General features: G+C 40.3%; 1 protein-coding gene across 8 annotated transcripts; it reads right to left on the reverse strand.

Moving 5' to 3' along the window:
* Positions 1 to 26,486: 26,486 nt before the first annotated feature.
* On the reverse strand, positions 26,487 to 208,808 carry tox (thymocyte selection-associated high mobility group box). Of its 8 annotated transcripts, none has more exons than XM_078397429.1 (11): positions 208,313 to 208,805; positions 119,548 to 119,613; positions 97,738 to 97,842; positions 93,511 to 93,555; positions 92,270 to 92,512; positions 58,936 to 59,214; positions 54,025 to 54,255; positions 41,305 to 41,385; positions 39,798 to 40,202; positions 34,157 to 34,302; positions 26,487 to 27,592 (listed from the first exon to the last, which is right to left on the reverse strand). In XM_078397429.1, exons 1-11 carry the CDS (start codon positions 208,412 to 208,414, stop codon positions 27,556 to 27,558), a joined length of 1,740 nt encoding a protein of 579 aa, XP_078253555.1. In that variant the 5' UTR covers positions 208,415 to 208,805; the 3' UTR covers positions 26,487 to 27,555. The 8 variants fall into 8 exon arrangements, with proteins under 8 accessions (XP_078253555.1, XP_078253553.1, XP_078253560.1 ...); XM_078397427.1 differs by having other exon boundaries at positions 97,738 to 97,902; XM_078397434.1 differs by lacking the exon at positions 58,936 to 59,214 and having other exon boundaries at positions 97,738 to 97,902; positions 208,313 to 208,808.
* Positions 208,809 to 288,358: the final 79,550 nt, after the last annotated feature.

Raw genomic sequence — 288,358 nt, forward strand, 5'->3', positions numbered from 1 at the left:
AGCTGCAATGAGGATGCTATGTGGCTGCAGGGCGACTTAGATAGGTTGGGTGAGTGGGCAGGCATGGCAAATGAAGTATAAGGTGGATAAATGTGAGGTTGTCTACTTTGGTGGCAAGAACAGGAAGACAGATTATTATCTGAATGTAGAAATGTCTGCAGAGCAAAAAACAAATAGTAAAAATTAACGAGCTGGTGAGGGTAGGGCTTTATTACATACCAGCCATGAATAACTATGCATTAATTATAAGCAGTATTCATCTCAAACACTTACATGGTAACCACATAAAGTTTCAGCAATTTGGTGCACCTTTGGGACTTTCTGATCTTCGAGATGTCTGTACGAGACATCTAATGGGAATAAAGCTTACAAACATCAGATGCGCTTCCTGTTCATGAGTTTAATTGGTGCCGATCTCCTTAGTTCTGTATGTTACAGATTGTATTGCCGTACTTATAATGTGTTTATTTATCAAACACTTCTTTTGTTGGCATACCCCTTTAATTAATGAGAGATAACAAATATCCAAAGTCAACATTCACATCTTTAAGTAACTGGGTTTTGCAATCTTGACTGCTTTTCAGTGATTCCTCATGAATTTTTAAAAAAAAATCCATTCCTTTTCTGGATTTGTGCATCATTGGCAAGACCAGCATTTACTGCCCATCCTCAATGTGTCTTGAGAAGGTGGTGGTGAGCCACCTGAACAGGTAGTATCTTTCTGGTGAATATATTTGAACAGAGATGCTGGATAGGGAATTTCAGGAATTAGATCCGGCAATGAGGATGGAACAGCGATATAAATGGTGGATGAGTTGCTAACCAAATGGTCCGCTTTGTGGTATCGAGCTTTTAATTGTGATCAGATCAAATTAGTTTTGTGTCATATACACAGGGTGCAATAAAATTCCTTATTCACATGAAGTTCACACAGTGAACACCTTTAGAATGTTATTGGAGGTACATTACTTATGATGTAGAATGAAGCCTTTCTTCCTGTTCATTCTGTGTCCCAACAAGCAATCTCATACAAGGTATTCCCTCTCATAACCTCACCAAGTTTCCTTTGATTACTTTGCCATTTACTTACACTTGATATGATTTACAGTGGCCAGCTAACCTACCAGCACATTTCTGTGGGAAGAAACTGGAGCATCAGCAGGAAACAAACAGAGTGAATGTGCAAATTCCCCACTGACAGTGCCCAAGTTTGTTACTCTACCAGGCTGCTGGAATTGAGGCAGCACCACCAACTAAAGTGCTGCCACATGATTTGCCATGTAGATTGAGTTGCTTGAAGAATATGTTGCAAGTTGTGACCAGAATTTGAAGTAAACTAACACGTAGTTTGGAAATGGCTCATATTTGGCTAAAGCTGTTATTTTTCAATCAGTGCACATTAGTTTTAACGAAGTGCACTATTTTTGAAGCTTGTAGCATCTTGTGACGAGGAGACTATTACAGTTTTAAACCATGATGTACACTTAGTCCATCAATACCCTGTTGGTCATTAGGTTTTACTAATGTGTTTCTTCAAATTCATTTTTAATGTTTTATCATAAGTAGTGCAAACCTAGTCTGGAAAAAGGAGTTTGATTTCAAAATGTAATTGACTTATTGTCTAAGGCAATAAAGAAATTTACTCATCTGAGGTTTGTCATCAAGTTTTCAATTGCATTAGTCATTTAAAAATCATTTACGAGTTTCCCATTGCTGTTATGCAGTAAATTCCTTGCATGGTTTGAAAGTATTCTAGGCAACCACGTCATTTGCCACAAGAAGTAATAATCTTCCCCTGAGCAGAATGATAGTCAATTATTTCTTACTGATCTAGATTGGTGTGGTTCTGCAGTGGTCTTGGTCTCATAAAATTGGTTATTCCCACTTTTGCATTCAATCCCTACAAGATATTGAAATGAATATTTGGGTTTCTGGTGGAGATAGCATTGCAACTAATACATCAGTTTTAAACATTTGCTAAAATTAGTGTGGGACATAATGAAAATACATATGTAAAAACAGGATTATTTAGTGCTGTGTATTGGATCTAATTTAACGTTTTGATGAAGTAACTGCAGCCAATGGGAGAATGCCTGTGGAGTAATTTATGTGGAGCATAATGCAATTCCACATAAGGGACTATTAGCTAAAATGAAAGATGCTGAAGGAGAAAGAAAATAATATAACCAAAAAAACAAGGTGCTGCAGGTACTCAGTGGGTTATGCAGCATCTGGGTAGAAAACTGGACAGACTGTTTCAGGTTTCTTCAGACTGGTGGGTAGATGGGAGAAAGCTTTACCAGTTTTCTCCCCTCTACTCCACAAGACTGAGGTGTCCCAATCCAACACATCATCTGTCCATTTCTACTGAGTTCCTCCAGCACTTTGATTTTTTTGTTCAAGATTCCAGCATCTCCAGACCCTAGTTTCTGCTTAGAAGATTATTTAGGAAGAAGACAGAGATAACATTCACTTGAAGTGGAAGTGTAGCTGCAGTTGACCCAGGTGGATCTTTACTGGCGAGGCAACTATTTATTGTATTTAGTAATGGCTTAGAGAACACAATTGAGAAACATTTATCCAAGTTTGACAAGGATACAAAGATTGATGGCAGAATAAATTGTACAGATGGGAGCATATCTATTGATAGATTAAGCAAGTAGGCAAGACTGTGGCAGATAGATTATAAAACAATTAAATAAATAGGCAGTCATGCGTTTTGAATCAAAAAAAGCATTTGTCTGAATGTAAGCAAATGAGTGAAAATGTATGAATGGTGGCTCAAAAAAATGTAAGGACTAAACATTTTACAGAACTATTGAAATATTCTTTGGCAGATAATTCAACATTAGTTTCCTTATTCCGAGAATATAAAGAAAAGGGTTAGATAAACCAAATCTTGGAAATTATGTATAATTCTGGGCAACGCATATTAGAAATAAAATATTATCTTAGACACAGTGCAACACAGACTACTATTATGAAATTATGAGGAGAGATTATATAAACTAGATTTGTATTCCCTGGAATGTAGCCAGTTAAGGGATTAAGGTTGTGTTATTATTAGGAATTTAAAAAGCATTGATAGGATGCCGATAAAAGAATCTAGGACATAACCTTAAAATTATAGGACAACAATTGAACTTTAAAGCAGAGATTTATATAAACTTCTTACCAGGGTGGAAATGGCAAAAACTGGAGGAGATGGATTCAGCGCAAGAGGGGAAAGGTTTAAAGGAGATGTGCCAGGCAACTTTAAAAAAAACCATATACACGGTGCCAGGGAAAGGCGAGGAAACAGATTTCATGGCAACATCGATGAGGCATTTGGATAGATGCATGAACATTCAGGGAATGGCAGGATGTAGACTATATGCAGGTAGGTTGGATAGTTTTAGACTGGAAAGCGTGTAGGAAAGATACACAAGGGTATTACTGGGACTGTAGGGCTTGAATTACGAGGGGTTGGATAGGTTGTGAATTTTTTTCCCTGGAGCATAGGATGCTGTGGGGTGACCTTATAGAGGTACATAAAACCATGTGGGGGTGTAGATACGTTCACTGTCTTTTTCCCCAGCATAGATGAATCTAAAACTAGACAGTAGACACAAGAACTGCAGATGCTGGTTTATACCAAAGAGGTATAAACCAGAAGGCATGGTTTTAGGTAAGACAGGAAAGATTAAAAAAGGTCCTGGGGAAACATTTCTCATTGAGGTGGTTATATGCATGAAGCTGCCAGAGGAAGCTGCAGAGACTGGTACAATTACAATGTTTAAAATACATTAGAACAGGCACATGGATGGAAAAGGCTAAGAGCGAAACACAGGACTAGCTCATGGTCAGTATGGATAAGTTGGGTAAAAAGGGCCTATTTCCATGCTATCACTCTAGTTTAATGTGGTACCATGGTCACACGGACATTGTAGGCCAAAGGGCCAGTTTCTGCACTGCACTGTTCTATGTTGTATGATGTACGTTTGATGATATGTTCTATGATTGTGTTCTATGATACATATTGATGTAGAAAATCAAACAAAATCTTTAAAAATGTCTTGGACCAATTGGCCTATTCTTGCTCCCAATTCTTTTGTTTTTATCTATTCAAGGATTGGGAGCATTCTACTATTAAATTGACATATTAGCTTTGACTTGGTGGTCTTGTCTCTCGAGTCAGAAGATAAGCAGCATTAACACATTAGATTTGACTCTATTATCAGTATAGTATAGATTGCAGTGGAATAGTCATGAATGCTTGTGTCAGGAATAGGTGAGAGAATCAGAAGTTTTTCTTCCTGCAGCTTTTTATTGCCTCTCTGTCCTTGATAAATTCACTTTCATTCTTGACCCTTTGTGGGAGAGTCTTTTGCATAATGGGCTGTAGATGGATTTGACAACTTTAAAGAACCCAACTATGTCATGGGTGCCAATTGGATATTGAGCCTTCTGCTTTCACCCACTATAAGTCAGGCATTTTCTGCTAGACCCTTGCCTGCAAGTGCCCATGGAACAAATTCTATTCTTTGGAGCATTGGTGAAGCATTGGCAAAAAGGCAGAGGTTTCCTCCAAAGCATCAATTACAGTGGATTTCAAGACTGCCCAGGCTCCTGTTTGTTGAACTTTGGCAGATTGACTGTGAGGAACTGTCAGAGAAGAATATCCTTTGTGGGGTCCTCAAGAGCTTTGACATTAATCTATGTGTGTTGACACAAGTGTTTTGGGACCAGACCGATGGTGATAATAGGCTGGACTTGGTGGTCTTCATTAGTAGCTGTCACAGTGATAATGTCGATTTATTCACAAAATGCTGGAGTAACTCAGCAGGTCAGGCAGCATCTCGGGAGAGAAGGAATGGGTGACGTTTCGGGTCGAGACCCTTCTTCAGACTGATGTTGCAGTCATCTGTTTGGTCCCTTTGATCAATAACAATATAATCTACCACTGTCTCCACTAGGGTTGCCAACTGTCCCGTATTAGCCAGGACATCCCGTATTTTGGGCTAAATTAGTTTGTCCATACAAGACCGCCCTTGTCCCATATTAGTAGGGTTTCCAACTTCCTCACTCCCAAATAAGGGACAAAGGGTGACGTCACCGCTCCACACGACTGCACCCAGCCAGTGGCCACGTGCTCCCGCTCCACCAATTGCACCTGCCTGGGCCGGGAGGCGGGTTGCTATGCAAACTCCGTTAGGCAGCACCCGGGCCTAGACTGTCAACATGTCAGAAACCTAGTGTCGGGACCTACAGTGTCAGGGCCTACAGCGCCTCCCTGGGCCTACAGCATCCCAGACCCATTTCCCATATTAGGCCCGGGGCCCGCTCTAGGCTCGGACAGTGTAGGCTAACGGAGTGTGTTCGGGGAGCCGGGCCTAGTGTGTTCGCCGAGTGTGTAACAACCCACCTCCTGTCATTGGGCGGCTGTCATTGGTGGAGCGGAAGCACGTGGCCGCTGACTGGGTGAGGTCACGTCACCTTGTCCCGTATTTGGGAATAAGGATGTTGGCAACCCTAGTCTCCACTGGTTTGCGTGCTTGAGAAAGTGCTTTGGGATACTGCAACAAATGGAGGAACTGGCAAGTCAGGCAGCATCTGTGAAGGGAAATGGACAGTTGACATTTCAGGTTGAGATTCTTCATCTAACTGAAAGAGTAGAGGTGAAGTAGTCAGTATGAAGAAGAGAGAAGGGAATGGGTTCATACAAGTGCGGTCATGCAAGAGGTGGATGCAGATTGCAGGCATCAGTCAGGTGCGGGAGTAGAGGATGGAAAGAGCAATAGAGACTGGAAGATAAGTGGAAAACAAAACACCAGTGTGTTTTGAAATTGATAGGAAAGGATGGTGAAGAATGAAGAGGGGACGAGCTATAAGGGGAGGGGGGGGAGAAGAGATCTCATAGGAGGAGTGTGTGGAGGGAGTGGGAAGAAGGGGGGGGGGGTGAGAGAAGACAAAGATAGATTGGAGGGAAAAGGGAACGAGGGGCTGCAGGTGATCTGAAATTGGGGGATTCAATGCTCATGTCATTGGGTTGTAGATTACCTAGGCAGAAAATGAAGTGTTGTTCCTCGAGTTTGCATTTGACCTTACCCTGGCAATGGAGGAGCAATATTTGGTAATATTGCGACTGGTTTCTTGTTTTCATTAAGAACTAAGCAAAGAATATAAAGCGTATCTTGACTACAAGAGACTTGTCAAACAGAACCTACAAAGTTAATAATCTATCTTAAGATGTTGCAACAAGTTCTGTACTGTGTCTTCCATGCTTGTGTTGGTTTTCACGACCATCAGCATCATGTAAACAACAATGTTCATGGTGTTAATATTTGTGGGAACATCAGTTTGTGATGGAGCAGATGAGAAAAACAGATGGACGAGAGAATAACACTTTTAATATAATTTTTAGGCCTGGCCCATCAACGCTTACTGTGAACAGAAATACAATTCATCTTCTGATACGTCTTCATTTTCCAATCTAAGAAACATGCACAACAATGTAAAGTTGAAGGGACAAGCAAGCAGAAGAGTAGCTTTCAGATGTTAAGGCTTGTAGAACACGTTAATGATACGAGAGACCATCTGCATTCCAAATCATGGCAGACTTCGATGCATGGTTGTTTTAGCAAATCAACTTGTCATAGATTTACACAATTTCAGTAATGAAAGTGTATCTGCAGCAGGCTACATTTCAGCATAATACTTGGAAAGGACTTTGGAAAAGAACTGTTCCTAAGGAGTTGGAATAGAACCTCAGTGAAAACAGGATGCAAGGAAAATTTCTGCAGCTTGCAAAATTTCACTCAGGCAATGCACAATGGGAGAAAATTCTAGACCATTGAATATCATCATAGACTGCCTCTCTGTAATTCAATCCTACTCAAGCTTGTGCAGTGCATACGGCACTTGAATGCAAAATGTGTTACATTTTCAATCCCATCCAAGTAATTGTTCACATGTTGTCCTGAACGAAACAGCTGCAAATGCTGCTGCAACATCCCTTGGAATTCAACAAAAAGTTATTCAAGACTAAAATAGTTAAAATATAGGTGATGACTTTAGTGCCAGTACATCAAATATAACATTTCACGATGAGAATAATTTTGTAATGCATACTAAAAAAACACAATAATCAAGGTCCATAAGACTTCTAATATTTCCCTCTTACAAATATTATGTGCATTATGTACAACCAATGATAATAATTTACAGGAAAGGGTAAATAGGTCTGGTAAATAGAAAAATCTCATTGGTAATTTCCAGAGACTGGTGCGTAGGTACATTGGGAATGAAATTATGCTATGCATTACTGCAAGTGATTACTTTTTCTATTAGATTTTTAAAAATCTAATTAAAGCCTTTCTGGAATGTCTTTACTATGAACATCGGATAGCATAACTTCTATCCTGAAGTTAGGACAAGTAGCGGGAGCTTTATTTGTGCAATAGTGCAGTGTCTGTCCCATATTGTTTGTTGCCAACACTGGATAGTTGATAAAGATAGTGTTTCAACACTGACCTCCATCACATTAATGAATATAAAATGGTAAAACAAGTCCACTTTATGACTGGAATGTTATAGTTTGTTTTTGTTTCTGATCATCACCTCACATTAAAAAAAGCTTCCCAAAAAATTGCAGTAAGCAAATCAATAGTATGTAGCGGCCCACATACTTAAACAATTCCAGAAACTGCTAATGTGAATCATTTTATAAAATTTACCTTCAGTCGGTTTGAGCCCTGTTTTTCTTCATATTAGTACAATTACAAAATGTTGAGCATGCAGTAGAAAGAAATCATAACTATTAGTGTATTTACTTCATCGGCTAAGATTAGTTTTGCTACTAGTTTTTTTTGCAGTAATCATTTAAATCATATTCTACTTGTTTATCTATAATTCGATGGCTGGAATGGTAAAAAGACTATTTTCAGAAAACTGTGCTCCATTTGATCACCATGTGTAGCAGTTTTGTAGTCTGCATAGAACTGCTGCAAAATGCGGTTTTTTCTAACATGAGGTGACTAACAGCAGTACCCTACTGCATATAAATGTTGTTATTCTTGTACCTTTAAACCTCCTACGTACTTCCTGTGTTTCTTCTCGGCGCAACAATCAACCATGAACTGACATTTCAGCTTGTTAAACTTTATAGAACTGACAGGAAAAAAAAGCAGAGGAAAGAAGCAAATGAAGCTGACAGTTTCTTTGCTGCCATTGGACTGATTAAAGGAAAGTCCCCAGGCTCCCCCAGAACCACCAATCCAAAAACAGTGTCCATTTGTTTTTAAACAGCTGGAAAGCAACAGGGTGCTAACATAGTTCGTGGGAATGACAGGAACATTGTCAGTTACATATATTAATGAATGACAAGTCAAAACTAAACCTTGCACTTTTACTCATTTACTTTCCAATATACCAGTCCGTGCTGTACGCCTGCTAACAGCTAGTCAAATGTAATTTACCAAGTTATAACTTGGTGATAACGTTTTGCACACTATTCAGCTCCTCTCATCTCAGAGATGCTATTCCAAAGACCCACTCAGTAAAGAAACACTAAAAGGATTAATTAGCTTTTTTTTCCCTCAAAGTAATTTTTTTTTCACAATCTTCACATGCCAATTTGTTCAAAAGACATCATTGTACATCTAATATTCATTTCCCAAGACCAAAGTGAAGTTAACCATTCATTATTTTCAAGGTACATTGCAAGTCCTCTGCTAAAAAACATTATAATTATAATTTGTCAACAAATACACAACATACTTGATGTGGAAGCTTGACTCACAATCGCAGCTCACTTATTTAATGACAAAATCAAAGATGGGATAAATTGAAAATGATGGAAACACTCAGGTCAGGCAACATCTGAAACATTAATTCTCCCTTTTTCCCCCTCACGGATGTTGCCTGGTTGGTTGACATTGTCAAATTTTGTATTTATTCCAGACTTAGAGGATTTGCAGTGCCTTTATTTTGGAAAACTAAAAGGTAGAATTTGGAAGATTGAGAGATTTTGCGCAAAGTGATCAATTGGAGAACATGGAATCAAGAAACTTATTATGTCCTATCTTAGCCGTGCCTTGCCAACAATGCAGTCAGTGGCATAGATCCTCTCGCTCCAACACATACGAACACGAGCAAAACCACTCAAACAGTCAAAGCAGGAGCCTGGCTGTCTTCCTCTATCTTTGTGAAAATGAATTGCTGCACTACATAGGACTGGTGGCAAAAGGAAGATTAAATCTTTGCAGTTGCACATATATATGCATGGGTTTGTGAGAAATCCAATCTGTACATATCCAATCTGTAGTGGAATAAAATAAATTGTATTACTTAGTATCATTTTTCCAATCTTCTCCTCTCTGTTGCTGGGTGGCAACTCAGCTTTTCAATTGCTTATCGATGTAAAGGGTGACATGTTTTAATTGGTAATGCAGCCATGAGATTAATGGAGTGGGAATCCCAGAGGGTGATTGGACTGCTGGTGCATGCTGTGAGAATTCAAACAGAGACAAACCAAACAGTCTGCCATGTCAAACTTGCTCCACTTGACTTAATTGCTCGAACTTACAACAGGCCATCAGTATTGTGCAACTGGTTGGGAGATTCTGCAGTAAAGATCTGAAAGCAAAAGGTTCAGGCCATTTGCTACATCCATGTCCACAGTTAATGTGCGTTGCCAGTTCCAACAGGAAGAAGGTATTCGTCTGACAGGATGCAGAAATCTGTCACAACCAGGTGTGATAACCACAGCCTCTCAAGTATTGCCTCGGGACCTTATTATAGGGATATTGGCTCCAATGTATTCAAACTCCGTTGCTCACTGTGCTGAAGATCTGACATCTCTCCGCAGTAGACCGTTTCTGCTGGGCACCTACTGTAGATCCTAATCTAAAGTCCAATTCCAGGTACCGATCTAGTTCCGTCTTGGTGTCCATAGAGTGCAGAAGTAAACCTATTACCACAAGTGTCTCGATCCAATACATTACCTATTCCTTTTCTCCAGCGATGCCGCCTGATCTGCTGAGTTACTCCAACATTTTATGTCTATCTTCAATCTGAACAAACTGTTTTTCAAAGATAGATTAAAAAAAGTGCAATGAGCACCACATATTCATTATTTAATTAGCTTGACTTTAAGTTGCATTCTGAAATTGCCTTTGTTTTAATGACAAATTTCAGAAAGTTCAGTTAATTTGTTTGAGCATCTTCACACTTGAATATGGGTTAAAATTTCCTTGGAATTCATTGAACTACATTTTGTGGACCGATAAAGCTTCTCCAGTTCATTCATGCCATCATGCACAATTGTTAGACCGTATGTAGTCCAACCCAGAAACTCCTGACAGAAGCAAATAATCCCTGGGGTAATTTGGAAGATAATTTAGAAATCACATCTAGGTGATCACAACTGTCCCAGGAGATCACACCAGCCCTCAATTTCCTGAAATACATTCCCTTGGTAATAGGTTTTGTTTAAAACAGTGAGCATCTATCAAATGAGGCAGTGTCCTGTAAATCTGCTGTTCCCCGAGAAAATAATTATATCCTGGAATCCAATCTGGATTTGACCTTGCATAAAGTTGTGCCCACAGGTCTTCTTATGTGCTTTATGTGGAATAGATTGTCAACTGGAATAGTCTTTTGGCATTCATCATGAATATTAAGCCTCCAATAATATGCTTCACTTGCGTGTAGATAGAGTAACTTTTATCGTATCTTGATATCCAAAATATTGTTTCAGAAATAAACCTAATGCTTGCCTCTGCACCCTTATCAAACCCTTCACATGCTTAGGGAACCAATAGTAAAATTACCACATTTTTTTGACTAAAGTGTACTTTTGGTTTCATTAACCACAGCCTAACTTCACAAAGCTTACACTGTTGAATATTCAAGTCCCTCTCACAACATCCAAATCTTAACATACAATCCAATCTTCTAGATTAATCTTAATTAGTTTAACTTGCTATCATGTGTGGCATGGACATCATGGGCCAAAGGGCCTGTTCCTGTACAGTCCTTTCCAGTAACTTACCTACTGTAGATGTTAGGCTCACTGGTCTATAGGTTCCAGGATTTTGCTTGTCGCCTTCTTTGAAAAGGAACGACATTAGGGTTAGGGTTAGTCATCTGGCATCTCACACGTGTCTAACAATGATTCACACATCTCTGCCAGGGCTTTTGAAATTTCTTCTGCAGCATCCCAAGACATACCTAATCAGGGCTGGGAGATTGATCTAACTTTGCACACCTTCCAACACCTCAAATTGCAATACTGACCATCTTCAAGATATCTCCATGATCTGTCCCAAGTGTTCACATCTTCCTCCACTGTAAAAACACACAATCTCATTGAGGACCTTGCCCAACTCCTGCAGTTCCACACAGATGTTTACTTTGGTTTCTGAGTGGTTCTATTCTCTCTAGTTATCATCTTTCCCTTAATGTACTTACAAAATCTCTTTGAATTTTCCTTAATATTATCTGCTAAAGCCATCTCCTGTCCCCCCTTTTGCCCTCCAGATTTCCTTCTTAAGTATGCTCCCACGCACCCTAACCTCCTCCAGGGATACATTTGATCCTAGCTGCCTGTACGTGGCCTATGCCTCCTCCTTTTTCCTGAACTGAGCCTCAATTTCACTCATCATCCAGGCTTCCCTATTCCTAGCTGCCTTGCCCCTCACCCAAACAGGAACATGCATGCCTTGAACTCTATCACACTTTTAAAAGCAACTCACATTTTGGATATTCCTTTGCCCACAATCTCCCTACTCCAATCAACTTTAGCAAGTTTCTGTCTGATGTCATCAAGGTTGAAAAGTTTAACTAATGAGCCTGCCTTGTCCTTTCCCATAAGGATTTTAAAACTAATAGAACTGTAGTCTCTGGACCCAGAACACTTGCCCACTGATACTTCAGTCACTTGGCCTTTCCAATTTCTTAACTGTAGGTCAAATTTTGTCCTCTCCCTGCAGGGCCCTCAACATATTGGCTAAGGAAACTTTCCTGACGACATGTGACAAATTCACTGGGTCCAAGCTCCTGGCACTATGACAGTTCCCAGTCTAAATTGGGAAAGTTAAATTCCCCTACTATGAAAACCCTATTAGTCTTGCAGTTGCCTGCAAAATCCCAGTATTGGTTCTTCTAATTCCCATTGATCAATCCAAACAAAGCAATCATCCCATTTTTATTTCTCATGGCCAACCAAATAGGCCCACTGGATGAACAATCATATGGATGTCAGATCAGACAACTGCCATAACATTCTCCTTCATCAGTAAAGCAACTCCTCCTCTTTTACCCCTACCTCTAACTGGCTGTGCTGCCAGTCCTGTCCATCGTTTAGTTAGGTTCCTGTAACAGCTATGGCATCTCAGTTTTATGTACCCATCCACACCCCAAATTCATCCACCTCACCCATCAGGCCTACTCATGGGTATAAATGCAATTTAATCCAACAGTCTTTCCTTGATCCCTGCCTGTTTAACTTTCAACTATTGTTTTTCTTTCAGCCTTTCACTTACTTCAGTCCTACATTGGATCCTATCCCTAGCAAATTTAGTTTAAACCCTCCAAAGTAACACAAGCAATGCTGCCTGCCAAGATATTGGTTTCCTTCCAGTTCAGATGCAACCCATCCCTCTTACACAGGGCACCTCTGCCCCAGAAGAGATCCCAATGGTCAAAATATCTGAATCCCTGTCCCCTGTACCAAATCCTTAGCGACACATTCATCTACCCCATCTTCCTGTATCTACCCTCACTAGAACTTGGCACCAGAATCAGCTGAGATTACTACCCTGGTGGTCCTGTTTTTTAGCCTTTTGCCTAACTCCTTGTATTCACTCTGCAAGACCTCATCCCTTTTCCTACCCATTTCATTTGTGCCAACATGTGCAAAAACATCCATCTCCTCTCCCTTTCCCATGAGAATGTTCTGCAGCTGCTCAGAGATATTTCAGAATCTTGGTACCTTAGACACAACACACCATCCCGAGTCTCAATTGCTGCCGTAAAATCTCCTGTCTGTTCCCCAAACTAACAAGTCTGCTATTGTTATGGCTCTGCCTGTCTTCACCCTTCCTTGCTGTGCCTCAGAGTCAGGTACAGCACCACAGACTTGACAGTTGGTGCTCTCTCCTGACCAGTCACACCCTACCCATCCACCCACCCCCAAACAGAAACTAAAGGGGCATAGCTGCTGTCAAAAGGAATGGACCCAGAGGATTCCTACACACTCTGCCCACTCCCTTTGCTAGTGCAGTCAGTAAGTTGTAGTGCAGAGGACACTGAACATCTCCTTGACTTCTCACAACCTGCAGGAGGAGCATACCACTGTCCTAACCACCATCTCTACTGCCCAAGATCAAGGAACATTTACAAAAGAAAAAAAACACAGCATCACCATCTAAGCTGAAAGTCTCACACTTACCCTCCACAAACCAATCGTCTCCACACGGACTGGCCTAACACAAGTTCTCCACTAATGACTGCTAACAGTTTTCAGCTGCTCCAACTGAAACTAAACTGACCTCGTTAACTGTGTTTTACTGCCTCGTTAACTGCCTTTTTTTAAAGTCCCGCTCTTCTGCTCCTCCTTTCACCTTCTCCAACTTAAACCGAAGTAAATTAATTGAAACGTTAATGTTAATTAAAAGAAGCCCCAAACCATTTGCCTTCATTTATTATTTAATGAAGGTTAGTGGCAGATTGAAAAGAACAATGCCTGGTTAAATATATCAACTGGCAAAAACATTGAGGAGTCTCTTGTGAAGTGTGTGTGTCCCACCTGCTCAGGTTAGCACAACTCATCCTAGAATTATTGGTGAGACAAAGGTCAAAGCAAGAAGGCAGTTGCAGTTGCATCTAATCTCAAGAGTGTTTCGTGCTTATATATTCAACATGCAGGCATGGAAATCTGTAACATGCTGACACACATACTGGACCTCGCAGTCTATTCTGTATGGAGCTGCTAGCTGGCTGTTAACATGATTTTGGGCAATTATTTTTTGCATTAAAACGTCACAGTCCTTCGCAAAGTGTGTTGAACTTTACCCAAACTTCACAACTTCATTAAAGATGTATACCATAATACGAGGTCTGTTGAAGACAGAAGGGTACATGAATTTAAAGGGCAAATCGCAAATAGATCTAATACATCGGAGTTACTGCTTTATCTTGCACTAAACATTATTCACGTTATTCCCTTCATCACGTGTCTGTACACTGAAGGGCTCGATTGTAACCATGTTATTGTCTTTCCGCTGACTGGTTAGCATGCAACAAAAGCTTTTCACTGTACCTCAGTACACATGACAATAAATTAAACTAACTAACTACATTTGCATAAATGAAGCATTTCTGCTTCAACCTCAACTTCAGAAATGAAAGATCAACTTGTGTCTTCTATCACTAAAGCAATACTTTAGAATTTAGTGAAAGGAGGGTGAGAAAAGGGAACACTGTGGATGTATCAAGCATTGCACATCAGTACATTACAAATGACAAGAACTGAATAGTTCAACTGACAACCAAAGAAATGATGACCTTATTAAATCTCAGCTTTATCATATCCTTCGAGCAAAATATCATTGTTGTTAGGGCAATTGAGGGCAACGTTTCATTTACTTGAACTATGTGAATGACATTTTGAGCATTTTGATATTAATAGCAAAATAAATAGCAGCAAAAAGTGGTAGGAAGTGTAGTTGAGACCACATAGCAAAGTTTATCACCTAGAAAGTGGAGAGTAGTGTGTACAGGTTTAAACGTCACGTACATTTTAGAGCGATACTGTAGCTTCTAACCAAATTCTCAGTGTTGTTTGGTGGGAGCTATTTAAACGTGCAATAATATAAACATTCCATGACTCAATCACTCTAAAATGTTACACATAACACTTCATTTCAGACAGATTGAGGTTGATAATGCAACAACTAAAAGTTTTGCTTTTAAATGCTACTGTTAAAATCACTTTCAGGAAAGGATGCTGCCCACTAACATTACAGTCCCCACCCTCATCCCCCCCATGTAAATTGCTGGTAAATGTGTAATAGACAATAGATTTAATTTCATAGAAACTAAAAGAAAATAGGACAAGAAAAAAAATAGAATTTGTATCTCTTGAATTTATTACAGAAATAATGTTCTATCAAACCACTGATAACACAATCAACGCAGTCTAAATTCTGGACAAAACATGTCGAAGGTTGAGGCAAGCAGGGCCTGCCAATGAGCAAAGGCAAAAATATGGGTACATTGTCAAATTTATTTTAATGACCTTACCGGAAGAGGGAACTTAAGTGTGATCTGATGTTTCGTAACATATCTACAGTAACTGTGTATTCTTTCCTGAGTAAATAGGCAGGGTCTCATGTTTGTTCTTGGCATATTTCCCTGTGCATAATCCACATATCCTTCCCTACATGTACTTAAAACTGAAGCGGCTGAATCAGCTAATGTTCGGGCTTAGGCTGTTACTCTTAGCAAAAATGAAGAACCCATTCATTGTGGAAGGAAAGATGGCACTGAAAACTACACTGGTTTTCATATAATTTTCACATAGTCTTATTTGGAAGTCTTGCAAGTAAGTTACTTAATGATGTATCACACATGTAAAGCAAGCATATACTGAATATTCTATACACTGGAGAAATCAATTGCAGATTGGTTACCAGGTATCAAAGAATTTCTTGGTTACACAGCCGGTCAATAAATCTGTGTGGGCAGTGAGAACTGAATGTAAAATTAAAGATTGATGCATGAGTTAGAGCATAGAAACACTTGTTGAAGGAGAATTACACACCAGGACATCAAAATGTGGCTCCAGGCAGCCAAGGAGTCAACAAGAAACATGTTATTCATGCCCAGTGCATGAGGAAAGAATGGAAGGATTTGTTCTGGTCAACAGTGCAAAGGGACTTGGGAGTGCTGGTAAACTCAAAAAGTTAATTTGCAAGTCGAATCGTTCGTAAAGAAAACAAACTCAATGCTAGCATTTATTTCAAGAGGGCTTGTATTCAAAAACAGGGATTTAATGCTGAGGCTCTATAAGGTGCTGGTCAGGCCGCATTTGGAATATTGTGAGCAATTTTAGGCACCATATCTGAGGAAGGATGTGCTGGCTCAGGAGAGGGTCCAGAGGAGGTTACAAGAATGATCCCAGGAATTAGTAGGTTAACCTATGATAAGCGTTTGTTGGCACTGGGCCTGTACTCGCTAGAGTTCAGAAGAATGAGGGGGGACCTCATTGAAACATACAGAATAGTGAAGGCTTGGCTAGAGTGGATGTGTAGAGGATGATTCCACTAGTGGGAGAGTCTAGGACTAGAGGTCATAGCCTCAGAATTAGAGGACGTTCTTTTAGGAAGGAGATGAGGAGACATTTATTTAGTCAGAGGGTGGTGAATCTGTGGAATTCTTTGCCCATAGAAGGGTGTGGAGGCCAAGTAAGTGGATATTTTAAAGCCAGAGATAGATAGTTTCTTGATTAGAACAGATATCAGAGGTTATGGGGAGGGCAGGAGAAAGGGGTTAGGAGGGAGAAATAGATCAGACATGATTGAATGGTATAGACTTGATGGGCTGAATGGCCTAATTCTACTCCTATTCCTTTTGACCTTATGACCTCAGTACTCTTGTGTCGAGGAAATTGACAGAGAGAAATTAAAGGAAAAACAGTGAATTCAAGGTTTGCTTCAAGAAGCTTTATTGCATGATATCATGGAGAGGTGGTGGCAGTTAACTGCTCACCAGTTCTCTGACTTCACAGCAGAATTTGCCGACAGTTAACAGTGCAGTAAACAACTTTATTTTAGATACAATTATACGAAAACATACTTCGTCCTTGGCGAAATGTTTCCCTGTTATTACTATCTACTACATGGGTATTAATTATTTCATTAGTCATAATATACTTCTTGTTTATGTTAATCTTATTCAACAACAGATGGTTAATATGGCAAACATAATACAAGGGTATCTTGACATTATTCTATCTCATCTTTCAAGCAGACCGCGCCACTGCCCCCTCTCCGAGCCAATCATAAGCCCCCATTTACTGTAGCGTTTCCTGTGCTACTAGTGGTAGTGGTCTTCCCAGCTATTGCTGTTGTGTTTTTTGATCACAATAATTACTGACATTACAGGGTTAACTATTGTGATCCAACATTCAACAACTTTCCACTGAGAAACAGGCTTCGTTATCTATGTCCTAATTTGTTGTGCTTTATTCACCATGCTACGCATTCCCAGACAAGAGATAATGCGTCTGAAACTTGCTTTGCCAAATTCTCATGCGCTTCTTCTGCACCTGGTCAGCGAGAGATGCCAATTGCCATATCCGCACACCCTTTCATTACCTTGTTGAATTCCGATCAAAATTAAGTAAATGAAGATTTTAATTTTTTCTTCTACATCTTGAAATTGAAGATCATGTTTAGATGCACAGGTGCTAATTGCTGCTGTGAGAGAGCAATAGAAAGGCACTTCATTCACAAGGGTTTGCTCTGCCCGATACACTGCATTCACAAGGAAATTGCACCGTCTGATTGCACCATAAAAGTTAGTTTCTCCTTTCGCAGTCGTGGTACAGAACCTCAATCATTTGAGATACCAGAGAGCTATGCATGTGACACAAGGAATCAGAGAATGGAGAAAACAGTTGGCAACTATCAAGACTTTGAAAAAACTCTCGATGTTGCAACTTTCATGTGATTTAGACCCGTGCTGCAGGATGGTTTTGCATGTGGCTTTAATAATAAACAGACGCAACCTAAATTTGTTAGCCATGAGGGTTTAACACGACTGCATTATCAATGAAAATTTCAAAGAAAATCTATCCACTGCCAGAATCAACTGTGATGGTAGCCTATATCAAAATGAAGAAGTGTGAGTTCAATTCAAGAACAGGGTCATCACCACAAGATTTTAAATTATGTAAATTATTGTTATAGATGTGGTGGCAGGAATTCCCTTTTCCTTTAAACAGATATAGTGCCTTCTATGCCAGCAGGAAGAGCGTACAGCAACAGCAAACATAGCAGCAAATACAAGCAGTATTATTAATGTAACATCTGCACAAAGAGAAGAAAATATAAAAAGGAAGGTTGTATAACATTGAAATTTATGCAAAGGGGAGAGGGGGAAGGGGAGGGGGAGGGGGGGGGGAGGATGGGGGGGGAGGATGGGGGGGGGGGGGGGGAGGAGGGGGAGGGAGAGGGTGCTGCACCAATGCAGGAAAGGTTTGGGCCCAACAGGTCCACTTGATCTAGTAAGTTATAAAGGCTACAGATTAGAATGATCAACAGTAATAACTGCCAGAACTGAAGGAGCATTGTTATTTGGCAATGATTGGCTGAGAAAACAGGAGGATTGAAAGGATATATTCAGTGGCCATGCACATGCTCTGAAATCATGTCTAAAAACATAGTTATACAAACCTGATGAGATCATTAATGATGTCTAGCATTACTGCCTATAAGGCAGATCAATCCTGATGTTAAACCGATAGATTGAATTCATTAAAAAGGCAGGTGGAAGAAGATCTAGACAAATAATAAAAAAGAGTCTGAGTAAAAATGACTCGTAGTAATTGAGTGACCCCAATCATGTTAATACCCGAGGCTGACCAGACAGTTGGATTACATGGTGACTATAAAATTGTCTCTAAATAGTGTTAAAGACGAATGTTACTCATTCCTGACATCTCAAGGGCTCTATTCAGAATTGGAGGGAGTCAAGTTTTTCATGATTATATTTGGCACATTCATTCAATCAGTTAAATGCAGATGAAGAGTGCCAACAACATCTTCCCATGAGTGCAGCTGAGAGACAGAACTCACACCAAGTTGCTAAAACAGTCAATTTTACACAGTAGGTGCCCCTGTCAACAGTAGACATGTTTTCACAAAGCATAGACAGTAGAAAACATATTGCCTATGTATGCAGAGAATAAGTTGCATTGCAACATGATGAGTTTATTGAAGCTTGCAGGTGATACCGCAAACTATGGAGTGCGATCAGTCATCAGTTATGCCTTGGATGGTGCCAGAAGCATCTAGAAACAAGGAACTGCGAATGCTAGTTTACAAAAAAAGACAAAGTGTATGAGTAACTCAGTGGGTCAGGCAGCATCTCTGAGAATATGCATTGGTGATGTTGGGGTCAGGGCCTTTCTTCAGACTTGTCTTTTGGAGGAGGTTGTTGTGATCATGTTCTCAAGAAATTGTGCCTGAGCTGTTAAGTTACACCAGCACTTTGTGTCAGCATTAGCATTTAGCACTTTAAACAAAAGTAAATAAAATTGTGAAGAAAGTTTCAAATGTCAATTTCAGGTTATAAAAGTGATTCCAGCTTCTGCTGGCAAGGTATTTCATCGACAGTTATGGATCATAAACTCAAATTATTTGTTCTGGGTCTAAAGGCATCCATTTCAGTAAGGATATAGAGATGGAGACACAAGAGACTGCAGAGGCTGAAAACTTGAGATTCTGTGGAAGGCAATGAATAGGTGACAGTTTGGGTTGGGACCATTCTTCAGACTGGGTTCTGTCCGGAAACATCAGTCCATTTCCCCTCAACTGATGCTACGTGGTCTGCTAAATTCCTCCAGCACTTTGTCTTTTGCTCTGAATGTAGAGATGTTTAGTTTTACTGGTTGGTACAACTTCCAGGCTGAAGAGTACCGATCTTCAAAGCAGTTATCTTCAAAGTAGATAGGGTAAGAAGGCTTTTGGTACATTGGACTTCATCAGACAGGGTATTGAGTATACCAGTTGGGATATTATGTTTCAGTTGTACAAAACGTTGGTGAGGTGGCATTTTGAGTACTGTGCTCATTTTTGGTCACCCTTGTTATTGGAAGGATGTTATTGAACTGGAAAGAGTGCAGTGAAGATTTATGAGGATGTTGCAAGGACTTGAGCGCTTGAGCAGTAGAAGAAGGCTGGGCAAGCTAGGATGTTCTTCCTTGGAGCACTGAGAGCTAAAGGGTGATCTTATAGAGGTGTATAAGACCATGAAGGGAATAGAACGAGTGATGCACATAGTCTTTTACCCGAGTGTGGAATCAAGAACTAGAGGAAATAAGTTGAAGGTGAGAGATTTAATAGGAAGCTGAGGGGCAACTTTTTCACACAGATGGTTGTAAGTATGTGCAACCAGTTGCCAGAGGAGGTAGTTGAGATAAGTACCATAACAACATTTAAAAGATATTTGGACAGGTACATGACTAGAAAAGAATTGGAGGGATATGTGCCAAATGCAGGCAGGCTATTGTAGATTGTAGATGGGGCATCTTAATCGGAATGGACAGATGGGCCAAATGGCCTGCATCCATGCTGTATGACTATGATTTATGAGACTAAGGTTGTGTCAGCTAAGAGTGAGAACCCACACAAAATTCAATACTAAAATCTCTCAAAAAGTCAACTGATGTAAAAGTGAGCTTGATACCAATATAGATCTTGATCTTTCAACCTTGCACATTCCACCTTCTGCACTTCCCAAACAGATGTCAAGCCACCAACTTAATGATAATGAAATGTTAGGTATTTCAAGTCAAGATTTCATTGTCATGTATACAAGTAGGGTGAGGTACAGGAACAATGAAAAATCCTGCTTGCTGCAGCATCACAAGCATGCAGACTCAGACAACACATAGGAACATTGTTATACATAAATTATTAAGACAGCAAAAAGAAGAAAGACTGTGTAAATCTGCAAGACATAGTGCAGTAGCACAATTAGTAAAAAAAGTCCATGTTAGTGCAAGAGGTGGTCAGTTGTGTTCCCTTGCTGATGTAGGATTAGATTGTGCAGGTGATTCAAGAACTTGTAGGAAAGTAGTTATCCTTAAATGTGGTGTTCTGTACCTCCTGCCTAATAGCATTCTTAAGGGGCATGGCCTAGATGGTGAGGATCCTTAATAAATACTACCTTGTTGAGGCAGTCCCTCATTAAGATGCGTTTGTACCCCTTGTGTAGGCAGGTAGCAGGAGACTCAGCGGGAAGTCATGTAACTGTACATTGTGAGTGGGTCGATTGTAATCATGTAATGTTTTTCCGCTGACTGGTCAGCACGCAACAAAAGCTTTTCACTGTACCTCGGTACATGTGACAATAAACTAAACTAAAGTTGAAGGGTACATGAGAGAGAATATATGACGGGGAAATGTGGGAGAATGGAAATTGTGGTATTGCTCTGAGAGTCAGCATAAATGTGATGGGCTGAATGGACTCCTTCAATATTGTAAGAAAATGTGAGAAATTTAAGAATGGAGTCTGTATGGGATGAGCATAGTTGGAGGAATGAAACAAAACAATACAATGTGACTTACAATGGGGTAGGGTTACAAAAGGCAGGTAGGTGTGCACTGATCCATGCTGTAGTCTAGAAATATAGATTTTATCATCAATCTGGCACAGGCATAATGCAGAGTTGGGAGTCAATCCTTTCCATTTTGAAACATAGGTCACCTACATCAATGCCCCTCTTGGTACCATCATGATTTAGAGTCTACAAACAAAGTATTAGAGGAAGTCAATGGATCAGGTGGCATCTGTAGAAGGGTCAGAATCTGAAATATCATCTGTCTATTCCCTTCACAGATGCTGCCTGACCCACTGAGTTCCTCCAGCAGTTTGCTTTTGCACAAGATTCCAGCATCTGAAGTTTCTAGTATCTTCACGATTTAGAGTCTGATGGCTGAAGTCACAGCTTCGATGGGGGAGCAAACACAATATGCCTTTCACTAATAGAGAGGTTATTACAGTAAACGCTCACACTACTGTTGTCATGACTCGGGATATCAAGGATGAAAGGGGCTTTGCAGCAGTCTACTAATTTATCCTTCGATAGATCAGTGGGATTGCTGAAGTGTCGCCCTGCAAAAGCAGCAGTGAGTCCTTGTCATCACCTATGATGGCAGCATCCCTGCAGTCACCCCCATCAAACTGTTAATGGCTTTGCAGTTATCTGTCAGCCAGCCAGCCCAGGTAGCAGCTACACATTCTCAGATGGTGCTGTCCAAAGGCATGCATTCTTCCAAATCACTTCACAGGACCATTGGTGTTTCCTCCCTTGAAACCCTTTTGCTATCGATTATCTCAATACTGAGAGAACGGCTTCCCAGTAGAATAGTCAAAGTCCCTTAGGGATGATCTATTTACCTTTAAATGCACAGGGATGATCTATTTACCTTTAAATGCACAGGGATGTTCTGTTTACTTTTAAATGCACAGGGATGCTCTGTTTACCTTTAAATGCATTATGTTCTGAGTTAATCTACGAATATGGATTGGAGCGTGCCTTTTCAGGTGATTTTTGTTCTGTGTTATCAGAAAGATGATGATGTAGAGGCACTGTTTGTTGAATGGTGAAGCGAAGGTGGAGTTGCTGGTTTCAATCATGAATTGCTTTGCTACATTGAACCCAGGCAGAAAGGTGTTCATGTTGTATGAAAACACAAAGGAACACAGCAGATCAGGCAGCATCTATGGAGGGATTAGACAGCCGGTATTTTATGTTACAATCCTTCTTCAGATTGATTATAGTATTGTCTATTCCCTCCACAGATGCTACTTCCTCCAACTTTTTATGTTTTGTTCAAGATTCCAGCTTTGGGCCAGGACAAATCGACTCAAAAACAGTTTATTTCCCTGGGCAATAAGAACAGTGAACGGAAGCACATGACTCGACTACTATCATTTAATAAAAAGAAACTTTCTTTTAAGAATTTTTAAGTGTTTAACCCATTCATTATTTATTAGGTTTTTAAATCGGTTTTTATTTGATACTGGCATTTGTTGTGTTGGTTCGTATGTCTGTGCAATTGTCTTTGCACTGTCGCACTGTTATCAGTTGTAGCACTTCTAATTTCGTTGTACCTTGTGTACAATGACAATAAAGGCATATTATTATTCTGCAGTTCTTCATGTCTCCTGATCATGCTGTATCCTGCCTTCCTTTTCACCATTCCTTTGTCTCCTGCAGCATTCATTTCTTTCTCATGTTCCATCTGCATCTTGTCTAATGTAGCTTGGGCTTATGCATGCAGAATGGGCACGGGATATACAAGGTGCCACAAGCACAAGAAGTGTTGATGTCCCCACAACTGGTTGTTGCATGGCTCTTGCATGGTGGTCAATGAGGCAGGAAGATTGCTTGAAGCCCATATTTGTAAGATACTAATTGTCCGCATGGCTTTCAGGACCAGCATGGTGGAGTCTAGAGTCATTTAAGTTCCTCGGAACCATAATCTCCAAGGACCTTAAATGGGAGGCCACCATCGACTCCACAGTCAAAAAGGCCCAACGGAGGATGTACTTCCTGCAGCAGCTGAGGAAACACAACCTGTCACAGTTTTACACCCCCATCATAGAGTCTGTCCTCACCTTCTCCATCATGGTCTGGTTTGGTTCAGCCACCAAGCAGGACATCCGGAGGCTGCAGCGCATCATTCAATCAGCCAAGAAACTTGTTGGCTGCTCCCTTCCCCCCGAACTGTACACTGCAAGGGCCAGGAAGTGAGCGGGTAAGATCATCTCTGACCCCTCTCACCCTGGCCACAAACTCGTTGAACTACTTCCCTCTGGGAGGCGACTCCGGACTATTAAAGCTGCCACAGCCAGACATAAAAACAGCTTTTTTTCCACGAGCAGTAGCTCTACTCAACAGCCAAAAGTCTGTAGCCTCTTTTCACTCTGGCACTTTATTTTCACATGTTTAGATTATAATGTTTTATTTTTAATTGTCTGTTGTATATCGTGTTTTTATCCCTTTGCAAGCAAAGCACCAAGGCAAATTCCTTGTAAGTATACATACTTGGTCAATAATTTTTTAATCCATTGTTTATTTATTTATTATTATTAGGTGTATATAATATAGTGTCATTGAGTTATAACAACATTATAACAGGCCTAACTCTTGCATGCCAACCAAGATGTCTTCCTCAACTAGTCCCATTTGCCTGTGGCATGCCATGTGCCTTTTTTACTACCTGATCTACCTGTGTCAAAACTTTCAGGAAACTATGAACTTGTACCCTGAGTCTCTCTGTTCTGTAACACTTCCCAGGTCCTGTTATTCAATGTGAATATCCTGCCCTGGTTTAACTCCCTCAAATGCACCACATTATACTTGTCAGAGTTAAATGGCATCTGCCATTCCTTGTCCCGTTTTTCCATTTGATCTTGATCTTATTGTAACCGTAGCCAACATTCCTTCACTGAATTAAGGACGGCATGATGGCGCAGCAGTACACCCTTACAGCGCCAGAGACCTGGGTTCGATCTTGACTGCAGGTGTCTGTTTGTATGGAGTTTGTACGTTCTGTGACCTGCGTGGGTTTTTTTGGGGATCTTTGTTTTTCTCCCATACTCCAAAGACATACAGGTTTGTAGGTTAATTGGCTTGGCATAATTGTAAATTGTCCCTAGTGTGTAGGATAGTGTAATTGTGCAGGGATTGCAGGTCGGCGTGGACTCGGTGTGCCAAAGGGCCTGTTTCCTTGCTGCATTGCAACAAAACAAATGGTGGTATTCAGTGTCCACCATACCACCATTTTGGTGTCTTTCGCAAACTTACTACACTCTCATCCAAATTTTTACTATAGATGATGAACAAAAGTGGACCCAGCACTGATCCCTGTGGCACACCACTAGTCACTTTCTTCCCATCTGAAAAATAATCCTCCTCCACTACTCCCAGACTCCTTCCACCAAGCCAATTTCACATTTAATTGGCCAGCTCCCCCTGGATTCCATGTGATCTAACCTCCCCAACTAACTTATCATGCGGGACTTTGTCAAAAACCAGGCTAAAGGCCATGTAGACTATGTTTACCACAGGTAATCCCTGAGTATATCGACTTGCCTTGATGGGACTAAAGCACCTGGCTTAGAGGACTTTTGTGAAATGTATGAACTAGGATTTGTCCAGGTTTATGGGATTTACTGGTATGCTGTGCTGTTTCTTGTCAAACATGAGGGTATGAAATCTCTTCCAGTTCAGGAAAATATCAATATTGACAAGAGGGGCAACTAGAACAATGTGGCAACAACACTCTTCAGCATGGTGCTGAGCAAAACATATAATAAGCCTTGGGCTCACTCTTGCTTGTCTTGAGTAAGTGGTTTAACTCTGCATTACAAAGAGCATTGTTTTACTGTAAGCTACAAAATAATACTGGTAACTTCACTAATAACCTGGAAGGAGACATATGAATCAAAGTTTCACAACAGATTGGACATCCCCCACAGGATTGCAGTATTTTGAACCTCTGTTATGGTTAGAACAATTGACACATGTCAGCCTCTTTATTGAAGCAACAACATCAAATAATGTGAGGCTCAGGTCAGAGATTACTCTCTGAAGACACTCACCTGCCAGACCACTCAATGGAATACTCAAACCAAAAACTTGTCAAAATATCAAAAATCACAGTCAGTAACTAATAATTCAGCCTACCACCCAATGAGTAGTTCATGATCTCTTTAAATGAAATTGGCAGGGAGATTTTCATGCCATTGAATGTTGTGTTTAGTTGTGCCAAAAGCTGTCATCGGCTGGTGTGTGACATTCAAGAACAGCAGTGCCAGTGTCAAAGCAGTGTTGTACAATGATTAATGTCATCATCTGTTTACTCTGCACATTTCTGGCAAGTGTTAGGTATTTGTGCGTAAATCCTTTTAGGATAACAGTTTTCGATTTAATGTGAGACCATTATTCACGTGGTGTCTCTCTTGGAGTAAAGCCAAAGTACATTTGGACCCGGTCTTTGAGCTACAGCTCAAAAGCTGTGTTCAATGATGAGTTCAGAGAGATAGTATAAACTGGATGGGTATATCAATATCTGACCTTTAATGTGTCTGGGTCATCTCATCTAGTACCCACTAGAGGATATTCCTCACCTTGTCATCTGCAGGAGTTGCATAAGAATTGGCGAGTGGGAGTGTTCATAAGACTGGAAAATGCCACAACCTTTGAAGGTAAAATCACATAAAACTCTTCCAGAGTTATCATGCATTTGGAGTATAAAGTATCATGAAGGGATACTAAATTAAGACAGTGCACCACTGAAAGGAAATAAATGCAGTGAAATTGTTGATAACATTTCTACTCCAAATTTTTCCTTCTGTGTACAACTTTATAGTATAAGATACAGTTTTCCAGGAGCAAATAAATACGTAAAATCATAGCACAAACTCTTGTACAATGACATTTATGTCTCTAGTACATTTCTTTGTTAGTTTTATAATTATAGACTGAGAGGGTTTGAAATATATAGATCTCAGAATTATGCATCAAATGTGTCCATTGAAGCATAAAAAATATGTACAATTGAGGAAAAAAAATCACTTTTCAAGTTTATTTGAGAATCCAAAATCTTTCGCAAGGAATCAATAATGTTGTTAAGATGAAAAAAATGAAGAGTGAATGTATTTGGCAAAGAGAAATGTGTAAAATAAATACAAGAAACAATCAATCATTTTCTGCAAAGGAGAAACCCAGATATGAGTTTTTTTTATTATTACCGAAGAAACTAATTCAATGTAGTAAGCATAATCACATAAATTGAGATGGGTTGTGCCAACACAGTAAACTGGCACCCCAAAATATTTTTCAATGCTTACAAAATTACTTACAAACACCTCTATTTATTATTTCATAAATAGACCCAACAGTTTCCATTAAAAAAGATTAAATATAGACATACAGTATGAAGAAACAATTATATATAGCCATATGTCGAGGTTATAACTTAGCTCTCTCCAATCAGTTGCTGTATCTAATAAACACCAGAGAAGCATTTGGCAGTTTAAATTTTTTTTTTACACAAACGTATAGAGTGACGTAATTACTAACCATGACACCATAGAAGATACAAAAACATCTATGTAGTACAAAATAAATGTGTTTTGCTTTTTAACACTTAAAAACTGTTCATGCTAGTCTATGAGAATTTGGGGTGCTTAATAAAATTGTTGGAAGCAACTTTGCAAATATATAACTATGAAACTGTTTTCTTACAAATTAAGCAAAAAATACTAATCTTGCCAATCTGGTCCCATTTAAATGATATAATTTCGCTGGTCAGTGCCAGTATAAAGTTACGTTTTAGCTAGGAAACCCTTTTTTATCATTTTATACTCTAAGAGAGTGTAACACAAACCCTATTTACAAATTTGCTATGAGTGCTCTATCCATCAGTCAATGTTTTCACTGGTTAACTATCAACAACTGATGGAAGATCTGGGATTGTGGTCCCAGAACGACATAAAATTGCTAAGGCAGTTCACTACAGCAGCACTCCACAGCAAAACCAACAGTAAGCAAAATGATCCAAGTTTCCTTCAGAAATGAAGAGGGATGCTTGTCCAATAATAATCTTCGTTGGAAAGAAGCGAAATGATGGCCAATCCCACAAGCTTTAAGTGCAAGCTCAAAGATCTAAGTGCTTAGCGACTTGTTCTCTAAAAAGACACAGAACTGCCTTGATACACTCCATTTTTGAAGACTTCCCTGCAGTCATCATAGGAAAGAATGGTATATCCTCAGGTGAGGTACAGCGGTTTATCCCTCTGCAAACTGCTACATAGAAAAAAAAAGTGTTAATTTTTGCTTAAAACAAACGGAAGCACAAAAATACAACTTAAGTGCGTCTTTCTTTATTTACTCAATATGAATCACCCTCTGATAACGTACGTCCGTCTGTCTGTCTGTCTGTCTGTCTGTCTGTCTGTCTGTCTGTCTGTCTGTCTGTCTGTCTGTCTGTCTGTCTGTCTGTCTGTCTGTCTGTCTGTCTGTCTGTCTGTCTGTCTGTCTGTCTGTCTGTCTGTCTGTCTGTCTGTCTGTCTGTCTGTCTGTCTGTCTGTCTGTCTGTCTGTCTGTCTGTCTGTCTGTCTGTTCTCATCCACAAAAAAACAGCACACGACCCACACAATTTTAGGCCCACCTTACTCACCATTGTCCTGGGGTGTGTTTAACACGTTTCATTCAAATTGGTCTTATATTTTTAAAGTTACAGAGATTTTAAAGTTTAAAAATGACCTTATTAAACCGGTTGCTTGCCATGTTCAGCGTATGACATCACAATGGGACCCGACCGAGTGACAGCCGATGAGGGAGGGGGGGCCCAGGGAGTCGCGGCCAATGAGGGGGGAGGGGCTAACTTTAACAAATGCGCTCCCCCCTCCCCCCCGGGAGGCCCGCAGGAGAAACAGGGCCGAGGTCAGTGGCTTCTCCCTGTCCCCCCTCGCCCGCCCACGGCCCCGGGAGACACTCCCCGCCCGCCAACAGGTGCACAGATCGGTAGGGTTGCTGGGCCCGGCACGGCCCCAGGGGACACTCCCCGCCTGGCAATGGGTCCATGGAAGGGGAGGGTTGCTGGGCCCGAAGGAGAGCTTTCCACCCAACGGTTCCAGTCCCAAACTTCTCCTGCAATGGTCCAGCACACTCTCCTCCCCCCCTCCCCCTCCCCCTCCCCGTGAAATACTGCATATGTCAGTTTTCAGCCAGGAATAGATAATTGCAAGAGCATCCACCCAGAAAAGCCAATAAGCTTCCTCAATGCAAATTCCATTGTAGGATTATAATGTCAAATTCAACAACAGTAAAACACAGTATCTTAAATGTACCAGGGCCTCAAACAGAATATGACAAGGGCATAGACACAAAAAACTGGAGTAACTGAGCAGGTAAGGCAGCATCTCTGGAGAAAAGGAATAGGTGATGTTTTGGGTAGAAGGGTCTCGACACAAGACGCCACGTATTCCTTTTCTCCAGAGATGCTGCCTGTCCTGCTGAGTTCCTCCAGCTTTTTATCATATCATATCATATCATATATATATACAGCCGGAAACAGGCCTTTTCGGCCCTCCAAGTCCGTGCCGCCCAGTGATCCCCGTACATTAACACTATCCTACACCCACTAGGGACAATTTTTTTAAACATTTACCCAGCCAATTAACCTACATACCTGTACGTCTTTGGAGTGTGGGAGGAAACCGAAGATCTCGGAGAAAACCCACGCAGGTCATGGGGAGAACGTACAAACTCCTTACAGTGCAGCACCCGTAGTCAGGATCGAACCTGAGTCTCCGGCGCTGCATTCGCTGTAAAGCAGCAACTCTACCGCTGCGCTACCGTGCCGCCCTACTCTACCGCTGCGCTACCGTGCCGCCCTACTCTACCGCTGCGCTACCGTGCCTATCTTTGATTTAAACCAGCATCTGCAGTTCCTTCCTACACATGACAAGGGCATTCTTTGCAGCCATTCAGATGAAGCATAAAGATCCATTTCTAACAAGCTTCCAGCCTTTATCTTTGGTTTTGTGTTACTGGACCTCATTCAAACCAAATTTCAGCATAAAATGTTTTGAGACATTTCCAAGCCATTGATGACTAACTTATGTAGTAAACAAACAAATCACTGTTGCTCTGGTAGTTGAATGCCTCTCCATGAACCAAGTGTTCCAATAGTTTGTATATCTCAAGCTGTTTTTCCTCTGTAAGGTAGATCGAACCTAATGTTATTAACTAATACAAACTAACACCTATCATCAGTGAAATTGATTTCTTACAGATAATATCATATCATATCATATCTATACAGCCGGAAACAGGCCTTTTCGGCCCTCCAAGTCCGTGCCGCCCAGCGATCCCCATACATTTAACACTATCCTACACCCACTAGGGACAATTTTTACATTTACCCAGCCAATTAACCTACAAACCTGTACGTCTTTGGAGTGTGGGAGGAAACCGAAGATCTCGGAGAAAACCCACGCAGGTCACGGGGAGAACGTACAAACTCCTTACAGTGCAGCACCCGTAGTCAGGATCGAACCTGAGTCTCCGGCGCTGCATTCGCTGTAAAGCAGCAACTCTACCGCTGCGCTACCGTGCCTCCCTGAAATGATTTTAAAGCACCAATATCTTTTGTTCAGAATTATGCTGCAGGAGACCTCAATTCTCATAAGTAGTAAACATTATTTAGTAGGAAGTTTTAACAACTAATCTGTCCCATTTTTAAATGCATTTAGGATCCAGAATTCTAGGAGCTAAAAAGCCAACTATACTTCAGGACAGCAAAATTGGTGCTTTCAAATCAGTACTACCAAATTGGAGCTCAATGATATAAATAACAACATGTGTTCTATCTGCATTTAGCAGGAATAAAATTCCCTTCCCTCTCTTATTCCACTATTTGGGCTTTTTAAAGGAAACTCATGGGTTTATTGATGCAATTATTTGCAGGTATAGTGCCAATTCATTTATAGAACAATAGTTGGATTGAGATACTATTTGATGCTTGAAGTCTTTATGGCACTATATTGTGCCTACAGGGATAGAAGATTCTGCATTTCACTTCAATACTCCTGCACAATCCCAGACACATGGGTTCTCACTTTTCATTTTTTCAGGAATGCAGAATGACTGCACGAATAAGGCGAATAATAGATTGATGTTTGCTAAAGCTAAATCTTTGGTCCTCTGTCTTCTTCATATTGTGTTATATAAACTCCAAACATCTACATCTACAAGCATCTGTGTCTCTCATCATTTTGAAAATGCAGATCTTGTTTGTCGTAGGCTGCTTTTCTCCAGCGTAAAGAGGTTAAGCCATACAAGTAAACAAACAGATTACAAATTGATTAGGAAGCATTAAAAGCAGGCCAGCTGACTTATGGCTACTGGAATTCAATGTAAATAAATGCAGTGTTAATAGATAATAGGCAGGAAATGTATATAATCCATTAGCAGAAGCGGATAAAACGTTTGATGGTAATTGATCTTCCGTTTAAATGTTTTAATCATTGTGATGATTAAATGAACCTGATCAGCTTTTAGGGTTAAGTTGCTAATTGAAACAAGACATTATAACTTCGTACACAACACTTATTTTTCTTAGGCGCTAAATTTCACTTGAGCTCAGCACTGATGTGCAGGCTGTGTTACTTACGTAACTCCCTTTTCAATTTTCCTTTAGAAGTTGCTTTAGAAGTGCTAGATGACTAAGCACAATGAGAGGAAAATCCCCCCTTTTCAAAAATAATAGTTTGCAAGCTCGGTCATCTGTTGCCACAATAAAATGGAAACGTTCAGGTGGTTCTGAGAATGATGTACATGATAATTCCGTGAGGCATGTCTCTAGATTATATATGGGTGTGCATTTTTAGCTTAATATGTTTGTATTCACGCTTGCCTATTACACAATTTAATTGCATCCAATTTGCGTTACTCCAGCATTTTCGTGTCTATCTTTGGTTTAAACCAGCATTTGCAATTCCTTCCTATACATTAATTGCCTCCAAAATGTTAGAACATTAGAATCCCTCTCCTCCAAGTCACAAGTGAATTACGGAAATGGAAGGGCACCTCAGCTCATCCATTCAAATTAAACTTGGAGTTCCATGAATGAACATTTGTTGTTAAATAACTCTGGGATTTTGCTATTTTTTTGACAGACTTTTTCGTCTATATGTATGTGTATGAACAAAGTTTTTCCACTGTCAATTCTAAATTTACCTTTTATAGTTTTAAAATATTTGTAATTGTTCTATTCACTGAGTTTAATTTTACATTTTCTGAACATTTACTGTATTTCTATATAATATGATGCCCTAGGCAAAATTGTAATGCGAAATAACCCAAGATGTTGAGATGTTTTTCAGGAATAAGATGTAATGGGTGTCTATTTCAGGAACCAATATCCTGCATTTGACTTAAAATAGAACATAGAATAGTACAGCACAGGAACAGACACTTGGGCCGACAAATGTTTGTGCCCAACATGATACAAAGACCACTCTTAACTGCCGTCAAATAATCCATATCCTTCCATTCCCTGCATATTCATATGCCTATCTAAAAGTTCTTAAATGCCACTATTGTATCGGCTTCCACCACCACCCCCCACAGCATGTTCCAAACACTCACCAACCTATGTGTGAAAAAAAACTTGCCCTGCACATCTCCTTTAAACTTTGCCTCTCTCACCTTAAAGCTATGCCCTCTAATATTTGATATTTCCATCCTGTGAAAGAAGTTCTGATTTTCTACCGTATCTATGACTCTCAGAATTTTAGATACTTCTATCAGGTCTCCCGCAACCTCTGGTGTTCCAGTGAAAACAATTCAAGTCTGTACAACTTCCCTCTACAGCTAATACCCCTAATTCATGCATCATTCTGGTAAACCTTCCCCACACCTCTCAAGAGCCTCCACATCCTACCTGTAATGAGGTGACTAAATAGAAAATAAATCTAACTATTTGAATAGTATGTTATTGCACTTTTCCATGTTTCACATCAAACCAATTACACTCTCCTAATAATTCCCAGGAATTATAATTTTCTTCATTTTCTAGATTACATATGAACAATAAAGAGAATACATGAAGACATTTCATACATTATAAATGCAAATGTATTAATTCCAATTATGTATGCATTCCTATCTACTTTGGGCTTTCAAGTGGATTTGTTATTATGCTAGAACAAGATGTCGTTTTTCACTGCTAACCTCTGCATGCATGTATCTACCAATGTGTTTTTAAAGAAGTCCCCTGTAGTCCACAAGAGCGTTAAAAGCCAGTCTTCAATTGATCAAGCAATATTAGCTGACAAGCAGTAAGTGGACTCGGACATGAAAATGTAGTTTAAGATTTATTATAGAGTAATTTCCTTGCAATTTCCCTGAAGTTTCTCCCAAACCGTCATCATAATTTAGGTGGATAATTGCTGGAAATTCTAGGTGTATAATATTGAATCTGCTGAAGCAATAGCAGCCAATGGGGGGAACCCTAAGGAAATTCCCAGCAATATATTCTCGGATTATATTTAGATTCCTATTATTCTTCTATCCAGATTTATAATGGGAGCTTGTAATGCTGATAAGAGGATTTTAACTACAGCATCTCAAGCATGGACAGTTTCCATTAAAAGTGTGAACATGATTTTTTTTAACGGATCAAGTTGGAAGGAAATGCAAATGTACATTAACGATATGCACCCAAGCACATTAGGGAATCTAGCTCTTGTTTAAGTGCATTCTATCAGCTTTAATTGCTACATTCAATGATATGGCCCTATCAAGTAGCTTTTTTTCTCCATCTGGAGTGATTCAGCAGGTCCAGCCTAGAAGCAGCAGGGGAGGTGGTGTGGGCCAGCGTCAGTAGCCCAGCCTGGCAGTGAAGGACAGTCGGTTTAGTTTAGTTTATTTTTAGTTTAGTTTGGAGATACAATGCGGAAACAAGCCCTTTGGCCATCCAAGTCCGCGCCGACCAGCGATCCCCGCACACTTACACAATCCTACACACACTAACGACAATTTACAATTATGCCATGCCAATTAACCTATAAACCTGTAGGTCTTTGGAGTGTGGGAGGAAACTGATCCCAGAGAAAACCCACGAAGGTCACGGGGAGAACGTACAAACTCTGCACAGGCAAGCACCCATAGTCAGGATCAAACCCAGGTCCCTGGCGCTGTAAGGCAGCAACTCTACCTCTGCGCCAGCGTGCTGCCTAGAAGCGGCCGAGGAGGTGGTGCGGGTTAGGAGTGGCACTGTAGCCTGACCTTGAAGCAGCCAGGAAGGCAGAGTAGGCTGAGAGTGGCGTAGGCAGCCCAGCCTGGGAGCAGCTGAGCGCGGCAGTGTGGGCCAGGGCTGGTGTCGGCAGTCCACCCTGGTGGTGAAGATCGGTAGGCCCGTCCATTATAACCAAAATCCGTTATAAAGAGGTCCATAATAACAAGGGTCTACTGTAGTTGATATACTAATGCATTTTTTAAAAATTGAAAAAATACTCCTGATTTTTCTTTCGTACTGTCCCCCATACAATACAGGCATCACTGATAATTCCAAAATGCTGATAACTCTTGTAGACAACTTTTTTCCCCTTTGCGTTATCACGACTTTAAGATAAGTGGATACTTACTCAACTGATTCAGAAACACTCCCCATCCCACATTAGAAACACATTTGTATTTGATTATAATCTAATAGAAAAAACTCATATCTATTCCTTTATTTTACTCATGCACTAATGCAGACAATCAAACAAAAACTTAAGCATGCAATAATAGCTCATTGGCCCCATTTAAAATAAGAAGCTGTGGCTGTCATTTTATATGAAACCACTGACCACTAACCCATTATTGCAGTAGTCATTCCAGTCAACACTCTGTGGTGGGGGATTTCGGCAAACTGGGCGGACGCAGTCCATTGTTGGAGTAGCAACAGGTGCAGCTGTAGATGTTGAGTTGATTATGTTCTGAAACTCAGATTGCAAGAATCCCTGAAGCAGAAAATAACATATACTTTCAGGGTTGTGTCATGAAATAAAAAAAATGAAAAGTGAATTCACTTTTTTTTCCGTTCTGCTTTCTGTTAACAAATAATCACTTTGAATAGAGTGGTATGAGGGGAAGAGAACCACAAATATCCAATTTTATTTTTAAGTAACGAAACATTTACAATACTAAGAGAATGCATGGATTACTGAATGAATGTTGATCTTTGAAGCATCAAATGCTTGCTATTTTCATTTTGTAATTACTTTTCAAGCACCATTAATATCAGATGTTATCATAACAAAACATGTTGGTTTACTATGGTTGCCAGTCGGCAGCGTTCCCTTGTCTCCAGCTTAGAGAAAATATTTGATAGTGTTCAAAAGCAAATCATTCACTATACAGGATAAATATTTTAAAAATCCAATTTAGTACTGAAGCAAGAAAATACAATTTAAGAGATGACTGTTATGAATAGACTGTTTCAAGAATAGACCAACCTGCAGTTCACAGTAATGATTCATAGAGATTCATACAGCATGGAAACAGGTCCTTCAACCCAACTCATCCATGCTGACCAAGATGCCTATTTACAGTATGCTAATTTCAAATCTGTCCCTAAGATCCCCATTTGAATCTCTGCCCTCTCATCTTGTGTCCTCTAGTTTTAGTCCTCCCCTTTCCAATCCCTCATAATTTTATATATATTTATAAGGTCATCTTTCATCTTTCTTAGCTCCAAGGAAAAATGGTCCCAATATTTCCAATTGACCCATATAACCCAAGCCCTCCAGACCTGGCAAAATTCTTGTGAATCTTTTCTGCACCCTCTTTAGCTTAATCATACCCTTCTTACAGCACGATGACCAGAACTTTACACAATACTCTATGTGTGGCCTATCAATGAATTGTATAACTGCAACATGTTGTATCAATTCCAATACTCCATGCTTCATCTAATGAAAGCAAGCTTGCCATATGCCTTCTTCATATATGCCTTGGTTGTCCTGTCAACAACTAGAGAGCAGTCCTGAACTACTATCTACCTCATTGGAAACCCTCAGAATATATTTGATCGGACCTTGCTGGCTTTATCTTGCACTAAACGTTATTCACGATATTCCCTTTACCATGTATATGTACACTGTGGATGGCTCGATTATAATTTTGTATTGTCATTCCGTTGACTGGTTAGCACACAACAAAAGCTTTTCACTATACCTCGCTCGGTACACGTGACAATAAACTGCACTCAAACTCATTACTTTCTCTACCTACTTTGCTACTTTCAGGAAACTGTGTACTTGTACCCTTTGGTTTGTCTGTTCTACAACATTTCCTTAGCCATTCACTGTGTATGTCCTGGCATGGTTTAATGTCACAAAATGCGAACTTCACACTTGTCTGAATTAAATTCCATTTGTCATTCTCTTCCCAATTTCCCAGTTGATCTAGATCCTATGGTAACGTTAGACAACCTACCTCACTATACCACTAATTTTGGTGTCATCTACTAACCATTCCACTTATAATATCTTCCAAATCATTAAGATATATTAAATAAATGATATTCATATTATTTTGCTACATTGTGGCTTTAGAGAATCAATCCTGACTATAATTTGTAGGTAGTTTACCATTGCCCATATATGAATTTCACATAGCATAAAAGATTATGAAAGCTGCTTTCAAAATAAAAATGTAATTCTAAAAAATGAGTACCTGCTTGACTTATACCACATCCTTGGGATCAGTTGCTTTTACATATTGCATATATTATTTAAGCTGTCTGTGACATGACTCCCCAAGTTTGTGTTGAGTGTGCAGGAGCAGAGAAAGGATTTTACGATGGGAATTTGCTGCAGCACAACCACATCTGCAGCCAAACCCAAAATATGTTTAAACCTTTCTTTTCCTTTCCTCATTGGGCCATTTTTTTCCAAAGCAATCACTTATTTCCCCAGTTTTAATTACAATTGCTGATGTGCTCTAGCATAACTAGGTAACGATCCAAGTTCCACCATTGCCTATTCAGATCACATCACTTTTCAACCTCCAGGCCAATGGAAATTTGGGACTAACGTTTCATTTTTTAATATCCTAATTCTATTTTCCTTTCAGTCCAATTTATCGCTCAAATCAGGTGGATGGAATGAGGAATTCCAGTTGACACACCTGAATAAATTTTAACCAAACGTGTAGAAATTGTTCTGGTGGCCATGTTTTCTCAAAAGTATTAAGGCAACATGTTGGGGTAATGCAATTAATCCATCCAACGTATCCTAAATTTTTGTAATGTCATCATTGCGTTGCATTTGAAAATGATGTACAAGCAATTCTAAAGTAATCACCTCTCTATGCTTTGCAAGCGGCAGAATTACTAAAAGTACAATCAAATAAATGCAGAATGTGCAATTTAGTGATATAACTCAGCTACGACCTGAATATATTTTGCTCAACAGCAAAAAATGGTCCACTGGCTGAGACAGAAACAATTAAGCAAACAAAGGCAGTCCAGTGCAAGAACTCTTGTGTGGAATGCAAATGTTACAAATTGATAAGATGCAGGTTCATGTAGACGTGATATTAAAACGTGATGAGTCCTCGATTTCAGCAGACACTAAAAACAGGCTGACAAGAAGTAAAATAGGGCAAGTCAGAATACGAGTCACTTTGAGGTCCCTGCTCAGGATTTCTGGTACTGGATATACTGGACAGGGAGAGACCTGGATGAGGGTTCCTTGCTTCTCAGCATGACATGGATGATGCTTTTGTTAGGGGATAGAAAAAAATGAATGAAAGCAAAGGCCTAAGAAACCTTTACTGTTCTTGGAAATCATAACTAATTTTAATGCAACGTTTAGCAATCTTCCTAATAAGATTTGCTGTTAATACAGTTTGTCTAAAATCAATACTCTGGTCATCTATATAACTTAATAAAATTCAGAATGGAATATTTGGAGTTTGGGATATTTTGACACACAGACATCTCTGCATGTACTCTATAAAAGCACAAGTAGGTTAGTAAACAATTTGAGCTGAATGAACATGGAGGGAGAAGAAAGGATGAGGTGGAGTGCTTATTGTTTTTTTTCTAGCTATCATTACTATTAATCTTGATAAATATAAATGCAATGGTAGTTAATCTCTGGAACATACATTTGGCTCCGGCTGAAAGAGCAGGCAGCAGGTGGCCGGGTATTTTATTTAACTCTATCTATTCATGTATTGTTCTCCAGATTACTCTCCTTCATTCACTCACAAAGGCACCATCTGCTTCTCTTTTATCTTCAGAGTCTCAACTAACCAAAATTCAGCCTAACACAGCTTTTTTGTTGGAAGTTCATGGAAAAGAAATACCACCAAAAGGCCAAAAATAACAATTCCAGAGAAAACAGAACGACGGAGAAAATAGAAAAAGGGCATAACTTTACATAGAAACAATGTGGATACAGAAAACAAGGATACATCTTGCAACTGGACATATTTAAAGAAACATTCTATTGGTTGGAGGAAAATTTGCTTTTAACCAAATTCACTTTATGAAGTCACTAAACCCTTAAATATTTGATGTCTTGTAATGAGATGTCCTTCAACAGAAGTGACATTTCATTTCTCAAAATGGTGTTTTAGTTAAATTATATGAATAAATCCATACGTGTTCAGTTCTGTCTTGAACCTTCAATAGATTAAGGTTATTAATTTGAATTTGATCATCTCTTTCCTTTTGGACGAGAGTGCATATTAAATTGGTGTAGTTTGTGCTCAAAGACTCCTTTTGACTAAGACAGCTGAAGTGGAATCCTGTGCCAAGTAAACAGCAATGACTGTTCTCTATCAGTCATTCATGAAGTCTGATGAAAGATAAATCGAGCTGAAAAATTAATGCAAAGAAGTCTAATTACAAAATACTGGACACTTTACAGTTTGATCCTGCAGCAACAATTAACAGCTGTTTTTCTCTGATTGGTGGCATCCATGCCTAGAATTTTAAATTTCATTTTTATGTGCTAGACTGGAATCAAAAAGGGGGCCCAATGGAGATTAATTTGATGTCAGAGGGGACATTTGCTCTGTAATTAGATTTTTGCGTCCTAGCAATTTGCTCTGCTGCTGTACTAAGTCTCATGAAGCCTGCAGCAAAACAGAACGCTGGTCTTCATCTCTGCACTTTACTGTGAACTAATTTCATTTCCTGCCTATCTGAAGAGGTGTTTTCATCAGACATCAGGGTTTTTGTCTTCGTGGCTGATTTATTCATCAATCTCAATGTGATTTTGTTTTTTCTTACAACCTTGAAATTACATCCAAATCCACACACATCTGTTGATTACATGAGAAAATTGAAAATCTGTCTTTGTAATATCATACGAAAAAATTTCCACAAGGTTATACAGCAAGCCGACAGATATTAATGATTTCATTTTTGGAGCTTCTTTTCCTTGCAGTGAACAGAATAACAAGGAGAATTGGTTTATCTGAACAAATATTTCAGCCTTGTGATTTTAATGATTTTGGATCTGCAGTACTCTTAAGCTTATTTGTAAACCCCTTTGTGATTTTTCTAAATGTTGTTCATTATTTGCTGATACGTTTTAATAATGGTATAATATATGACCTCTAAAATAAATGCCCCATATAAAATATTTAGTATAATGCTACATCGGGCATTTTGACCAACACTATGCTGCAAAGCATTCTTTTACGCAGCGATAATTATAATGATTGCAAATAGTCAAGACTAATAATGAAAATACATTGCAAATGCAAGCTTTCCATTCAGCTTTTCACAAACAAGTATTTATATTTGTAGGACCAAGCCCTTAAGAGCAGATGACCCCAGGACTGATTTATAGCCAGGGTTTCAGAAGTTGTAACTAACTTCATCACACTGAACCAAGGAGGAAAATAAAATTAGTCATGGTTCCTGGTCATAATTGCCCTTCAATCACTGATGGAAGAATTTACAGATACATGAATGAGGTGCAAATGAATGATTGTGATTCCGTCTGCAATTAAACAGCGCCTATTTTTCATCACTTGCACCTACTGAAGAAGAATAGCTATTTGGAAAGGCTATCACAAGATGACCAGAACCAGTGGCCAAAAAGAAAAACATACACTGAGGTAATATTTTTCACAAATAAATCTTTTTAAAAAAAATTCTATAAGTACAAATCCTGCTTCACCTGGAAAGAATATATTTTCTAAATCACTGATGAGAATAATTATCCTTGGTTGGCTGGTTGATAACTGTTTTCTTCCACACTAAACTTTGCAGCCATTAAACTTCCACAATGTGCTCAGCCATTTAGCTGTCTCCAAACTGGTGTAAGCCATCCACCAAATATCGATAGTTTAGCAACTACAGCTTGTAATTCCATAGTTAAGGCTCAGCAAACTGATCATTTTGAGCCGTCTCACCTTTCTAATATTGACCAATACTCTATTGATACCTTAAATGTAAAGGGTTTTATGCTGATTGTTAAATTGCACTGACCTGCTGCATCGGTGGTGAATGCAGGGGAGGTTGAACCTGCATTGGTAGCTGGTGGTTACCTATTTGCTGAGACATGACGGTAGTTTGCTGCTGGTGAAGCTGATGCTGTTGCATTGATAGCTGGTGCAGTGGTGGGCTAATCTGAAGAGATGGAGGTGGCGAGACGGTCATATTCGCTACAGAAACAGTCACTGGCATCTGACCGTTGGGTTTGGGAGCAATACTCCGAGACAAACTTGGATGCATGGTGGATATGTGAGGGTTCATACCAGACTGTTGATGGTAGGCACCTGAACCAAGGTACATTGGAGATGGGGCTTGTGAGTGACCAGAAAACACTGGCTGCTTTGAATTCATTATCTGAGAAGCCTGGGATGTCTTTGTATCAATGGGCTCATTGTAACTCTGCAGACAAATCACCAAGAATGGTTAACAATTGGCTGATAATAATGACAAAATACAATTTTCACACAGTAAAAAAGAATTTGCAACAATAGATAGCATTGAGTTCAATGTTTTGCGCGCAGTTGAAACATGTTAATCTGCTCAACCCTACGTTCCAGCAGTAGGTCTTGCACATTGGAATTCTGCAAATGCAAAATCACGTACTCTAAATGTGATGATGGGTTCTGTCTCTACCATCCTTTCAGGCATTGAGTTCTAAACCTGCTCTAACCACCTGGTGGAAAACCTTTTCCGTTACTCCTTCTCCACTTAATTTAAATCGATTCTCCCTGGTTTTCAACACCTCTCCTTAGGGAGCTAGGTCCTAGCCTTTTATTTTATTTATATTACTGAATTTTGATTTCCAGTGTTATACAAAAACTGATGGCATAATGAATTCTGAAGTGTATACACACATCCTATCTCCTCAAGTCCAAACAAATACCTCAAAACTCAAAACTCATTGGCCGGCGGTTCATTCTACAGCAAGACAATGATCCCAAACATACTGTTAAAGCAAAGGAGTTTTTCAAAGCTAAAAAATGGTCAATTCTTGAGTGGCCAATTCAATCACCCGATCTGAACACAATTGAGCATTCCTTTTATATGCTGAAGGCAAAACTGAAGTGGACTAGCCCCCAAAACCAGCATAAGCTAAAGATGGCTGCACCAGAGAAGATACCTAGCAACTGGTGATGTCCATGAATCCCAGACTTCAAACAGTCATTGCATGCAAAGGATATGCAACAAAATACTAAACATGATTACTTTCATTTACATGACGTTGCTGTGTCCCAAACATTATGGTGCCCTGAAATGGGGGGACTATGTATAAACACTGCTGTAATTTCTACATGGTGAAAACAAAATGTATAAAGATCGCCTTCATTAAAATCTGACAATGTGCACTTTAACCACATATGATTTTTTTCTATTACAAATGTCAAATTGTGGAGTACAGAGGCAAATAAATAAATGATGGGTCTTTCTCCCAAACATTATGATGGGCACTGTAAATCTTAGAAAATATGGCAATGAATGCATTGGTATTATTGTGCATTACCTTGGAAACCAGACTTGCTCTATAAGCTGCTAACTGTTTGAGATACTCCTTTTTGGCAGCTTCAGTCTTCTTCTTATACACCTGCAACACAATTAGCAGATGAAAGCATTAACTCTCCATAGTACAAATTGCACAAAATTATCGTTCTAGCAATAAACCCTGAAAGTGTCAAATTAGATTAGCAAACATGTAAGTTTTAATAAAGTCTTTAAAAAACAGCTAGTGAATTTACCTCCCTCTTGAGTCTTCATATTTCTCAAAATTATAAAAAGAAATCATCTTTAAATTCTACTATCCCACAGGTAAATTACAATAATTTAACAGAAAAAAACTTTTGAAAAGAAATGTTCCTCCTCGTCATATTAGATTATACCTGACAATAGCAAACTGAATTTATATAGTGCCTTTGGCAAAGCAAAATGTCACAAGACATTTCACAGGAGCACGATCAAATAAAATTTGACATGGAGCCACATAAGTAGTTATTAGAAAAGAGATACAAAAGCGTAGTCAAAGAGGTAGCTAAATTTTGAATTCTGCAGCAGATATGATGGGATTCAAACCTACATTTCAAGATCAATGTCCAGACCGTTGGCCTTTCATCTAGTAACATAATCACCACACTACATGTCCAATCCCAATTGTATGCTTAAAGTAGAATAAATATTGCAATTGGTGCTCCTTTATATAGGAAAATCTGAGCAGGGTTAAAACAGGCATTTAATTTGTATGGATCAGTAGCAATTGTATTATTTTTAAAGCTCTAATTTGAATACAATTTGTTTGATTCATGAAGTCATTGAGTGACACAGCACAGAAATGGGCCATTCACACAATAGCATCTACTGTAATCATTAACCATCCATTTATACTATTCTTACAATTCTGTTTTAATTTTTTGTCCTGCATTTTCCTACATGTAAACTTCTCCCAGATGCAACCACTAACCAACACATTGGGGGCATTTCACAATGGTAATTTATCTGTTAGCCTGTATATCTGAAGAAGACTCCTGATCCTAAAACATTGCATGTCCATTTCCCTGCACAGATGCTGTCTGGCCCGCTGAGTTCCTACACCAGCATGTTTTCGCTCCTGTCATTAAAAGCTTATTCCGGCCACTCAATGCATGTACTGTCTTCTCGCTCCATATCCTGCTACTTGTGTGTCTAGAGAGCCACCCTTCAACGTTGTTAAAGAAGAGGGATACTTTGGGTGTCAGGCCTCTCTGACTTCAGAAGTCTTTGGTTAAGCAATTATTGTTGCTTTAAAATATAAAATAACTTTGATATACTTTGAGTTTCGAGATTCCACTGTTACAGTTTTCAAGAGCATGTCTGCTCTCTTGATGAATAAAGACATTCAATGTCTCTGAGTGATTCAGTTCACAAGTCGCAACAAGGCATGGCCTTCCCACCCAGCGCCCCTCTCCCTTTGCATACTACTGAGAAAAAGATGAATAATACTAGTTTATGGATGCCCACCCATGCATCCCTTCCAAAAGCCAGCAAATTTACAGTCCTGGATCACGTGCTACCCTGACCCTTTTAAAGTGTGGGATAAAAGGACAATTTTATGGCATCACCAGAGTGGCTGGAGATATAGCCTGAAGAATCTCAGATCAGCTAAATGTAAGACTTACCAGGTATGAAAATCAGGCATGTTCAAATAGCCAAAGCAAGAATAGTGCAGATAAAGCAGAGTAATGACAGAAGAGTTAATTAAGAAAGGAAGAGACAATGTTGACATTTGAAAAATATGAGATTTTAAAGTCGTTATGATCTAATTCGGGGCCAATGAAGGTGGGAGAACATAGAAGAATGGGGTTAGTTGCTGACAAGGCAAGGCAGCATAGATTTAAATGATCACTAATCTTTGAGGAAGGTTGACCAGCAGTGGGTTGGAACAGGGAAAAATAGCGAAGACAAAAACAAATATGAGGATTTTGGCAGTCGATGAGACAGAGAGGGTCGTGCACTATCCTACACAAAATGACAAATGGTCTTTCTGAACTACACTGACAGCCACTTCCTCAACACATTCCATAGAAGGCATTTTCCTTCACTGGATATCACTCAATTTAATACCTCCTTAAACTGATCCTGAAACATATCATTACTGTATCTGTCTGGAGCACCAATATTTCAATATTTCTTGACAACATGTGCAGTGAATTGGAATAATTGAAATAATGGAATCTGTGATAGTGGAGACTGGTGGAGGTCAAGATGGATCATGCACTTAGTACTTCTGGACAAAGATAGCTGCAATCATTTTTGAACATCTATTTAAAGATCTATTCACATTTAGTAATGGCTTATTTGAGCCAATTGGCTTCTAATGGCACTCCATTCAGATCTATTGAGCCTGACTCCTGGCTCTGATCTCCATTACAATCTTCTCTCATTATTTGCTAATCATTTTTCTCTTCACAGAGGGTGTCTTTCCTCTTTGGAACTCTTATACCAAAGCCTGTACTCTAATACCACCAAATAATATTGGAGACTGCTCTCATTCGAGGATGAGGGTCCAGACTAAGAACAATCGAACCTACAAGACCTCAATGGCGGACCAGGTGGACGAAGTTATCTTGAACTCAACGGCTGTGAAGGCGGATGAAGGCTGCAACAGATCTATCAGCTCCAATTGTCTTGGTTCCCTTGCCATTGGAATTATTTGATTGATTTGTGAAGGACCATGTGTTTCTTGGAGTGCAACATCAAGTACACGTTAAACAAACACACGTACAGGCATCGTCGTTCTTCGGAACGTAGACCATCAGCCTCGAACTCGAGGGATAGCCACGACAATCTATGGCAAGGTCAGAGCTGGCAACTGACTGTAATCATGATGTGTTACCTGCATTCTACTGAATGGGAGTGGCAGAACACCCACACTGTAATTGAATATTGGGTTCAGCCCCGAGAGAATACTCATCAATAGGCTATTGATTCCCCCTTGGACAACAGGAACAATATAAAGGCATGATGCCAGGCAATGTAGCACCAACTCAGGTAAGCAGGAGGGACAGAACGTCAGAAAATCGTCAATACAGTTTCTTGCTGTATAAGTGCCGAACAATTATATGTGGTAACCATTTTCTTTGCAGAATTGAGTCTTCTCAAATATTGAAAGAAAGCAACAGCTGAGCTTGAGATTACATCTCAAAGCAAAGCCCAAAGGTTTAAGGATTCACAAGAGACTACATTAAGGATTCACAAGAGACTGCAGATGCGGGTCAGGCATCATCTGTGGAGGGAATGGACAGGTGACATCCCGGGTATGAAAAAGGGCCACGGCCCAATACTGTCAGATGCTGGTTTAAATCGATGGTAGACACAAAATGCTGGAGTAACTCAACGGGTCAGGCAGCATCTCGGGAGAGAAGGAATGGGTGACGTTTCGGGTCGAGACCCTTCTTCAGACTGATTTCAGGGGAGGGGGCGGAACAAAGATAGGATGTAGACAGAGACAGGAAGAATAGTGGGAGAACTGGGAAGGGGGAGGGGATAGAGAGGGGAGGCAGGGACTACCTGAAGTTAGAGAAGTCAATGTTCACACCGCTGGGGTGTAAACTGCCCAAGTGAAATATGAGGTGCTGTTCCTCCAATTTGCACTGGGCCTCACTCTGACAATGGAGGTGGCCCAGGACAGATATATCAGATTGGGAATGGGAGGGGGAGTTGAAGTGCTGAGCCACTGGGAGATCAGGTTGGTTGAGAGGTGTTCAGCGAAACGATCACCGAGCCTGCGCTTGGTCTCGCCGATGTAGGACAATTACCTCCACAGATGCTGCCTGACCTGCTGGATTCCTCCAGCACTGTTTTTTTTGCTGAAAGGGTTAAGGCTGGGTTGGATTCATACAAGGAGTGATCAAAATATTTTACTTTTCATTTAATGTTAGAGTGAAGGGCAAAGCAGGCAAACGTAAGGAAACTTGGCTGACGAGGGAAATTGAGACGGTCAGTCAAAAACAAGAAGGATTCATGGGACAGGTATAGTCAGCTGGGATCCCAGGAAGTGCATCCCTGGAGGAGTTTCAGGAACTAAGGAGTAAACTAAAAAAGGAAATCAGAAGGGCAAAAAGGGGCCAGGAGATAGCTCTGGCGGGTAGCATTAAGGACAATCCCAAAAGATTTTATAAATACAAAAGGGGGAAAAGGTTAACTAGAGAGAGAGTGTGACCTCACAGGAATCAAAGCGGCCACCTCTGTGTGGAGCCACAGGAGATGGGCAAGGTCCTCAATGAGTATTTCTCCTCTGTATTTACCAAGGAGAAAGACAGTAGGACGGAGGAAATTGGAGCAGTCACTGGAAGTATCTTGAGAGCAGTTAGATTTACTGTCGAAGAAGTACCGAAGGTACTGTCGTGTTTGAAGGTAGACAAATCTCCAGGGCCTGATCTGATATATCTGAGGACATTGTGGGAAACTAGAGAGGAAATTGCGGGAGCCCCGGTTGAAATTTACGAGTCGTCCTTAAATACATGAGAGGTGCCGGAAGACTGGAGGGTGGCAAATGTTGTACTTCTTTTCAAGAAGGGCTGCAGGGAAAATGCTGGGAACCATAGGCCGGTGAGCTTAACATCTGTAGTTGGTAAGTTACTGAAGAGTATTCTGAGGGATAGGATATACAGGCATTTGGACGGGCAAGGGCTGATTAGGGATAGTCAGCATGATTTTGTACGTGGGAGGTCGTGTCTCACAACTCTGATTGATTTTTTTGAAGACGTGACCAAAAAGGTTGATGAGGGCAGAGCTGCAGATGTGTACATGGACTGCAGTCAGGCATTCGACAAGGTTCCGCATGGTAGGCTGCTCTGGAAGATTAGATCACATGGGATCCAAGGAGAGCTAGGTGAATGGATAGCAAATTGGCTCCATGGAAGGAAGCAGAGGGTAATGGTGGAAGGTTGCTTCTCAGACTGGATGCCTGTGACTAGTGGTGTGCTTCAGGGTTTGGTGCTGGGCCGGTTACTGTTTGTGATCTACATCAATGATTTGGATGAGAACATACAGGGCAAGATTAGCAAGTTTGCTGATGATACAAAAGTTAGTGGTTCTGTTGATAGTGAAGGTGGTTGTGAATGATTACAGCAGGATCTGGATTGATTGGCCAGGTGAGCGGAGGAATGGGGAGAGGTTGAGTAGGCTGGGTCTCTATTCCATGGAGCACTGGAGGATGAGGGGTGATCTTATAGTGGTATACAAAATCATGAGAGGAATAGATCGGGTAGATGTACAGACGTTTGCCCAGAGTTGGGGAATCGAGGACCAGAGGACATAGGTTCAAGGTGAAGGGGAAAGGATTTAATAGGAATCCGAGGGGTAACTTTTTCACACAAAGGGTGGTGGGTGTATGGAACAAGCTGCCAGAGGAGGTAGTTGAGGCTGGGACTATCCCATCGTTTAAGAAAAACAGTTAGACAGGTACATGGATAGGACAGGTTTGGAGGGATATGGACCAAGCGCAGGCAAGTGGGACTAGTTTTGCTGGGACATTGTTGGCCGGTGTGGGTGAGTTGGGCTGAAGGGCCTGTTTCCATACTGTATCACTCTCTGACTCAGAGAGTGAAAAGCTAAAAGCATTGCTGTGACTCGAAAAACATAATAGCATTGTGCAAAAAACATTGTTATTACATAAAAAAACACATCATTATAATGTTGCTTGGGGCCATTGTTGGAAATGAGCAGGATGCTATAATGATATCAGGAGTAATGTGCTAATTGGAAATAGTGAACATTGTTCTGGCTAAAAACATCACGGCATTAGGTGAGGCTGGAAGGGCTGGAGAAGAGTGATAGGAGGTCGTGGTTATTGAGGCAATTTCTTATTAATGTAGATGGAAAAATAAGTAGCTGTACATTGGGCACCCTCCCAATGGAAACCTTCATAACATGCAGTTGCTCCTTAAATCAGAAAGATTCCCCTGGATAACTACTTTATGTGGGGTAAATTGCTTTCACTCTGCAAAGCAACTCTGCCACATAAGAGTAAAACTAGTTTACTTCAGTATGGAGATACAGCATGGAAACAGGCCCTTCGGCCCACCGAGTCTTTAGGATGTGGAAGGAAACTGGAGCACCCGGAGAAAACATATGCAGTCATAGGGAGAACGTGCAAAATCCACACAGATAACACCTGAAGTCAGGATCAAACTCAGGTTTCTGGCACCGTCAGAAAGCAATTCTACCAGCTCTGCCACTGTGCTGCCAATTTGCAAACTATTTCACTTCTTCAGACAGAAGTGGATTGGAGTTGAAATTTAGTTGCCATTTCCTGCCATTATTCCCAGGGCCTGCGACAGTTTTGTAATTAGAAAGTCCTTTTGGGCAGAGGGGTTGCCATAGGTGCTCTTCTAAATAAGACTTAATTAGTAAGAGGAAAAGGACGAAAAATATATGCCAAATTATTTTGGTGGGGACATGGAATGTGCACCACTGCCCCCTGGCTAAACCTGACCATGCCTCCTGCCAGTCATTTCACTAGTACCATGCCTACCTTTCTGTGTGCTGGACCACCTGCTATCTCCTAGGGCTGAAGTTGGTGATCTGCAGTGGGAACCTCCAGGGGCCATGTGTTAATGAAATCAGGCTCTTGGAACTGGACAGACCTCCCGCAGGAGGAATTGGGCAGCCAGCTTATTCACCCTGCTAACCAATCACTTGATAGTTGCATTTTTCCCTGTAGCTATTTCTGATGACAATGTAAAAAGATTCACCTTTGATAATGACACCAAACAAGTGGATTAACTGCTCATTACACATCCCGCAACAGGACAATCAAGCTGATGTAATTGGACACTCTTCCATTTATTCCCTGCTCCAAGGTGATTTTGACTGTTAATGCCTAGTGTACTATTGGACACTCTTCCATTTATTTCCCTACTCCAAGGTGAATTTTACCGTTAAAGTCTGACTCCATTGTCCTGCATTGAAAAATATTCTTTTACGATGCCAACAGATTAAAAAACATCAGATCTAGTTTTATATGTTGCAAGAACATTATCACAGTTACCAAATTATTAAATCAGGCATCATGATCTCTACTTAGTCCAATTCAATATTTCTTTATCACCAAATGAAATTCAGTGCTGGCAGTGAATGTGAAATGTTTATGAAACAAAATGGCTCAACATCACCGTACTACATTGCTTTTGTGGATGAGCATGTATTTTGTCCATTTATTGCACTTGAGCGCACAAGCTCAATGTATAATGACAATATGTTTTCAATATTACATGTGTTTGGCTGTATCACAGGAAATGTAATTCTTTACAATGCTTACAACATAAGGCTTTTTAAATATATTGCAGTAATCATACATCTGATCTCAAGTAAAACGAGTCAGGAGGAATAAAAGAAGCTGTGATCCCTTGTCTGTCTGCTGTCTGAGCACCGATGAAGAGTAAATGATTTGATTGACTTGACTGGACATAATATTAATGGAATTACTGACAGCACAGAGAAAAAGACATTGGTTTCTGGGCTCAAAGGATTTGTCAGCTGCCTCTGAAGCATGGTTCTTGCTCTTCACAATCTTGCTGCTCTTAATTCAGCAGGACAGGCTCATAATTAAAGCAAATTAACTATTTACAAATGCCACTAGTGCCAAGGGAAGGACAACATCAGCAGGAAGGAATGAGTGGGAAATTAAATTCTTCTCACTTCTATCAGCTCTGCCCTCATATAACATATTAGCAGTAATTTTATGAAGCATCAAACACAGAATAAATACCACAAGTAAAGTAATTAGGTTTTGCTATTGAGTTAAACTGTTTGAGTTAAGGTTACTGAATATAAATTATGCAGCTGAAAGCAAGCATATGTTGCAGCGTTCAACAATTGCTAACATTACCTGATCATTAATTTGTGGACCAGTAAATTAATCCATTGCAATCAGCTACCTCTGCAGCTGGTTTTATGGTTTAAAAACAAAGCAAATGCTAATCACTGGCTATAACAGGATAAATGCTTTTCAATATTACCTTCATTTGATTATGTCACATGAACAATAATTTGAAGAGCTTTTAAATAAATTAATTGAAAAGCATGTTTTAAGAAAAATATCAGCTAATTTGATACAACACAGGCTTCAGAAAAGGGACGTGGGAGAAAACCAAAATATATTGTATATTTTATATATAAAACAATGGAGATGGAAGATGGGGTGAGGGAGGAATGGGTAGAAGAGTAGATAGTGGAAGTGGAAGGGGATAAAGAGGTGAAGATGAAGGAAAGGCAGAAATGGAATTCAATATTTGAGAAAGAGATAGGTAGACGTGGATAAGAGGTGGAATCTGAGAAAGATATGCAGGCATGGAAAAGGAATAAGGTTAAGTGTTTGTTTCAAAATTGTACATTAGCAGATGTGTGTGATGGATTGCCTGCGTGAACCATTTTTTTATATTAGTGTTTGTATATTTGTTTTTCTGAACAGGGTACAAGCTGGTTCAGTAAAGGATATTTGATTTAAAATATGGATTTTCATTTGATGCTATCTGATGTTGTTGATATTATCCAAAACATTGATGGAATACCATTGTCTCGGCAATGTGATTGTTTTTTGAGCTGATCCTAATGCACTTTCATGTTGCAGTAACAATTTGAAGACCAGACATTTCTTCAGAACATTTTGTGAAAGCTGCCCTTGATTCTCAATGATTGATTCTGTTTAATTAAGGAAATATGATGTAATAACAGCCAAATCTTACTATTTATCTGACAAACAGAGCATAAGATTTTTAAAGGAATTCAACATTTTTCAGTGTCTTATCCATGTTATATATTCAATCCTATTTATTTTATCTATTTAAAATAACTTAGTTGCATTATAACTTTGCAGAAAGGTTCTAATGTAATGGAATTATTTTGAAATAGATAAAACAATTCTTAACACAACCATGTTATTTGTGTGTATCTTAAATATGTTTTTCAGCACATACTGTATATAGGGACATGTTCCTGTGCTGTACTTTTCTATTTTCTATATTGAAATTCTATTTGTATTTACATACGTATCATGTAAAGTGCTCAACCGCATTACAGTGGTTTATTGGATCTCGTTGATGTGGTAGAAGACATAAAATAATGATTGAAATTGAACATTGTTTGTTGACTTAATTTGTTAACCTTTGATATCAACAGAAAGCCTCACTCGTACAATCGCAAATTGTAAAGTTAGGGGAAACAACATTGCAACCTTACCTCTGATAGGCACAAAAAACTGGAGTAACTCAGTGGGTCAGACAGCATCTCTGGAGAAAAGGAATTGATGACATTTCAAGTCAAGGATCTGTAAAAGGATGTCGACCGTTTCTTTTTCTCCAGTGATGCTGTTGATCCACTGAGTTACTCCAGCTTTTTTGTCTATCTTTGGTTAAAACCAGCATCTGCAGTTCCTTCCTACACAACCTTACCTCTGAGTTTGCCAGCTCTAGAATCTAATTTTCATCCCATAAACTCTAGTACATGAAATAGAGTAATATTACATATCAGCTATTTGAATCATTGTTTGCATTACTTGGCTTACTGTGTAAGTCAAGGTACTTCAAATCCATGGGACATCCCATCTTGGCACAAGATGGATCTGCCCAAATCTTCACCACTGCATCTGCAGGTGCAGACTTGTAAGAGATGCTGAGCTCCAAACTGGCCTATCTTCAGTGTGCACCTTCCCCGGCATAAATGCTGGAGGAATTCCCAAAATGGTGCTTTTCCTCTGGACACAGTGGAATCCAATGCTGGTATGCAGCTGGTTGACCACTGGCAAGGATCTTAAAGCAAGTTTGCATTCATGTTAGCATTTTGTTATTTTCGCCATAAATCCAAGGGGATTTATAAATTATAGGAGAATACCTGAAATGTCATGGAATTTCTTTGTTTCATTTGTTATGTAATGGATGTTTTTGTCCTTAAGTTAATAAAAAAATGGACATGTTTTTGTATTGCACTAATTACTGCCTCAAAAGACTTCAAATGCTTCAAAACTAATGATTTGCTACATGAACATTGCTACAGTGTGCACAATCCTGGCAACTAATGTGCAAGCAGTGAAATGCAGAAAAAAGCAGAGATCAATAAATGGGGTATAAGAAAATAACTGCAGATGCTGGTACAAATCGATTTATTCACAAAATGCTGGAGTAACTCAGCAGGTCAGGCAGCATCTCGGGAGAGAAGGAATGGGTGACGTTTCGGTATGTTGGTTGAGAAATAAATGTCTGGGTTGTGTGAACTTTCTTGCTCCTCCTCAAATGTTGAACTGGAAATCTCATATATTTATTATAACTGGGCAGGTTAGGCCTTGGTTCAGAGATTTACCACCTTTGAATGCACAGTATATCCTCTCTGCTGCACAGTGTAGGCATTATAACCTTTGGAGGGTATATGTACGCAGTCATACTCCCTGACATTGAAGATCTGAGCTAAACTGACAACTCATTTTACTCACTCGAGCATTTATAGTGAAGCATTTAAAAAATCTGTTGATGGGATGTATGCCGTTATTGGCTATTTGTGGTAGGAATGGATTCTTGTTCAGACTACATAAAATTGGATGGTGGATTTCCTTCAGGAAATTCTTTCAGGACTATTATGAAAAAACATGGTCTTTACCGTTAGCAGATTGTTAAAAATGAATTCAAAATTTGAGGTTGCCATTGTGGGATTTTGAACTAACATTCTCTGGATTTACTCGATCAGTATTATAATCAGAACACTAACATAGTTTAAATAGTTTGATTCTATTAACTGAATTTGAACTTAAGCGTATCCTAATTTAAGTAAAGCTGTCACATCACAATTAACGATGTTCCAAAATGTAATGTGGATAAACATAGCTGTGATCACATGATGCAACTTCCAAACAAAATGCAAATAAACTGAATGCTCAATTAAACATATTTTGGTTATGAGTGTAATAAAGTTGTAATATTTACAAGGATAACTAATCTTCTTGTAATGATGCTGCAGGGTGTTTGATTTCTAGCTAAGAAGTCGAGGTGTAGGAAAGAACTGCAGATACTGGTTTAAATCGAAGGTAGACATAAAATGCCGGAGTAACTCCGTGGGACAGGCAGCATCTCCGGAGAGAAGGAATGGATGACGTTTCGGGCCGAGACCCTTCTTTAGACAGATGCTTCGGACGACTATCTTCCTCCTGCTCGGAGTCTCCCCCGGGACCGGGTGCAGGCAAGGGGGGAGAGGAAAGGGGAGAGGGAGCCACTCACCCCAGCCCCAGGCGGCCATCGCGAAGGCCAGCAGCAGGAGAGCGGCCATCCTGCCAGCGGTCATTTCTTTCGCCTTCTCTCTAATGCTGCACTGCACCACGGGGGGAAGGTCAGGCGCGAGGCTTGCCGGGGTGGACGGCAGTCCTCCCGCTGGTCAATCGGGGGGGGGGGGGGGGGGCTGAGCGCATTTGTTAAAGTCAGTCATCCCCCCCCCTCATTGGCCATGACTCCCTGCCCCCCCACCTCATTGGCCGGTATTCGTGTGGGGTCCCATTGTGGCGTCACACGCTGAAGATGGCAAGAAATCGGTTTGAAAGATAATTTTTAAACTTTTAAATGTATCTAACTTAAAAAATTTAAGACCAATTTGATTAAAACTTGGATGAAAGGGTCCCCAGGACAAAGGTGAGTAAGGTGGTCCTAACATTTTAGAGCTGTCATGTGAAGGGGCACACAAACAAGCCACAAACATCCTAATATATATATATATATTATATATATATCTATCTATCTATCTATCTATCTATCTATCTATCTATCTTCTATCTATCTATCTATCCTTTCCTACCCAAACCACCCCATCCCCGGGCACTTTCCCCTGCAACCATCCTTTACCTCCCCCCTCAACTTCATCCAAGGACCCAAACAGTCTTTCCAGGTGAGACAGAGGTTCACCTGCACCTCCTCCAACCTCATCTATTGCATCCGCTGCTCTAGATCTCAACTTCTTTACATCGGCGAAACCCAACGCAGGCTCGGCGATCGTTTCGCTCAACACCTTCGCTCAGTCCGCCTTAACCAACCTGATCTTCCGGTGGCTGAGCACTTCAACTGCCATTCCCACTCCCAGTCTGACCTTTCTGTCATGGTGCTCCTCCAGTGCTTGCTGCCCAGCGGTATGAACATTGACTTCTCCAACTTTAGATAGTTCCTCTGTCCCTCTCTTCCCCTCCCCCTTCCCAGTTCTCCCTCTATCTTCCTGTCTCCACCTATATCCTTCCTTTGTCCCGCCCCCCTGACATCAGACTGAAGAAGGGTCTCGACCCGAAACGTCTCCCATTCCTTCTCTTCTGAGATGCTGCCTGACCTGCTGAGTTACTCCAGCATTTTGTGAACATATACATACATACGTCGGCCATCATAACAAACAGAGAGTTTCAGTAATATATAGATGAGACAGGTTGGAGTGTGATAACAGAAAGGCAAACCTTCAGCACATTCCAGTGTTACCAGCTACAATTTAGGATGTCATTTTTGGAGTGATGGTCACCCAAAATGTTTTTCCAAATATGGATGGTTTAAGGATAAGATCCAAAGCATAGGGTAGACATGACTTCTACATAACACAGTTTCAGCAGACATTCCATTATCCCAGGAAAATAATCTGTGATTGCCCCTAAACTCAGAAACCTCTTGAATTATTTAGGCAATAAGCAGGTAAAAAAATATGGACTACATACTAATCAATATGACTTAAGTCTGATTCTTACTTGTTTTTGTTCTTCACCTAAACCATCCCACATTGAGGCAACAATCTTTGAAACTTCACCAAAAGTGGCATTTGGATTTTGACCTTTGATGGCTGCTTGAGTATCTCGAAAAAATAGAGCATAAGCCGACACAGGTTTTTGGGGTTCATTTGGATCCTTCTTTTTCTTCTTTTTTGGAGTTTTCGGTTTCTTTCCCACATCGACGGCTGCCCGCTTTTCACCACCATTCATCTGTGTTATGAAAGAATCAGAGGTTTCAATTAATCAATAAGCACATTTGCATTTAAATAGATACAATCTTTTTTTTAATACAGTGAGAAGTACTTCAACCATTATGGAAATACCCAGTGACTTAATAATGATTTTATAGTATTTCTTGGTGATTTTACAATATTTTTTTCTATTTTACTTAAAGCTGTTTATGATATTCTGTTAAGTCACTTTTAAATGGTGTGCATTTTAATAGATAAATCAAGTTGGAGACTGTTATTAGAAAGCCAGTTCAGCATTCTAAATCCAAGACTACGTTTGAAATATTTTCAAGCTATTAATGTGTTAATCTATTAATTTTCTACGGAAATATGTTGCTTTTAGATTTTTTTCACTATTCTGCCAACCACTCAAGGAAAATGTAAAAGTAAATACATAAATACCTACAGGTATGTAGGTTAATTGGCTGGGTAAATGTAAAAATTGTCCCTAGTGGGTGTAGGATAGTGTTAATGTACGGGGATCGCTGGGCGGCACGGACTTGGAGGGCCGAATAGGCCTGTTTCCGGCTGTATAGATATGATATGATATGATAAATGAAAGATAATAAAATGTCATTACTGTGGTAATTTTATCATACACTTAATAAATTTCAGTCCAATGGTTTTAAGCAGGTTAACATGTCCATGATAATAACAGGTCAGAAGAAGAGAGCATAGTAAGCATTCATACGATAAGTTTGATAATTGTAGTTTCTAGATATGAGTCAGATTTGAGGTGATGTTTTTCATCTTGACTGAACGCACATAAAAACAGAATAAACCTAATGTGACCTACCTAAGCATTTTCAGTTCAAAAGACTATCACACTGGCCTATTATATTGCAATAACATTAGGTTATAATTTCCATCATTGCAAGGTGTTAAATGTTGGTCTGCAGCTGAGTTACTATTCCTTGAGAAAACATGATGTTTAACTGTATTGTGCACAATATTTCACTTCCCTACAAAATGAAACAACTGAATTATAATGTGAACCCTTTGGCGACATCTATATTTAAACAATGTAAACAATGGGATAAATGTAAAACAATTTGATACTGGCAAAACTTTAATAGTGTTTGCTACTACAGAAGTGCTTTGCCTTTTCATACAAACTATACTAAGTATTCTCAAAGCAATTGGTACGATCACTTCCCAATATTGTTGTGTTATTTTAATCTTTGGGATCATGGATCTTAAGTCAGTAAAGCTAGAATATGTGGTAACCATAGGAAACATAACCGCATGTTTTTTGTTCTTTATTACCCGATTTTCCATTATAACATTTCATTGAGTTAAAAAAGTATGCTGTGGTCATGCAAGTATACTAATGCACATGTTGCACCTATACAACAATTCTAAACACATCTTATCAGTGAAACTCTCTTTGTCCTATCTATTCCTTCCCCACCCTTTCTGTGACTTAAAACTAACTTGATTTTCCCAGTTCTCTTTCTCAGTACTGATGATGAGCATTTGGATTGAACTATTGACTGTTTTTATTTATCCACACATGCTGCCAGATCTGCTGCCTGTTGCCAGTATTTTCTGTTTTAGTGTGAAAACTACACGGTTGTAACACATAAATACAGCAGCGTTCGTCATGGACATATATCAGCTACTAAAACAAAAATAATGTAAGGAGGCAAGATGTCTCTCCTGTTTCAGAATATTCATAAGATCATGTGATAGGAGCAAAATTAGGCCATTTGGCCTTTTAAATCTACTCTGCCATTCAATCGTAGCTGATCTATCTCCCCCTCCTAACCCCATTCTCCTGCCTTCTCCCCATAACCTCTGACACCTGTGCTAATGAAGAATCTATCTATCTCGGCCTTAAATATATCCACTGACGGCCTCCACAGCCTTCTGTGGTAGAGAATTCGACAGATTCACCACTCTCTGACTAAAGAAATTCCTCCTCAGCTCCTTCCTAAAAGAACATCCTTTAATTCTGAAGCAATGACCTCTAGTAGACTCTCCCACTAGTAGAAACATCCTCTCCACATCCACTCTCCCTAAGCCTTTCACTATTCTGTTCGTTTCAATGAGGTCCGTCCTCATTCTTATAAACTATTGGAAAATTTTAATTAAACATGTATTGAAGGATTTCCTTAGAGTTTTCAGGATTGTCAAAACATTTTTCAAAAGATTTGGTAAACACATATTAAATATAAAATCCACCAATTTTAAGAGCCACCCCATTGTACAGACAGTAAAAATACATTTTCAGTCTGTGAAACTATGCAAGGTGTTACACAATGTATTGCTTCATTGTATTGTTATTCTACTCCTGTCCCTGTGTCAACCCTGGAATGAAAATCTTCACGTATTTTCTAATTCTGTTGCAGTAAAATTGGTTGATGTTCTGCAGAAAACCTGTCTATGCATGTAACAGTGAAGTTACAGATGGAGAGAAACCATTAAGAAATTCACTCACTTTGAATCTGAGTTGGATATTGTACAACTTTGGTACCTTGACCTGACAGCCACAATTCACATCCAATTCTTCACAGTGAGGTCCAGAACACAAGTAATGTTATTCCATGAGGAATTACACAAATGACATAGTCTTTACCAGATATTGACATACATGCACTTTAATCAGTTGTTGGAATTAGAAATCTCAGCTATTTTTTGGTATCTCGCTAATTTAGTAATATCTGTGTAGTAATATCTGTCGTGATTTAGTTCATTGATAGTTAAACTGCTACCCTACAGTCGACGTTTGAACATGTTATGCTAAACTTGAGTTATAAGCAGAGACTGGATAGGCCTTGATTGATTAAGGAGGGCGAAGGGTATAAAATCATGAGGAGCATGGATAAGATAGATATTCACCGCTTTTTCCCCATAGTAGGAGAGTCTGAAACTAGGCGACATGGTTTTATGGTGAGAGGGGAAAGTTTCAAAGGGGACCTGAGAGGCATGTTTTCCACGCATAAGGTGGTAAGTGTATGGATCGAGCTGCCAGTGCAAGTGGTAGAGATGGGTACAATTACAACGTGTAAAAGGCATTTGAACAGGTACATGTATAGGGACTGTATTTAATACTTGGTTAGATATCACAGTTCATATAGTTACAAATGTGGTAAAAACAAGTCATAACTGGAGAGTTGGGTAAAGTAGCATGATGTGGAACTGGGTTGAAATACAGGTAGGTTAGTTGTGGGAAACAAAAACATGCATGGATTTCGATGAGAGCATAAAACAGACAATTTTTATTTTCTAGGTGTTGTGCTCATAATGCAGCTTATTTCCGTCCCAATATTGTTCAATTTGATTTTGCTCACCCCAGATGAAACTAAAATTTGAAATGGACGTTCAAAACGAGAAAGATTCAATTTCCAAAACCAGTACCTTGACGATTGCAACTGTTAAGAGCAAATGTTTTTCCTAACCCTGAAATTCTGGAGGGATTCTGCCAATGCTCCACAAAAGTTAAAGAAAAGAACCAACAAAAGTTCAATAAAAGAGTGGCACCTTTCAGGTGTTCAGATCATTTCTCTGTAAATTTCTCATCAGAGTTAAAGTGGGAAACTGGAAAAAAAATCTCAATAATTCCCTTTCCATCATCAGAATGAATCACTGAGCCATCTAAACAGTAGTCAAAAATAAATATCTTGTGTAAGGAATGAATGAACAGGCACTATATAAGATTTCTTGGTCTTTAGAGTGTTTCTGCCTGTTGCTAAGTCCATGAATCCCTTGTCTTTTCACATAGATGGAGATTTCTTAAATTTGAGTAGATTGGTTTGAGTTGGTCATTGCTTCACATAATTACATTGGTTTACTCATTTGATGGTCATAAAAATGGCCTATTTTACCCCTCTTATGTTAATTTTATGACATTGCTAGATGGATGGTAAATCTCAAAATCAAATCCAGGATTCCCAAGACTATTTTAACTTATTAAATATAATCTTAATGTCATCAAGGTTTAACTTTCAAATAGCTTTCAGGAAATATTTTCACTGTTTATTTCTTTGGAAGATGGTCCATTTTTGGAAATTAATGTTTTTTTCCACTTCACACACTTCTGTGGTTTTCAATTTCCCATACGGCTTTAGTGTGCAGGAAATTAAATGTGTTACATGAATCTATAAAACAATAGTTCTCTTCTTCACATTTCACTGATTTAACAAAAGGCATTTTTTTCATGAAAGCCTACTAATGTTGAAAAAATGTAAAAAATAATTAAAGATAATTCAACATCAGTGTTATCATTACCACAAGCATGTGATTACAAAGTATGGAATACATTTTATTTTATATTAATTTTATGAACAGTAGCTAACAATGAAATGTTTATTTTGCATATTTGCTCATATGTTTCCTTAAAGGTATTTTACTTCCAGCAGTTCTTCATAATTTAATTGTTTACAAAAAATGTATATTAATCTGGGGAGAAGGGATTGTCCATTTTTTTCTGATTTTAGGGGGTTATGTTTAAACAGTGAATGGCAATGACATAATTTAACTGGATTGGAATGAACCTTGAGAAAGCTTAATTAGGTAAAGATGGTTTTACAAATTATGGATGGATTTTGGGCTAATGGCAGTTCTCATCAGATGGCAGTTCGGATTCCAAATACAGTCTAGCTCAGTAACTCCTCCAACTCAGTGTTTTGGAAGCTTTACATAACAAAGCTTTACACACCTTGGATGTCTCATCGGTTTCATCTTCATGAACTGAGCTGGATGGTGATGGAGTAGCGGACTTGCTTCCTGGTGGGGATGGTGAGCTGTGTTGGATAGCATTTCCTCCCATATTAAGACCAAGTTGTGCACTGAGTTGTGACTGGTTTATAGTGGTCAGCTGACCACGCTGCAATATTCCTGGGTGCCTGATGTCTGCAGATCGGATAGCAGATCTCATAATTGACATCTGCGGGTGAGCACTGTAATGAGTAGTTTCTGTGTTTCCCAGATCATGCATCTGGAAAAGAAAATGATGATGGTGGGGAAATAATAAATAAATGGCACTGAACAAAAAACACACATTTTGAATACTGAGATGGATGGCTTTGGTTACAATTAAATCAATCGCATGTTTTACTGCCATGTATCCCACATAAATTACAAGAATGCAGTTTATTAAAAATTAATATAAAATCATACATTGAAAATAAACCAGCACAGCAACTGTCTAATTTGCGGTCAAAGGAAGTATTAGTGATTTACTTTGGGGAATTGCATTTCAATTCTAATTGATATACAACTTTTCTGAAAATTGTGCAATACTTTAAACAAAGAGCCATTTCACATACAATCTTAAAACACTACAGCTTGTTGCCTGAGGTGATATTTTGCAGTACATATATTTTAAATGCCAGCGCTTATATTTAAAAAACGGAGACTTTTTGTGTTGTCGTCCTTTGTTTGCAAGATCCAGTGAGATAACCATAGCTAATTTTGTTCATGTATTTTAAAAATGCTTTAGTGAAACATTGTTTATGTTCATTTCACATGTATAAACATTTCAGAAACCAAGGTGTCTAAGTAGGTCATATGTATGAAGTAGAATATTCTCATATTTATTGTGACCAAATTAATGTACTGTTAAAAACTAACTGCACATACAGTAGCTCTATTAAAATTCCAGTCATCCAAATTGAATCAGGTAAAATAACTTAGAGGTCATGTGTAAGCTATTTCAGCAATGATCTTATCATTTATACATACTCATGCTGTTGAGCTTAATAATGACTCCAAGCCAACACTATGATAATTAATCCAAATCTCTTGTGTCCTCAAGCTCAAATCTCAGTCTCATATCATAAAATTTACTGCTTTTAAAGGAATGTTCAGTAGCTAAAGTTATTTATTGCTGTGTAAAAAGGCGGTTGACTTAAATTGGTATTGGCCCACAAACCTATGGCTCAAATAACAAATGGATATGGTGCAGTGCTGAGGATAGACACAAAATGCTGGAGTAACTCAGTTGGACAGGCAACATCACTGGATAGAAGGAATGGGTGAAGTTTCGGGTCAAGACCTTTCTTTTTGAACATCCATAGTAAAGATGAGGGAAAATGAAAAGAGTCTGAAGAAGGGTCTTGACCCAAAACATCACCCATTCCTTCTATCCAGACATGCTGCCTGTCCTGCTGAAGTACTCCAGCATTTTCTGTCTATCTTTGGTGTAAACCAGCATCTGCAGTTCCTTCCTACACATTTTGTGCAGCGCTGAGGACTTTATTTGGAAACTCATGACATCCCAGGGACCCTTACAGCCATTAAATATTTGGGATGTATTCATTGCCTTTTTTGTAGGCAAACAAAAACATAGCCCTAAAAGGTCCTTGTTTCAATTCTCATTTATGCTGATTGAGGTGAGCTTGGGGGAATAGGAACAAAGCTACAACTGACCTTGATAAATACATTTCAAGAGGGGAGGAGGAGAGAGGGGGAGGGAGTTATCTAGTGATTATGCTGATACTCGCAAGCATGTGCAAGTGAGACCATTCAATATGGATACCAAAGTACTTTGCTATGAAGCAACAGTAGTTAAACTTTTTGAATGGTCAGTATTCTTCTCTTAAAATGAAAAATATGGTCATTGATCTTTGAATATCTGTTGTAAATCAAACCATAGATACCTCCCACTGAGTGGCTAATAAATAGCCCAACTATTTTACTTTTATGAGACTTGCCTTACATAGTCATGTGGTTGGGATTTGGAACTTGAGCTGATTATCAGAGGCCTAGAAATAACCTCACAATTTCTTTATATGTTATGTAAATAATGTAAAGAAAACTTATATAAATTAATTTCTCGTTCAAACCTGCAGTTCTTTAATGTCTCACCTGACAAGGTGAGGCTTGATATGAATATTGCACAGTCGGACTATGACTAGGTCAATTGTAATGACAATTTAAGGAACTTTTGTGCAACTTTTGCCTCAAGACAAATTTCAAATTAAGATAGGTGCTTCCAAAATGAATACCAAGATAAAAGAAAGGCATTAAACAAGTACAGATATATACTTCCATGTGAGAGGTTAATTAAGATTCTGGGATCAACCTTTCTCACGACCTCTACAGGCATCTACTACAAAAGTAAATCTCAAATGTTTCACAGAGGTTCAAAGTAGTAATTAGGAGAGATAATCAAATGCTCGTTTAATATCACTTTTAGGACCTTTTTAGGGGAGATGGAAATGTAGGATTGCTGGGCTTTAGGATAATCCCTCTCACACATGAATGTAAATTAGATCAGTAGACCCTGAGCATAAACACAAAATTCTGCCCAAACGAAAATAAATTAAATTATTTTGGGAAATCACTGGTAAAATCAACAACCAAAAATAAGCTTCTGAAGTCAAGCTGTTCCAGTAATTCAGTGACATTTACCCCAAAATGTGAAAAAATGCATACATGTTGTGTACAAAACTGGCAAAAATGGATGATTAGTACATAGGAATTGTTCATTGCCATATCATGGGGTTGTCATCATTGCCATTGATCACGGGGTTTACAAAATTGGTCAAACTAAGGCTTGAACAAGGCAGCTTTGATGTATTTCTATTAAGTCAGAAAGAAGTTGAGCACACCTCCTCATTCTAATAAAAATTAAAAAACAATCTTCAGTAGGCAATTCCTAATGGTAGCTTTAATAAGCAACGGTTAAGCAGTTGTGTACCCACAAAGTTGAATAGAGCAGGAGTGGTTTATATTTCATCAGCCTTAAGCTTAGTTTGGTAGTGGGGATCCAAAATGGCATTAGGATCATGGTCATCATGACCAATATTTGTTTCAGATTTGGAGACTTGCAAGTTACCATAAAAAAAATCAAAAGTCATTTCATCCCCAATAATTCTCACAAAATGCCATCCCTATTTAAAACCCTCAGTTGTATGTTTGGACTCAATAGAGCAAACTCACATACATTGTCACTTTTTTTATTAAACTTAAGCAGCAAAGGATGAACGATCTACAATTTATCAGTCGGGTTAGAATGAATTTGTTGTATATGTTGTAGTTGAAATAACGTTGTATGCTGGCATGGACTGGTTCATTGCCTGAGGAGTGCTGAGTGGAATAAAACAGTTTGCATTCATCATCTAACATCCTTATTTCTGACCTTAAGTTGGAGGAAAGGTCAGCTGAAAAAGATGGTCGGCTGAGGTCACTACTCTGAGGAACTTCAGTAAGGTGTTCTGGGGCTGAAGCTCCAATCAGCACAATCACCTTCTTTATTTCTGAACCAATGGCAACAGTGTAGATTTTTTCTTCAGTTTTAGAAGGATTTCTCGGTGTCTCATTTAATCAAACATTTGATGTCAGGGAAAGACAATGTCTACTCACTTGTGGAACTCAGTTCCTTTGTTCAGGCAAGCAAGACTTTAATGTGATCTGCAGCCAGGTGTTTCTCACAAAGCACAAACTGAGCAATAATAGCATTTTCCCACTTGTTTAGTTGACAACTTAAGAGTAAGTGGTTTACTTTACTTTACTTTAGAGATACAGCTCTTTGGCTGACCAGCGATTACGCTGTACACTAACACAATCCTACACACTAGGGACAATTTTACTATTTACCAAAGCCAATTAACCTACAAACCTGTACGTCTTTGAAGTGTGGGAGTAAACTGGAGCACCCGGAGAAACCGTACGTGGTCACAGGGAGAACATACAAACTCTGTACTGATAGCACCTGTAGTCAGGATCGAACCTGGGTCTCTGACGCTGTAAGGCAGCAACTCTACCGCTGTGCCAGTGTGTCGCCCTAAAATAAACGTTAAGTTGGAGCCTTGGATTGGATCTGTCCTGTTTTTTTGGGCAGAATGTGGACATGTTGGGTAAATGGTAGTGTAACAGTGTACCAAAACAGAATAACTTCAAGCACAGTTAATTTCAGAGATCAATCCTTCAGCGCCACAGCTGGGATGCTGTTGCTGCCAAGAGTCTAAGCTGTACATGAAGTTCTCAGATGATTGAGTTAATTAATGAAGACTGGGTTCCCTGATGGTACACTATAATTCATGACAAGATGAAGCAGAAGTGCAGAGCTCCGATCTAATCTATTGGTTATGGACTGTTTCACGCTCTCTATGGCAGAATGCCTTGACTGTTTGGCAAGCACGTAGTCCAGAGCTGAGCATCATAAAGTTGCCACCTCATGTTTTGCTGTTCCTGGCATATCCCATTTGAATTAAGGCAAATCATCCTTTTTGATAAACATTCTATTTTGTGGTGAAATGCGTTTCTGCTGCTGTTGCTGCTGCTGGTGGTAGCCCCCAGTCATTCTCGGATGTCCAGTTTTGAATTGCTTCAACTGTTCTGAATTTATCCTATTTATCATGGTGGTTGGTCACATAACATGACATCCCACAACCTTGTACAAAACTGGCACATTTTCCCTGGGTAAACACCAAGAAGCATCTCTAACCCCTGTCCATAGAGTTTCTAGCTTGGTGTACTTGTATCCCAGTTTAGACAAACATGTGGCTATATTTTAATCATCACTACCTTGTAAAATAATCCAAGTTGGATTTGTGTTCCAAATTGTTCATTGAGTAAAAAACACAGATAAAAATACAACTAGTTTATGATTATCCACTGCTTATTCAACGTCATAATAGCATATATATCATTAAGTTTAATAAAAGCCTTAATCAAGTAGATAGTCTCAAGGTGCTGTTCAATTTTTTATAAACATCGCCATTTTATTATTAACATATAAGCTTCATCTATAAAGTAGGCATAAAAGATCTTGACTAAAGTTAATAACAGACTTGAATGTTAAAGTTTTGTTCTGTGCAAAGTGGTTTATTTATACACTTCTGCCATTTAACCTTAATGTCACCACAATAGTGGATCAGTGAAAAGTGAAACTTTATTCATACTTAATCATTGTCAGAGAAATGGATCCTAAACTTAAAATATTTCAAACAATGCTTTAAGATTTCCATTAATTTAAAATCTTATTAGATAATAACCTTTGCAGAGAGATGTACAATATTGATGTTTTATGTGAAGCCACTGAATTTTAAGTATAGCTTCAAATGCGATTACACTAGATGATAAGACCAATGTTATTCATGTACTGACCTTGAAACAGACTCTACAACAAAAAGACAGTCTATTTTGAGAATTAATTGTATCCGGTTGTAACTTTTTGTTCGCGGTTTAGTTATAAAACAGTGAAGAGCTATATTTAAAACATCCCTCTGAGAATGAGTGTATTTGCTAGTGGATGTAGCTGCCTTCAATATATCACATTATTTTTGTTTTAAAGATCTAATTTTCCTCATTCTCACTGTCATGTTCACTGTCAGTGTTGATTGCAGGGAAAAGGAGCAGGGTGATTCACTGATATAAAATTACCACACTTAGAAGGGTACACAAACTAATTAATTCAAAAACAATTAACAGACACCCGCAGAACATTTCTTAAAAGCTCAGCAGATCTTTTCAAGATACATCTACTGTGGCATCCTAAAACATTCAACACACATTTGGATGTCACTCACTTAAATAAAATGTTAATGCATGCATGAAATGACTGAAATGGCACAGACCCTTCATGTAGATATTGACAAGTATGTGTGAGGCCTGATCTAGATTTTATTAAATGGAGCCTGGTTTACTTCATGGAGTTTGACGCCTAAAACTGAAAAGAATACAGGCACTTCACGACACACCTCGTCAGATTCATCATGTAGATAGTTTCAGATCAGATCAGTTTAAGTCAGATTTTATGTAAGTTGAAATCACTATCCCCATACCGAAATAACTGTCTCAGTGGTGTCTGGTTACTTACGGGGCACTTTCTACAGCGTATGGCCTTCTAGGTAAGTACTGCCACCATTGCCGGCAAGTTCCATCTCGCCATTGGGGCACTTTTGGTGGTGCGTGGCCTTCTGGGTAAGCACTGCTGTGATTGCCGTTAGTTTCCAATGTAAACTTAAAATTACAAATCGCCTTAACTGCACTCGGGACTGAGTCCAAAATTGTTTACGTAAGTGCGAGTTTACATAAGTTGCCTATTGCGCAAGTTAGGGAATATTAACACCCTAGTGTCTGTATTACATCTTGCAGTTTCAGGTTTCTCCTTGTACCTATCAAATTTCTTTTTGCGTTATCAATACCATGGTTCAATCACTCTGCAGATATCCCTCCTCCAAATACCAATGAATCATAACACCAGTACACTCCCATGGTTCCACTGAACCTTTGGGGTTCTGCAAACGCTTACCAAAGGCTCTTGGGCAGGGCCGGTAAACCTGGTGTCTCGACCAGGTTCTGAAACCCATTGCAGAAGCCATCAGCATGGGAATCAGCAGCTGCAGACGAGCACGGCCCACCACCCAGATGATCACCTTTGTGAAGGCTGGAGTGCAGCTGCCAAGAACCACAGCAGCCAAGAATCCGTCAGGAATCCTGGTGACTGCGTAGGACTGGCAGCTTTCAGTAGACCTGGTGAAACAGCTGAAGTTCCCACGGCATAACGCCCCAACCACCCTGAGACCAGACATCTTCCTGGTCTCAGAGGTGACCAAAAACATCGTCTTGTTGGCACTGACAGTGCCGTGGGAGAACCGTCTGGAAGAAGACCAAATACGAAGAGCGAGTCATAGACTGCCGTAAGCAGGGCTGGAAGGCAAGGTGTATGCCCATCGAGGTTGGATGTAGAGGTTTTGCAGGCCAATCGCTCTACAAAGCCTTGAGTGCACTGGGCATCACTGGAATAGAGAGGAGAAGAGTCATCAGGAACACCACAGAGGCAGCGGAGAAAGCCTCGAGATGGCTCTGGATCAGGAGAGGAGGTCCAGGGGGAGGAGGGAATGCCACCTGACCATAAGTCATGGTCTGATCAACCATGGCTGAGTCGCCCGGGCGAGGGTGTCTGATGTTGAGAGACCCGAAACACCCAATGACCCCAGGTTACATCACTGATGATGTGTTCAGGAGCATCGAGATGTATTTTATCAAAAAAACCCTGAAAAACCTGAAACTCCTGCAATCCTGCAATGTTCCAGCCCCCTTTTCAACGTGAACCTCTATGGTCCATATCTTAGTGTGTCCCTCCTCTAGCTCCACAATAGCAGATGAAAATCCATTGTATAGATAAAGTGGGCATTGCACCTGCAGCACTGCAGGCACAGAAGTGCTGCAGTTAGCAGAGAATGAATCCCATTTTCCAATCATTTATGGTAGTAGAAAAATCCTAACAGCTCCACTAGTAGTACAATGGAACAGCCAGTAGAGTTACTGTCTCACAGCTCCAGTGGTCCATGTTTGATTCAGATCTCTGGTACTGTCAGTGTGGAGTTTACATATCATTCCTGTGATGATAGGTTTTCTCTGGGTGCTCTGGTTTCATCCCACAACCCAACGTTATGCAGGTTGGCAGAATAATTGTCCACTATAAATTGCCTTTTGTGTGCAGGTGACTGGTAGAATCTTTGAGAGTTTATAGGAGTGTTGGGTGAATAGTCTGGGAGTAACAGAGGATTAACACAAATGGGTGCTTAATGATTGGTGTGATTTAGTTGGCTGAAGATCTGTCTCTTTGCTGTATAATCTATGACTGAATCCAATGCTATTTCTCATGATACCATGGACATCATATACAAAGGAATACAGAGGTTGAGTAATCTGTTGAGCAGTTTTGCTTTTATTCTATTTCAGATTTCCAAGGTCTGCAGTTTCGTTTGTTTCTTTCATGTGTGTGTCGAAGGTAGAACTCCTTAAAGCATGCTGCATTAGTTGCTTGAAATGCTTTGTTCTAATAGTATGTCACTAGATTAATGCCTACATTCAAATCTTCAAATTGCTCTAATTAATACTGTTCCTATAATATTGTGCAATAAGATCATAAAACCGATTGAGCTCTTCTAAGATTGTTTTGCAAATGTTTGTTTTAAATGCATATACAGACAGAAACAAAGTTAAAAAAGTGCAAATCGATTTAAAAAAATCAATAATGTACTGTGTATATTGAATGGAGTCCACTTCCCAATTAATTTATTTAATATATCAGTTTTATTTAATTTACTTTGAATTGCTGTAGGATTGACAAAGATCTGGGATAGATGGATTTCACAGCAATCACTAAAAAAAATCATGTACTATTTTAATCATCACAGCAGCTGGTGAAATTTATGTAAATTAGTCTTCCAAAGTTTGTTGGCAAAATTTTAAGTAGAGTGACTTAAATTATTGTTTAATATCACATCACACAGCTGATGTTTCACTAACTCTTCATGCCTGTGGCAACATTTTGCAAATGCCAAAACAATTTAAAGTTACAAATTTCACTTAATTGTGTGCAATTAGCGAACGCATGCTTCAAATGTTCTCAATATGTTCTTGTACTGAGTCAAAATATTCAGCAGCATTCTTTTCCAAAATATTATTTTAGAAACTAAGGCTGTGATGGAAAGCATATTTAAATATGACAAAAATGTAAGAAGTCTTTATCGCAGAGATTAATAAATGGGAAATCTAAAATTGGAAAAATAAAACATTTGTCAGTACTTGAGCTGTAAAGTTTGGAGCTATCCAATGATTACAGGAAATTGTGTGTTTTCTAACTGGCAAGATTTTGTAAAGCATTACTTTGATCACAGATCTAATTCCTGCCAATAGCCACTTTCAATTCAGAAAAATGTTTCACTATTTGAAAGACCTAACTTTATTGCTGTTATTCTAACATAATCTATATCAAAACATTTGCACGGCGGCTTCAAGTAATAACAACTATTTTGCCGTATCTGTTCTGGCCAGCTGTTCCTTACTACTGCACATTGAACGGCAGTTGGTGGATAGGGAAACCGATGTATGTGGGTAGCCCTGAGGCTCTGTTTGTTAGTGTTACTTACCAGCTGCTGCCGATGTGGGGTTAGCAAGTAGGTCTGGAAATGTGCCAGCTTTCTGCTACAGAAGTGAGATGTCCCTGTAGCCTTCCCATTTACCCCTAGCTGTTACCATCTGACACAGCAGTGGCGCGTGTGATCCCCAGAGCTGCTGGCAGACACTGCTGGAGATTAATATAACTATTGACTACAGCTGTATTTACATGCTAAAAATCATGCAGTGACCAAAGCAAAAATCTGCAAATACCTTCACTGAATATTTACTGACATGTATAATTGTCTGCAGCATACAGCAACAGATAACACTCTCATTATAACTCATTAGGGGGTTGTATGTAGAGTTTACAGGGGGATTAGTGATTACAAGGTGATGTGAGGGGGAGGAGGTGGTAATGGGGCATGGGGGTGGTTGGGATTGATGATCACAGAGGGGGTTGGCATTTGCAGAGGGATTGGTGATTACATGGGGCATTACAATAGGGGTTAATGATTTTGGGGGCTTGATGAATACACAGGGGTTGGTGATAACAAGGCTGTTGGTAATTAGATGGGTTATTGGTGAGTACTGGGAAGTTATTGATTTCAATATGGTTATTAATTGGTAGCAGGTTTCTGGATTTGATAATCATGTGGTTGCAGTGGCCTGGAGATTGTGGGGGAGCTGGGCAGAGTACAGTGATCGAATGGTCAGTGATTAACTGATGGAGATATGTATTCTGTGCACTTTGTGATCACAGAGTTGCAACAATCACAGAAGAGTTATTTTGTTGGGGTTTTCAATGACAGGAACGGCTCTAAGATGGGAGGAGAAAGCAGATGCCCACGATTGCAGGTCTGTACATATGTGAGATCAGTAATCATGTGGATCTACGATAAAGAAGGATAAGTGATCATGTTTTGGTAAGCACAGGAATTTAGTGATCTCCCAAGCTGGTCAATGTTTTCAGGAGCTAGTATTCAGGAGTAGGGGGGCTGGTGCTCATGGATTCAATAAATGCGATGAGGGTTGGTACTGGTAGTTGTGTGCAGTCATTGCACAGAGAGGCACATTGATCAGGGAGTGGGAAATTTGTTGAATATAGTTGATTTTGCTACCTGCAGGGATGGGTAAAGCAATCACAGTGAGTATGTTAGCAAATGTGAGTGGTAGGCTAGGGAGGGTTAAAGATGGGGTCGATTAAGGAAATGGCTTAGCTTTCTTGACCTGAAGACCAACTTTGCTCATCCTCTGCTCATACACATTTTTATAAATGCACCAATGTGATGGGCCCCAAGGCATTCAATGAGAAGTATCAGGAGGAAGATTCACCTGGAAGGTGAGTATAGAAGTTGGGAGGTCATGTTGCAGTTGTATAAGACGTTGGTGAGACCGCATTTAGAGTATTATGTTCAATTCTGGGCACCATATTATAGGAAAGATATTGTCAAGCTTGAAAGAGTTCAGAAAAGATTTATGAAGATGTTGCCAGGACTAGAGGGTCTGAGCTATAGGGAGAGGATGAGTAGGCCGAGTCTCTATTCCTTCGAGCACAGGAGGATGAGAGGTGTTCTTATAAAGGTGTATAACATCATGAGAGGAATAAATCAGGTAGATGCACAGAGTAGGGGAATCGAGGACCGGAGGACATAGGTTCAAGGTGAAGGAGAAAAGATTTAATAGGAATCTGAGGAGTACATTTTTCACCCAAAGGGTGGTGGGTGTATGAAACAAGCTGCCAGAGGAAGTAGTTAAACATTGGGATAGTCCCAGCCTCAAGAAACAGTTAGACAGGTACATGGATAGGACAAGTTTGGAGGGATATGGACCAAACGCAGGCAGGTGGGATTAGTGTAGCTGGGACATGTTGGCCGAAGGACATGTTGGCCGAAGGGCCTGTTTCCACACTGTATCACTCTATGATTCTAAGTGGCATGAGGTTGCATTGTAGGGCTCTCAGAAGTGCAGGGCTTCATTGATATCACCAATATTCTTTCAAACAATTTCCTGGGAATGTTTGTTGGAGTTGAGGTGCAGAATTGTGGGAGAAAGATTTTTGTTTAATTGCATTTTTTTTCAGTCTTACGAAGAGTTTTGACCTAAAATGTTACCTGTCCATATTCTCCGGAGATTCTGATGGCCTATTGAGATACCACAGCACATTGTGTCAGTTTTGTTTGATGTAAATGATTGAGGATCTCCTCTTCTGATACTCTATGTTCCTTCCACCAGACACTGACATTTATAAGTTGCGTATTTTACAAGTCTCCTTATCTCTCGGTGGATTGGGGCTTTGGCTGTTTGGGCTGAAGGTGGCCTTGGCAATGTTGAAGAGCTTGTGTTTGCCATGGCTGTCAGTGAATTGCTGAGAATTTTCCAAACATCATGTTTTCTGCTAGACCTTTGCTTTCAGGTTACTGTTTTAATTTAGTTTAGTTTAGAGATATAGCATGGAAACAGGCCCTTCGGCCCACCGGGTTCCCACCAACCAGCGATCCCCGCACATTAACGCTATCCTACACACACAAGGGACAATTCACATTTATACCAAGCCAATTAACCTACAAACCTGTACATCTTTGGAGTGTGGGAGGAAAGTGAAGATCTCAGAGAAAACCCACAAAGGTCACGGGGAGAACGTACAATCTCTGTACAGCCAAGCACCCATAGTCAGGATCGGTTAAAATACCCCCCTAGCTTTTAAAGGCTGATTGGCTTGCATAGCATTTATTAACTGGCACAACTTGTGTAGAGTAACCAGTAGCTAGAACATTGACTGTGGTTTAAGGAGTTTATCTGCTTATCTGAATTTAAATGATCCAAAGAAAAGATTCCTGTTTATATTATGCAATTTAAGCATGAGAACAAAAAGCTGAAATTGTCTATTTGAATTTGCAATTCTCAACAATGCATTGAAACTACTGCATTGATTTTTTTCACTGTATAATTTCAATCTTTATCACGAGAGCATTCAACTGTGAAATTGAAAAAGTGTATGCTATTAAGTGAATGTTACCATCTTTCGAGAGACAAAAAAGTAACCAGCTTAACCACTAGGATGTATAATGATAAAGTCTTAGAAGGCAGTTGAAGTAATAGCTTTTAAAATCCTTAATGTGTGGTTTGAACAGATATATGACAAAGACTGTTTCGTGGCTTAAAGATTCTAGAAACTCTTGTATTTGTTTAAAAACCTGTGATCATTGAAAAACAAACTTTCTTCAGTGAGTGATATGTTTATAATGACCAGAATTTGAACAATAAGTCAAATTTGAACAAGAGTCAAAGTTTTTTTTGTGACAGTACAGAAAAAGTTTTAAAACTTAATTTTGAAATGTTTAATATTATTAAAATATTTTTTAAATAAAATGTATTAATTAAATTAGATGGTCGGTCCTTCTCTTGAGCAGCTTAAGCAGAGCGATGATCTTGCATGGACACCAACAGCAAGGAACGAAATGTGTGCCAGCACCTTTTTGTCCACAAAAAAAGCACTGATAAGAGGTATAATGCAAATAAATGTGCACGTTTGGACCTTTAGCAGAAATTCCCAGAAAAACTATTTACTTTTAAGTTTAGCCTTGACCAGAGAGCTCAATGCACCGTGTTGGTATTCCTCCGATATTCACTACCTTTTAAACAAGAGAACACAAGGAAATAGGTGTAGAAGTAGGCAACGTACAATTCACACTGATGACTACAGTTGTGAATCCAGTCCCACTGATTGGGGATGAATTTCTAGACACAAGGACGTGAATTGTACAATAACAGATACAAGCCACTTGTGAGGTCAACTTCATTGTATTTGTTGAATAAATTAGCATTAAGTTGATAAAATGCAGGCTTAGGAGTGTGAGAAGTGAAAATGAATGTTATTGTATTAAAGATGTCCCTGTGGACAGAGTTACATTGGAATTGAAATAATATAGAAACATTGTTATTTTGTATTTATATAAAGTGTATCTACAGTACATTCAGAAAGTATTCAGACCCCTTCACTTTTCCACATTTTGTTACGTTACAGTCTTATTTTAAAATGGATTAAATTCATTTTTTTAATCATCAATCTACACACAATTCCCCTTAATAAAAAAGCAAAAAAAGGTGTTTAGAAATTTTTGCAAAGTAATTAAAAAGAAAGAACTGAAATATCACATTTACATAAGTATCCAGACCCTTTACTCAGTACTTTGTTGAGGCACCTTTGGCAGCGATTACAGCCTCAGGTTTTCTTGGGTATGACGCTACAAGCTTGGCACACCTGTATTTGGGTCATTTCTCTCATTTTTCTCTGCAGATCCTCTCAAGCTCGGTCAGGTTGGATGGGGAGCATCGATGCACAGCTATTTTCAGGTCCCTCCAGAGATGTTCGATCGGGTTCAAGTCCAGGCTCTGGCTGGGCCACTCAAGGACATTCACAGACTTGTCGCGAAGCCACTCCTGCGTCGCCTTGGCTGTGTGCTTAGGGTCATTGTCCTGTTGGAAGTTGAACCTTCGCCCCAGTCTGAGGTTCAGAACGCTCTGGAGCAGGTTTTCATCAAGGATCTCTCTGTACTTTGCTTCGTTCATCTTTCCCTCGATCCTGACTGGTCTCCCAGTTCCTGTCGCTGAAAAACATCCCCACAGCATGATGCTGCCACCACCATGCTTCACCATAGGTATGGTATTGGCCAGGTGATGAGCGGTGCCTGGTTTCCTTCAGATGTGACGCTTGGCATTCAGGACAAAGAGTTCAATCTTGGTTTCATCAGACCAGAGAATCTTGTTTCTCACAGTCTGAGGTTCCTTTAGGTGCCTTTTGGCAAACTCCAAGTGGGCTGTAATGTGCCTTTTACTGAGGAGTGGCTTCCGTCTGACCACTCTACCATAAAGGCCTGATTGGTGGAGTGCTGCAGATATAGTTGTTCTTCTGGAAGGATCTTCCATCTTCACAGAGGAACTCTGGAGCTCTGTCAGAGTGACCATTGGGTTCTTGGTCACCTTCCTGACCAAGGCCCTTCTACCTCGATTGCTCAGTTTGGCCGGGCGGCCAGCTCTATGAAAAGTCCTGGTGGTTCCAAAGTTCTTCCATTTAAGAATGACGGAGGCCACTGTGCTCTTCGGGACTTGCAATGCTACAGAAAATGTTTTATACTTTTTCCCAGATCTGTGTCTCGACACAATCCTGTCTAGGTGGTCTTCGGACAATTCCTTCATCTTCATGGCTTGGTTTTTGCTCTGACATGCACTGTCAGCTGTGGGACCTTATATAGACAGGTGTGTGCCTTTCCAAATCATGTCCAATCAATTTAATTTACCACTGGTGGACTCCAATCAAGTTGTAGAAACATCTCAAGGATAATCAATGGAAACAGGATAAACCTAAGCTCAATTTTGAGTGTCATAGCAAAGGTCTGAATACTTATATAAATGTGATATTTCAGTTATTCATTTTTAATTACTTTGTAAAAATTTCTAAACACTTGTTTTCGCTTCTTCATTCTGGGGATTGTGTGTAGATTGATGATAAAAAAATGAATTTAATCCATTTTAAAATAAGGCTGTAGCGTAACAAAATGTGGAAAAAGTGAAGGTGTTTGAATACTTTCTGAATGCACTGTATGTTCCATTTCCCTGAATGCTGAGTACTAATAGGTGCCAGGGCAAGTACTTACATTCTAAGTACCAGATAGTACATGCACTCAGACAAAAAATCAGATTAGTTTGTAGTCGCGTATACCAGCATGTAATGAAATTTCTAGTTACAGTAGCCCAGCATAAAACATGAGTGTCTTTGGATATAAAAATAAAATTAGAGGTCAACAAACCTTCACATCGCCAAAAGGTTCAAAGCTATTATGGATTGGAACACAGTTGGCTTTACTAATGTATGGATGTAGGCACATATATCTCAGACGATAAAAACAAAAAAATCCCTGAAATACTTGGAAGTCAGGCCACATCTGTGGGAAGCGAAACAGAATTATTCAGGTTGAAGTCCCTTAGACGAAGGATCTTCAACTGGAAATGTTAACCCTGTTTCTCTTCCCACATTTGTGGCCTGGTCTGCTGAATATTTCAAGCATTTTCCGGTTTTATTTTTGATTCTTAGCATCGGCAGTTTAAAAAAAAATTCATTATCCCATACAATAATTTGTGTTGTAATCATATTCAAAACTCAAATGATAATTTTATCTAATCTTGTGTTGTTTGTTTCTTTATGGTTTTTCATGTGCAAGGTTCACATTTCTGCAATAAGCTGAAGTTTCCTCATGGCTATCTACATCATGGTGACAAAGGCTAAGCAATACTATATTCTAATGTGCTGCTGGGTAGTAATTCTCTTGCAATAAATAAAGCTTTTCTACTTCAGGTCATTATTTCCAGAGCCAAAGATATTAGAGTTATTCAGATTGTTGCTTTGTTGCTGAAAAGGTTAAGAAATGCGAGAGTGAAGGAAGGCTGAGAATGAAGCGTGAAAATGAAAAACTTTAGTGGTGAGTTCAGTAGAAAGAGACTGTGAAAACACTCATTTCCCTTGTCATTCACAGTCTTCAGAAATTGACGATATTTTCCATTCCCCGGGGTGTGATGAAGAAACCACCTATAAATGATCACTAACATTTATTACAGTTGTTTTATATGATTGATAGAGAACTAGAATTATGTCACAGGAATCATACATTAAGGCTATTTTAGTATCTTGGCTTTTATTTAATATTAATGACTGAATGATTCCATAAGAATGATCTAAAAATGTTGAATCATCTTGCATTTAAGCAATTGCAAAATATGTAATTATATTTGTAAAATTAATTACCACAGATTTTAGAAATATATTTTTTGAGAATTACCAAGCATCCATCAACATTTGGATTCAAAAAGTTTAACATCTCAACTACATAAAAAACGGTTAGTATATGATAAGCATATGACAGTACTGGGCCTCTACTTGCTAGAGTTTAGAAGGTTGACGGGGGACCTCATTGAAACTTACAAAATAATGAAAGACATAGAGTGAATGTGGAAAGGATGTTTCCACTGGTGAGAGAGTCTAGGAGCAGAGGTCATAGCCTCAGAATTAAAGGGCGCTCTTTTAGAAAGGAGGAGAGACAAATTCTTGATTAGAACGGGTGTCCAGGGTTATGGGGAGAAAGCAGGAAAATGGGATTAGGAGGCAGTGATCAGCCATGGTAGAATGGCGGAGTAGACTATGGGCCGAATGGCTTAATTCTACTCCTATAACTTGTGGACTTGTGAAGCTAACCAGTGCTAGTCTATTGGAAACTATTTCTGCAGAGTTGGGAGAGGTATTCTGAGAGCATGCAGATTGTAGGAAATGATGGTGGTGGTAATGAGTGAGATTGGATCTATGGATTTGAAGTTCCCAGGATGTGTGGATTTGAAGTCCCAGGATGGGGTGGGAAATAGAAAGTGCGAGCTTCAGTTAGTAGGCAGGTGGGTCAAAAGTTCAAGAATTTGGGCTTCAGGAGAGGAGGTTACAAACAGCTGCAGGTAACCAGGGATATGTTCAGGTCAGGATCCACTGGTGGGGCCCCTTAATGACATCTGTACTGAGGGGGAGCAAGTGGTAATGAATGGGAAGTTGAAATTTTAAAAGGTACATATATATAGGAAGATCCACAAACTGGATTCCATGGCCACAGAACAGGTCAATCTAGCCTTTTTTTTTAAATGTGAAGAGCTGCCTCTGAATGCTCATCTTGATAAAATGTAGGTTGCATACTATTTGATATTAATGTCCATGTCCAGTTACATCTGTATATCATACACAGAGGACCTGGAACAAAGCCAGTAAACTGAAAGCAGTGCAGTCAATAAATGTAAGTGGCTTTTTAAGTAACTGCACAGTGCTGCAAGGAAAAAAAGTAGAAGAATTGCTTGGTGTATTGGTTTAATGCATTTTCTACTGCAGTCCATCGTTGGCAGTCAGGAAACAAAGAGTAGGGATAAATGGGAACGAAGGAATGAATAGGGAATAAATGGGATAAATTCAGAATGGCAGGCAGTGACTAGTGGGGTACCGCAAGGCTCGGTGCTGGGACCGCAGCTATTTATGATATACATTAATGACTTAGATGAAGGGATTAAAAGTAACATTAGCAAATTTCCAGATGACACAAAGTTGGGTGGCAGTGTGAACTGTGAGGAAGATGCTATGAGGATGCAGGGTGACTTGGACAGGTTGTGTGAGTGGGCAGACGCATGGCAGATGCAGTATAATGTGCATAAATGTGAGGTTATCCACTTTGGTGATAAGAACAGGAAGGCAGATTATTATCTGAATGGTGTCAAGTTAGGAAAAGGGGAAGTACAACGAGATCTGGATGTCCTAGTTCATCAGTCGCTGAAAGTAAGCATGCAGGTACAGCAGGCAGTGAAGAAAGCGAATGGAATGTTGGCCTTCATAACAAGAGGAGTTGAGTATAGGAGCAAAGAGGTCCTTCTGTAGTTGTACAGGGCCCCAGTGAGACCAGCATTGTGTGCAGTTTTGGTCTCCAAATTTGAGGAAGGACGTTCTATTGAGGGAGTACAGCATAGGTTCACGAGGTTAATTCCTGGAATGGCGGGACTGTCGTATGTTGAAAGACTGGAGCGACTGGGCTTGTGTACTCTGGAATTTAGAAGGATGAGAGGGGATCTTATTGAAACATATAAGATTATTAAGGGATTGGACACGCTAGAGGCAGGAAACATGATCCCGATGTTGGGGGAGTCCCGAACCAGGGGCCACAGTTTAAGAATAAGGGGTAGGCCATTTAGAACAGAGATGAGGAAAAACTTTCTCACTCAGAGTTGTGAAGCTGTGGAACTCTCTGCCTCAGAAGGGAGTGGAGGCCAATTCCCTGGATGCTTTCAAGAGAGAGTTAGATAGAGCTCTTAATGATAGTGGAGTCAAAGGATATGGGGAGAAGGAAGGAACGTGGTACTGATTGTGGATGATAAGCCATAATCACGGTGAATGGCGGTGCTGGCTCCAAGGGCCGAATGGCCTACTCCTGCACCTATTGTCTATTGTTTCCATTAGACAAAAACTATGCAGTCATATGTTCATTTCCCATTCTCATTTAAAAAACAATGTACCAAATTATTTTTCTGACCTGAAGCTACTGTCATTGGCTTCAGATTATAAAGTATTGAACTGCTTAGAATACATGGAGATGTCAGGAATAAAAGTCATGTTTAATTAAAATACCAACAAAAATAATTTAAAAATCAATATTTGGAGGTAATTAGTGAAAAATGGGTGGAAGATCTGCAATGTAGGATTATGTTGGACCAATCAAGCCAGCAAAAACAGTTTGCGAAATTCACGTTGCGGCTCATTAAATTATTGCAGCATTCAGACAGAACTAAGCAGACAATTAAGGGTATCACAAAATGCTGGAGTAACTCAGTGGGTCAGGCAGCATCTCAGGAGAGAAGGAATGGTTGACGTTTTGGGTCGAGAGCCTTCTTCAGACAATTAAGTTAACTGTTCCATCAGTAGAAGGGCACAATATTGGGAATGGCTAACTCTGCTCTACTAAAATGACATCTGAACATTTTTAAGATGAAGTGTATTGTGCCTGGAGAAGCAGTGGGAGTAAGTATATTAGTGAAAGCAACGTGTTGAACTAGACAACACAAGACAAGAGATGATGGGATCCATGCTGTGTAGGAAAATAACTGCAGATGCTGGTACAAATCGAAGGTATCAAAAAGTGCTGGAGTAACTCAGCAGGTCAGGCAGCATCTAGGAGAGAAGGAATGGGTGACGCTTCGGGTCGAGACCCTTCTTCAGACTGATGTCAGGGGGGCGGGACCGCTCACCTGACATCAGTCTGAAGAAGGGTCTACCCGAAGCATCACCCATTCCTTCTCTCCTAGATGCTGTCTGACCTGCTGAGCTACTCCAGCATTTTTTGATACCTTGCTTCTATGATAATACTGAAAAGGCACAAGTCAAGGAAATGGAAAGGAGAAGAGATGACCTTGTTCCACTGTGGAAAAAAGAGGGCCTCCAGATATACATTGTATTGGAAGTTGTGGGTATGAATGCGCATGATCAGTCACATTTGGATGCAATTACTTGAACAATTTTAGTGATAACACAAGCATGAATGAGGTCAGAGAACCACTCTGTCACTCATTGGCATCTCTCTCTCCTACTCTGCATGCTTCTGGTAGACATTACTGTCTTGCACACTGAGATACATCAAGCTCAACTCAGGCTATTGACCTATGCAAGTGTATTGGGCAGGGTGTTAGAACCAATTTAGTGCTTCAAAGAAAGGTCTAACCTGCCAATTTTGTTGCCAATGTATTTAAACTAGTTCCATGAGAGAGGAAAAAAAATCCAAACTAAATTATAAGGTTTCATGGTGAATTAAGATGATACAGAAAATGTTGATTATGACCATTTTTACTTGTAGTGTAAGAAAATAACTGCAGATGCTGGTACAAATCGAAAGTATTTATTTCACAAAATGCTGGAGTAACTCAGCAGGTCAGGCAGCATCTCAGAAGAGAAGGAATGGGTGACGTTTCGGGTCGAGACGAGGTCTGAAGAAGGGTCACCCATTCCTTCTCTCCTGAGATGCTGCCTGACCTGCTGAGTTACTCCAGCATTTTGTGAAATAAATACCTTCGGAAATATTTAGTAGGTCACGTACCATCAGTACAAAAAGAAACAGTGTTAATGTTTCAGATCAATGACCAGTTTAGAGTCTATTGAACTGAAAGATTAACGCCATTTCTCCACTAATGCCCCTAACGCTGAATATTTCTGTTGATTACTGTTTTTCATCCATTTCTTTGTTGTTAAACTTTACTTACTATGTTCTTAAAATTTACCTTTTCACATGGCCATGCTATTTACAGAGGGACAAGCTAAAACATGAATAAAAATCATGACCCATAAATTCAAATTCATTTATTCACACTGAAAGCAATTTGTCCTATGCCTACTAAGTTTAACATACTATAATTTTTTTTCTGGGATCAGATTTGGCCCCTGATAAAAATTGTTGCTTATTTCTGAAGTAAATTCAGAAGTAAAACAGATATTAATAATTTAGTTTCTATAAAAATGTGAAAGTATTGTCCAGTTTGATTCACCGAGCAATCACTTGTCATGTTGAATAATGACAGGAGAAATTGACCTGAACATTTACATTTAATAGGCTCTAGTCATCATTTTTAATGAGGACACTCAAACAAGTTGGGGGAGGAATGTTTTCCTCTTTTGGACTGAATGAGTTTATTATGCCATTTTTACCAAATATTAAAATCTGCCAATCACCAAGGCTGTAGCGAGCAGGTTTCCTGTGGGATGACTTTGTGAAGCACAAATTAATTAGTGAGAATGACAGAAAACTAGGCAGTAAAGCATTGTTATAATAAAGCTTCTTTTAACGGTCTCCGGGAACTGAATTGTTACTTAACTGGTATAACTGCCAAAAAAATTGATAATCTAGCCATTGAATTCGCAATACTTTTAAGTGAGGGAAAATCCCAAGGCTAAGCGTCATTAACACACTAAGCAGGGACCATGGATGTGAGACAAAGTTGGTATATGGTTTACAAAATTATTTCAGTGATTTATTAAACATAATTACAATAATACTATTTTGTTTTGGATTTATTCAATTGGTGTGATATTTTGGTGTGATATTTTAAATGTTTTTTTCAAGAAGCAAAAACAACAAAATGGTTGGAAAATTATCTTTTATGTTCTAGTTTGCACTCAATGTGCCAAAATGCAAATCATTGGTAAGTGAGATTTAAATTGTTGTTAAAATAGTTTGATTATTTGTAATTTGGCCATGATGTTTCAATGATGAGGTTTACTTCTGATTAATATATTTGATTACAATAAGAATTTACAAAAGATGATGCAAAAACAAAAAGCAGATAAGAGAAAGCTTGATCACAGTCAGCTTAATTTAATTTTAAAGTGGATATGTGATAGAATTAGAATGCATGTGATAAATTAGTTTGCTAATGCATTTACATCAAACATTAATTACTCCACCAAATGTGACTTGAAAAAAAAACTGCATGTCATCTGTAGAGAATCATATAGCATAATATCACCTTTCATAACTACAGTGCTGCAGATATCTTAAATTTGACAAGAACAGTATGTTCAAACGTTAGGGAATTAAAGACAACTTATTTTCACTTTTAATACACACAAAAAGAATGTTGGAATTTCTCAGCAAGTCAGGCAGCATCTACAGAGAGAAAAACATTTTTTGGACTTATTTTCACAACCTGGTGTGAATCCCTGACAAATGGTTGAGAAATGGTGGAAATTCATCAGATCAGTAATGCACAAACTAGTCTAAGTTGTCAGAAGCCATTCTATTTGCTGAATTATTCACAACTGCAGTTGTAAATTAGGATGTGTAAGGGGAGCATATTAATGTGCAGAAAACAAACTAAATATCCATTTAAAATAAGTGTCTAATTAGTCTGAAACAGCAGAATAAGAGGACAAATATTCCCACACACTTCAACTGCATCTCAACAAATTATTGGCAAAAATGATTGGGAGCAAAGAGAAAGGAGGGGAAAGATACTCAAAATGTTTAGAAGCTCACTACAACGTGCCAGTTGAGTTTAAATGCTTGATGTATTCTTCTGTTCGTCATTCTAACAAATGCATTAATGCACTTAAATATGTAACGAGGTCCAATGAATATTTCAGTTATTTAGGCACTGACATATATCATAATTAAAGTTGCAGATAATTGAATTTTTCATACTAAAAATCCAGCTTTATTTATCTTGTTTTATTAAAATGCCTGGAAAATACACATTTTTGCACAAAAACCAAAATATAGTAGCTTTAAGAAAGGAAATACAAGTTGGATTAATAAATAATACCAAACAATTAGTTTATGGATAATACAAAATTCCTACAAGATACCTGAATCAAGTCTCACACATAAGATCTTAATTGGTATTCACAATGTATGGATATAGGCACATATATCCCAGACATTTTGAAATCTTATCTTTCCTTAACCTGTCTATTCCAAGCTCATGGACCTCATTTACAATAATCGATATGTAAACATCAGCTGATCAAAGATTTTTGTATCCCTTTTAGACACAAATAATTGTCTTTTTAAATCTCTCTTCCATGGACCTTTTGCCTCAATAGCCAACAAGAGTGAGGAAATCATAGGATCACACAACATATAGACATTGTTCCCAACACTGATTCCCCAACATGGTGAGATTGAAGAAAAGAGGAAGTTGAGGGAGTTCCTGGGAATAAGATTCACTACAAGTTTAGAGATGCAGCGTGGAAATAAGCCATTCAGCCCATCAAGTGCATGCCGACCAATGACCACCTCTACATTAATTCTATCCTAGACTCGGAGGACAATTTACAGAAGCCAATTAACCTTCTAAGCCTGCACATCTTTGGAATGTGGGAGGAAACCGGAGCACCTGAAGAAAACCCACGCGGTTACAGGGAGAATGTACAAACTCCATACAGACAGCACCTGTAGTCAGGATCTAACCCGGGTTTCTGCCGCTGCATGGCAGCAGCTCTGCTGCTACGCCACTGTGCCGCCCCTACTAGTTTTTCTTATGAAGGCCACAGTATGGCATGTGGCGGCACTGCGCAGCAGCTGCGGCTCACCTGCAGTCCGTTTGTCTTTTTGTTGTTGTTTTTTTTTGGTCTTAATTGTAAGTTTTGGATGTGATGTAGTCTTTTTTGTAGTTGTGTACTATGTGTGGGGGGGGGGGGGAACTGTAAAAATTGTCTCTTCCGAACGGAGATGCGATCCTTTTTCTGGGTCGCGTCTCTGTTCACGCTGCGGCCTACCATCAGCCAAACACCTGGAGCTGGCGGCCTCCAGCTGGGACCACTTGATGCTCTGGTTCGCAGAGCCCGCGGACTGTACTCACCACCTGCGGAACTGGCTGTCTTCGGAGGCTGTGGTGGCGCTGCGAGTGCGACTGTGATTCGCCTTCGGAGGCTTCGGCCGCGGGCCCTGTGGACGTCTGAAGCTCGCAGGTCCCTGGGTGGGGGCCGACTTTGAGAGCACCGGCAGAGGCAGCGCCTTCGTCCGCCCAGAATCGCGAGGTTTGGGTCGGCCCGCTGCGGACTTTTCACCGTCCGGCGCGGCCTGGAATAGGCCGAGGGATTTTCCACCGCCCGGTTGGGGCTTCAATGTCAGGAGCCCCGACCGCCCCGATGTGGCAATTTCGACTGCCTGACCGCGGGAGAAGACGGCAGGGAAGAGAAAGACATTCTGGCCTTCCATCACAGTGAGGTGACTGGAGGAGACTCACTGTGATGGATGTTTTTTGTTTTATGTTGGTTTTTGTGATTGTGTGTTTTATTGCTTTCTCTTTTATTGCCTCTCATTGTTAACTGTGGGTACGTAATTTTGTCCAAAAACATGCTTTTGGATGACAATAAAGGCTATTCTATTCTAGATGTGTACTTCCATGGTTCCAGTCTTCCATCCTCCAAAAATAGTGAATTAACATTTTTACATGTGAATACTACTTTAGATGAAAAATATTAATTATTTTAACTGTGCAACCTTCGCATTCTCAGGGAATAATTATAAACTCTTTGAATTCAACTGTTCAATATGATGTAAATTTGAAAAAACATCTTAAGTGAATTTTCACACTTGCTTTCTGTGCTTCGTGAGCATAATAATTATGCAGTAGTTTATTGACTCTCTTGCCTTAGCAAACCCACATATTTAAAACAACAAATTTTCATTATGTTCATTGATAAAGTTGTACAAAGAATTAATGTAATTGGTAAATCACATATTAAATGTAATTTTGGGTTTCTTAATACTGAAATTAAATTTATTTCCATTTAATTATGTATCAACATGAAAAACAATCAATGAAACTCCCTTTTCCACAAAAATATTGCTATTGCTCAATTAAAAATGTGTTGAATTTCTCAGTTGTGACTTGTATTAGCAATTTCTTTACTAAAATAACATTTAAATATCACAACCTGCAAGCAATGTGTTCATGCGTGAATTGTTTCAATACTTTCATTCAGATAGTCAGGAAACTTGAAATATATCATTTGTGTTTTTCATATCTTGCTGAAAAAACTACAGAAGATGGTTCAGTGCTTTCAGTTTTTCCATTACTTTCAAGCAAACCCTTTTTATTACTCGTTTTAGTAAAACACATTAAAATCAAATATCTCCTGTAGCAAAACGATTCAAGCCCCTGGAACTCAAATAATTTTCTAATAAAAAATGCATGAGACAAATAAATGCACTTTATGTTCCACAAGAAAAGACAGTTTCAACAGCCTAATGCACAGAGAAAATTCATTTTATCAGTCATCCATTTCATTCTTGGCTGCTGCTACAAGCTCTCTACTGTTGCTAGGTTACCATAATTCATAGTAGCTCTTAATGGATACTCTGCTACCACTGAGAACATTTAGGTGAAGAGAATAAATGCCTTGGGTGAATCTTGGAATCTTTCATTATGCATGTCATTCTATTTTTGTAATGCTATAATGCTGCAATGTTTCTGCAGCAGAAAACTGAGTTGTAGTAATTGCATATTTCACTGTAATATGTTTTGTAAGCAGAGCAGCACGCAGTTGTCTAAAATGAGCTATTACAAACATGATTGAAATTGACCTTTTCTGCTCTTGAAGCCAACAAATAAACCCACAGCTGTCTTGCCATAAGCAATACAAAGAAATAAACTGGCTCTGTTTTTACAGATATATACAAATTTAAAACTCAAAGAGCATAAAAGACGTGAAATTTCTATTATGTATCTTTTTTATATATTTGCTTAAAATAAACTAAAAGATTGAAAACACGAATGAAAAATTGTCGGAAGAGGGGTTTATTATATAATTAATAATAATGGTTGAACTATGTAATGCAAAGATTTAAATTTATAAGATTTGATTCTCATTAATAGCTACAACAGAGCAAATTTAGTTTATTTTAAAGCCGGTCTCCATGATGTGGTGTTATTATTTATACATATATCATAAGGGTTTCTTCTACTTTGCATAAATCACCATTCAGAAAGAAGGCACAGATGTCCGAATGAGAATTTTAGCAATGTTTACATATCGCTGCATGTTTTTCATCTATTGTGCACTAATTGTATGTCATGAGACAGTTTACACATTTTAATTACAGAATGTTTATCTTTAGTCAAAAGAGACAACAATGTGAATGCTTTCCAAATCTCTTTTGTTGAGCGCCAGCGGGTTGTATCACAATCAAAGCCGGACGCGGTCCTCACCAGACATTCTGGTGGGGGTTCACTTGATAATGAGCATAAGCCAGAGGCCTGACTTTCCTTCCCATTCGTGGTCCAGGGGCTGAAATGAATTGTGGGACTCCTGCAGTTGCCTGGGGCCTAGACCAACTAATTTGAGCACAGAATGGAAACTAAACCATGACCTTAACTTTACATATTTGTATACACCTGGGCAGTGCCTTTTTTTGTACACAACATGGTGCTGGTATGCATATAATGGTTTACATGACGCTATTGGTTGCATTACATCAATCTGGTTATTACATTTTTTTAGAGGCGCTAATAAACTGTATGTACACATTCTGTCACAAGAAAGACACTGCATCGAGGTCAATATACATAGTAGACACAAAATGCTGGAGTAACTCAGCGGGTCAGGCAGCATCTCTGGAGAGAAGGAATGGGTGACATTTTGGATTGAGACCCTTCTTCAGACTGTGTTTGTTTCAATCATCATTTTCAGGAACAGTAAACGATTCATATTATTCATATCATTCACTGTTAAAATTCTAAAAGTAGGCAATTTGCTAGAAAGCTCTCACTGTAAGGTATAATTTTTTGTCAGTGTGCAGAATATTTATTGTGATATGAACAATTGCGCTTCATTTTATTTTCAAGAACATTACACTTATTTTAGTATCTGAATATGATGGGAATTGCTACAGTATATATATTTTTCTGTTTAACCTGACAGATTGCTGTGACAATGAGAAATGCCCAGAAATGTAGGTGATCTTCCAACAGGCACGATGGCCTAGATACTGAGATAGTAGTATTTTTATATTCAATATTCCCATGTACCCATGGAAACCTTAACTTGCTTTCAGTCCAATAATGTGTACCAACGTACACATGGAACTTCTGACTCAGATTGTGAGTCTCTTATGAGTAACGTTGGTATCCGGTCCTCTTTTACCAACTTTCTTCACATCACGATAACTGCGGAAGCTCTACTGGAGATTTGATTAGAGTAGGCTAACTGCATGATATTTGTGACTACCATTTTGCAATGTGCCACATCTTGATGCAGTCAATAATGTTATCACAATGTAATGTCCATGCTGAAAATTTCACCATGTAGTATGAAAGGTATTTTATTCTGTTTTATACTTCTATTTATTTCCCACATTGACATCATCCGCAACATGTCACATTCTTGGAGACAGCAATTATGCTATTTTCCTTCAATATGTAGCACTAAAAGATCCACAAAAGCTCTATTTTGTATTCATTTTAGGCTGCCGATAAAAGTTGAGGTAATATTGGAACCATGAGAAGAAATCCCTCAAATAAATAAAAAATAAAATATTTAAACAATGGAAATTGATTTGCCGATACTTGAAGGGAGGCAGGGATAATGCAAAGGGTGAAAATAACCAGAGCATATAAGGAACCATTTATAAACGCGGTGGGGAAAAGGACGGCTGATAGAGTTGCAATTGGGTGGGGAGAAGGGAAATGGTGGATGGGAAGGCTGAGTGATGTTGCAGTAGGGAGTTACAGCACAGTTTACGGTAAAGGGAGAGAAGGAAGGGTCAGAAAAACAGAGGTAGAGGAATGAGATAGGAGAGGGAACAGTGACTGGAAGGAAGGAGTGAGGCCACAATCAGCAGATAATTGGGAAGCCGGAGAGAGTGGTTGTGATAGGGAGGAGGGAGATGTTGGCCATTATTGAAAGGCTGTAATTGGGAGAGATAGGAATTGTAATTGTGATGGCACAATGGCACAGCTGTGGAGTTGCTGCCTAGTAGTCAATTCTGACTACTAGTGCTGTAAGTACGGAGTTTGTACGATCTTCCTGTGACCGCATGGGCTTTCTCTGGGTACTCCGGTTTCCTCCCACATTCCAAAGACATGCAAGTTTATAGCTTAATTGGCTTCTGTAAATTGTCTCCAGTGTGTAGGATTAGAAGTAATGTATGGATGATCATTGGTTGGCGCGCACTCAGTGGGATGAAGGGCCTGTTTCCACGCTGTGTCTCTAAACTAAACTAAACTATGCATGCTTGATTATCTGAACTTTCAACAAGTATATCTTACACTTTAATCGAACACTGAATTACAATCTACTAGTTGCAGTATAGACCATAAAGAGAAGGCACTGGGTTAGAAGAACTGGGAAGAATGAGACTTGATAGACCAAAACTTATTTTCTTGCCTTTGATTTCTCTTATGTTCTTACATTGAACAATTAGAACTGTGTTTTATTTGACTCTATGTTTAGAATAATGGTCAACCAGCTCTTGCACAAGCAGCCATTGTTAAAGCTATTATGGTGCAATTTACTACACATAATATGTCCATTTTATGCTTTTGGTATTATTTCGCAATACTAATTCCTTTCAACCTTTCCTTCATCCTTATCGTTTGGTTTTTAATTTGCTCAGCAATGTTGATTGCCATCAAAAAGAAATCAAAAGTTGGCACAGTCAGTTTAAAGAGGTCAATATTCTAAAAGACTGTATTCCTGAAGTTTACTTGGCAACATATTTTTGATTTAATTTTTCCTCTTCCATTTTCCAAGATAAGAATGAATAATTTTTTTAATTTTTTTTACCCCCACATAAAAACTGCTTATATTCTGCCTGCTAAAATAACCTCCTTGAAGCTCCCCTCTTTAGATGCAAAAAAAAATGCAGTCATCATTCATTTGAATGCACTGATGTTTTCAGAAAAGATCTGAAGAAGCATTTCTCTTTAGTCCCCTGTGACATGGTGAGCAACTACTGAAGTGACAGTTGTCAAAATGATTTTATCGTTGACCATGTGTAAAAACAGCCTAGCCTACACAAGAGTTAGACACAAAGCTTGCATGCAAAATTTGGTATCAGTCCCCCGATGATTTATGCCTGGAATGGCTACCACTACAAATTGGCAAGAATTATTCTTGGTTAGATCAGCAGCACATAATGTTATCATATGCAGGGCGAGATGGACAATCCAAGTCATTTGTAACTGTCACTCGTGTGAAATCTGTTTTATTTTAGCAGTGCACAAACTGATAACGTTGTTTTGGTCACATCGAGAAAGAAGCAAATACCAGCATACAACTTGGAATAATTAGGAAATGTTAAATAGCCACAGGACTGGGACCACACCTTACCAGACTACTGAGTGGTCCTCCCATACATTAGGGGATGTGCTGATTTTCCAACCTACCTTCATTGTGAATGCTGGCCTTTTTCTCTGTAACAATAATGCTACAATGCTGTAAAAATGCACTCTGCACTCGGATGTCTTTTTCTTTATATTAGTGTGTGTGGTGTGATTGTATTTGCATAGTGTGATCTGATTTAATTGGATAGCATGCTAACAAGAGTTTTTCACTGTATCTTGGTACACATGAGGTATATATACGTGTCATTAATTAAATTTGAACATCCTAGATCTGCAGAGGAGTAGTAAACCTATTTCTATCAGGCAGAATAGGGATCTTCTTTGGAAACCAATGGGCTCCTTCACTTTTAAAAATAGATCCAGAATTTCTCTCAACTCCTCCCTGGACAGACACTGTTGTAACAGATTGGGAAACTCCTCTTACCCCCAACCCTATTGTTACTTTTCTCTTTCAAAATTCCCAAAAGCAGGTTTGTCTATCTTAATTTTCCTTTAATTCTCTTTACATTTGCAATTTTCCGAATTGTTACCATATCCACAGACTCCAAACAATGCCATTGTTCCATGAGCATCCAATGAGCTTAAGATCTGCTTCTAAACTTCACCCATATATCAACAGCGATGGCCTGACAAAGTCTTTCTAACAGTCTCTTTAGCACCACGTTTGTCATGGGGAACCTGCTAAATCTTATTTTATCGGTAAATGAAATGTGTCACTATTAACCTATTGTTCCTCATTTTAGGTGACCACAAAGCCATTATAAAAATAATCATATTTAGAGTAATTAAATTGTGATATTAGGAGATTAGTATCCAAATGGAATCATGCCAAGTTGATCCATTGAACCTCCGAATAATGTCATGACAACATCTGGTCTAGACAAATCTTGGGAAACTCACATGGTTTTACCATCAAACCAAGCAGACCCTGGACTAGTGATGCCCCAGAGATGTTTAGTAATGAAAAAAAAACGTTTTTCTCATGATTTTCAGACAATTTCCTTTCTGTGCTCATTTCTGTGACAACTGCTGACAATTAAAATATACGTTTTCTGACATGCCCAAGTGCTTTATTTTAACTGTAGTCCCTGACAAAAAGCGGTAAATGTTTCATCCATCCTGGGTACAGTATGAACCATCAAATAACCAGGTGATAATTTACTTCAGTGATGTTGAATGAGCAATAATTATTCACCAGGAGACTGGTGACACGTGGAACATAGTACAGTGGAACATAGGACCAGGCTTTATCTGTGCCGAACATGATGCCAAACTAAAATAATCCCTTCTGCCAACACATTATCCAGCCATATACTCGTTTGTTTGTTTGTTTGTTCCTGAACTACAGCCAGAATAGTACATGATAGCGTGACAACTTTAGGCCCACCTTACTCACCGTCATCCCTTTGGTGGTAATGGAAGAAGTTTCATTGAAATCGGTGTTATATTTTTTAAGTTATTCACATTTTAAAGTTTAAATCTATCTCCAAGGGAGGGAGGGGGGAGGGAGAGGGGTGGAGGGAGGAGGGATGGAGGGGGAGAGGATAAGGGGGGTTGAGGGGGGATGGAGTGGGGGGAGGGGAAGGGGAGGGTGGCGGGGGTAGAGGGGGAGGGGAGATGGGGGGGGAGGAGGAAGGGGGCGGGGGGAGGAGGGAGGGGGTGCTGCACCAATGCAGGAGAGGTTTGGGCCTAACGGGTCCACTTGGTCTAGTATCCCTTAATTCGCAGCATATTCATGTGCCTATCCAAAATATTTTTTATCGCCACTCTTTTATCTAGTTCCACCGCCACTCCTGGCAGCAGTTTCAGGTACCCACCACTTAGCTCTACACATTGCCCTTAGACTTTGCCCCTCTCACCTTAAAGTGATGCCCTTCAGTATTTGACATTTCCATCCTGGAAATGGTTCTGACTATCCACCCTATCTATGCCTCTCGCAATTTTATAAACATCTATCAGCTCTCCACTCAAGCTCCAAGGTTCCAGAAAAATACATAGGTCCTTGAAAGTGGCATCACAGGTAGATAGGGTGGTCAAGAAGGCTTTTGGTATAGTTGGTATTGAGTACAGTAGTTAAAATGTTGTGTTGCAGTTGTACAAAACTTTGGTGAGGCCGCATTTGCAGTATTATGTTCGGTTTTGGTCACACTGCTATAGGAAGAATGTTCTTAAGTTGGAAAGAGTGCAGAGTAGATTTATGAGGATGTTGCCAGGACTTGAGGCCTGAGCTATAGGGAGGGGTTGGGCAGGCTAGGACTTTATTTCTTGGAACACAGGAGGATGAGGGGTGATCTTATTGAGGAGTATAAGATCACGGGGAATAGATAGGGTAAATGCAGAGTCATCAGAGTACATAGGTTTACGGTGAGAGTGGAAAGATTTAATAGGAACCTAAGGGGCAACTTTTTCACACAGAGGTGGTGGATATATGGAAGGAGCTGCCAGAGGAGGTTGTTGAAGCATGTAGTATAGTGACATTTAAAAGACATTTGGACAGGTACATGGATTAGAAAGGTTTAGAGGGATATGGGACAAAGGCAGGTTGGTGGGACTGTGTGGATGGAACATCTTGGTCGGCAGGGGCAAGTTTAGCTGGAGGGCCTGTTTTGATGCCGTATGACTCTAATGCCAGTTTGTCCAACCTTTCTGTATAGATAATATCCACTAACCTAGGCAGCAGCCTGATAAACCTCTTCTGCATCCTTTCCAAAGCATTCATATCCTTTCTGTAACGGGGTGAAGGGAACTGCACAGAATACTCCAAATGTGGAAAACCAAAGTTTTATAAAACTCCAACAGGACAAGCACTCTATCTATGTGAATGGATGATACATGCCCATTCTTCATCAAAATAGTGAGATCTTTTAGGTCTACTGATGCAACGCTGTATCCAAAAGCACCATCAACAGTGGTATCCCCTCAACCCTGCACTAAAGTATAATATTACATTTTTGTTGCTCAGTTTATTCAGAATATTCTCAGTTGATGCAGAATATTCTAACTAATGAAACCACAGCTCACCAACATTTAGCGATGCAGACAGGACATCAGCCAAGGGCAAACAAATGGACTTATAAATTAGGACCAGGTAAAGAAAGGCAACTTAAGCCATCAAAACTGCTCTGTCATTTTCTAAACTGATTTGATTTTAATCTCAACTCTGCAATTCTGCCCAGCCCCTATAAAGTGACCTTGCGGATTTGGAATTCAGTGACTTCTTCCTCAAATATTTTCAAAGATTCTGTTTCCATTGCAGTTGGTGGGAGAGAATTACAAAGATTCGCAACCTTATGTGACAACAAATAAAATCACTTCATCTCAATATTCAATGGACCGCTAATTCTGAAAGAGTCAAAGAGTCACACAAAGAGAAACAGGTCCTCTGAATTATCAGGTTCGCTCTGACCATCAGAGACCCATTTACATTAATCTTATGCTAATCTTATTTCCCCCACATTCCCACCAACTCCCCTAGTTCTACCACCCATAGTGGCCAATGAAGTTACCAACTTGCATGGCTTTGGGAAGCAACAGGAAAATAAAGCGCACAGAGGAAATCCATGCAGTTCGAGCGGAATGTGCTGACAATGCCGAACATCAGAATTGAACCTGGGCCACTGAATATGTGACGCAGTAGCTCTACTAGCTACGCCACTGATGACCCCTCGCTTTAGATACTCCCACAAGAGGAAACATCTTTTCCATATCCACCCTCTCAATACCCCTCAGCATCTTATGTTTTCATCAGGTTGTCTCACGCTCTTGTAAACCCCAGCAGAAATAATCATAACAATTTCTCATAAGTCATCTCCCATCACTGGTATTTGTAAAACAAATCTCAAGTGCTTCCAATAGCCTTTTTGAAATAAGGAGACCAATACCACACCAAGTACTCCAGATATTGGCTCAACAAATGCCCTATGGAACTTAAGAAGAACCTTCCTGCTTTTATTTTTTAATTCAAAAATTCAGCTTTGACAGGGAAAGGCAATGTAATGGAATAGACGATAAAACTTCAGATACTCATATTTAATTCCACAGTTCTTGACAATTTGGATATTTTCACGATTTGAATATGACTGGGAAATTGACAGTTCTCCAGTCAACCTCTTGCCTGGGAACAAGATTTTGAATATTTAGTGCAACCATCAGAAATACTTTGTTCATCAAAGGAAAACAAGCGCTTTTCCTCAGCCTTCTGCGCTGAGACCCTTTCTTTGTTGTTTTGAATTGTTTGACCAGTAAACGCTACCCAAGTCTAAATAGAGGAAATGTTTAGTTATATATCATTTTGCACCTTAATTCATGTCATGTGTGATTTACTTTCTCCATGACAGCATGCTGCTGTATAAATAATTACTGTTGCTAAGCATTGAGGAAATGTATTAATTCACTTCTCATTCTTTGGAATCATTTATTATTTGTGTGTGTTGTGATTTTTTTGTTGGAAATTACTATGAAAATACATCAATTGTGTCAATAAGACACTATTTTAACAGACAGCTTAATCCATTCAATTTGTGCACTGCAAGAATGTAAACAATGATATTTTGGCTGTATTATTTTTAAGATTTAACTTTGTTAAAATATTAAATTCAAGGATAAATAAATCAATTTGATAATATCCTTCAGAAGGTCATGCAGTAATTGACAAATTTGGAAAATTACACATATATCAAAATAGAATGTAATGACAGGATACCGCAATAAATGTTAGAGACAAATTACCAATTACTTGGGGAACCACTGGCAAGCTTCATGATTAGAAAAATAATAAATGAAGTACGTACCACAGAAAGGCAGTTTGAAAGCAGAGCTCCATCTTGGCTGAGCATATTAGACACTGTTATTGCAGGAAGATTCATGTTCTGCGGGTTGAATTGAAGAATCCCATTCTGGGGCATTGAGTGGCAGAAGGAGTGGTAGCCAGAATCTGTGTCAGTCAGGTGAAGGAGTGAATGGTCCAGCATTGAAGGAGGAGTAATTGGAGGTATATCAAAATCTTCATCTCCAATGCTTGGGACTGGATATGACTGTGGAAAGAAGCAGCATTTTTTATATTTTAATAATGATCGCAAATTTAAAAGAAAAGATTTCCTCAGACAATTTCAATATTCATGATAAATTTAACATTGAGATAAATGGAACTCATTATAGAATTTCTAGCCACCAGTTATGATAATTGCTATCAAGCAGGATTTATCATTTTAATTTGGAGAATATCATAAAAACACACAATTCAGGCAGAATAAAGGATTGAGAAGTGCATGTGATGAATCCTGTGCTCCCTCCATATAGATCAAACCACAAGGTTCTGGAATCCAGATTTAATTTTATAAAACAGCAAGAAATTCTAATTGGAAACCTGCAAGTTATTTTTCCAATTTAATGCCAATGCAGTTCATTTTAAAAGGCTGTAAATGAAATTAAAGATTTAAAAAGTGCTTAAAAACTGCCACTGGCAGTAACATAAAACAAACGGTGGCAAAATAAAGGTCAAATTTGTATAATGCAAATCAATGTTATTACAGGTATGTTTGGCATAGAGTGCCTCTCATCCTTTAGCATATATTCTCCACTTCTTACGTGTTCTCTTGGCATCAAGGATAACATGTTTCCAATCAAGTTCCTTGGGTGCTGATGTGACTAATGAAACAATGTGAAACCCAACAGACCTTATTACAGATGACACAGGAGGGGCAGGTGGATAGTTTTGTGAGGTGGCGTGCTCTTTCTGCTGTTGAAAATGGCGATGAAGGGATACCAAGAGGGCTCATCTGCCTGGTGCATAGCAAAATCACCAGCAAAAATGGTATTGATGGAGTGTATGTCAGGAGAGTTATGGTTTCATTTTACATCAACTGATGATACACAGAAATTATGTTTGGTTATATGGCGCAAGAAGCTACTTTTTGTTGGGTATGACAGCACTATAATCTTTGTCCAGATGTGGTTCACAATTGGCCCTTGTGCTTGGTGTTGGCGATATGTATCTCTCGAAATGCCTTTTAAAAGGTGTAAGTGTACGCACCTCTACCACCTCCTCTGGCAGCTTGTTCCATATGCCCACAACCCCCTGTGTGAAAAACATGGGGTTGAGTAATGATAAAAACTGGATAAACATGTCATTTTCTCTAAATAAGAGGAGGTTTGTGAATGATTGGAGAGAGCATAACATGTCAAAATTAGCAGGACAAAGGAACAGAGTTAGCAAACAGATCACATCTCTAATGAAAGAAAGACTGGTGTTTATGTTGTGCCTGATCACATGACCTCCACAATCTGCTGTTTAGAGCTAATCAAAACAAAATATTTTACTTTAAAAAAAATTGTCATAAACATCTCAGAACTGAAATTTGTTAACATTGTTAAGGTGCTCAAGGTACAGTACATTTTTTCCTCATTGAAAATAAATATCCTTAAGGAATGATATGCCAGCACTTGTAGAGATTCCATGTATTCATAGCACCTGCTGATTATATTCACGTAAAGAAAGCAGATAAGGCACAGAACTTTTGCTGTTAGTCTTGATAACATCTACAGAATCTTTCTCTGTCTAACTTTCTCTTATTTTCCAAGTTTTCAATCTTCTGTAATTTTTTCTTCAACCTGGTGTTTAATATTCATATGGAGAATATTCACCTCACTCCTGAAATACACTTTTGATCATTTTAAGTTTGCATATCTATTTTGTGATTGCTATTTACCTCTGAATGATTCTACTGTTAGTCTGTAGATTTGTCAAAGGATGATTTTTATATTTATTTTGTATCTACACCGATGAGCCAAAACATTATGACCACTGACAGGTGAAGTGAATAACATTGATTATCTTGTTACAATGGCACCTGTCGAGGGGGTGGGATATATTAGACAGCAAGTGATGTGTTGGATGCAGGAGAAATGGGCAGGAGTAAAGAGCTGAGCAACTTTGACAAGGGCCAAATTGTTATGGCCAGACGACTGGATCAGAGCATCTCTGAAATGGCAAGGCTCGTGGAGTCACCATCTGCATGAAAAACTCGTCCCTGAAATTCAGGAAAGCGGCTATCCTCTGCCTCTTACCGCCAAGTCCAGTTTGAGTCCAATTTGCTACTTTACCCTGGACACCATGTATTCTAACCTTCTGGACCATCCTACCTTATTGGTCCTAGTAAAAGGCCTTGGCAGAGTCCATTTAAACAATATCCACAGCCCTTGTCAACTCTCTTGGTCATGACCACAAAAAGCACAATCCAATTTGTGAGAAATGATCTCCTACAAACAGAACTAACCTGACTATCTCTACTCAGTCCTTGCCTTTCCAAATACAAATAAATCCTGTCTGTTCTGGTAATGTTCCCATCACCAATGTAAAACTCAACAGCCTGTAGCTCTGGTCTAAAGGATTGATGTGAAAACTTTGGAGCGGGTGTGGAAGAGGTTCATTGAGATGTTGCTGGACAGGAGAGTATTAACTATAAGGAACAGTTAAAAAAAATGTGGAGGAATGTGTAGGAAGGAACTGCAGGTGCTGGTTTAAACCGACGCAAGACACAAAAAGCTGAAGTAACTCAGCAGGGTCGGCAGCATCTCTGGAGAGAAGGAGTGGGTGATGTTTCGGGTCGAGACCCTTCTGGGATATTTAAGGGCAGTTCGACTGACTCTGTTCATAGCAGGCGATGAGTTTCGAACTTGATTAAAAAAAAAATGGTATCAATGGTGATCAATGAGGTTAAGGCAGTGGATGTTATCTACATGGATTTTAGGAAGGCATTTGATAAAGTCCCCCATGGTAGGCTGATCCAGAAGATTAAGATGCATGGGATTCATGGTGACTTGATCGTATGGATTCAGAACTGGCCTATTCATAGAAGTTGTGGTGGAAGGGGGATATTTTGGCTGGAGGGCTGCAACCAGTGGCATTCCACAGGGAGCTATGTTAGGACCTCTGTGTTTGTAGATAAAAATTACTTGGATATAAATGTAGATGGGTTGATTAGTAAGTTTGCAGATGACACCAAATTCAGTGGAGTTGCGGACTGTGAGGAAGTTTGACAAAGTCTGAGTTTGCAGCGGGATTTAGATCAACCACAGAAGTGGGTGGAGAAATAACAGATGGAGTTGAATCCATGCATACGTGAGGTGTGGCAATTTTGGGAGGTCGATTATACGGTCAAATGGCAAGACCCTTCACAGCATTGATGTGCAGAGGGAATTTGGTGTCATAGTCCATATCCACATCAGTAGATAGGGTAGTAAAATAAGGCATATAGTATGCCTTAGAGTATTACAGTCAAATAAATTGTATTGCAGCTTTATAAAACATTGGTTGGGCTCTATTTGGAGTACTAGATGCTCGATTATACAAAGGACGTGAAGGCTTTAGAGAGGGTGTGGAAGATGTTTACCAAAATGTTGCCCATGTTAAACGGTATTAGCTATTAGGAGAGGTTGGATAAACTTGGATTGTTTTCTCTGGAGTTTTGGAGGCTGAGAGTAGACATAATAGAAGTATATAAAATGATGAGAGGCATAGATAAAACAGACAGTCAAGAACCTATTTCCCAAGTTGGCAATGTTTAGGACTAGAGGGCATAACTTTAAGGTGAGAGGAGTGAAGTTTAAAGGAGACGTGCAGAGTGGTGGGTGGCTGGAAAGTATTATAAGAAAATAACTGCAGATGCTGGTACAAATCGATTTATTCACAATATGCTGGAGTAACTCAGCAGGTCGGGCAGCATCTCGGGAGAGAAGGAATAGGTGACGTTTCGGGTCTCGACCTGAAACGTCACCTATTCCTTCTCTCCCGAGATGCTGCCCGACCTGCTGAGTCACTCCAGCATTTTGTGAATAAATCGGCTGGAAAGTACTGCCAGCAGTGGTGGTGGAGGCAGAAATGGCAGTGGCATTTATGGATGTAGATATGCAAGAAATTGAGAGATATGGATCACGTGCATGCAGAAGAGATTAGATTAACTTGGCATCATGTTCAGCATGAACATTGTGAGACAAAAGGCATGTTCCTATGCTGTACTGTTCTAAGTTCCATTAGTCATCCTCCAGTCTTCCTGTCCCTTGCCCAGCTCCACCAATCTCCTCCATGCTTCCGACAATGTCCTAAGATACACTTGTTCAGACCTCAGGGGTTTGTCTGCCTCATACACTTGATCGCCTCCCCCCACATAATGTTGATGAGCTTCAGAACAGACTATTGGTGGTGCCAATAGTATAATCCCATGAATGTGATCATCCTCTCTTGTTTCGAAGTTCTACTCATATATTCTCGCTGAATTATTCACCCCCTGGGGTGAATAATTTTGCTCTTTTATAATTCTCTCATAATTTTGCTTTTGATCTTAATCGTTTTATGGTTATTACTGTTTTACTAATAAATGACTATTTGCTAATCACGACCAATATGAATATCTCCAGATATGCTGTCTGACCCACTGAGATTGTCCAGTGTTGTTATTTTGCTCATTATTCAAACATGAGTTGTAAAATATTTGCACAAATGCCTTTCCTCTACTCATAGATCATGAATTGCAGAGAAGGTTGGGTGTGGAGAGAGGTCATGGAAAGGGAGAATCAATGATACTTTATTCAATGATTGAATAAAGAACCAAACTTGGTTTGGGAGAAGGACATCAAAGGAAGGGATGTCAAGTGAATAGTCTTTGGGTGGAGAGAAATGTATGGTCATTGTCCAGAATGAGATTGTGTTTGGACATCACTGGTGGTAGGGGAATAGGGAGAGTGGAGTTGCTGTATATATCAAGTAACATTCTTAGATAGAATCTTAACATCAAAATGTCGACACCTCATTCTTCCCAGCTTGCTGAAGCCACAGATTAACTTTCAACAATTCAAGTACAAGGGCATTCTGGCTTCCCTGAACACCAACACTATTCAATCTCACATGATTTTAAAACTACTTTGTTTTCTGTTTTCTATTCCATTATATTGCACCTGCGATGTCATCACTGTTCACTTACCCTGTATATATGTCTTGAACCATGATTCATCCTCCTCATAACTCTCAGTGGCACCCAGCTTTGATTTAACAGCCAACTTGGTTATGCTACATTCTTCCTGATTTATAAATGACTAGACTGAGGTGGACCCGCTGGGTCCAACACTCTCCTGCAGGCCTCTCCTGGGGCAACCCTCCCCCAACTGACGATCCTGCGGGCCCGGCAACCCTCTCCAACTGACAAAGCCCTTTGCCGGGTGGGCGGGCGAGGGGGGACAAGGAAGGGGAGAGGGAGCCACTCACCTCAGCCCCGTGCTGCCAGTGTTGCAGCCAGGGCGAGACGTGGATCGGAAGCCTCTCCTGTTGCACGGCAGCGTCGGCCATCTTGTTGGACCCTCTGCCATCGCGCTGCACCACGGGAGGAAGGTCAGGCGTGGGGCACACAAGGATGGGCACCGGCCCTCCCGGCTGGGGGAGGGGAGTGCATCGATTCAAGTTAGTGGCAGATTGTGGGCTCAGCAGCCCCCTCCTCCTCATTGACCCCCACTCCTCCCCCATCCCCCTCCCCCCACTCCACCCCCCCTCCTCCCCACTCACACACTTGATCCCCCCTCAACCCCCCTCCTCCCCTCCCCCTCACCCCCTCAACCCCCCTTAACCCCCCTTCCCCCCCACTCCATCCCCCCTCAAGCCCCCTCCTCACCTCCCCCCTCACCCACACCATCCCCCCTCAACACCCCTTATCCCCCCTCTCATTGACCCCCACTCACTTTATCTATTTGTCTATTTATTTATCTATTCATTCATTTATTTATTTATTTATTTATGCTACCTTCCCAATTTTGGGAACAGTTTTAGAATCCATGGAATTTGAGATGACAACCTGTGCAATCAATATCCTCAAACACAACTCTTTCAAATCCTTGTTATGCAGATCATCAGTTCCCGGGGATTCATCAGCTTTTAATTTCTCCATCGTCATTTTTGTACTAACATTAATGGTTAATCTCTTTAGACCTATTGTTTTCTGCTTTATCTTGGAGCTATTTTGGGTCTTCTTCCATGAAAACAGGCACAAATATGTATTCAATTTCTCCACTATATCCTTATTCTCCAATATTGATATTCCTATTCAGTCTGTAAGGTACCCACATTGACTTCAGTAATCTTTATCTTTACTACAAACCCACTTCTTCCCACAGCTATCTGGGCTACACTTCTTCCAACCCTGTCTCCTGCAAAAAGTCTATCCGCTACTCCCAATTCCTCCGTCTATGCCGCATCTGCGCCCAGGATGTGGTGTTTCACACTAGGGCATCAGAGATGTCCTCATTCTTTAGGAAACAGGGCTTCCCCTCTTCCATTATAGATGAGGCTCTCACTAGGGCCTCCTCTATATCCCGCAGCTCCGCTCTTGCTCCCCCTCCCCCCATTCATAACAAGGACAGAGTCCCCCTTGTCCTCACCTTCCACCCCATCAGCCAGCATATCCAACAAATTATCCTCTAACATTTCCGTCACCTTCAACGGAATCCCACTACTGGCCACATCTTCCCATCTCCTCCCCTTTCTGCTTTCCGCAGAGACCGGTCCCTTCGTAACTCCCTGGTCCACTCGTCCCTTCCTACCCAAACCACCCCCTCACCTGTCCCTTTACCTCCCCCCTCAACTCCATCCAAGGACCCAAACAGTCTATCCAGGTGAGGCAGAGGTTCAACTGCACCTCCTCCAACCTCATCTATTGTATCCGCTGTTCCAGAGGTCAACTACATCGGCGAGACTAAACGCAGGCTCGGCGATCGTTTCGCTCAACACCTTCGCTCAGTCCGCCTTAAACAACCTGATTTCCCGGTGGCTGAGCACTTCAACCCCTCCCACTCCCAGTCTGACCTTTCTGTCATGGGCCTCCTCCATTGTCATAGTGAGGCCCACCGCAAATTGGAGGAACAGCACCTCATATTTCGCTTGGGCAGCTTACAGCCCAGCGGTATGAACATTGACTTCTCTAACTTTAGATAGCTCCTCTGTCTCTCCCTTCTCCTCCCCCTTCCCAGTTCTCCCACTGTCTTCCTGTCTCCACCTATATCCTTTTTGTCCCGCCCCCCTGACATCAGTCTGAAGAAGGGTCTCGACCCGAAACGTCACCCATTCCTTCTCTCCAGAGATGCTGCCTGACCCGCTGAGTTACTCCAACATTTTGTGATATCTTCGATTTGTACCAGCATCTGCAGTTATTTTCCTACACAATTTATCTTTGTGCATAAGCATAACCACTTCTATTGTCAGTATTTATGTTTCTTGCTGCATTACTCTTGCACTTTAGTTTCCCCTTCTTTATCAATAGCTTGATAATCATTTGCTACATTCTAAAATATTCTCAATTCTCACGGTTAGTCCTCTTTTCAGCAATGTTATAAGCCTTTTCTTTTGAATTCCTAGCTTTAACTTCTCTTGTTAGCCATGGATCGCTTTTTCTGTGGGTTTTTGTGCCTTAAGGGGATGTGTATATTGTAAATTCTGTGATAAATAGTTTAAATGTTTTTCTGTATTTTATCAATGTAGTTTCCCAATCAACCATAGCCAGTTCAAACTTTATACCTTCACGGTTTGATTTATTTAGATTTAAGAATCTAGTTTTGGATTGAACTGAATTTTTCTTCAATATCATTTTGAGATTTTATCAGGTTTTGATCAAACCTCCCTCAAGGTCATGTAACCAACCATACAATAATTAATTAATCTTTTTAATTTCACAATACTAAACCCTTAATAGCCTATTCCAATTTCCAACTATTCCAGCTTCAGTGTAACCTGCTTCAGTGAGCAGTCTGTGATGTTTGCACACCGTGGATACACAAACTAAATTTCACCCAATGGACACTGAAACATGTTTGACTTCACCGTGCAGTCCTGGTACTCTGTCTGCAAAGGTGACTCACATGTCCTTAAGAAACCCGAAGACACAGTTGGAACTGCAAGGCCTACTCTCAAAAACCCAACCACTTTCATTTATTGGATTTTAGATTAAATTATTTTTGTGTCGTGTAGTTCTTCCTCTCTTACCACTTATTACATCAACATTTCAGTTGGGACTGCGTGCCAAGAATTCAAAAAGTAATGTTTATTTCTCCAATTACATAATGGCCCCCAGCAGTTGTTTGCTTTTTCTTGCAATTTTTTTTAACCTTTTTCCCCCACATAACTCCCACTTAACCCAAGATTTACTCAATTATCTCCCATAACTAATTGGACTTGCACATCTCTAAAACAATAATTACTGTGACTTAATTTCAGACCTTTCGGGGAACCCATGAACCTGTTTTTTATGGATTGGTGATCACTTGGACTCAATTTCATTATTTAATTCTGTCTGTGCAGTGATCATCCTGTGCAATATGATTATGGGAATTCTGACATGATAGCAACAAGACCAGGCCACTTAACCGTTGAGCCCAGTCCACCAATCAATTACTTCACTACTGATTGGCATCTCAGGCCCATTTAGAGCCTTTACTTTATATGTTCCTGGAACACACATACATTCCTGGAACACACATACATTCCTGGAACACACATACATCGCTGGAATACACATATATCGCTGGAACACATTCCTCTTGATTCCCAACCATAGCTTCAACACTTCATAAGTCCTGCTCCCTGTCTCACTGTTAGTATTTGTAATGTAGCACTAGATTCAAGTATTTTTCGCCTTAACTGTCTCAACTTAGAAGCTGTCAGTGTCGTTCTGCTGACAATTTACCCATTCACATTATTTTCCATTAAAGTGTCCTTTGCAGAGAGCTGGAAGATCACTGGCTTTGAGTGGATATGTCACCAGGCTGGGAGACCTGATCTCCCGGTTGCTAAACACTTTAATTCCTCTTTCCATTCCCACACTGCTCTTTCTGTTCTAGGCCTCCTTCATAGTCAGAGTGAGGCTAAGTGCAATTTAGAGGAACAGCATCTCATATGAGTTTGTAGGTTCCCCCTGTGACTGATGTGGGCTTTATCCGGGTGCTCCAGTTTCCTCCCACATTCCAAATACGTACAGGTTTGTAGGCTAATTGGCTTAATAAAATTGTAAATTGTCCCTAGTGTGTGTAGGGTAGTGCTAGTGTATGGGGATCGCTGGTCGGTGTGGACTCGGTGGGCCGAAGGGCTTGTTTCCATGCCTTATCTCTAAACTAAACTAAAAATATAACTAAGACATTCACTCTCTCAGGTACTAGTCACCTGCTGCATTGTGATACACTTTCTCATTGTGTAAAAGATATACGACACAATTCTCCTGTAGGAGAAGATGGCAAATATGACAATCTAAACAACAAAATTCTATATTTAGCCCTTGCTTTTGAAGGTCCCTCAGAGATTAACAAATAAGCAGTAAGAAGCTATTCCAAGTCTCCTAATGATTAGTCTGAAGAAGGGTCTCGATCCGAAACGTCACCCATTCCTTCTCTCCAGAGATGCTGCCTGTCCCGCTGAGTTACTGTCCAGCTGGTTCTGGTTCTGGTTGATTACTGCACAAACACCTTATAAGTGGTTATATTTTGTGTCTACCTGGTCTCCTAAACACCATTTCCTGTATTCTATTCTCTCCCATTTTCTTTTCCTAATATAAATGCAAACACCACCAGATTCTATTTACACCTGAGTCCCTTGTCTTTCAAAAGATATTTAAATAACCTGTTTTGTCTCATTAACTCACAGAGCTTTGCCTAACAACTTCATTTCAGCATATTTCTGAATTTACTTTCCAGTGATGAAGGATTCCTTTGGAAGCACAAATTCATGAAATTATTTTTGCACATGTGCTGCCTTCCAGTGCATGATTAGCTCTGGGAAGTTGTCAATGTATTTATTATAATTTAAAGTGACAGTTTGCTCACTTATTTCTTTCATGCTGAAGAATCAGAAGGGTTTTTTTTCTGTCCTCAGCTCATAGTTGCGGAATTTAACTTTATTCCCCTTCAGAGCAAACTTACTGTCTCAAATATTGAATTAAAAATCTACAGACACTAGAAATTCAAATAACAGAAAGTGCAGGGAACATTCAACAGAACAGACAGTATTTGTGGAGAGAGGAACAGAGTTAACATTTCAGGTAAAAGAACTTTTGTCAGAAGTAAAAAGTCACTGACCTGAGGCATTAACTCTATTTATTCACAAAATGCTGGAGTAACTCAGCAGGTCAGGCAGCATCTCGGGAGAGAAGGAAGGAGGCATTAACTCTGTTCTTTCTCCACAGGTGCTGCCCGACCTGCAGCCTATTTCTGGCAGGTTTTTTTTATATACAAAGTATTTCTCAACCAATAATTTTGTTTTAGTTTTTGTAATTCAGAAGTAAGAGATTAAAGCCATGTGGAAAGATGACCCTGAATAAAGGTTGACTCATTCCTTCCACCAATGCTTCCAATAGATTAGGTAAAGCCATCCAGAAGTTCCAAAAATATATGTTGGAAGCAGTACACTTCTTGATATTACTGGTCAGCTTTGAGTGAAGGAAACAGGCCCAGCTCTTTGAAACATGCAATACAATATAATGCCTTATGTCAAGTATTTCTAGTTTTTTTTCATGTGTAATGTGCTGCTGTCATCATCAGGACTACTACAACGTTTAGACATAGCACAGTGCTAACATGTCCAAGTTCAAGGAATCTATAGCACTACCACTACCGAGTTTCTGCACAGTAATGACACTCTCAAGATGTTTCACTATTAAGCTTAATGACAGCATTTAACACACACAATCAAGTTCAAAAAAACCTACACGGCTAACATTACTGTGCTCAGATAACACATCCAGAAAGTAAAAGTTCCTGCTTGAGACTCTGTGATTACCACAAATACTAATTAAATTATTTAAACATAGGAAACTTTTGATCCACCATGAAAGAGATCAGGTTACACACTTCACACCACTGGGCTTTGGTTCAATTAATTCAATTATATCAATACTCAACCAACATGTAATATGGTAGGGTTCAGATAAAGAATAACCTGCAGCACTGGTTATCAATGGGAAGTTAAAAGAAACATACACATTTTAACACTGGGGAAAACTATTAAGCCTTGCTTACCGATTCTAGACCACCCCTGGGTGATCTGATTTGTCACAGTCCATTTCCTTTGACCTCAAAGTGGTTGCATTTCCCACTTCCCTCTGAGCCAGTTTAATTGTTTCAGCTTTCTCTGTGTACAGTACTCTTTTAAATTCTTCTTGAAATAATTAACCAAAGCTCCTTTGTATGCTGCTATTGATTTCTTATCAATCATCACTTGTGGCAAACTATTCCATGTTTCAATAACAAAGTTCCTTTTAATCTTGCTCTGTGTGTCTAATGGTTTTCTTGTTAACATGGCATACATTCCATTTATCCATCAGTAAAAATTATATATGTTTCACCTATCTGTTCTTTATAATCACCTTAAATACCTCAAAAATATTCTTTGTCATCCTTCAGCATTCAAGAGAATACCAGACCATATCACTGGACTTTCCTCACAGACCATATCACTGGGTTTCCTGACCTGCTGAAAATGGTCTAATTCCTGTAATTCAATGCTTTCCTTTTTCTATGGTTGGTTCACCCAGCAACAGTGGGGGAGACATTTTCTTAGACTCCTTGCCACTGTTGGTGGTTTTCACTGGTGAATAATGGTGCACAAACTGCAATTTTCCATCCATTAAATGGAAGAAAATTTTCAGGCTGAACACATTGAATTTTCAGGCATGTCTCCTGCAGTGAACTGTGAAAAGAATACCAGCAAGCAGGATACTTATATTACTAAGTGTCATCAGATGTCAATTTTTTGTTAACATTCTGTTAACCATATGGTTGATTAATACAAAACATTTTAGAAAAATATCCTGTGTATTCAGTCAATAAACCATGTTTATATATGCACGTACATAGATATAGGAATTTAACTTCCACACCTTTCTATCTTTCTATCCTTGTCTTACACTTTGTCTTTTCATCTCTAGCCTGTGTCCACACATTTGCCCATCAACCCCTCACCTATATCCACCTATCACTTGCCAGGCTTTGTCCTGCCCTCACCTCTCTTCCAGCTTTCTCCTCCCACTACATTCAATCTGAAGACCTGAAACATTATCTATCCATATTCTCCTGAGATGCTGCCTAACCAGCTGTTACTCCAGCACTTTGTGTCTTTTCTGGTGAACCAGCATCTGCTGTTCTTTGCGTCTACTTTCCACCATCATTTCAGCCTGCTCATGCATCACCAAATATATAATTTCTAACAAAAAATATCATAAAAATTAAGTATAGAAACAGAAAATTGCAGATGTCGGTTTACAAAAAAGGGTATAAAAATGCTGCAGTGACTCCAGGGGTCAGGCAGCATCTCTGGAGAACATGGATAGGTGACGTTTTGGGTCGGGACCCTTCTTCAGACTGATTGTAGAAGGGAAGAGGGAGCTGGGAGAGAGGACAGTGTGGAGGGTAATAGGTGGACATGTAGGTGGGGGAGGGGGTGGTTTGGTAGGCAGATTGTTGGAAAATAGGCCAGAGATTAAGATAGAAGGCGCGGGACAGAATAATTAAAGAGATGCAAATTATGAAGAGTAGGAGGGTGAGAAAAAGGGGTGGTGTTGTGTGGTCTGGAGGAAAAAGGGGAGGGGTTGTTAGTGATTGGAGAATTCAATGTTCATACAGTTGGGTTGCCAGGTACCCAAGTGGAAAATGAGGAACTATTCCTCCAGTTTACGTGTGGCTCCTTCTGGCAATGGAGTGGGCCCAGGACAGAAAGGTCAGTGTAGGATTTGGATGAGGAGTTAAAATGATTAGCAATCAGGAGATCCAGTAGGCCTTGGCGGACTGAAGAATAGAGAAAAACCTTGCTACAGTGTGCAATACCTGAATCTAATTTACAGAGATTAAATGAAATAATAACTAATACAATAAGATAGTTTTATAGATTAGTTTATGTTGTATAGGCAACCTTAGCAGGTTTATAAATCTTAGCCACAGATTTTTTTTTAGATCATTAATGTGAAATTCTTACATTCAGGAGGAAAATAATAGAATTTACGACATGCAAATGACACGCTAAATTTGAAGTTGAATTTTATCTATTTTGTGCACTTAATTAAACTTCATTAAACTGAAATATAGTGCAGCCTATTTTCAGCATTCCAAACTATTTAATATGAATGCATTGGAGGAAAATATTATTCACTGGTTCATAATGGGAAAATTCAATACATTTTTTTTCCTAAAACCAGTCTTCTAAAATAATGAGGGAAACAACTTATACTCTACTGCTGTTCTCAAGACACTGTGATATGAATGATACACAATATTTAACATGACAGCTGCCTCATTAGTGTACATTTGTAACTTGAAAACAGTGCACAGTTCCCATAGCTTGAACATTGTAAAAAATATTTCATAATATATAATGACATCGCAGAAATATTCTTTGAAATGATGTAATCAGCTGCTATAAAAAAATGTTGGATCATAAAAAGTCTATATTTGCAGTCCATATCTGTGACCATCATTAGTGAAAGAGATGTTTCCACATCAGATTATAAAAGTATAACATTTACAAAACATTCCTTTGAACATGCAATCCTTTCAGAGAAATAATGAATAATTCTACAATTAAAAGTAGATATTTATTTTTGTGACATCCCAAGTAATTGCAAAATAGAAATTGTTATAAATCTATGTATAATATAAATTGATTTATTGGGAGAGGGATTAATCACCAATTTTCACCTTCAACTTCCAGTTTGTTAGTCACATTTAATTTCCTGAAGAAAGCACTTGGCTTTTCACTCGCAATAGTCGAGGCAAAGAGCACATTTTTTGGGCTGTAATGAAGACCCCTGGGACAGTGTACAGTAATCACTTTGCTAAATTGTAGACTTGTTTCAGTAACTAGTACAGGCTTGTTGAAATGTCAGCCTGCATCTCACTAACTTGATTAATCAAAACCTGTCAGCTCTGTTGTTCATAAGGTGAAAGATCACCAGGTTAAGCAGATTTAATTGGCTGGTTTGCTGTAGACTGAGATAAGGTACTAATAATTTGCTTCATTCAACTCAGGGATTTCACTTAAAATTGCCTTAAGTGTACACTCAGATTCATTTTAACTATTGATCATAAATGTATCCAAAACAATGTTTTCATATTTGTTTGTAAAAGTAGGTATAAAACAATTTACAACAGAAGTCTTCTTGAGAATATCAGGACACACTGATTTTGGAATGAAGCAGGCATTGATTGGGAAGTTGTTGTGGACATTGATCAAGATGGTGCAGATCCATACAACTGGATATGTGACTTTTACAACAAGACTTGCAACAAGGGGCGGCACATTGGCACGGCGGTAGAGTTGCTGTCTTACAGCGCCAGAGACTCGGGTTCATTCTGACTACTGACTTGTATATTAATGATTTGCATGAGGGGATTGAAGGCTTTGTGGCCAAGTCTGTGGATGGTACGAAAATAGGTGGAGTAGCAGGTAGTGTATAGAAAGCAGGGACTCTGCAAAAGGACGGATAGGTTGGGAAAGTGGGCAGAGAAGTGTCAGACGGACTATAGTGCAGCAAAGTGTGGAGTCTTGCTCTTTGCTAGTAGGAATCAAGGCGTAATTATTTTCTATATGGGGAGAGAATCCAGAAATGGCAGGTGCAAAGGGATTTCGAAGTGCTGGTGCAGGATTCCCAAAAAGGTTTATCTGTAAGTTGAATCAATAGTAAATAAAGCAAACGCAATGCTAGCATTTATTTTGAGAGGGCTTAAATACAAAAACAGGGATGTAATGTTGAGGCCCTATAAAGTGTTCTTCAGGTTGCATTTGGAATATTGTGAGTAATTTTGGGCACCATACCTGAGGAAGGATGTGCTGGCTCTGGAGAGGGTCCAGAGGAGGTTTACAGGAATGATCCCAGGAATTAGTAGATTAACATATGATGAGCGTTTGACAGCACTGGGCCTATGTTCACTGGAGTTTAGAAGAATGAGGGGAGACCTCTTTGAAACATACAGAATAGTGAAAGGCTTGGATAAAGTGGATGTGGAGAGGATGTTTCCACTAATAGGAGAGTCTAGGACAAGAGGTCATAGCTTCAGAATTAAAGGGCGTTCTTTTAGGAAGATGAAGAGGAATTTCTTTAGTCAGAGGATGGTGAATCTGTGGATTTTTTTGCCACAGAAGACTGTGGAAGCAAAGTCAGTGAATATATTTAAGGCAGAGATAGGTAGATTCTTGATTAGTACAGGTGTCAGAGGTTATGGGGAGAAGGCAGGAGAATGGGATTAGGAGGGAGAGTTAGATCAGTCATGATTGAATGGCAGAGTAGACTTAATGGGCCGAATGGCCTAATTCTACTCCTATCACTTATGATCTTATAACTACGGGTGCTGTCTGTATGTTCACCCTGTAACCGCATGTATTTGGGGTGCTCTGGTTTCCTCCCACATTCCAAAGACGTGCAGGTTTGTAGGTTAGTCGACTTCCGTGAATTGTCCTTAGTGTGTAGGAAGAATGAATGTATGGGTGATTGTTGGTGGGGCGAAGGACATGTTCCTACACTGTATCTCTAAACTAAACTATGATGCTATGGTCCAAGATAGGTTTGTCGAAAAGGAACCATAGCATCATTTAAAATCAGAATAGATTCAAATGAAGCAAGAACATTTTTTATCTAGACAAGATACTTTACAGATTGCTAATCTGGAAGGGGGATTGTGTTTTAGATATAGATTTTATTTTTATAGAGTCAGAGTCAGAGTCATACAGCATGGAAACAGACCCTTCAGCCCAACTTGCCCATACCGTCCAGCATGCCCTGTCTCCACTTGTCCCATCACCCTGCGTTTGAGCCATCTATCTATATACTAAAATGCTTGTTTGTTTGTTTGTTCCTGAACTACAGCCAAAATGGTACATGATAGCACGACAATTTTAGGCCCACCTTACTTAACGTCGTCCCTTTGGTGCTAATGGAAGAAGTTTCATTGAAATCGGTGTTATATTTTAAAAGTTATTCACATTTGAAAGTTTAAATCTATCTCCTAGGGAGGGAGGGAGGGAGCATTTGTACCCTGGAACATTAAGTTGCCAGCCCTGTCCCTCTCTGAACCAGGTTTCTGTAATAATAATTGAAGAGTTAAGAGTATAACTTTATGTTTAGTTTTAATGTCTTTCACATTGGTGAAATCTTTGTTTTTTAAAGTAGCTTGTTTTTAATCATTCTCAGTGTGTGGGGTTGTTTCAAAAAAATGAGTAGTTATTTCTCATGTTTCCATCTTCAGGAAGGTGGTGGGGAGCTTTTACACACTGGATTGTGAAGGAATCCCAGAACACTGATGGATAAGGAGGTGTGGGGTTTCAATCTTTATCATCCTGTTAGAACTGTGAGCTGTTAGTTTGCAATAAGGATGCAGACTAATTGAGTGAGTTGGCAACAAGGTGGCAGGTGGCGTGTAATGTGGAAAACCTGAGGCTATGGAACTTGGCAGGTAGAATAGAAGAGCAGATTTTTTTAAAATGAGAAACCACTTACTGATGTTGTGTGGAGGTTTAGTAAAACACCATGTCTGAACTAACCAACTGGCATCAACAGGATATCACAAATGCTGGGGTGAAGGACCCACCCACTGCAGTATTACTAACTGTAATCTCAATGCCACCACAGGTTTATCCAAGGCTGCTCCCCATCCTCTGGTGGAATTCCTCCTTACACAGAGGTGTAGAGAGAAATGTGCTGGTATCTGTTTTCTTCATTGTCTGTAGCCTGATAGCATAGGATTTGTTTTTTTTTCATCCAACAAAAAGACATTACATTATCAAGAAACTTCACAAAATGAACCTGTTTCAGTTTATTTGTCTGAGCCGTAAATGTCAATGACATTTGTCAGCCTCTGCATATACACACATTGATCTTCTGTGATCTTGAGAACCTATTCACATGATAACTCATAAATGGAAGGAAAGCAAGGCAATGGGGGATTTTATTGCATTTTTCATCGCATGAGAAATGAGTATTGCTGATAAAAGTAAATTATCATCTTCAATTATTCTTGTGTACTTTGAAGAGTCACGGGCCAAGAAATTTAAACATGTTACACATTTTTCAATGTCATAGGTACCTTAATCAGTTATTTTTTAAATTAAATTTGATCTGGCACTTCTGGTTATGAATCTCACATATGACAATGATTCCATTTCTGCATCTGACTTGCATGGAATAATTTCATTTCCTGTGTAGCATTTCTTCAGAGTTTTGCCTGGAAAATTTGATCACATTGTTTGTGTACTCTTAGAACATCCATATTTTTCTAAGAGTAACTTTGCACAGAGGGTAGAATGCGCTGCCAGGAATTGTGGTGAAGGCATTCAAGGGGGTTATAGATAGGCATATGAATATACAGGGAATGGATGGATATGGATCATGGAAGATGAGATTGGTTTAACGGCATCATTTTCAGCATTGACATTGTGGGCCAAAGAGCCTGTTCTTCTGCTGTACTATTCTATCTTCTATGTGCTATGTTGAAAGTGAACATGACACCATATCTAACTGCACATAATCCATATCCCTCCATTCCCTGCATAACCATGTGCCTAACCAAAAGCCTCCTAAATATCATATCTGCCTCCACCACCATTCCTGGCAGTGTTTCCAGGTACACATCTCCCTCAGAGACTTCCCCCGCACATCTCTCTTAAACTTTGCCCATCTTGCCTTAAAGCTATGTCCCCTAATATTTAATATTTCCATTCTGGGAAAAAGGTTCCAACTGTTAATCCTATCTGTCTCCTCAGCATTTATATACTTCTCTCAGGTCTCCTCTCAACCTCTGGCATTCCTGAGAAAATAATCCAAGCCTGTCCAACTTCTCCTTCTACCTAATGCCCTCTAATCCAAGCATCATTCTGGTTAACCTCCTATGGCCCTTTCAAAAGCCTCCGCATTCTTCCTGTATTGGGTCGAGCAGAACTGCACACAGTAATCCAAATGTGGCTCAACTAAAGTCCTATAAAGCAGCATCATGGCTTCCTCATTCTTATGCCTCCTCAATGCCTTGACCAATAAAGGCAGGCATTTCAGATTCCTTCTTTACCACATTATCTACTTGCATTGCCACCTTCAGGTGCTATGGAACCCAAGATCCCTCCACACATCAATGGTATTAAGGGCCTTGCCATTAATTGCATATTTTCCTCTTGTATTTGACCTCTCAAAGTGCATCACCTCGCATTTGCTTGGGTTAAACTCCATCTGCCATTTCTCTACCCATTCTGTCACTGATTAATATTCCAATGTATACATTGACATTCTTCCTCACAGTCCACATCTCAAGGAATCTTGTTATCATTGGAAAACTTACTAACCAATGCTTCTTCATGTCAGTCCATGCCATTTATATATATCACATACAACAGAGGTCCCAGCACAGTTTCCTGCGGACTTCCATTGGTCACAGACCGCCAGCCAAAATATCATAGGTCCACCACAAACCTCTGTCTTTTATGAGTAAGCCAGTTTTGAATCCATACGACCAAGTTACTGTTAATCCCATTCATCTTAATCTACTGGATCAGCATACCAAGGGAGACTTAATCAAATGCCTTACTAAAATTCATGAAGACAACATCGACCACCACACCTGATAGATCACCATCTTCACCTCCTCAAAATATTGATCATGTTAGTAAAATTGTTCTGATTGATCATGACTCATTGCTGGGAACACCATTTAGATAGTTCCCTGTTAATCTTCTATATTTTGGGCCTTACACCACATATCTAACACCCATCCCCTTGCCCCACCACAGTACTGACCCCAATCCCACCTCACAAAGATCTCATCTCTCAACTATCTAACTCTGCACATTATTTTCTCACCACTTAACTTGCACCCCTCAAACCAGATGATTCCCCCACTATCCCCCAACTCTATTCACAAATCCACATTCCTGAATCTGACCCTGAACGCCTGATTTAACATCAGATCTCAATCATGGAAATAATCAAGACCCTGATCTGACGTTTACCTCTGGCCTGTGTTCCTCGGGAATTCATGCACTCAGTTCTATTTCATTTTTCCATACAATGTAAAGTGCATGCAGCCATTCATTAATACCCCCATGCTTGTATACAATCATAGATCATGTCAACATTAGGACAGAGCATCAGTTGAGTTTTTCAAACTAATTGACTTCGTACTCAAACCCCCACACACTTGCACATCATTGTCGATCTCTTTAAATGGCAATGATGAGGTTCTTTCGATAGTTAAAGTCAGGTGTCCAATGCATGGTTAATACAGAGCTGGATCATTGTGGCTTATATGACAATACTTGTATAAGATCAGCATTGTAGGAGGTTGGATATTACTCAGTGCTCTGATTCTCTTACCATGGGAAAAAGACTGTCATTCACCCTATCTATGCCCCTGATGACTTTATCCACTTCTGTAAGATTACTCTTCAGTCTCCTAATCTCCAAAGAATAAAGTCCTAGCCTGTGCAACCTCTCCTTATAGCTCAATCCCTTGAGTCCTGGCCACATTCTTGCAAATCTTTTCTGCACTCTTTCCAACAATGGCAATTTTCCTACAGCAGGGAGATTAAAACCGAACCCAATCCTCCAAGTGCAGCCTCACCATCGTGTTATACAACTGTAACATAGCATCCCAACCTCTGTACCCAATGCCCTGCATGAAGGCCAATGTGCCTAAATCCTTCTTCACCACTGCGTGCAACGAGATTTTCAAGGAATGATGTATTTGTACTCCTATGTTCCACTATTCCACAATCATCAGGGGCCTACCGCTTACTGTGAAAATTCTACCCTGGTTTAACTTCCCAAAATCCAACACCCCGCACTTACCGGAAATTTTCCATTCCTCAGCCCACATTGATCTAGATCCCATTCTACTCATTCCCCTTTTATGACCACTCTATTTTATTCTTGCAACTCTCCACAATCTCTGCATCAACTTCCAGCTCTCATCTGCCTCATTACTGTTTTGGATCCCAACCCCAGCCGAAGGTAAGTTACAAAACCTACATATTTCCATAGCTGAACAAATGTCTGTTTTAAAAATTATTTGGCTGAACCTCAATGTAATGTAGAAGTAATGATGTAAAAGTAGCTCTTTGTTTTAACTCAGTTATAATGCATGGATTATTTCACTCTATTAGAATACATTCCTCTACAATTGCGATTTATGAACAGGACCATAAGGTCATATGCCATAAGGTCATGTGTTTGAGCAGAATTAGGCCATTCGGCCCGTCAAGTCTACTCTGCCATTCAATCATGGCTGATCTATCACTCCCTCCTAAAGCCATTCTCCTGCTTTCTCCCATAACCCCTGATACCCGTACTAATCAAGAATCTATCTATCTCTGCCTTAAAAATATCCGTTGACTTGGCCGCCACTCCCTTCAATGAATATTTGTGTGACTGATCTTGAGATGGTTGTTTTAGAAAATAATAATTTTTATGGTAGTAATTTCAGATCTGTGCTTGTTCATTGGTATGACAGGCAAAAAAGGTGGCAATATTTTTATCAATGTCTTTTTTCTTTGCTATTAATAGGATGACATCACTTATGCAGTAAATTAACATAATTTAATGAAATTAATTTTGTATTTCAATAATTTTCGACCAGATGCTTCCAGGACTACCCTTTCCTCACACTGTTGGCATGCATCCAGTAATAGCTTCACTGAAATCATTACATGCAAAGAATCTCTTTGCTTGCAGCTACAGTTCATGAAAAGCAATCCCACATATGTTGTTACTTAACAATGAGCAACAGCCCTAAAGCATGCAGCATGATTGGATAATTTATCAGCTGTAATAATTGCTGTGTGCAACTATAAGGCAAAAGGGGGTTGCTATTCCACTTTTCATGAAAAATGCAAGTGACCTGCTTTCGATAATCCTGAATTATTGATAACATCATGGAAGAACTATAATATTCCACATCAATAGGAAAAATATTATTAGCAAGAACAAACAAATATCTGACAATCATGCTGTCACTTTGTGAGACTTTGATCATTTTTTTCTTTCCGTAGAACATTTTGGAATAAGCTATATTTATATATACTTCTTTTGTGCCATGTTCTTTACTGTTCTCAGGAACAGCTTTTTCCCCTCTTATCATGCTTCTGAATGGTCCTTCCATTAGCTGGTGTACTGAATGATTTACGTCTATCCCATTGTGCAGCTTTTTACTGTACCACGGCACACGTAGCAATAATAGTAAACCTAAACCTTTAAAAAGCAGGTCTGAAAAAATCCATATTGGCTGGAGCGTCAAAGTAGGTTGTTTGTTGAATGCTGCATCTTAAAGTCTATTTCATATTGATACAATGCCAGTTAATTATCACACTCATGATTTATTAAGACAGGTTAACTTCCTTATTTCATTTACAGTATTGCATAGATTTGGAGAGCCAGCTGCCCTTTTGTCAGCTTTCATTGAATGACAAGGGCTTCATGGGCAGCTAGCCGGGGCTGGGAAGGAAATTTGAGCAAGTGAGAAGAAATCCACTCACTTCAAGATGGGAATCAGAGTAATCAGAAAGTCGAAGACAAAATGGATTGCAGAGGATGGAATCTAGTACAAAACAAGAACACTGGAAGAAGTCAGTGGGTCATCTGTGGAGGCAAAGGGTGTAAGCCAATGTTTTGTGTTGAGACTACATCAGGACTGAGATGGAAGAGTACAGATCTAGTTGTCGTGGAACGAGATGGGAAGGGATGAGGGGGAGATGGAGCCAGATGGAACTAGACACTGGGAGGGGATGGAAAAGGTGAACAAAGGGAAAAGAAAACTAGGTGGATGCGTAGATGTGTGTGGGAAGACACCAGGCGTATGAGTCTGAAACTGGAAATGTGCATATCATTGTAAGCTACTAGGAAAAACTGACTGGAAACAGCATGGACATCAGTGAAGCCCCACTAATAGGTACCCAGATAGCACCACAAGTAACATGGATTTGTTAAACAATTTAAAGTGATCCATGGACTTTTAAACCCTATAGGAATACCCTGGATGATTCATAATTACAGGCTTAATTTAGTATGAACCGAATCTGAGAAGAATCAAAGACGATTTCCATTTAATAATAAAGGCTGTTCATTGCATTGTGGCACCATTTAAAATGCATTACATTTTATTCGAAAGGGTAATTTTAGAAGTAAACAAAACAAGCAGAGGCATTCTAATCGTATGGCAAAATGAGTTAAAGCCTTTAGGCTACATCTTTGAATGAAAATGGTTGTATAGGATATATAAAACAGGTTTTATTATTACTGTCAATCTGCCTTCATCCCATTTCATATCACCATCGTGAACCCTGACTGAGTCGAGAGTAGAGTTAACATTTTCAACACTGAGCGAAGTAAAATGATTAAAAATACCTATACATATAAAATACTTTTCAGATTCATTTCAGGATATTTCAAAGCGTTTACAGCCAAAAAAATTGCTTTTATAAGTGTTGGAGGAAACAGAGCAGCCCATTTGCACATATCGATCTCCTGTGAACAGTAAAGAAAGCAAAAAACAATCAGAAATCTGCTTGTAGTAAAGATGATTGAGGGATAAATATTCCCCACCAGAGGATAACTCCTCTTCTGTGCTTTGAGATTGCATGTGATCTTTACCATCTATCTGACACAGCAGGTAGATGGTTTAAGGTCTGATCTGAAAGTTAACACTGCAGCACCCTCCACTGCATCAGCTGAGTGTGATTTGAACTCGGGGCTTTCTGCTTTTGAGATAATATTTACACTGATTGACTTATGGTAGATAAGGAATTTTGGATCTTTAAAAGTGTTAAATACATGAAGTAATCCAACCGGCATAAACAGAAAGGGAATCGCCATGCAGTTGGAATGGGGAGATCCATTAGAGGCAATAAAGAAATCGTTTCAGGGGGTAAGCTTTCAGTTTAAATATCTGTTTGGTAGATTAGATTCAGCTTTAGTGCTTATCTCAGGAACAGGGCTTGAACCTACAATCTTCAGAGACATGAGCCCATAATCCAAGTCAACACTTCAGTACAGATATTTTCTTCAAGTAAAGCTTTGGAAAGGAGATGCAACGTATGGCGAAACAGAAACTTCCCATCAACACGTTCATGTATTCATGACAAGGAAAAGACTATTAGATCCTTAAATGGATACGATTTTCAACTTCTGAGGTTATGTTCTTGTTATGTAAAAGACACCAACTGTGATTTTCCTACATCTTCTTCAGAGCATAAAAGTATAGTTAGGGTTTTAGCAAACCGGCCAATTAAAGTAATTGAAATGACATGACACACTGGTTCTGGCCTTTCACCCTTATTTTCCAGAAGCTGTGTACTTTGGGTCACTGTGAAGGAGGCAGCATAATATATAATATGATAAACTGTCAAATGGTTCATTCAAAGCACAGTCATGTATTCAAAAATACATTACAAGATTCTGTCAAGAACAACAGATGCTTGATAACAGCAATCATTCACTGCATTTGTGCCTCAGCTTTGTTAAATAAGTTAAATTGATCTTTGAACTCTTAAACCCTTAAGGCATATCCTGGATGATCCATCACGCTAGGCATAATTTAAAATGAACACCAAACACCACTGTTAACATGGATCTGACAACTGTCAAATAAATGTTCCATCTATTGATAAGTGCTGTGCACTGTACTATTTAAAATAGATTAAATTATAATAACTGTGAAAGAATTGTGAAGTTATGTTCAGGTATGGTTCCAAAAGTAAATTAACAAGCAGAGGCACTGTATTCACATTACAAAATGATTCAAATAACTTAGGCTGCATTGTTGAATGAGGCTGGCTAACATATATGATACCCACATAAAATGGATTTGCTATTACTGTCAATCTACCTTTCACTGACATAGAGCTCAGTCTGAGATGTTTCATGCTTCCTGACTCCAGTGCTTCAGGGCAGACTCTTTCCCCATAGCAATAATTCTTAACCTATGCAATAAAGCCTTCATTCTTTGATTTTAGTCATGTTGACAGCTAATTAATTGTTCTGTAACCTTGGTCCAACTAAAGGCTTATTCCATTTTTTTGTTTTTCTCATTATCACTATTTTCCTTCCAAGTTGTGATTCTATTGGCAGCAAAAATGGTTTGACAACATAAAGATGAAATTTCTTTCACCTGTTTTCTTTATCAATTGTATATTATTATTTTCTGATTTATGCTCATTTATCATTATTGCTATTTATTATAGATTTTTAATATAACGAGCCATTCCCCTAGCCAATTCTACATAAATTGGACTATCCTGCACTGTAATAGAATTCATTACACAAGGTAAAACCATGTTATCTCACCATACTTAGACATAATCCAATATATAAATGAGGTTAAATCGTGCTGTGCAAAATGAGAACCTAAATGCATTACTGCTTAGTTTGTAATTCTCTGCTATTTTAACAAGCCATTAAATCAACTAAAACAAACATGTTTGTGACGCCTTTGTTAATAACAGAAATGTATGTAAAATGCACTAAGCCTTTGAATACATACACCCACACTGCAAAATCACTACAAAATGTTCCTAAACTCACTTACTACATATGATCAGCCTTGAGTTGGTGTTCAGGGTGACATTATTTTATAGATACTGAACTTGTCTGTTACCAAAGTATATTGCATGGTGTATTTGTTACCAGCTGTGCCTCAAGCCAAAATGAGCAATAAAGAAAAGGTATATGCAGAGCTTCACTTCCCAGCCAATTAATTTTCAATGTTACAGAAGAATGGGCAGCAGCAATGACTTGTTTCTGTTTAAAGAATTCTGTACTGAAAAAAAAAAGTTCCAATGGCATCCAAGGAAGTTTAAGAAAACACGGCTTTATACATATGTACGGAAATACGTGCTTTGCAAAGCCTATGCAATGCAACATGCCCTGGAATTTGTTGTTAAATCCAAATAGTGAATAGTAAATCTGGTGCTTAGCCCTACAAATGGCAGCAAGTCTTGGATTTTCAAACATGCATGGAACAAAGCTTTTGCACTTAGTCTTGCTGAGATTTGCCAGAATTGACCCTACTGATTTTATTTGGGATTGTTGGACAGTCTGGCTACCCAATCCAAGACCAATGGGCTTCAACTATGCATTGACTTTGAACAGGGTCAGGTGTATATTCTGATTACACACTCCAGGGGCTTCATGTTAGATCTGGCTGTGAAGGAATGTCTTAAAATATTATAGCAACTGCAAGTATGTTTTATGCTTTTGCCTCCCAAAATTACCTCCGTTTTGTTAGAATTACTCCACAGGAGCAATTTATTCACAAAATGCTGGAGTAACTCAGCAGGTCAGGCAGCATCTCAGGAGAGAAGGAATGGGTGACGCCTCGGGTCGAGACCCTTCTTCCACAGGAGCAATAGTGTGTTTAAGGTTATAATATTTATGGCAATGATTGAAAGCCCTTGGGCATGGATCATGCTCAGATTGGTCACATTTTGGTAAATAATGTAAACCAAACAAAAAGCAAAGGGGCTTCATTTAACTTTTTAAATACCATGGCGGGTGCCAAATTAAGTCAGGAACAAGAACAAATGACTTGGGAGGATGCTAGAATTCCATAAATATACATTACTTTTATTATTTCAAAATTCCTTATATTTCCAAATATTTATGAGGGGAAATTAAAATGCACATATATAAAATCTAGTTTATAGAGCCTGATAGCTTTCTAATTAATTACAGGCCAATCCTGGCATATGAACACCCAACTTATAGAAACCCTAAAAAACAAAAGTAGCACCCACACTATTATTAATTTCATAAGTTAAATGTACGTATACATACATACATTCATTCCAATGAACAACAGAACTAGTTTCTGTGCTTCCCCCACTTTTGGTAATTGTTCTTTCTTATCAGTCTTATGTGCTTTTGGCGACATTCATTACAATACTGTAGAGGTGTGGATACCATATCAAGTGATTTTTTTTTGTGAATTTTCCCACTTATGGACAAATTCAACTTATGCACATCTGTAAAAATGGAACCCATTCATTACCTGGGGATAGCCTAAAATGTAGTAATTGTATAATGATAATTAATATTGATTAAAAATTCAGGTGGAAGTCATGTAACAGCTGAAAACTCTTAAGAGTATATTTAGGCTGGTTTAGTTAAAGAGCTTAAATTCACATCAATTCTAGTGATTTCCCTTGATGGCAATACAGAAGACTGACAACTGGATAACCTGTAGAGGCACACTGGTTCATTGCCAATAATTTTGTTTTTTCTCCATTAATCACATGCATGAAAGTTCCCATCAATTTCATGATGGTAATGGTTGCTGTTAGACAATAGACAACAAGGTGCAGGAGTAGGCCATTCGGCCCTTCGAGCCAGTACCGCCATTCAATGTGATCATGGCTGATAATTCTCAATCAGTACCCCGTTCCTGCTTTCTCCCCATACCCCCTGACTCCGCTATCCTTAGGAGCTCTATCTAGCTCTCTCTTGCTGTTAGTACTGCTATCTAGGCCATTATCTCTTAGAATGAGTCCGTTTTAATAATAAAATGCCTTCTCTTATTTGGCACATCATAATTTATCATTATTTATGTTGGACAGCAAATAGCAAGAATGTTATATTTACTCATTCTTGTTTCATATGAAAATCATATTCCCAAAGCTTTATCTCCAATAAAAATGATTTAATCATTATTTATGTACAAACATTCATTGTTAGATTTGTATTTCAGTCAAACTAGTTACAATTAAACATCTCTTAATAATCATATCTGAGCATTGCTTCCAAAAAGAAAATAGATTTGCCTTTTAAGATCATGCCAACAAAGTTATTTGATTACAATGAAAGAAAAAAACAATCTGCTAATTGCAATGGTGAATGTTTGCATCTAAGAATCATCCAAATATGACATTTGTTCAAGCTACATCTCATTAATCCGAAGCAGTTTAAATGCTTTGTTTGCAAATTATAATTATTTTGATTGCACTGGTTACTGATAGCAATGCTTATTTGCAATGCATGCTTTGAATTTGTCTAATTACATCTTAAAACACGGTGGAGAAGATTAATTAACCCACCTGGCTTCCTGGCATGAAGTCCTGGCTTGGATCTGTCATACTCATGTACATGTTTTCACCATCAAGCTGTGAACAGAATAATAAATATTCAGAATGCATCCAAACTTAAAATCTGGCCATAACATACATTATAATTAAATGTAGATTTTGTTGAAAAGGTTTGTTTTGGTTTCATATTGCAGGTCTTTGATGACATTCTTTCCATCTTTATTGACCCTGGATGTCAGTGATTTGAGGTAATTAGTTCAGTGGTAATTACATCAGGAAGGCAAAAAAAAAGAATGGTTTCCTTTCATCTGCAATCTGTTATAAAACAAAATGACTCATTCTCTGCAGCATGCATGCACATATTGCCATTAGTTTTAATGAATTGCTAAATGAATCACACTGTTTCTGGCAGGATACAAGAATGATGAAGCATACCTAAAATGTACCCTGACTTGGCCCCAGATCTCAAAGTTGCAATGTAGTTAGAGAAAACGCATGTGTTATAATGTAGAAATTCTTTAATCTTTCAATCTAGATTTTTCGATGCATCTGAAAGACTAATAACTGATAAAAATGAATACACCCAAAGACAGCAATTAAATGTAGAAATTCTACTATTTGTGCAATGTGTTCATGCACCACATAATGGCATTTTATCAAAAATCTGACTTTATGTGCAAATAAATTGTTTGCAAGGGTGAGAAATGGATGGATACGCTTGAGGGTTGGTACCCAAATTTGTTAAAAGCTACAGAAATTCCCAGAATCTAGATTTCAGCTGTACCTGAAGGACTGTGAAAGCCAATAGAAATCAATATACCCAAAGTAAACACATAAATGCAGAAACTCCATTATTTAGTGCAATATAGTCCAAATAGTCAACAAGAATGAGAGAAACTAGTATGTTGTTATTGATGGGGATGTTTGCTTTCCCAATGTAGGTTGAGGCTGCCATAGTGCCAAGGGCTTAAATAGGTTGGAATTTGTCAAGTGTATGAGGAAACTTTCCTCAGGCAATATATAGAGGACAATACAAGGGAGATGGCAAAGCCTGACTTACTCTAAAGGAATTGGGCAAGGCAAATCAGTGAAGTGTCAGTAGGTGAGCTTTTTGGCACCAGCAACCACAGTCCTATTAGCTTTAAAATAGTTATGGATATCAGCAGGGTTGGTCCAGAAGTTAAAGCTCTAAATTGAGGCAAGGAAAACTTTAATGCTATTAGGCAATGAGTTGCAAACGTTAATTTGAGTGTTTTCTTTGTGGGCAAAGGGACATCCGGAAAGTGGAATATTTTTTTAAAGTGCGACAATGAGAGTTCCAGGTATGCATGTTCCTGTTAGCGTGAAGGGCAAAGCAGATAGGAGTAAAGGACCCTGAATGATGAATGAAATTGAGGGTCTGGCCAGGAAAACGAGGGAAGCATGAATCAGGTAGATGCAGCTGGGATCAAGGCATCCCTGGAGGGGTATAGGGGATTGTGCATAATTAAGAAGGAAATCATGAGGGCTAAAAGGAACATGAGATAGCTCCGGCAGATGAGATTAAAGAGAATTCAAAAAGATTTCATGTAGGGCCCCTGAAAAACCAAAGTGGTCATCTAAGTATGGGGCCACGGGAGAAGGAGAATAGTCCTCAATTAATATTTCGCCTCTCTTTGTATGGATGCGAAATTCATGAAGACTGGGAAAGTTCAGAAGTTAATGGCAATGAATTGAGATGCTGCCAGTCCTAAGATGTATGAATTTCCCAGGCCTGATCAGATATATCCAAGGACATTGTGGAAAGCTACAGAAGAAATTGTAGAGTTCCTGGCTGAGATATAGATGAATCATATTTAGGCACGATTGAGGTGCTGGAAGACTTGAGAGTGTCTAATGTTGTGCTTTAATTGAATAAGGGCTGCAAAGGAAAACCTGGGAACAATAGACCAGTAAGCTGAACATCTGTGGTAGAAAGATTCTGTATAGGATTCTGAGAGATAAAATATACATACATTTGGAAAGACATGGGTTGATTAGATTTTGTCAGAATGGCTTTGTGCAATTTTTGGAAGAAATAACCAAATAGGTTGATGAGGGGCGTAGATGTAGTCTATATGGACTTCAGTAAGACTTTGATAAGGTTCCATGTGCTGGGCAGCTCTGGAAGGTTAGACAGCATGGGATTCAAGGAGAGCCAGCTAATTGGATACAGATTTGGCTGAATGGTAGGAGCAGAATATAATGGTGGCAGGTTGTTTACCAGAATGGAGATTGTACAAATAGTTTGTGAGGCTGCACTTGGAGTATTGTGTTCAATTATGGTCACCTTGTATTAAGAAAGATGCCATTAAGGTCGAAAGCAAGCAGAGAAGATTTATCTTGCCAGGACTTGAGGGTGTGGGCAAGAGGGAGAGGTTGGGCAGGCTGAGACTTAATTCCAAGGAGCACAGGAGGTGAGTTGTGATATAATAGTAGTCATGAGGGGAATAGATAGGGTGACTGCACAGAATCTTTTCCCCAGGGTAGTGGAAATCAAGAACTAGAGGGCATATGTTTAGGTTTAAAGGGAAAACATTTAGTGGGAACCTGAGGGGCAAATTATTCACACAGAGGGTGGGGAGTACATGGAATGGAAGTAGTTGAGGCAGGTAGAATAAAAACAATTTGAAAGACATTTGGATAAGTACATGGATAGGAAAAGTTTAGAGGAATATGGACCAAATAAGGCAAATGGGATTAACTTTAATGGAGCATTTTGGTCGGCACGGGAATATTAGGCTCAAGGCTCTGTTTCCATCTGTATGATTTTACATGAACCACTGAATATGAATTTATCAAAATTCTGATTTTGTATGCAAGTAGCACACTTCTGCACTTTAGTTCCAAGTCACACAAATGTTGTGTATATACGTGGAAGCTAAAATTATTGCTGAGCTTATAAACCCCAAAATGCCAAACTGAAGCAGTTCAGTTTTCTAATATCTCATTTTGAAGGTTTTAGTAGTAAATATGGTAGCAGAATATTTTAATTATAACATGGAATCCGTGTATTTATTTATGCCAGTTGGGATGGTTTCCATGTGAAGTGCTGTATAAGCAGCTGTTCTCTGATTGATGAAACATAGATGGTGCTTGTTAAATAACATTTTGATGTGCATGCTGCTCTAGCAAGAATTGTAGATTGTGTTTTAAATAGATGACAGAGTTATTAACTAAAATGATAATTTCAGAGACTGGAACTACCTACGGTCATCACTTCAAGGCACAGGAATGCGCCAGTGCTGTTTCTACAAAATTCTCCATATCATGGAAGGATAAGTAAAACAACATCCAGTATTCTTTCTCAGGTGACATATCCAGAATGGATGCCTGGTACACTCAGTATCCCATGTTGGGTAGGCGATAGCCTCACATGCCCAATACCAGATTTATGTTACGATAAAAGATTATTGGATGGACAGAGAAAAAGATTGATGGATCTGCTCAAAAGTGCAACTTCCCCATTGACCACAGGGAATCGTTGGGCTGTGACTGCTTAAGGTGTAATAGGTATTTGCAATGGTATTGAGAACCTCCGAAGCATGTATCGGGAGTGTACAGAGACCCTGCATGAAGATAGAAAGAGTGCATCCCCTCACAAACTATCCACTCATCAAGCAGTTGCTGCTCCATCAGTGCCAGAGTTTCTCGTTCCACATTGGGCTCAATCACTTCAGAATGCTAAACGTGTTGTGGAAGCAATGTTCTTCTCGTTGCCAAAAAGAAAAATAACTGTGCATTGTCCTGAAATGACTTTCCTCCTTCAGTTTCAGTTGAATATTTGATTGTATCCCGTTATGACAGCAAATTAATTCCATTATTTCAGTATGAATTATCCAGATAGTCTTTCAGAGTTAGAAGTACTTATAATTGGTGTAAACAACTTTGTAATGATTTAACAACATTAGAAAAACCACCATACAACTCATCCTGCTACTCTGTTACAAAACATTGTCTGGTTTTCTCTAAACGTTTTTTGATTCACACATGGAAATAGTGCTTCTTTTTGATTGATTTAAAGTTATTTTCCCTATATTCAAATGTGTAATCTTGCATTGTGAAAATATATGTTTGTCCTTTTAAAATGTCAACTAGTTTTATTGTAGTGATTCCTGTTTCAGAATCTATAAGTGATGCAGTAATTCAAACTCAAGGAGAGTTAAGGGCCTGTCCCACTTAAGCGATTTTTTAGGCGACTGCCAGCGACTGTCAAAGTCGTAGCAGATCGCCAAAATTTTCTTTTACCCTAGGACAATGACCACGACAATTCCGAGTCAGGTCGAGGCCGGTTACTTTTTTTGTGAAACTAGCAAGTGGCTAAGAGATTACACCGTCTTCGGAAACATCGCAAAATTCCCACGCTTACCTGACCGTCAAACTGTCGCCTCCAATCTACCTGTCAAATGGCCTGACAGTAAATAAATTGGTTAAAGACAAGTATTTTATGGTATCTTCAAATGCCTTTTCTTAATTTAATATTACGTGCTTCTAAATGCATCTGCGACAACCTAGCAAACCTGGGAACAGCCCGCAATAAGCTACGATACCTGGCGACAAGCCAGCTGTCGCCGAGAAATTTTTATCTGGAAAATTTCTCAGCGACGTGCCGGGATCCACTACGATTCTTTGAAGACTCCTCACGATCATGCCTACGACACCCCGGCGAACGTTCGGCAACAGCCTAGTCGCCGGCAGTCGCCTTAAAATCACCTAAGTGGGACAGGCCCTTTATATGTAAGGTGCTGTACTTGGCTTCTTTTATATAAATACTGTAATACTTCCAAGACATCATACCATTCCAACAAACTCACTGTCTGTTCTTTTCGTGCTCAATTTGGATTTTATCCATTTTTTGAGAGAACCAAGTTAAATATGTTAAATATGTAACGTTGTGAATTAACTTTGTCAGCCCTCTTTGTGGAACTATGTGTATTGAATGCAAAAACAAAGAATTTCACTGTACCTAAGGACATGTGGCAATAAAGTATAATTAAATCATTGAGCTGTTTTTCTGTAGTTCTCTAGCAGAAATTCTGGCAAGCAGATTAATTTCTTATAGATTTTTATTATTTGAAACAATAAGTATTCCAGCAACATCACTTTGGCCCCTTGTCAGGCTGGATACAGCATCATTGTGATTTTGATGTTAATAGGTTTGCCTTTATTGAATCCGAATGTAGTGATGTAATTAAGCCTTTCAATTCGATCTATTACATATGAAGCATCGTTTAAATCTTTTCTTTATTAAGACAGTAGCCATGTTGGTTTTATAACAGGTTAAGTGTATTGGAAGGCAGGATGACTAAAAAGCAATTTTACTTCCAATTTCAAAAGTTATTATTATCTGTTGTAGCTTCTTGTCCCCAATCTGCCAGTAATGTTGAATCGAGTGTTTAGAAAGTGCACATGAATCAATGCATGTTGATTTTCAGTAGCTTTCCTAGGTCATGTACACATTAGGATTTCTTGCCACTCTTCACTTGTTTAGTTGTAGTAATGGGATCGGCCAAAGCAGAACTCTGGGGAGAAACCAATTCCATCAGATCTCAATCTAATGATATATCTTCTGCTGGAATTTGTGTTGTGTAGTTTCACTGTGTTTTCCTGGTTTACACCAGCTGAACTATTTGAACTGTAGCACCTTTTGCTGAACATTTCAGATAATGAAGCCTCACAATTTTAAGCGAGAAAGGTAACCCTTGCTCAAGTTCAAAGAGCAATGGACACGTGTTTCAAATGCAATGGATACTAACTCTGAACATATCATTAAATGTATATATAAATAGCACTCGTACAATGCTCCATAATACAATTCCCAAACCACATGAAGATACCATGTTTATGGAGCCTGAAAGGAATATCTACTTAGTTGTATCTCTAATCAACATATAATTTTTCAAATTGCATTGCTTCCGATTTCAGAAGAAACTGGAGTCTGAAGAAAGGTTCTGACCCTAACATCGGCAGATATCTACTAAGCAACCTCAAGAGATCTTGGTTATATTTATAATCTCCAGTCCAAATTTACAAGATGGAGTTCGAGTACACATTAGTCGCCAGGACCAGTAATTTTGCACATTCTTGTTTGGAAAGTAGACAGCAACTGAAAGAAGGATCACTGTTCCTACCATGTGGCTAGATCCCATTGAATCTATTTGATAAAGTTGGAGACCAAAAATGTTCCCATCCCCAAGGCCTCTTCATTTATAAATTATATGCACTAACATTATAAGATTGTCCAGCTGGTCTCCAAACATAGGAACAGGCATGCATATTAATGTCTTTCAACCTGGAAGGGTTTTAAATTTCTTCATTTTACAACAGTTATTGCTGCGAGAATAATTTAAAGGACATTGCATACTATGTTGACAACCAAGAAATGCCATTGCAGCTAGGAATCATGAAATCGAAGACTGGGTAAAAAATTATTTTCAAATTATTACGATGAAAGCATAATAGCACAGTAACTGAATTTATCCTATTCTACAGCTCCTTTTACTATTGCTCATGAATTGAGGACAAATTTCTGCCCTTTGAATTTTGATCAATATTTATCACAGCCACTTCCATATATTATCGGCATTTGTATCCGTGGCATCCTGCACAAATTGGCTACAGTATTTGACTGCATGACAACAGTAACCAGATGTAAAAATAATTAATTAGCTTTGAATCGGTCTTAGATGCCCGAGGCGAAATTTACACCATTTTATGCAATTCGTGTCTTACTTTTCTTATAAGTCATTGCCAGATATTCCCAGTGTTGTTACCAAACAGTTTCCTACATCTAACTCTGAAATGGTCATTAGTTTTCTCCATCATCCAAGTGGTTCATATTAAATGGATTATGTTAAGAATATTATAAATTAAATCATTCTAAATTTGATTAAATCTTATAGCGTAAAGCAGGCAGGTCTTTGAGAAACCGCAGATGTTGGAAATCTAAAGTAAAATTGGAAGATGCTGGAAATGCCCAGTGAGTAGGGTTCATCTGAGGAAAGAGAAACAGAGCAAATGTTTCAAGTTGAAGATCCTTGGTAAGAACTAGGAAAGAGACAACAAAGCTCGTTAAACTGCAGGGAGCTTAAGAGGATAGATTTGAAACAGAATTTTGATCTAATGGGCTTTTCAAACAAAACAATTTTTCTCAACACAGCTGATTTGAACATTTCTTTTGTTTTTTCCATTTTCTCCTCTTCATTCTATTAGATTGTGCATGTCGGGTTGATTGCATTAGTTGAAACAGGGTGGACCACGTGAAGGTTGCAATCTCCCACAACTTTAGGCTATGCACGCCATACACAAGAAGAAGTCCTCTTCCTTCAACCCACATACTAATAGCTCCCATCAGTGACATTCAGTGACTAGTCTACAAGCTGTTGCAAATTTGACAGTTGTGCAGAATATTATCAGATATCAGATACATAATCAAGATTTATTTTAGTGATTTTGGCTGTGCATTAAACAGTGGCCAGGATACAACAGCAACCCTCCTGGACCTCTTCAAAATGTGCTGCAGCATATTTTCTGGCTAACTTAGAGGGAAGTGGAAACCTTGATAACCGATCTGAAGGATAGTGAGATAATTTTAATATGGCCACTTGTAGCACCAGATGTGAGTGGGAAGTTAAATGGGGACAAAATCAGAATGACAAAATAGGCCAGGAGGCCAGAAGTGCATTTATCCACACAACACACCCACCAACCTCCCTTGCAACAAAGCAATCACAACACCCGACCTGAACATAAACCCTCCAACTCTCCAGGGTAGTGATCATTCACAAACTGTAATGGGAAACTTCCTTCCTCTTAAGTTGTGAATCAAACTGTCCCTGTGTTTAGGGCTCAGAATAAACTTTATCTCCATCACCTCAATTAAAACAAAGCATGAAGAGAAATTCATTATTCCATGTCAAAATATCTACAGTAAATATCTAGGAAATGTATAAGCCTGACTCTGGTGACTCCAGTAAACAGTATAATGTAGCCAAGAAATGAAAACAAAAAGCCACTAGATGATTAAGTTCCAAACTCAAAAATTTGTGAAGTCAGACCACACAGAATACAAGAATCGACTGATTATTCATTTTATTCCCTTAGTTCTTGTTATTTCCCTCCTGGGATAAATAAGGTTCTATCGTATTATATCCTACTGTGTGCTAGGTGTTCTTAACTCACAGTGGACAGAGAGTATCTTAACTCCTTTCCACCTCTTCCAATGTCTTGAAGTTAGTTCTATTTTTTCCAGGTCTGAATAATGAAGCTTATCCACTCCAGCCTTCTCTTTAAGTGCAATTTGGCTTTAGGCATTCCAAGCAAGCTTCAGTTGGTGCTAGCCACTCACAGTGTTACCCTTTCTAATGCATCCAGCTAATTACCAGTGGGCTTAGTGCTGACTGCATGCAGATAATAAACAGGTACGTAGAGATTGCAATGTTTGCCATCTGTTTGGATGATTCAGCCTCCATAGCTTGAATAGCTGAAGGTGTATGTAAACTGTGACACTTGGCTGTGAGGTTTGCAGCAGTTTCTAATGGTCAGTAGCAGCACATGAACATTAGCTATGAGCTTTAAATGATTGGGGTTGTAGTTGGGTGAATAATTGAGTTGCGAGGAATTGAGTAGTGTCTGAAGCTGGCAGTGCATATGGTCGATATACCATTGGAGTGTGAGGTAATTGCATTTCATCTGGCAGTGCATTCACATCCTTGGGACCTGATTCCTGGCATTGACCTACATAGTTAAGCTGATCTTGGAGTCAAATAAAGCACCAAGATTTAATAACGGTTTAATTAAGTTTTAGACAATTGCCTATGAGATAGATGGTGTCAATGGCTAGGTTACAGTGCTCAAGGCAGGGACCAAAGATGTTGGTTTTCACTTACCAATTGTAAATACTATTGCAAAATAAAATCTTTATTGCGTATTCTCCCTGTGATATGAGATATGTGGTGCTACTAGGAGAGGATTTTTATATCTTTAACTTAAATTATTGTGTGATTTAAAGAAAAAGTCCAATATTTCTCTGTGTATAATTAATATTTTTCATTGTAAACTGTCTCTGAATAGTTAACAGAACAGCTCTAAATGCCATAATTGGAATTATTTATTTGTTTAATATACCAATTTTCTATAAATTTTATTGAACTCACAGAAACATAATTAGCAATACCGTGAAATATTATGAGTGCATATTTCAGATGGGAATCAGGGCGGTCTAATCCGAGCCTGATGAATGTGCTATTGAACTGAATGCTCCTGCAAGTCAACCATGAGATTTATCTCTGGTGTATTTAGTTTTGTCCTTTTACTATCCATAAAATGGGGGCAATCATTATGAATTTGTGCCTCCCTCATATTTGAGTGTTTACAGCATTTTTGATATGCGTTTTAAAACTGCACATCCAAAACTACACCCTTTGTGAAAATGTAATTTCATAACTGAACTCTAATAATATTACTCACTTAAAATTGAAGACAAGATTGTTGGGTCAAAAATGTGAGCAAATAAAGATTTTTTTTCCCGTGTATATATTACTTTAAGAAAAATGTTAACTATTCAACATTTTCCTTCACAGTAAAACTGTTAAATAAAACAACAATTTATTCTTATTGGCTTGCAACATGAAATTTCTTCAGTATATCTTTGACATCTGGGCTGCTTCAACTGTATTTTCCAGTGCCGCAGCTGGTTACATATTTTGTAAAAGTGATTTTTGTTTACTATTTTAACAATTGAAGCTAATCCTATTAACCCACACATCTAAAAGGAGCAGTTCCCACTGGGTTCAATTAGAGGGAAACCCACTTTAAAATTAAATATCAACACTAGCTACTGGTAGGCAGCATTTATATTTCGTCTACATTTTCAGATTCCTAGTTATGGGGTTTTTCTTCTGCTTTCTGCAAACCCTTTCTGATCTTTATTAAATATGTTGATGATCAAACAAAGGCCATTGTTAATCTTAGAACAAACCTATTTCTCAGTGCAACCATGCTGTACTGAATGCCAAATTGAATTACAGAGATTTTTTTGAACATATAGCTGAATAATAATCAGCTGAAAGTAGGTCAGGATTGTAAATGATGGACTAGTTCCCATCCCCCAAACATATAATAGGAACATGTCTGCAGCCTCAGAATGGAATTCATCATTTTATTACATTCCTTATATGAACTCTTTTCACTCTAATGTTTCTGCAGAAAACATTTGCAATTTGGCAAATTGCATTGCTTCAAATGAAGGAAATTAAATTTCAATACTTTCATTAATCCACACAGTATACTGGGTGCTATAAATATATTTCTATTTTGTTTGTTGTGTAAAACAGCATAATAGGCACGTACTGCAATGACTAATTGACTAATAATTTGAAGCCATAAATCTAACTCCCACCAAAGCAACAGGGAAATGCAAAGTTGTTCATTAAATAAATTTAATAATAAAAAAGAACAAAAGTAAATAATGGTCATCATGAAAAACACTGGATTGATGTAAAATGAGTTCTTTTCACTAACATCCCTTTGTCTGTCTAATTCTTGGCTCTCAATAAATAAAATCGCTAAAATTGGTTAACTGCCATTTATAGGAACTTATTGTGGGGAAATTAGCTACCACATTTCCTACATTACAAGGTGACTGTAAAGCACCTTGCAGTACTGTGAAAGTAAGTTTGCCTTTCTTCATATGTAATTCCAGGCATACAGTAATATGATTGATTCTTAACTGCTCTCTGAAATAGTCTAGCATGACAATCAGTTGTAGCAAAATTGTTGTGATAAACTATAACAAGAAGAAAATTGGACATAACATATAATACATCAAAAAGGCACATCTAAGCTGCAAATTTTCCCTCACCCACGGTAAATTTGTGCTATTATATAACCTGATGCAACTGTACATGTGGAACCATACCTTTTAGTCAATATTATACACCCTTCTATCAACACTTCTGCCTATGGCATGTCCTATCTCAAACATGGAACCAGCAGAACTAGCAACACTATGCTACATAATCAGGAGGGATCACCCAAGCTCTTCTTAACATTCACTTCAGAACCCATGGAGTCTCAATGCATTAGATTAAACACATTAAAGATACCTCTAATTTCTACCAACCAGCCTTGAACTGATGAATAATCACCTGCCGCCACTGAAAACAATTGTAACAAAAATTGAATGCACTAATGTTACGGAATCAATTCTGAATGTGAGATGTCAATGTTCATCAATAAGGTGGCTTGAGAGCACAACTAATGGCCAAGCTGACTGAGTCCTTAAGGACATAGCAACCCAAATAGGCTTGAGCGAGATGTAGAAAAAGCTACTTAATCTCATCCCCAACAAAGCACCAGTCCTTCGTTGTATCAGTAGGAGTGACTATTGCACATTTGTTATAGAGATGAAATACACTTTCTTCACACTAATGATACCATCAATTGCATGGCTCAACTCACTAGCTAAAAGATGTGTCAGAATAAAGCTAACAACTCAAAATTTGGCACTCATGGGACACTATGGACTAGAAGATGAAGAAATGAATTCAACCATTTCTAAACATATGATGCGTTATAAATTGCCATAATTGAGTACTGTGTTTACAAACGTATTATGCCACTGCAAGTAAAAATATAATTGGTTCGTGACAATAAAACACTCTTGACCACCATCAAACCTGTGTTCATATCAAGTTCAACTACAAGTGCATTCCAGAGGCAGTGCAAGGAACATTTTAAAAATGAGGCGCTTGGCTGGTGAATGCATCTTAACCAATTCCAAAGCCAATTGATCAAATTAAGGCTTTACAGGGCACTACTGCATCCAGTCATGAATGGTGAAGGACATTTAAATAATTCATACAAGAAGCAGTCTCAATGATGGGAACATCAGCATGTTAGTATATCAGAATAGACTCAAGTTTTTACAAACTCCTTCAGCTAGAAGTATCAAACAGATGATCCACACGGGCATTCTCTGGTGTTATCAACAAGGTGTATCTGTTCTCCAATAACCGACTTATCACCGGGACATTTCAAGTCTACCAAAACCACTTGGTTCCTGATTTAGTTAGAGCTCAGACCCAAAAATAAAGCCAAAAGCTGAATTCCAGAGGTATGCTAAATGTGATTGTTCTCGACCGCATGATAACTGAGTGTGGCATCAAGGGACCTTTAGTAAAACTGGTTAATCAGAAATGGGTATCAGGAGTCCTCCAACAGAAATCATACACATTTAGATATCAGATACTGTGGCAGTGGCAACCATCTTAACTCCAGTAGATTGCCATGGGAATTCCTCAGGGAACAGATCTGGGTGCAAGCATTTTCAGTTGGCTTCATCAATAACATTTCCTCCATCATGTCCAAAGTGGGAATATTCCCTCATGATTGGACAGTATTCAATTCCATTCACAATTCCTCATGCTGTGCCTGCATGCAAAACAAAACCATGACAACATCCTTTTTATGAAGTTGAGTAGCACATACCAGTAAGTGGCAGGAAAAGCTATTTCCAACAAAACAGTCTAATTGCTTCCCCTTGACATTCATTGGCATTATCAGTATTGCACGTGTCACCAGTAACATCCTGGGGTTCATCACTGACCAAGAACTGTTCCTGCCAAAGAAATTCTGTACCATCAGGGTCTGAAAAACGGTCCCGATCCAAAATATCACCTGTCGATGTTCTCCAGGGATGCTGCCCGATCTCCTGTTACTCCAGTACTGTTTCTCTTATTAAAGACCAGCATCCGCAGTTCCATGTTTCTACAAAGCCATCGGTCCAATTCCTTACACGGGAAACCCCCCCCATGTTACAGCTGTTTGGATAACAGAAGTTCACTCTTTCAGAATTCACATATCACTATCCAAAAATTTAAAGATATTGAATAAAATATCTTGGCGTGGTGGTATAATCTCCAGTTTACTGGCTGAATGCAGCTCTAATAGTACTCATGAAACTTTAGACCATTCATGACAAAACAGACCAGTTGCCTGATACCACATCCATTACCTTACTTTCACTAATTTACAATACTTAATCCTTTGCTGTGGCTTCAACACGTTTAAATAACAAAATCTATTGCAATAATTTGCAAATACTTTTTTAACAGCCCATCTGAAATCCACAACCTCAACCAAGAAAGTTGGCTACAATGTTTACCAACTCCCCTGAAAGTCACACTCAGTGTTGAAATGTAATCACTGTTTAATTACACGATTACTGAATCAAAATCTTGGATCTGAGACACACTATGTTCTCAATTAGAAGTGCACAATAACATATTTTGTGCTGCATCCCCTAGTAAAATACATGGAAAAGTAGTCATTGTTACTTTAATTTTTATTTGCTTTGCAAAAATGTAGATACACCGATATTACAAGAATGGAAACTTGTAGCCTAACTGTAAAAAGGAAAGAAGTGCAACCACAACATCAGTAATGAGGTGAATGGAAAAACATTTGGTTTCCTTCTGTTGTAACTCTCTCATTTCTTTGCAGGCATTAAAAGAAAATTTACACCAACTTCAGCTATTATAGATCACATCATTAGTAATATGTATAATTTAAACAAAATATGGTATAATTAATAAATTAATTTACTCTGAGAGCATCACCCATACCATTGGAAACTCGATGCCTCCCTCATCAGAGTTGATTTTAACAAGGCTGGTTGAAGAAGCCACTCTCAAATTATGACCAGTACGCCTCCTGCAGATGCTTGTGCAGTGTGGTTCAAAAGTCTGATGAGCGCCAGAGTATCAAACATTTCAGACCCCTGCTATTTCACCATCAAAGGTGCCAATCGTTCCATCCCTTGCCCTCACTTTGTAAAATTGGGCCACTTAGCCAGGTTTCTCTTTCCTGCATGTAGGCAGCAACTGAAGAGCGTAGTTCCAACTATAAGGATAGTAAATCAAGAAAGGCCATCAAGAAAGCGAGGAGACCCTTTTGGTACAAACTGGTGGATCGGATGGATGTTCGGCAGCTGTGGCAGGAGTTGCACACCGTTACTTCCTATAAGGGGAAACCAAGTTTCCAGAAACCAGAAACCTACACCTCCTTTAAATTCACCTACATTACCGACATTGTTGGTTCAATAGTTTAGTTTATTATTGTCATGTGTACGGTGGTGCAGTGAAAAGCTTTTTTTTTGCGTGCTGTCCAGCCAATGAGAAGACTATACACGATTACAATCAAGTCGTCCACTGTGCACAGATACAGGATAAAAGGTATATTATTTAGTGTAAGATACAGTCCGATAAAATCCAATTAAAAATAGTTCAAAGGTCTCCAATGAGATGGATGAATAAAGAGTAATGTCAGAATACAGGAGAGAGATTGATAATGTGATTAAATGGTGCCAGAAGGACAATCTTGTTCTAACATTAGGAAGACCAAGGAGCTGACTGTTGATTTCAGGAAGGGAAAGATGAGGATCTGTAAATCTGTTTTCATCGATGGGACGGCATTGGGGAGAGTCAGCAACTTCAAGTCCTTGGCCGTGCACATCTCTGAAGATCTGTCCCAGGCTGAGCACATTGATTCAATCACTAAGAAAGTTTATCAAAGCCTTCCTTCAAAAATTTTACAGAGTCAGTACGTCACTGAATATTCTATCGATCTTCCACAGGTGGAGAGAATACTGACCGGTTACATCACGGCTAGGCTCGGTAACACGAACGCCCAGGAATGAAGAAAGCTGCAGAAAATGATAGACATTGCCCAATCCTTCTCGGGTATTGACCTCCCCACCATCGAAGGGATGTACTGCCTCAGGAAGGCAGCTAAAATCATCAAAGACACATCACCGTGGCCAAGCACTCATCTAACTGCTATCATCAGGAACAAGGTATAAGAGCCTAAGAACTGTGACCTCCAGGATCAAAATAGCTTCTTCCCAGCAATTATGCCAACAATCATCAGACTTTTGAACCACGCTGCACAACTCTAACATAACCTTCCCCAGCAATGATTTACTAGGGACTTTGTTTTTTCGTTGTACATCATACTCCAGTTTTTGGACTATTACGGTCTGGTTACATAGTATTGTTGATTATTAGTTTATATATTATTGATTATTGTATATGTGTTTGTTGTATTTTTGCATTAAAGGGCCTGTAAAACTGCAGCAAGAATTATTATTCTTTTCCTGGTTATATATTAACAATCTAATAAGGAAATTTCATTCTCTGCCCTGCAGCTCAAAATATTTCAATGAGATTTGGATAAAAGTACAAAGATTGCCCCTATAATTATAAATGTTAACATTTTAAAAATAATTGTCTTGTAAAGCAGAGGAAATTACAATATCATATGTGAAGTATTAAGAGTACTTTGACGGCACCACCACTGACTGAACTGGCCTAGCCCTGAAGGCAATATCTGTCAGACTTGGTCAGCACCAGGGAGTAAGTGTATTTGGCACCATCTTCCATGAATCTGTGGCAGGTGCATATGCCCATGACATCATTGTTTAAAGAGACTTCTGGAAGTTCTTGTGTACACCGTCTGCTCTTCACACTGAGACCACTATCCTTCAGGTTGTATGGTACTACAATTGTGCTAAATCGGGTAAACTCAGAATAGACACAAAGTGCTGGAGTAACTTAGTAGGTCAGACACCATCTTTGGAGGACGTGGATAAGTGACTTTTCGGGTGGGGACTCTTCTACAGACCCCATCCTCCATGAATCTGTCTGCAGAAGGGTCCCGACCTGAAACATCACCGATCCATGATCTCCAAAGATCTGCCGAGTTACTCCAGCACGTTCTGCCTTTAAAAAAAAAAATGAACCAGCATCTGCAGTTCCTTGTGTCTAAACTCAGGACAGATTTGTCATCCATGAACTGGGCATTCATTAATCTTGTGGACCATTAGCAGCAGCAGAAATGCACTACAATCTGTAATCTTGTGGCCCTGCAAATTTCTCACTCCACCAATCCTATCCAACCAGCATATCCACTCTTACTCATTATGCAATGCAGAGGAGTATGTCAGAGGCATTACATACATGAGATGTTAACCTGGTGAAGCTGCATCACAGGACTAATTGTGCTAAAGTGCAAAAAACAGCATGCAATAAAGCTAAGCAATACCACAACCAGTGGATCAGATGGGGTCTCTGCAGTCCTGCCACATCATGTTGCAAATAGTGGTGGAGAATTAATCAACTAATGGGAGGAGTGGAATCTCCAGGAACATCCCCATTTTTAATTCAGTTCAGTTCAAAGATACTGAAAAAAGCCCTACGGCCCACCGAATTCACGCCAACCATCTGTTCACGCCAGTTCCATGTTATCCCTCCTTGTCATTCACTCTCTACACACTAGGGGCAATTTACTTGGTCAATTAACCGACTACCTGCATGTCTTTGGTATGCTAGAAGAAACCGGAGCACCCGGAGGAACCACATGTGGTTACAGGGAGAATATATAAACTCCTGATCTTCAGTGATGGCTAGGCATTTGAAACCAAGTTTAGACAGAAGTGCTGAATGGATTTCAGTATTTCTCACCATCACACTATCCAGTTTCCAGCCAATTCAATTCACTCCACGTGATTTCAAGAAACAGCTGAAAGCACAGAACGTGACACTGGGACCAAGCAATATCCTGTTGCAAATGTGTGCTCCAGAACTAGGTGTGACTGTAACCAAGCAGCTCTCGTACAGTTACAGCAATGGCCTCTCTGACAATGTGGAACGGACTCTCATGTCTTATAAGAAAAAAAGTCAACAAGACACTGGAGCAGGGCAGGGGCAGTTCATTGAGCCGCTTGCAGCTGCTCCACTATTCAACAAAATTTTGGTTTATCTTCTACCTCTGCACAATATTCCTACCCTATTCCGAAATGCTTTTACTTCTCAGTACACACTTCTATTTAACAGGTCATCTCAAACTCTTTCACATAATCAAAATACCAAATTAAGATAACAATATGGAATCATAATTTTTTTTAAAATTCAGCACTTCGATCCATAATGCAGCCTACACTATTAGCACTATTTCACGTGCTCCATCAATACCTTTCCTTCCAAAACAATATAAGAAATGTGAATGCTTACAGATGGTTGCACAATGTTCAATTTCATTCGCAATATCTCAGTAAATGAAATAATCCATACCTGGATGTAACATGAACTATATGACAATCAGGCACAAGCTGATAAATGGAAGTAATGTTTCTGCTGCAGAATGCTAGGCAGTGGCCACCTCTCCAACAAAAGAGATCTTTACCTCCTATCCTCAATATTCACCGGTGCTTCTATTGCCGAGTCCCTCACAATTAACATCTTGGGGTGACCAGAAACCAGAAACTCAACCAGAACAACCATATAAATCTTCTTAGACGACTCCATCTGCATCAAAGATAACTTGCTTCTACTCCAGTTCTGTGGAAATTAAACTATTAGGTAACTGATAAATTATAGGCACTCCGCACTTTATTCACATCTATTGATTCCCATTTATTTATTCTCACCACCTTGGATTTTCCCAAACCATCTGCCAATGGATCAAGGACTTCCTGACCAACCGCCCCCAGACCGTCAAAATAGGCCCTCACCTCTCCTCCACCATTACACTGAGCACCGGCTCACCACAGGGCTGTGTGTTGAGCCCCATCCTTTACTCCCTCTACACTCACGACTGCGCCCCCACCCATCCCACCAACACCATCATCAAGTTCGCGGATGACACGACTGTGGTTGGACTCATCTCAGGAGGAGATGAGACAGCCTACGGGGATGAAATCCAATGGCTGGCAGCATGGTGTTCAGTGAACAATCTTGTCCTGAACTCCTCCAAAACAAAGGAACTTATAATTGACTTCAGGAAAACCAGTGCAGAATACGACCCACTCTACATCAATGGGGTCTGTGTGGAAAGGGTACCCGCTTTCAGGTTCCTGGGTACGCACATCGCAGAGGATCTTACCTGGTCTACCAACACCATCACCACAGTGAAGAAGGCACAGCAGAGACTCCACTTCCTGAGGATCCTCAGGAAAACCAACCTGCAGGAGAAGCTCATGATGTCCTTCTATCGCTGCTCCATCGAGAGTGTGCTGGCATACTGTATAACCACATGGTATGCCACCTGCTCAGAAAAGGACAGGAAGGCCCTTCAGAGGGTCATCACGACGGCCCAGAAGATCATCGGCTGCTCACTGCCCTCCCTGGAGCACCTGTTCAGCCTACGCTGCCTCAGTAGAGCAGGCAAAATAATAAAAGATCCATCCCACCCCGGCCACCGTCTGTTTGTTCATCTGCCCTCTGGTCGACGTTTCAGGTCGATCAAATCCCGAACAAACAGACTTAAGAACAGTTTTTACCCCAGGACCATACGAGAACTGAACACTACCTTCTGCACTAGGCAACACTGTTAAAACTTTTGTACTTAATATAATTGTATTTATTTGTTTTTGCATTTATTGCATATATGTTTTTACGCACCGTCAGGATTGGCTATTTTTTAATTTTGTTGTACTCGGTTGCAATGACAATAAATGAATATTATTATTATTATTATTATCAACTCCCTGCAGATCCTACCACTTACCTTTACACTGGAGGCAATTTAAAATAGACAATTAGTTTATCAATCCACATGCCTTTGGATTGTTGGGGGAAACCAGGTATCTGGAAGAAACCCACAATCACGGGAAGAATGTGCAAACAGACAGCGAACAAGGCCTGGCCCTAACCCAGGTCTCCATCACTGTAAATAAGCAAGAGGTGCTAAATAGCATCGTGATGTGGAATTTACTTCTAAAGTTTAAGTTGGGCTTCTGTATGCTCCTGATGCGAACATGAGATTCTCAATACGTTTCTAAATTCTCCTTCCTTATTTTGAGCAGTCATGGGCAGTGGATTCCCATTTCCTCAGTCAGCCAAAGTTTGTGGTGGTGCACTGAAGACATTGTTGAATTTCATCATTGATGAACCCCCCCCCTCAGCAAAGACAGGCGTTGAAAAGTTTCATGTTTCTCAGAACCTGTTGAGATCCTGTGAACATTTATTGTCAGAGATTATCATTATTCAGAGATGACAGAAGTCCTTTTTCTGCAGATGTTGACAGCAAGATCCACGTGCTTTTGTGAATGAGTTGATGCTGACGTGCAGCCCAGCTTCTGAATGTGTGGAAACTTAAGGCAATTGCAGCACAACTACAGAGGTAAAGTTAGGGTGACTGGTCCTGTGGCAGACGTTGCATAGATTGAACAGCTTGCCATAAATTCTGTAGAGTTAGTCCATTCTGTAGATTTATTCTTGGAGGCGAGGTTCAGCATTACAGTAAGTAAGATTGAATGAGGGATTGGACCAATGATGTAGCCTGACTAGAGACATAAGGAGTGTGGTCTGAATAGCAGTCATGACATGACTTTTCTGTGGCAAAGCCTTTTCAATCATGAGCACAATAGAGAATTCACTCTCCACTTGATTGAACAAGTGCAGCTTTAACAACACTCAAGAAGCTCAACACCATCTCAGGTAAGGCATCTTGCTTACAGCACCCCACCGACCACTCTATTTGTTCCATTCACCACCAGAGTGCCACAGCAGCATTGTGTACCATCTATTAAAAAAAATAAAGGCTGGAGGATCTCAATGAGTTAGGCAGCATCTGTAGAGAGAATGGGCAGAACATTTTGGGTCAGAACCCATCTTCAGACTGATGGAGTAGAGGGGAGAAATGCTCACCCCCAAATCTCCTTACTATTTTATCCCCCTCTTTACCCTCTCCTCTGTACCCTCCCTCCAGCATTAGATTTCGCACCTTCTCTTCTTTCCTCTTTGCCTTTTGCCTATCTATCATCTCTCGATTTTGGTATTTACTCATCAGCCAATCAATTTCCATCACCTGTGTCCTAAACACTTGCCAGGCTTTGCCCCATCCCCACCTCTCTTTTCTACTTTTCTCCCCCCCCCTCCCCATTTCATCAGTCAGAAGGGTCCTGGCTCAAACTGTCATCCCTCCACAGATGCTGCCTGAACCGCTGAGTTCTCCATCCTTTTCTTTTTGCGCAAGATTCCAGCATCCGCAGTTTCTTGTGCCTCTTTCTATAAAATGCAACTTACAGTAACAAAGTTGATTTTTTGCTGATTAAAATGTAAATTATAACTGATTAAATACAAACACAGCTGCAATTTATTTAATCAGTTATGATTTACATCTCAATCAGGAAAATAATCACCTTTATTTCAGTATGACTGCTGCTTTTTGGAGAAAAAAAAATCAATATGTAACATTTTAGATTGCAAATGTATGGCCATTTTGTATTTCAACCAAATATTAACCTATTATCGTAAAAAATGCTCAGATAATAAAAGGAGATAGAAATTAGTATTATGATAGAAAATAAAAGAAAGAAATGCATAGTGACTTGTGGCCTGAAATTAAAAACAATTTAGAATGCACAGCAGGTTAATTAGTATTTTAAAGAGAGAATCCCGTTACAGTTTCAAGTTTGATGTCATCTGTAAAAGTTAACTCAGCATTCCATGTTCAATTTATAAAGCTATGTACAGTGACTAGATCTCACAATATGGAATGCAAAACAAGTTAGTTCTCATATATTGGTCACAGAAGTATTAAACAAGGAAATTGAATGAGATTTTCTTCACATTTAAAAGACAGAGATCAGCATCCTCGTAAAGAATGGCACCCCGATTAACGAATAGCAGCCCGATTAACGAATGCCTCCGTGTTACGTTTCCAACATTGTGTTTATACAACAGGTATGAATCTCTTGTTACCGTCCACTGTTGAGAAACACAGTGTAAGAAATTAGACTAAAAAGTAAATATCTCATTGGTGCTGCCTGACTCAGAGTACAGGAGACAGGTAAGAACATTTATGAGAAATAAGAGGAAATGCATCAAAAGGAACATGGAGCACAGGCTAGGCTATTCTAACTAATTGGAACTAGGCCGAGGTACACAGGTCAGTATATTGAAAGAATACTGACTCTCTCTCTCTCTCTCTCGTCAACTCCCTCTCCCACAGTAAATCATTTTTGATTTTGTGAGGTTTATTCTCCTGCTGTTTGCTGGAATCCTGTTTTCAGAGCCAGTAGAATGGCTGATGAGAATGCCAATATATTTCATCACATTCATGAAGAAACATTTGAATCTGCAATTTTGAGTTGGCCATTTACATCTCAAGCACTATGCATCTTCAACTATAATGTGGAAACAGCATATGAACTGGAGTGTGGGAGCTCATGTAATCATTAGCAAAAGAAAACAAACTGCTGGAGGAACACATCTGTCGGGGAAAAGAATTGTCGATAGATTGGATTGAGATGCTGCATCAGATTCCAGATTCCAGCACCTGCAATCTGTTGTGTCTCCTCACAAAATCAATAATTGCTTGAAAAAAAAATTGTCTTTTTGAAAAGATTGGAATGCTTGATATGAAGGATTTTTGGCAATTAGTTTTCTTGTACAATGAAGAGCAGTCATGTATTTAAGTTAATATAAAAGTTGGTGAAAGCAAGCATACTTTGGTGACCTTTCCAAAACTTATTATCCTATGTAGATATTGTGAATTAATTTGATTCATCAATACAACTGCTTCCTATGTTTTCAAATGATCTTCAGCATTAGCAATCAAGAATATCGATCATCATCCCTTTTATGGTTGTAAATTTGTAAAGCGTCGTTTTGTAAAACTGTCACCACAGTTGTTGTTGGATACATATTATCATCATCCCATATAATTAGACATTGCTATTTACCAGCTATAGTTTGAACAATCTGGTGGTTAGTTTCCTTCTTCTTCTTCTCACCCTCAGTTTCTCATCGTTGTTGTATATCTTTCAAGCACTGTTGGTCCTATGGAGCATTGCAGTTGGAATAATGGGTATCATGTTCATTTGGCGACGATGCTGTCACTGAAATTGAACTCACTGGACAGCTCCCGGTGCATAGTGAACTCACAAACCTTACATAATGCTGTAACTTACATTGAAAATGAGTTGCACATTTAGGGAATCGAAGCTTCAAAAAGCCACATAGGTATCAAGGTTCTTTTTTTTAATACTTCTACAGACTTCAGATTTAAAATTATATGGGTCCCCCAGTCATATGTGTGGCAGCATTGCTGAATTGTATAAACTGAAGTGCCCTGGCAAAGAGTTTGCCAATTGCACACACTTTCTGTAAATTGTGGTCAATATTTCCATGTCAAAGTGAGCCTCTATTGCCGGAGGGAGGTTGCTACAAAAACTGACTGCTGCAATGAATTGAGCTCTTCCAAAGTTTCATGACCAAGCACTGAACTTCTATGAAAGATTATGGAACATGATCCAGATTTAAGAAAGAGAATTGGAATGGTCATTCTGATTTTTTGAGTCTGCTCAGTCATTTAATATCATGGTTGATCTTCAATTTCAACACTATTTTTCCCAATCATCCTCATGATTCCTGATTCCTTGAGTCTTCAAAGATCTGTTTTCTCAGCTTTGAATGCAGTCAGCATTGAGCAATCTACAGTAAGAATTCCAAAGATTCACAAAGCTATGAGTGAAGAAATGTATTTTATTTCAATGCTGCATGGTTCACCAACCATTCTGAAGTCAACCCCTTATTCTGGATTTCCCAAATAAAGAAACAACAGCTCAGTATCTATTATATCGAGCCTTCCAAGAAATATATACATCTCATTCTATTTAATCTTCCCTCAAAGATAAATCATCTTATTCAGATAAATCTAGTATATCCTTCTGTGGAAACAAGGAGCTGCAGATGGTGGTTTACACAAAAGGACACAACACACTGGAATAACTCAGCAGGTCAGGCAGCATCTCTGGAGAACATGGATAGGTGACGGTAGGGGTCGGGATCATTCTTCAGATTTCAGTGCGAAAAGGGTCCCGACCTAAAAATCACCAATTCCGGCTCTCCAGAGATCCTGCCTGAACCGTTTAGTTACTCCAGCACTTTGCGTCCTTTAATATATCCTTCTGGTTGGCTAGTGCTTGGATGGTCTGGCCCTCTTCCTATGCCATTTAAATTTTTGGGTTTTCATAGGCTCTTGCTGTTCCTCTGCACCTAGCACATATATCACTGGGAAGCCCATTGTACAACTCTCTGCAAATGATGGCCAATGAAGATGCAGAAGAGGGTGCGGCTTCTCCATTAAAATCTTCTGATTTATTTTTGTATTCTGATGTCTGCAACCTGTCCTAAGAAATAGTCAAAGTGTCCAGTGACTACAAATGAAGCAGATTTTGGAAGATAAGTTCATCATACAACCATTGACTGAAGCAACAAAGAAACCGATTTCTACTTCAGAATTCAGAATAACACTACCCTTTCCTAACAGTGAAGCACATGTAGTTACCACTGTGAGAATAGGCTTCAAGATATCCTGACTTTAAATGGGAGCTTTCGAGGGTGGAAATCCAGTGGGTAATGGACTCAACCTAAATTCCTGTTTCTGACTTATCCTGCCAAATCATTTAACATGGCTTTCATTTGCACAGGATGGATCCAAAGACACACAAGGCTGTGAAATGAGGTCGCTGTGGGTTCAAACCTCATGGTATTTAAGGTGCTTAACAGCTCAGCTTGTCACTCAATTCTTCATCTGTTTTGAAATGATAAATAAATTAACCAAACAACAATATAATGCATTGCACTGATGATGATATGAATAATATGATTATCCTCTAGCTAAGGAAACAACATCTCAGTATATTTTATAACAAGTCCTCCAAGAAGTTTATACATTTCATTTTTGAATCAGAGAATAAATGCTATAAAATAATCTTTTAGTCATCCCTCTAATAATAATGGTGAGGTTGACCAGGCAACTGAAAGGGAACTGAAGAATAGTGATGGGTTTCTTTCAATGTGTACTTCTGCAACATGAATATGGTACGGACAAGGAAACACTTTGTTTGGGTGTTATCAGTGCTAAAAAAAAATCATTGGATGCATTCATGCTACGAGGAGACAAGTATGTTGAAAGAGATAATTGAAAAGTGATTGGAAAGGAAGTAAATGGAAGGATAGAAGTAGTCCTCAGGACCATGAACAATGCTAGTCGATATAGAGAATTGCAAAGCAAAAATTGTAGATGCCGTAAATAAAACAGAAAATTTTGGTAAACATTTACATGAGTTTTACTCCAAAAATTTAGTATATTTCATTCAAAGTTTTGAAAGTGTATCTGCTATAATATTCTTGCTCACGGAATCCCTACAAATAAGTACAATTATCAAAAAAACATTCAGTGGTGAAAAATACACACTTGGCTTGTAATTATTTAAACTAACTGTGCCAGTTTCTTTCATGATGATTTTTAAACAGGTATAAAAGATTGCAGGAAGTTGAGTTACATTTATTACAATTTCACAGCTTTTGTGACCCTTTATGATAAAAATGCTGATATAAAGGGAAAATGTACCAAGAAGATGCTACTATTAAGCATGTGTTCATTTTGGGACTGAATATTTAACTGGAGGCTGCTTGGACCTAATTGTATTATTCATGTAGTGCTTTTCAAAACATTGCAAATTGTTTAAATATATATTTTGTTATTACCTCTCTAGCTTTTTCTGTCATCTTTAATTGTACTTTATGATGAAAGGTTGAAGCTGATCTCCAACATCACAATGCGTTAGTTTTACACATGATTTAAGTAGAGTGAGCTGCTCACGAAGTTGCCATTAACAAGAAGTTAATTAATTATCATTTTTTTTCCCCACACTTCATATTTTTGAACTTTCCCAGCTACTTAGATGCTTCACTATTGAATCATTGCGGTTCAGATTATTTCAGCAAGCCTATGGTTTATTCCATTAGGTTGTAGGTTGTAGCTTAGCATTCATTACATATGTGATGTCCTCAAGTATGTAGGTTGAACACTGAAACCAAGTGCCAGGGTGAAGAGCAGTTGGAGAATCACTCTTTCACTTTGCTGCCAACCTTTGGTCCAGTTTGGTGGTTCAAATATGGTGGTCACAATGGATTTGCACAGAACCAATCCATCATCATTGCTTCTTGTTTATTGGAAAATGACCATCATGATGTTTTGGGTAGAGCTAAACACTTTCAGATCTTTAAATTCTTCCAGTCCTTCAATCCTTTCTAATGAGATACATTTCAGTGTTCAGTGTGGTGTGTGCAATATAATTTGATTGTAGTGATTGGTATCCTGCATCTGTGGGAAAGCTAGCTAGGCTGGCAAAACCAAGTGTCCAGTCTGCCTGTTGCTCCCCTGCCAAGGAAAAGTGAAATGAAATCTGCTTCTTTGCAGAAGAAAACACCTACGACTTCTAAAGCAATTTTCAGCTCTACAATGGAAAATGTTGCAGACAAGTGTGCAAGTTCAGGGCCATTATGTCAACCACCATTGCACAGCAGTTTTCTCAGCTCTGCACATGCAACATATGTCATCTTTCAGATATACCACATTATTCCAGCTAAGTGGCCTAATCAATTACTCCTTGCTGATGCAGATATAGAACAATACCATGAAAATCCTTAATATAATGGACATCCTGCTGATACTTTTTCCTTCTACTTGTTCCTTCTGATTTATGCACTGTTAACAAGTAATAAGGTGGTTAAAAAGCCAAACTGGATAGCTGAGAAACATAGTCCACGAGTAAGAGTGTTATGCCAGAAGCAAACACTATAGTTAGTGCACAATACGAGTTTTAAATACTGTTCTGACAAGAAAATAATTTAGGAATGGAATGGTGGCGGTAGAGTTGCTGCCTTACAACGCTAGAGACCTGGGTTTGATCCATACTACAGGTGCTGTTTGTACGGAGTTTGTACGTCTTTCCTGTGACCGCGTGAGTTTTTTCCAGATGCTCCGGTTTCTCCCCACACTCCAATGATGTACAGGTTTCAAGTTAATTGGCTTTGGTAAAGATTGTAAATTGTCCCGAGTGTGTCGGATGGTGCTAGTGAATGGGGACTGATAGTCGGCGTGGACTCAGTGGGCCGAAAGGCCTATTTCCATGCTGTATCTCTAAACTAAACTAAAAAAGATGGAAAACAAATGCTGGTAAATCTTAACAAGTCAGACAGCATCTGGGGAAAGATAAATGATCAATGCTTCAGGCCAATGACCCCTCGTCAGAATGAGTTAGTCCTGACAAAGTGTTTGCAGACTTGAAACACGGACTTCAGGAAGGGGAAGTCAGAAGATCATATTTCAGTATTCATTGGTGGGTTGGCAGTGGTGAGAGTTAACAGTTTCAGATTTCTGGGCATTAATATCTTGGATGACCAAGCACATAAATGTAATCAGAAAGAAGGCACACTGGTACCTCCACTTTCTTAGAGGTTTTAAAAGATTCAGCATGTCACTCAATAACCTAACAATCTTCCAAAGATGCACTTCAGAAAGTATCCTGACTGGTTGCATCATGGCCTGATATGGCAATTTTTACAAACACAACTGGAAGGCCCTGCAGCAGCCTATAGCTTGCCTGGATAGAGAGCTGCTCTGGAAGACTGAGTGCATGGACCCAACTGAACTTTACACATGGCGAAAAAACCTAGTGACTCTTGCATGCAGTCTCAGTGGACTATTTCTATGCACTACTTAATATCAGGAATCGTGCTTAGATATGGCTTTACTGAACTATATGCAAAATAAAAATTTCACTGTACGTCTATACACATGATAATAAAGAAGCCATTGAACCACTGAAGATGCTAGAGTAGTGGACTCAGCCTGGTCCATCACCCTCTCCACCAGTGATGGCATCTATAAGCAGGCAGCATCTCCCACCAAGGATCCCAGCATGATTTTTGTTGTACCTGTATCTCACTGTGCTTGTGTAAATGACAATAAACATGACTTTCTTGGCGCTTTCTTTTTCCATGGATGCTGCTGGACTTGCTCATTCTTTCTAACATTTTCTGCTTTTGTTTCAGATTTCCAACATCTGCTTTTTATATTACTTTTCACAAGAAAGATGTGATTGCAATGGAGACAATTGGCTTCAAGACAGTACAGATACTGTGCACACAGTGGCTCCCATTGGTTGAGTGTCATTGGGTTATCTGTGAGACTCTGTCTTAGAAGAGCTACCTTTGTTATTTTTGACATCAGTTTAATGGCAAGTTGTCTGTCCTAAAGTCATCAGTACTCATTATGGCATTGCATCCTTGTGATCTCTCACTTAAACTAACAGGTGTCTATGGCCAGTTTGAAGGGGTTGCCTTGAAGTCCAGCACTTATCTCCTTGGCAAAACAGGATGTGGCTTATGTCAAAGTCAAACTCCAAGTATTTTGTTGGGAGGATTTGTGTCAGAAGATGAAGATATCAAACCTGGAACAAGGCACATATTTCCTGAGACTTGCTCTACCTACAGATGGCACCTCAAAGTGCTGGAGTTATACCATCTACAATGCCTTTACATGATCCTCCATATCAAGTAACAGGAAAAGCAAAACAATGTCAATGTCCTCTTTGAAGACCAGTATCATCAGCAAAGAGGCCCTGGGTTACACTCATTTTGTTCCACTGGGAGGCCAAGTCATTCACAAGCCCGACAACAGACATTCTACTCCAAACTCTTTCTCAGAAAAGATTAGATGGATAAAGGAAACGATTCAAGGATGTTCTCAAAAACTCCTTGAAAAAGTGTAACATCCTCACAAACTTATGTTAGTCCCTGGATCGTAAACATTCAACATGGAAGCGCAACATTTGGGATGGCTTTGGGGATATTGTGCCTGTGCATTGACAGCACACAAAAGCCCAACATGAACAGTGGAAAGAGCTCTAATCTCCCAAATTACCCACGTATCCACATTATCGGGCACTTCCTGCGCAATATACAGCAGGCTGCAGGCCCCATTTTAGCCATCTCTGAACCTACCGAATCAGAATAGAAACAAATTATTCATGACCATAAGGGACTGCCCAAATGCAGATCTGGTCCCGAACAAAGAAATTATATTATCTTGTTATATTTATGTGAACTTGTATCATCTGAATTCTCCAAAGTTAAAATAATTGTTATTTTTGCTATGACAACATAGCCACACAGATGGCTCAAATCAACCTACAAAGACCTGTAATTTCACCCCTGTAGCTGCTATCTAATTGAGTAGACGTGAATTTATGCACAGACAGAAAGACAGCATGTTTGAGTAGGGGCTGTTGCAGCTGAGCAAACACAGGACCCTGCTAGAGTTCCATTCAACATTATATATTGGATATTTTCACATCTTTGTATCTTAAATTATACATGGCTTTTAGCATTCTTCAAATAATCACATTTAATTAGGAGAAGCCAGGGATTTAAATCATGTTGTTTTGACATTCAAGAAAATTTGAATTTACAGCTCATTGCTTTTGTTGTTGAGGGATGATTGTTTAGTTTGCAAAGATGATTTTGTTTCTCAAAAAATTGTTGCAAGGGATTGAGAGAAATTATTTTCTATGCAGTAAAAAAACACTGAAATTGCCAAAATCTAGCAATCCCAATTAATGTTGATTTTTGAACCATGGAATTGAAAAGAACACATGATTCTCATGACCTTTAAGTGCCAAACATATGCAGTCACTGCTTAAACCTCATACTTCACTCTGATTTAATTTGTATTTATTAGCTTCAACAGTGGTGATCTTTATTTTGTACTTTTAAGGACACAGATACAGTGCCCTCCATAATGTTTTGGCCAAAGACCCATCATTTATTTATTTGCCTCGGTACTCCACAATTTGAGATTTGTAATAGAAAAAAATCACATGTGATTAAAGTGCACATTGTCAGATTTTATTAAATTTATGCATTATATACATTTTGGTTTCACCATGTAGAAATTACAGCAGTGTTTATACATCATCCCCCTCATTTCAGGGCACCATAATGTTTGGGACACAGCAATATCATGTAAATGAAATTAGTCATGTTTAGTATTTTGTTGCATATCCTTTGCTTGCAATGACTGCTTGAAGTCTACGATTCATGGACATCACCAGTTGCTAGTTTTCTTCTCAGGTGATACTCTGCCAGGCCTATATTGCAGCCATCTTTAGCTTATGCTTCCATTGGCAGCTAGTCTCCTTCAGTTTCCTCTTCAGCATATAAAAGACATACTCAATTGCGTTCAGATCGGGTGATTGACTTGGCCACTCAAGAATTGATCATTTTTTAGCTTTGAAATACTCCACTGTTGCTTTAGCAGTATGTTTGGGATCATTGTCTTGCCGAAGAATGAACCGCCGGCCAATGAGTCTCGAGGCATTTGTTTGAACTTGAGCAGATAGGATGCATGTATACACTTCAGAATTCACTATGTACTACCATCAGTAGTTGTATCATGAATGAAGATAAGTGAGCCAGTACCTTCTTGGGCAGTTCCTTCTCTCCACAATACTTTGCTCTTGCCATCACTCTGATATAAGTTGATCTTCTTCTCATCTGTCCACAAAACCTTTTTCCAGAACTGTGCTTGCTCTTTTTGGCAAACTGTAATCTGGCCATCCTATTTTTGCAGCTTGCAGTAGCCTCTGTATTTCTGTTCATGAAGTCTTCTGCAGACAGTGGTCATTGACAAATCCACACCCGACTCCTGAAGAGTGTTTCTGATCTGTCGGACTGGTGTTTGGGGATTTTTCTTTATTATAGTGAGAATTTTTGATCATCAGCTGTGGAGGTCCTCCTTGGCCTGCCAGTCCCTTTGCAATTAGTAAGCTCACCAGTGCTCTCTTTCTTCTTTATGATGTTCCAAACAGTTGATTTTGGTAAGCCTAGGATTTGGCTGATGTCTCTTACAGTTTTATTCTTGTTTCTCATTCTCATAATGGCTTCTTTAACTTTCATTGGCACAACTTTGGTCCTAATGTTGATAAACATCTATAAAAGTTTCCAAAGGTGATGGAAAGACTAGAGGAAAGACTAGGTGCTGAGAGCTCTCTTATACCTGCATTAAGGAGGCAATTAAACACACCTGAGCAATTACAAATGCCCGTGAGGCCATGTGTCCCAAACATTATGGTGCCCTGAAATGGGGGAACTATGTATAAACACAGCTATAATTTCCACATGGAGAAACCAAAATGTGTAAAAAATACCCTTTAATAAAATCAGACTGTGCACTTTAACCACATGTGATTTTTTCTATTACAAATCTCAAATTGTGGAGTTCAGAGGCAAATAAATAAATGACGGGTCTTTGTCCCAAACATTATGGAGGGCACTGTATATACAAATATCTAAATGTAATGCAATTCATCATTTGTTATATTCATAGCAGGCCCATTCATCAAGAACAAAATTCCGTGAAGTTGAGACCAAAGTCTAACTTAGAAGCACTGTGCAGCTATAGGAGGCTGTGGATCCCAATCATGAAATGGTTTAGTTATGGGTCCTGTAATTTGAGACATTTTGTTGTCACATTCTGCTAACTCAGTGATCTGTAGTTTCCTCACAAGCACACCAGATTAAAGCGGCACATTTTGCACACTTTATTAAGATATTCTAATTTGAATTTGATATGACCTTTTTAATTACTATCAAAGCAAAGATTTTAACTTCATTGTATGAATGCATTGAATATTCTTGAGTTAAAGTTTTCTTAATTAAATTGTAAAATCTGTATCTTGTACAATATTGCCTAAAAGCTGCCAACTATATCATTTTCCAGGCTCCAAACCAAAACATAAACAAGCTCCTTAAACTGCATTGTTTGAGTGATTTATTTTTTTAATGTAATTTTTATTTTAGCACAGTAGTAGACATAAATCACCATATTTCAAGTAGGCTTGTGTTTCCTTTCTGTATTGAAATCGTAGAAATATCTACAATTTCTCAGGCAAAATACCAATTACTGGTATTTTGGAAATACCAGTATTTTATGCAACATAACGCATAGGATAAAGAATGGCGTAAATTTGCAAAACTGAAACAGCTGTCGGTAAACAACTCATAAACTGAATGATATGCAATGATCTCTCTTAAAATTGAATTTGCATAGTTTACAGAAAGTAATATCACAGCCAACATCATTAATCCATTATAGCCAAATACACGCTGTAGCAAATACAACAGTTCTGCTCGAGCAGTCAGCCATGTAAAACAGCAACTTATGGTTTTTTTTCTCATTAGGGAGAAAAATATACTGGATTTTAATTTAAACAGGGAATGACTGACGCCTTATATCTTTCTGCCATTGTTTGCAATTAAGGATCAATTGTTAAATTTTACCATTGCTTTATTACTGGTTTTAAAATTAATTTGAGATATTTTGATAAATGTGATGTTTGTATGTTTGAAACCCAATGTCTTTACAATGGTTTTCCATTTTCCCAGCCGTACAAAGTTTGTTTTTGTTTAAAGCCCTTAATACAATTATGGCAGAAACAAAGAACTTATGTAGTCACTTTATTTGAAAGCTACTTGTATATACTGTTATTGCTTGCCTGATTCAAGAAAAGGAACATTGAAAACCAAATAAATTTCTGAAAACACAAAACTATCAACTTGGGTTCAAAATATAACAAAGGATATCATTTTAAAGTGTTAAATTGCAAGGTTTAAATAAATCAGGAATTCTAGATGAATGAATGGTTATAACCTGAATAAGTATATTTTTAATAACGTAAATGTCTCAGTACTTCACAATTGCAAATGAACGTGCCACATTTACAGAGTGAGTAATGAATGGCATTAACCTGCCCACTTGCATTTTTCTCTCACATGACAGTGCTGTTGTGGACTGAGCCTAGTTTCTGCTGCTTCAATAAAAGACTGTCCAGTTGTTCTGAAATAAGCTTCAGTGAGTTTGAATACATGAATAGTAATTCTTTTTATATGCACTCCCAAAGTGTTTGTGCCTTTTATTATGCTAAGATCTAAGTACTCACATGGGGGAAAAAACATTTCTTTACAAAGAACAAGCATAAGTTGGAAGTCAGGCAGTAGTTATACCGATGCTTTGGCATAGAAATTTCCAGCTGCATATTGACTTGAAAGTGGCAGGGTAGATTAGTTGTTGGATATTGAAGAGATTAAAACTAAATTGTTTGATAATCCATGAAGAAGGAACCTTACTTTGAATTGGGTTTTCACGGTTTATGCTATAAATTTCAGCCCCATGTGAAACGGCATCTTAAATACAGTCAGAGAGCATGGAAACATACCTACAGCTCACCAAGTCCAACATTAAGCATTTACATCATTCCCATTTTTCCTTTTGCTTATCCAACCTTCCTTCCTCAACCCCTCCAATTTTCCTGCAAACCACCTACACAACTTACAACAGCCAAATATGTAACCAACCAGCATGTGAGAGAACCCAAACATGGTTAGAAAGAGAACAGGCAAACTCCTCATACACTAGGAGCCAATTGGAAAGACCCTTTAGTCTTGCTGGGTAGTTGACAAATACCTTTAATACTGTTATGCGTCTAACATTGAAAAGTTGCTATCCAAAGAACAATGTTTCTTTGCAGCTGACCTAACTATAACCTGGAGGATGTGAAGCTCATGACATGATACCATACTCGTAGTACACAAAATACCACACTCCTCCACACAGCTTCTATTTTGAAACTTGTTTCAGAACAGTAGAAGTGAGATAATGGGCTTCCTTTGTATAAGTTTCATTTTTTAAGAAACGATAGAGTCTCTGAGTAATTGCAGAGAATATGAAATAAATGGACATCTCAGTGAAGAATAGCAATAATTAGTTGTGTAAGGAGGAACAGCAAGTGCTGGTTTAAACTGAAGATAGATTTTCAAAAAAACAGCCGGAGTAACTCAGCGGGACAGGCAGCATCTCTGGAGAGAAGGAATGGGTGACGTTTCGGGTCGAGACCCTACCCGAAACGTCACCCATTCCTTCTCTCCAGAGATGTTGCCTGTCCCGCTGAGTTACTCCAGCTTTTTGTGTCTATCTTAGCAATAATGAGTTATTTTTCACTCTCTAGAGGCCAACATAATCAAATGGTTAGGCACATATACAATTTGAAATCAATTTATGGATGCAGCCAACATCTGATGTGTTAACACCTGAGAGCAATGTTGCCAGACTTGAGCCATACATAGTGTTGTGACTTTTGCCTCATGTCTAAATAGCAACAAAATGAGCTTGTGCCAAAACCACATTGAAATTGAGAGTAAACCTAACAAGGTTTCCCCCTCTATTTTAAGAAAAATAACATTTTTAATATCCCACACTTTCAAGTAATAAGATTAATTATGATAATTTAATGACCTGTAATGAAATTGTCAGATTTGCATGCGATACTACAAAGATTTTAATGATTTTTCTGTTGTAAGTCATTTAACACAATTTATTGTAAGTCATTTAACACAGTCTGAAGAAGGGTCTCGACCCGAAACGTCACCCATTCCTTCTCTCCTGAGATGCTGCCTGACCTGCTGAGTTACTCCAGCATTTTGTGAATAAATACCTTCCATTTGTACCAGCATCTGCAGTTATTTTCTAACACAATTTAAATGTCCGTTGATTATTTTATCCGATATTTATTTCACCAAATATTTCCAGAAATTGCAGTGAAATTAAAATGCAATTATTTTATTTCATTGACACTGCTCTTTAGAATTTAGATGGAAACAGATGGAAACAGGCTCTTCAGCCCACCGAGTATACGCCGATCAACGATCATCCCGTACATTGGCATTATCCGACACAGGGGGCAAATTTTCAAGTTTACCAAAGCCAATTGAGCTACAAACCTGTATGTCTTTGGAATGTCAGGGAATCCGGAGCACTCAGAGAAATTGGATATAGAGAGAATGTACAAACTCCCTTCAGACAGCATCCATAGTCAGGATCAAACCCGGGTCTCTGGTGCTGTAAGGCAGCAACTCTACTGTTGTGCCACTATACCACCCTGCTGGTTTACAAAAAAGGACACAAAAAATAAATATTGATTCTCTGTTGAGATGCTTCCACCCACCTGAGATCAACAAATTCATTAGAGAACAGGGATCAAATTTAGGATGATTGTGACATGAATTGGTCAGCTACATGCAAATGGGAGTGGAGTTAAAATTCCTTAAGTGGAGTGGAGTTAAAATTCAGAGATACCACTGAGAATCACATTGAATCACTACCTAAAATGGTAATATTTTTACTGATGTACTTCCAAGATTTTTTATCTTTATTTTATTGCTGCTTTAAATCAGCATACTGATAGAAAAATAGAAAACAACAAGATTACTTCAACATTTAATCTAAACATGACATTCATTTCCCATTAAAATCAAATACAATCACAAACATTTTTAGGAAGCAAAACTATGTGTTGTGAATACAATGAAATAAAAATCTTTTTATCTCCAAGCAAAATGCAGAAAATGGCACATGACCTCAAGTATGAAAAAGAACAATTTTTAACATAATTGTTGATATTCATTAAAGAAAGTAAACTTAAAAAGAGTAGGTGATGTCCCTATCATAACCAAGTTATTTATTTCTCGCAACCCTTTCACCCAAAGTAATCCATTAACTGCAGTATCTAATACTGGAAATAGTTGGAAGCCGAAGAGTGGAAACAGGTTCATGAACAAAGAGGTTACGAAATTTCTCCTTTTAAATGGAAAACATATTAAGGTGCAGTCTAATGGCCAACAATTAATTCTCTACTCATCAAAATGATTGACAATAGATGCAAACAATAGGACAGCTTTTTACCAATGACTATTTTTCATAATGTACTTGTGACATGCAAACACAAACTAATTGTCTTGTCAAATAATATGTTGGGGTGTTAAAAATAAAACTAACTAGTCCAGGAGAAACTCGGAAAGTGGCCACAATATTTACCAAGGGTGGATGAAATGGCGATGAGGGAGAGGGTAGATTTTCTTTTGAGAACCCCTTGAAGTCTGGGCTTTAATTCTATACAAGTGGTCTCTGGCTCAAACGGCGTTCTTGTTTGAAGGTCTGCCTGAATAATGACTTGGCTACCATATGGATGGGGAACCTGCCACAAGATCAAGTAGTGGGGAGGGAGCAGTTGGGCTGATCATCAAGCTTGCAATTTGATGTGGGGGAAGCTTCCCTGCTCCTTCTTGACCACAGATAGTGATGTCAAAGCAATTATCTTCCCTCCAAAGATGCCCTTGCCACTGCATACAGTGCCCTCCATAATGTTTGGGACAAAGACCCATCATTTATTTATTTGCCTCTGTACTCCACAAGTTGAGATTTATAATTGAAAAAATTACATGTGGTTAAAGTGCACCTTGTCAGATCTTATTAAAGGCCATTTTGAAACATATTGGTATCACCATGTAGAAATTACAGGTGTGTTTATACCTAGTCCCCCCCATTTCAGGGCACCATAATGTTTGGGACACATGGCTTCACAGGCGTTTGTAATTGCTCAGGTGTTTTTAATTGCCTCCTTAATGGAGGTATAAGAGAGCTGTCAGCACCTAGTGTTTCCTCCAGTCTTTCCATCACCTTTGGAAACTTTTATTGTTGTTTATCAACATGAGGACAAAAGTTGTGCCAATGAAAGTCAAAGAAGCCATTATGAGATTGAGGAACAAGAATAAAACTGTTAGAGACATCAGCCAAACCTTAGGCTTACCAAAATCAACTGTTTGGAACATCAAGTGAAAGAGAGCACTGGTGAGCTGACTAACTGCAAAGGGAATGGCAGGCCAAGGGCGACCTCCACAGCTGATGACAGAAGAATTCTCACTATAATAAAGAAAAATCCCCAAACACCTGTCCGACAGATCAGAAACACTCTTCGGGAGTCAGGTGTGGATTTGTCAATGACCACTGTCCGCAGAAGACTTCATGAACAGAATAAATCATAAACAGAAATAGAGAGGCTACACTGCAAGATGCCAACCACTGGTTAGCTGCATAAATGGGATGGCCTGGTTACATTGCCAAGAAGTACTTAAAAGAGCAAGCACAGTTCTGGAAAAAGGTCTTGTGGACAGATGAGGCGAAGATTAACTGCAAGAGCAAAGTATTGTGGAGAGAAGGAACTGCCCAAGATCCAAAGCATACCACCTCATCTGTGAAACACAGTGGTGGGGGTGTTATGGCCTGGGCATGTATGGCTGCTGAAGGTACTGGCTCACTTCATTGATGATACAACTGCTGATGGTAGTAGCATAATGAATTCTGAAGTGAATATACACATCTTATCTGCTCAAGTTCAAACAAATGCCTCAAAACTCATGACTTTTATAGGATGGAGAAAACTGAAGGATAATAGCCCCCAAAACAAGCATAAGCTAAAGATGGCTGCAATACAGGCCTGGCAGAACATCACCAGAGAAGACACCCAGCAACTGGTGATGTCCATGAATCACAGACTTCAAGCAGTCATTGCATGCAAAAGATATGCACCAAAATACTGAACATGATTACTTTCATTTACATGACATTGCTGTGTCCCAAACATTATGGCGCCCTGAAATGGGGGGGGGGATATGTATAAACACTGCTGTAATTTCTACATGGTGAAACCAAAATGTATAAAAATGGCCTTTATTAAAATCTGACAATGTGCACTGTAACCACATGTGATTTTTTCTATTACAAATCTCAAGTTGTGGAGTACAGAGGCAAATAAATAAATGATGGGTCTTTGTCCCAACAATATGGAGGGCACTGTTTGCACTGGCGAGGGCATTTTTGGAGGGAAAATAATTGCTGATCTGCACAGAAAATCTGCACAAAAATCACAGAGCTTAAAGCTGTATTAATATTTAAAATATCACATTTCTCCATGGAAGTGGGTTAGCGGCCTTCCAAATGACAGGCTGGATCTGGATTTCCAATGACCAATGTTTTTCTAGATTTAACCCTTCGTGCAATCCATGATTTCATCCATATTAAAATTCTAAACAGCATCTTCAGTAGAAGATTTGGATTGTGGATCAGCTCAGATGAAACACACTCAATGTTGTATTGGAAATCAGTCATCAGCTAGGGGATTTTCCCCAAGATTTTCTAGCTTGTGGTAACTGTCATTTCAAAAGAAGGCCATGGTAATGGCAATGTCAAACTTAACTTGCACTTTTAATTTCAGCTTAGCTTCGTGAACATGTGCATAACAGGTTGCCTTTTATCTATTTCAGTGGGCAAGTGAACCTGCTGCCAGCTTCACCCAGTTGGAGCTCATGCACACATTGCACACACCAGAATGAGAAAAGTAATACTGCTTACAATACACTTTACAGACACAAAGAAATGTTCCTTCCAACCAAAGAAATGTTCCTTTGAATAATGGATTTTTTTTAACAGATTATTTAATCATGAAGTGCATGGGCTTGATTATCTTTGCTGCAAAGATAGCATGTTGGTAACAAATTGATGGATCAGTTTAAGAGATACTGCTCCACAGATGCAAACAATTTAATTGCATTGTACAAATTGACGATGTTCATATTTTTGTTATTGGTACTTCTTCAAAGGATTAAAATATAGGTGCTTGTCGGCTCTCATTGCCATTTATCAATCCTCACCAGTTCATGCAATCAGATATTATACACCTTCTATCTTTGCAGCACACCTTGCTTCTAATTGACTTGCAATAGCTTGTTGCATCTGATCTTTTCTCGATTCTTCCCATATGGGTACTGTGCGCTGAACAAAGCTCTGTGCTCTCAAAATAAAGACCTTGGTGGCAGACTCCTGCTTTGTGAATGCATCTTCTTGATCATAAATTCTGCATTACCAATTGATATACATTACTTTAAGTGTGGAAGGAGGAACTTAAATATAGTTGATCAGCAATGATCACATTGAATGGCGGTGCTGGCTCGAAGGGCCTCCTCCTGCACCTATTGTCTAATGTCTATTGTCTATATCTGCAATGTGCTAATAACATAATGCCACAAAATTAGATAATGAACTTTTCTCTTTAAACTTCATTAAAGCAGGATATTTTTATGTGAAGCTTGGTTACAATGTTCATATTGTTTTTAGATTTCTTAAATTCTTTGCCCCTTCAGTCCATTGTAATCTCCATCACTCTGACAAGCATTAACATTTCTGCACTTCAATTTGCCCAAGTATTTAAAGTAATGATTACTCCACCAATTACCACAGTGTCGTCAGCTGACTAAGCCCCAACTTCTGGATTTTTCTCTTTAAATTAATTAGTCTCTCTGCTTTGCTCTCTTCCTTTAAAGTCACCTCTTAAAGTCTGTGTTTTTGGCAAAGTTTTTGGTCAACTTTATTACCTTATGCACCTCTGTTTGAAATCTTGTTTGAAAAGGCAACTAAAATATGCCTAGGCATGTTTTACCTTCTTCTGAGTTCTATATAATGTAATCACAATTTTTTTTTACATGTTGATAGAGGTGTCTTTTTCCTCTCACTTGTGATTATTGACATTCTTGATGCTAAAGTTATTGGGCTACACAGATAAGAATTTGAAGACTATTCTCTCTATTTGTGTTATTTGTCAGTTGGAAGAATAAGTGGACTTGGACTGTACACCAGTTTGCGAAGAAATTGAGTTGCAGTGCTTTTTGTTTTAGTAAAGCATCAATATTTCAATTTGGGTGGGTTCCCGCAAATTAAATCACATAATTTTTCAGAGCAAGTGCGCAACAACCTTGGGACGTTTTATAGCCTGACCCTCTCCTACACCACTCCTGCCCTCACCCCACCATTCACTTTATACCCCCTTCACCCAATGCAGATGTTAAAGCTGCAGAAGATAGGATAATGAAATGGTCACTCAATGTCTTTCTTCTGCTCCATGGAGGATACAACAGCGTGGGGCAGAAGGGCAGGATAGGAAGGAGAGTTCTTTAAGTGCAACTCCTCACCAGACTAGAGGAGCTGATCTTCCTCATCAAGATGGTGACCACAGAGGCATGAGCCATGCTTCAAGCAGAGGCTATATAAAATCTGCCAGGTAGCAAAGATTAATTACATCGAAAGATAGACATAAAATGTTGGAGTAACTCAGCGGGTCAGGCAGCATCTCCAATGAAAATGGATTGGTGAGGTTTCAGGTCGGGACCTCTCTTCAACCTGCAGGATCCTGACCCGAAATGTCACCTTATCAGGAAGAGAACATCAGGAAACAGAACATATGGGGACAGAGAGAATAGATGAGGAAGATGGGGAGCTAATGATAGTGAAGATTATGTCAAAAGTGTGTTATTGTAGTTAACACACCACAACACCACCTCTGCAGATAAGGACCACATGGAATGAGCAGTTTAAATTAGAGGAACATGTGCAGGAGGGAGAAGTAACAGACAACTTTGTGCACGAAGATGTCACAAAATGCTGGAGTAACTCAGCGGGTCAGGCAGCATCTCAGGAGAGAAGGAATGGGTGACGTTTCGGGTCGAGACCCTTCAGTCTGAAGAAGGGTCTCGACCGCAAACGTCACCCATTCCTTCTCTCTTGAGATGTTGCCTGACCCGCTGAATTACTCCAGCTTTTTGTGATACCATCGATTTGTACCAGCATCTGCAGTTATTTTCCTACACACTTTATGCACCAACATCAGCATGGCTCCATGCTAGGAGAATCTGGGACAGGTGCTTGCTAGAATGAGGAGCCACACACTAGTCATGAAAACAAACACTTTTTGGTCATCATCTGAATCCTTTGGGTCAGGACAAGGCTGATATGTTTCTTTTTTTTCCTAATCAGATGTACAGCACTTTGGTCAACGTGGGTTGTTTTTAAATGTGCTATACAAATAAAATTGACTTGACTTGACTTGACTTGATACCGGTGCATAAAATGCACACTGCAGTCTTGCCTAACTGAATGCAAAAGAACTTTGAGGACTCCATCTTCCCTTTTACACAATTTACCTCCTACTGTCACTGGAAAGCCACCTACAATGTTGTCAAATGGGAAAGACACTAGCATGCTTCATCTGGTAGATAAGTGTGATAATTTTCTATTCATATATTGTTTGAGTTTTTCTTTGTTATTTAGAACACATCCTTCAATGTGCAAGAGGTATGTCACACTGGTGAGGCAACTGCTGGCATTACTGCATATCTTGCCACCGTAATTTGTCACCTAGTCCAGTTGCTGAAGTCATGCAATGTGCTCAAGGAAAACACCAATTACTGATGGACATGGAGGATTTTTTTTTCTAATAAAAATGACCATTCTTCCAGACTGCTATCAGGTGATTTGTAACCTCTCTTCATGTGGCATGCTGTGTTCATTGTGACATTTCTTGATTGTGAATGTGGTCCGTGGTGTCACTTTTCCGGTACCCATTGAATATGTAGCTCAGTAGCCAAATCCTGCAAAAAGCACTCACTTTAGCTCTTATCATACTCTGTGGATTTGGGGAGGTATTGAGCAGTCTATAGTTAGTTCTGAAGCTGGCCAATCAGATGTCCTGATGACAACAGAGTGTCCCTTTAAATCTTGAGTAAAATAAAAATATAGCACAAAATGCTTCCAATTCTCTTGAGATTGCTCCACAATGGCTGTGTGGAGATTTGAGTTCCAATTCACATCATTGCAGGTAGAAACATGCTCTGCATGACAAATTACACTCTTGCACACCCGATACTGGGAATACATCAATCAAGTTATTGTGGACTGTGACCGACCGGAAGTGCATGATCCAAGTTGGGAACAATATTCTGATAGATAAAATCTATCACCAAGAACAATAGAAAGCTGAATGTTTGGAAAACAATGTGCTGGGTAGTTAGATTTGATTTCTTCCTGTCTATATTTGGGGAGGTGGATGAAAGATAATCTGGTTGTTACCCTAATAAGATTAATAGCATTGTGTAAAATGTTCAGTATATTGCATATCTGTCATTAATATCTGCATTTGATGGGCAGAATCATATAATTCTGTTTTAGGCATTATTTTAATCATAGCTGAGTTTATTTTGCTCTGAAGATTTGACCAAGGCCAATGTGGTCTACTTCATGGGAGAAAAACTTTGGCAGGAATTGAGCAGCAAGGTGTAATGCTGATAACGATGTAATGCTAATCACAAAAAGGTTTCTTCCTCACAATTGCAAAGAAAAGAACTTAAGCTGGGCACATGAGGGCGCTATTAAATGAGGTGCAATATTACATGGTCTCATTATTCTGCAATTGAACTACTTACTGAACTTACTGAATCAAGAATTTCTCCATAATCAATATATCTTACCATGTGATTCTTTATTTTGATTAACCACAATATATATGATTATTTCATTATAAAACAGTTGAGAAAATGAATTGCAATGTTCAATTTGAACAGATTACTAAGAATAGTGATTTGGTTTTAGCCAGAACCTTAAGTAGTGAACCACTTTGTACTTGTGAACTTACTGAGGGCAGAGAAGTCACCTACTAACATTGCACAATTAACCACCCCAGACAATTTGCTTTTCTGCACTGCTTCTCATCTGCAGGACAATGCAGCAGAATCAAGTCATAGTCATGACGTCATACAACACAGAAAAAGACCCTTTTTGCCAATCATCAAATGTCTATTAATGCTAATCCTACTCTAGTCCCACTTTATACTCTCACAACCCCTTCAATTTCCACTATTCTCCTGCCATCTTCTCTAATTTATAGTGGCCAATTCACCAACCAAGCAGACAAGGAATTGCATATACTAGTTTGCAAACAAAAACTAGTTTGCGTTAGAGTAACTTAGCGGGTCAGGCAGTGTCACTGGAGGACATCAATTGGTGATGTTGCGGGTTGGGACCCTTCTTCAGACTCGTGTCCTCCAGAGATGCTGCCTGACCCAGTGAGTTACTCCAGCACCTTTTTTTTTGTTAACCCACCAAGCTGTAGTTTAAGAAAAAAAAATCCACTGAATGAAATCAAAAGTGGAACTTTAAGGTTTAGGATGGGGCTAAGAACTGGTAAATTAATACTATTGAGGAGGCTTTGGAAAGCATGACAGAGGGAACTTGGTATGTTCCAGAGTACAGAGGTAGGGCAGATGAAGGAACATTCACCAATAATGGTGGACCAGCAAATTTAAGCAAAGGGTTTGGGTTTGTGAGAAATAAAGTTAGTTCAAAAAACACAGCTGAGGGAGTTCACAGAAGTGAGTTTGGGTCAGCTCACAGAAAGATCTAAACTGCACCTTAAGATAATATTTTATGACACATCCCTTCAAGTTACATTGGAAAATGAAATGCAGTACTCATTTCACCATTTGACAGTTTTCAGCCAAGTATATAAATTAAGAATATTCACAGAAAGAGTCGGCAGGTGTTGCTTCCTAAAAGGATTACGTTTTTAAAATGTGGTTGCAATTTTCTGTTAATACCTTTGTGTGAAATGAAAGACAGACAACAAAGAGGTAGGGCCTCTAGGTTCTAAGTGGAATCCAGCCAAAGGGAAAAGAAAAGGCTGGTATTTCAGCCATTGTGTGCACTCCTAAAGCACTTTGCCAACTCATCTTCCAGCCCATTATATGAAATTTAATTTAACCTGCTATGCAATTAATTCAAATGTTCAGCTTATTTTTCTCATGGCAGAATCCCTCACACAATGCCTTATTTAAATATTAATCAGTCCTCTTTCAATTAGGACTAATTTGCTTCACAGGGTTTCTCTCATTTTATGATTGCAGGAAAATGGAGGTAACTTGCAGCATTTGAGCATAATTAACATAGTATTTTTATAATAGTGATACATCAAATGGGACCCTAATGAATCCTGCTGATTTCATTTAGTAAAGCCTGCTTCAAAGTTATAATTAAGACCAAAGTTGTCATCATTTCTTTAAATTGCTAAAATGCACATTGAAGAAAGAATCACGGCATCCCATACTTACTTGCCTTACTTAAGGAACTTCTATAATTTACTTAGGGATCCCAAGAGAACACTAACCCAAACAGGATCTCATGGCCACCAGACACTATTCTTTTCCATTTATCTTTCTCTTACAGCTTCTCTAACTCGAGGCCATGTATGGCAGAAAAAAATCTTGGGGAAGAGGACATTTAAAATGTAGACAAACACACCCCCCCAAAATGTCACCTATTTATGTTCTCCAGGGATGTTCCCTGAGTTACTCCAACATTCTATGTCCTTCTTTGAAAAAATAGCATCTGAAGTTCCTTGTTGCTACACACAGAGAATTTGGCTCTTTAAAATACTTGGGCACCTCAGGAATTGCTTATATCATATTAAAAAAAAATGTTATGGCATCAGTGCTATTCTTGACAGAACCGAATGTGGAAATGCAATTAGCATGTTCAGAATTTTCTTCATCTTAAATCTGCTATAAACTTCTCAAAACTATGTCAATAGTTTCCAAGTTTCAATCAACATTCTTGTGATAAACAGAAATTAAAGCATTTGTGCATTAACTTTTCTCTATTGTGTTCCTTCTATTGAAGTGTTGCACAGGTTAAGGCTAATCTAGAATCCGCCTTGGGTGCTTCCAAGGAAACCAATAAAAATGTGATTTAAACACAAGATATCAGAATAAATTGTCCAAATGAATAACAAGTTATTGGAGATAGGGGATAGATTACTTTCTGCTTTTTTTTTGGCATTAAAGCAGCACTGTGGACCATCTTTATGTAGTTTATGAGTCACACAGAGTACAGCAACTTCAAATGTAAGGTTCACAGAACAACGTTGTCAGGTTTCTCTGTAGAATGCTGTGCTGAACTGACAACATTGGTCTCATTGCTGCAATCCCTTTGATCTACTGTCACCTCACAGTTGTCGAAATGTTGTCTAGTGGATGCCATCTTTGCAGCCAGTGTTTAAAGTGACAGACCAGAAGGCAGGCAGTACTTTTCTAGCCATAAGGAAATGCCACTACTGAAGAAATGGGTGCCTCAATGATGGGAGGAAGGGAAGGACTGGGGAGTGGGTGGTTGCTCCCAAGTGGTCACAGGGACTGGAGAGGCTGGTGAGGAATAGTGTTCATTAAAGGTATTTACTTCCTGCATGGTCAATCTCTCATGGCAGAAGATAACCAGGGAGGTACCTGTAACAACACTGGTGCAATCTATGAGTTACCATAATAAAGGTGCTAATTTAGAAATCAATCTATGCAGACGATTGGATAATCGTGCAAAGCAGGTAGCTGCCAATGCCCATCTTTCCTGCTTGTGTGAGCTAGACTCTAACCTCCTCAAGTATGGAGAGAAGGAATGGGTGATGTTTCGGGTCGAGACCCTTCTTCAGAAGAAGAATGAAGGTCACGACCCGAAATGTCACGCATTCCTTCTCTCCAGAGTTGCTGCCTGTCCCGCTGAGTTACTCCAGCATATTGTGTCTGTCTTCGGTTTATACCAACATCTGCAGTTCCTTCCTACACATATGAAGATTGGGTAACCTCTCTGATGCAGCACTGAGCTGCGAGATGTGTCAGATATTAGCAGCAGTAGCCTGGAATAACCCGGAGACAAGGATACTGAGGGACCATGTCCCTGACGTCCACAAGGTGAATATGTGAAGTTGTATCTTCAGAGATCACTCATTTCAGTGATGGCAAAGAGTACAGTTTGATTGTTGGCCCATTAAACAGCATGATTTCAAGAAAAATTGGGTTCTTAAAATCTAGTTATTCTGTGAGTGTATAAGAGCTGCGGTTTTTCAGACCAAGCATCACTTCTCCCACTCAACAAGGGATTGCTTTGCTTTGTATAATTGGTGTATCCAATTGAAAATAATGGGGATTATTTTTCATACGTCTGCCTTAAACGATCATGCAAATGAATTCAATGCAAAATAAAACCAGGTTGCACTTTAACTTTTATGAAAGTATTCCAGTTTTAACCTGCATTAAAAGTTTGACTGAAAGGAATATATTTTGTTTACTCAGGTTATGCTGCTCTTCTGCACATTCAAAGATAAACAGGGCTGGCCAAGTTTTTTTTGCTCCTCCACAACTCTTTTAGCTGTCCATCATTGCACTGAAATGTCCATCAGAGTATTGAATATTTAAAATATCCAGTTTTTATACTTTTGTAGGGATCCAATAAAAATAACAATGAATTTCTTATTAGCTATTTATGTCCAAACATCTGCTTTAAAAGTGCATATTAATTTAATATGGGAGAGATCATCACTCTCAAATACGAAAAGGATATATGCAAAAACCGTGAAATTAAATGACTGGTAACAATAAAACGTTTTGAGGATATGTGTTCTGCAAAGCAAAGTTCTATTTAATGTTATACTTAATTGACATCTGCTAAATTAAAAATTAAACAAAAAACATATGCAGAATCCCAGTGGCTCAAGATGCCATACATTGAAGAGTGACCACATCTGAAAGTAATGCAATGAAATTGACTGCAATGATGTCATCAGCAAGGTATATGTTAAACAGAATTTTTTTAACTTCACCAAGATGAACAATACCACAATCTCACGTAGTTACTGTAATTAAGTTGATAGTTTACAAATGTGTAAATCTACACGTAGATTCGGTAACAGAAAGAAATTAAAAATCATTAGAAAAGGTTGACAGAAAAAAAAAATGTTGGCTTGGAATTTGCAGTTGCAATGACAGTGAAATTGCCATTGTTTAGCACAATTATTCTGTAAAACTGACTGCAACCTCCCATTAAACATGGAAATCCAAAAGTGGCTGCCAGTGAAACTCTTCTCCGTTGACTGTGCCGTGTGTCTTTGCAGAGGCAATCAATCTGTATTCAACAATTTGACAAGAACTTCAATTTTTTATGCATTATTTCCTCTTTAAATATAAAGTCTTGTTAATGAGGTGTAAATGGGTTTTACAGTGCATAAAGTATTCAGTGATCTCTCTGGCCTGGAAGAGCTGTTTTTTTGTGTTTTTTATTTCTCTGGAATAATATTATAAACATCCGTGGTTTTAAAACAATAAAAATACACATATGTTTTTGAAAGAAATTTGTTCATGAGGTTTCAATTTCTCCCATAATCCCATGTGTAAGGTCCAAACTTTGTTCTACTTATTACAATTTTATTTAAGTTTATGGTATTGATGCCTCATCCATCTTGGTTACTGTCTGTGAGAATTGTATCTGTCTCGCTGCAGAGCCAACTTTATAACATCATTTCTCTGGCTATCATACATCTGCTATGGATTTCAAATCACATAAGAAAATAGAACATTCATGCCACATAACCCACTTGAGTTTTGTAAAATAGTTCTTTGAGGTTCGTGGTAGACTTTATGTCTTCAGTGTTAACCAAAAGCCCAAGCCATTATCTCACATTTTGTTTTGACTTCAGTTTGCATTTTAACTATTAAAGTAATATTTGATGAGGTTGTGTCGGAAATCACTGAAAACATTTATGACAACAATGAGTTAAAATAAAACTAACCAACAAATGCATTAAAAAAAGGTTTAATTTAATGTATCTCAAGATCTGCTGGTTGGTTTTCAAGCACTGAGGGCTTTGACGGAAGAGGTGAAAGTAGGTGCGGCATTCCACAACTTCAAATGAGCATGAGGTTCTCTGGATGGATGGTCAATGCCTGGAGTCAGCTCAGGTACGACTTTTTAAGTATTTGCATCAGATCCATATTTGTGTAGGTTGCCTGCTAGAAGTATCAGCAATTATATCATCACTGCCCAGTTGCCATCCTCAGGTTTGCCACAGGTGACGGTCTAGGATACACTGCCTTTGGTAACACATCATCTGCATCTCAACAAAGAGGCCCAATTTTAGTTCACATCAGGTCCAATTAAAATATGTCACCTATAGGTTATGTAAACACTACCAAAGAGTGGCAACATTAGAAAAGCCATACAATTATTTTATCTCTGCTGGCTTCTGGCAAGTAAGAATTAATTTAAATTCATTCTATTTGAACATTTGTGTCTTTTTTGTAAACCAGCATCTGCAGTTCTTTTTTTCTTTTGTACAAAAAAATGATGCTACCTATCTCAATTTCCAACCAGTCACATTGTGCATTTTCATGAAAAGTACATAATTGGGAATATTTCAGTAACTCAGAACTAGTTAAAAAGGATGTGACTACTTACTGAAGATTGGAACTCTTGTGTACCAGATTTGATCTCCACCAGTGAAGCAGCTCTTGTTGTGATATTCTACTATTGATTCCCTCCTCACAAAGGGACTAAATAAAACAACTATTGGCAAAGAACATCAGAGAGATGTAACTGAATTTCAGTCTATAATTATGGTTTATTCTAACATTTAAGAATTGACAGTACATTTTTTCCCAAGCTCCTACACCCCAATGCATGCAATTTGTGAAATGAACACCAATTTCACAAGCCATTTCTAGGGAACTAAAAGCACTTTAACAAGAGTTTATGTTTTCAACTCAAAATGTCAAAGCATGCCCTTTATAATTCACGCCGATGGATAATCTGTTATTATAGAACTCTTCTTTTTTTTACTGTATTCCAAGAAACCCACAATATTTTATTATGCATTTGAAGATATGAACCATTGGAGATATTGAGAGCATTCAGAGCTTAATCAGGCCATTTTACTCAAAAATGTACATTCATTTGTTAAATCATGAGATATTATGGTTATGTGACTCTTAGGCTAATCTGAGTCCCTGTGTTACCTCTGGGGCTCTTTGTTGAATATTCTTTTTATTTGGTCCCTTTGTGAAGAGTCAATTAATGGTAAAGTAGCATAACAAAAGTTACCTTACAAGTGTAGATTAAATCTATTACATAGGAGTTCTAATCTTCAGGCCCCAACATAGACCTAAAGATTTTCCACAGACCTTGTGTTTTCCACAGTAATCAATTTAATTACTTTGGAGAATAAATGGAAGATCACCCATTGCTCTATATATGTAGAGAAAAGCACATATTACTTAAAAAAATCACCAGACAAGTACACTCATGGTATTGGTCCTTCCATATTTTTAAATTGTTCAAGTAAAGGGACGGCACAGTGGCACAGTGGTAGAGTTGTTGACTTACAGTGCCAGAGACCCAGGTTCGATCCTGACTATGGGTGCTGTCCGTACGAAGTTTGTACGTTCTCCCTACAAAATCCGCGTGGGTTTTCTCCGGTTTCCTCCCACACTCCAAAGACGTACAGGTTTGTAGGTTAATTGGCTTCAGTAAAATTGTAAACTGTCCCTAGTGTGTAGGACAGTGCTAATGTAGGGGGTGATCGCTGGTCGGCACAGACTCATTGGGCAGAAGAGCCTGTTTCCTCACTAGTCTAAACTAAACTATAGACGAATCAAGAACAGAGGACATAGGTTTGTCAGAGGGGCATCATTTAATAGGAACCCGAGGGGCAACTTTTTTACTCAGAGGGTGATGGATTTGGAAAGGAACGCACTGCCCCAGGAGGTAGTTGAGGAAGGTATTATAACAGCATTTAAAAGATACTTGGACAGGAATATGGATAAGAAAGGTTTAGAGGGATATGGGCCAAACACAGACAAATGGGACCAACTTAGATAGGGCATCTTAGATAGCATGAACAAGTTGTGCTGAAGGGCCTGTTTCTGAACTGTACAATAAAGACTTTGATTCTATTGCTTCTGAAAATTGGATCATCTGTTCAGAATTCACCATAAATTGCGCATATTTTCTTAATTTCATAAATGTTTTATTTCATAAATCTTCGATTATATATTATGTCACTGATTAAATTATTACTAAATTGTAATCACAGACTTAAAAGAAAAACAATCTCTTGAGATTGGGTGGTGCAAACAGTTTAAAATTATACTAATGTCTGATACTTAATGAAACGCTTCTAGTCGTGGGCTTCAGAATTTTAGTTTACAAGTTGTGAAATAACAGAAAATTTAGAATGTCATCACTAAAGGACTTTGCGTGGTTTTATGATCGGTGCAGCTGGTAAGAAGTTACCCGTGTATTTCATTGCTGGTATATTTCAAAAACCTTGCAAAAAACTGTGATTCATGGAAGATAATCAAGGAAAACATTATAACATTTATCGATACATATATGTGAATAATTCAACTCCAGGCCAAAAACAAGGGCACTGCAGAATTATTCCTCCCATCCCCAGCACTATGTAAAGCTTCTGTGTGCAGCCAAATGCTTGATCAGCATACTCATAATGATGCAAACGAAAATCAACAAAGCTGCAGATGCTGGCTATCTAAAATACTAACATAAACATGCTGGAAATGGTCAGTGGGTCAAGCAAGTCAAGTCAAGTCAAGTCAAGTCAATTTATTTGTATAGCACATTTAAAAACAACCCACGTTGACCAAAGTGCTGCACATCTGACTAGGAAAAAAGCAGCATCTATTAAGAGTTCTGATGAAGGACCATTGATACAAAATGGCAATGCTGGTCCTCTTTTCACAGATAACACCTCGACCCACGAATGTTAGTAGTGTTTTCTGTTTTATGTATTTATGTAGTTTTCAGCCGTGTCACATGTTAATTTAGTCTAACATACCTTTTTCGAGTTGAGACACCAATTCAACATAAATCAACAGCTTTCACAAGGAGTTATTGGAGACGTTGTTTTCGAACCTACGTCCAATACAGCTGTTAATGGGTTAAATTAAACAACCATCTTACACCAACCCCACCGGAGACCCATGCCATTATTTGTACCATTATTATGACCTGGATCATGTCCGTCAGTACCTCCTTTCTCCCGTTCCTGTCACCTTTTCATCTCCTTTATTCCAGTGCAAAGATGTTTGGCTTTGCAAGTACATCTTCAGACTACGACCCCAAGGTTAAGAATCATTCTGACACATTCCTCTGAGCCCATTCTAATAGTTCAATGGCCTCGTGAAGGTAAAGTAGCCAAAAGTGAAAACACAGAAGAACTGGTTTTCTGATCAAACATGCCAGGCATAACAGCATTTTGTGTAGAGAATGCCGACTAACAAGTTGTTGGACACATAATTTCGTAGAGTCATACAGTGCTGAAACAAGCATTTTTTTCTCATTGAAACTGTGCCAATCTTCAAGCACTCAGTTAGATGCATCTACATCAATCCCATTTTATTTTTCCCACATTCCTATCAACTCTCCCGCTAGCCTATATATGTGGGGCAATTTACAGTCACCAACTAACCAACAGATCGACACCCCTCTGTGATGAGAAGAAACAGCAGCTAACTGGAGGTAAACCCATGCAATCATGAGAAAATGTGCAAAATCAACACAGGCAGCTCCGGATGTCAGAATCAAACCTACATGGGAAGGGAACTATTGTATCAACATAGAATAGGTCAACATAGGAACAGGCCTTTCAAACCACAATATATGTGCCAAACATAATGCCTAATCTCCTCTGTCTGCACGATCAATATCTCTCTACACCCTGCACATCCATGTGCCTATCTAAAAGATTCTTCACTATCATATCTGTATTCTTCACCCAACACATGGTATAAAAAAAACTGTCTCCACACTTCTCCTTTAAAGTTCCCCCTCTGTCATGAAAGCCATGCCCTCTTGTCTTTGACATTTCCATCCAAAGAAACAAGGGTCTGACTGTCTATACTATCTATGTCTCCCATAATTTTATATACATCTATCAGGTCTCTCCTCTATCTCTGATGTTCCAGAGAAAACATTCTAAGTTTGTCTTACCTCTCCTTATAGCGAATACCCTCTAATCCAGGCAGCATTCTGGGAAACCTTTTCTGCACCTTCTCCAAAGCCTCCACATCCTGTCTGTTATTGGGCGACCAGAACTGCACACATTACTCCAAATACACCCTCCAAGTGATATCATAAAATAGCAATTTATATTTATATACTGCCATTGGTTTACACAAATCTCAATGAAAAAGGATAATGTACCTAAACAGATTAAACAGGATGGAGCGCAGCCAACAATGGACCATTGTGGGTTCCACCTTTCCTTGATTATCATTGCTTTTTGCATATCTTTCATTCATTTGTACCTTCTATGTCTCTCGTTTCCCTTTCCCTTGACTCTCAGTCAGAAAAAGGGTCTCGACCAGAAACGCCACCTATTCCTTTTCTCCAGAGATGCTGCCTGACCCAGCTTTTTGTGTCAGGGAAGAACGTTTTCAGTCAGAGAGTGGTGAAGGTGTGGAATTCTCTGCCTCAGAAGGCAGTGGAGGTCAGTTCGTTGGATGCTTTCAAGAGAGAGCTGGATAGAGCTCTTAAGGATAGCGGAGCAAGGGGGTATGGGGAGAAGGCAGGAACGGGGTACTAATTGAGAGTGATCAGCCATGATCGCATTGAATGGCGGTGCTGGCTCGAAGGGCTGAATGGCCTACTCCTGCACCTATTGTCTATTGTCTATTGTCTATCTTTGGAACATTTCAATGGTGGAAACTCAGTTGTCTAAGCAATGAAATGTAGAAAATGGATGACAGTGGATTAAGGAGGCTGAAGAGCGCAAAATGTAAGGACAGGCCTCTGGAGAGTTGATTAGAATCATACAGAGTGTTCATGGAAGAAGTTTGGACAACTTCCAAAATTGTGCAAGACATTTCAGGAATTAATAGATAAGGTCAAACTGCAGTTCCGAATTAATGCACTGGAGTTAAACAAGGACAAGTCTGATGGTATATAATGAGGGACAAGATAAATAAGGCCAGGTTTTAGACATTGAAGGGGTTTGAAGTTTGGAGAATAAGAGGCCAGGAAGAAACACCAGCGGAGCATTAGCATTTAATGCTAAAATATTTCAGGTGCAGAGGAACTGAGATAGGAGCAGAGTAAGGCATACTCCTACAATTGGAAATTGTTTCCCAAATATTTGGGAGATTACAAAACTAGTCAAGGTGTCAGAAGGAATACAGGACTTAAAATACAACTCGAACTTAACCATAATGAATATAGGAGCAGGAGCCAATTAATAACCAATTAGTTTACAGCTGACTCAAAACAACATGGCGGCCACTTCTCTTTATTTTATAACACCTTGTGTTTAAAAGAAAACAATTTAACAATGTCCGAGTTAATATCGATAATTGATCCAGCATCAACCACCATTTCATTTTTCTATTTACCTTTGTCAAACAGGCCCTTGGGCCCTTCATGTCCTTATTGATCATCATGTTGCCATTGATATCAATCCTCTGTACCAACAACTTGGCTTACAGCTGGTGACTCAAGTGCACGTCTACATACTTCGTAAATCTTGTGAGAATATTTGCCTCCATCATCCCCTTTTGGTGCAGATATTTCTTATCTTTACTCTTAAAAGAACTTGCACCAATTTTAGGCCATGTGCTTTAGTCCGAAACTACACAAAAGACAATATAGTTTCAATTTATCCACCGTATCAATTATCCTTAATTTATGAGAAGTACCTTGAAAAGGTCAAGAGATTTCAAAAAACAGTGTGTTACACTAATCGTATGGCACTATATGAACTATTGTTCAATCTATTGAATTTTTACTTATCTTGTCTTCTTACTCATTTTATAGCAATAAATCGGCCACCAAAAAACAACTGTGCTCAACATCATGACACATGATAGATATTATATATTGCAGATAAAATCGATGGGGTTAACATTTCTCTAATTATTTTGCATTTTGAAGGAAACATACACCATTTCTGAGGCAGAACGGGATCAAGGCCCAAACATGCAACATAAAATAAGGTTTGACGCGCAAAAATTCATCATAATATTTTCTTCATGTACTGCCCAAACTACTCAACATTGTAATTATCAATATATTAAGTTAATGTTTATGAATAGTATTATAGGACAAAGTATTACCAAATAAAAAAATCCAAATAATTATGAACAATTATAATTGGAAGGACAGGCTCAAACTGGAACAGGAAAGGTTATAGGTGAATGTATCAGAGGTTCTTTGAGAGGGTCAGTAATGAAAGATTTCTTCCAATGGTTGACAAAATCAGTAACAAAGAAGTATAATATTAAGAACATCACTAGAAGGATGAAAGGGGAACTAAAATATTATTTTGTGCCCAGTGGATTCTTTGAACATCTGAAGCTAAGCACAACTACTGAGACATGCACTGCAATACCAATTAAAAGGGGACTATGAAATCTTTGAGATGTATATACAAAGCACAGAAAAAATCTGTACAACTATGATCATAGAAAACAACAATAGAAAAGGCACAAGCATGATAGGATAAATGGTTCTCAAAAGTTAACTAAATCCTACGCTGAAGTGACAAAAGTTCCTTCCAGTGGACGCTTCAGGAACCTTGCAAAGATAAATAAGTTAAATGCAAATTTTAACATCTATACAATCAAGTCTTGTTGAGCTCATTAACATGCTTTTACTGATGCACATCAATATCATCGCAGAATAAGAATACCATCACTTAAAAAAAGGTTGAAAGTATTTTGTTGCAAAAAAGATAATTGGCTTTACTTTAAGAATGAATGAAAAGCTATAATAAATTACTAGACCACGTGGACCCGTTGGGCCCAAACCTCTCCTGCAATGGTGCAGCACCCTCTCCCCCCCCTCCCCATCCCCACTCTCCACCCCCCCCTCTCCCCTCCCCCCCTCCGTCCCTCCCCTTCCCCTCCCCCTTCCCTCCACCCCCTTCCTTCCACCCCCTTAATGCTGAAAATTATTCATCTTTCTAGTTTAAGTATTCTGCTAGATCTCTTGCTTTTTGTGAAGAACTGACATCCTAATTCTCCCACTAAAAACTGATGTTCTTATTTAATCCCATGCAAATCTATATATGACTAAAACTCTCATCTTGTATATGTGTGTATTTGTGTGTCTGTGGATAGATTTGTTCCCGAAAATGCAGCCAAAGCAGTACACGATAACGCAACAATTTTAGCCCATCTTACTCACCATTGCCCTGGGGTTCAAATGTTTGTTATATTTTTAAAGATTTTCACTTTTTAAACTTTAAAAAATCCCTTTTGCACATGCCCTGCCCGTCAGCTGCGCCTGCCTCTGGATTCAACGTCACAATGGGAGAAGGTCCACGCGAGCGCAGTTGTGAGCTCAGAGGGAGGCAAGACCCGCCCGAGTCATGGGAGTGGCGGCTACTCAGGGGGGGTGAGGAGAGCTCACCTGCTGCTGCCCGCCCGTGGCAGGGTGAGTGGCTCTCTCTCCCCTTTCCTCTCCTCCCTCGCCCGTCCCTGGCCATGGGGGAGTTTTAAGGCGGGTTGAGGGGAAATAGAGTGGGTGATGGGGGGGTGGGGGAAAGAGAGGAACCGCGAGGCGGGAATGGCAATCAGGAGAGGTTTGGACCGAATGCGCAGTTGTGAGCTCGGAGGGGGGCGGGACCCGGGCGGGACCCGCCCGAGTGGCGGCCAATCAAGGGGGGTGAGGAGCCGCGCTGCCCGCCGGGAGGTGTAGTCCACGCTCCCGCCCGGCCCCAGCGCCCCGGACCATCACCGAACCACAATCCCCCAGAGGCAGCGTGGCACACATACACACACATCCATGGTAATAATAAAAATAATAATGATATAATATACTAATAATACTTCAAATATAATAATGTAAGAATATAAAATGTTATATTGTATATCTATTAATATATATTAATCGTCTGCAGGGGAGGGGGATGTGGGGGGTCTGACTGATGCCCTGGTTGAGGGTAGATTGAGTGGGTGGGTGAGCGGTGTGGGGGGAGGGGAGGATAAGGGGGGGGGTTGAGGGGGCATGGAGCGGGTGAATGGGTGAGTGGGGGAGGGGGGGGAGTGGGGAAGGGGAGGGTGCTTGACCAATGCAGGAGAGCTTTGGGCCCAACGGGTCCACCCTGCTTTTGGTATAAAATAAATTTGAATGGATCTGTTCCTAAAATATCGACATCAGCTTTCTCTGCCTCACATAATATTTCCAACATGTTCTATTTTTATATCAGATTTACAATACTGATTTACATGGACATTGAGTTTTTCTGATAGCTGTCACAATCCATGCATTTTGATTGCCTATATAGCCAGTGTCATTCCAGATTTCAAGCAAGGACGCCACCCTAGGTTGCACCACCCTATGAAAAAAGCTTTCACTTTTTACTTAAGTCTTTTCCAATAAGAACTAATATAGTCTTTTCTATTCCTCATTTTAATGTCCAAATTAAAAATTTCACAAAACGTGTTTCAAATCTGGATCTTTATCTGTATGGCTTAGGGCAGGGGTGTCAAACTACCGGCCCGCGGGCCACATCGCACCCGCAAAGGGGTCCAATCCGGCCCGCGGGCCACATCGCACTCGCAAAGGGGTCCAATCCAGCTCGCGGGATGATTTGGGGAAAACCCAGCGCTGTTCGATTACACACAGAAAGTGAGGTACATGACCGCTTAAACTTGCAAGAAATATGAATTTTGCGCAGAAGGAAAATACAAGTCTGATCTGCAGCTGTCACCTCCCCACTCCCCAGCTCCCAGGGGTGAGTGGAAGCTCCGCCCATATCTGGCCATGTGGTGACGCGGGCTGGAAGGGGCCGGCGCTGGGGAAGGTGGGGAGTCTCAGCGTTGTTGTGGACACTGGGAAGTGCCTGGCTGCCGCCACAGAGACCGCCACCATGTACCTGAGACCCAGTGAGTGCGTGGATAGAAGCTGGTGGGAAGTCGCCGCACTGTGAAAGGAGCCGCAGCCAGCGATCCAAAATCTGAGCTGCTCTCCAGGGTGGGGGCTCTGGGCTAAGGTTAGGTGGGATTTGAAGATGTGCAGGTAGTTACGCGGGAATAGGGAAGAGAAGGGAGAAGGTGGTGGTAAAGGAAGGGGAGGGGGAGCAGATGAGGGAAGGGAGGGGTTTTAGGGATGACGAAGGGAAGAGAGGGTGTCGAGGGAGGGGAGTGGGGGAGTAGGTGGTAAACATAGAAACATAGAAAATAGGTGCAGGAGTAGGCCATTCGGCTCAGTAATCTGTACCTGCCTTCTCTCCATACCCCCTGATCCCTTTAGCAACAAGGGCCAAATCTAACTCCCTCTTAAATATAGCCAATGAACTGGCCTCAACTGCCTTCTGTGGCAGAGAATTCCACAGACTCACCACTCTCTGTGTGAAGAAATGTTTTCTCATCTCGGTCCTAAAAGACTTCCCCCTTATCCTTAAGCTGTGACCCCTGGTTCTGGACTCCCCCAACATCGGGAACAATCTTCCCGCATCTAGCCTCTCCAACCCCTTAAGAATTTTATATGTTTCTATAAGATCCCCCCTCAGTCTTCTAAATTCCAGCGAGTACAAGCCTAGTCTATCCAGTCTTTCTTCATATGAAAGTCCCGCCATCCCAGGGATCAATCTAGTGAACCTTCTCTGTACTCCCTCTAAGGCAAGAACGTCTTTCCTCAGATTAGGAGCCCAAAACTGCACACAATACTCCAGGTGCGGTCTCACCAAGGCCCTGTACAACTGCAATAGAACCTCCCTGCTCCTAAACTCAAATTCTCTTGCTATGAATGCTAACATACCATTCGCTTTCTTCACTGCCTGCTGCACCTGCTAGCTTGCTTTCAATGACTGGTGCACCATGACACCCAGGTCACGTTGCATCTCCCCTTCTCCTAATCGTTCACCATTCAGGTAATACTCTGCTTTCCTGTTCTTGCCGCCAAAGTGGATAACCTCACATTTATCCACATTATATTGCATCTGCCATGCATTTGCCCACTCGCCTAATCTATCCAAGTCACTCTGCAGCCTCCTAGCATCCTCCTCGCAGCTAACACTGCCACCCAGCTTCGCAAAGAAAGGAAGTAGGGAGGGAGGGGGTGAGGAAGGGAGCAGATGAGAGCAGGAATGGTGTTTAGGGATGAGGGAAGAGAGGGGATTTAGGGACGAGGTAAGGAAAGAGGATGAAGTATGGGAGGGGAGGGAGTGAGTAGGAAGGAAGTGGGGATGAGCGAAGGGATAAGCTGAGGAAAGGAAGAGGGCAGGTGAGGGAGAAGGTGAGGGTAGAGAAGGACATGAGAGGTGAGGGGAGAGGATGTGAGGGGAAAGAAGAAAGACATAAGGAGAAGGATGGGGAGCAAGGCCTTCAGGTGAGATGATGGACAGACCATCTTTCACCATGCCAGGTAGCTGCTGTTTGGCTGTTCACTACCCAGCCAGCCCATTCTGGGGAAAACATAAACACTGTAAGAAGACAATAAGACAGGGGAACAGAATTCGGCCATTTAGCCCATCAAGTCTACTTTGCCATTCAACCATGGCTGATCTATTTTCTCTCTCAACCACATTCTATTGTCTTCTTTCTTCCTGTAACCTAATCAAGACCTATCAATCCCTGCCTCGAAAATTCCCAATGTCTTGGCCTCCACCGCTGTCTGTAGCAATGAATTCCACAGATTCACCACCCATTCCTCCACATCTCCATTTTGAATGTATGACCTTTTATTCTGATGCTGTGACCTCTGGTCCTAGACTCTCCTATTACTGGAAACAGTAAATTGAAAGCAAGGGTCAACATCATCAGGAAACCTGCAGGCAACAGCTGGGGATCCAATGCACACACCCTCCATACCACAAGCTTAGCCCTAGTCCACTCAACAGCCGAGTTTTGCTCAACAGCTTGGACTAATAGCTGCCACACCAAACGAGTGGACACTGTCCTTAACTCTGAAATGCGGGTCATCACAGGGACGCTTTAGTCAACACTTTTGCAGTGGCTCCCTGTCCTCTCTCACATCGCCCCTCCCAGCATACACAGAAGGGAGAGGATGTTTGAAGATTGGTTCACCATCGAGGCTAACCCTGACCTTCCCATCCATGCTGACTTGAACAATCTGCCCAACATGTGCCTGAAGTCCCGCAAACCCTTCTGGTCTTCAGCCAAATCCCTGGAAGACTTTGACCCCAAGACTAAGTGGCGCAGAGCCTGGAAAGATGTCAACACCAACAACAGAGAGGTCATCACAGACCCCACAGTGAAACCACCGGGATTTGACCTCCATCGCAAGCAATGGCTAACTGAACAGGATCCGCACCCTCCATGCAAGAACAGCCCATCATCTGCACAAGTGGAGGATGACAGATAGTCTTGCTTGCGACTGCAGATATCCAGACCTGACCATCCCACACATTGTGAATGACTGCTCACTGAGGCTTTTCCCTGGTGGCATCAAGGCCATCCACCCAGCAACTGATGCTGCCCTGGCCTGGATGTCTACCCTTGACCAGCAACTTTAGGCTGTGTACGCCATACGCAAGAAGACTGGAAACATAATTTCTACATCCACTCTGATTGATATCCTAGATATCAATCATAAAAGTAATGCTTGCTAGGCAATCGCCTTCATAAAAAACAAAATTCGTAAAGTGAAACACTTTGTAGTTATAGCAGAGACTGAGACACATGAGTGCAGGTTGAAAAAACGAAGGCAACGAAAGCTGTGGGAGCACAGGCGCGTGCGTTCGCGCGCACAACTGATGCGGCCCGCGTGAAGTCGCATTTTGTCCATTCCGGCCCGTGACCTAAAATGGGTTTGACACCACTGGTTTAGGCAGTTCATCAAGCCCAGAATGGATGTCCATAATTCTTTACACAGTGCCCAAAGGGATGTGATTTATTTCCTTAAGGATATACATTGATATAAAAAGCTGGCATATTTGCCTTTATTTCATCTTTGTCTTTAATTTATAACCTGTGAAAATTCCAAATAGGGTTTTTGGCCACCTTAGACTTGATTTAAAAGTAAGCTTCCTTTGTCTTATTTTTCCAAAAATGTTGTCCCTTTATCTTTTCCCTCCTTAACAGCCAGTTTGGCTAGAATTTCAGCCTCAGTCACTAGAGCTAAATGCACAAGCTATATACACTGTTTCTAAATATACACTGTTTCTAAAATTTTGTTTGGCTAACTTCAATATACCAGCTGGAAATGGATTCCAAGGCAAAATGCTGAGTATTGTACTAAAGGCAGAGAACTTTGAAAAATGTCTGTTACATAGAAAATAGGTGCAGGAGGAGGCCATTCGGCCCTTCGAGCCAGCACCGCCATCCATAGTGATCATGGCTGATCATCCCCAATCAATAACCCGTGCCTGCCTTCTCTCCATATCCCTTGATTCCACTAGCCCCTAGAGCTCTATCTAACTCGCTCTTAAATCCTAACACTGTTCTAGCACTGGGTTAGTTAAAAGATTAAAAAGAACATAAAAATGTGAGTTCACTCTTTTTCCTGGATTTTCTCCATCCATTTATGTCCAGCATTTGCAATGAACCCTGCTTACTTATATTATATTTTATAGAGACAGGAATCGTCACCTCAGGGTGTTCAGCCTTTCAGAATGAATGAATAGCTGATTTCATGCTGAACAATGAGCAGGGAAAGTTCATGAGAATAAAGTACTTTTGAGTCAATAAAGCTCATAAATTGATTAAATATCACTCTCAACTTCCAATAAATTTGTGCTTTTACAGTCCTTCTGCACACAATTTTGTCCATCTTTTTTTCTTTCCTTTTTTTTCCAACTCATTGTCTCCCTTTGTACTAAGACAATCATCTTTCTCTTCCACTTCCATCTCCTCCTCCAATACCATTTGCTTTATTTCCCTTCTTACTGAAAAAATATTTTATTTTTATTATCCTTTAACTTCTACTCTCATCAAAAATGGGAAATTTAGAATTGCACTTGATCATATTTAAAATCTACTTGCTCATATTTCAGATTAACTCTTGCTGATCATGTTGGGGGACATCAAGGTGATAATCAGGAATAGGGCCATGAGATGCTTTTGTGGATGCAATTTCTTGCCGTCAGTTGCATAGCTAATTTCACACCGACACCGATGACGCACTGTACACCTCACTGTATACTTCACCATCACTGGCATAGATCAGTGAATTTGGATGGAACTGAGACCTTTGTTGAACACCCATGAAAGAACAAATAGCACAATTGTGCACGGATCAGCAATGGGATGCCACTGAAAGGAATCTGATCAATGTTTTGCATAGAGCAACCGCCAGCCTCGCTTTTCAATGGTCAGAAATATGAAGAAAAAAGTCAGTGGTAGTCCCTTCCTTCGTCAAAGCCTTTGTGTACAAATCAGAGCTGCGTGCTGCAATCACTGGCCCCTCAATTAGCCTGCACATCACAGTAGTTTAGGGCCACTTGCAGCACGAAGGCAGACTATCATGTGGCGGATGTCCAGCCACATGGGAGAGAACTGTGCCTCATTCTCTTCTGTATCTCCACATCTCTAAGGCAGCCTTTGCCACTCCTATTCTGTGCTGCCACAGGGAGTACGGCCTTCTAGTGATCTACACAGCAATGACCTGCTGGTTACAAATGCTTTATACAGCCCCCGAGGCGAACCCACATGGACTGCATTTTAGCATGTGTTTCTGCGTACTGCTTTTAATGTGCTGTTCTTAGTGGGGGGTTTTTAAAGCTATTTTCAAAATATTTTGTCGGGGAATAGAATTTGTTTTTCTTGGTGAAAATAAAGATATTTAGCAGACCTCTGCTACCTATGTTATTCAAGGAGGACATGTGCCTTAAACCTGTATATGCCTTATGTGTTCACTGGAAATCTATCACCCGCTCCGGTCATTTTCCAATGTCTAGGCCAGCAAATTTTACTTGCTCCCATGTTAATGATATCTGAGATTTATGAGGTGATCATCCAGAACCAAAGACACTACTGAAAAAACTATTGGATTATTTTACAGCCAAGAATAAATATGGTACCACTGACCACCACTTAAACAACTGGTAAGATAACACCAATGTTTGCACAAAGTTGCTCTCCCTTTCCAATTTATGGATATATTACACGGCAAGTTGAGGGAGTTAGCTTGTTATCAACTCACCATAACAGCTCTGTTATGACCACTCTTTTCCAAATGTTATCCTCCACCAGTTGATCAGCTAAGTCTTTCCAAAAACCATTCAAAACAGGTAAGGCATTGACAGTCCTAACATACTCTTAATGAGTTGGGAGGCTATAAAAAAGGCAAGTTTGAACCTAACAGTAGCTGTTTAGTTTAGTTTAATTTAGAGAGACAGAGTGAAAAAGGCCCTTCGGCCCACCGAGTCCGCACCGACCAGCGATCACACCGCACATTAACACTGCCCTGCACACACTAGGGACAAGTTACACATACAACCAGCCAATTAACCTACATACCTGTACGTCTTTAGAGTGTGAGAGGAAACCAAAGGTCTTGGGGAAAATCAATGAGGTCACAGGGAGAACATACAAACTCCGTACAAACAGCACCCGTATTCGGGATCGAACCCGGGTCTCCGACGCAGCAAGGGCTGTAAGGCAGCAACTCTACCGCTGCACCAACATGCCGCCCTCAAGATTTCAAGTGCATACATAAGGCATACGCAGGTTTAAGGCAAACGTTCTCCTTGAATAACATCTGTAGCAGAGGTTCCCAGTTCAAGAAAATACTGTGAGATTTCAAGTATCCCTGTACCAGGGTTGGAACTTATCCTACTAGACCAACTACTACCATAACTGAGCAGATTGGATAACAAAGTCATAAATATAATAGTATGCAGCAAGATTTATGAGAGTGATCTTTCACCCAAATCTAATGGGTACAAAATTTGGATCAATGATCCATTTCAGCCCCAAAGCAACCATGTGATTAATCTTACTGGATACAATATTGGCGAGGGAAGCTCACTGCAAGAGGCAGAATAAACAAATCCAGGTGTCCATCAGTGTGCAAATTCCATTTAATACAAGCATTGCCATTTTGGTGCTCAACTATCCAGCTAAGATCTTTATTTAATCTTGCACATCTTAATGTGCATTACAGAAGAAACCCCACCCCATACTCACCAGCACCTTTTACATGGGTCATTAACTCTTTACAGATTAGTTGCTGATTAATGTAGACTTGCTCATGCCACAATCATTCAAGTGCTTAGTGGTTTCCAGAGTCATTTAAAGTTGCTGAAGTCTAAGGGATTGATATGGCAGTTGATGCAAGATTTAATCCAGAATTGAAGATTACTGTGCAAATTACTCAGACATGAACTCTGACAGATGCTTACACAAGCTTCTATATTCTGCCAGGATGCATGCCAGCCTGGTATGGCACCTGTTCTGCTCTTAACTGCTCAAATCTGCAGAGAGTGGTGAATACTGCTAGTCCATTACAGGCTTGTCACTTCCTTCCATCCAGTCAGTCTTCGGTGCATTGCATCAGGAAAGCTGGAAGTATCGTCATGGGTATCTGCCATTCTGGCCGTTCTCTTTTCTCTCTTCTACCTTCTGGGAGAAGACATAGGAGCTTGAAAGCTTGCATGTCAAGACATAAGATTAATCTGAATCCGAGACTGGCTGACATTTCCTCAACTGTTACATGACTCTGTAGCGACCATAGGGATTGGTCCTGAGAGTCGAACCCTCGGATTGGCCAGCTAGGTCAGGTGGTGGTTTTGGCACCGAAAACCAGTCAGTGGGAAGAGAACTTCGAAGCGAACAGTTTGATTTAATGGTTGTCTGTAAATCCGTTTGTTATACTTTGTAATCGAATATTGCTGCCGCAATAAACTTCTTTAACAAAGAACAAGCTTCCAGACTCGCCATATTGGTGACCCCGACGTGATCTAGCCGATCATCTACCATGGATGAACAAAGTGCTCCTCCTGCGCTTCAGCGCCCGGCGTACCGCAGCTAAACGCGGTCAGCGTTCATCTTCCTCCGTTTTGGGCACATCAACCCCACCTTTGGTTTGCCCATGCTGAAGCCCAGTTCCACCTAAGAAACATCTCGGTGGACGAGACAAAGTATTATTACCTGGTCAGCGCCCTACCGCCTGAGATGTCCGCACGGGTGATGCAGTTCATCACCTCCCCTCCGGCAGAAGGCATGTACGAGGCGCTGAAAGTACTCATGCTTCGAACCTTCGGATTCAGTAGGCATGATCGAGCTGAGAGGCTTATGCACCTACCGGATCTCGGAGATCGGCTGCCGTCCACCCTCATGGCTGAAATGTTGGCGCTGGCAGGTGAGCACAAGGATTGCCTCATGTTCGAGCAGGCAGTTCGAGAGCAACTGCCAGAAGACGTTAGGCTTATGCTCATGGATTGTTCTTTTAAGGACCCCATGGCATACGCGGAGAAAGCCGATACGCTTATGGCGTCCAAATCGAAGAAACATAGTTCGATCACTGCAGTCTCGGCACCATCGGGCAGCCCGCAGCGGCACCAAGATGGCACCGCGACTCCCGCCATTTCTCAAAAAACCCGCCAAAAGGACCCAGCCCGCCAAAAGGTCCGCACAAGTGCGGCTGGTGCTATTATCATCTGAGGTGGGGTGGAGAAGCCCGCAACTGCCGCTCGCCTTGCACCTTCTCAGGAAATGCCTCAGCCGATCGTACATAGAGGCGGTTGCGATTGGCCAGAACAGACGCCTCTACGTCCGAGATCGATTCATGGACACAGAATTCTTGGTCGACAAGGGAGCCATAGTCAGCATCGTACCGCCGACCGACCTTGAAGCACGATCGGGTAAGAAAGGGCCTACCCTCTTCACAGTTAACGGTAGCCCCATTCGCACGTATGGTACACGGGCAATGTCTCTGTCCTTAGGCACCCGCACGTACGAATGGACGTTTATCGTCGCGGAAGTCGGTCAAGCGATCCTGGGTGCAGATTTCCTCTGGGCCTTTTCGCTAGTAGCCGATGTCCGAGGTAAAGGCCTTCGACCCTCCGCTAGCAGCGATGAGCCCGCTGCTCCACCGCCGGCCACCCCGCCCAGCCCGACTGTCCAGGCCGTCGTCGCGGCCTCCGACCCGTATGCTGCGGTCCTGGCTGAGTTTCCGGAGCTGCTGGTTCAGCGGTTCGACGCCCCTTCTGCAAGGCACGGTATTGTCCATCACATTCCCACTGAGGGGCCCCCCGTTTTCGCGCAGGCCCGGAGGTTGCCGCCGGACAAACTCAAGGTGGCGCGGGAAGAATTTCAGAAGATGGAACAAATGGGCATTGTCCGTCGGTCCGACAGCCCGTGGGCCTCTCCATTGCATATGGTCTCCAAAGCATCTGGGGGGTGGAGGCCATGTGGAGATTACCGGCGCCTTAACGCCATCACCATGGCGGACCGCTATCCCATACCGCACATCCAGGACTTCTCGTCTGGGCTGGAAGGTGCCGTAATGTTCTCCAAAATTGACTTGGTGCGGGGCTACCACCAGATCCCTGTGCATCCGGGAGACATTCCAAAGACTGCCACGATCACTCCGTTCGGGTTGTTCGAATGGTTGCATATGCCTTTCGGTTTAAAAAACGCGGCACAGGCGTTCCAGCGGCTGATGGACCGTGTGGGTCGAGATTTGTCTTTTGTTTTCATTTATTTGGACGATATCCTGGTCGCCAGTCGCACGGTGCGAGATCACCTTGTCCATTTGCGGACTGTGTTCAAGCGGCTTCAAGGCCACGGGCTCATCATACACCCCTCCAAGTGTCAATTTGGCCTCCACTCTATTGATTTCTTAGGACACCGGATCTCCTCAGCCGGCGCCACTCCGTTGCCTGACAAGGTGGAGGCTGTTCGTGCCTTCCCGCGGCCCACCACGGTAAAAGGGTTGCAAGAGTTCGTGGGTACGGTGAATTTCTATCAGAGGTTCGTGCCAGCAGCGGCACAGGTCCACTCTTCCAGTGTCTCGCAAGCAAACCTGTGGAGTTGGAGTGGTCTGGGGCCGCTGAGATGGCCTTTGAGGCAGCTAAAGTGGCTCTGGCAGACGCCACCATGCTGGTCCACCCAAGCACCTCCGCCCCCACGGCCCTGACGGTCGATGCGTCGGACGTGGCGGTGGGAGGGGTTTTGGAACAGCATGTAGATGGCAGTTGGCAACCCTTGGCGTTTTTCAGCCGACAGCTTAACACGGCTGAGCTGAAGTATAGTGCGTTTGACCGAGAGCTTCTGGCTCTCTATTTAGCTGTCCGCCACTTTAGGTATTTTTTAAGAAGGCCGCCCATTTGTGGCCTTTACGGACCACAAACCGTTGACTTTTGCTTTTTCGAAAGTGTCCGACCCATGGTCGGCCCACCAGCAGCGGCACCTGACTGCCATCTCAGAGTTTACTACCGATGTTTGACATGTCGCGGGTAAGCTGAATGCCGTTGCTGATGCCCTGTCCCGGCCAGCCATTTCCCCAATTTCAGCGGTGGAATGCAAGGTGGATTTCCAGGAGCTTGCGGAGGCACAGCGCCTGGCTGACACTGCCTCAGCATACCAGTCCACCACTTCGGGGTTGAAGCTGGCCCAAGTGGCTTGCGGGCCTGCGGGTACAAAAGTCTGGTGTGATGTTTCCCTTCCCCGCCCTAGGCCGGTGGTGCCGGCCGCCCTTCAGCGCCGGGTGTTTGATGCCATTCATGGGCTGGCGCACCCGTCCATCCGCTCCACCTCTGCCTTGGTAGCCGCTAGGTTTGTGTGGCACAGCCTGCGCAAGCAGGTAGCCGCTTGGGCCCGTTCCTGTGTTCCCTGCCAAACCGCTAAAGTTCACAGGCATGTCCAACCTCCGGTGCAGGAGTTTGCGGTCCCTGCGGTCCGTTTTTCCACATTCACGTTGATTTAGTTGGGCCCTTGCCTTCCTCCAGGGGCTACACTCACCTACTCACGGTGTTTGACCGGTTTACCCGTTGGCCGGAGGCTTTCCCGTTGTCCGACACCTCTGCCGCCTCCTGTGCCCGGGTCCTGGCCCTCCATTGGGTGGCCCGCTTCGGTGTTCCATCCATTATTACCACCGACTGGGGGCCCCAGTTCACCTCTACCCTTTGAGCTACGTTAGCGGAGCTGTACGGTTCCCGGTGGCAGCAGACCACGGCGTACCACCCACAGGCTAACGGGCTCGTGGAGAGGTTCCACCGGCAGCTTAAGGCGGCCCTCAGTGCGAGGCTGGACGGCCCTGACTGGGTAGACCAGCTCCCCTGGGTACTTTTGGTCATCCGTACAGCTCCTAAGCAGGACCTCGGAACTTCGTCCGCGGAACTGGTATATGGCTCGCCACTCAGGGTGCCCGGGGATTTCCTTCTGGAGCCCTCTGATCAGCAGCCCTCGGTTCTGTCGGTTTTAGCATCCCTCCGGGCGCGAGTGGGTTCCCTGGCTCCGGTTCCTACTTCACGTCACGGATGTTCCATGGTGCATGAACCGACTGCCTTGAAGGACTGTGAATTTGTGTTTCTGCGTAGAGATGCCCATCGTTCCCCGTTACAGAGGGTCTATGAGGGACCGTTCCGCGTGTTGCGTAAAGAGACGGTCACCTTCACCTTAGATGTTGAGGGCAGGAGTGAGCTCGTCTCTGTGTCCAGGCTCAAACCTGCACACTTGGATCAGGACCGCCCTGTCCTGGTCGGTCAGCCGCCTCGGCGGGGCCGCCCTCCTGCAGTTCCACCTGACCCGGGATCCCCTGCTCCTGTGGTGCCTGCAGTCCCTCTCCTTACTCGTTCTGGTCGCGAAGTCCGGCTCCCTGCTAGATTCCATACCTCGGGTTCTGGGGGGGGGGTCATGTAGCGACCATAGGGATTGGTCCTGAGAGTCGAACCCTCGGATTGGCCAGCTAGGTCAGGTGGTGGTTTTGGCGCCCAAAACCAGTCAGTGGGAAGAGAACTTCGATGTGAATAGTTTGATTTAATGGTTGTCTGTAAATCCGTTTGTTATACTTTGTAATCGAATATTGCTGCCGCAATAAACTTCTTTAACAAAGAACAAGCTTCCAGACTCGCCATAACTCCACCTTTTTCACATCCTCTACTTGGAGCTGCTGCCACGTGCCTTATTGTCACATGTGCATACAGTGAAATTCTATTTTTGCATACAGTTCAGTAAAGTATTGCCACACCTAAGCACAATCTCTGATTAGCAAAGTGTACAGTACTCCAATTCTTCACTCTACCTCAATCAGTTATTCTGTTTTTGTGCTTTATTATTCTTTTGCACTACTTGGATTTTACACAACATTCTTGCACAAAGACTCTTCTTTAGATTAATCTGAATCTGAGACTGGCTGACATTTCTGTTGAAATACAACATAAGGAAAGAACATATAATAGTCAACGCATAACAAGGTAGAAGAGAAAATGGGCTCTTGCTGGGGATCCACAAGTGCCACGGTGTTCAAAGAACAAATCTATCTAAAATTCGTCTTTGACCAATGTGTGAGGTTTCTGCTTCACATTGGCTACCTGTTGCAGCAACAGAACCATATAGTCATCAAGGTAACACTGCCAGGCACTGAATGACTGCTGCCTGAAGCTGTAATGAAATCTGAGATGTCAGCTATCAGGCCATGCATGGCCCCATAGCAGAAGCGTCCACGTCGCGGGGCTGGAAACTAGAAGTGTCCTGAGCTAATTCTGCTACCACCGTCATCTATTGCAACAAGTGATGGCTCCCACTAATTGTCGCCGGAAACCTGCGCCCTTTTCAGGACGGACGATGACAGCGATGTCAACATTTGAAACATGGATGATGGACACGAAAGAAGAAGGCCATGCATCCTGGTTGTGTGCATGAGTATGTGGACCTGCCCACTAGTTTTAGGCTGTAAAGGATAGGCTCCAAGCTTTCCACAAACCCCTTCACAAAATTGATACTGAACTTTTCCATACACCTTGACATTGCCAGAAGGCTTTATGATCGACCCACCAACTACACCAAGCATTTTGAATTGGCAAAGCTTCTTCATTCCCCTCTAAGTACCAACTGTAGTACTATGCAGCAGAACTCGCATGGGAACTCGCTCAATGACAGCCTAGGTCCATGCTCAGCTTCTCCATTACCTGGACTACAAGCCATTCAAAATCAGTATCTCATCACATACAAAACCTGTTATCTCATATTCTCGTTTATTGTAAATGGTGTCAGTAACCACGCTAGTAGTTCAAAATGTGAAACTGACCAACGATGCTTCATAAATATTTTTTATTCTCCCACCAGTGCTTGGTCAGGTTGCAATGTTTAAGGATATAGAAAACAAAGGGCACAAGGGCAGGTTTGTGATGAATGGGAGAGGGGTGAAGTAGGACATGCCTACTTACATCACATAGAGCTAAACCAGAAGAAACTGAGTGGACTTAATGCAACTCGACTCAAAGGGAGGTAGTTATGCATATGCTTTAATTTTTAAACACTTCATTTTATCATGTATTTCATATGACACAGGCGGCCATTCAGCCCATCCAGTTTATGTTAGCTCTCAATGCATTTCCATCAGTTCCATTACCCTTGTTAATTCTCAGCAATGGTCCAGCAAGAGAGGGATGGCATCTTCTGCTGTGCAGAGGCAAGATGATGCAGAAACTACAATCCCTTGCCAAAGGGCTTGGCCTGTCCTCTGCTGAGCTCTACCTTGTCCTATAAGATAGAAGGAAGTGTAGACATGATGCTTACAATATAATGGAGGTCAGGTGAACCTGTCAAAGACAGTCCTTTGGTTGTTGATTGATAAAATACATCTCTTGATGCTCCTGAACACCATCAGTGATGTAACCTGGGGTCATAGGGTGTTTCGGGTCTTTCAACATCAGACACCGTCGCCTGGGCGACCCATCCATGGTTGATTAGACCACGACTTGTGTTCAGGTGACATTCGCTCCTCCCCATGGACCACCTCTCCAGATCCAGAGCCATCTCGAGGTTTTTTCCGCTGCCTCTGTGATATTCTTGATGACTTTTCTCTTCTCCATTCCGGTGATGCCCAGTGCACTCAAGGCCTTGTAGAACGATGAGAGATTATTGGTACGGAAATGTTGAAATAGAATGAAAGTTTAGTGAGGCTGCATCCAACTTCATGGATTGGATTTCTGGCACTGTTTGACAAAGTTACTCGGTTACCTTGTCATTAAGGATGTACCTGGAGGAGCTCATGATCCTGAGGGAGTACATCTTGCCTCCTCTCCATCTCACCCAACAAGTCCTTCAATGCAACATCAGGAAATGTTGCAGCTCTCTCCCTTTCACGCCATTATTATGTTTCATTTTACATCAGAATTAGTTGTGCCACGTTTCCCATCGCTTCCTCCCGTCACAGTCCGTCTCCTCTTTAAAAGTGTGTAAGAAGGAACTGCAGAAGCTGGTTTACACCAAAAGACACAAAATGCTGGAGTAACTCAGCAAGACAGGCAGCATCTCTGGAGAGAAGGAATGGGTGGTGTTTCAGGTCGAGAAAGGATCTTTGAACCCTTCCATATCTCATTTCCCTCTCCCCTGATTCTCAGTCTCAAGAAGGATCTCGACCCAAAACGTCACCCATTCCTTCTCTCCAGAGATGCTGCCTGTCCCACTGTGGTACTCCAGCATTTTGTGTCTATTTCTCTTTAAAAGTGGCAGTTTGTTCTAGGTAGTGCATGATAAAGATTGAGCTAGCCTCTCACAATTTTAGGCCGCTGCTGCGACACGCAGGATGCACTCTGATGATCTCATGTTAATTAGCACAAACTCAAACTAAGGGCCATGGGCTAATTCTGCATTGTAATCTCTCTCTCTGACTATGGGAGCTATCAAATTTAGCCCTCACAATTTTCCCGCTGCACTCTTAATTATAAGTGTACTCTAAATACTCTGAAGATAATCAGAACAAAACTAAGTTACAAACACTTTTGTGTTGCAAAAATATTTTTGAAAATCAGCTTCTGCTTCGATATCTTGCATTAACCAAGAAGGAAATTAAAGTAATATATAGTTTTAAAAAAATAATTTCATATCATAATTCTTTCAAAGGATTAGTCCTGCTGTATTTGGATTCAGGAGAGGGTTATCCGAGAACATTATTTATTTATATTGGTTGCTGTCTTTTTCAATGCCCACTACTTTAGGACCTTGCAAAAATTCTCAACAAGAATTGTCTTTCTTGATCATATGTTAATTGCTGTAAATCTGTTAAATACGAGATAGATGAGAAATTATTTTCAGAAGGGAGTATGTTTCCTTTTACTTTCACTCAACAAAAAGCCACCTTTTCTCTACATAGAGTCCATGCCTGTGTTTCAGTTGAGAATTATAGCCTTTGACGGAAACCATATATTCAGCATAACAATTCTTTTGATTCTATTAATAAAACCAAAGTAGCTCAGAATGAGTAAAGATAACATGCCGCATGGAAGTACCAAACCAACAAATCCTAGGGATCTTTCATTATCAACCAGCTGCAGCTGAAATTCCGGACTAACCACACTGACAAAATGCATCCTGTCCATTCCTTAATGATCTATTGTGGTACCAACGGTCTTCATAAATGTACCATGCAGTGAATTCTGTTTTCGAAAATGTATAAGATATTTAATAGATTCAAAACTTTAATTATGTTGCTATTATGTAAATACATTGCTTGATAGTTTTCATTTGCCGTTTGAAAATAATTTAGCAAAAACACTTTACTTATAGATACCTTATATCAGTTAAATGTTAAGATTGGCAAAACTTGTTCTTTTATTTCACTTTACAGATATTTAATTGATGTAATGAAATTTCAGCAGACAGTAATGGAAGTTTATTAAATTCAAGTGTTCCCCAGAGGAAACACAACAATCTCGTAGATACAAAACCACTCTCAGTAAAACAAGAATATTAGAGCCATTCAATTGCCGTTACTGCTTTAATTTCTTTTCCTGGTGTCCATTTTCAAAAAAAGTAAAGAACTCTGTATAAATAAAGTAAAATAAAAGACCCATTCTGATGGTAATTTGGATTGAGGTAGTATGCATACCATTCCAAGTTTCTAAAGGGGCCCATTTCAAGGGGCTTTCAAAAAAGCTTGGAGCGTAACATGTCATCTATTTTAAATCAAGCATAGTACTTACAGTGAATACTTTGAAATTCATATGTGTGCAAACTATACTTCTCCACATTTCTAATTCTGAATCTGATTTGTTTTCCAACTTTCTGTTAAAATTATTAAATGATTGTTCCTCTACAACAGCTATTGAAAATCTCTGACTCGCCCTTTTAATTTAATCATTTGCTCAGGAATCAATGATTAGTGCTTATTTTTGGATTAATGTGACTAACATGAAGATGGTCAATGGGGATCAGCACCCTGGACTGCAAAATAACCTAAATATAACCAGTATATGTAATAATTAACATAATCTTTCACATACATTTTGCTCTCTCCTTTGAGTCTTTTTCTACATACTTAGTGCAAATTAGGTGCTACCATTTCCAAAATTAGTGCAAACAGTACCAGCATGTACATCGTCAAGTGTGATTGAATGACCATTTTTTTCTTTCCTTTGCACACTGTTGACATTTACCATACTTTATTAATGTTGCCACTGTATCTCATTTTTACATAGTAACTATAAACTGCTTGGGAAAGCAAAGAACATTCAAAGGTTGGTGTGAGAAACACTGCAGAATGTTTGAGTTTCACTGTAGTATTGCCAGAGCCAATATACACATTGTGCTTTCAGTTCTATCACCCTCCCCCATCATCCATCCCCCAACCCCCCAATACACAGCTGTGGAGGAACATTCATATTTGAATTACATTTAAAGAGAATTAAATCAATCTGAAAAATAAGCTGTTCTACCAGTTTTGTTGCTTGTATTTTCTAGTTTTAAGTCAAATATGACATCGAAGCCAATTCTTTTTTCAGCCAAGCTTAAGATCACTGATGATCAATGGGTTATTTCTGATTTACCTATTTCAGCACATTATCATTATAGATGGGCTTTCTAGATATCAAGCTTATCATTAGAGGTATATTGGATGCTACAGGACCAGAAAAGTCCTATTAAATTATTACAGTTAAAATTATTTGTCTGTTTCATTAAATAGTTACAAGAAATGAAATCACAAATTATTTCTTAAAGTCTGGTTGATTACGTTTTTTTGGATCGTACATTAATATTATAAATTGATTCCCTAAAAAATGTGGTCGAAAAAAATTCAAAAAGAAAATAGAAAATTATTTAAGGAGAAAATATCTGTGGGCTATACGCATACAGCCAATGATGTTACTAACTGAATAGTAAAAAGCAAGGATGGTTTTGATGGGCCAAATGGCCCATTTCTGTATTGCAATGATTCTATAACTCCCAGGCATTATTCTGCATTAAAAACATTATCTTTATTTATATCTAGATTGTTTTTGTGGATTACAGTAAAGGATTTATGTAGTTAATTGTAGATTAAGCGGCATTGCTTTTAAAATGAGATTCTGGCTGAATTTTGTGGTGGCACATATTATTTCAAAGCTGATAGAAAAAATGTGAGATAGGCACTTAGATTCAATGGTGCTGAGGGGGACAACAAAGTTGTAGTCCAGAGTTAATGTGTTGGAACTAAAAGAGCTGAAAGGAGAGGTTGAAATAAACGTTGGATGACATCATCAGCTGAAAGAAAGGAACGGCTTAAATTGATCAAATAGTGTGAGATCCTAGCAGGTAAACAGATGAAAAGAGCTATAATGTGTGACAAAGAGCCCAGTAGATTGTAATGAAGCAGTGCTGGAACAGGTAAATGGTGAAACAATAGGGCAAGAGATAATATAGTGCTGGAAGTTGAAATGGTTTAATGAACACAATTTTGTTGGATTACTTGGAAAGCCAAAAAGACACGTGGAAAGGATAATTTTGATGTGAGAAGAAACAAACAGGTAGAACTAACACGAGTGAGCAGGAAAGGATTAATAACTCGAAGTGCCATATGGATCCATCAATTAACCTTAAGAGAAGCTGATGAGAAACACTAGCAGACACTTGAGTAATTAATGATATTGTGTGAAATTGACCAAAGAAGATGAAGTGACAGGCATAAGATACTTCATGCAGTCATCAAAAAAGTGGGAAATGTTTTAGGGGACAAAGTAAAAGAGGAACAACAAAGCCTAAATAAAGAGGCAAGCAGTGAGGCAGAATAGAACAATGACCTTGACAATAAGAACAGAGGCTGGAAAAGACTAGCAAGGCACTGCTAGAAATTTGGAGAAAAGACTGAAAAAGCAAAGTCATTATCAAAAACACTGATTGATCAAATTTGTTTTATTATTGTTAATATGTACTTTAGGAAGCACTATAATTTTTATGGCTTGCCGGTTAATGAAATAAATTGACCCGAAACTACATCTTAATTAATCTCAAGCTGATAGAATGTCATACAGTTTGAGCTACTGCAGTTATAACAGATCTTAAAATATTCATGAGGTTGAGTTCCAGAGGTCTCACAACCACATCTGTTGTTCAAAGAACACTCAGCTAAGCCAATCCTGTCAAACCTACAACTAAACCATCAACATATGTTTTGTTAGCCTACCAGAAGCTACTACTAAAATCAATCAAACCGAATTCTATAAATTTGAACACCCTTCTCTAAATCTTCATTTATCTCACAAGTATTTATTTAAAAGTTATCACAGAATTTACTATAATGCATTACATGTTTTGTCTGCAAGTATGCTTGAAGAATTTCAAAAATTTCCTCAAATTAGATGAGATAAATAGACAAAAACAAAATAAGGCTTGATGTGTTGGCTTGTGCTGGATACAGTTGCAACAATCAGGAAATGATAAAAACCACTGTGTATGGCATCTCTTCCTCTGGATTAAGGATAGTTCAAACTTCTGATTGCTATCCAGTGGCCCCTGCTGCCATTGTGTATCAGATCTGAGCAGAGTTTTGCTGCCTCATTCTTTTGGTGGCTCGTCTGCTGATCCCCAACATTCAATGGGTTGAAATAAGGTTATGCAGTTGCACAAAAATGTATTCTGCAACAAGGACTCATTGAACTTCTTCCTTCAGGGAGGATGAATGGAGGGAGGAATAAGAGTAAAAAAAATGAAAGGAAGACATTGCAGTACAATTAGCAAAACTACGGTTTGGACATTTAACTAACAAATTAATTGAGAAAAAATAAAGATTTTATATAGAATTTCTACAAATTTTCAGCTTGATAATGGTCTCCACACCTCTCACTTGTAAATTCAAATATTAATGCAAGGTATTTTTCATTTCAAATACCAGAAACACTATAAGTTTCAATAGGCTGCTACTGTAGCCAAGTAAACTGGCACAGGTCAAAAGATCACATTTTAAAATGAGATCACTAAATTTTCACAGCTTGATAGTTAAGTAATAAATAATGTGTTCCCATTCAGTCCCAACATTAAGTCTTTTATGTTGCCTGAAGGTACAATCTTTTGGCTGTGACTATTAAATGTAACCATAGTAACGGACACATTTATTTCTTGGATTAGTGAACCACTGGAAATATTAACGTAGTAGACTAAATGGGGGATTTAGCATAATCTGTTGATAGTAGGATGAAATTTTAGAAGTTCTAATGTTCTTTCAATGGAGCAAATATTATACATCTTCAGAAAGTAGCCTGCAACCAAGTGGCAAGATTTATTAGATAATCTCATCCTTTTAAACACTGGATAGATGTAGGCAAACTACTGCCATTGTTACACAACCAAGTCAGGTTTTAACACAATTTCATAACATTTATAACAACATATGTAGATATTTGCCTACCGCAGTTAATGGTATAACATACACGTGCTTGAAAGGATATAAAAGAAAGGGAAATTTCAGCATCAAGCACAACCCTTTCAAAATAATATGACAAATATTCAAAAGTTAAACTGGGTCAGAGAAAACAATGTTCAATAATTACTGAACGTTGAATTGTTGAGAAATTTGAATAGTTTCACATTGGAATCGTTAAGAAAATGGAAGGGTTTTACAATGCAACCTTTTTAATGCAGCAATCATGCAGGTTTCTAATAATTACTTTTACAATCTGAATTATAAAATCTACTTAAATCAAATGGATTTAATTACCAAGCACAAATCCAGATCCTAAATGGTAAATTTCTAAGGAAATACATGCCTCTGTCTGAAAGGGATTATAAACGCCTTTATTTTGGAGATACGAGATAAAAATCTTTTAAAGGATTTGATGCAATATTTTAAGTACTCCTTATGTTAATAAGTTTAGCACTTAAACATGTACCATAGCACTAACGCATTGATTAGGACAATGAAACAATCAATACATTTTATTTCATTAAACAAAGTGGCTTTTGTAAGACTAACCTAAATGGAAAAATAAAGTCAACAAAAAGGGAATAGCAATAAGAAAATAGTTTTGTTTTCTAGTTATTAAGCTGTAAATCGTCTGAATCTAATCCTGAGAGCCTCTGGGCAAATGGCATTGTAAATAGTGCCCACACTTCAGATATTTCTTTCACTTGTACAAAAGTGTTGTATGCATTTCGTCCAAGAAGATTCCCACTCTTGAGTGCCCTGTCCTTGTAACTCCAGCTCTATCTGCAACTCTCCTCTCCTTCCAATACTTTAACATGTTGTTTCCTCTAGATCTATGCATTTCCTTATACCTCTTTACAGAAAATATTGTACAAGTTTTGCACATGCTACATTTATTTGTATTTCAGAGGTGGAGGTCAGACGAGGTCTGTAGAATTTTCCATTCAATAATTTCACAGCTACACTCCTGGTGCAAAGATGAATCTGTAAATCTACTCTTATGTTTCAAGGAAATCTATCTCCTCCAGAACATAGCAAAATTACTGTAATTCAGAGAGCATTCAATGCTTCCACTTTGCAAAATTACGAAGGGTAGTTCTGGAGAACTATATGGATGCATGCTGTTTGAGCAGCCTTGCTGTATAGTTTCTGATTCTGTTAGAGATTTTGATTTCAATAGATAATAAACAAGCCAGATCTAATTTCACTTTTTCACAATGGATATTGATTCACAATATAAGGGAGGGGGTCTATATGTCAGATGAACATAGAACATGATCTCATTTGAAACAACGTGGCTGTACATTATGTTTGACCCATGGCAGATGGAATTAAGATGTTTCCGACTAGATGGCTGTTTCAAATAAAGAAGAGTCAAAACTAAACTTAACTATGACTTGACGCCGAGAAAATAATGGCCCAGAAATTGTTGGAAAACAATAGAGTTCACAGTTCCTGCCATAAGGTGTGTAAAGGCCAGTCAATTTGTGATTTGAAAGGGATGCACCATATATCATGACAGCCATACACTGCTCCATCTTTGGCCTTGCACAAAAAAAAAAGAATGCTATCTGAGAGTCGTGTCAAAGATTTGCTTGATTTTGCTAGGAATGGAATAATCTCAATCCAGGTACTTAGAACTGCTATTTCATGTCATATGAAGCCCACGAATGAGGCGCTTTAAGATATTGACATAAACTCAACCCTGCAGCCATGCAAGAGAACAATTAAAACTGACGATCTCACTCAAATACTTAATAAATTATTCTGAGAGATTTTTCATACTTTCTACTTTTACTTTTCTGTATCTTTCAATCCAATCCTCCATCCTTTGTCTATCACTTTCTCAAACCATATACAGTCCAGCACTTAAATATCCACCTTGAAATTTCACCTCAATTTAATCACCATGATTTCAATGTTACTTTTGGCTTTCCTCTGGATACACCGGTTTCTACTAAATATTCTCTGCTAGCCAAATTCATGGTTCCTTTTAAATTTCCTATCGCTTATAGTCTCTCTGTTTCCATTGTCTTAATCACTGACATCTCTGCCCCACATTATTGTATTCCTCAATGCAATCCAAATCTATTCTGAGCCCCACTTCCATCTGCACATGTTTCTCAAAAAAAGTCTCCATTGAGTCATTCAAACTTACAGCAGCCTAATAATTGGCCCCACATTTGCCAAGAGATACCTCTTTCCGTTATTTTGGTCACTTACTCCCTTTTCTCCTTCTTTGATTTTATTCCAAACAATAACTTCAATGTCTTTCTTCCATCCCATATGCCTTGATTGCCATACTGTCCTCTCCAAAGTTTCAGTGAATACAGACTGGATTGTATATTGCATACAGATGGTTTAGACAGCCATAAGATGGACAACATCAAGTTCAAACTGTCCTGATACTCCTCTGCCAATACACAAGGCTTCCTGGCTTCCCTTTTCTCCCATCATTTTCAAGTTCTCCAATTCCCTTCACTTCAGAGTCAGAGAAAATGCAGAGAACATAGCCAATCAGTTATAAACATGTTAATTGAAGAACACACAATGATTACATCTAAAAGATGGACACAAAGTGCTGGAGCAACTCGAGGGGTCAGGCAGCATCTGTGGAGAAAATGACCTCCCAGTTTCCCCCCACCCTCTACTTTCAGTCTGAAGAAGGGTTCCAATCCAAACATCAGCTGGAACCAGCTGCTGGAGGAGGTAGTTGAGGCAGGTATTGCAACAACATTTAAAATATATTTGGACATGTACATGGGCAGGAAAGCTTTAGAGGATAAAGGTCAAACACAGGCAGTTGGGACAAGTGTAGATGGGGCATCTTGGTCAACATGGGAAAGTTTGGCAGAAGGGCCCATTTCCATGCTATATGACTCTATTGTGTTTAGTTTTGGTCACCCTTCTGTAGGAAAGATGCCATTAAGTTGGAAGGAGTGTAGATAAGATTTGAGGATGTTGGCAGGACTTGAGGGAATGATGTAAAGGGAGAAATTGGAGTGGCTAGGACTTTATTCCTGAGAGTGCAGGAGGCTGAGCAGTGATCTAAAAGAAGTGTAGAAAATTATGAGGAGAAAAGATGGAATGGATGCATAGATTCTCTATCCCAGGTTAGGGGAATCATGAACGAGAAAGCAAAGGTTTAAGATGAGATATGAGACATTTAGACAGGTACATTGGTCTACCTTAGATGAGGTATTTTGGTCAAGATGGATAGTTGGGCCAAAGAGCCTATATCCATGCTGCATGATTATGACCATTTAATATTGGATGAAAAGAAAGATGATGCTTCAAATTTTACAATCAACGGCGATAAGGCAGCGTTTGCAACTAAACCTGAAGACACCTCATACAGTCTTTGACTTCCTAAAACACAACATATCACACTTATCTGAATTAAATGATGAAACAACCTTCCATCACCTCCCTCTGCTTCTTACCTTGAAGCCAATTTTAAATTAGTCCAGTGGCATTGATTTTCTGTACCCCAATGCAACTTTCAGTCAGGCACCGAATATTCAGTGGCATCTAGAGTGAAGTGATCAAGCAGATTGAACTGCCAAATAGAGTGAAGAATTCTTGGAGGGCATAGAACAGGAAGCAAACAAACAAGCGGCTTATAGACAATAGACAATAGGTGCAGGAGTAGGCCATTCGGCCCTTCGAGCCAGCACCGCCATTCAATGTGATCATGGCTGATCATTCTCAATCAGTACCCCGTTCCTGCCTTCTCCCCATACCCCCTGACTCCACTATCCTTAAGAGCTCTATCTAGCTCTCTCTTGAATGCAATCAGAGAATTGGCCTCCACTGCCTTCTGAGGCAGAGAATTCTGCAGATTCACAACTCTCTGACTGAAAAGGTTTTTCCTCATCTCCGTTCTAAATGGCCTACCCCTTATTCTTAAACTGTGGCCCCTGGTTCTGGACTCCCCCAACATTGGGAACATGTTTCCTGCCTCTAACATGTCCAACCCCTTAATAATCTTATACGTTTCGATAAGATCCCCTCTCATCCTTCCAAATTCCAATGTATACAAACCTAGTCGCTCCAGTCTTTCAACACATGACAGTCCCGCCATTCCGGGAATTAATCTAGTAAACCTACGCTGCACGCCCTCAATAGCAAGAATATCCTTCCTCAAATTTGGAGACCAAAACTGCATAAACTTTTACTCATTTTACAGATTCAAGACTGTTTCATTGTCATACTTTATATACCGGCAACAGAACAATGAAACACTTATTTTATCAGCCCACTAACACATTAACCCACAAATAATATAATAATCAATAATACAATAAATTAATAATCAATAATACTAAGTAACCATAATATTGCAAACGTGCATAGATCATTGTTGCTAATGTGATGTGTTATGTAATGTTCAAGAGCCTGATGGTTGGCTGCCTGACAGTGAAATAAAGACTATGATCTACAAATTAGACCAAGCTGGAAACTAAAATATCATAAGCAAACATAAAAAATTTAAGCAGTTGAAGCAATAATCTGTAATTATTTGAAATATGTTTGAAACCTTTATCCTGAAATAGCTGTAATGGCACACCATATTTAATAGTTTTCAAAAAGGTTGTTTCAGCAATAACTTTGACTTAGCATGGTATTAGAAATTTAGTCATTCGGCAATGCTTAACATTTTCCGTCAGTTTTATAATAAGAATAGTTGTAAAAACTTGATGTTCTTGTTAAATCACTGATGTTGCATTGTTGCATTGTAGAAAATTACACTCAAAGAAGAATATTACTGATAGGATTTTTTCAATACTTTATCGACAGAAGTTGGTGTCTGATCTGCATTGCAGTGACATTCAGCATTGATAGTTCTGCTATCCATAGAACTACAAAGCCTGGGTTTCTATATTACTTTGAAACTCATTTGCTAAATGTTTTATTCTTTATCTTATCTCCTACTGCTATAAATCTAATTGCTTCTTCCCTCCTTAGCATTAATTAGGAAATGTTTGATCACATATATTAACTTGATACACAGTTATTTGAAGTGGGATTTAAATATAATACAATAACAATGACTTGCAACTAGCCAATTTATAACTGGGCTTGAAATAATAATAACTTCAAATTTAAAATGTACATAGTTTTTTATAATCTGTGATAATAAATTGCCTTCTGGTTGTCCACTGCCATAATAGGTTATTAGCTACTAACTGCCCTGTAAAATCCTAAATTTGTGACCTCAGTGAACACAAACTAAATGTTGAATCACCACCACATATGTCAGAAATAAATTCACGACTATTAACGTCAGTGATAAAGAGACTTCACTAAGTAGCATCATAGCGAGAAGACCAAAATTTCAACATTAATTGCATAAACTGCCACATAATCTCATCAAACAGGAATCTATTTAAAAATTGAGATTTGCTTCAAAATCTTATCGTGCAATTTTCAACATCGACTAAGATTGTTATATTTCAGTAAACTTCAAAGATCATCATAAATATCAAAAGACATCAAGGAATAGCAAGTTCATTTTTTATGCTCATGATGCACGACAGTTGAAACTAGCGGAGGAAATATATTTTACTCCATATTACCTGCCTTCCATCAACCTGACAAAAAGCTTGGGTGGTGGACAAATAAAACAGTGAAAGATTTTCTTTCAGTCCAGATGCCATCCATGGAAATCATAAAGTCCTTTTTATATGTTTACATTGCCATTTTCACATTGAATTGAGTAGGGAAACAGCTGTGACTTCTTTAATAGGCTGGATTAGCCACAAAAAAAATCTTCCCATGTTAGTTTATTTATTTCCCTTGTGGGACCAAGTTCCTCTAAATGCCAGATTTTGCACCCACCCTAAACCAAATGATGGCCCAGGCCCACCCAATTTTTATGGCTAGGCAACCTATTCTCCCCTTAAATGGTGGCCATTTGGATCAGTTTATTGGCAAATGGTTCAACTATCGAGGCTGTTAGGTTCGACCAGACTTGTGTTGTTGCTTACTGGAGGGACTGATTACTTCCAAGGAAACATTCTCATCAGGAGGAGATAATATTAATCTCAACATGTCATAATTACCCTATCTGAAGGTCAAAGTTAAACAAAGGTTAGAATTTTCATATATATTTTTTTCCATACCACATCAAGTCTCTTATCTTAACCACTGTAACGCAGACTCCATGCACATAATTAGATGAACAGGAATGAATTTTGATAGAATGGTGAATTTTGCACATATTTCTCAGGGTACACCAATATTTGGGAACAATTGTTGGCCAGCTCTGAAAATATTTCAAAAACCTGTCTCAAAGAAGAGGTACTGGTCAGTCATGGCTATGTATCTTGACCTCCCACTGCTTTTGTAACAATCTGCACTCCCCAGCAAGATTAGAGTGATCACTTTTCTGCAGGTACAATTTCCTTCAACAGATTTCTCTTTTGATTTTGATATTGTCAATGAGTCATTTGTATTCACTGGGTCACAAGGGGGGATAAATTTAGAGCTGTAGTTAGGTCTGATATTACTTTCAATAACAGGGCTAGGATTAGGAGATAATAGTGGATGAATGGTTAGAATCCGATTGAAAAACAGACTTACAATAAGGGTCAGATTTAGTATTAGCTAGCCGGGCGTGGACCCGTTGGGCCCAAACCTCTCCTGCGGGCCCGGCAACCCCCATTGGGTCCAAAGTTCTCCTACGGGCCTGGCAAACCTCCCCCAACTGACGATACTCACCCACCATCCCCCCCTCAACCCTGCTTAAAACTCCCCTGGGGCCGGGGGCGGGCAAGGGGGGAGAGGAATGGGGAGAAGGAGCCACTCACCCCGGGCCTGGGCGGCCATCACATCAGCCAGCAGCAGGAGAGCTCTCCTCCCTCCTCCCCCCTCCCCCTTATTGGCCACCACTCCCATCACTTGGTCGGGTCCCACCCCCCTCCGACAGGCAACCCTCCCCCTACCGTGCATGCGCGGATGTGGCGGCTATCTTACGTAAGTATTAGATCAACGGGCCCCAACTGCTCAGACCCATTGGGTTCCCGTTGTGACGTCAAACACGGAGGGAGCAAATCAGGACAAGTTGGACCCCACGTGGAGGGGAGGTGGTAGAACCGATCAAATTTATTAAAGTTTAAAAAGTTATTAACTTTTAAAATATAACAACCTTTTTAACTGCAGGCCAATGGTGAGTAAGGTGGAACAAAAATTGTCGCGCTATCGTGTACCGTTTTGGCTGTATATCGGGTACGCGCAAACACACAAGATGAGAGTTTTAGTAATATATCGATGTCTTAATCAGAGTCAGAACATACCCTGTGAAAATACAGTGAACAATTTAAAGTCCACTATCTGACAGATACTAACTTATTTAATTATAGTCCTTATTACACCAGTTAAAATGTTATCATCTGAGGCCCTGAGTTTTGGAAGGATATTTTCAGTAAATAAACCTTAACAATAGATACAGGACAGTTGGAACTTAGTTAAAAAATATTTCCAGTGCCATCATTATACTTACACAGCAGTCTGTAATCATATCATGCAACTGAATAATATGCTTTAATCTTAAATTCACACCTAAAAGGGTATTGAATGAAAAATGTTAGGTACCTTCACAAAGGTTAGAAGATTTACAAATTACTTGACCAAAGATTATTAGAAAGTATCTGCACCAGATTGTATGTTTGTCTGAATCAACAGTAGCAACACATTCTTAAATAATACAGATGTTATCAACAAGTTCAAATGTGAAGCAAATGATCGCAATATATTCAAGATTTGATATTCCTTATCCTGCCTGGCTAAATAGCAACTCGTTTAAAGAAATTGTAACACACTTAGTGTTATTTGTCAATACTTAAATTATTCACACATTTGTTTATGAATGTGTAGCTATGGACTTCGCCAGTAATAATGCAGTGAGTGCTGGCAATGCTTGATATACACACATGATATGCAATTAAAATGCCCTTTCAGATTCTTATAAGGTTGTCAGTCAAGAGAAAACCGTTCTTGACAGCATTCAATGAACCATACCCACGAACCACTCAACAGGAACTTAAACAGTAACCGAATTTGTAACTAGCAAGGGAAATTGCTATCCTGATAAGCTTTATTAGCAAGACATTTCTTTTTAAATGCAGATAGGTTAGAAATTAAGAAAATACTGTAACCTCCCAAGAACACCTCGTTGAAAGTTCTATTAATTTTCGGAATTCTAAACAAAATGTTTTACAAGTTTATTATATTTCAATGTTGCACTTTTAGATCAGGAAATTTAAGTTTAAAAAAAAATCATCATTAAAATATTAAACCCATTAGATTTTTACCAATATTTGTCATGTTTTATGAACAAATATTACAAAATACATGTTTTAATCTGTGTAGAGATGAATTACATATCCAATGAAATATTCCCATTATTTAGTTACTATCCACTTGATTGCACCATATTCTGACTCTTAATTCTTGACAGAGTAATTCTTACTAAAGATCATTTTCGACATTTAGCACCCATTTCTGTATAATTCTACATAGCTACAGAACTAAAATGAATTAACTAACCCAAACTGGGCCAATGTTTACACAATGCAAGTACATTGGTGGAAGTGTCACAATATACTTATTTTGTGACCTTCAGAAAATCATTGGTAAAATAAACTGGGGTGGTTGGCTGTGAGCAACTGAGTGCACCTTCCATCATTCCAATTCTCATTCTCCAGTGAACAATGGAGATTCATAATGTTCACAAAACACTGGCCACTTTTAAGATATATGTAACTACAGACACCAATTTAAACAACATCACAAATTCACTTGGAAGGTGTGGATATCCACAAGACTTGGTTTAAATTGGAAGTAATCTAAAATAATTCTAGGTAGTCTTCAAAGGGCAGCCCTAAGAAATGAGTAATAGACTCTTAAAAGTAGCTGCCCAGCTACTCTAGCTTATTTATTATGAAAGGCATCTCATTTGTTTTTGTCTTATTTAGAAAAGCTAAAAGCATTCTACGGGGCAATCAAATGATAACAAATATACCTATTGTTAAATTCCTCTTTTGGGAACAGCACACTGGTAAAGAAGAGGGAATACATTTATCTCATTTGCATTTGCATTTACAAAGCCAACGATGAACTTAAACCTCGACAGTTTTTTAAATATATAACATGACTATAGAAACAATTATTTATCTATGATCGCAATTTATAAGGTTAGCTTTATTATCTCCTTAATATTATTGCCATCAAATGACTAAATTTTACCAATAGAACTATGTATTACTATTTGTGGCATCAGAAACTGACATCAAAATCAACACGATTAATAGAAAATAAAACAGCAATCTGGCTGATCCAATGACTGAACTAATCTTTAAGTTCTACCTCTATTTCTAGCTTTGTCTGATGCATCAATGCACGATTTTTCACGTAAATCTTGTGAATGTATCAGAAATCTCACAAAACTAGCATGCTATTCTCGACAGTGCAGTTACTTGGTTTTCAATTCCATGAGAAATGTTGTTCAATTTACCACCAGTAGCGGCTGTGTATCCTTCCAGTGATATTAAAAGGATCCCATGTTCCGATATTACAACTGTTCTACTTCTACATCAAAGTTGATCTAAACCATGGAAAACTTCATATGTTCAAACAGGAAATTTCAAAACTAACCAACACTTGAGCTCAAAGCATCAACCATAGCATATAGCCTGCCAGATACAAGGGCAATTTATGATTGCTGTTATTCACAAAATATGTACAGCTAATGGACTTAGATTTTGTTTTAAAGTTCAGTGTGTTTTCAAACATAGCATCCTGCTTTCTTAGTCGGAGTTTGTGTCCTCCAAACTGTTTTTTGGAAATAGTTGTTTGATCCGCAATGCCATGCTGTAATTTTGGAGATACATACAATGCACATACAACGAGTTCCATGATCTTTCATCCAAACAATGACCAATTGAAAAGTTACAAGTTTTAAGGCACTTTGGAAAATCTCAAAGATGTAAAAGGCAATACATCAAAGAAGCTGGATTTTAAATTTAAATATAAATCCACTTGGAGGCAGTTATTCAAAGATACTTGTTGATCAGCTTATTTTGTTAAACAGTTGGGTCAGAATCGATACAAGTACAGCCATCATCCTTAATTAAGTACGAGTGACATGATCTAGAAAATCTGTCTCCCTTCGTTTTATGTTATCTAAATGAGGTGAGCGCAGATGCATCCTCACTGCAACAGTAGCGACAAGTACACACTAATGAGTGTCACATATGGAGCATGGCATAGCTGATCAAACTACTATGTCTACCACAACACATACTGGAAAACATGAACTCCAACAGTGGACAACTCTGCTTTCTTGGCGTGAAGCCTGCAGGGTGCATTGTTTTGTTTGATAACACATACTGAGAATTAAATTTTGATGCACTCAACCTGATTAAAGTAACAGCAATCTTTGTCAATATCATTATAAATTGAACCCAGCAACACTTGCAGCTCGTGGATTCCCAAAATATTGTTTTTTTAAATATAACAAGTGTACATGAAATACTTAACGTTTTGAAATTCTGTGCTGCCATATGGTCAAAATGTTTCTGTGTTGAGGTTTTTTTCTAGATTGTTCCTAGTTTGCATTTTGCATTAGCAATTCTTTCTTTTGTCAGTTCTTTTGTCTGCGCAAAATTGGCTGCATTCCAGATTCAAAGTAGACCTATTCATTTGCTGACCATATAACCAGTGCCATTTTAGTTCACATCAGCCTGAGAGCTAAGCTCCACAGAGAATAAAAGGCTCGTTTCACCACTGACGAATGGTGTATATATTTTGCTGTGATAAAAAAGGTAATACCATGTCTGAAGCTAACAATATAACTTATAATTTCTCATTCAGGGGCAGGCAGCTGCCAAAATACTCATCACCTAAAAACTTCAATAGCTGTCAAAGCAGTCCTCACACTAAAACTATCATCATCATCCAAATTGTGACCTATTAATTTATTACTTATGTTAAAATAATGCTAGACAATTGTAGGAGATTCAAAAAATATTGAAAAGTCAGAGATATCGCACCCCTTAAACTCAAAGTATTGGGATTAGGATGTTTGACTACAAAGCACAATTTTGATGAGGTATAAATGAAATGAACTTATTTTTGCATTCAGGTAATTTCTATTACTTCAAGTGCAGTGAAACAGACTAAACACATCTCATTGACTTCTTTGATTTAAACAGAGCTGTTTATAATGTTCTACTTGAATCAAGTCTTCTCCAAATTGTTTGTATTTGGTTTCCTTTAAAAGTTGTCATAGAGTTTGATTACTCTTTTTTGAAATGCTAGAAAGATCATTAAAACAGGGTGGAAATGTCAAAGTTTGATCTTTATTCACCCTTGACATAAGATATATTTAAGAACAACATTTATATGCGCAATGCAATTGAGAATTGGTTTACAATCACAAAAACTTGTGAAAATGTAGATGTACATCTATAAACAGTAAAATTAAATTCACAAATGAAACAACATTCTTAGATAGTACATAAATATATATATTAAAATAAACAATTAAATTAAGTATTAAAATTTCCTTTTATTAGTTCCACAATAAAGTGTTGCCATTTTTCGTTATTTTAATGACTGAATGATTGTAGTTCATAATTCAAACATAATTATTTTGTAGGATTTCCTCCTCTCTTACTTTTCATTGATTGCTTTAAAGTTGTTCTTGGCTTCTGTTTACTCAGAACTGTCCAAAGTGATGCCAGAAATACTTAGGTTTCTGGGGTGGTAATATGTTATTTAGAACTAGATTAGTTTGTTAAGTGTTTTGAGGGTCACTTTGGGTATGACCTCTTCTGTGTGTATCAGTCAGGCAATGATGTATCATTAACGCACAGCAGCTGTATCCCAATTGATGCCATGAGCATAACAGCTTTTTATAGCCATCAAGGGAGTGTAGATTGGATTCTTTTATTAAACACCAAATCTGATTTTTACATTATGTGACCTGTAGTTTTCTAAATAGCCCGTATGTTCAAATGTTAATGTTTTTCCAAAAGTCAATACACCCTGACACTATATTATTCTTGCAACATCTTCAGTAGTTATTTGCTATATTTTGCAACAAGTTACAGGCTATTTAAAAGACTGGAAATAAATGGCTTCTAACATGGTAAAGAGCGACCCTGGGCAACTCACAATAGCTACTAATGATATATGGTTGACTGGAGAAAACTGCAGCTCGCACCATTTACTCAGAAAGGTCAATTCTTACTCAGAACACTCAAACGTTCACAAAGAAAATGATAATTTCATGAAAATAAATTGAATAAATCACCAGTCCTATGTGAAACAGTGATTAAAACTGATTAGGATTTGCAGGAAAGATATTACTCTGGTAAGTTAACAATTGTTTGCTCATAACCGGGAAGGCAATACAATTTTACGAATTGTACTAAGTGAAAAATAATAGGTTATGTGTAACAGGTAATAATTCTGTTGATCATCTTGATAAACACCAGAACACAAAAACGAACTCAGCACTTAACACCATCCTGCATTTGTGTGAAATGATCCATTAATTTATGAATTATATATTTCATTCATTCAAGTGAAACCTCAGATAGTATTGAAGATAATTGCACAGAAAAGAAAGGATACTTGCAAATGAATTGCAATGCTGTAAACTATTCTTTGGGTGTAGATAACGCTATAAACCTTGAGGCGTTTTATAAATGTAATCTTAAACCCAGAGGCCAGAAAGAAGTCTCGAATGCTAAGATATGTTACTTTCGCTTTTTAAAACACTGGGATTTTTCACAAGCATTTTTAGTTGTGCATCTGTTTCAACATAAAACCAAATGTTAAATGCAAAACACTTACAAAAACAAAGTTTAATTTACTTCATGTATTTGATGTGCACCATTTGTAGATGTAGTCAAAGCCAGTTGAATGCAATAGGTTAGTTAAAATATATCTAATCTTTACGAATACAAGAAAATTGAGTGTTTTAAACATGATGATTGTGTTTGGTTATAAATTTACTGATAAAAAAACAGGTGTTTTTAACTCGGTTTAATGTAGTTTCTTGTTTTAGCAGCATTAATGCTACCAAAACCTAATAGTATAGTACTTGATTCACTTCCCACAACGCTCCTATGTTGTGACATTACTGTAATAACTTTGTTTTCTAGATTTCCAGGCTCCAGTTTCCAATATTATAGAGCAATTTAGTTTTCATTATTAAAGAAAAAACACTATTTCTATCAGAATCACCACAGACAGTCACAAAGGTATTCCCTACATATTAAAAACGAACTGAAAACAAATAATTGGCAAGAATTTGTGATATGGAAATTGATGCAATCAGATGTTAAAACTTACAGCGGATCATTTTATAACTATTTATATTCAAATATATTCATTGTTGCCCCCTGATTTAAAATTAAGTGGAAAACTATTATACTCTAAACATTAATGTTTATTAGTCAATGCTTATTTAACACCACATCGTTAATGTTTAAATGAAAACTATCTGCTGTATGTGTTGTGTTACTTTTTTAGAACACTAATAAATGGGTTTGATTTGTTCTGCTGTTGTTTGGCAATACACATAGACCACGCATGCACTTAACTGGAGATATCTGTTCAGGTCTTACATTCTTTCGTATTTAAACTGTAGTTTTACCCACGTACAACATCGTAAGGCCCTTGTTTTTGTCTGTTTACCCAAGAAATACCTTACACATTTGGCATAAACAGCTTTGTTTCAATTGCCCTCCCACACGGTAACCATGCTGATCCGCTCAGAGCACTTTCCAAACAGCAGATTTCATACACCATCAAACTCTCTTCAACTAGTCCAACCGCCCAATTCCAACAAATATGTTGTCAACGCGAGTTAATCGACACCATGATAATTGATTCATTTTAATTGCACTGTGTCCCCTTGTCCTTAAATACTACGTGCGCTAAAAACTTCGCCAACTGAACCTAAAGCACATTTTTAAAGAACACCCACTTGCTATGTTGTAGGCACTAACGTGGGGACAGATCACTGGCCGGAAACATTGAGCCTACTATTACAATAGATGCAAAACTACGTGCAAAACAAAGTTATTGAGAAAACAGCACGATTTTTAAATATTAAGAGAAAACTGTAAGTCTGCTTCTTAATAGTATACAAACATGATTATCGAGCCTGTTCAGTCACAGTTTCTGAGACAATGAAAGGAAATGAGTCGGAACTAGTTTTATTAAGATCAATTACAACCATGCCATTCCCTACTGTAAACATCCTGCGATTTAAAAAGTGTGGGGAGGCTAAAAGAAAAGGTACATCGTCTCTCGCTGACACTCCGGCCTCAGCTTTCACCTACAATGCAATACAATTCGAAATTCATCAGTACCACCTTATTGTCCCCAGCCAAGTGCCTACACAGCCCGCTGCGGCTCAGCCTTGCGTTAGACCGCTTGCAGCTTTTGCAGAACTCCAGAAACATTCAAAACAGACACAAGAGTAACAATACATTTGTTGTTTAAAAAAAAGAAAAAAAGAACTAAAGTCAATCACCTTATTGCAATAGTATGGATCTAAGCAGGGTGAAGGTCCCAGGCAGGGAGTATCAGTGGAGATGTTAGCTGGAGCAGTCTGGAGATAAAACCTCACGTCCATTTCAGAGAAATTTGCAGTGAACACATCAAGCAGCTCCCCTCTTTTTTTTCTGGTTTGTTCGTGAGCGCAGAGAAAGAAAGAGTGTGTGAGAAAGAGAGAAAGAGAGAGAGAGAGAGAGAGAGAGAGAGAGAGAGAAAGAGAAAGAGAAGAAACAAGAGAGGGAGGAGAGGCACCTTCCCTGCCTCACATCCGTTTGTGGTCTGCAGTGAGAGAACTCTCCAAAATAAAGCAGAGAGCAGCAGCCCGTAGTTCTCTGCTCCAACAGAAGCCGCGTAGTAGCAATACTTGCAAAGAAAATAATATTCAAAAAAAATATCAAGTCAGTCAGAGGCTCTTTTTAAAAAAGAAACACGAGTTGAAGGAGATGTCTGACTTTTTCTCACCACCAACCAACCCCCCCCTCACCTTACGGAAGGCGACTGTGCAGTTTTGGTCAGCCTTCCTTGAGCTGCTCCTGAGCGCGTCCAGTGTGGCACCGTGAGCGGCGCCAGCCAACACACAAAGGGAAATGCTCCGCCGCACCGGCGGGCAGCGGCAGCCAGGGGGCGCGCCGACTGCCCCCCCCCCCCGCCCCGGGGCGGCCTGACAGACCCAGTCAGCTCCACAAAGCCATACATTATCTCGCCTGACAAATGGTTTGTTTTGATGTTCATAAAATGAACCATTAGACAATATGCCAGCACTGTCATTCTGGGCATTATTAAAATGTCTCAGCGCACCCTCCCCCCACACCCTGAAATTCATTATTCTTTGCCACAACAAGCAATATCCTACCCTCTCATCATATTCTTGGCTGTAGCTAGTGGTGATGGAAGCCTTTCTGATTCTCAGTCAGTTGTTCTCACAAGTTTACTGATTCTTGGTGATTGCGTGACGCATACTCAATTTTAGTCATAGAGCATGGAAACAGGGACTTTAACCCAATTCGCTCATGCCGACCAAGGTGCCCCATCCAAGCACGTCCCATTTCCTTCTCCATCTTCCCACAATGTACCTGATCTGCCCCAGGAGATTTGTCTACCTTCATACTTTTTAGGACATCCAGCAGCTCTTCAACCACAATACTGACTGTCCTCAGGATCACGTCGTTATGACATTCTCAAGTTCCTTAGTCTTTATGCCATTATCCATCATAAATATATATGAGAAATACTCTTTGAGGACCTTGTACACCTCTTGGTCTCCACGCACAGATTATAACTTTGGTTTCTGCAGGGTCCTATTCTCTCTCACCTTACTCCGTGCCCCTTAATATGTTTTGGAAATCTCTTTGGATTATCCTTAATCTAACCTACCATGGTATATCATGTTCCTCTTTATTCCTCCTGATTTCCTTCTTACATATGCTCCTCAATCCCCTATATTTCTCCAGGGATATATTTGATCCCTGCTGCCTGTACTTAATCCGTGCTGTTTTCTGTCCGAAGACTGTTTCTCACAAGACTCTGTATCTCTAAACTAAATTAAACTAAACTAAACATGCTCCTGCCTGTCCTATCAAATGAACTTGCTGTCATTGACTTCTGTATGGACTTCCAGCCTCTCATCTCCCTCACTACCACATTGGATTCTGTTCCCCTGCCAATCTTGTTTAAAGGCTTCCTCAAAGCCCCTGCAAACCTGCTCAGTAGGATATTGGTCCTCCTTCAGTACAGGTCAACTTTGCCTCAGAAGAGATCCCAATTAGCAAGGCATGGTGGCGCAGCGGTAGAGTTGCTGCCTTACAGCACTTGCAGCACCAGAGACCTGGGTTCAATCCCGACTACGGGTGCTGTCTATACAGAGTTTGTTTGTACATTCTTCCCGTGACCTGCGTGGGTTTTCTCTAAGATCTTCAGTTTCCTCCCACACTCCAAAGACGTACAGGTATGTAGGTCAAAGGTAGTCACAAAATGCTGGAGTAACTCAGCAGGACAGGCAGCATCTCTGGAGAGAAGGAGTGGGTGACATTTTGGGTTGAGACCCTTCTTCAGACTGATGCCAGGGGAGTGGGCGGTACAGAGATGGAATGTAGACGGAGACAGTAAGACTGGTGGGAGAACTGGGAAGGGGAGGGGATGGAGAAAGAGGGAAATTAAGGGCTACTTGGTTAGAGAAGTCAATGTTCAAACCGCTGGGGTGGAAACTACCCGTGAAATATGAGGTGCTGTTCCTCCAATTTGCGCTGGGCCTCACTCCGACCATGGAGGAGGCCCAGGACAGAAAGGTCAGATTGGGAATGGGAGGGGGAGTTAAAGTGCTGAGCAACTGGGTGATCAGGTAAGTTAAGGCAGACTGAGTGGAGGTGTTCAACGAAATGATCGCTGAGCCTGCACTTGGTGTCGCCAATATACAGGAGTTGACACCTGGAAAAGCGGATACAGTAGATGAGGTTGGAGGAGGTGCAAGTGAACCTCTGTCTTACCTGAAAAGACTGTTGGTATTCTAGGATGGAGTCGAGGGGGGAGGTAAAGGGACAGGTGTTGCATCTCCTGCGGTTGTAGGGGAAAGTACCTGGGGAGGGGGTGGTTTGGATGGGAAGGAAAGAGTTGACCAGGGAGTTGTGGAGGGAACAGACTCTGCGGAAATCAGAAAGGGGTGGAGATGGGAAGATGTGGTCAGTAGTGGGATCCCGTTGGAGGTGGCGAAAATGTCGGAGGATTATATGCTGTATGCGACGGCTGATGGGGTGGAAGGTGAGGACAAGGGGGACTCTGTCCTTGTTATGAATGGAGGGAGGGGGAGCAAGAGCAGAGCTGTGGGATATCGAGGAGACCCTAGTGAGAGCCTCATCTATAATGGAAGAGTGGAACCCCTGTTCCCTAAAGAATGAGGACATCTCCAATGACCAATGTAGGTCAATTCAAGAGATTCAAGAGATTCAAGATGGGTTTATTGTCACATGTACCATAAGGTGCAGTGACATTCGAGTTACCACACCACCACACCAACTGAAAAGCTGTAAGACACACAACCACATAAAATAAAATTTAACATAAATTGGCTTGTGAAAAAGTGAAAATTGTCCCTAGAGTGTGTAGGAGAATGTTAATATGTGGGGATCGCTGGTCAGCGCAGACCCGGTGGGCCAAAGGGCTTGTTTCCGTGCTGTATCTCAACTAAACTAAACAGTGATGCAAAAATATGAATCCTTCCGCCTGAACCAATTCCTCAGCCACACATTCATCTGTTCCATCTTCCTATTCCTACCCTGACCAGCATGTGGCTCTGGGAGTAATCTGGAGATTACGAACCTTGAGGTCCTGCTTTTTAACCTTTTGCCTCACCTCCCGATATTCACATTGCAGGACCTCATCCCTTTTCCTACCTATGTCATTTATGCCTATGTTCACAATGACTTCTGTCTGTTTACTCTTCCCTTTGCTAATGTTCTGTAGCTGCTTAGCGACATCCTGGATCCTGCAGGATGTCGGGGAGGTAATGCATGGTCCCCTGAATTCTGTTTTCAGCATTAGAATCTCCGAACTAATGAGTCTCCTATCAAGTCAAGTCAAGTTTATTTGTCACATACACATAAATGTGCAGTGAAATGAAAGATTACCCACAGTCCAACAACAAGAGGAATAAAAATAAGCAATAACACACACAATCAAACAAAAAGAAACATCCATCACAGTGAGTCTCCTCCAGTCACCTCCTCACTGTGATGGAAGGCCAGAATGTCTTTTCTCTTCCCCTGCCGTCTTCTCCCGCGGTCAGGCTGTTGTAGTTGCTGCGTTCCAGGCCGCGCCGGACGGTGAAAGGTCCGCAGCGGGCTGACCCAAGCCCCGCGATCCGGGGCGGGCGAAGACGCTGCCACTGCTTCTGCCGCGGTCGCTGCCGCAATTGCTCTGTCTGGTTGCACCTTTCCCTGCTGTGCCTCAGAGCCAGATCCAGTGCCACAGACCTGACTGCTGCTGTTCTCCCTCTAAACGATCATCCCACCACCACCCCCCTCCCCACCCCCACCCCCACCCCTAAACAGTATCCAAAAAGGTATACCTGTTTTCAAAGAGAATGGCCACAAAAGATTCCTACACTCTCTGTCTCCTCTCTTTCCCTTTCTGGGTGATCACCCATCGACTTCCTGACCGCACCTTGGACATGACCACCTTGCTATAACCCCTATCTATGAAGCTCCCATTCTCCCGGATGATCCTGAAATTTTGCAGCCACAGCTCCAGTTCTTCCAAGTGGTCAGACAGTGGCTGCAACTGGACACACTTCCCACAGGTGCAGTCTTCAGGGACACTGCAAGTTTCCCTGATCTCCCACATCCTGCAGGACCTTATCCCTATTCCTACCTATTGTCATTTATGCCTGTTTACAATGATATTTGTTGGTTTCCCTCCCCCTTGAAGTTGTTCTGTAGCTGCTCAGAGACATCCTGGACACCACTGCCCTATCTGCAGTCCCAACTGCACTGAGACTAAAAGAGGAACAGATGAGAAAAAAATACTTTCCCTTATCTTACCTATTACTCTGCTTAGCTTCCATGCCAAAGGCTCTTGAGTCAAAGCCTCAATACTTACCCTCACACATAACACCTGCTTGTCAACACCTGCTCTCCCAAAGTCCTTGAGCAGCTGCCCTGCTGGTGCCCTCCTTCCTTTTATCATCACCAGGAGCAGTCACTCTTGGACACTGATGGCTGCCTTTTAAATCCCCCCGCGCTCCTCCTCCACTCAGCTGCTCACGAACCTTAATCCTTAATTTCCCCAGGAATGAATAAGAAGTTAATCATTATCTGCGTTACTAAATAAAATGTTATAGATAGTTCATCTGTAAATTTCCTCTTGGTGAATGGTAGAATCAAGGCGGAATTGAAAGCAATGTGGGTCGAATAAAAAGAGATTAACGAAAGATGAATGTTAATCCATGCTTGATGGTCTTGGTGGACCAAAGTGCCTATTTTTAGAAACATAGAAACATAGGTTGCAGGAGTAGGCCATTCGGCCCTTCGAGCCAGCACCGCCATTCAATATCATCTAAAATCAGTACCCCGTTCCTGCTTTCCCCCCCCCCCCCCCCATATTCCTTGATTCCTTTAGCCCTAAGAGTTAAATCTAATTCTCTCTTGAAAATATCCAGTGAATTGGTCTCCACTGCCATCTGTGACAGAGAAATGATCACCAATGCATTCATGATTGCTTGGGCTACCTCATTGAGTACTCTGGGATGCAGACCATCAGGCCCTGGGGATTTATCTGCCTTCAGTCCCAACAGTTCACCTAACACCATTTCCTGACTAATGTGGATTCCCTTCAGTTCTTCCCTCCCACTAGATCCTCAGTCCCCTAGTATTCCTGGGAGATTGTTTGTGTCGTCCTTAGTGAAGACAGAACCAAAGTAATTGTTTAAATGTTCTACCATTTCCTTGTTTCCCATTATAAATTCACCTGTCTCTGATTGTAAGGGGCCTACATTTGTTTTCACTAATCTTTTCCTTTTTGCATATTTTAAGAAGCTTTTAGAGTCATTTATATTCCCCACAAGCTTTCTTTCATGCTCTTTCCCCCCCTCTTAATTAACCTCTGTCCTACTCTGTTGAGTTCTAAATTTCTTCGTCCTCTGGTTTGCTGCTTCCTTTGGCCAATTTAAATGCCTTTTCCTCGGATTTGGACTGAATGACTCCATGACTCTAATTTATCATTCGTTTTATTGGATAACACTGATTCAGCCAATCACATTCAATATTTACACATGGAATTTTACACTGCTTGTGTGATTTTACTAGTGTTCACGGAATGGCATTCTCTGATCATTGATTTTTCATAAGAGCCTTGCTTACTCTTCAATCTGTTGTGCAATTCAGAGATCTCTCAAAGTGAGAGCAAAATTCCAATTTGTTACTTAAGATATTTTAAATTTTTTTGTTGCTGGTCAAATATACTTGATGAAGTTATTTCAGTGATTAATGTGGATTTTAAAAAAAGTTAGATAATGCCAAACTGTTGAGCTTTCATTCCTTCCCCATCCCTTCAGTATTGCCAATTTAATATAATGTTGGGCTTGTAGTTTGTTCAGTAAAATTATTCTCTTTCCTTTCATCCACCTGGAGTCCTCTGACACACACATTTCTTTCCATTCCTCCTGCCCCCATCACCCAGTTCCTTCCCCTTTTCCAACTCCCCCTTTTGTTCACTACCCATTCCTAACTTCTCTGGCTTCCCTATCCCCCCCCCCCCACTTTCCCCACCATCCTTCCCTCTCATTCCACATTTCACTCCCCACCTTCCTTTCTTATCAGTTGCCACCTTCTACACCCCTTTGTCCTCTCCACTTTTCACCTCCAGTCATTGTGACTATCTCTAACTTTCTCTCCCTCACTGACAATCAACCCTTCTTATCTGAATCCACTTGCTGGCTCTTGTCATCCCATCCCATCCCATCCCATCCCATCCCATCCCATCCCATCCCATCCCATCCTCTCATCTCTTTCTACCAGCTACTCATGTCATGAAGAAGAATCCTGCACTGAAATGTCATCTGTTCATTTTCCTCCACAAATTTGTTTTAGAGATACAGCGTGGAAACAGGCCCTTCGGCCCACCGGGTCCGCGCCGACCAGCTATCCCCGCACATTAACACCATCCCACACCCACTAGGGACAATTTTTACATTTACCAAGCCAATTAACCTACAAACCTGTACGTCTTTGGAGTGTGGGAGGAATCCGAAGATCTCGGAGAAAATCTACACAGGTCACGGGAAGAACATACAAACTCCGTACGGACAGATCCGTAGTTGGGATTGAACTCAGGCCTCCGGCGCTGCATTCGCTGTAAGGCAGCAACTCTTCCGCTGCGCCACCATGACCTGACATGTGACTTCCCCCAAAGATATATTTTAAGCACAAATGGAAGAATTCACCAAGTCAGCTTTATAATGACTTGTTTTCAAGGTGATTTGTTGATTGAATTGTAACATGTCTCCCTCTCAGTTAAGCATGTGCGTGTGAAGCCTCTCACTATAGCTATTTGAACGCACAATCCAGGTTGACATTTCAGTGCAATAGCAAGGGACTGTTGCTTTGACATTGATGCTGTTTCTCACTGACGAATTAGGCTGTGGCTCTCTCTACCTTCTCAGATGAGCATACATGATGTAGCGTGTTTTGAAGTTAAACTGAGTTCTGGAGATACCTGGTAGAAGAGATGTCTGTCTAGACCACTGAAGCAAATTCTGAAGAATTTGTCTGAAGATGGGTCTCAACCCGAAACTTCACCCATTCCTTCTCTCCAGAGATACTGCCAGTCCCGCTCAGTTACTCCAGCATTTTGCGTCTATCGTCGGTTTCAACCAGCATCTGCAGTTCCTTCCTACACAAAGCAAATGATCTTGCCTCTTTGCTGTTTATGAGATCTTTCTGTGTTCTGATTAACTTTTTAAACTTCCTTCATTACGACAGTGACTATGCTGGGAAAAAAACTTCATAAACTGCAATAGCCTTGGAAAGTTTTGAAGGTTTGACTGCTGCAATATAGGCACAAGGTCTTTCTTTTCCTTTGAATGCATGAGATAAAATCACTCTTACATTACTGTTCCAAACTATGTTTACAAACTGAGCTCAGAATTATTGATCAGCAACAGCTACAGTTACATCTTGTTGAAATACATAAATAATTAACTATTTCCAGTCGCTGCTGACAGATACTTTCACCTTTGGTTTCTTATTTGCTGGATTTACTTTTTTCTTCATCATTTCCATGTGCAATATGCCATACAGTCTTGAAGACTGATGGAAAGGAATTTGCATTTATATAGCACTCCTCACGTTTCCTCAGGGCATCCCAGAATGGCACACCAGTCTTTCTGAAGAGCAATCACCATATGGCAGATACATTTGGCAGCCAATTTGAGCTCAGCAACAGCAAAGTGATGAAACATTAGTTTAATTTGCTTTGATCTGGGGAACTTCAGTTTAGCATCTCAACCAAAAATCACACCTCTGATAATATTATCCATTATTATGAAATATAAATCTCAACTTAATTTATAGCATTAGGTTCAGGCACAGGAAATGAATATTCAACTTCAGATTTTGAAGTAAACCTACTATCAAAGAGCACTCATAACTTGGCACTCAAGAACAGAGGAAGTTTTTCCAATTGAGGCCATTTAATCCAAAAGGTTTGCATCATATTTTTAACTCCAATGGTTGCTTCAATTCTTTTTTACTGGTTGGCATAGTACTTAGAGCACAAAATAAGATAATTTGGTCTAACTGACGCCCATGAAAGGATGTTTATTCCTTTCAAGACGCCATCCACTTTCATTCAGTAAACCCTAACCGTCTTTTGTTCCATTCTCCCTTGTTCTCCCTTTGTACCTCCAACATAAAGCCTCTTTGTTTGTGGCCTCAACTCCTTGTAGAGTGAGCTTTACATTCTGAACAATCTTTGGATGTTTCTCCGAAATTCTCTATTGGATTTATTAGTAACTATATTTTGCTTAGGAGCTGCTATTTCTCTGCCTGGAAGTAGAACAATTTTCTGTACTTCAATCTTATCAGAACTTTTCACAATCTCACAAAGCTGCGACATCATCGTTTATCCATATTTCTATATTTCCCAATGACCTAGAAGGAAGTCAGTTGGCCTATCAAGTCTTTGTCAACTCCCAGAGCAACCCCATTCCCCATTGATGTCCCTGAAATACATTCTCTCATACATGCCCATTAACAGTCTTTTGATTCTCCACCCACTCACTGATGCCAATGGATAATTGACTGTAATCCAGCAACCAGCACGTCCTTTGGGAGCACTTGGGGGAATCCACATGGTCACATGGGGAATGTGCAAACCCCACACAGATAGCACTGGAGATCAGATTTAAATCTGGGTCACTGGCGGTATAAGATAGATGCACTACCTGCAGCACCACTGTGCCAACTTTGGGGCCATGGAACAATATCACTAAGGCCTTGTCTGCTCACCCCCCCCCCCCCCCAAATTCACTCAGAACAAGCAGTGTCCTCTCCTTGATCAACATGCTCACTTTTGAAAGTGTTATTTACACTTAGCTGATCCCATATCACTGGCATGCACCCAAAATAGACCCTCTACTCCAAGCTCCTAGAAGGAGATTTCCCAGTAAAAGGAAATAAAAGATTGGAAGATGTGCCAAAGTCTCCTTGAACAAATGCAACATCTTCACTGACTTCAAATCTTTGATCACCTAAAGTGGAAAAGGAAAATTCAGGATGGTTTTGAAACCTTTGAGGTCATGCATCAAGACCACGCCGAAACCCTGAGAAAATGGTGGAGTCCACGATTTCCACATTGGCCTTATTCACCACATCAGAACCCAGAAAAACAACCCCTGTAAGCTGCCTTAGGAAGAAATAACTTTGGGTCTTAGATCATGATGAACATTGATGTATGATGCTTTTATAATTGAAACATGATATGAGCTCATTTGACAACTTATCTTGTAAAGCTACCATATAATTCTGCCATATAAATTACATATTTGATTAAGATAAAGTAGTTAGCCTACATTTTCTAACTTGGTCATCAACATGTTGCAAGGTCAGGGAGCACTAACTGTCTAAGTTTGCACACATAGTCTGGTCATTTTGACTAGGTACTGAGCGGTAATAGGAACTCATGAAACTGCCCATAGCTTTCCTAAGAAGACAAAAAGAAAAAAAATTATCAGGATAACTTCTTGAAATATGTAATTTGAATTATTTACATTGTGTGACTGCCATGTATTAAAAATGTTGCTGCTCTTTGGCAGCCATTGATCCAGACAATTTTCAATGCATTTCCCTAGTGTCTATTGTACACTCATCCAGCTTCATATATATTCTTGTCTCGTCATCCTTGTTCGTATGTTGTAAATGGGACTTTCCCATTCTCGTGGTATCTGGTCTTCTGCCTGGTTCTCTTGGTATAAACTCCTTACTTTCTGGTGCTTACGATTACCCTTGCTTGGTTCCCCATGGTGTGATTTTACCCTTTTTTTAAATCTGCTCAGTTAATTCTGTCAATTTGCATACTTATTGTGTGCAAATTTTCTCTGCCTCCAATTCCCTCTGCTTCCAGCTTCTACTGTGACTCACACCCAATCTGTTCCTCGTTTCATGATGAAGATGGTGGCAGCCTCTTTGTGGTTCAACATCGTCCCATGTTGGGATGAGTGTCTTCTAGGGCATGAAGGCAACTCCCAGCAAGTCAGTTCATCCTGAATATACAATCAGAAATATTTTACATAGTCTTGTGAATCAATTTCATCATGGCAAGCAATATCTCTCGTGAATTCAGATATGTTTCTACTTGGCCAATTTATGCACTTTTGTATGTCAAAGTTGGAACCTGGCAGATAGTATTAGGTAGACACAGCATGTAGTTGGGAACTTGAGCTCCTATTACCTGAACTGTGGTTAACATCTGTGAAGCATACCCAAGGCTTGATATGTAGGAAAATAACTGCAGATACTGGTACAAATCGAAAGTATGTTCATATAGATATTCCAACGCAAGAGTTTTCTTGATTTTTAATGCACCTATTTACCTGAATCTGCACAATACATGGAGCCGATATCTCATTTGGAAGCCCTCTGCATGTGAAATGTATATAAATTGAAAACAATTTATGGGTACGACATAATAAGGCAATTTGAAAGCATACATTCTTTATTACAGGTGAACTACACTCAACCAGTTGCAGTGTGGAAACAGCAAAGTTACATAAGCCATTTTCATGTACACAGAGTTCTCAAACCCGATACACAATCATGCTTTCCCTTTTAAAGCAGTAACAAACTCATGACAATGATAACCATCTACATATATTTATTTATTCTGGTTATACCACATGGGACACATAGCTCTTTATGATAAGTACATACCAGATGTTTTACAGATGCAGTCCAGAAGTTAGTGCCAAAGAAGAGAGGGGGGATTGAAAGGGTGGCATGACACTCACAACTTACTTAGTCAAGATTCAAGAGTGTTTTATTGTCATATACCCTGAAACAGAATAGTGGAATTCTTACTTGCAGCAGCACAACTGATATGTAAACATTGTACTCTATAAATACTATAATAAACACAAAAATGTTCAGCATATGTATATGTATACACACACACACACACACACACATATATATATATATATATATATTGGAGGTTGTAAAGCTTAATAACCTGATGGTTGTAGAGAAGAGGCTTCCCCTGAACCTGGATGTTACAGTTTTCAGGCTCATGTTCCTTCTTCCCAATTGCAGGAGTGAAATGAGTGTGTAGCCAGGGTGGTGTGGGTCTCTGATGATGCTGGCTGCCTTTTTGAGGCAGCAACTCCTGTAAATCCCAATGATGGTGGGGAGGTCAGCACCCGTGATGGCCTGGGTAATCTTCGCCACTTTTTGCAATCTTCTTCGTTCCTGGGCGTTTGGGTTGCCGAACCAGGCTGTGATGCAACCAGTCAATGTGCTCTCTACTGTGTACCGGTAGAAGTTCATGAGAGCTTTTGTTGACATACCAAGTCGCCTTAATCTAAACAGCAGAAGCGTTGATGGGGCTTTCTTTATGATTGCATCAATGTGCTTAGTCCAGGACAGATCAGAGATATGCATGCCCAGGAATTTGATGTTTTTGACTCTCTCCACCACCATCCCGTGGTGAAGAAGAAGACAGGTTTGTGGATGTTCAATCATCCTCTTCCAAAGTCAACAATCAGTTCCTTGGTTTTACTGAATTTGAAAGCAAGGTTGTTGTTCTGGTACCAGTTGTTCGATCTCCTTCTATACTCTGACTCATCGTCATCTGTAATACATCCAACAACAATGCTGGCTTTGGAGAATCTATCAATGGTGGTGTTGTCAGTGCATTAGAAGATGGAGTTGGAACTGTGTCCAGCTACGCAGACATGAGTGTAGAGTGAGTACAGTAGGAAGCTGAGCATGCAGTCTTGAGGTGTTCCTGTGCTGATGGTTATTGAAGTGGAAGTGTTGCTGTTAATTTGTACAGATTGTGGTCTGCGGATGAGGAAGTTGAGGATCCAGTTGCAAAGGGATGCACAGAGACCCTGTTTTGTGAGCTTGATAACTGGTTTGAAGCTGATGATTGTAATTAACGATGAGCTGTAGTCTATGAACAACACCCTGACATATCTGTTTTTGTGATGAATGCGATAATTGACAATTATTATTAATTATATTTGGGATATACCTCCAGAGATTGCTCAGAGTTGGAAACGAACAATTAGGAAGTGAACAACGAATCACACAGGAATTTCTCTTTGCAGTAAAGCAATTCAAGTCAGTTACAGTCACGTGCACAAGTGGCGTGAGGTTCAGATATAATGAAAAGCTTGCTTGCAGCAGCATCACATGTTTATTGATTCAGACAAAACAAAACATAAATTATACATGAATTATACAAGTCAGTGAAAATAAACAGTCTGTGCAACAACAAGACATGAGTGAATAACACAAAATGCAAGAGGTAGCTTGTAGTATTCTATTGCCAAGGCATTGCCACGCGCGCAGTGGGAGTGTCCCAGGGAGCTGCGCGCCTGGCAGGAGTGTCCCGGGAAGCTGCACGTACAACGGGAGTGTCCCAGGGAGCCGCGCGGGTCCGATCCACCCGCCGAGCAACTGCGCCGGCGCCGACCAGAATGGCGACCGAAGACCGGACCACGCCCCGGTAGGCCCGACTCGCCCCACAGGTCTCCCAGGGGACTGTGGAGAGGCCGGGCAGTGAGGCCTGTCAAGGCCGAAGGAGCCTCAGAGGTGGCGGCAGTGGGAGCCTCGACGGTGGTAGCAGGAGACTCAGCGGCAATGGGAGCTTTGGTGGCGGTGGGGCCTCTTGGTCGATGAGCATGAGGGGGGAGGAAAAGTCAATGAGGACCCGGCATGAGGGGACCGCCGTGAAAAACAATGTGGACCTGTCATGGGGGGACCGCTGTGAGGGACGGTGGGAGAACAAAGGGGGACCCGCTGTTGGGGGGCACTCTAATTTAGAATCCTCCTCCCAGGGGATAAGTATGTGTTTGTTTGTTCATTTGTTCCAGTTAAGGCGATGTGCACACAGCAGTCAGCCAGCAGTTGCTTGTAGTTTTCTTTTTGTTTTCAATTTTAGTTTCAAGTTTTTGTGTACCTTGGTGTGTTGTGACTGTCGGCAGACCAATTTCCCACCGGGGATGAATAAAGTTTTATCGTATCCTATCATATCATTATAATTGTAGGAAAATAGTTGTTCCTGAGCTCGGTGGTGTGGGATTTCTGGTTTCTGTACCTTCTGATAGGAGCATTGGGTACCATCGCTCCTGGGTTGGATGATAGATGTCGCCTTTACGAGGCAGTACCTCATGTAGATGCTTGCAGTGATGGGGAGAGCTGTGTCCATGATGAACTGGGTTGAGTCCACTGCTCCCTCCTGTCCCTTGAATTCCTGAGCATTGGAATTGCTGTACCCCGGCCATGATGCAACTAATCAAGATACATTCAACAGTGCATCTGCAGATGTTTATGAAAACATTCAGTGACATGCCAAATCTCCTTAAATTTCTGAGAAAGTTGAGGCACTATCATGCTTTCTTCATGATTTCATCTATGTCTGGGCCCTGGACAGATCACATGCATTGTTAACGTCTAGGGAATTGAAGTCCCTAACTCTGGCTACTGCTGACCCACCATTGAAAACTGGCACATGGTCACCCAACTTCCTCCTTCAGAAATCAACAATTAGTTTCTTGTTTTTGTTGTCGTTGAATGAGAGGTTGTTGGTATGGCACCACTCAATCAGGTGTTCTATCTCAATTTTCTATGATGACTTATTTCCACCTGTGATTCAGCCAACAAAAGTTGTTTTGTAGGTGAATTTATAAATGGCATTGGAGCTGTGCTTAGCAACACAGTCATGGGTGTAAAGAGAATAGAGCTAGGGGCTCAGCACGTAGCCTCGAGGTGCACCCATGTTGAAGGCCAGTGAGGAGGAGATGTCACCAATATGTACTGATTGAGTCCCGCTAATGAGGAAGTCAAAGATTGTGCAAAGGGAGGTACAAAGGCCAAGTTCTGGTAGTTGATGAAAAGTTTGGAGGGAATAATTTGTGTTGAATGCCGAAGTGTAGGTTTTGAACAGCAGCCTGACATGCGTGTTGCTGTTATCCAGATGGTGCAGTGTGAACTGAGCAGGCAGTGAGATAGCAAATTGAATGGATCCTTGTCATTTCTGAAGCAGGACTTTATATGCGCCATATCCGACCCTGCGAAGCTCTTCATTACGGTGGATGTAAGTGCTACCAGACGGCAATCATTGAGACAGGTCACTCTTCTCTTCTTCGGCGCTGGTACAAGAGAAGCTCTTTTGAAGCAGGTGGCAACCTCAGATTGCAGAAGCGAGTAGCTGAAGATGCATTGAATACTCCAGCCAGTTAGTCTACACGGGTTTTTGGTGCTCTGGGCTGAATATTTTGTGTGCTTCACCCTCCTGTCCATACTTAGAATATTCATATTGTTGCTTTTATCTATTAGGATGCTTCAAATTCTCCAGCTCATCTGGTCTTGCTAGAAATTATCAAGGAAAATTGCATTAAAATAACAAATACCAGCCTTTATTATTCTCTTTAATCTTTTTGACAAGTTGTAAATGGCAACAAAACATTCAACTTTAAACATAACCATACATGACCTAACATCCAGCATAAATAAACCTTCAGGCCACCTACAATCAGATTTGCTTAATTTAATCCTCTGTTAATGTAACTCGAATGTCTAGTTCCTAAATATGCTCTAATCTTTGACTGTTAATCCACAAGGTTCTTATTGTACATACAGCAAGCTTGAGTTAATTGAAGTAAAATTAACTTAGACTGTCCTTATACCACACATAAGAGGCCTAAACTATCAATGCAAAAGACATGAAAACTCTCCTTCTATTCCCAGGCATTCAATTTGCAGGTTTTGCATGTTTGTTCTGGAGAACCTGCCAAAACATGCTTTCACCCTTAACAAACGTTTCCTTATCATATTCCTAGCCACTAACGCTGGACGCTTATTCACTCTCCCGTTCTCCACATTTCTGCTCTCACTATTCTATGGCAGTATTCCAGCTGTGAAAATAGTGAAACCTTTGCAAAAATTCTTGCCTAAGGACTATTGTGCATTTAAAAAAATCTGCATTGGTAAAATAAGCAATATGAAATCCTTTCTTAGCAAAACATTGATGCAACAACTACAAGTTGGGAGTCTGCAATGTTCCTAACAGGTGTTAAACCTCATACCTTTCAAAATATCTAGTTAAAGTGGTGTGTGTCAGCTGCATGCATTTGTATTTCAAATATACATGAATGACATTTTTTTAATGTCTTCTTATAGAATTAATCTGCGTTACATAATAATTGGGAGATCAAAGACAACCGTTTCATCTTTATAACATACTAGTGCAATAATGAATACAATTTGTACAGTGATATAAACACGTCTAAATTTATGTGACTGATGGTTGTCCCCTGCAATCAGGTTGGAGGGGACAATAGTTCTCCTGGTGCTTTTCTGGTGCCACAGTTTTGATCTTTGGCAGATGTCATTTTGGTTGATCTCTGTAAGGGCTTCATTTGCAGATATGTGCATCGCCAGGCCTGAACCAAATAAACATATTTCCTAAAGAACAAAACTCAGCCACCATCTTTTTTGTATGTTAAGATATAACACCAAGACTGGCAACAATTTATTTTCAGTGAACATCTAAGTGAAGTGCTTAAGACTCGATGCCAGCAACTCACCAGTACGTGATGGGGACCTAATTTGTCTTCTGCCAAAACATTCAGATTTAGTTTGGGATGGGTTACGTTGGGCTGCACCAATTTAACTCAGTACTTCATGCAGATCAGTCTGATCTGGTGATCCTTCATCAGGGAGCAAATGAGGGGAATCACCCAGGGTGGGAGAGATATTAATGTGTGGATTGCAAGGCTAATTTGTCTCCAGTGGAAGACAGGGAAGGAGTGGAAATCAGTTTAGTTTATTGTTACGTGTATCGAGGTACAGTGAAAAGCATTTGTTGCATGCAAACCAGCCAGCGGAAAGACAACACATGATTACATTCGAGCCATTTACAGTGGATAGATACATGATAAGGGAATAACGTTTAGTGCAAGGTAAAGCCAGTAATGTCCGATCAACGATAGTCCGAGGGTTACCAATGAGATAGATAGTAGTTCAACATTGCTCTCAGGTTGTGGTAGGATGATTCAGCTGCCTGATAACAGCTGGGAAGAAACTGTCCCTGAATCTGGAGGTGTGTATTTTCACACTTCTCTACCTTTTGCCTGATGGGTTAGGAGAGAAGAGGGAGTGGCCAAGGTCCGACTTGTCCTTAAATATGCTTCTAGCCTTGCCGAGACAGCATGAGCGATAAATGGAATCAATGGAAGGGAGGTGGACACAAAATGCTGGAGTAACTCAGCGGGACAAACAGCATCACTGGAGAGAAGGAATGGGTGATGTTTCAAGTCGAGACCCTTCTTCAGACTGATGTCTGGGGAGAGGGCGGGACCGAGATAGAATGTAGGACAGCATATAATCCTCCCACACTTTCGCCACCTCCAACGGGATCCCACTACTGGCAACATCTTCCCATCTCCGCCCCTTTATGCTTTCCACAGAGACTGTTCCCTCTGCAACTTCCTGGTCAACTCTTCCCTTCCCACCCAAACCTCCCCCTCCCTAAGTACTTTCCCCTGCAACTGCAGAAGATGCAACACCTGTCCCTTTACCTCCCCCCTCGACTCCATCCAAGGACCCCAACAGTCTTTTCAGGTGAGGCAGAGGTTCACTTGCACCTCCTCCAAACTCATCTACTGTATCCGCTGTTCCAGGTGTCAACTTCTTTAGATCGGTGAGAACAAGCGCAGGCTCGGCGATCGTTTCGCTGAACACCTCCGCTCAGTCCGCCTTAACCTACATGATCTCCAGGTTGTTCAGCACTTTAACTCCCCCTCCCATTCCCAATCCGACCTTTCTGACCTGGCCTCCTCCATTGCCAGAGTGAGACCCAATGCAAATTGGAGGAACAGCTCCTCATTTTTCGCTTGGGTAGCTTACACCCCAGCGGTATGAACATTGACTTCTCTAACTTCAAATAGCCCTTACTTTCCCTCTCTCTCCATCCCCTCCCCCTTCCCAGTTCTCGCACCAGTCTTACTGTCTCCGACTACATTCTATCTCTGTACAACCCACTCCCCTGACATCAGTCTGAAGAAGGGGTTTGACCCGAAACGTCACCCATTCCTTCTCTGCAGAGAATCAACCTCGTTGCGGCCCTTTCATTTTATTAAAATCTGCACTTTGTCTGTAGGTGTAACAATATATTGTGCACTCTGTTTACATTCTCTTTTGCACTACCCGATGTACTCATGCATGGTACGATTTTCCTGGAAAGTATACAAAACAACATTTTTCACTGCATCTCAGCAAATGTGACAATAATAAACAAATACCATTTCTGAATGAATAAACAAAAGACAAATTCTAAAAGTAGTAGCCCTCAAAAATGAAGGACCTTCAGAGTGAACACGAGGGCTCCGGGGGATATTGCAGAGGGATCTAGGAGTACAGCTGCATAATTCCCTGAAAGTGGCATCATAGGTATATTGGGTGGGAAAGAAGGCCTGAGGCCTATTGACTGTCATCAGTCAGGGTATTGAGTATAGAAGTTGGGACATTATGTTACGGTTGTACAAGACATTGGTGCGGCTGCATTTGTAGCACTGTGTTCAGTTTTAGTTACCCTGCATTAGGAAGGATGTCATGAAGCTGCAAAAAATGTGCAGAGAAGATTAATGAGGATGTTGCCAAGGATGAGGTGAAGGCCCTGCGCTATAGGACAAAGCTGGACAAACTAGTAATTTATTCCTTGGAGTGCAGAAGACTGAGGAGTGATTAACAGAGGCGTACAAGATCATGAGGGGAATAGATAGCGTGAATGCACAGAGTCATTTACCCTGGGTTGGGGATTCTAGAACCAAAAGACATAGGTTTAAGGTGCAAGATTTCTTAGGAACCTGAGGTGCAACTTTTCACTCAGAGGGTGTTGGGTACATGGATTTAACTGCAAACGTGGTAGCTGAGCTAGGTATTATAACAACATAAAAAATACATTGGGACAGTTTTAGAGCGTTATGGGTCAAACACGAGCAAATGGGACTTATTTGGAAGGGGCATCTAATTCGGCATGGATGAGTTGACCGAGGTTGGACTGTTTCCATGCTATATGACTATGACGTTTTGTCACCCGCTACAACATCAGATTTTATATTGAATAATTTTAACAAGATACCAAAGTAGAATGGATTATTTATCATTTCTTACCATGCTATTTTTGGAATTATAATAGCATTGAGGTCATTTGAATGTTGTTTGTGAAAGAGCGAGAACTTCAATCATGAGATTCATGGAACATTAATATGTTTCTATAAGAAAATAACTGCAGATGCTGGTACAAATCGATTTATTCACAAAATGCTGGAGTAACTCAGCAGGTCAGGCAGCATCTCGGGAGAGAAGGAATGGGTGACGTTTCGGGTCGAGACCCTTCTTCAGACTGATATGTTTCTGCTCCACCTTCTGTATTGAAGTGTTGTGAGTTCATTTAGTCCTCAACATACAGCACAACAGCTGCTGTCTTTGCAGCTCTTTAAAAAAAAAACTCTCCACAATGTTAACTGCACTCTTCTAGCTACAGGAAAGGGGTAGGGGGAAGGGGTGGTTGGGAATGTGTTTCTATGGCATCAGATAACCGAGAACTGTGCACACAGGAGGCATATTCTTTCTATTTTGGGACACAGAAGTGACAGTGAAGCAGCCATATACACCTTGCAGAAAGTTGCTAGAGTGGTGGCACATGGCACAGCGGTAGAGTTGCTGCCTTACAGCACCACTGGCCCAGGTTCGATCCTGACTATAGGTGCTGTTTGTACGGAGTTTATACATTCTTCCTGGGAGTTTTCTCCAGGTAATCTGGTTTCCTCCACATTCCACAGATGTGCAGGTTTGTGGCTTCTGTAAATTGTCCCTAGTGTCTAGGATAGAACCAGTGTACGGGTGATCGCTGGTCGGCGTGGACTTGATGGGCTGTTTCCATGTTGTTTCTCTAAACTAAAACTAAAGGTATCTGGAATGACATGGATGTAGTCTGTGAATGCCAATATTTTGGCAACCCAGCTCCAGATCTGCCTACCCCTGTAGATGAGATCTTTTCTCCCTTTAAATACAGAGTTTGTGTAACCTATGACCTAATGAGCCAAAACATTATGACCATCTGCCTAATATGCTTTTGGTCCTCCGTGTGCAACCCCAAACGCAGCAGGGTGTGATGCACTGTGTATTATGACACATTTCTCCCGTGACCACCATTATTTTTTCTGTGACTTGTGCCACAGTAGATCTTCTGTCGGTTCGGACCAGATGGGATAGCCTTTGTTGCCCTTGCGCAACGATGAGCCTTGGGCACCCAACACCCTGTCACCGGTTTGTGGTTTGTCCCTCCTCGGACCACTGTCGGTAGGTACTCACCACTGCTGACTGGGAGCACCCCACAAGCCTTGCAGTTTCAGAGATGCTCTGACCCAGTCGTCTAGCCATAACAATTTGACCCTTGTTAAAGTCGCTCAGGTCTTTACTCCTGCCCTTTTCTCCTACATCCAACACATCAACTTCAAGAACTGACTGTTCACTTGCTGCCTAATATATCCCACCCCTTGACAGGTGCCATTGTAACAAGATAATCAATGTTATTCACTTTGCCTGTCAGTGGTCATAATGTTTTGGCTGATCGGTGTATATCCCAGAGTACAGCAACAGGATTCCTAGCTGTGGTACTGCAGACTTAAGCTTCAGAACTGGCTGCTTCTCCAGCTTAAGATGTACAGGTATAGTTGTAAAACTGGCATCTAACTCTGTCTGTAAGATGCTAGAGACAATCTGCCCAAATGCTCTGCTCTCAATCATAAGCAGAGTCGCAGAAATTGTCACAGAAGAGCTATAAAGCATCACATATTCATCAATAACCGAAGATAGACACAAAAAGCTGGAATAACTCAGCGGGACAGGCAGCATCTCTGGAGAGAAAGAATGGGTGACGTTTCGCGTCAAGACTCTTCTTCAGACTGGTTAGGGATAAGGGAAACAAGAGATATAGACGGAGAGGTGAGAGATAAAGAACAATGAATGAAAGATATGCAAAAATGTAATGATGATAAAGGAAACAGGCTGTTTGTAGGGTGAGAATTAGAAGCTATTGCGACTTGGGTGGGGGAGGGATAGAGAGAAAGGGAATGCCGGGGCTACCTGAAGTGAGAGAAATCAGTCTGAAGAAGGTTCTCGACCTGAAACGTCATCCATTCCTTCTCTCCCAAGATGTTGCCTGACCTGCTGAGTTACTCCAGCATTTTGTGTCTACCTGAGAGAAATCAATATTCATACCACCTTGCTGTAAGATGCCCTAGCGAAATATGAGATGCTGTTCCACCAATTTGCATTTAGCCTCGCTCTGGCAATGGAGGAGACCGAGGACAGATAGGTGTGTGTAGGAATGGGAAGGAGAATTAAAGTGTCCAGCAACTGGAAGATCAGGTTGGTTCACACAGGCTGAGCGAAGGTGTTCTGCAAATTGATCGCCCAGTCTGCGTTTGGTCTCGCCGATGTATAAGAGTTCATATCTTGAACAACAGATACAGTAGATGAGGTTGGTGATGGTGCAAGTGATCTTCTGCCTAACCTGAAAGGACTGTCGGGATCCATGGACAGAGTCGAGGGAGGAAGTATAGCGACAGGTGTTGCACCTTCTGCGGTTGTTGGGGAAGGTACCTGGGGAGGGGGTGGTTTGGGTGGGAAAGGATGGGTTAACCAGGGAGTTGCAGAGGGAACGGTCTCTGTGGAAGGCGGAAAGGAGTGGAGATGGGAAAATGTGGCTAGTGGTGGGATCCCATTGGAGGTGGCACAAATTTTGGAGGATTATGTGTTGTATGCGACAGTTGATGGGGTGGAAGGTGAAGACTGGGGGACTCTGCCTCTGTTGAAACTAGGGGGAGGGGGAGAAAGGGCGGAGCTGCGGGGTACCTGGGAGAAACGAGTGAGGGCCTCATCTATGAAGGGAGAGGGGAACCCTCATACCCTAAAGAATGAAAACATCTCGGATGCTCTAGTATGGAACACTTCATCTTGGGCGCAGATGCGGCGTAGATGGAGGAATTTGGAGTAGGGGATAGAGTCTTTGCAGAAGGCAGGGTAGGAAGAGGTGTAGTCGAGATAATTGTGGGAGTCAGTAGGTTTGTAATAGACATCAGTCAATAGTCTATTTCTTGTGAATGGAGACTGTGAGATCGAGAAAGAGGAGGGAGATGGTCCAAGTAAATTTGAGTGCAGGATGAAAATTGGTGATGAAGTTGATGAAGTTCAATAACCTTCTGACTGATGCCCAGACATGGACCTAAGAGCTGAATTCCAGAGGAAAGAGGAGAGGAACTGGCCTTAACATCAGGGTAACATTTGACTGTGTGGCACTCTGATGAATGGATGAAGCTAAAGTCAACAAGAAGAAAACTCTCTAAAATTTGGATTTATACCTTGCACATGGGAAGATGGTATGGTTGATGGAGATTAATCATGCCAGCTTCATATTAATCTGGCATGAAGATTAATGCCCGATTAATCTTGCCACGGATGGCATTGTTGGCAATACATCAATCGCAATGCTGACACCTGAGAATGGAATGATAGGTTGGCAATCTGCCAGGTTGTGTTTGATTCACTTTCCATAGACAAGATATACCCAAGAAAGTTTCCACATTATTGTGCAGATACCAATGTTGCAGTTGCCCTGGAACAGTCTGGCTAGGTATGTGGCTGGCTCATGTTGACTTTTTCAACAGCACAGAAGGAATTATATCATATCATATCATATATATACAGCCGGAAACAGGCCTTTTCGGCCCACCAAGTTAGGTTGGGCTCTTGGCACATTCAGCACATTCAATCTTTAGTTAACATCATTTACTGAATCATATTTGCTGAAGACCATCTTCTATAATGGCGGGGATGCTGTGAAAGATTATCCATTTGACACTATGACACCGAGCCACCAGTTCATTTTGTTCAAAACAGAACACACACTGAGATCATGATGAAGGAATCCGGGATGTTGACTGAAAGATTTGATTCTGTGGTATGATTATGTTGGGCTGTAATCCAGATACTACACCTTCTCTTTTACCCTAATTTAAGAAGGTGCAAACCCACGTGCTAATTTTGTTTTGGTTTTAGAGATACAGTGTGGAAACAGACCCTTCGGCACACGGAGTCCGTGCCGACCAGTGATCCCCACACACTAACACTGTCCTCCACATATTAGGGACAATTTACATTTATACCTTTGGAGTGTGGGAGGAAACCAGAGAATCTAGAGAAAACCCATACAAGTCACGGGGACAACGTACAAACTCTGTACAGACAAGCACCCATAGTCAGGATCGAACTCCAGCCTCTGGCGCTGTGATGATTTCATCACAAAATTATTTCTGAACATCACAACACATGCCAGAGGATTACAGACTTAAGGCACAAAACAATTTTATTTACTATAACAACATCCAGCATGAAAAGTACAATACACATGTAATGTGATGAGAATGCCCCTGCCGGGTTAATTACCCTTTGTGACTATGCCGTCTGAATAAGCAACCACATTTCTTGGCAAATTCTACCTCCGCCTACTTCAGCATAAACCTAATTAATTGATTCATGACATTTCCAGAACTTAAGCTTTTTCAAAACTTTATTGGTTTCTCAAATCTGAGAATGAGGTCAGGACTTAAATTTCTCGTAAATTTCTCATAACTAATTGATTTTGTACAAAATAAAAACAACATACCATGTAACTTTTGGATTAACATGGGCGATTGTGAGAGCAATTCATATAACTACATAAATATAGGTCACACATTTCACACAAAAATGAAATATTGATTCTGTTTACTGAGGTGCAAAAAATGCAATTACGGGTTAAATTTGCAATTAGATCAAAAATTTTCAAAGGGGATATAGAAGAACTTTGTTGTGCAAATATCATGCACCTAAAAATAGTAGCATTATCTGCAAATTAAATTAACTGACTCGCCTGAATGCAAAGGCCTTATTGAATATTATGGTTTAAGAAAAACACAACACAGACTTTGTGAAGACGACATTTGGAGACTATAGAAGGCACAAAGGATTGCAGATGCTGGCACTGCTGGAGGAACTCAAAGGGTCAGGCACCATCTCTGGAGGGAATGGAGGGACGGTATTTCAGGTCAGAACCCTTCATCAGTCCGTCCAGCAGTTTGTTTATTTGCTCACGATTTTGGAAGCTGATAGGAGCAGAAAGTAAAGTATGAAACTGAATGAGGAGGAGAAGTGGCAGATAGGAACAAAAGAGGGTGGTGAGGGGAGGAGGGAAGGGTAAGAGGTGAGCAATGGGTGGGGAGGGGGGGAGGGGGAGGTGGGTATCCAGTGGGAGTTATGAGGTGGGAGTTTAGAGACCACTGCTTTGATTAATATTTTGTTAATAATTAGTCCAAATTCTTTATTGTTACATCAAAAAGGGCTACAAAACATTATTATTAAAATTAGTTTTCCAAGTAACACAAGTAACACAACTTAGTGTTTGATTTTAAAGATAACTAGACCAAGTGGACCCGTTTGGTCCTTTCCTCGTAGAGGGGGGGACAGGGAAGGGGAGAGGGCGTGACTGAGAGGGTGAGACCTGGACCCGAAGTCTCTCCTGTATTGGTGTAGCACCCTCAATTCCCCCCCCCCCCGCACTCAATCCCCCTTATGCCCCTTCCTCCCCCCACTGACCCACTCCATCCCTCCTAGCCCACCCCAACTTGCCCCTCCCCTGCCCCCACCCCGTCCCCCAGCCCTGCCTCCACCCCCATTCCCCCCTCCTCACCCCTATTCCGCCCTCCCCCAACCCAACCCTCCCCTCCCCCACCCCCACTCTCCCCTCCTCCCCACCCCCACTCTCTCCTGCCCCCCACTGTCACCCTTCCCCCCCACCCCATTCTTCCTTTCCCCCATCCCTTCCTCCCCCTCCCCCTCCCCCCACCCCCACTCTCCCTGACCCCCACACGCACTCTCTCCTCCCCCCACCCCCCTCCCCTCCAGCCACTCGGCCGCCACGCCCACTCCCCTCTGTGGAGCCGTTGGCGGCAAAAGGCCCTTACCAGTGCCCGTGCGTTCAATGATGACTGCCGACGTGCGAGTCTCTGCCGGGGAGAGGTGCGAAGGGAGAGGGGCGAGGGGAGAGGGGAGAGGGGCGAGGGGAGAGGAAACGACTGAGCGCGGGCGGGTGGCGGCGCTGCCAGTGGCCATCTTGTTTTGGCGAGTGAGGAGAAAATGAAGTCGAACGTGGAGCATTGTGACGTCAGACGCTGAGGAGTTTCAAGAAATGGGTTAGAAAGTGATTTTTTAAACTTTAAAATGGCTGTAGCTTTATAAATGTAGGTTCAATTTGAATGAGAGGTGTTATAGATTATGCTCATGATAATGGTGAGTAATGTGGTGCAAAAATTGTGGTACTATGTGCGAAGCACCAAAGTTATGGTGTGCACAAACACACAGTTATGGTGTGCACAAACATGGACAGAGAGTTTTAGAGATAGATAGATAGATAGATAGATAGATAGATAGATAGATAGATAGATAGATAGATAGATAGATAGATAGATAGATAGATAGATAGATAGATAGATAGATAGATAGATAGATAGATAGATAGATAGATAGATAGATAGATAGATAGATAGATAGATAGATAGATAGATAGATAGATAGATAGATAGATAGATAGATAGATAGATAGATGAATTAGTTGCTGATTTTATAGTCTGCTTTCTGACTTGATTTATCTGATTAAAATTACTCAATACAAGAAAATATAAATAAATGACTGTTCAATGTAAATTACAAATATGTTGGTAGAGTATGGAGCAGCTTGCTTGGACCAGTTGACCCTTAGGGTAAATGTACTCATGCCTATTAAAGTTCCACTGATCCTAAGATCCAGAGCACACAGAATCATTAATATGACCAAAGAAGATAAACCTCTTCCATTTTCAAGATCTTTACATTCTTGGACTAATTAATGTTCATTGAATTGTGCCTTAGGTTATAATGATTTGCATATTACTTTATACTTAATTCAAACAAATCTACTCCTCCCAGCCTGACCAAATTCAAATGTGTTTAAATGTGACTGAATAACAATGTTTAGAATGAATTCTACTTTGCATTTAATTTATTTTAATCCCAATTGGCTTTTATATGCATATAACTGCTTTAATTGGAAACTATTGAAAACTTTTGAAATGAAGCCTGCATTTTTTTACAGCATTTCACAAGATGCCACTGTGTCTTGGTTCATTTTGCTAATGAAAACTGTAAGTTTCTCATAATCATTATTCAAGAATTTTCTGAGCAATCTTCAGAAAATGACTCACACGTTTAATGCAAATAGATTTTTTCTAAGTATGAGCACAGCGATAAGATTGCTGTTTTCATAATACATGTTTTTGTGGACTAGAAACAAATTGTGCTTATCTCCCTTTCTACATGAATTTTGAAATCTGTAAACCAGAAAAGGCATGCTGCCCACACCATGGGATCTGACTCCTCTTTAATTTTCTTTAATTTCTGAAGTGAATAGCGAAATACTCATAATACAATTAGCGGATAATCAGGCTTGTAATTATGATAATTGCTGGTTACTTGCATCAATCCTGCAGCAAAGTGATAGGATTTCAGGGGAGCTATTAAAATACAGAGAAGGAAAGGATAAATTGATGAATGGCTTAGTTAGGCTTATATTATTGGACAATGTCTTACAATGTTTCTTCAAAGCAAAAGGTCTCAAGGGGTGACAAAGAAACCAAGGTTTCTGAACCAGTGAACAAATATGTTTGATCTTTTCTTGTCATGTAAACAACACTGATAACCATCTTTATTTACTGGAATGAACTCTATAATATATAGATTTTGCAAGGGTTGCATGCAGAAACTGAAGCAGTAGTGAGTTATTGAACGAACAGGTTTCATTAATCTGTGGCCTCTTGTGAACAACAGCAAGACATTTGTTCAAACATTAACAGATACCGCAGGGAGAATAAGTAAGGAAGACAAACTAATAGAGATTAAGCACTCAATTGGAGCAGTGCTGATGGAAAGGATTTTGTTTCATCTGGTTAAAGACCTGTTTTAGCTCGGTGGTGGTTACAGTACAGGTGTAATAATACATGCTGCAAATTTGATATGTGAATCGTATAACATTCATCGACAATGATTGAAATAAGACAGTTGCATTTTCAATAGGCAAAGAAACTGCATTCATCCTGAAAGGTCACAGGAAGCTGATGAGAAATGGCAGACACATAGTCTGGTCTATTCATAATGTAATCAACCCTGCTTAAAAGGGCAACATCTGCCTGATGTGGGTTTTTGAACCCTCTTCTGCTTCCTCTAATTTAATACAATTTGGGCAGAAAGATTGTTCAGTGGAACAGTTTTATTCTTCAGAGTACAAATCATGTTGATGAATTTGATGGTCATACTTGATCTCTAACTTTTTTGTACATAAACTTTGTCATACATTTTCACTTTAATTACTGAATCAAAATTGTGAGGGTCTACATTGCAAATATGAATAACAATGCAAGATTTTATTCTCGCTTTTACTTTGGAAATATTCTATGAATAAATATAATCAAAATCAGCAGAAACTGATGATGATCAGATTTTAAAAAGATGTGTTCTTGTGCTGGGAAACATGATTGCACATTTATGTGAGAAATTATTCGTCAAACATGAATAATTCAGGTCCCAAATGTTCTTTTTTGTACCTCTTAACAGAGAAAGAAGCTTCCTTTCTCTAATGTTGTGTGAAATCATTAAGTCTGATTTTAACACATCTCTCAGGACCTTCTGCAGAAAAATCCCAAATCATAACATGGATTTCATATGTAGACAAAATATAAATTAACCTCCCGTGCTGTATATCATTCTTACCTATGTTTGAATTAGAATATCACAGTTTAAATATGTATCTCACATTTTGAAAGAACTAAAACCTGTTCAGCCAACAATTCTCATTTGCTACCACTATTAATCAGACTTATGCAGTCAGCAACATTAAACCCAAAAGCCAATCATTTAAGTACTTCACATCTTTTTTTACATTCTGACAGAAACCACTAGAAGATTACACATTACATTTAAATTATAGTAAATTAATTAAAGGAGCAGAGGGTCCTTCACCAAGTTTCTGAGAATTAAGGGTTCAAATTCTATTTCAGTTCAGAAGTTTATCAGTTCAGCTGAGCGCTGTCACAAGTTGAAGATTGATAGGTAAGAGTGGACCACATTGCCACTGGAAAGCTGCAGCTGCACTGAGAAAGAAACAGGAAATCAATACTGTTTAGGTTTCAGTTTAGGATTATTATTGTCACAAATACAAATGTAGAGTTTACCATCCACAGAGATGCTGCCTGACCCGCTGAGTTACTCCAGCTTTTTGTGTCTACCTTCAATTTAAACCAGCATCTGCAGTTTTTTTCCTATGCTATCCAAACAGATCAGATATACTAAGATATATCCGATATTTCCTAAATAAATTCAAATACAATAGGTAGAGCAAAGTCGAAGACACAGAGTGCAGAATATAGTTCTTAGCATTGTAACACATCAATTCCATAGACAAAGTCCAATGTTCACAATGGGGTAGAGGTGAATCGGACAGTACCTTAGCTTGACAGAAGCCTGATAAGAGAGGGGAAGAATTTGTTCCTGAGACTGGTGGTGCACACTTTCAAGCTTCTGTACATTCTTCCTGATGGGAGCAGGGAGAAGAAGGAATGCTGCATTAACAAGCTGGCAAAAATTGGAGGTGGGTAGATTGAGCAACAATACAAGAAGCACCAAAACACTTTCTTTCCATTGCGGGGTACTATGCCATTGGCCATTGGTAATACGGTTGAATGATGAAAATTTGCTCTAAAAATATGAAATTCCCTGCATATTTAAGAGCTCAATCTTTGTACACAAGGATCTTATTTGGTTAGTCTGAAAGAAAGGTTCTGGATATTTGCAGTAGTTTTATGGTGATTTCGATTGTAAATATAATTTAATGGGCATCTTAAATACTTATAACTGATCTGTAAAATTTGTTTGCTATAAGTAAAAAATTGTTTACTTTAATAGTGCAGGATTTGTTGACTTGCACATGATTCTATCACACAAAAATTGACACAGCACAGACAAGGTACTGGAATATCCCATGCTCTGTAATGTTCCAACGTTATTTCACTGTGTACTTGCTGGTACCGTTAAGTACTTCACTTAATTTATATTGAATATCTATTTGTTAAAAATATATTATTCTATTGCCAATATAAGTATAAACTTGTGCCACTTATGCGAATAGTTGTATAATCTGTAGATCACTGCAATTCATTTTAATAGAGCATGAATGCTCTATCACTCCATGCTATGGAGTCATAGAGCGTGGAAGTAGGCCCTTCAACCCAACTCATCCAAGCCCACCAGGTTTTGCAACTGAGCTAGTCCCTTTCACCTGTGTTTGACACATATCCCTCTGAACCTTTCCTATTCAACTATGTGCCTGAATGTCTTTTCATTATCACATTGTCACTCGCCTCCACAGCTTCCTCTGGCAACTTGTTCAATATACACACAACCACTGTGTGAAGAAATTGCCCCTCAAGTTTCTTTTAATTTTTTTCCTTCTCACCTTAAATCTATGCCCTCTAATTCTGGATTTCTCTATCCTGAGGAGATGACAGTGACTATTTACCTTAACTATGCTTCTCATATTTTTTATAAACCTCTATCGGGCTCAGCCTCCTATGCCTCAGGGATCAAACTCTAAGCCTATCCGTCCACCATAGAGTCATAGAGTCATAGAGTGATACCATGTGGAAACAGGCCCTTCGGCCCAACTTGTCCACCGGTCAACATGTCCCAGCTACACTAGTCCCACCCTCCAGTATTTGGTCCATGTCCCTCCAAGCCTGTCCTATCCATGTATCTGCCTAATTGCTTCTTAAATGTTGGGGTAGTCCCTGCCTCAGCTACCTCCTCTGGCGGCTTGTCCCATACATCCACCACCCTTTTTGTTAACGTTACCCCTCAGATTCCTATTAAATCATTTCCCCTTCACCTTAAACCTATGTCCTCTGCTCCTCGATTCACCTACTCTGGGCAAGAGACTCTGTGCATCCCCCCGATCTATTCCTCTCATGATCTTATCCACCTCTCTAAGATCACCCCTCATCCCCTGCGCTCCAAGGAATAGAGTCCCAGCCTACTCAACCTCTGCCTGTAGCTCAGATCCTCTAGTCCTGGCAACATCCTCGTAAATCTTCTCTGTACCTTTTCCAGCTTGACAACATCTTTCCCATAAGGCGGTGCCCAGAACTGAACACAATACTCTAAGTGTGACCTCACCAACGTCTTATGCAACTGCAACATGACCTCCCAATGTGTACTCAACACTCTGGCTAATGAAGGCCAATGTGCCAAAAGCCTTTTTGACCACCTGATCGACCTGCAACTCAACCTTCATGGAGCTATGCACCTGCACTCCTAGATCCCTCTGCTCTACAACACTCCCCAGAGACCTACCATTCACTGTATAGGCCCCTCCCATGTTAGACTTCCTAAAATGCAACACCTACCATTTTTCTGCATTAAATTCCATCAACCATTCCTCAGCCCACTTGGCCAATTGATTACGACCCTGCTGCAATTGTTTTCAACCACCTTTACTATCTGCAAAAACGCCCACTTTTGTATCATCTGCAAACTTGCTAATCTTGCTGTGTATGTTCTCATCCAAATCATTAATATAGATGACAAACAGTAACAAGCCCAGCACCAAACCCTGAGGCACATCACTAGTCACAGGCCTCCAGTCCGAGAAGCAGCCTTCCACCATCACCCTTCCTTCCACAAAGCCAACTTTTTATCCATTCAGCTATCTCTCTTTGGATCCCATGCAATCCAACCTTCAAGAGGAGCCTACCATGAGGAACCTTGCTGAATGCTTTACTAAAGTCCATATATACAACATCTACAGCTCTGGCTTCATTGACCTTTTTGGTTACATCTTCAAAAAATTCAATCAGATTTGTGAGACACGACCTCCCACGGACAAAACCATGCTGACTATCTCTAATCAGCCTTTGTCTGTCTAAATGCCTGTATATCCTATCCCTCAGAAAACTCTCGTGTAACTTTCCAACTACAAATGTTAAACTCACTGGCTTATAGTTCCCAACATTTTCCCTGCAGCCCTTCTTGAATAAAGGCACATTTTCCATCGTCCAGTCTTCCGGCACCTTTCCTGTATTTAAAAACAACTCATAAATTTTAACTGGTGCTCCCACAATTTCCTCTCTATTTTCCCACAATGTCCTCAGATATATATGATCAGGCCCTGGAGATTTGTCTACCTTCATACATGATAGTACCTTCAGCACCTCTTTGACCGTAACACTGGCTGCTCTCAAGACACTTCCATTGACTGCCCCAAGTTCCTCCATCCTCCTGTCTTTCTCCTTGGTAAATACAGTGGAGAAATACTCATTGAGGATCTTGCCCATCTCCTTTGGCTCCACACAGAGCTGACTGCTTTGATTCCTGAGTGGTCCCACTCTCTCTCTCGTTACCTTTTTTCCCCCTTATGTATTTATAAAATCTCTTGGGGTTGTCCTTAATGCTATCTGCCAGAGCTATCTTCTGGCCCCTTTTTGCCCTTCTGATTTCCTTTTTTACTTTGTTCCTTAGTTCTTGAAACTCATCCAGGGATACACTTGATCCCAGCCGCCTATACCTGTCCCATGCATCCTTCTTATTGACCAATGCCTCAATTTCTCTCATCAGCCAAGCTTCCTTACGTTTGCCTGCTTTGGCCTTCACTCTAACAGGGACATGCATATCCTGGGCTTTTGTCATCACACTTTTAAAAATATCCCACTTGGCTGATGTTCCTTTCCCCTCAAACAACCTGCTCCAATCAACTTGAGCAAGACTTTCTCTCATATCCTGAAAGTTGGCCTTATCCCAAGTTAGCAACTGTCCCTATCCATAACTATCTGAAACCTAGCCTCCTCCACGAACACTTCATTCATTTGCCCTTCCCAATTTCCCAAGACTAGATCAAGCGTCGCCCTCTCACATGTGAGGGCCTCTACATATTGTTGGTAAAAACTCTCCTGGACACCTTTGAAAAACTGCACCCCATCTAAACCTTTCACACTATGATCTTCTCAGTCAATATTGGGAAAGTTAAAATCCCCTACTATAACAACCTTATTTGATTTGTAGCTATCTGCAAACTCCTGGCATATTTGTTCTTCTAATTCCTTTTGACTATTTGGGGGTCTGTGGTACACCCCCAACAAGGTGATCATCCCTTTCTTGTTCCTCAATTCCACCCATGTAGCTTCACTAGAACTGTCCATAATGTCACCTCTGACCACTGCCGTGACATCCTCCTTAACCAATAACCCAACCCCCCCTCCTCTTTTATCATCACCCCTGTCTCTCCTGAAGCACCTGTATCTCGGAACATTGAGTCGCCAGTCCTGCCCCTCTCTTAACCAGTTATGGTAATGGCTAAAATGTCCCAGTCGCATGTACCTATCCATGCCCTAAGCTCATCTGCCTTACCCATCAGTTGTAACTCAAGCTCATCTGTTCTGATAACATCTGCGTGAATTTTTTCTGCACCCTTTTGATCTCAATAATATCTATCTTTGAGCAGGAAGACCAGAAATGAACACAATACTTCAAATGTGGTCTCACCAATGTCTTGTACAACTGTAGCATGACATCCCAACTCCTGTAGTCAGTACCCTTACTGATGAAGGTGAGCATTCCAAACACCTTCTTCTCCACCCTTTCTACCCATGTTGTCATTTTTAGGGAACAGTGTATCTGTAGCTCTCAGTCTTACTGCTCTGCAACATTCTCCAGGGCCCGACCATTTTCTGTTTTATGATACGATATGATGGTACTTTATTTATCCCAGGAAGGAAATTGATCTGCCAACAGTCATAAAAACCCAAAATACATGAAACCAGCTCTTGCTTCAAGTGTTTCGGACCTGAATATGATATGTCCAAAATATATCACCTCTGTGGCGATTGTTTTTTTAGAGACTTAAAAAAATAGTCTGCAAATCAGTTTCATGTTAAAAAATATAAACTGGATATTCCATATTCCTCTCTTAATGAAAAATAGGAACTTTTCTTAGTAGGTTTGGAACCTGGAAGAAAAATTACTTCTATTGAAATTTCATCAGGAAAACTATAAATTCTCAACTTTTCAGCATACCTGTAGCAAGGATTCTTCATATGTAACCTAAGTAATCCCATGCTTACCTGTACTAAAGTCTTGTGCTACTCAGCTTGCTCCAGTGCTCACCACAATATTCAACCTCTCCTTGGCAAAGTCCGTGGTCCCTGCATGCTTCAAAAGATCCATCATTGTACCGGTGCCAAAGAATGCCTCTCCAGCGTGTTTAAATGACTACCGACCGGTGGCCCTCACCTCGGTTGTCATGAAATGCTTTGAGAGGCTAGTCAAGAAGCACATCTGCGCCCTCCTTCCTCGCAACATGGACCCACTACAGTTCGCATACCGTCCGAACAGGTCCACGGATGATGCGGTCTCCCAGGTTCTACACACCGCTCTCTCTCATCTGGACAGCCAGGGGGGCTATGTGAGGATACTGTTCATTGACTTTAGTTCAGCATTCAACACAATAGTCCCCAGCAGACTGGTTGAGAAGCTGCTGGAACTGGGGCTTAGCACCCCTCTGTGTGCCTGGGTCCTGGACTTTCTCACTGCCAGGCCCCAAGTGGTCAGGATGGGGGAACACACATCTAGCTCCCTCACCCTGAACATAGGATCCCCCCAGGGCTGCGTCCTTAGCCCCCTACTGTACTCCCTGTACACACATGACTGTGGGGCCAGGTTCAGCTCAAACTCCATCATCAAGTTTGCTGATGACACTGTGGTGGTGGGCCGGATCTCCAACAACGATGAGAAGGCCTACCGGGAGGAGGTGGCTGATCTGGCACTCTGGTGTCAGGACAATAGCCTCCTCTTGAATGTCACTAAAACAAAGGAGCTGATTGTGGACTTCAGAAGGGCTAAACATCCAAGGAAGTACACGCCACTGGAGATAAATGGGTCTATTGTGGATAGGGTGAGCAGTTTCAAATACTTGGGAGTCCCAATCGCAGAGGATCTGACGTGGGCAACGCACATTGCCGCACTGGTGGGTAAGGCTAAGCAGCGCCTTTACCACCTTAGACAACTGAGGAAATTCAGAGTGTCTCAGAGGATCCTTCATTGCTTCTACTCTGGGGCTGTAGAGAGCATCCTGTCCGGCAACATTACAGTCTGGTTTGGGAACAGCTCTGCCCAGGACAGGATAGCCCTGCAGAGAGTAGTGCGTTCGGTAGAACGCACCATGGGAACTACACTCGTCCCCTTGCAGGACCTATACATCAGGAGGTGCAGATCCAGAGCAAGCAAGATCATGAGGGACCCCTGCCACCCCAGTAACGGACTGTTCCAGATGCTACGATCAGGCAAACGCCTCCGCTGTCACGCTGTGAAAACGGAGAGGATGAGACGGAGCTTCCTCCCACAGGCCATCAGGACTGTCAACTTTTATAACCCCAGAGACTAAATTTTTGTCGACAATAATAGTAACTTATTAACTTTATTTATATGCTGTAACTGTAATTCTTTTTGTGCACAACCCGCAGGCATTGCCACTTTCATTTCACTGCACATCGTGTATGTGTATGTGACAAATAAATTTGACTTGACTTGACAATAATACTTGATGTCCAATGTTGAGCAAAATTAGATTAAATACACAAAGAAAACAAGATAGATTAAAATGTCTTGTTTTGCATAGGTGCTTTCTTACCATCGTCTTGTATAATTTATGGTTATAATTCTCTGTGTTGCATGAATTCAGATGCCTGTGATGTTCTGAAACAAGCTTTCCATTGTACATACTTCTCTGTACTTATGCATATGACAATAAACTCAACTTGACTTGAGGAAATTATTCATCTTCTGGATATATAACTCCTTGATAGTGAAGTAAAGAAAAGGTGCCACAGCCTGAACATAAGGATTACTATTCTTATGGATGTGATTTTAGACCATTAAGAGAAATAATAAGTAATAAGAAAAGTCCCAATTGTAGTAGATTCTGTAGTAGATGTAGCAGACTGACCCCTGCAAATCCAAAACAGTACCAGGATAATGGGCCTTTAAGGCCGTTAAGACTCTTCTTTAAAATTTGGGCCTTGAAGGGTACAAGATGGCACCTAATATATGGTGACTCTTGTGTACTGACTCACTGTGGACTACTAACTCACATTCTTATACTTAGTATGATTGCGCCTAATGTATAGTAGGATTGTCACTCAACTTCATGCGAAAAAATATTTAATTGTACTTAGGTGACAATAAAGCATAATTGAACAATTGAACCATTGAAGAGTTTGCTGAGTGCAGGTACAAACATACATGTACATAAAAATAAGGTACCAATCTGGTAAAATTTCAGCCATGGGGTTAAGTAGCGATATACAACAGTAACAAACTGCAATACACAGAGATAAACACTCTGTGTACCAAATGAGCGGTGGTGGAAAATTAAATTGTTGACTGGTGGAGTAGGTTTTGATGATGTTGGGGCCCAACATGTCAGTGTGAGTTAGAAGGCTGAAGCACTCAGAAACATCTTAACTCAAAGTGCCAAGTGGATGGTTCTCACCATCACAGAATGCAGTCACCCGCCATTTCAATTCACTTTATTGATATCGAGAAATAGCTAAGAGTGCTGAATATGGCAAAGGTATTGGGATCAGATAATATCTGGTTGCAACACTGCAAAACTCATTGTACCTCTGCCAAAGCTGATGAAAGCTGTTGTTGATGGTACAATCCACATATTCTCCAATATCCTGCTCCCTGGTGTCCATTTAGGATGACTCAGCTCCAAAACATCATGATGCAAACATGAACCAAAGAACTGAATTCCACAGGTGAGGTGAAAGTTAATTCTATTGACATCAAGACAGCATTTAATTGAGTATGACTTCAAGGAACTCTGATAAAACTGAAGTCAATGGGTATCAAAAGGAAAACACTCCAATATTTGCAGTCATATCTCACACTATGGAAGGTAGTTGTGGCTTTTGGAGGTCAATCATTCCACCACAGGACATCACTGCAGGAGTTCTTCAGGGCAATGTCCTGGACCCACCCATCTTCAGCTGACTTTCCTACATAATCTCAGAAGTGGGAAGTGGGAAAATTTGCACAGTTAGACTCAATTTGCAGCTTCCTAGCTTCCATGTGGCAAGATTGAGAACATTCATGCTCCAAAAATGTCAGGCAACAATCATCTCAAACATGAATGGGTTCCTGTAATTATCCTTGACAGTACATAGCACTACCATTGCTGAGCCCCCATCATCAATATTCTGGGGGGGTCACTATTGACCTGAAAATCAGCTAGTCCAGCCACATAAATATTGTATCTACATGGGCAGATCAGAGGTTGAACATACTACACAGATGATTCATCTCCTAACACGCCAACAACTTGCCACCATATACAAGGTAGAGATCAGGAGCTTGGTTGAATACTTTCTACTCCTCTGAACGAATGTAGTTCCAACAAATCTTAAGAAGATTGGACAAAGCAGCAGTTAAACATGCGGTTAACCTGGGCAGTTCAAAGAAACATGGGAAAAAGACTGCAGAATGGTCTCATGATTTTCAAGGCATACAGGTCTTCTTCCCTGAGAATACAATTCTGTAATGCCTGAAGGAGACCTTCCATCGGAAAGGAGAAAGATCACGTTCGGTTGTGGTTTATCAAATGTGCAGGAAGGAACTGCAGATGCTGGTTTAAACCGAAGATAGACACAAATAACTGGAGTAACTCAGTGGGACAGAGAGCATCTCTGGAGAGAAGGAGGGGCCTCTCAAAGGAACGTCTCGAGACGTTTCGGGTCGAGACCCTTCTTCAGACCTTCATGTCTGAAGAAGGGTATCGACCCAAAACGCCACCCATTCCTTCTCTCCAGAGATGCTGCATGACCCGCTGAGTTACTCCAGGTTTTTGTGTCTATCTGTAGTTTATCAAACACGTGAATGCTCCAGCAGCACAAAAACACAAACTACAACGGCATTGACTTTCAAACGGCATCATAGCCAAATTCTTGCAGCACAATCAAATTAGTTTATTTTCCCTCCCCTCTCCCTGCCATCCACAGTTGAACTCACTGTACCTGACCCAAATAAACTGAAAATTGCTATGAATAATTCATTAGAATTGAGTTGGATAATCCCTAAATTTGATCCAGTGAGCAGACAACAAGCATTGTTTGCTTTTCCCTGTTTCAGCCTCGCTGGCAACTTGTACAGTGGAACCCAGCCATCGGTAGAGGCTTCAGTTTAAATAATCCTGTTCTACTTTCAGCTCATGAAGAAACAATTGGAAAAAAGTTTCACAGAATGAAATGCAATCATACCCCATAATGTAGTTACCAGGAACTTCTGGTTTTCTTTTATGCTGACTTCATTTAAAAAAAAGCATTAACCAAATGTTCATTCTGGATTAAAAGAAAATAAAACCTATTAATACTGGAAAAACAACAAGTGCTAGAGATACCCATGTGCCTAGAAATTAAGCCCATTTGCAAATTTATTATGCACAAATTGCACATAAAATTAATTTTATGCATGTTAGATTTAGATAGCAACCATTTCCACGCTGATTAACAAACATCGGGACATTCTGCTAGGTATTTCAAGACTTTAACATATCTGATGTTTGCCTGGCATCAGACACGCATCTTGTGACATCATCTACTTCTACAATTACCAATAAATAATGGATTTTAATGGTATAACGTGTTCTGGGCTTTATCACTCACAAAAACAAGGAGACGACCATGCCACAACATCCGCATAGAAATGTGAATGAAATATTCTCCAACAGTTCATTAATGTTACAGAGTCATAGAGTCAAACAGCGCTGAAACAGGCCCAACAACCCAACAGGACCACGCCGACCATGTGTTGCTCTCTGTATCTGCCAACATTTATCAAATGTTCTTGGTGTCCTATTCCTTATTGCAACCTCTCTATGGAATGCACAACAGAGATACATTTGGAATCACTGCCAGAGTGATAAGCCTGTATCTTGGAATGGCATGGTGCCACTCATGGCATGGGACTTGGATCGGTGTGGGCAATGTGTGGTGGAATGGAGGTTGGGGTTTCTGGTGATTGTCAGACACATTGAAGTCCCTCCTTGCCAGGTTTCCCTCAGTCCATGGCAGTTTTTTCTGCAGCTTATCCATGGTTCCAGTGCCGGATTAACATAGTAGCAAAAGTAGCATTTGCTACGGGCCCCACACTTTCGAGGGCCACGCAATAAATGCTTGCAAGCGAAATGCTTGAAATTGGCATCCCACTGAGGGGCGCTGTGTTGCGCGCGGCGCTCCCCAACCGCCGAGGTTTGAATGTGTTGGTGGGGCTGCGCGGACCAATGGGCAGCCGGCGCGTCACCACCCAACCGCCAACCCCGAGACACAGACCCTCACCCACCCCCACACACACCCAGAGGGACAGAGACCGGCACTGGCAGTGGCAGCAAGACAGAGACAGGAAGTGGCAGCAAGACAGAGACAGGGTCAATGTTGCCGGGGTGTGAGGGGGTTGTGGGGGGGTTGAGGGTCGGTGTTGCTGGGTGTGAGGGGATGAGGGTCTGTCGCCGGGTTGCCGGGTGAGATGGGGTGGTCGATTCGCTCTTCTTGCTTGCTTAGGTGTTGTTACTACTTTATTTCTTCTATGTGGTTGTATTATTAGTTCTTGTACAAATAAAGTTTATTTTAATATATTCTGTGTGTTACATCAGTTCGGCACCTGAAAACATGACACATACCTTTTTATTTCCTGACGTTCACATGTTTATTTACATAAACTATTTCGTTTTAAATGCATATTTCATTGACATTTTTTTTCTATTGCAGACAGCAATGAGCAAAAGAGCCAGAGATATTGGACGTCATTATGCAATGAATGGAAGTGCAAAACATAAAGCGAAGGAAGAAAGAAGAGACCAACTTGTGATATCAAAAACACGTAAGTTGACAGAATATTTGAATGTTCATGGTGATGGTGCTATAACGGCTGAAGCTGGAAATATAGGAACAACTAGTTCTAGTGCAACAGAAGGCATGATACAGCACCAGCCAGCATCCATTGAATGCGAAAGAACAAGTGAAAAGACCAAGTACTCGAATGAAATTGGTGAATGGCCAAACAATCTAGATGATTGGGATCATGAATATTGGATAGCCAAGGGAAGTGATGAATGTCAACATGCTAATAGTGACCTCTCTTCATCCATGCGATTGTACGACAATCAAAAGAATCCTCGGCACTGTCAGAAATCTTATTTCACATATGTTCATAAACCTACAAATAAGCAACATGCAAGAAATTGGTTATGCTATTCAGAAAGCAAAGGAAACCTATTCTGTTTCCCATGCAAGGTTTTGACTTCAGGAGGTTTATCAAAATTGAGTAAAGAGGGAATTCAGTAGGGAATTTAAAGACATGGCAATTAACTGAGGAAAAATTTCTTTAACCTGCAACCAAGTAAAAGAACCGTAAAAGACTGGGTGTGGCTGAGAGACTCTTTAAATGACATGGTTGTGAATCATGTTCCTCAAAAACTCATTAAGGGCCGTATTCGCCCTCCTTGGTTTTCGGCAAAACTGAAACGTCTCTGCAGTAAGAAAGAGAAGTTTTATGTCCGTGCCAAAAAAAGGGGTACAAAACTGGATTGGGACAATTTTACTAGAGTACAAAAGCAAGTCGATCGTGCTATTAGGAGTACTCACAGACAACATGTTCTTCCATTCTTGAAGGAGAGGAACCCAAGGCTTTTTGGAGATATGTGAAATCTAGATGGAGAAACAACACAGGTGTCCAGATGCTTAAAGTGAACAACTGTCTGATTACTGAGGACCAGACGAAGGCAGAAGCTCTTGCAAACCAATTTCAACACGTTTTCACCCGGGAGGATACAGAGCCTTCATCAATCCCGGGTGTGTGTGTGTGAATGGAAAAAGCTCTGATTGGTGTCCAGTGTTAAGTAGTACACCTCAGGGCACAGTATTGGGCCCACATCTGTTTATGCTTTACATTAATGACATCCATGAAAAAGTCACAAGCACGACCAGATTATTCGCTGATGATTGTTTGCTGTACCGTCCAATTACGTCAGCTGATGATAAAGATGCTCTTCCAAAAGATCTCGATACTATGGTTGCGTGGTCACAACAATGGGGGATGCAGTTCAATCCTTCCAAATGTGAAACCATGCGTGTCACCAGGAGGAGGAAACCAGGCGAAACATCATATAATATCCTTGGTACCACCCTTGAAGAATCCAAACGGACCAAGTATCTTGGCATCAAATTACAGAATGATCTACGTTGGAATGGTCAGACTCATCATGCAACGGTGAAAGCACCAGGTGTCCTAAATTTTCTGAGACGCAACTTTTATCATTGTTCAAATTCTATCAAGGAGAAGTTATACTTCACCCTTGTTAGACCTCATTTAGACTACGCAGTTGCAGCAGGGAATACAGGAATACAGAGCTTTATTGTCATTCGATACCGAGATACCGAACGAAATTACATTTCCAGCAGTCACAGAACACAAAAAAAAAGAACACAAGACACACAACCCCAACACAAACATCCATCACAGTGACTCCAAACACCCCCTCACTGTGAGGGAAGGCAACAAAACCTCCTCTCTCTTCCCCCATGCCCACGGACAGACAGCTCGACCCCTACCGAGGCGACCGACCTGCACAGCCCCCGCAAGGGGATGGAAGTCTCCGCGGCCGAGCCGCACCGAGCGCTGAAACGTCCCGCGGCCGTACCGGGCGATTGAAGGCCCCGCGGCCGAGCCGTACCGGGCGATTGAAGGCCCCGCGGCCGAGCCGCGCCGGCGATATTAAGTCCCGCGGCCGAGCCGCGCCGGGCGCAGTTAAGTCCCGCGGCCAAGCCGCGCTGGGCGCTGTTAAGTCCCGCGGCCGAGCCGCGCCGGCGAAGTTAAGCCCCGCGACCGAGCCGCGCCGGGCGATGGAAGGCCCCGCAGCCGAGCCTCGCCCCGAGGAAGAGACCTAAAAAAAGAAAGCTTTCCCCCACCCCACCCCCCCACACCTCCCACACATACACAGCCAAAAACAAAAACCACCCCAACACCAACACACAAACAAAAAGGGAAAAAAGACAAACAGACTGCCAGCGAGCCGCAGCCCTTAGGCGCCGCCACACGTGACTAATTGAGCTGCCTGTCCATACATACAGGATCCATACACAAATAGAAACATTTCTTCCGTCAAACGTGTCTAAAGACAGGCAGCTCAATTTGTTACAAATACCCATGAGAGAGAAGCGAGTGTTACCAAACCTAAATTCATTGTGGTGAACCCGCTCCAAGACAGACGTAAAGCCCACCGTTTGACCTGTTTTTTACAAAATGCTAAATGGTCAGCTTGACATAGATTACCAAAACTACACCAAACCCAAACCTATCAGGAGCAGACGAGGGCATTCGATTCAATTCGAGATACCAGCTACCAAGACAGACATGTAGAGAAACTCATTCTTCCCTCGCACAATTAAAGCATGGAATAGTCTTCACCCTACTATAGTTACTCAACCAGATGCAACTAAATTTAAGGTAGCTCTTCTTCTCCAAGAAGCCCTTCTTGCTTAAGTCCATACTCTGCCACCTCCAGTTTAAATTCCATTTGGAATATTTTGGAGAACCAAGAACCAATCACCAAGAACCTGAAGAGATTGTGAATGCGTCATCAAATCTTATCAAATCATGTCCGGAAGATCTGGAAGAAAATCTTGGTGAAGAATTTGTGCAGTTTACTGAACTGTTGAAAGCTGATCTTGTTTCTCATATTGGTGCCGAACAAGACCTTGTAGAATTACAGTTGTACCGTTTGATAACACTATTCTTTGGAGTCTTGTTTTCCAAATGTAGAAAATGCCTTGCGCATCTATTTGTCACTCACGGTTACCAACTGCAGTGGAGAACGCTCATTTTCAAAACTGAAAAGGATTAAAAATGAACTATGGAGCACCATGGGTCAAAACTGATTGAACAATCTCTAATGAGCATTGAACGTGAACTTCTGCATGAAATAGACATGTCCAATATCAACAAATTTGCTCATGCTAAATCTAGAAAATGTGACTTTTAAATTGTAGTTTTGTTACTTTTGACATTTGAAATTGAAAAAGTAAATAATTTATGTTTTAATATTTATGTGTATTTTTTTAAATTTAAGGCCCATTTATAACATATGCTATTCAAGATTCAAGATAGCTTTATTGTCATCCAAATTGGACGAAATTCAGTCACCCACAGTCCAACAACAAAAGCATCAAAATAGGCATTAAAATTACACAACCCCCAAAACACACAAAGGAAACGTCCATCAAGAAAACATCCATCACAGTGAGTCTCCTCCAGTCCTCTCCTCACTGTGATGGAAGGCCACAATGTCTTTTCCCTTCTCCTGCTGTCCTCTCCCGCGGTCAGGTTGTTGTGGTTGCAGGCCGCGCCGGACGGTCCGCAGCGGGCCGAGCCTAAGGCGAGTCGCAGCCGCTCCCGCAGCCTCCGAAGACGGCCGACTCCGCCGATGATAAGTCCGATCCGGGGCGGGCGAACACGCTGCTGCTGCCGCTGTTGCTGCACATCGGGGCGGTCGGGGCTCCCGACATTGAAGCCCCCGCCCAGCAGAGAAATATCCCGCGGCCTATCTTAGGCCGCGCCGGACGGTGAAATGTCCGTGACCCAAGCCCCGCGATCCGGGGCGGACGAACACGCTGCCGCTGCCGGAGCTCTTGATGTCGGCATCCACGCGGCCCGAGCCTAAGGCGAGTCGCAGCCGCTCCCGCAGCCTCCGAAGACGGCCGGCTCCGCTGATGGTAAGTCCGATCCGCGGGCTCTGCGAACCGGAGCCCTGGAGGCCGACAGCTCCAGGAGTTGGGCCGATGGCAGGCCGCAGCAGGAACGGAGACACCACCCAGAAAACAAAGGTCGGGTCTCCATTCGGAAGGGACACATATTTACAATTTTACAGTTCCCCCCCTCCCCCCCACATACACACATAGTACACAAACACAAAAACACGACATCACAACTACAATTAAGACAAAAAAACAACAAAAACACAAAGACAAATGGACCGCAGGTAAGCCGCAGCTGCTATGGCAGCGCCGCCATTTTGGGCCCCGCACTAGCTTAATCCGGCCCTGCATGGTTCCCTTCTGGCTCTGACCATTCTTCCCTTGGAACCTCGCAACAACGTTGTGACAACTACAACCTTTGTGGACTGCTGATATCAGGGATTAACCAGCTAATGTTTTATGCATGAATCAAGGTGAAAATCCAATGTTTTTTTCAGCCATTTTATTCACAGTTTCATGATTTATTTTGTGGTTATCCTGTTGAGTCTACTGCTACATGCCTGTGTGAAGTCCAATTCTAGGTAAAAGTAGAAATAAAGAACTGCAGATGCTTGTTTATACCAAATATAGACACAAAGTGCTGGAGTAACACAGCGGGTCAAACAACGTCTCTGGAGAAAAAGGTTGAGTGATGTTTTGGGTCCGGACCCTTCTTCAAAGTGCAACTCTGAATAAGGGTCTCAACCCGAAACATCACTCATCATAGGGCCCATGCGAGTGCCCATAGCTTCGCCTTAGATTTGGAGGAAGTGGGAGGAGTCAAAGGAGTTGTTGAGGGTAAGAACCAGCTCTGCTAGGCGGAGGAGAGTATTGGTAGATGGAAATTGGCTGGTTCTGCAGTCAAGGAAGAAACGGAGGGCTTTAAGAGCCTCCTGGTGGGGGATGGAGGTGTAGAGTGACTGGGCATCCATAGTAAAGATGAGGGAGTGGGGGCCTGGAAAACGGAAGTTATTGAGGAGATGGAGAGCATGTGAGGTGTCTTGGACATAGGTAGGGAGGGATTGGACCAGGGGGGATAGGATGGAGTCGAGGTAGGTGGAAATTAATTCGGTGGGACATGAACAGGCAGAAACAATGGGTCTGCCAGTAACACAGCGGGTCAAACAACGCTGTTTGTTCTGTTGGTGGATTTTGGGGAGAAGGTAAAATCAGGCTGTGCGGGGCTGGGGAACGATAAGGTTGGAGGCTTTAGAGGGCAGAGAGCCGAAAGTGATGAGATCATAGATGGTGTTAGAGTTTAAGGTCTGGTGCTCGTCTGTGGGGTCATGGTCCAAGGATAAGTAGGAGGAGGTGTCTGAGAGTTGTTGTCTGGCCTCAATCTGGTAGAGGTCAGCGCACCAGACTACCATGGCACCTCCCTTGAGGGCGGGTTTAATAACTAAGTCGGGGTTGCTGCAGAGTGAACGGAGGGCTGTACGTTCAGGAGGGGAGAGGTTGGAGTAAGTCAGGTGAGTGGAAAATTTGAGGCGGTTGATGTCCCACCAGCGGTTAGAAATGAAAAGGTCTAGTGAAGGTAGATGGCTAACTTGGGGAGTCCAAGAGGAGGGGTTCTGCGGAAGCCGGGAGAAGGGGTCATCACTGGGTGGTGAGGACTCCTTCGCATGGAAAAAGGCCCAGAGGCGGAGGCGATGGAAGAAGAGCTCCACATCGTGGTGGACCCAGAACTCGTTGAGGTGAGGGCGGAGGGGAACAAAGGTGAGGCCCCTGCTGAGGACAAACCGTTCGGTATCAGAAAGGGGTAAATGGTTAAGTCAGCTGTAAGTCAGCTGTATCTCTAAATCTAAAAATCTAAAAAAAGTCAGGTGTTATTTCTTTTGTGTGTCAGAGGTTGTGAATAAAGCTCCAGTTCAGCAACCCAAATGCAGAAATCTTGGATGGCATTCCATTGCACTACCAAGGGAAAGCTCCAACATCATGGGTGAAGTTTTTTTGGTTGAGACTTTAAGTCAGGGACAGCATAAAAATTAAGGAGAGGAAGTATAACATAGCAAAGAAGAGTGGGAAGACAGAGGATTGGGACTCTTTTAAAGAGCAACAAAAGTTAACTAAAAAGGCAATACGGGGAGAAAAGATGAGGTACGAGGGTAAACTAGCCAATAATATAAAGGAGGATAGCAAAAGTTTTTTTAGGTACGTGAAGAGGAAAAAAATAGTCAAGGCAAATGTGGGTCCCTTGAAGACAGAAGCAGGGGAATTTATTATGGGGAACAAAGAAATGGCAGACGAGTTAAACCGTTACTTTGGATCTGTCTTCACTGAGGAAGATACACACAATCTCCCAAATGTTCTAGGGGCCGGAGAACCTAGGGTGATGGAGGAACTGAAGGAAATCCACATTAGGCAGGAAGTGGTTTTGGGTAGACTGATGGGACTGAAGGCTGATAAATCCCCAGGGCCTGATGGTCTGCATCCCAGAGTACTTAAGGAGGTGGCTCTAGAAATAGTGGAAGCATTGGAGATCATTTTTCAATGTTCTATAGATTCAGGATCAGTTCCTGTGGATTGGAGGATAGCAAATGTTATCCCACTTTTTAAGAAAGGAGGGAGAGAGAAAACGGGGAATTATAGACCAGTTAGTCTGACATCAGTGGTGGGGAAGATGCTGGAGTCAATTATAAAAGACGAAATTGCTGAGCATTTGGATAGCAGTAACGGGATCATTCCGAGTCAGCATGGATTTACGAAGGGGAAATCATGCTTGACAAATCTACTGGAATTTTTTGAGGATGTAACTAGGAAAATTGACAAGGGAGAGTCAGTGGATGTGGTATACCTCGACTTTCAGAAAGCCTTCGACAAGGTCCCACATAGGAGATTAGTGGGCAAAATTAGGGCACATGGTATTGGGGGTAGGGTACTGACATGGATAGAAAATTGGTTGACAGACAGAAAGCAAAGAGTGGGGATAAATGGGTCCCTTTCGGAATGGCAGGCAGTGACCAGTGGGGTACCGCAAGGTTCGGTGCTGGGACCCCAGCTATTTACGATATACATTAATGACTTAGACGAAGGGATTAAAAGTACCATTAGCAAATTTGCAGATGATACTAAGTTGGGGGGTAGTGTGAATTGTGAGGAAGATGCAATAAGGCTGCAGGGTGACTTGGACAGGTTGTGTGAGTGGGCGGATACATGGCAGATGCAGTTTAATGTAGATAAGTGTGAGGTTATTCACTTTGGAAGTAAGAATAGAAAGGCAGATTATTATCTGAATGGTGTCAAGTTAGGAGGAGGGGGAGTTCAACGAGATCTGGGTGTCCTAGTGCATCAGTCAATGAAAGGAAGCATGCAGGTACAGCAGGCAGTGAAGAAAGCCAATGGAATGTTGGCCTTCGTAACAAGAGGAGTTGAGTATAGGAGCAAAGAGGTCCTTCTACAGTTGTACCGGGCCCTGGTGAGACCGCACCTGGAGTACTGTGTGCAGTTTTGGTCTCCAAATTTGAGGAAGGATATTCTTGCTATGGAGGGCGTGCAGCGTAGGTTCACTAGGTTAATTCCCGGAATGGCGGGACTGTCGTATGTTGAAAGGCTGGAGCGATTGGGCTTGTATACACTGGAATTTAGAAGGATGAGGGGGGATCTTATTGAAACATATAAGATAATTAGGGGATTGGACACATTAGAGGCAGATAACATGTTCCCAATGTTGGGGGAGTCCAGAACAAGGGGCCACAGTTTAAGAATAAGGGGTAGGCCATTTAGAACGGAGATGAGGAAGACCTTTTTCAGTCAGAGGGTGGTGAAGTTGTGGAATTCTCTGCCTCAGAAGGCAGTGGAGGCCAGTTCGTTGGATGCTTTCAAGAGAGAGCTGGATAGAGCTCTTAAGGATAGCGGAGTGAGGGGATATGGGGAGAAGGCAGGAACGGGGTACTGATTGAGAGTGATCAGCCATGATCGCATTGAATGGCGGTGCTGGCTCGAAGGGCTGAATGGCCTACTCCTGCACCTATTGTCTATTGTCTATTGTCTATTGTCAAGGCCTTCATCACACTGACTGACTAATGTGTTGTTAGGGATGGTGATCAATTATCATGACAACTTCCCTCCCAAGTACCAAAAAATGATAGATATTGCTAACAAATTGGCTTACCTCATGCCCAGTGTTGCTTTCTTGACGAAAAGGATATTTCACTTCATCCAAAGATTATTGCATGCTTTAAATACACCCGTCATGTTTGGTCTAATTTATTCAACATTATTTCGAACAAAGTGTTTCGTAAATGTCAATAACAAGCAAGTATTGAAGTGAACAACTTCCTGTTTGTTTCTTTGAATGTTATAAATCTGGCTGAAATTATATTTCCTGCCTATTAAGTCTGAGGGAGACAGAAGTTTAAGATCGAGGTAGCTGAAGCCAATGATCAAGGTGAATTCAGGAGATGCTGAGATGCAGCAGTGTGAAAGGGTAGAAGTCAGCACAATTACTTGTGAATAGAATGTCAGATTGAAATGTAGCTTAACATCAATTTGGAAAATGGTTCTGAGCTCTTTGTTTTAATTTCTGTGCTGGAAAAGGACAGGTGGCCATATGTAACCATTCAGGTGATCTACTCATGTGAGAAACACTTATGTCTGCGAATTGGATTGCACCTATTTTTGGTATGCTAAAACATGTAGTGCTAATAGCCAATCTGGTCCCTTGCAAAACAGCTTCAACATTGGCCAAAATCCAATTTGAAATGTTGTTAGGGGGGGGGGGGTTTACACCCAGATGCAAGTATTAAGAAAAAATGGCATATCCTTGATTCCCGACGGAACACCCAATTTCATCCCAACCCTCTGCTATGGAGGATCCGGAGAAGAGCATCATCCTTAAAGGCGTACTCCACTGGAAACTACACAGTAACAACCAAAGATAATAGAGCAGAGCAAGATAGACCACTCGACCCTAAAATCCGTAGTATGTCATGGCGCCATTTTAGTAGGCAGAAACTTGCAGAAACATTTAAATAGAAAAATAACAAAAATCTGTGAGTTGATAGATGAGATATATTCTGCATTTTTATGGTATCATCACACATACTGTTCCCCCAAAACACTGATTACACTGCGAGAGGCAGAGCGAACGGCGGGTTTTGGTTACGAAAATGGCGGACGTTACTCTCCTTTGCATACCACACTTCAGTATAGGCAATTTCGATGGCGTGGTCCAACTTTCTCCTCTGGTATCTTTGGCAACAACCACACAGCAACCTTCACTCTAACCCTAGCCATAATCCATTGCCATTGAAGAAAGAAATGGGGTGTAAGTGAGAGGTGCTAGGTCCAACATTCACTCAATGGGAGATGTAAGTCCAAGTCAACAACCAATGTGCCAAGACAAAGGTCCAGTGTTACAGATGAGCCAGGAGAAAAGCCAGGCTCTCAATAAGAACAATTCAGCAGGTCATGGCTGCCTTGCACAATGGAGTAATGCAGAAAGTAATTTCAAGCTCCAGCAAGATATGTCTGGCTGATCTGCACACCACTGTTTAAGGTTCAAAGGTTCAAAAGTCTTTTATTGTCACGTGTACCAATTAAGGTACAGTGATATCCGTATTACCATACAGCCATATTAAAAAAGCAACAAGACACACAACTACATAAAAGTTAACATAAACATCCACCACAGCAGATTCCACATTCCTCACTGTGATGGAAGGCAATAAAGTCTAACCTTCTTCCCTCATTTTTCTCCCGCGGTCGGGGCAGTCGAACCATCCATCGGGGTGATCGAAGCTCCCGCAGCCGGCAGTCGATTTATATCTTCAGAGTAGAGATCCTAGCAGAAAATACATTTTACATGGAAGTTTAAGCAAGGTGGTGCTCATCAGGAAATGCACAGGTGTTGTTACAAACTTAGCGAAATGGGGTAAGGTTTCATTCATTTACACTGTGGCGATTCCTGAGAGTTAGGTCACTCCTTGGCCGAAACCTCGGCACTGAGACTGACAGGGTCTGGGACTACCCAGTCTACGGGGTTTCTCAGCAGGGGTTTGTGGAGAGAGAGGAGAGTGAACATGTGCGCTTGCAGCTTGTTGTGTTAATAAGGCATCCTGACTGGACTAAACTGGCATCTAGCCTTATTTCGGGCTGAACCGATCACTCCCGCTACAACATGTTATATAGCACAAAAAGAGGCCTTCAGCACAATTTGTTCATGCTGACCAAAATGTCCATCTGTGCTAGTCATATATTCCTGTTTTTGACCCGTATCCCTCTAAACCTTTTCTATCCACGTACCTATCCAAATGTCTTTTAAACCTTGTAATTGTACCCACCCCTACAGCTTCCTCTGGCAACGTTCTACGTACAACTACCGTTAGTGTGAAAAAGTTACTCTTCAGATCCCTTTCGAATCTTTCAGCTTTCAGCTTAAATCCACCAATGGCTTGCTTCAGTCAAGCCTTGCTTTGGTAAAGAACAGTTATCATAACTATTGGTCATCCCTGATATTTAAAAAAAAGAGTATCATTCTCTACCTGTGATAGGAAGGTTCTGGAGAGGATTCTGACATATAGAATATACATACATTTGGAAAGACAGGGGTCAAAGTAACCATAAAGGTAGATGGGGACATTTCCATATGTGCAGTTTATATGGACTTCAGCAAGGCCTTTGATAAGGTTCCACATGGTAGGCTGCACTGGAAGGTTAAATCGCATGGGAATCAGGGATAACTAGCTAATTGGAGAAAGGAAAGTTACAGTAGGTAGCAGAGGATAGTGGTAGAAGGTTGTTTTTCAGATCTGAGGCATGTGGATAGAGGGGTGCTTTAGGGATCAGTGCTGGGTGTTGCATTGGTTCTGTTTATCATCTATATTAATGAGTTGGATGACAACATACAAGGCATGATTAGTAAGTTTGCAGATGACACTAAAAATTGGTGGTATCGTTGACAATTTTTGTTTAGTTTAGAGATACAGTTTTGAAACTGGCCAGTTGGCCCATGGTGTCCATGCCAACCTTCAGTCACCCGTTTACACTAGTCTTATGTTATCTCACTTTCTCAGTCACTCCCTACACATTCAGAGAGATTTTACAGAGGACAATTAACCTAAATATCTGCACCAAGATTAGCCCACTTCCAAATATAGTCAAAAATAAACATAAAGCTCAAATGCTAGTCAAGAGAAAGTGCTGTAGAACCCATATTGAAAAATTCATACTCTAGTGTTTAATTCAGAACACATCTTAGCCAGTTTATTTAATTCAAGTTAATTCATAATTTACCAAACTCATTAAGGAACGTACCTGTAATATGGTGTGATTTTAATATTTTAATGTCCATGTAGGATCTTCTATTTTGAACACTAATCTATTTTTAAAATATGTTTTATTTGTTGTGATAAATCCAAGAGTGGGTGTTTTATTGACAGATTATTACATTGCAGAATTCCCGTATTTCAAACTTAACCAGGCTTTAGTCACAATGAAAAATATTTGTTTGGTGTCTCTCAATTTGTTCTGGTTGGAAAGGTTTGCTGTGATTCATCTGATTGTCTGCAATCAATAGCACCTAAGGAATAGTTCCAAGTGAGCTTTTATCAGTAAACTTGTTAGTGGTTCTGCTTCTGGGTCTTAGTAGAAAAAAAAACTTTGGTCAGAATCAATTCAATTTCAATAAATCAGCATCAATGAAGTTTGATTACAGGTGTAATGGCAGTTTCTATATCATCTCAAAATCCCACTTCGATAGCCATTACTTCTCGGGGATGAAATGTAGTTATAGCTTACGCACACGTCGCACCCTGATATGACAAAATGAATCTTCCAAACTTCTTTTCTTCATTAATTGGTTTTATTAAAATAGCACAAATCATAGAGTAATTCATCAGTTTCCGTACTTTATCAACTGTTTCTTCTTCAAACAATAACTAGAAATCTTGCAGTTATTACTGTGTGGTTCTTACAAATATAAATGATACAAGTGTATGGTACGAGCGCGTGGTAAAGAACTGTATGCTCACCATCCTCCGAGTCTAAACTGACCCACAACCTCTGTCGACACACTAGCCTCCTCCCATCTAGACACTCCCAATTTCGCATTAAGTCACACCCACAAGCATGCAAAAAAGACATAAACTAGAAATATTAAAACATAGCCATAACACAATGGCAATAACTGAATTAAGCATAAATGGCTCCTAAATACCGGCCCCTAATTGTTCTGTGTATATAACGAAGCAACAGGCAAACTGCATGTCTTTTAATAGCAGAACACTGACATGTTTAATAGCAGGCTTTTGAATCAGGTTGTTGAAATCCTTAACCTGTGGAATATTTAAAGGTATAAGCACTTGCAATTCAGAATGAAATGTGGCTTCTATAGGACTTCACCTGCTCCAATTTACTAAACGATAACTGTAGTCTGATGTAGAAAGAATAGTATTCTTCATCCAATATTCTTCATCGGATATGCCTTTTAAGTTTATAAAGTCCAAAAAGCATTTTTGCCAATCAATATATATTTCTTTTTTGCTGTTGCCAGAATCCATCTAAATAATTTGTGTATCTTGGGCTCCTCACCACACAACACTAAATCCCAAATTATTTTGAATGGGCTGGGCTTGTTTTACTTGGACCAAAGGAGGCTGAGGGTTGGCCTTATAGAAGCATATAAAACTATGAGACATAGATAAAGACAGTCAGAATCTTTATCTTCATCTTCTTTCGTGTTCATCGTCCGTTTTTCAAATGTTGACATCGCTGTCATCGTTCGGCCTGGAAAGGACGTAAGCTTCCGACGACAATCAGTGGGAACCATCACTTGTTACAATAGATGACGGTGGTAGCAGAATTAGCTCAGGCCACTTCCAGTTTCCAGTCCCGCGACGTGGACGCTTCTGCTATGGGGCCAGAATCTTTATCATGGGATGGGATTAAATACAAATATATATATACATATATTTTTCATGTGGCTGTTATCTGGAACTCATTTCCAGAGTTGGTGGTGGAATCAGATTCAACCACTCTATTTAAGAGAGGTTTATATATAAGTACCTGAATAGGCAAGGCACTGAAAGAGACAGATCTAATGCTGGCAAATGGGACTCTTGTATTTGGCAAAAAGCTTGGCATGGACTTAATGGACCAAAGAGCCTATTTCTGTGCTGTATACCTATCTCTATCACTCCATGATGAGTACAAGCAGAATTGATATGGTATAAAATTCAGTGAAAATAAAATTCTGTGGAATTCTTTGCCTTGAAGGCTGTGGAGGCCAAGTCAGTGGATATTTTTAAGATAAATAGATTATTGAGTAGTACGGGTGTTAGAGGTTATGGGGAGAAGGCAGGAGAATGGGGTTAGGAGGGAGAGATAGATCAGCCATGATTGAATGGTGGAGTAGACTTGATGGGCCGAATGACCCAATTCTGCTCCTATCACTTATGGGCTTATGATCTTATGAAAATAAACACCAGAAAATTTTGATATGTAGGTGGACTATTTCTTTTGCCTTCACAGATGATGCTTGACCCATTGCTTCCTCCAGCTGCTTAGTTTTTTTTGCTCCAGATTCCAATAACTGCAGTTTCTCGTGTTAGAAGAACTTGCACCGAATGTTTACTGAAATTAAGCCAGAAATGACATGGAACTTCAAACTCATTAAATGATATTTAAAAACACAGCAAACAGGAAATGAATCTGGCTGGCTGTAGTTTGATTGCGAAAAAAGAAGTCAGCTTCGATTTGATAGAATGAACAAACAAATTAAAATAAAGATGAACCTAAATCACACAAAAACACAGAGAAATTTGCAGTCACCCAGATGTAGATGAGATCTTTCACCAGGTGCTACAGGTATATCTCAGTAATCCACAGATGGCTTTACAAAGATATTGAATCACATTAAAAATAGATTTAAAGACATTTCTTGTTACCTATATGTGAGCAGAGTTCAGCTGAACTCAGCCAACGGACTCCAAATATAGTGCTCTATATTTAACACTGAAGATATTGATGTAATGAATGGAGTTTATTGGGTGTGTATACACTTTCTAAGAAGCATGTGGTATGATATTGTTGCAACAACTACTGCTGTGGGTTGAGATGTTGTTTGCCATTTATAGAGAATGTTTGACCAGAAGTTATTTCCTGTTTACATGACTTACCAAATACTGATATGAAATGGAACCAACTATAGCATATGTGACTTCTGTAATTTTGAGTCTGCATCCCATTAAAATTGTACATTTGTTCTTCATGTTTATTGTTATACTGGGTTGTGTTTGTGAAAGTAGTGGAAGCAGTTGCCTGTCTGGTTTTGGGAGTCAGGAAAGAAAATGCTTCGTCCCTCTCTCTGGTTTATTTTATATAATAATGCACTGTCATTCAGTATGTTAGAAAGTGTAATGGAAGGGTTAAACAGACTGAGAGCTAAATGTAAGTTGTCAGCGAAATTAGCAGCACCACATTTCCAACCTTGCTTAGGAAAACAAGTAGATGTTTTTGAAGAATGCTTGGGCTAATTCAAAGGGACCAGTAGACCATGAGGACACCTGCGAGGTCACTGAGATAAGCTTTGCTTTCCCAGAGACATCCAAGCTCGGTGTCTGAAAGGACACATAACTCACGCCATTATGGTACCAAGGAGGATAGCTAGCTTAACACATAATCACCTGTTGTTCTTAGAGATAAAATTATTATATAAATACATGCTTCTCCCATGACAGCATGAGCTTCATCTTCGGGGAGAGAAAAAAGCTTCACCAAGGAGAGAGCGAGAGAGAGAGAGAGAGAGAGAGAGAGAGAGAGAGAGAGAGCTTGGACCGTGCAGTGCCAGCCAGTGTAGACAGGAGACTCGAATACGTGGAGGGGTGTAAGCGTTATTTTGTTTAATTTCTTTAATGATAGTTGATAGTTTTTCTGTGTTTTATTTGAGTTTGCTTTAATAAATAGTCATTTGTGCTTTTCACCATGTGCTTACTCCATTCATTGATCTGATTCCTTGAACCCTGCACATATTTAATTACAGAAAGGAATATTGATATGCCTCTGGATGCTAGTGTTGGAAAATAACTGCAGATGCAGTCTGAAGAAGGGACTTGACGCGAAACGTCACCCACTCCCTCTCTCCTAGATGCTGCCTGACCTGCTGAGTTACTCCAGCATTTTGTGATACCTGCCTCTGGATGCTATGTTGGTGATGAGTTCAGGGTGTTACCACTGCGGAAGGCAGCAATGCTGTGACTAAATGTGAGCGGAAAAAGAAAAGGATTCTTTGGGCGGCATGGTGATGCAGCGGTAGAACGTTCCGGCGAGCTTCGCGGGCCTGATAACCCGCCGAACAATCGCGCCGTCGACCGGAACGCATCCTGGTAGGCCCGACTTGCCCCACAGTCTCTCAGGGGACTGCGGAGAAGCCGGGTGTTGAGGCCTGCCTGGGCCGAAGGAACCGCAGCAGCGGTGGTGATGGGAGCCTCGGCGGCAACGTGAGGCTCGACGTAGGCGGCGGTGGAGTCTCAATGTAGGTAGCGGTGGGGCCCTAGCGGCAGCGTGAGCCTTGGCGGCAATGGGAGCCTCAGTGGCGAAGGGGGCAATGGCAGGAACGGGAGCCTCGGCAGCAGTGGGGTCTCACGATCGACCCACGATCAGTGATCGATGAGCGTGAGGGGGGAAGGGGAGGACAATGGGGACCCAGCGTAGGGGGAACCGCTGTGAAGAACAATGGGGACCTGGCCTGGGGGGACCGCCCTGAAGAACAATGGGGAGCTGGTATGGGGGGACCGCCCTGAAGAACAATGGGGAGCTGGTATGGGGGGACCGCCCTGAAGAACAATGGGGACCCAGCGTGGGGGGACCGCCCTGAAGAACAATGGGGACCCAGCGTGGGGGGACCGCCCTGAAGAACAATGGGGAGCTGGTATGGGGGGACCGCCCTGAAGAACAATGGGGACCTGGTATGGGGGGACCGCCCTGAAGAACAATGGGGAGCTGATATGGGGGGACCGCCCTGAAGAACAATGGGGAGCTGATATGGGGGGACCGCCCTGAAGAACAATGGGGACCTGGCCTGGGGGGAACTCCGTGTGGGACGGTGAGAGAACAAAGGGGGAATAGTGTAGGAGGTAGGGGGGGGGGGGCACTCAAGTCTTACAATCCTCTGCCCAGGGGACAAGCCCGCGTTCGTTTGTTTTGTTTGTCTGTTCTTTCCGGTTAAGGTGATGTGCACATGGCAGCTAGCCAACAGTCGCTTGTCTTTTTCTTTTTCTTTTTCACTTTTAATTTCAAGTTTTTGTGTGTTGTGCCTGTTGGCAGACCGATTTCCCTCCAGGGATGAATAAAGTTTTATCATATTGCATCGTATCGTAACGTATTGTTACAGCTCTTGCAGCATCGGAGACCCAGGTTTGATCCCCACTACGGGTGCTGTCTGTACGGAGTTTGTACGTTCTCCAATGTGACCTGCGTGGGTTTTCTCCGTGATCTTCGGTTTCCTCCCACTTTCCAAAGACGTACAGATATGTAGGTAAATGGCTTGGTTAATGTAAAAATTGGCCCTAGAGTGCATAGGATAGTGTTAAGATGCGGGGATTGCTGATCGGCGCAGACCCAGTGGGCCCAAGGGCCTGTTTACACGCTGTATCTCTAAACCAAACTACTACAGGTATGATGGCAGATGGCAGAATATGTTGATGGGTTGGAAAAGTATGCAAGGTCATGAACAGTCACTCTCGTATCAACTGCGTGTTCCTCCTCAGAGCAAATGACAGCTGACCTGGAAAAAAACCCGGAGTAGAGTGGGCACACACAAAAATTACTTTTTAACAATGTAACAACAGCATTGATTGGAGCAAGCAGTCGACAGAGGAAGCTTGAAGATTCAAGATGTATTTTGGTTAAGTGTTCCACATTGTAAGTAAACTACAAGCTTTTTGGATATATTTACAATGTATGAAAATGCAAGTGTGAAAACATAGCAAATTGGCGGTGAGGATGGGACCTCAGGTAGTTTTTATTCATGAATGCTGTAAAACATTGATGACTCGTCAACTTCCAGTATAGTCCCTGGTGGACTCTTCGGAAGTGATGACCACAAGATACAAGATACTCTTGATAGGCAAGTTTTAGGTGGGAGTGAAGGACCGACACTGATTTTTGCTATGTGTTCTTGCAACCACTTACATGGAATCTCATTGGAGGCTACTTTATGCATTAACAAAAGTGAATAGCAAAACAAAGCAGGCCAATATCAAAAGCACAGCATATTTTAGAACCATTCAGTTCACATATCAAATGAAAAGGCATATTCTTTAAAGTGACCACAGTCTGGGGGGTGAAGAAGGTGAAAACAAGAGCCCAAAATGATGTGATATGCGATTAGAAAAATAACAATGATGGAGACCAAGTCAGGGACATATGGCTTGCTGAAATATTTTGTGCCAAATAAGATGAAAGATATCTTGCTTACAGATGTTGTGCAGAAACTGTAGGATTACTTTAATCCAAAGCAGTTAAAAATAGCCAAGAGCTTTCAATGAGGGATCAGCATAAGTTGGTTGCCGAGCGTATTGTTTCATCAAAGGCTTTGCATTGCCATCCTTGTGCAACCCCATGACAGACCACTGTACTGGGGCTAGGTCAGTGTTGGAACCAAATAAAATCTGTGTCATTGCTCCAACTATCTTCTAAGCTTTTGTCATTGCAATACTGCTACTCGCTTTCAACAAGCTTTTAGCTAGAGTGAATTTAACCTAAGGAATGAGCTAGGAACTATTAGAATCTTTGCTCTAGAACCAAGATCACCCCAACTTCAGTCATTGACACGTGTTCGCAGGTATGGATTATGAGCATCCTCAATGAGACAATGAGCTCCAGATTATTGTTGCCCCCTTCACTGAAGAGGACATACAATACACCAAACACATAGAAAAACAAGATCCTTTACCAATGTGCTCCACTGCACAACAAGGCAATCAAGCTCTATAATGGATCATCAGGTTGAGGGCTGTGGAGGGGAGATACAATGGGACGTGTTACTCGAGTGTAAAAATAACAATGATAGAGACCATGGGATGCTGAGAAATCTTGTGCCAAGTAAGATGAAAGAAATATTGTTTACAGATGTTGTGCAGAAACCACAGGATTACTTTAATCCAAAACAGTTAAAAATAACTGAGAGCTATAAATGAGGGTGTTGGGTATATAGGTACTGTATATGGAATATACCAGAGGAGATAGTAGAGGCAGGTACTATAACAGCATTTATAAAGCACTTGAACAGGTGCATGGATAGGAAAAGGTTAGAGCCAAACGTGGGCAAATGGGACTATTTTAATTGGGGCATCTTGGTCATCATGGACAGGTTGGACCAATGGGCCTGTTTACACGCAGCATGACTCTATGACTCTACCTGTTGCACTTGTGTATGGCTTAACTGTGCTTAGATATAGTATGATTTGACTAGATGACATACAAACAAGTTGTTCATTGTATCTCTGTGCATGTGACAATGATAAACCAAAATGAATACACCTGCAACTCTGTAACACTTCCTCAGTACTGCATTCAAAAGCAACTTGAATCTGCAACCTTTATGCACAGAGGCAGCCTGCTACCATAGAGTCATGGTTGACGGATGAAAATTAGTTTATAGGCCTAGAGGTAACTGCATCCTTCACATTAAAGATGAGTAGATAATAATTCAGGAACGTGGCAGAACCCATGCCCATAATGGGAATAGCTTCACTATTGATGTTAGACACAAAATGTGGAGGAATTCAGCGGGTCAGACGGCATCTCTTGAGAAAAGGAATAGGTGACGTTTCAGGTCGAGACCGCTCCTGAGACTGAGTGTCAGGGGAGAAAGAAACTAGAGATATGAGAATGTATGAAAAATAGCATCTGAAGTCCTCCCTTCACCATTTATATGTTGGAATCAAACCATATGTGTGTTTGTTCAAACTGTCATTGAGGACATATGAAAATTATCTCACAAAGATACATGAGAAATTGCAGGAAAAAAGTGTGGGTGGAGAGTAGAGTTTGGGGAATAAATTTAAGAAATTTTGTGGAGGAGGAGATGTTATATAATAATAATAATAATAATAAGCATTTATTTTATATAGCGCTTTACCAGGTGCTCAAAGCGCTTTACAAAAACAGTCATAACATAAAAACAAACAGACAAACTATCCTGACGGCGCCAGCGTCCTCTCACGTCAGTTATGGGAAGGTTATTTTGCCTGAAAGGAATCTTTAAGAGTGAAAATAAGCTAATTGACCCCACTCTAACTTGAATTTGCAGGGTGGTTTGAGGTTTTGCTGGTTTAGTCAGCAGAAATAATGCAGTTTAAATGGGATGCGTGTTCTGATAATGTCACCAATATGCAACATCATCATTTGGACAGCAATACATGTGTGATGTGCAGTTTCCATGTTCTCGAAATTTAGCAAAGTTATGATGTGGAACACACAACATAACCACGTGACATCATGTTAATCCCTGATGGTATGGTTTCTGCCACATAATTAAAATCTGGCTTATGATTTCAAAATTAATACCCTTTTTGATTATGTAAGTAATATTCTCCTCAATTAGAATTCTTTGCACTTATATCTAACACTTACAGAGAATAGAATTATTTCCAGTCATAATACAGTTTTAGTTTTAGTTTAGAGATACTGCATGGAAACAAGCCCTTCAGCCCACCAGGTCCGCGCCGACCACTGATCCCTGCATATTAATACTATCCTACACACGCTTGGGACAATTTTTACATTTACCAAGCCAATTTACCTACATACCTGTATGTCTTTGGAGCATGGTAGGAAACCAAAGATCTTGGAGAAAATCCACGCAGGTCACGGGGGGAACATACAAACTCTGTACAGACAGCACCCGTAGTCAGGATCGAACCCGGGTCTTCGGCGCTGCAAGCACTGTAAGGCAGCAACTCTACCGCTGAGCCATCGTGCCGCCCTACTGGACTACATAGTTCATAAAATGTACTATGGTATATACATAAATCTTACATTAATGAAAATAACTATTATCGCATGGTTGCCAACGTTGTTAGTGTAACAATCATGAGACAATGAGAAAGTTCAAAAACGGAAAATGACTTAAAATGCTGGACCTTCCTCCATAAAACAACATGGTGAAAGAGCCAGTAAAACAGCAATGGTTAAATGATTGCAGGATAGAACAAGACAGATAGAAGGAGACTATTCAACAATTGGATCTAGATTAAAAGGCCAAAGGTACAAGACTACAAAATAAATCTAGAACAGAAGGCACAGGAACATTTTCACAGAGCTAGCAAACTGAAATGTTGTTGTGTGCAAATTTCTGCCATGTTTCCATCATTACAACAGTAAATGCAGATCAAAAATACTTAATTGACTTAAAACAATTTGGCAAGTTCTGTGCTTCTAAAACGTGCCACACAAGTTCAAGTCTTCCTTTCTAGTTCCCTCCCAGAGTCAATGGACATGCAAACATTCAAACATAGATTGCATGAATGAATGACTGAAAAAGAGTTGAATGAATACAGAAATAGGATGGGTAAATTTGATCAGCAATAGCTACTTACATGGAGGTTAATTGCAAACACTGACTGGTAAGGCTGCAGAGCTTGCTGCTGTCTTTCATTTTTTATAACTCACTGTTGGTAAAGTAATGAAAACAGAGTCAGACTAGGCATGTATGTGCATGTGTAAGGAAGTAACATGTCGAGCTCAGGGAGACTAAGATACAGACAATGGGCCAAACAGCCTCCACCTATGCTGTAATGGTTCTAGGTTTCTATTTGAATTATATCCTGATGTACTCAAATAGTTTACATAGGTGGAATTGCAAGGACAGTTGTATTTCCATTGATATTTTGGCACCGGTATATAAGAGATTGTTTTACCCAAAAGGTTAAAGTTTAATCATCCTCATAACAATAGTAAGGATGTCATTTATTCTTGGGTTCAAATACATTTTGGCTCTAAATGTGCAAAGCATGTTTTTGTCTTAATTAGATGGTGTTTTGTGAATTAAACATTAAGCTTTTCTACCCTAAGTAAATCAATTAAACTGATGATTATGTAGCAAAGCAGATTAATTAAGTCCAGTGGTGGTTTTGTATAATTTTTAAGCACTAAATATTTATAATTAATGCATATTTAACCCAGCTTTAATATTCAATCTCATTAAAACCTCCTCTCTGTATTTTTCTCAAGGCATTTTGACATCTGCAGACATGTGGTCCTTTGAATAAGAACTGCCTTCCTTTTTGCTAATAAATTGAAAAACTAAAATAATGAACTCGCATTTAGTAGAACATTGCTCACATCTTGGTGGGATTTTGAATGCCAATATTCAACCAGAAGTAGTGTTTGACTCATCACTAAAGGTCAAATTGCTCATTTTCTGAAGATAAGTAGTTTCATTTGAATGATTATATCTAAGTGTTCCAGAGGATAGAGCCAACAATGGTAAAGAAGGAGGAGAGATAATAAACTGTGGTGAAATTTGGGCAACAACTGAGAAAGTGATGTCAGTCTGAAGGTCTCGACCCGAAACGTCACTCATTCCTTCTCTCCTGAGATGCTGCCTGACCCACTGAGTTACTCCAGCATTTTGTGTCTAACTGAGAAAGTGATGCATTAATCACTAAAACACACCTAATGGCACAATTCTGGGACGTAGAATTTACCAAGTGATGTTGTCGCGGTACTGTTTAAAGGTCAAATCTAACTTATTTTAAATTAATAGGTGAAGTCCTCCCTTAAGATATTAGAATGTGCATTGATTCACTGGCCTGAAAATCTGAACATGGATGTTTTCCTTTGGAATTGTTCATTTCCGCTGGGAATTTTGTGAGGTTGGTGAATTTCTCTGATTTTTCAACCAACGCAAGGGTTCACATACTGGGGCCGCAGGTGGAGAACCTGTTCATGCAACAAACAGCCGACAACATATAAACATAAGAAAGATGAATAAGACTAAGATATCTGGCCCCTTATGACAATACCATCATGCAATAAGACAAAGGGTAGTGCCATTTTCTAACCAAACACATTATCCTGGCAAAGACTTCACATGACATGAACTATTCCAATTTCCATAAAACCAATACTGTATTGTTTTAATTAATTAAAACAATACAGTGATAACTAATTGGAAACATTTAAATAGAGTGAGTTTGGTAAAATATAAAGAAGTTAACATAGCCTTTTCCTCCAAATCTCCAGGACAAATGAGCAGGGCCACAAGCCTTGTTTGTGTTGAGGCGGATTGCAGAAACAGGTTCGCCTCATGTAATGCGAGGTATCCAAGCAGGATTGGTTTTCTTGTAGAGTTAACAGCAGAGGAAACATGAAGAGAGCATCTGTCGGTCAGCTTGTCCCACACTAATGGCGGGCCCGTTTAAATCTAGTGACGATTGCACAACAGCAATTGCCTGTTGAACCTTCAGAAATGACAATCATGGGCACAATAAAGAGATCCCCCTCCCCTTCCCCCACTCACCATCAACAACACCATAGTCACATCTGTGGAGTCATTTAAGTTCCTTGGAACCATCATCTCCAGGGACCTTAAATGGGGGGCCACCATCGACTCCACAGTCAAAAAGGCCCAACAGAGGATGTACTTCCTGCGGCAACCGAAGAAACACAATCTGCCACAGGCAATGATGGTCCAATTCTATACTGCTATCATTGAGTCCGTCCTCACCTTCTCCATCATGGTCTGGTTTGGCTCAGCCACCAAGCACGACATCCGGAGGCTGCAACGGGTCGTTCGCACAGCTGAGAAGGTTGTTGGCTGCAACCTTCCCCCCATTGACAAACTGTACACAGCAAGGGCCAGGAAGCGAGCGGGCAAAATCATCTCTGACCCCTCTCACCCTGGCCACAAACTCTTCGAAGCACTTCCCTCTGGAAGGCGACTCCGGACTGTCAAAACAGCCACGGCCAGACAAAAAACAGCTTTTTTTCCCACGAGTGATAGTTCTACTCAATAACCAAAGTCTGTAGTCTCTTTTTTGCTCTGGTTTATTTCCCCCCACATGTTTAGACCGTAATGGTGTATCCTTATTGTTTTGATGTGTTTATGCTTTATTCTTAATTGTTAACTGTATGTTTGTGTTGTCATTTGTGAGCGGAGCACCAAGGCACATTCCTTGTATCTGCATACTTGGCCAATAAACTTATTCATTCATTCATTCATTCATTCAATATGTTCTCATTAAAAACGGAAAACAACACCGCCAATACTCAGCTCGAACAGGATTATTGTGCTTGTACATACATTTGCAAAACTTGACAATTATACAAGGGGTGACATCAATACCTGCAGTTGCTGTGTGAAGGACAAAGTAGTAGAGATTTATGTAGACACAGGGAACTGCAGATGCTGTTTTTTAATAAATAAATAAAGACCCAAGTGCTGAAGTAACTCAGCGGGTTAGGCAGCATTTCTGGAGAACATGGATAGGTGGCATTTCAGGTCAGGACCCTTCTTCGGACTGATAGTGTGTGATTGTGGGCGGGGGAGAATGTTGGAAGAGAGGAGAGGTTTGACCCGCACCTCCTCTCTTCCAGTTTTCTTCCCCCCACCCTGCAATCAGTCTGACGAAGGGTCCTGACCCAAACCATCACCTATCCATGTTCTCCAGAGATGCTGCCTGACCGTTCAGTTACTCTAGCTTTACTCTAGTCTAGTGGAGATTTATTTTTGATTACTTCCATTCATTTATATTACAAGCATAACAAAGCATAGTGCAATCCACTTCCAAAATTCATCTGAATTAAGCCATCCTTTATTTTATTAAATTAATTAATATATAACTAAAGTAAATACTATTGTGTGCTTCACTTTCCAGCCTCTGGTTTCTCTCTGTAAATTACAATGTAGGACAATTTTTACAAGACATCAATTCTCTGTTGCAGAACAAAACATAATTTCAGTAAAATTCACTTGTGGCCTGTGCCCTTTCTATCTTGGTGGCTGGTAATAGTTCCCTGTCTTCGCATAAATAATCATATGGAAGTGGCTGGCATAACACTCCAGCAATTTTTATAACTGATAGGTATGAAATGCTAAGTGTTGCTTAATATGCACAATGCCATTATAAATATAAGATTACCTCAATGGTTCATTTGACATGATTATTATAAAAATAATCATACATTTGATTCATTCTAAAACATCTGAACAATGATAATAGGGATTGCTTTGAAAATAACATTATACAAATTAACATTAGACACATTTACTAAATTTAGTTCCAATTAAATTGTTTGCACATGTCATTAGGCTTCGTTAACATCAGAAACAGGTGCTGAGCTTCAGTAGATGGGATCTGGTTTCTAATTATATTTCCTCAAAAAATAGATCATTGTTTTAACCGTTTAAAAAAATGAAAATAACGACATGTACATAGCAGCCTATCAAAATATATTTCACAGTTCAAATGACAATGACGCACAATGACGTTTTCAAATTTTTGGAAAGTCTCATTCTGCAGTAAAGTTGATTATTTTTAATAAAACACTTTCAATCTCATTGTTAAGTTGGGTAATAGTCATTTAGCAACTCACAGCATAGGAATCAATCGTTTTCCTTGCCATCATTATATAAAAGCTACAATTTGTCTTGTGAAATGTTACCTGGTCAGAACTGTCTAATGTCATGAAATTGTATCCTGCTAGGTTGGATATAAACAGAATAAGCATTCTACATATCTTCCTCCAAGACTAAATGACCAAAAACCTTTACAATCCACCTCTTTTGGAATCTCCAGGTGTTGTTTACAGTTGGAAGAAGTTCCACATTATCCTTTCAGATCTGTTGATTTAGAGATGGGAAGGGGGTGGGAGAGTGCATTATCTAACGTTAACATTTTTGGTGTGCCCTTGCACTATATCAATGCTTGAGAAAGCCTATCAAAATATATTTCACAGTTCAAATGACAATGACGCACAATGACGTTTTCAAATTTTTGGAAAGTCTCAATCTGCAGGAAAGTTGATTATTTTTAATAAAGCACTTTCAATCTCATTGATAAGTTGGGTAATAGTCATTTAGCAACTCACAGTATAGGAATCAATTGACTTCCTTGCCATCAAGACAAATAAATGCAGCATGGAGTGTACTTGACATGGAGCTAGATGAAATGGAAGAGCTGATTCTACAGTTTGGGACCCTGGCACAACAGGCTGCACAAACAACCCCGCTTTAATATTCAGCTGAGGAGCAGGCCCTGTGCCAATTCATTCTGCCTTGCAATTTTCCACTCTACTACTTGTACTGAGCTAAACGGCTTACGCCCATTTCCTGTGTAAAGCCCATACTTGGTGCAAGATTATTTAATTTAATTTAATATAGCTCGCTGGCATTTGTGTGAACTTTCTCCTTTTTTCTTTTTCACGCTTTTTTAGAATGGGAGCATTAGAATCAGTATAGAGAAAGGGACTTGAGATTGATTTTTGTAATAATTATTTTGTAATGCTTTGAAATAGTTGTTAATATGCTTTTAATGATGAATTAGTCCTGCTTCATGTTGAACACCAGGGCCCTGGGGAGTGCAGTAGAGTGGAAAGACACAGGAGTGAATGAACATAATTCCCTGAAAGTGGAGTCACAGGTAGATAGGGTGGTCAAGAAGGCTTTCGGTACATGGACCTTCATCATACTGAGTATAGAATTTGGGATATTGTGTTACAGTTGTATAAGATGTTGCTGAGGCTGCATTTGGACTATTGTGTTCAGTTTTGGTCACCCTGCTTTAGGAAGAATGTTGTTAAGCTAGAAAGAGTGCAGGAAATATTTTTGAGGATGTTGCTAATATGTAAGGGCCTGAGCTATAGGGAGAGGTTGGGCAGGCAAGAACTTTATTCCTCCGAGCACAGGAGGCTGAGGAGTGATCTTACAGAGGTGTATAAAAATAATGAGGGGAATAGATAGGGTGAATGAAAGGAGTCTTTTGCCCAGAGTAGGGGAATGAAGAACCAGACAACAGAGGTTTAAGGTGAGAGGGAAAAGATTTAGTAGGAACCTGAGCGGCAACTTTTCACACGGAGGGTGGTGGTTATATGAACGAGCTGCCAGAGTAGCTAGTTGAGGCAATTAATTTAACAACATTTAAGAGAAATTTGGACAGGTACATAGATAGGAAATGTTTTGAGGGATATGAGCCAAACATGGGCAGCTGGGACGAGCAAAGATGAAGCATGCATCTTGGTCATCATGGACAAGTTGAGCTGAAGGTTCTGTTTCTATGCTGTATGACTCCATGACCACTCAGAAAATGCAATTAAGGCAGCAGATGGCAAGAGTATGCACTCTGGGTAAGGAAACGCCAACTTTCGGCCTCAATTCCACTGATGATTGGGCTGCAAGGCTCGTGAATGTTGTAATGTGCAGAACCGGGTCTGTAGCTCGTGATGACAGAACCAACACAAAGGAAAAATATACATATACTGTAGGAGATCTTAAGTTGTTCTTTAGTGATTAGCAAACCTCTGCATTTCCAAACCATTACATAGATCAAAGTTTCTAAACTGTATGAAAGGCCACGTGGAGTTTATGTCTTAATTTGTCAGATTTTAAATAAGTATGCATAAACTGGCAGAAAATTCTGAACAGAAAACAAAATATGAATGGAGACTTGAAAGACTGCAGATGCTGTAATCTTAAGCAAAAAACAAAGTGCAGGAGGAACAGCTGGCAAGGCAGCGTCTGTGGAGGGAAATGGTCAGATGGCATTTCAGGACAGGATATTTCTTCAGACTGATATTTGTAAACAAGAGATTAATGTTTTAATTGCTGTTTTTGATTTTAAAGAGTCACTTCTAAACAGTGTGAAGAAGTCAGAGTTGTTATTGATAAAATGCAGTCTTAAGGCCTAAAGTACAGTCTGGTTTAAGTTGGTTGAGCTGAAAAAATATATATTTTCAAATATGGTCACAGTAAAAAAAAAGCTTTTATTTCATGCAGACTCATAAAAAGAATAATATTGTTTAGTATTGATTATGAATGTTCACTAAAATAAAGTTTAATTTAACTACCGCAACCGGTAGTTCATTTAACTACTGCATCAACCCACGCAAGGCTGCAGGCCTGGATGGAGTTCAAGGAAGGGTACTTAGGGACTGTGCTGAACAGTTGGCTGAGGTATTCACCAGGATCTTTAACCTGTCACTATCTCTGGCTACAGTTCCCAAGTGCCTGAAGTCGGCTATCATAGTTCCGGTGCCGAAAAAAGCAAAGATCACCAACCTGAACGACTACCGTCCGGTTGCCCTAACTCCGATAGTCATGAAGTGCTTTGAAAGGCTGGTCCTCTCACACATCAAATCCAGCATCCCTGACTCACTGGACCCACATCAATTTGCATACAGGGCAAATAGATCCACAGAGGACGCCATCTCTCTGGCTCTTCACACTGTCCTGACTCACCTGGAGAGACAGGGCACGTACGTGAGGATGCTATTCATTGACTATAGCTCTGCCTTCAACATGGTCAACCCCTCCAAGCTCATCACCAAACTCCACCAGCTAGGCCTCAGCTCGTCATTATGCGACTGGATCCTGGACTTCCTGCTAGAGCGACCGCAGGCAGTGAGAATGGGCCCGCACCTGACCTCCACTATCACCCTGAGTACCGGCACACCACAGGGCTGTGTTCTGAGCCCCATGCTCTACTCCCTCTTCACACACGACTGTGTTCCTGCATTCGACACCAACACCATTGTCAAGTTTGCAGACGACACAACGATGATTGGACTTATCACCAACGGTGATGAAACAAAATACAGAGTGGAGGTGCAGAACCTGGCGGACTGATGCTCTGATAACAACCTGTCCCTAAATACCACCAAGACCAAGGAGCTGATCATCAACTTCCATAGGTCACACAACGGGGAATACGCCCCAATCTTTATCAACGGGGACAGTGTGGAGAGAGTGTCCAGCTTCAAGTTTCTGGGAACTCACATTTCGGAGGACTTCACATAGTCCAATAACACCGCTGCACTGGTCAGGAAGACACAGCAACGACTGTTCTACCGAAGAACACTGAAAAAATCTGGTCTACCCCAACAGCTGCTGAAGACATTCTACCGCTGCACCATAGAGAGCATCCTAACACATGGCATCCCTGTGTGGTACCTCAGCTGCATGGAGGCAGAGAGGAAAGCTCTTCAGCGGGTAGTTCATAGAGCTCAGAGGACCATCGGAACACAGCTACCAGCTTTGGAGGGCATCTACAACACACGATGCCTCAGAAAAGCCACCAGCATCCACAAAGACTCTTCACACCCCTGCAATAGTCTGTTCGAACTTCTACCATCGGGCAGACGATACAAGGCCTTCTACGCCCGCACCTCCAGACTCAGGAACAGCTTCATCCCCAGGGCCATAGCTGCTATGAACTGGTCCTGCTGAGCCGGATGGTCACATCGCACAGTGAACCGGCACAGATCTACTTGTACTTTATTCTGTTTTAAAACTGTTCTAATTTGTTTCATTGGGTTCTTTAAATGAATACTGACTAACTAATTAATTTATTGCATCATATGGGAGGCGCATTCCCAATCTCGTTGTGCCCCTGTACAATGACAATAAAGATATATTGTATTGTATTGTATTGTATTGTATTAATACTTGGCATTTGACATTGACTCATCCTTCTCCCAAACACAGGTCCTGTTGGGTAAGAAGGAACCATAATTAGATTGGGAAAGAAGAAAAAAATTAAAATAAAAGAATGAGTTAAGGGGAAAAAAATCCATTCCTTTCTGTTATTATTCATAAACTTTGTTTACTTTAAAAAGGCTTGTGTAAATTTGCACAACGCACCGACACTGTGAATTTCCAGCGTATATTTGTCCTTGTACAAGAATGATTAAGTTTCATTAATATAACAATCAATTTTCCCCAGTTTTGTTTAGTACTTCACAGGAGCTTGGTCTGAAGAAATCCTGAGGTACTTATGTACAGTTTTGGTCTCCTAATTTGAGGAAGGACATCCTTGTAATTGAGGCAGTGCAGCGTAGGTTTATGAGATTGATGCCTGGGATGGCGGGACTGACATATGAGGAAAGATTGAAAAGACTAGGCTTGTATTCACTGGAGTTTAGAAGGATGAGATATTATAGAAACATATAAAATTATAAAAGGACTGGACAAGCTAGATGCAGGAAAAATGTTCCCAATGTTGGGCGAGTCCAGAATAAAGAGGAGGCGATTTAAAACTGAGGTGAGAAAAAACTGTTTCACCCAGAGAGTTGTGAATTTGTGGAATTCTCTGCCACCGAGGGCAGTGGAAGCCAAATCACTGGATGGATTTAAGAGAGAGTTAGATAGAGCTCTAGGGGCTAGTGGAATCAAGGGATATGGGGAGAAGGCAGGCACGGGGTATTGATTGGGGCTGATCAGCCATGATCACAATGAATGGCGGTGCTGGCTCGAAGGGCCGAATGGCCTCCTCCTGCACCTATTTTCTATGTTTCTATGTTTCTATGTACCTGAAAAAATATAACAACATATTATAATGCACTGACTTTATTTAGAATAATGCACTCTATTTTATGTGTATATTGCTCCTTTCTTTCATCTCACCATTTATCAGTTAATAGTTGTGGAGAGAATACAGAAGAGATTCACCAGGATGTTGCCTGGATTAGAAGGCGGTAGTTATAAAGAGAGATTTGATAGACTGGATTGATTCCCACTGGAACATAATAGGCTGCCAAAATGGTCTTATAGAGGTTTATCAAATTATGTGGGCCATTGATAAGGTAGATGGTCAGGGTGTATACCCCTGGGATAGGAGAATCTAGAGGGCACAGGATTAAGTTGAGAGGGTTGGAACAATGGGCAGAGATAAAAGCCTTGAGTTGAGGATTGAAGAGTTGCGAATTGTGAAGCTAGAGCAAGGAAGTTGGAGGGGGGAGGAGTAGGTGGGGAGAAATAAGTGATAGTCCATGTGGGGCACAGGGGAATGGGGTGGGAGAAATGGGGGGGGGGTTGAGGGGTAGAAAGGGAAGAGGGGGGGGGCTGGTTGCTAAAGATGACCTAAAATTGGAGAATTCAATGTTCAAACCATTGTGTTGTAACCTACCCAAGTGGAATGTGTGGTGCTGTTCTTCAAGTTTGCAAGTGGCCTCATTCTGGCAATGGTGGAGGCCCAAAAGAGAATGACCAGTATGGGAATGGGGAGGGAAGATAAAATGGTTAGTAACCGGGAGATCCAGTGTCCTTCGTGGACCGAGTGCAAGCATTGAGTGAAATGGTCGCCGAGTCTACGCTTAGTCTCGTTGATATACAGGAGGCCACATCAGGAACATTACATGCAGTTCTACACTTTGATTTGACTTGACATGAGGTGCCTGATATGTTAGTCTCCATGGTAGAAATACATTCTTATTAGTATACTAGATATTTGATAGTTGTAAAATTCCAAATAACATAATTAACATGGTCAGTTGGGACAAGGCCCATTACATGGGGTATATTATTGACATAACTAAATGTGTACCAGACTGATGTACTGGTGCCTACCATGTAAAGGAATATGGTGATGAGACTACAATGGAGGATATCCCATCTCAGATGATATTGTATCATGATGTCCACCACAAGCTGGTTCTACGATAATTCATCTAACCAAGTGAGGAATGCCAGATTGTTGTAAGCTTGGGATGAACAGCACTATATAGAAATGATGCAAGATTTGTTTGTACCATCTGGGACGAGCCAGAGTAACTTTATGGAGTAACTGAACAGGTCAGGCAGCATCTCTAGCAGGCAGCAAAGCTGGCCAGACATGAATCTAGTAACGGGGAAAGAAGTTGTGTTTCAGATGTATGAACAAGGCCTGCATAAAGTAGCAAACTGAGTATAATTAGGCTGAAAATACTGGGTTATCAGCCTGAGGGTAGGATATGGGCATTTTTTGCTTATTTTTACAGTAGACAGAGGATATTGTGCAGATAGCATTCACGGCATTTTTCCAGTGCCTTGTGCTTTTGGTGATTTAGAAGTATGTAAGAGATCATGGATCAGTGCTGTTCTGCAGTCCATAGGTTTTATTTATTGAATTACACTAATTATCGAATCATAATCGTTGTTGCTACTGGCTGCAGAATGAATAAAATCTTAGATTTCTGATGGATATTTTTTCCTATATGAATATTGCTGCTAGATTATTATGGTGGGACAGGGGCATTTTGAAACAAACACATTACTATATTTCATGATGAATCCATTGGTACATTTAAATCTTTTTGGTTACACCGTACTTACATTTAATGGTGAATATAGATCAAATAAATTTCAGTTTGCATTAGCTCAAAATTAACTCTCCCATTGTAGTTATGATATAGTGTATAATAATTAAGGCCTTTTTGCTAATGTGTGTCAGATTTGTTCTGAGGGGCTGGTGTGTGTTACTCACAGATAGCGAATTATTTCTTTCATTATTGCTCAGGGTAAAAAAGATCATATGTAAGAAGCTATGCATAAGAAGCTCTCCAAGGCCAAAAGAATATTGTTATTCGAGATTCATTTTATCATTTCTGAAGCAACAGAGCCCATTTAAAATATTCTACTATACGCAGTCACCAAGGTTAATTAATGTTTCAAAACTATGAGATTACATTTTTAAAATCTGGAAATGAAGGAGGCTACACCTTTGTTATAAAACGTGTTTAAGTATTATTAAGCACAGATTTATGAGATGCACGTGACTGACATATTTGAAATTGTAGTGGAAAAATATGCAAATTGGAGGCTAGCAATAATTCATCATCATGGTAAAGAATCTGACACTGCCTGTCATGAGGGATGTTAATGCGGACATGTGCTTTCCATCGGCTTCCAATGAATGGAATGGAATTAATTTACATGCATCTATCAAGCAAATGATATTAAGCTAATTCAAAACTATTATTTTGAGCTATGTGAGACAAGTATAATATTTTCCTCCGCATATCTCTGGCTTGCAACTAGGGTTTGCGTATGTAACATCCAACATAGTTTTGAAGTGTTGAATATATTTTCTGTTATCTAGCCTGTTGGCAATTGATGTGTGTTTTTTTTAAAATTCACAGATTTGATTTGATTTCATTTCATTTAAGAATCAATTTCATTTCTACCAAGAATCAATTTCATTTCTACAAGTGTAATTGTCTATTAGAATTTATAAAATAATAAAACAGTAAAACACTCTATACTGGAATTTAAACTTCTCTGGGATATTATGCTTTATTGATTTACTCAAGAAGGCAGATTCATTATTTGTGAAAATGATTTTGTGCATTGTGTTCATCCAGATTCCTTTTTCTGAATAATGATACATACGTGCAGAATACATGCAGTCCTGCATTAAGCCCACACTAACCATTAGTTATGAGAGTCTTTATAAGAGTTTCTTATGTAAAATGCCCCCTGGCCAAACAATACTCCATTGAACCCGAGCATTTATGGTACATCTTGATCCAGTGTTTCCTGTTGTCAAAATATGGAACATATTGAATGTTAATAAAAATCTATTCCTCCTTTTGTCAAGCACGACAGAAGTCATCCATGACTTTCATTTACAGATATTGCAATATTTGCAAATATAAATTTCAAACTTGACTTTTAAACACATTACGCGTGATATAAATACTTGTTAATAAATTATTTTGAATAACAGCTAGTCTCAGAGAAACAGCACAACCGCAATGTTTCTTGGACTGTTGGAATCTATATATTTGGAGGATCTATTAGCATACAAGGATAGATTTCTATAATCAGTTTTCACACAATTATGCACTAAATATGCTCATCTTCAAAGACAATGAAGAATGTGTATAATGCACAAATTATACAGCTAGGCCATGAGATATGAGTGAAAATATGTTTTATTTCAGACTGTGCAACGATTAATGCATAGCAGTAATGCTGGAAGACTTAATGAGATACATATAGAATTATAGATGGTTAGAAATGGCAATTTGTGAAAAATACAGGCAACACAATAAACTACAAGTGGGAAAGTCGATGGCAGATAAATCTTAAGATTAAACTGCAGCCTTTTTACCCAATATCCGCCATCTATTTTTATAATATAGTGCAATGTCAATAAAATGAAAACAATGCTAATGACTACAGCTAAAAATAAAACCAAAACTATCTTCTCAGTGTGCGATAGGCATAATAGTGACATCAATCAATTGTTAAATTCTTCACACTTTGCTGTAAGTGGTGCAGAAGGATATTAAAATAATAGTTTGGATTACACAATAATATTGAAATCATCAAACTAAATAAGTATTAGTTTAATATTGCGATTATTGCAAATATTCTCCTAATATTAGTGCTTTCTGGTGTGGAGCAGCTCATGTTATTTCAAAATGTGTAAAAGACAACGTGTACAGTATCTTGCATATATCTTCTACCTCTTTTTGGAACCTTGTTTCAACTATTGTTTATAGGGAAAGTATTTCCAATTTAGCTAATTGTGAAATGTCATTATGTAATAGCAGTCATCAGGCTTCTGAACGGTCCTTCCACAGTCCGATTCACCTCTACCCCATTATGGACATTGGACTTTGCTTGTAGAACTGATGAGCTACAACATGCTAAAATGCTGAGAACAATATTCTACACACAGTATCTTCCCCTTTGATCTATCTATTGTACTTGAGTTTGACTTGATTGTATTTACGTTTGGTATACTACAACTGATCTGTTTGGATAGCATTCAAAACAAAGCTCCTCACTGCACAGTACACAAGACAATAATAAACCTAAACCTAAACCCTATACCTAAAGATAATCTGTATACTCTTCACCTGTCAACAGCCGATCACCATACAGTATTCACATTGTGCCAGAAGCTGTGATGCATCTTGCACATTTTTGTAACCCAAAATGGATACCACGAAGTGAAATTCACAACTTGAAAATACATATATATCAGAAAAACAACAGAAGTGCTCCCACTGGCCAATTGCAAGAAGATATTGACTTCTGGCATGATTACTTTTTAGATGTTGACCTGGCATCATCTTTAGACAATTACTGGCATCCAGTAGCAGAGATGTCAAAAATGATGGCAAGCTGAATGGCAAATACATTTTCATAGATTGCTAATCGGGATGGTAAATCTCTAATGTTGAAGTAAATTTACAGAGAGTAAAGTAAATAGAAAGACATTAACAGGATATTAAGTATAAATTATAAAGTTCAAAGAAGTGAAAGAAAATATATTTGTTAATTATTCTGGAAAGTATCGTGGTGGAAATACGATTGTGTTGAATGATATTTCCATACGCATTCTGTGCTAAAATTGATAGCTGAATCCATTTACTTTCTTGCTTCTGTGAGTATGTCACCTGGACAAATGTAGTGGTCTTTATTGTATGCAAATTCCTTTACTCTTGCATTCATGGCCTATGAAGGGTGTGGGTCACTCGTGCAGACATAACTATTCATAATGAATGTGACGCCGACTTTGGCAATATTCAGTGGCATCTACTTGAACTGGTCCCAGCCTGTGGAGCCTATTTCTGTGCGCATATCACTCACTGATGGGTAGGAAGGAACTGCAGATGCTGGTTTAAACCGAAGAGAGATACAAAATGCAGGAGTAATTCAGCGGGACAGGCAGCATCTCTGGAGAGTGAAGTAACTTAGCGGGACAGGCCGCATCTCTGGGAGAGTAACTCAGGCAGCATCTCTGGAGTAGGTTGTTAAACACTTTAACTCCCCCTCCCATTCCCACACTGACCTTTCTGTCCTGGGCCTCCTCCATTGTCAGAGTGAGGCCCTGCATAAATTGGAGGAACAGCACCTCATATTTTGTTTTGGCAGCTTACACCCCAGCGGTATGAACATTGACTTCTCTAACTTCAAGTAACCCTTGCTTTTCCTCTCTTTCCAACCTGCCCCCTTCCCAGTTCGCAGACCAGTCTTACTGTCTCTGACCACAATTTAGCTCTGCTTCCTTTGTTGTTGTTATCTTCTCCCAGCTAACAATGATCTATTTTACATTTTCCTTGATCTCCATTCCTTTTGTCCTATTTTCACACCTTGTGCTTCTTTATCTATGTACAGTATCTCCCTCTCCCCTGACATCAGTCTGAAGGTCTCGACCCAAAACATCACCCATTAATTCTCTCCAGAGATGTTGCCTGTCCCGCTTAGTTACTCCAGACACACAATCTCAAGCCCATTTCTCCCACCAACATTTCTCACCCTCAATATATAACTCCATCTAATAGCAGCCAAACACTCACCTACCGATAATTGCAATGTACCTCCCGCATGCCCAACTCATGAGATCCCCAACCTCTTACCCTTACAACTGCTACATTAACTCTCCACTCCCTCCATCTCAAACATCTCAATCACCTCCATCTATCCACTACTCAACCACAAATGATTGATTAAAAGATTCAGCACAGAACTAGGCCCTTTGGCCCATTGAGTCTATGCCAGCCATTGACCACCCGATCACATTAGTTTTATGTTCTCCCACTTTCGCATCCATTCCCTACGCACTAGAGACAATTTATGGAGGCCAAATAACTTAGAAACCTGCACATTTTTGAGATATGGGAGGAAACCGGAGCACCCGGAGGAAATCCATGTGGGAGAACGTGCATACTCCACACAGGCAGCACCTAATCAAACCTGGGTCTCTGGCACTGTGAGGCAGCAGCTCTACCTGCTGTGCCACTATGTCACCCATAATGTACCAGAAATTTATGCTGGATCAATATTGCTGGAGCAAGTGGGGAAAAAGGACATTAAATTAGCAAGACATGTACAGGGGGAGTATACACCTTGTGCTTCATGTTCAACAAACATTTGCAACAAGGTGCCCTTGAACAAAACAAATGTTGTCCCTTGACACATTGCACATTTAAGGCAGCTGTCCCAGTGAAGAGTTTCTGGGGATTTTTTTTGTTATGTACCTGTACAAATACCACTCACACGTCACCATCCTATCTGTTTCCAGCAACCTCTGGCAGCATGTTCCAGGCACCAACCACTCTTTGCAAAACCCTTGCCTTGCACGTCCGCTTCAAAATTGCCACCTCACCTTAAAGCTACTTCCTCCTGTATTTAAAATTTCCATCCTTGGAGAAAGACTCTATCAACTTATTTATGCCTTTTATAATTTTATGGACTTCTATCAAATTATCCCTCAGCCTCTGGCACTCCAGAGAAAATTATACAAGTTTGTCCAATCTCTCCATAATGCGAATACTCTCTAATTTAGGTAACATCCTGGTGAACCTTTTCTGCATCCTCTCCATAACCTCCACATCCTTCTTCTAATGTAATGACTAAAAATGCACACAATACTCCAAATGTACCCTAACTGAAGTTTTATAGAGCTGCAACATAACTCTCTTTATGTTAAATACCCTGACTGAAGATGATGGCTTCTTTAACATCCTATTCCTTGTGTTATCACTTCTAGAGAGCTATGGACATGCACCCTAAGATTTATCTGTACATCAATGTTCCTATGTGTCCTGTCATTTACTGCATACTTTCCCTTTACGTCTGAACTGCCAGAGTGCAACGTTGCACTCTTGCCTGGATTAAACTCTTTCTTCCATTTCCTAACGATACGATACGATACAATACGATATGATAGAACTTTATTTATCCCAGGAGGAAAATTAATTTGCCAACAGTCATAAAAAACACTAAATCCATGAAACATGAAAATAAAGTGACAAGTGGTAAGGTTTTGGGGACGTGCAAAGATTGAGGAGGTGGAGGGGGGGGGGGTCAGTCACAGTCTCAGTCTACCCTAAGACAGATGGGGTATTGTACAGTTCAATAGCCACAGAGAAGAAGAATCTCCTGTGGTGTTCTGTCCTGCATCTTGGTGGAACCAGTCTGTTGCTGAAGGTACTCCTCAGGTTGACCAGTATGTCATGGAAGGAGTGAGCTGTATTGTCCAGGATGTTCCACAGTTTGAGGAGCATCCTCCCATCCAAGACCACCTCCCGTCCAAGACCACAAGAATAATATTTCTTGAATGCTGCAATGATTTTCCCTACCACATCAGCCTTTCATATCAGGACTATTCCACACAAATCATCATATGGTAAAACGAATAGGTGATATTTCGGGATTTCGGGTTGGGACTGTTCTTCAGTCAGATTGTGGGCGGGGGGGGGGGGGGGCGGGCCGGGGGATGAAATCCAGAAGAGAGGAGAGGTAGAACAAAGCTTGGTAAGTAATAGATTGATACAGGTGAAAGAAGGTAGGGGGGGGGGGGGGGGGGGTGATAGAAAAATGGTTGTACAAAAACCAGATATGAAAAGACAGATGTGAGACAAAAGGATTGAAGTATTGCAAATTGTGAAGCTAGAGGAAGGAATGAGGCTGGAAGGGGAGAGGAAAGGGAGAAAAAGGTGTAAGTCCAGGTTGGCACAGGGGGAAGAGGATGGGGTGAGAGAATGGTGGGGTCTTGGGGATGAAATGGGGGAGGGGAGGAGCTTGTAGTCATCTAAAATTGAAGAATTCAATGTTCAGATTGTTGGGTTATAAGTTAATGTGAGGTATTGTTCCTCCAGTTTGCGTGTGGCCTTACTCTGGCAATGGAGGAGATCCAGGACAGAAAAGTCAGCATTGGAATTGAAAGAGGAGTTAAAATGGTTATCAACTGGGAGATCCAGAAGGCATTGATGGCCTGAGCGCAAGTGTTCGGTGAATCAGTCGCCAAGTCTCACCGATGTACAGGAGGCCATATCAGGAACACTGGATGCAGTAAATGAGGTTAGAGGAGATGCACCTGAACCTCTCTTCCCCCACTACAATCAGTCTCATGAGAGGAATAGATCTGGTAGATGCACCGAGTCTCTTGCCCAGAGTAGGGGAATCGAGGACCACAGGACATAGGTTCACGGTGAAGGGGAAAAGATTTAATAGGAATCTGAGGGGTGACTTTTTCACACAAAGGGTGGTGGGTGTATGGAACAAGCTGCCAGATGAGATTGTTGAGGCTGGGACTATCCCAACGTTTAAGAAACATTAGACAGGTACATGATAGGACAGGATATGGACCAAGCACAGGCAGGTGGGACTAGTGTAGCTGGGACATGTTGGCCGGTGTGGGCAAGTTGGGTGAAAGGGCCTGTTTCCATACTGTATCACTCTCTGACTGACTCTAAGAAGAGTCCCAACCCGGAACATCCATGTTTTCCATATATTCTACCTGACCGCTGAGTTACTCCAGCACTTTGTGTCTTTTAAAAAAAAGCTAGCATCTGCAAGTCCTTGTTTCTACATCGTGAAATGGCTTCTTGGCAAATATTAGCTAATAATGTTGGTACAGACCTCACATTCTGATATAATGAGAGCCTTGCAGCAACAAACCAATGTCTTCCCAATGGTTTGCTCGGTATCTATCCAGAGGCTCCTTTTAGTGCAACACATTATAGATACTGAATGCCAGGATTACAATCAGACCAAGGCAAATCATTATAGTAGATTTGCATTAGAAAATGTTTAGCAATCTTCATTAGGTCATAGGCTTTAAATCATAGGTTACAGCCATTTTCTTACAGTAATTCTCCTTACACCTTTGCTTAGTTGCTCTGAAATCTTCCTGCTTTCTAATGGTAAAAGCTTCAAATGCTTGAAAGCTGGGGTATCCTTCCCATTTCTCCTGCACTCCCTGATGCCCACATTAGGTTGGTTGCAGTGGAAACAAACCCCACCCCCCTCCAAGGTGCAGATTGCTTTAAAGTCATATAGGAATAAAATTGATGACCTGACTCGAGAATGACGTGAACAGCCTATTGATTGCATTAGTGTTGACAATTCACTTATATTAATTTGTTTAACAAATTACTCAAATTTGAGGTATTCCTTTAGCCGATATGATTGTGCACAAGTCAGAACACATGGTTCATCGTGAGAATAAAATTGCACTCAAAAGCCTTTTCTACCCATCGTATATTGCTGAACATAAATTCAGCTCCACTCAAACAAATTACCAACAAAATGCTGCTTTCTATGTATTGTATTGAACAAGTGCAAATATCACAAGCTGTAATTTCTAGCCTCATGACATTTATTTTTGTTTAATTAGAGAAGGCCACTGATGACATTTAAACCCCTTTGGAATGATATGATCAGTATATGTGGTTGATTGGAGAACAGTTTGTTTAATATTTTCTGACAACAAAGGCCATTGTGATATAAAGGCTTCAACTTTGGAGAAAGGACATACACTTTTGTGAGAAATGCTATTGCATCAAGGCAACAATGCATTAACCTTATAACAATATCATAATAACGTAACAACATTTATTTAAAATGTTTTAAAAATGATAAAAAGCCTAATTCCCAGTCTGAATTATTGTGAATCACTTTGGATTTTAGAGATACAGAACAGAAACTGGCCCTTCGGCCCACCGAGTCTGCATCGACCACGATCACCCCATATACTACCACTATCCTACTTACTGGAGACAATTTACATTTTTATCAAAGCCACCTCCACCCTCCGCTCTGCTGCTGCCAACCTCCTGTCCCCCCCCCCATCCGGACCAAACTCAGATCCTGGGGGGACAGGGCTTTCTCCATCGCTGCTCCCACCCTCTGGAACTCACTACCCCAAACCGTCAGAGACTCCTCCTCACTCACCACATTCAAAACATCATTGAAGTCTCACCTGTTCAGCACTGCCTTCAACCACTGACCGTCACCTCACCTTCTGTCTCCTTTTTCTGTTCGTTTACTTATTTATCTATTTATTTTCTTCTCTATGTTCTAGTAATCCCTGTAAAGCGTCTTTGAGTGTTTGAAAAGCGCTATATAAATGTAATGCATTATTATTATTATTATTATTAATTAACCCACAAACCTGTACATCTTTGGAGTGTGGGAGGAAACCGGAGCACCCGGAGGAAACACGGGGAGAAGGTGCAAACTCCATGCAGCCAGCACCCGTAGTCAGGATTGAACCCACGTCTCTTCCGCTGTAAGGCAGCAACTCTACTGCTGCGCCACTGTGCCGCCCCCTGTTGTGGAGTTTATTGAATTAATATATTTTGTGTAGCAATATTTTTTACTATAGTTTGGTGCAAAATTCAGAAGAAAAACAGCATGGAATTTGAAAATGAAGAGTGGAGATTTATGTTCTTTGATTTTTTTTTAAACAGTTTATTATGAACTTTTATTATTCCTTCATTGGAATGGACATTACTGAAAGCTGGTACTTACTAGTCTGAAGAAGGGTTTCGACCCAAAACATCACCTATTCTTTTTCTCCAGAGATGCTGCCTGATCTGCTGAGTTACTCCAGCATTTTGTGTCCATTACTGGTTATTCTTAGTTGCATTGGGAGAGTGGAGTAAGCTTTCTCCATAACTTCTGTAACCCTTGCAATAATAGCCCTCCCAAATGGTATTGCCAGGAAACAGTTGGCAAACCCAACAATAATAATAATGAATGTCTTGAAGTTAACTGCAAATGATGATGTTTCCATGACATTGGAGCTTCTGGCTGTTATATCAGAGTTTAAAGGCTGTGAGCTATGTCAAAGTAAGTTTATTAAATTTGCTGCATTTGTCATAAGGTGATAGGCAGAGGGGAAGATATACAGCCCCTGAAGTCACATCCATTATTCAATTAGAACGTCTGATTTGTATTTCAGCTCCGTTAACAACATTGTTGCATATCCTAACGCACTTCACAATCAAGCCACCTGCTTTGACTTGCATAATGCTTATTTGTGACTACTGTTCTTTCACATGGCAAATGGCCTCTTTGGCATTAGACATTATGCATGACATTGCTTCACAAAATGGTAGTCTTTTTACTGTAATTTATGCCCAGAAAAGGATAAAATAATGTTCTATTTGCACGCATTTGTATGATCATTGATCATCTTGTAACACTGCATTCAAGCATTAGAGCTCCACTTTCTTTACTGACATGGCCTTTTCATCATATGCCTGTAAGTCCTGTTGGGCTCTCTGCAGAAGCTCTTTACTCTCCTCCGACTTGATGACTAATGCTTTTAGTGTTGCGATGGAAAATCAGGGGCTCCATTTCCACTCTCGGTACCTTTCCAGTAAGGTGGCTCTGAAATTATTTCCAGCAGTCACAGCGTTGCATACTGCAGTTATAATACAGTACATCTCTCCTATAAAGGTTCCTGCCTAGCTTTAATCAGCCCAAGCTAACTGAAACTACTAGTTGCCAATTGCAAAACTGAAGATGGTAAGGGATGGCTAAAGCAGTCAACAGCACAGATAGTACTAATTTTGTCATCGGTATTTAAAAAGTCATGATAATGAATGGGCAATACCAGTTGTGTTTGCATCTTTCACTTTGTTGAATGGGAATGGACAATTGTGTTTTGGGACCAGCTTCCATTTTCCAATGCAAGAAGGTTAACCCAGCTTCCACTACCCACCCCGTAACAATGTAATAGCTTTGTTGCTGTATAAGAAATAGTTGAAAGAAAAAATAATTATAATGAAAATATTTCCTTTAATGTTTATTTTCCTAACATTACTTCAGTATATCGGCTGATATGTGAGAAACTGGTCTTTGTAATGTATCATGTTGAACAGCATGTAGCTTTGTATTTTTATATGCTTTTTATGTTTGAAGTAGAAAAATGATCAAGTGACTCTGAAATCACGTGATTATGTTTAAGAAAATAACTGCAGATGCTGGTACAAATCGAAGGTATTTATTCACAAAATGTTGGAGTAACTCAGCAGGTCAGGCAGCATCTCAGGAGAGAAGAAATGGGTGACGTTTCAGGTTGAGACGAGGTCTGAAGAAGGGTCTCGACCCGAAACCCGATACAGGAT

The sequence above is a fragment of the Rhinoraja longicauda genome, chromosome 4 (assembly GCF_053455715.1).
Source record: "Rhinoraja longicauda isolate Sanriku21f chromosome 4, sRhiLon1.1, whole genome shotgun sequence".
NCBI lineage: Eukaryota > Metazoa > Chordata > Chondrichthyes > Rajiformes > Arhynchobatidae > Rhinoraja > Rhinoraja longicauda.

Excerpts from the sequence above, each read along its gene's own strand:
- tox (XM_078397427.1), bottom strand. The coding sequence starts at position 208,414 with ATGGACGTGAGGTTTTATCTCCAGACTGCTCCAGCTAACATCTCCACT. Across the intron at positions 92,513-93,510 it reads TGCCAGAGGAGGTGGTAGAG|TCATATCCAGTCCCAAGCAT; the intron begins GTGCGTACACTT and ends TTCTTTCCACAG. Across the intron at positions 34,303-39,797 it reads ATTCACCACCGATGCAGCAG|GGATTCTTGCAATCTGAGTT; the intron begins GTCAGTGCAATT and ends TTTCTGCTTCAG.